At 40.0% G+C, this 246,363-nt stretch overlaps 23 protein-coding genes across 36 annotated transcripts in view; 6 read left to right on the forward strand and 17 right to left on the reverse strand.

Annotated features, from left to right (window-relative positions):
* The window catches only part of slc2a11l (solute carrier family 2 member 11, like), a 3,917-nt gene extending 2,131 nt beyond the window's left edge, over positions 1 to 1,786 (reverse strand). The window contains exons 1-5 of the mRNA XM_072372669.1: positions 1,763 to 1,786; positions 1,453 to 1,551; positions 1,157 to 1,317; positions 928 to 1,052; positions 668 to 797 (exon numbers count right to left, since the gene is read on the reverse strand). Of these exons, the coding sequence (XP_072228770.1) occupies positions 668 to 797; positions 928 to 1,052; positions 1,157 to 1,317; positions 1,453 to 1,551; positions 1,763 to 1,786 (539 nt within the window). The remainder of the gene's footprint in view (positions 1 to 667; positions 798 to 927; positions 1,053 to 1,156; positions 1,318 to 1,452; positions 1,552 to 1,762) is intronic.
* An 11,023-nt stretch (positions 1,787 to 12,809) lies between these two features.
* On the forward strand, positions 12,810 to 39,855 carry kcnn2 (potassium calcium-activated channel subfamily N member 2). Its single transcript, XM_072372410.1, has 9 exons — positions 12,810 to 13,687; positions 14,100 to 14,195; positions 26,836 to 27,254; positions 27,534 to 27,675; positions 27,762 to 27,872; positions 27,963 to 28,090; positions 30,232 to 30,240; positions 33,518 to 33,587; positions 37,686 to 39,855. Exons 1-9 carry the CDS (start codon positions 12,917 to 12,919, stop codon positions 37,959 to 37,961), a joined length of 2,022 nt encoding a protein of 673 aa, XP_072228511.1. The 5' UTR covers positions 12,810 to 12,916; the 3' UTR covers positions 37,962 to 39,855.
* An 843-nt stretch (positions 39,856 to 40,698) lies between these two features.
* drg1 (developmentally regulated GTP binding protein 1) lies at positions 40,699 to 47,769 on the forward strand. The gene is made up of 9 exons (XM_072371475.1): positions 40,699 to 40,872; positions 42,711 to 42,834; positions 42,991 to 43,166; positions 43,284 to 43,353; positions 43,615 to 43,784; positions 44,386 to 44,516; positions 45,829 to 45,996; positions 46,138 to 46,260; positions 47,429 to 47,769. Exons 1-9 carry the CDS (start codon positions 40,834 to 40,836, stop codon positions 47,526 to 47,528), a joined length of 1,101 nt encoding a protein of 366 aa, XP_072227576.1. The 5' UTR covers positions 40,699 to 40,833; the 3' UTR covers positions 47,529 to 47,769.
* A 5,967-nt stretch (positions 47,770 to 53,736) lies between these two features.
* stard7 (StAR related lipid transfer domain containing 7) lies at positions 53,737 to 58,845 on the reverse strand. Its single transcript, XM_072371269.1, has 8 exons — positions 57,961 to 58,845; positions 57,304 to 57,467; positions 57,145 to 57,194; positions 56,263 to 56,373; positions 55,998 to 56,080; positions 55,776 to 55,875; positions 55,594 to 55,678; positions 53,737 to 55,373 (listed from the first exon to the last, which is right to left on the reverse strand). Exons 1-8 carry the CDS (start codon positions 58,404 to 58,406, stop codon positions 55,195 to 55,197), a joined length of 1,218 nt encoding a protein of 405 aa, XP_072227370.1. The 5' UTR covers positions 58,407 to 58,845; the 3' UTR covers positions 53,737 to 55,194.
* Positions 58,846 to 62,865: 4,020 nt separating this feature from the next.
* Positions 62,866 to 73,490, forward strand: slc20a1b (solute carrier family 20 member 1b). Its single transcript, XM_072371267.1, has 11 exons — positions 62,866 to 63,169; positions 64,237 to 64,950; positions 65,235 to 65,375; positions 65,938 to 66,023; positions 66,306 to 66,402; positions 69,909 to 70,028; positions 71,375 to 71,608; positions 71,799 to 72,438; positions 72,587 to 72,772; positions 72,917 to 73,001; positions 73,196 to 73,490. Exons 2-11 carry the CDS (start codon positions 64,602 to 64,604, stop codon positions 73,349 to 73,351), a joined length of 2,094 nt encoding a protein of 697 aa, XP_072227368.1. The 5' UTR covers positions 62,866 to 63,169; positions 64,237 to 64,601; the 3' UTR covers positions 73,352 to 73,490.
* Positions 73,491 to 73,890: 400 nt separating this feature from the next.
* Positions 73,891 to 77,913, reverse strand: LOC140276547 (uncharacterized). Of its 3 annotated transcripts, none has more exons than XM_072371275.1 (13): positions 77,795 to 77,913; positions 77,506 to 77,559; positions 77,379 to 77,405; positions 77,102 to 77,152; positions 76,945 to 76,983; positions 76,823 to 76,843; positions 76,711 to 76,746; positions 76,558 to 76,596; positions 76,399 to 76,431; positions 76,293 to 76,307; positions 76,127 to 76,165; positions 75,985 to 76,017; positions 73,891 to 75,021 (listed from the first exon to the last, which is right to left on the reverse strand). In XM_072371275.1, exons 1-13 carry the CDS (start codon positions 77,847 to 77,849, stop codon positions 75,008 to 75,010), a joined length of 456 nt encoding a protein of 151 aa, XP_072227376.1. In that variant the 5' UTR covers positions 77,850 to 77,913; the 3' UTR covers positions 73,891 to 75,007. The 3 variants fall into 3 exon arrangements, with proteins under 3 accessions (XP_072227376.1, XP_072227375.1, XP_072227374.1); XM_072371274.1 differs by lacking the exon at positions 73,891 to 75,021 and adding an exon at positions 75,359 to 75,467 and having other exon boundaries at positions 76,558 to 76,593; XM_072371273.1 differs by lacking the exon at positions 73,891 to 75,021 and adding an exon at positions 75,359 to 75,467.
* Positions 77,914 to 80,967: 3,054 nt separating this feature from the next.
* On the reverse strand, positions 80,968 to 121,755 carry pcyox1 (prenylcysteine oxidase 1). Its single transcript, XM_072371268.1, has 8 exons — positions 121,746 to 121,755; positions 83,720 to 83,768; positions 83,450 to 83,594; positions 82,600 to 82,806; positions 82,328 to 82,502; positions 81,982 to 82,193; positions 81,739 to 81,891; positions 80,968 to 81,651 (listed from the first exon to the last, which is right to left on the reverse strand). The coding sequence occupies exons 3-8, from the start codon at positions 83,568 to 83,570 to the stop codon at positions 80,981 to 80,983; spliced, it is 1,539 nt and encodes a 512-aa protein (XP_072227369.1). The 5' UTR covers positions 83,571 to 83,594; positions 83,720 to 83,768; positions 121,746 to 121,755; the 3' UTR covers positions 80,968 to 80,980.
* On the reverse strand, positions 83,995 to 157,959 carry mat2aa (methionine adenosyltransferase 2Aa). 2 transcript variants are annotated; one of them, XR_011909036.1, is made up of 10 exons: positions 157,608 to 157,959; positions 155,867 to 155,944; positions 155,153 to 155,275; positions 152,621 to 152,733; positions 152,377 to 152,520; positions 151,419 to 151,637; positions 151,114 to 151,296; positions 150,053 to 150,186; positions 148,171 to 149,134; positions 83,995 to 84,012 (listed from the first exon to the last, which is right to left on the reverse strand). XR_011909036.1 is itself a non-coding variant. In XM_072371270.1 (9 exons), the coding sequence occupies exons 1-9, from the start codon at positions 157,699 to 157,701 to the stop codon at positions 149,032 to 149,034; spliced, it is 1,191 nt and encodes a 396-aa protein (XP_072227371.1). In that variant the 5' UTR covers positions 157,702 to 157,959; the 3' UTR covers positions 147,188 to 149,031. The 2 variants fall into 2 exon arrangements, 1 of the variants encoding a protein (XP_072227371.1); XM_072371270.1 differs by lacking the exon at positions 83,995 to 84,012 and having other exon boundaries at positions 147,188 to 149,134.
* fam136a (family with sequence similarity 136 member A) lies at positions 84,361 to 86,209 on the forward strand. Its single transcript, XM_072372234.1, has 3 exons — positions 84,361 to 84,643; positions 84,767 to 84,907; positions 85,497 to 86,209. The coding sequence occupies exons 1-3, from the start codon at positions 84,557 to 84,559 to the stop codon at positions 85,683 to 85,685; spliced, it is 417 nt and encodes a 138-aa protein (XP_072228335.1). The 5' UTR covers positions 84,361 to 84,556; the 3' UTR covers positions 85,686 to 86,209.
* On the reverse strand, positions 86,275 to 92,156 carry gmcl1 (germ cell-less, spermatogenesis associated). 4 transcript variants are annotated; one of them, XM_072372231.1, is made up of 16 exons: positions 91,827 to 92,156; positions 91,155 to 91,336; positions 90,959 to 91,078; positions 90,759 to 90,855; positions 90,585 to 90,682; positions 90,385 to 90,497; positions 90,236 to 90,301; positions 89,973 to 90,057; positions 89,777 to 89,867; positions 89,557 to 89,697; positions 89,369 to 89,438; positions 89,171 to 89,246; positions 88,922 to 89,067; positions 88,630 to 88,717; positions 88,347 to 88,525; positions 86,275 to 88,168 (listed from the first exon to the last, which is right to left on the reverse strand). In XM_072372231.1, the coding sequence occupies exons 2-15, from the start codon at positions 91,332 to 91,334 to the stop codon at positions 88,385 to 88,387; spliced, it is 1,512 nt and encodes a 503-aa protein (XP_072228332.1). In that variant the 5' UTR covers positions 91,335 to 91,336; positions 91,827 to 92,156; the 3' UTR covers positions 86,275 to 88,168; positions 88,347 to 88,384. The 4 variants fall into 4 exon arrangements, with proteins under 4 accessions (XP_072228332.1, XP_072228331.1, XP_072228333.1 ...); XM_072372230.1 differs by having other exon boundaries at positions 86,275 to 88,178; XM_072372232.1 differs by having other exon boundaries at positions 86,275 to 88,525; positions 90,959 to 91,082; positions 91,159 to 91,336.
* ggcx (gamma-glutamyl carboxylase) lies at positions 94,700 to 100,683 on the forward strand. The gene is made up of 15 exons (XM_072372227.1): positions 94,700 to 94,889; positions 95,143 to 95,343; positions 95,436 to 95,594; positions 96,093 to 96,258; positions 96,334 to 96,412; positions 96,507 to 96,613; positions 96,709 to 96,872; positions 96,979 to 97,274; positions 97,614 to 97,745; positions 97,987 to 98,138; positions 98,241 to 98,410; positions 98,501 to 98,631; positions 98,995 to 99,142; positions 99,612 to 99,816; positions 99,909 to 100,683. Exons 1-15 carry the CDS (start codon positions 94,865 to 94,867, stop codon positions 100,066 to 100,068), a joined length of 2,295 nt encoding a protein of 764 aa, XP_072228328.1. The 5' UTR covers positions 94,700 to 94,864; the 3' UTR covers positions 100,069 to 100,683.
* Positions 100,693 to 106,408, reverse strand: snx24 (sorting nexin 24). Of its 2 annotated transcripts, XR_011909080.1 has the most exons (8): positions 106,208 to 106,408; positions 105,228 to 105,311; positions 103,712 to 103,816; positions 103,396 to 103,490; positions 103,249 to 103,278; positions 103,036 to 103,100; positions 101,653 to 102,915; positions 100,693 to 101,611 (listed from the first exon to the last, which is right to left on the reverse strand). XR_011909080.1 is itself a non-coding variant. In XM_072372233.1 (7 exons), the coding sequence occupies exons 1-7, from the start codon at positions 106,274 to 106,276 to the stop codon at positions 102,845 to 102,847; spliced, it is 519 nt and encodes a 172-aa protein (XP_072228334.1). In that variant the 5' UTR covers positions 106,277 to 106,408; the 3' UTR covers positions 100,693 to 102,844. The 2 variants fall into 2 exon arrangements, 1 of the variants encoding a protein (XP_072228334.1); XM_072372233.1 differs by having other exon boundaries at positions 100,693 to 102,915.
* loxa (lysyl oxidase a) lies at positions 108,119 to 114,297 on the reverse strand. Its single transcript, XM_072372209.1, has 7 exons — positions 113,483 to 114,297; positions 113,206 to 113,314; positions 112,600 to 112,737; positions 111,180 to 111,336; positions 108,993 to 109,088; positions 108,745 to 108,860; positions 108,119 to 108,665 (listed from the first exon to the last, which is right to left on the reverse strand). Exons 1-7 carry the CDS (start codon positions 114,102 to 114,104, stop codon positions 108,659 to 108,661), a joined length of 1,245 nt encoding a protein of 414 aa, XP_072228310.1. The 5' UTR covers positions 114,105 to 114,297; the 3' UTR covers positions 108,119 to 108,658.
* On the reverse strand, positions 123,517 to 128,479 carry mpx (myeloid-specific peroxidase). 2 transcript variants are annotated; one of them, XM_072372211.1, is made up of 13 exons: positions 128,436 to 128,479; positions 128,301 to 128,366; positions 128,146 to 128,233; positions 127,839 to 128,014; positions 127,538 to 127,670; positions 127,020 to 127,149; positions 126,726 to 126,932; positions 126,281 to 126,641; positions 124,856 to 125,016; positions 124,511 to 124,769; positions 124,260 to 124,430; positions 123,926 to 124,163; positions 123,517 to 123,820 (listed from the first exon to the last, which is right to left on the reverse strand). In XM_072372211.1, the coding sequence occupies exons 2-13, from the start codon at positions 128,362 to 128,364 to the stop codon at positions 123,532 to 123,534; spliced, it is 2,277 nt and encodes a 758-aa protein (XP_072228312.1). In that variant the 5' UTR covers positions 128,365 to 128,366; positions 128,436 to 128,479; the 3' UTR covers positions 123,517 to 123,531. The 2 variants fall into 2 exon arrangements, with proteins under 2 accessions (XP_072228312.1, XP_072228311.1); XM_072372210.1 differs by lacking the exon at positions 128,436 to 128,479 and having other exon boundaries at positions 128,301 to 128,391.
* Positions 143,087 to 146,855, forward strand: LOC140276546 (prosaposin). 2 transcript variants are annotated; one of them, XM_072371271.1, is made up of 10 exons: positions 143,087 to 143,207; positions 143,302 to 143,357; positions 143,755 to 143,829; positions 144,925 to 145,047; positions 145,142 to 145,252; positions 145,357 to 145,437; positions 145,581 to 145,770; positions 146,156 to 146,214; positions 146,297 to 146,360; positions 146,457 to 146,855. In XM_072371271.1, the coding sequence occupies exons 1-10, from the start codon at positions 143,156 to 143,158 to the stop codon at positions 146,465 to 146,467; spliced, it is 822 nt and encodes a 273-aa protein (XP_072227372.1). In that variant the 5' UTR covers positions 143,087 to 143,155; the 3' UTR covers positions 146,468 to 146,855. The 2 variants fall into 2 exon arrangements, with proteins under 2 accessions (XP_072227372.1, XP_072227373.1); XM_072371272.1 differs by having other exon boundaries at positions 143,088 to 143,207; positions 145,581 to 145,764.
* A 1,461-nt stretch (positions 157,960 to 159,420) lies between the features above and the next one.
* On the reverse strand, positions 159,421 to 168,246 carry inpp5ja (inositol polyphosphate-5-phosphatase Ja). Its single transcript, XM_072372317.1, has 13 exons — positions 167,732 to 168,246; positions 166,269 to 166,898; positions 164,713 to 164,820; positions 164,443 to 164,551; positions 164,245 to 164,361; positions 163,643 to 163,818; positions 162,221 to 162,332; positions 161,903 to 162,012; positions 161,562 to 161,772; positions 161,341 to 161,478; positions 161,189 to 161,254; positions 161,007 to 161,111; positions 159,421 to 160,373 (listed from the first exon to the last, which is right to left on the reverse strand). The coding sequence occupies exons 2-13, from the start codon at positions 166,892 to 166,894 to the stop codon at positions 159,900 to 159,902; spliced, it is 2,352 nt and encodes a 783-aa protein (XP_072228418.1). The 5' UTR covers positions 166,895 to 166,898; positions 167,732 to 168,246; the 3' UTR covers positions 159,421 to 159,899.
* Positions 168,247 to 169,470: 1,224 nt separating this feature from the next.
* Positions 169,471 to 172,174, reverse strand: smtna (smoothelin a). The gene is made up of 8 exons (XM_072371869.1): positions 171,749 to 172,174; positions 171,197 to 171,298; positions 170,917 to 170,992; positions 170,711 to 170,839; positions 170,595 to 170,637; positions 170,332 to 170,437; positions 170,082 to 170,233; positions 169,471 to 169,980 (listed from the first exon to the last, which is right to left on the reverse strand). The coding sequence occupies exons 2-8, from the start codon at positions 171,281 to 171,283 to the stop codon at positions 169,833 to 169,835; spliced, it is 741 nt and encodes a 246-aa protein (XP_072227970.1). The 5' UTR covers positions 171,284 to 171,298; positions 171,749 to 172,174; the 3' UTR covers positions 169,471 to 169,832.
* Positions 172,175 to 173,658: 1,484 nt separating this feature from the next.
* slc35e4 (solute carrier family 35 member E4) lies at positions 173,659 to 181,014 on the reverse strand. 3 transcript variants are annotated; one of them, XM_072371473.1, is made up of 3 exons: positions 180,948 to 181,014; positions 179,278 to 179,888; positions 173,659 to 176,682 (listed from the first exon to the last, which is right to left on the reverse strand). In XM_072371473.1, the coding sequence occupies exons 2-3, from the start codon at positions 179,867 to 179,869 to the stop codon at positions 176,150 to 176,152; spliced, it is 1,125 nt and encodes a 374-aa protein (XP_072227574.1). In that variant the 5' UTR covers positions 179,870 to 179,888; positions 180,948 to 181,014; the 3' UTR covers positions 173,659 to 176,149. The 3 variants fall into 3 exon arrangements, with proteins under 3 accessions (XP_072227574.1, XP_072227575.1, XP_072227573.1); XM_072371474.1 differs by lacking the exon at positions 180,948 to 181,014 and adding an exon at positions 179,985 to 180,327; XM_072371472.1 differs by lacking the exon at positions 180,948 to 181,014 and having other exon boundaries at positions 179,278 to 180,326.
* Positions 181,015 to 182,202: 1,188 nt separating this feature from the next.
* osbp2a (oxysterol binding protein 2a) lies at positions 182,203 to 196,687 on the reverse strand. Of its 2 annotated transcripts, XR_011909081.1 has the most exons (15): positions 196,228 to 196,687; positions 195,261 to 195,460; positions 191,803 to 192,053; positions 191,485 to 191,653; positions 189,838 to 189,958; positions 189,674 to 189,740; positions 189,414 to 189,551; positions 189,019 to 189,264; positions 188,758 to 188,878; positions 188,510 to 188,613; positions 188,061 to 188,156; positions 187,630 to 187,814; positions 187,285 to 187,505; positions 186,107 to 186,303; positions 182,203 to 185,987 (listed from the first exon to the last, which is right to left on the reverse strand). XR_011909081.1 is itself a non-coding variant. In XM_072372257.1 (14 exons), exons 1-14 carry the CDS (start codon positions 196,386 to 196,388, stop codon positions 186,161 to 186,163), a joined length of 2,223 nt encoding a protein of 740 aa, XP_072228358.1. In that variant the 5' UTR covers positions 196,389 to 196,687; the 3' UTR covers positions 182,203 to 186,160. The 2 variants fall into 2 exon arrangements, 1 of the variants encoding a protein (XP_072228358.1); XM_072372257.1 differs by having other exon boundaries at positions 182,203 to 186,303.
* A 936-nt stretch (positions 196,688 to 197,623) lies between these two features.
* On the reverse strand, positions 197,624 to 207,743 carry atp6v0a2a (ATPase H+ transporting V0 subunit a2a). 2 transcript variants are annotated; one of them, XM_072372187.1, is made up of 20 exons: positions 207,087 to 207,743; positions 206,607 to 206,685; positions 206,290 to 206,387; positions 204,847 to 204,984; positions 204,378 to 204,454; positions 204,154 to 204,280; positions 203,975 to 204,057; positions 203,796 to 203,889; positions 203,508 to 203,720; positions 201,602 to 201,752; positions 201,364 to 201,503; positions 201,116 to 201,273; positions 200,928 to 201,018; positions 200,726 to 200,844; positions 199,884 to 200,094; positions 199,676 to 199,795; positions 199,477 to 199,593; positions 199,081 to 199,198; positions 198,805 to 198,976; positions 197,624 to 198,589 (listed from the first exon to the last, which is right to left on the reverse strand). In XM_072372187.1, exons 1-20 carry the CDS (start codon positions 207,195 to 207,197, stop codon positions 198,487 to 198,489), a joined length of 2,520 nt encoding a protein of 839 aa, XP_072228288.1. In that variant the 5' UTR covers positions 207,198 to 207,743; the 3' UTR covers positions 197,624 to 198,486. The 2 variants fall into 2 exon arrangements, with proteins under 2 accessions (XP_072228288.1, XP_072228287.1); XM_072372186.1 differs by having other exon boundaries at positions 204,378 to 204,475.
* A 788-nt stretch (positions 207,744 to 208,531) lies between these two features.
* On the reverse strand, positions 208,532 to 211,639 carry nfkbil1 (nuclear factor of kappa light polypeptide gene enhancer in B-cells inhibitor-like 1). The gene is made up of 4 exons (XM_072372297.1): positions 211,270 to 211,639; positions 211,051 to 211,163; positions 209,559 to 209,670; positions 208,532 to 209,473 (listed from the first exon to the last, which is right to left on the reverse strand). The coding sequence occupies exons 1-4, from the start codon at positions 211,541 to 211,543 to the stop codon at positions 208,887 to 208,889; spliced, it is 1,086 nt and encodes a 361-aa protein (XP_072228398.1). The 5' UTR covers positions 211,544 to 211,639; the 3' UTR covers positions 208,532 to 208,886.
* Positions 211,640 to 217,491: 5,852 nt separating this feature from the next.
* On the reverse strand, positions 217,492 to 219,545 carry LOC140277106 (apelin receptor B-like). The gene has a single exon (XM_072372008.1). The coding sequence runs from the start codon at positions 219,437 to 219,439 to the stop codon at positions 218,360 to 218,362; it is 1,080 nt and encodes a 359-aa protein (XP_072228109.1). The 5' UTR covers positions 219,440 to 219,545; the 3' UTR covers positions 217,492 to 218,359.
* Positions 219,546 to 237,941: 18,396 nt separating this feature from the next.
* On the reverse strand, positions 237,942 to 245,917 carry tbc1d10ab (TBC1 domain family, member 10Ab). Its single transcript, XM_072371633.1, has 9 exons — positions 245,252 to 245,917; positions 244,496 to 244,595; positions 243,730 to 243,837; positions 243,151 to 243,257; positions 242,945 to 243,059; positions 242,693 to 242,758; positions 242,047 to 242,236; positions 240,556 to 240,710; positions 237,942 to 240,387 (listed from the first exon to the last, which is right to left on the reverse strand). The coding sequence occupies exons 1-9, from the start codon at positions 245,428 to 245,430 to the stop codon at positions 239,989 to 239,991; spliced, it is 1,419 nt and encodes a 472-aa protein (XP_072227734.1). The 5' UTR covers positions 245,431 to 245,917; the 3' UTR covers positions 237,942 to 239,988.
* Positions 245,918 to 246,363: the final 446 nt, after the last annotated feature.

The following is a 246,363-nucleotide window of genomic DNA, read 5'->3' on the forward strand; positions in this document are numbered from 1 at the left end:
CTGCAGAGATTATAAAAGAGGTTAACACCTCTAACACCTCACAGAACTACTGGGCACACATCTTCTCAACATTCTGATTGAGAATTGCATTTTTCCAGTTCATCTTTGTGTTTCCACAACACACTGTTGCAAGATGGGCAACACAAGTACCACTACCATAACCCAGATGCATGTGGATTTTGATAATTATCCAATATTTATGTGTCTATTTGTTGTAATTTACTTGTTCTTATAAGCCAGAAAAGTTTTGAATATTTGTTTGATGTCCCACTAGTGTAAGGTCTGTGGGTGTGTGTGCTGGGGCCTGCATGAGGAGCTGTTGCCCAAACAGTGAAAGCCATTTAAGTGGAGTCATTAATGACTAAATGTGAATGTTGATTAAAAAAAATTAATTAATTAAAAAAATACATAATCAGTCAGAATTATTTAAGAAAATTATTATCATTGTTATTTTTCTAGCTTTAAGGTACAAATAAAATATGTGGTACATCTTTGATGCTCAGTAGGCCATGGGAGGTTTTTTTACAACCATTGTGTACCTACGATCCAAACCCCCACCCCACCCTACACCACTGATCCACACTGGAGCTGTTATTTGAACCTACAACACCACACCTACTAGTCCTTACTTGACTCAGCTTAGCAGAGACGATAACAGCCACCTCACCTGATCCCCAGTAGCTGACCACAGAACTTCCCCAAGGACATGAAGGTGGCAACAGTCACACCCACCATCCCTCTCAGCCTCTTAGGAGCACATTCAGTCAGGTACATTGGGTGTAGTGAAAGACCCACTCCTGGAAAAGGATGCAAGATAATCAGACCTTTAAAAATTGTTTTTGTGTGAGAAAAGAGCGACACATACACCTGCATGAATAGAGACTGTCCGTAAATGAGTGACAGAAAAAAGAGAGATAAAGTGACTACCTGAATTGATGCCATAGAGAAATCGTCCCACCATTATCATCTCAAAAGACATGGCACTTTGGCTTAAAAGCATCAAAACCGCTCCAAATATAGCTACAAAATTGTTTAACAAAAGGCATTTCTTCCTGTGAAACAGGGAAACAGAGAGCGTTTCAGTATGTGTTTCTTTGAAGGTGCCACTCATAGAGGACTGATAAAAGTTGCGACTTTCATGTTTATGAGCACCAACCTGCCAATTTTTGAAGTCAGTGAACCAGCCACAAGCGACCCAAATAACCCCCCAATGCAGAAAATGGACACAGTGCAGGACCAGATGAGAGATACATGCCATGGCTCCAAAGAGACGCTGTATCTATCCACACAGGTTTTGTTCACCAGCTCTTTTATAAACTGCAACAATAAGATGCGCCAGTACATATACTCTGCTTTATTTCCACTGAGGTGTCGTAAAGGTTCTTGTAGCTGACAAAGATCAATGATTGATACAAATGACTGCACCCATCCAAACTTTGTTACTCTACTTACAGCAGAGGGGGACGTCATGACGGACACACAGAATCCATACTGAAACGTCCCACCAACACCACAGATAATAATGGCAGCAATTACAACAGGATAGTCTAGCTGCAGAGATGTTCAAAATTATGGATTGTTATGAGTATTTTATATCAGATTCTACTTTTTTTATCACCACATTTCCTAAAGCTTACATTCATAATTGTTTGTTGGCTACATTTAGAACAGTGCTTGATTAGTTAGATGTAAGTGTATTCTATCACAGATATAAAGAAAAACTGTGCATCAGTCAAACAAAGTTGTATTTAATATAACTTACCAGGAGAGTTAAGTGCTGTGTCATTGTTGAAGTCTGTTATCATGAGAGAGAAGTCTTTTCAACCTGGGCACATTGTTCGAACACACATTTAACTAACTACTGAAATTATTAACTTTTCATTCAGGCCAAAGTAGAAATGTAATGGTTGAGAGTGGGTAAAATACCCACTGTATTTGGTAAATGGTTTGTGTGCATGAGTAACCAAAGTTTGTGTAGATAGATGGAGGACTTTGTCTTGGAATCTATTTGAAATGTCAGAAATTTAAACCAAGTGACATATGACGCACACGACACGACATGAATATCAGATTTTCCTGAAATATTCAACCTCTCAGTTAGTTAGTTTTTTTTTTTAGTTCTTTTAACAAACTGTCTTTATTGTTTTGAAATATTTCAGGTCACAAAAGCTCTAAACGACCTCCAGAAATGGACATTTCTGTTCACAAGCCGTGAACCCAAGCATGGCCGATACAAGAGACCGTCTTATAATGGGATCAAAATCGCTGCAGTACCGATGACATCTGGCACAACGTCTGTTTTCAAATTTTGACCTCATCTAAACCTTTGTGAATTTCCTACCTGCATCTTGTGTTTATTCTGACATCATAATGCTGATATAAAGCTTTCCACAGACAATATTTCATGGTCTGCGGCTTGCATTTTTTGGTTTTGGATTTTTCTCTGTGGTTTGTTGTCCACTAGTTAGATTTGGTCAAGTATCTTTATTGTTTTTTTTTTGTAAGGTTGCTGTCTTTGTTTATATTCTGTACTATCTTTTAACGCCTTTCTCCCTTGTGCCGGCTTGTTAGTTTCGCTGTGGTGTATTTGTTATTCCTCCCAGTTTCTTGTCATGTCTCCGGTTTTCTTCTTCTTTATCTGTTGTGGTGAAACACACATATATGAAGAAATATAAAAGGTGAACACCAGCAGCAGGGGAAAAAGTCCTCAGTCTTGATGATAATGATAAAAAAAACAAAAACATTTGCTGTTATATTTGTTCAGCTACAGCCGGCCGCTTAAACCTCTAAATAGTACACAAGAAGTAAAGTCTTAAATGACATGTTCCAGGGTTTTATGCTTCCTGATTGAGCACAGATCCTGGAGTGTTGCTCCAGGAGGTTACTGCATCTGGTCTAGAAATAGGTCGACCAAAAATGTTGGCTTTACACTTTGCAATAAAAGGGATATGGTGTGTTAAAAGGTGCTGCTGGCAGTAGTAAATTGAGCTGCTCATCCTCCCCCTGGCAAAAGCAGGAAGTGTATTTCTCAGCATTTTAAGCTTAAGATTAGAAGTCTTTTGCAGATTTATCCAGACTACTGCTTGTGGTAGTTCAATACCCAAAAGTCATTCTAATGAGACACCAAGTTAAAACCAGAAAGAAACATCCTGTGTCAGGCAGAAAATTCGGCCGGATGCGACAAAGCTTTCCCCTGAAAAAAAATGCACCATCAGCTTCAGATGTGAAGCCTTTTAAAAAAAAAGACCAAAAAAAAAGTTGTGAGAAGACTGCCTCATGCCTGGAGATAAAAGCTGGTTGGCTCCACTTAAGGCTTGATTGAAAGGGGAAAGGACTGACTGCATAACACAGAAACATTTTAAGTCAGTTTTTACCTGTGCTTATTTTATTTCATTCAGGATAAAGATGTGCTCTCATTTTAAATGGTATTTTAAGCCATGCAAATTCATACTAGAATTTAGATTTTTTTTCATTCTATCTATGTGAAAACTGTGCAGTAAGGTTTACCAGTTTGAGTGAATTCCTTCAGGCATCTGATCAGGCATGCAGAAGATATCCTGTCAAGCAAATTAAACATGTCATGAGCCAGAGACAGACTGATGCACAAAATCAGCTGAAGAAAGACAGAAATTGACTTTTTGTGTTTAAGGAGAAAACAGACACCGGATACTAACTATAAAGGGGAACTGAAGATAATTTGTTGCACCTAGTTGTTTTTTTAGACTCCTGGAGCAAAGAAAGGACAAAACCCAGAATGGGAACATCAAGAACCAAACTAAATCCTTTGATGTAACTACAGAAAAAACCAACTCCCAGACTCCTTACACACATTTTACAAAAGGCCTGATCTGTTGACTTAAAAACAACATACACAAGCCTGACTGCAACCAAGATGAACAACTTTAATGTTGGTTGAAAATTATTTCTGAGCAGCTGTAAATCTGTCAGGCCACCCACTCTGAGAAACAGCAAGATTTTCCCTCCCATAAACCTGACATTGCAGTTTCAGCTAAATTAAAACATTATAACTCTCCCGTGTGAGTTGACGACACACTGATCATGAGAACAGTGACGATCTCAGACTTCAGTTAAAAATCAGTGAAAGAAATAACACTTCTTCTCAAGCTGCTAGTAAATAAACCATATATACCAATGTTGTTTCTCAATGGTGGTGGTTCTGGTGTCGAAATCATTATGCTGTCAGTCCTGATGGAGAAACAGTGGGATGGTGGTCAGAGACTGCGATGAAGGTTTGTACATATAGGACCTATAAAGAATAAGCTCTGTGATTACCCTGGTAATGGCCTGACTATTCTTGTAGGTCCAATATCTACATTACTGATGATGATAATAGCAATATATTTTCAGTTAATAGTGACCAGTTCATAAGAGATGTTATAACAGAATACTTAGCATTCTGAACACTGCAACCTCGAAGGCTGAACTTCAAAAGTCAGTAATAAATTTCTAAAAACTATATTTTGTCACCAGGTTCAACTCCCGGTTGGGACCTTTCTGTGTGAAGTTTGCATGTTCCCGGATACTCCAGCTTACAATTTGCTTACAATTTGACAATATATATATATATATTGTGAAATTGTAAGCAAATTGATATATATATATATATTTTGTCAAATTGTGTCTGGCCAAAAAAAGCAATCAAATCGCCGTAGACTCACATGTTAGAATGTCCAACTTTTCAGAATTAAACAGGTTAAAGCTTGATGCAAAAACAGATTGGTCTGTGTAGCTAATTTAAACCTTCACAACAACTGTATGTGGGTGAGTTATTTTTATAGTTTCTAATCTAAGTCAGGTAAAAAGGTTTAAAGTTATGCAGAATTAATGGCAGCAGCTTAGAGTTATAGATGAGAGCTGTGGCTCCTACCCAATGGACATTTGGGGTGTCCTTGATTTCTTAGTCAGATCCATTCCTCACATGTCATTTCTGGACCCTGAAATCCAACGTAGAGGTGGTCAAATGACAAACCCAAGGCTTCAAATCAATAGTGTGAACCAAAAGGTGACGCCACAGTGGTTACATCCATCTTTCATACACAGTCTGTGGTCTTGTGATGCCATCAGCTTAATGGAAGAGCAAGATTATTCACCAGAGTGTGTCTGCCAATTTTTTTTTAAAGCTTTTCTTTGTTGGAGTGTTCAAAACAAAATCTAAATGTCACTTTGCATTTTTATGGGAGCTGTTAATCATTTTCTCATTACAGACACCAAAATGACATTTTGTGTTTTACAAACATTTATAAACATGTACACGGTGTCTGCAAACTTTTTATCTTTGGCATAGTCCAACAGTATTTTGTATGAAATTATATTTATTGTTTTGACCGATTGATTGACTCTCAAGCCATATTTTCAATGTGAACACTTTATCAAATGACTTTCTGACTTATGTTGTTTTTTTGTCTTTATATTAATCAGGCAGACATTAGAAAGTTCTGCATTTACAACCACAGACACTGTTACTGTGGATAATCAGTAAATTATATTATCAAAAACACTATCCCTGTTTCATTTCGTCCATCGCTCGCATTGGTTGTAGATTTGCCATGAAGAAGCAGCTTAATAGTGATATTCTCAACATGTGTCTTTCCTAACAAACACTGTATGCACTGTATTTCAGGACTCTGGACCTTAGAGAAACACCCAAGGAGTCGTGCCAAATTTGTGAGGTCGTCTGAAGTAGATGGAGAGTCAGGCAATGCTTGATCACGATGAATAATGAATGAGTCACAGGTTCACTTTACAAGGACCTTTTCAGGTTTGCACACGTGTGCTATATTCTCTCTATCCAAGTGTGAAGTGCAGACCTGGTTTTGGAGTAAGGCTTTTACAACTCCTCCTTTCTGTTGAATATTTCAAGAAACACTGCGCCTTGCTTGACAGGAATAAAGACTTTTCAGAGCGTTATTTCAAACAGCGACATCAATCTCATTATTAGATTCGACTCCACAACTGGGACATCTCAGGGTTATAATAGTGCATATTATATAATACAGAGAATTTAGATATAACTGCACTGTTGTGTTCAGTTTTAACTATGAAAGGTGACAGAAGCAGCTGATTTAAACCCTGGCTTTTGCAGCACAAAACATGACATGCTGGTAAGAATGTGTTCCAAGCAGCAAGAAAACATACAAGCCCCACAGTTCCTCTTTTTGTACATTTGTTTCAAGATTAGTTGCTGAAGTAAAACAAAAGCTTTACTCTGATCTGACCTGATCAGACCATAGGTGCTGATTCCATTGGTGCTTCAAGAAAAGTGAGCACCTATATCCACTTGTGCACCGTGAGTGTCAAATTTACATTAATTTGTTAGCAAACCCCACTTGACACAGCACACACAATATAGCAATGTAAGTTACTTCCAGTGTAGGGCCAGTTGGAAGATTGTTGGTATTCCGAGAGAATTTGCATCAACAAAATTAACAAATAGAAAACCAAAACATGCTATGATGTAATAGTCCTCATTGCATTTCCTGGTACACTGACAATAAACTAAACATAACTAAGGTAATGATAACCACAAAGCAAAGATGGACAAAATAAGTGATGGATTGTGATTGTCAGAACTCAGCATAACCATTCTTGAAAAGCTCTAAAAAGGACACTCAAGGTTTCATCTGCAGCTTAATATTGAATTCAAACTCTTCTTATTTACTGCATCCAGCAGTGGCTGTAGGTGATTAGATCAGGTGATGGCTTTCAGACTAGATTAAAGTGTAGTGATGGCAGAATTACACTTAGAAGTAAACCTTTACTGAGGAACCTGTCCTAAAAACTGTATGTTAATACAGTATGTAGTACTTTACTATGGCTATATTTTTACAAGTTTATGACAAAAATACATGCTTTCAAGTTGTCAGCGCCAACTTGAAAGCGCCTGTCACATCGAGTTAATTTTCAAATTGGAAATGGCAGCAAGCAGTGGCAGGTACAGCTGGAACAAAACAAGTATTGACGTTAATAACATTCACATAATTCATACATGCTTTTATGAGGAAACAGATAAAACTTTCTGTCTTCTAGTGCCACAATTCACACCACAGTTAGACGACACACATCTCATTTTGCATTCATCTTCAGCATCATCAAGCCATAAAACACTCTTGTTTATAAAGTCAAAAGACAGACAGACCAATTAGCGTGTGTGTCTCTGTCTGTGCATTCAGGGCTGCCACCTATTCTCCCTATCACAAATGACAAATTCACAAAGTGCTCCGGTTTGTCATTCTGCCCATGGAAATAGACTAGTAACCTGAGAGTCAACATCTTGTATAGTGGCGCCATCATAGCCTTGAGTGTGGCACTTAAAGCTAGATTGCCAGTAAATCTTCACCTCAACATAATTGGCTGTCCTGTCAGGTGTGACACGTCTAAAAGCTCTCTGGATTCAGGTATCAGAGGCATTAGCAGAGGAATAGGAGTGAAAACAGGTGCAGACTGCTGCCCAAGAGCAAGCTTCTCGCACTAGTCAGGTATCCAGTGTCCATATAACTCACAGCTAAATAAATCATGTTCAGTTAATTCCCAGCACAATGGCTGCAGGAGACATTGGGTTTTAGATTGAACTTGTTGGAAAGGATGGATCCCAAACATATCTTTCTGTCTTCAGTTTCCTTTTCAGTGCAGTCCTAGCTATCTTGTCAGTTGAATTGTCAATTCAATGGTGAAAATATGCTGATTTGTTTATATCTTCCTTTGTTTTTTGAGGCATTTTTGATTGAATATGTTCAATTAAATTCAATTAAGTAAATGGTGCTTTATTCATCCCTGGAGGGTAATTATATCACTGCAGTCTAAATTATCATTGTAGAAATGCTATTGTTGTTGATGAATAACAAAATAAATAAGACAGAAATCATTTGGCAAACGTTTAAAAGTTGATGTATAACAGAGAGAGCTGTGTTGAAATCTTCAGCAATGTGGATGTTTTGGGGTGTTGTTTTTGTAGCTTTGCAATGAAATTAGCTAACATTGTCACAAACAGTGCTGTCAGGCAACACAGGGGAACTTTAAAAAGGCAACATGGACAGTAACTTACAGCCAACAGTTTAACAACTGGGTGCAGATATGCTCCCTCCCAGTGACAGGATTACACCATCTGTTGTGAACAAGTACTGTAATCCCTTCTCCTTCTCTGGTACCTCTATGGTTTTAAATCTGAGAAGAGAGGTGTAAGAGTTCTCCTTGCAGCCATGTCTTCGTGAAAAAATTATTTTGTCTACCTGATATTTCTACAGCGTCCTCATAAGGGATCCAAGCTGATCTAATTTATCTGCCAGTGATCTCACACTTCCCATGATGATCAAAGATAAAAAATATATTAACCTTGCTTCTCCTTTCTCTCAGTTTTGTTTCTGCTTTGCATCCTTGACATCTCCTCTTCAACTCATCTTGGTATCTTTTTCCTGGACTTACTCGGACTTCAGAAAGCTCAATCAGCTGCTCAATCATACAAACAACCTTCCCATTGCCATGGTTATGCATCAACAGAGATGTAAATAAAAAGTACCAGAATGACCAGTGAAAATCATTCCAGTCATAGAGAATCCAAACCAGCATAAAAAAAGTAAGAAAGTGATTAAGTACAAGAGAATGGGGCTATCATGGTGTCTAATTTTCACTACATTATAATCATGGCTAAAAGCATTCACAATAAGAATTTTATTGAAATATCAGTTCTAAATTATGAAAAGGAATGTATTGCCATAAGACTACAATATGTTTGTCTTTTAAGTATTTGGTCCCTTTTTGGCAACTGACCTAGACACAAAAAACAAAAACTTTAAAAATAGTACATAAACCAATCCATATTTCATAATATTTTTTATTTTACCAAGTGAAATAAAATACAAATAATTCAATATTCTTAGATTTTACAAAGAAATATCAATGTAGCATGTCATTGTGTGATCCTGGACCACCATTTATCATCAGCTTCAGTGCACCTATGCATCAAATAATTCTAACAATAGATTTTTTCAAACTCTGCTGCAGGTATGGAATATCATCATTCTTTGCACTTTCCTAATTTCATATTCTCCAATTTGTTGTTTTGATGAGGTTGGTGGCGAGCACAATCTAAATGTGATGTCACATGTGATGACTGTGAAGGAATCGCAATAATAAGAAATTATTTTTATATTTTACTGTAACCCATCATATCTCATGGATGGAGGTATGGACATCTTTGGACTACTCCCATTGGTATAGAAACGTTTCATCATACAATGAAGGTGATCCATCAGAGCAACTTAACTGTGTCAATTTGCAGTGATCCTTCCTTCTTAGGGGGAAAGGGGGTCTAAACAATGTTAACAAGTTTCTCACAATAACATAACATAACAACAGGATCTCCAAGCATTCGAGATTTTCCTTTAATGTGTCATTCTTTTGTGTCTGCTGCATTGTACATTAATAAGAAGATGAAGGTGTGGACAACTGTAAAATAACCAGTGAAAAATACTAATAATTTTCTTAATAGGTTATAGCTGCATGTACACATTTTGCTAACTGTCATGCAAAACTGCATCATTTCGATTTGCTGCTGTGTCCCATCAATGCCAGTGAAGTCATCTGAGGTCTTGAGATTATTCAGAAGAAGCCTGACGTCAAACAAAACCCCAATGCATGACAATAAAACAACAAAGGTAATTTCTTACCCTCTCAGTAAAGCAATATAAAAGCCATCAATGTTTTTTATTCATTTTTAGCAACCAACATTTCTTCTCTAAAAAAATATAAATGCAATTTGTTGCAGCACCGCTTTTGCAAACACCCATTGAGAACTCTTAGAAGCACGATATGTCTGGGGAGCAAGAATGCCTCCATTGCAAACAGATGCATCAAGCCACCCTGAACATTATGCATAAAAGCCTTACATTCGGTTTGATTTACAATTCATAGCTTTAGAAGCAGCGAGTACCCATTTGTGACTAAGAGAGCTGCACTGAATATGAGGTTATGAAGTCATTTGATTTGAGGTACAGACGTCTCTAAAGTGAAAAAAAACTGTCTGAATAGCAATCGAGGAGACTCGCAGTAGGAGACACTTGTAAAGAATGGCCACATCTTTTAACAAGAAGCTACTGAGGTCAAAGGTGTACTATACTTGATATTCTTGCTCCTAATGGGCCTGTACCATCACCCAGAGGAAATCACTGCCAAGCATGTGAGTGACTGTTTCTGTTGAGTAAGCAGGCTGCTTCCTTTACTGCTTGACTCCTTCCACACCTTTTGCCTACCTGTCAGTATGATCAAAACACAGTCCAGTAGGTAAACACATGGAGCTGGGGAGTAAAGTAGTGCTGACTGTGTAATTGTGCGAGGCAGCATTTTGGGTCCCTTTTGAGCTACATCAGAAAGAGAATAAAAAGAGCTGCACAAAACAGGACTGACACTCACACACTTACATTACATCATGCTGATGATAAAGGATAGGACAAAGGCTACATTTAATACATATGTATGGTTTAAAGTAGGAGAGGCAGCAGACAGGAACCCACATATTTATATTAGATAACAACAAAAAGTAAAACAGAGTGAAAAAAAATGCAATGCGAGAATAAAAAATATGTAAGGTGCATACATAAAAATATGTCTCCTTTGATCTATGTTGATTTGTTATTCATCTCTATTTATGAAATTGCATTTACATATTGTATGTGGGTTTTTATCATGTCAAATTCATGCAGTTTATTTAAATGACTAAATTAAAATGTTCCTCTACTGCATAATTGTCAGAATCGTCATTTTAGTTGTGCATTTTTGATTCCTGGTTCCTATGGTTGCTGTAAGATGTTGTTCGTTGTAGCATTTTTAGACTTTGCGTGACAATAACTTCTAATATTTCTGGTCTATATATGGGATTTTTTCAAAATCAGTTTTGCACAAAAGTCTAAAAACATTTGAATAAAGAATCCTGGTGAATATTTTTTGTGAACATCTCCTGCTTTCCTTTCGGTAGACTGGAATAGGACCCAAATGGAGCAATAACCAGCTTGACAGAACATACACTGTGAGAATTATGCACTGCTGCTATAGACCATAAATCTCAAACTGCAGAAAATTCTACCAGTGTGGTTAAACCAACCGTTAGAAGTCTCATATGGCACATATATGATTAGATTTTTGTTGACGTTGTTGGCACCTCTATATTCCAGTGTTCATGAGTGTTCGTCTATATCCAATTTTTTCGGTTATTTCTTCAGTTATTGGACATATTCATATTTCTATAGATAAATAGATAGATAGATAGATAGATAGATAGATAGATAGATAGATAGATAGATAGATAGATAGATAGATAGATAGATAGATAGATAGATAGATAGATAGATAGATAGATAGATAGATAGATAGATAGATAGATAGATAGATAGATAGATAGATAGATAGATAGATAGATAGATAGATAGATAGATAGACTGTATGCTACCAAATTATACCATTTTAAAGCATCACCACTCAGCTTTAATTAATTCTCCGCGACCCTTCAAGGTTCAAGTAGTGCCAAAATAGAATGCCGTGTCTCCTTTCCCGATGCGATAATGTGGCTTGAATTAATGAAGCCTGTGCTCATTCACTGGACTCTACACATAGAGAAAAAAGACAAGCTTCCGTCTCAAGAAGGTGGGAGGTGTCACGTGGCGCGTGGTTCACGCCAATCAGGAGTAAGTGCGCATTGCGATCCTGTGCAGAGGGATTGTTTTATTGAAGGACTGGTCGAGATCAATGACAGCGTAGAGCTGTCCACGGTGCTGAAAGTTAGGTCTTGATTGGCTGACTTTCAGGGCCCCGAACAGCTCCTCTTTCATTGATCTTGTCCAAAACGTCACATTTGAACACATAGGTGTGACGTTAAGCTACATGTGTCTTTTAAAACTCCTCTGCCCCGCTGTCCTTTTGCTGTTGTTTGTTTCCACAGATGACGCTTGGTTTATACATACAGTACTGTCCATACTGTGTGATAGACGGCTTTACGATTTCACTGCGGCTGATGGAACGAATGCCCTGTAAGCAAAGTGAGCAGCTCTGACTAAAACCCCAGCACAAATACAAAAAAAAAGAGAAAAAAAAATCATAAGTCCTATATAACTTAACAGCCCGAAGACTAAATTTGTTGCTGCGGCAAGTCCAAAGCATGAGGATGATTGGGTTTCGGGTTTTGCTTTATGCCTCCGCAGCCGCTCAATCTCGGGTATTTGGCTGTATTTCCTCAGGGTGACATAACTCTTCTACTCCATTAATAACACAACCACCAGCGGTCACATCAATCTGCAGCTGCAGACACGGGTCCTGGCAATATAGGTGCTACAGGTCTATGTCACGCGGTCAGCGGCCAGTGAGCTGAATGGAATCAGCACCTTGTATATCAGAGGTGACAGCAAGCTACGTGTGTTTCCTATGAAGCCAATAAATGGGAAATCAATTGGGAATTTATGAGTAGGCTTGGCGAATGGCTGCCGTGTGCGAAAAGCTAAATTACATCTGTGGAGAATGGTAGTATTTTACAGGTCAGAGGTGTATTGATGAAGTGACATTTGGGAACTGTGAAATGGAGGAAATACACCAATGTGTTTGAAATTTTCTCCTTATTTTCTGAAAGAGATTCATCTATCTCGAAATGTACGAGAAGAATCGAAAAGCACTAATTCGGTAGTTTATGTTGATCCCGATCAATTGAGGCAGGGCTTCACGTCCCATGGTTGCAACCTTTTCATGACGTCGAGCCAGTTGTTTTGGTCCCCTCTGCCCAATCGGAGGCTCCTCTCACCTTCTACCGAAGCCGAAATGGATCTATTCATGCAGCGGCTCTGTCCTCCCGTAAGGACCATAACGCCCTTTGTAGGGGGCTCTGTGGTACCCGAGTGCTGCTTTAAACAGCAGCACTGACATGGAAACCCCCTTACAGCTGCAGAACGATTTCTTTCCAGAGCAGCAGTTCCAGCACTGTAAGTACCAACACTACTGCGGGCGGGAGGATCGGCTCGGCAAGCAGCACGACCAATGCTGCACCTGCAATAGCTGCACCTGTGATGCGAGAAAAAGCCTCGTCTTTCGCGGGACGTCGCCGACCACTGTGGGAACTTTGAGGACACCTTCGGAAACGTCTTCGAGACAAGGTTGTCAGTACAGCGTCTGCGAGTTCACACCTTCTAGTCATGGTAGTTCATCCAGACATCATCATCCTCACCATCAGCAGCAGCATTGCCGCGATCGGCAGCGGGGCAGCCTGGGCAGCAGCCACAGAGACAGTAACTCCTACAATGAAATAGCCATGAGCAGCTGCAGATACAACGGCGGCGTAATGCGGCCGCTGAGCAACTTGAGCTCGTCCCGCAGAAACATACACGAGTTTGATTCCGAGTCCCAGCCATTGCAGCCCATCTCAGCCGCAGATGCGTCGGACACTTTAGTATCCAAACCGGAGAATAATTCCACTACACTGATGCCTTACGCATCGGGAGACGGAGGAGGAGGCTGCAGCCACAGCAGCGGCAAATCGGGGAAAAAGAAGAACCAGAACATTGGGGAAAAGCTGGGGCACAGGAGGGCCCTGTTTGAAAAAAGAAAGCGCCTCAGCGACTATGCTTTAATCTTTGGGATGTTTGGAATCGTTGTTATGGTTATAGAGACTGAACTCTCATGGGGAGCCTATGGAAAGGTGCGTATTTGCTCAAAGTCCGTGTCTTGCAGTCCCATCCAGACTAGAGTTAATTTAGAGGCTCTCCTGCTCTCTGCCTGACGGAGCATGTCTTTTACATTAGACAACTTCTTCTAAAAGTGTGGAGAAGAATCATTCACTTTAGCGGCAGAAGTCTGGGCTTTCTGCACCGGGCAGCGTCCCAAACAGTCTAGCCTGTCCTAAAAAAATGCAGGCCAAAAGGCCCACTGCTGTCCAACCATGAAGGAGACCCCCAATGATTTTGATAACAAGCTGCAGTGTCAGAGTTAGTTACAGTCTACTTTAACATGCATATCGTTTTGTCACTCAGATTAGTTCACCATGAAAGAGTATGATTTTGTGTCATGATGTTTTGTCTTGTATGTTTTTTTTTGTTCTTGCTCTTTTGCAGGAATCCCTGTATTCATTAGCTCTAAAATGCCTCATAAGCCTTTCTACAATCATTCTCCTGGGGCTGATTATCATATACCATGCAAGAGAGATACAGGTAATGTTGAAACCATTATTATTGTCTTATTCCTTTTCTGAAGAACAGCACATGTTTTGTCACGTTTAGTAAATCTTAGTTGTGACACTTTTTTAAAGACAAAACATATTCTTTTTATGGTGTTTCATTTGAAAATGTTTCTTCTACTTTTTAACTGGTGTGCCACAATTTACCAGAGTTCAGGAACCAGAAAACAAGTGTTAACTTGAAGGACTTTAGATTCCAAATTCATAAAATATGCAATGCACTGACTCTGTCTGGATAAAAATTCTCAGAAAAATCAAGTTTCAACAACTTTACAGGCCCTACAAATAAAAAGTATGTTTGTTTCCGAACTATTCAGTTTACTAAATATCAAGAATCAGTAAACCTGCCTAATAGGGTGAAGGTTTTTTGCACCGCAAAATAAAAGGCACATCATGCACATAAAGATTAAAAAACTCCTTGTGGGGCTCAGCAGCTCACTGATGTATCAAACTCTCCCGAGACGTTCCAAGACAACACTTTCATGACCTTGCCTTGGAATGTTGTTGCATTACTTGCAGCTCTTCCTGCGCTTCAGCACTCGTGTCTTCATTGTGTGGTGGCAAAATTAATGGTCCGACATACACTGCCAGAGAGGTTTTGTGTATGAGGCATCCTTTTCTGTTTCTAATCAATTCAATTGAAAAAATTTTTTTTAAATGACTTGAAAAGAAATACAACTCTTGCATTTTCTTGAAAATGATGTGACGGCGTATTTAATCAAACTAATGGATTTTCTTATGTTTAAACAAAATGGTAATTTCTGAAATGTCTTCAGCTAAACTCTGTAAGCTGATCCACCTGTTTTAATCTGCTCTTTACTTTGTGTACTTGAAGAAGTGGAATTCAATTTTTGTGAAACAAAATCTTACACACTTAGATAAAAGGATTAGGGCTCCTATCTCTTGGATTTGAAGATGCGTTATCTGTAGTGTTCATTGTTCTTGTTGGTATATTTAGAAGTTGTAAGTCTCAGGAGAGACTCAGTCATTGCAACGTGTCACTTCTTTCAGATCTCATCAGTTGTAAACCTTTATATGGGATGATAGCAAAGCACAGACATCATTACCATAATTCATTGCACAACAAAAGCTTTCCGTTGCACACAGGTCCCAGTAGCTCATAATAAAATCGAAAGCAAACTGGAAGTTTGCATAGTATTAAATCCATTCATTCTCCCTTTGAATCTGCAAATTGTACTCAAATACTGCATGAATTACTAAATCCAGAGCTTTATCTTGGTTTTCTTGTACGGATACAAAATAATCTAACAATTTAGTTGTGATGTAGAGCCCTTTTAGTGAGAATAACAGCACTGTGTTAAATCAGTTCTGCCTCAGCCATGCATTCATCAGTTTGCTTGGGCACAAAATTGTGCAACCTGTTTTGTTCTTGTAATGATACAACATTGCATCTGTGTTTCCTGTATAAATGTGGAATTGATGAGTTTTTAAAAATGTAATCTTTTTTTCTTTGCATGTTGAAAATGGCTTCAAAGCCCAATTGCTCCCACCATTGCAGGCAAGCTCAAATGCTAATTTTAGCTCTGAAACAAGCTCTTCTATCCATTCCTTTATTGTCAGCCACTGCATATTTACCTCACAGGAAGGCTGCTCAAACCTCTTTGATCCAGGTTCTTCTGACACTCACGTCAATATCCAGAGCATGTTTCACACTAGATAGCTCTCTCTTCTGGATAAAGACGTTTCCTCATATGCTGACCTAGAAAACTTTATTACAGCAGTTGTTTGTCTCAGAGATATTTACTGCAGTTCACTTTTCACTACCTATCCCAAATGGCTCAACTCACAGGTGAATCATAAAATATTAACACATTGTCACAGTCTTTTAGACTATTGCTTTTGTATACATCTTGAAGATGAACAAGATGATGGTAACCTCTGTCCTTCAAATCATCAACTCCCCCAGGAAGTAACTATCAACCAGTTCCTGAAACTGCCCCAGTCTTACTATTTAAGTCCATCTCGCAGTGTTTTCACAGCAGCTTCCACCACACCAGCTGCTCCTTTTCTTCCCCGCCTCAGGGTACTTTGTGCTTGTTGCTAGTCTGTCATTATTGGGTTCCCGGAGACTGACATATGTGCTGGCACACACACTCACACACAGAAACGACAGCACGGATGAGTTCATTCCAAATCCATCTTGCTAATGACACACAGGCAAACAAAGAATCACTGATGTGTGTGTTTCCTTCTTGTTTTCTCAGCACTTCTGTCTCTTGTTTCTCCCTGCAAAACATATGATAAACTGTATGGTTGAAAGCATTTGATTAAAGGAAAAAAAAAAGAGTTTTATCTCATCTGTTGGCAATTTGAAGTTGGATTGAGTAAAATGAGCACAGTCCAGAATTAAGTCCTCAAAACGAAATTATCACAGAGTATCATGTTTTTTAGCACTTAATGAAGGTGCTCCTTATAATAGATTATTATTATGAGAGAGAGTTTGACTTCCAATTCCTTTCATTCTTTCTTTCTTTCTTGCTGAGGCCTTTCTTGCTGAGGCCTGTCTCACATCTTCCGGAAGACTGTTCCAGATTTTAGGAGCATAAACCTGAAACGCAGGCTCACCTTGTTTAGTCCGGACTCTGAGCACCACCAGGAGACGCCTCCCTGAGGTTCTCAGAGTCCGAGTTGGTACATATGGCTCTAACGTGTCAGAGATGTACTTTGGCGCTAGACCATGAAGAGACTTGTACACCAGCAGAGCTGTTTTAAAGTCTATTCTCTGAGTGACAGGAAGCCAGTGCAGAGACCTGAGCACTGGACTAATATGGTCGTATTTCCTGGTTCTAGTCAGGACTCGAGCAGCAGTGTTCTGGATGTACTGCAGCTGTCTTACAGCTCGTTTAGAGAGCCCAGTGAGCAGGCCGTTACAGTAGTCTAACCTGCTGGAGACAAATGCATGGATTAGTCTTTCTAAGTCTGGTTGAGACACTATTCCTTTGATTCTGGCAATGTTTTTTAGATGGTAGAAAGCTGCTGATTTTATTGATTTAATGTGGCTGTTAAAGTTCAGGTCTGAGTCCAATATTACCCCTAGATTTCTAACTTGATTATTAGGTTTTAGAGAGAGAGTCTCAAGGTGACTGATAACACTTTCTCTTTGTTTCTGTGGGCCACAGACAATGATTTCAGTTTTGTCTGAGTTTAGCTGGAGAAAATTGATTTGCATCCACACACTGATCTGTTTGATGCAGTGACACAATGTATCTACAGGCCCGTGTTCTCCTGCCGCCAATGACACATAGATCTGAGTGTCACCTGCATAGTTGTGGTAGGACGCATTATAGCTGCGTATTAGCTGGCCTAATGGGAGCATGTACAGATTGCATAATAGGGGTTCCCAAAATAGACCCCTGGGGAACCCCACAGGTATAAGCTATTTTGTCTGAGACACAGTTACCAATTTCAACAAAACACGTCATGTTTTTTTTATGACAATTGTAAACAGTCTGAAACAGAGACAAGCGGTTAATCCTCAAAGTGGAGTAGCATGGACAAGTGAGTTTAATTTACGTCATAGCGTATCAGTTGAAATAGTGCAAAAAGTCAGAAAGGAGAGCAGAAGGATAATACTGAAATCAAGGCACTAAAACTGCCCTCATCGCATATGCCTTAGCCAAATATGTATCAGATTACCCTCACCCCCTACTTCTTACATTACAGATCTAAAGTCTCTGTTCGCAATTGAGATATCTTGGTGATGTCAACTGAGTAATTTTTACAGGAAAGTTTTCCCACAGTAACAGAATATATTATACAACAGTTTGCGTAGGAATTACAATGTTCCTAGTGACTGGTGCTGATTGATTGGCAGCAGTGTGAAAAGTAGATCCGACCCTTAATTTGACTGACAACTGAGTATTATTGTTACTAATGTAAAACTCCTTTAAATGTAAAGGTACTGCAAGGAAAATCCCACTTAAGTTTATACAGAGGTAAAAAAAATTTAAAAAAGCAAAGTTCTCAATGCAGAGAAACTGCCCCTGTAAATGTAATTCTATGCTGTGTTAAAAATAATTTGAAAAAATGATCATTTTTTTAAACAGCAAATTAATTAGTTACCTGTTAATATTTTCTCAATAAATAACAGCATTTGAGAGAATATAACAATATAACAATGAGACATTTCATAAAACATTCCAGCCCATATAAACTAGCACACATACAATTTTGCCTCCTTAAACATGAACCTGCAGACACAGCAATATTACATTTACTGTCATTCAGTTTAATGTGATGTTGCCTTGTCCCAACCCTGACTCATTTCTGTTTAGGCTCTTCAAAAACCTAACGTGTTTGCAGTGTTGCAAAATGGACTGCAGCGCCTGAAGTGCACTTTTTTCACTCCTGCAGTGAAATAGATTATGCATGCACATTCATGTGTACTCACAGATGCCTGTCAGATGTAGAGGCATAAGTCAGGATGATGAAATGTTTCCCCACCATTTCCAGCCCTCCTAAAACCGATTTCCTTGTCGTGCTCTGTGAAGACCATGGCCTCTAATTTTTACAGGGTTTCACAACACAGAGTTTTTCTCCTCAGAGTGACTGAACATTCAAAAGGTCAGGTCAGACAGGATAGAAGTTGGATACCAGCTGTCATTTTAATTGTTTAGGGATACTTCTGTTGTGCTGCACTGCCAGTGATGTGTGACCTACTGAGCCAAGTGTAGAAACAAAGCAAGGCTACGCGTACGTGTTGTGCTGAACGGCCTTAAATCAATCCCATTCAGTGTCTGCTATGGGAAAATTACATAGATATTTAACACTCTCTTTTTATGGACAGTAAGTGTTGTTCAGCAATTAAAAGCAGTATTTTTTTGTACCTCCTCTCAAGGTTGTTGCAAATTTTCTTTACAGCTTGCCACTCAAGCAATTTCATGACGTTAAAATTTGTTTCTTGAGCTGGAAAACGGCAACTTGATGCACAGCACGAGTACAAAAAAAAAAAAGGTTACACTCTGTAGCTCTTTCCTAACTTTGATTTGTCATTGTCAAAGCTTTATATGCACTCAGAACTGGGAGTCTCTTCTGGCTTTGAGACAGTTGTTGTGCTCAGTCTTGTCCCAAGCAGACACAAACTGACATTTAAGTTTTCTCCTCTGACATCAAAGGCTCTTTGCTGAGGGGCATTTGTGTTAAGGACGTTGCCGCGTCTCTCCACCTTGTGATGACAGTTCTGCTGAGTTTTCTTAAATGAATGCAAAACACTTTGGAGGCTGCTCTGTCTTTGATTAAAGTCAGTGCTGATGTTTCACGGTCGCATGACATTACATTTTACAATCAGAGGAAAAGATAGCACAACAAAGCATCCAAACTTGTGCCAGCAAATCCCGCCAAAGCTGAACTTGGCTGCGCTTCTCAGATTGCCCCTGAGTGCTGTGTATGTGTCAGAGATATGGTGCAACTGCAGGAGACACTCTGCATTCTCAGAGGAAAATCTGTCCCCTACCTGAGACTCCAGACTGGAGTCAGATAACCACCACTGGCTGGTGACCTCAGTGTTTTCACTGAACATACAGGCTTTCAGGGGCAGAGATACCTAGCCTCCCAAAGAGCTGAGAATCCTAAAGATTATTTATTGATGGTATTTACGAGTTTGTGCCCTGCATGTGACTTTAAACATTCAGATGATTTTAGATTATTAATGTGTGCAACTTGCCTGCAACCACTGCACTTTTAAAGATGGGAAGATTTGTATTGGCTTTAAATTAGGCTTTGAGACATAGAAGAAATGCATATGCAAATTTGAGACTTAATCTCCGAAATAAAAGCATACTGAATCTACTGCAGCCTCAGATTTACTAAGCAAAGTGGCCTCTTAGTGGCTCACTTTGATATCATAAATAAAGCATTGCAAGAATGTCTAATTGGACTGAGCCTCTTAACCTAATTCACTAATTAGATTGAGTGATTTCATTCTCAGTGACAAGATATATGTTCCCATCTCCACATTACACAGATTAAATATTGAGCTGCACTCCATTAGATATATTGGGAGTAGTGAAACCAGTAACTAACCCAGCTAGCATTGTGGGTGAGCTCCTCAGAGACTGCTCAGTGTGTGTGTACATGCAGGGAATAAGCTTAAGACATATTCAGCTGTACCGCCTCTCAACCTGACATGAATAAACCTTTCTAATGATGAGAAAGGGGCATGCACTCCAAGTGATTAGACTGCATTTGGAGTCCATCAGAAAACAAGCTGAATGTCCAAAAAAAGCCTGGGGTGCCTGGATCTGTTCTTATTAAGAAAAAGTGACTGTATTAGCTATCTGTCCTATTAGCTTTGTGTCTTGCAAAGCTCTTATACTTTATTGTCACTGCGAGGGTAGGATTTTTGGAAAGGGAGATCATTTTGAACAGTGTTTACTTCTCCAATGAGCTGGTTGAGAGTTAACGCTTCCAGTTAAAGGTTGGCAAGCATCATCTAATACATAAACATGTGCAGATTTGTCTGTGCATGTTCAGTTAGCAAAAACGGTCTAAAGGTTCAATAAAACCAAAACAATTATTTCACTTTCATGTAGATAATTTTTCTATTTATCCAGTGGAGGGTTTTGGTTTTTGTTCTGTTACACAATAACAACTGTCCTATTTCAACTATTGGCTGTGCTGAAAGCATATACATTTTTAATTTATGTCAGTTAGGTTTAAGCAAATTTAAAAAAAGACACTTTCTAGCTCAAGTCACTAAAGATACTTAGATGTTTGAGTCACCTGATGTTACCTAAAAAGCAATAATAGGACAAGAGTTTTACTCCACTACATCCCTTTTAACAGACCACCTGGAGTGGAAGCAGGTTGGTTTGATAGAAAAAGGATCACTTCTAAACACTGCACAGACAGTAGAAAGGAAACTTTTACCAGCATCTAATTTCAGCATAATGCACGCCTCCACCACATCATACGGTGTCACAATGTTTTGCTTTTTAAATGTATTTCTGCTGCACCAGCCTAGCTTTACAAACTCAAAACTAATGCTCCCATCAGCCTCTCACAGTGACTCAGGCACCCATGTTAAAATACTCCAACTTGTAACAACATAACAGGTTAATTGTGTTAATTGTTCATGACAAGCCTATGTGAATTGATTTTAATTCACCAAGTTAAACTGTGTCAAATCTGAATGTTATATTAATATTGTGATATTTAAGGGTGTGAGCAGTCTAAATGGCACATGAATGCTCTGGTTGTTGTTGAGCATGCATGGTGTCTTTGAGTTCTTAGTCAGATCCCTTCCTGGCTTCAAAAACTCAAAATGCTGAATGCAAAACTTGACATCAGAATGAGCATTCACAAACCAGTGGGTGATTACCTGCTGAACGCATCCATCTTTTATATAGTCTGTAGTTAGCCTTTCAAAAATGCTAAAATAAGTGGTGAATGTGATGGTCTGTCATGCTGCGACTGTATAATGTTTGTATCAGATGTTTCTTGACACCATGTATACATATAATCTCATTGTTTGTTACGTTGAGTTTGGTGTCCTCTTATCATATAGTGATGCTTTTTCAGTAATTTAGAAAGGCTGTATAATATGCCAAACCACGTTCTTTTCCTGACCCTTACCAGCTAGTTTTGTGGCCTAAATCAAACTAAACCTGCTTAACACAGTAACACAAGAAGTCCTCCAACCTAAAGCACCATTTTCAACCCATACAAGTGTTTGTGAAATGACGTTGATGAGCATTTTACCTTTGAAAGTCCCCAAGTTTGCATAAGAGAGTTGGACGGGGGTTGGATGGAAAAAGATTTAAGACTTTTGTTTAATTTTCATTCACTGTTTATTTTCACCCAATTCCTTTTATTTGATGTTTGGTTAAGCTAAAGCCTCAAACTGCTTGCTTAGAGGAGAAAGTCATGGTAGGCGCTAGAGTTTACTGATACATCTAACACAAGTAAGAAAGAGAGAGATTTCACATGATCATGCTCATTTTTTAAAATGTAACTACAAGTAAAAATATCTGCTTCCACAAACAATCTCTAGAGTTGTTTCTAATAAGACAGTCACTAAAAATCACTTGTGATTTGTTCTCGTACCTGTTTAAGAGTGTGTTTATGAAAATGTAGTGATTTTATCTGATCAAAACCAATTCATTTGGGATATTTGGAATAATTTGGCCTTCTCGAAACCCTCTTTGTTTTATGTTGTCTTAGAAATTCTCTTATCAAAGTGCACTTACCCGAAGGTCAGTCGTCAGATCTCTGGGGGAAATCTCAGATCTCTTCCAGTGGTTGTCAAACATGTTTTTAACTTTGATTAAGAAGGTTTCATGCATTCATAAAAATGTATTTTAAATGATTCATCAAAGATCCTGCAAGTATATTTCAAAATTCCATGGCACTCGATGTCTTTCAGCATAATTTGAAATGCACAAAGTGAATTTGGGGTTACTTTTTCAATGCAGAAATAGTTTCTTCTTCGTCTCTGTCATAACTGCCGGTTCTTCTGCTGGCATGGAATATTTCATCCTCTGAGGTAAAGGGCCCTTGAGTATTGTATTTCAGGTCATCCATTACCATAATTGCTTTTACTCACCAAGTAGGCTTTCCTTATGTAACCTGCCTTTAATGTTTAATCACATTGTTTTGAGGTAACAAACTTCGTAACTGCTTTTGACAGGAACGGTTTGTTGTGTAAAATGTCAAATAAAACGTGGCTTGTGCTGTGTGCAAACAATAGATAAAGGCGCTTTCAGAGCCTTAATTCTTTAAGTAAGAAACTGTAGTCGAGTGCAGTCACAGCTTGTGTTTCCATGTCTACATTACACTCACTTGGAAAGCCAAACAGGGTGAGCTGTGGTTAGAGTTACACACATCCCTGACAGATGTCAGTTTGTTAAAGCAGCTCGGTGTCACTCATTTAAAATGAACAACTGCCGCTGAAAGTTTAATACGTACTTTTCGCTGTGTTTGGGGGAAACTTTGATTGTGGCTGTTGAATAAATGTAAATAAGCTGCAGTGGCTTTGTGGGACAGTTGTACCATTTGCTCAGGGACATGTGTTAGTCGTTGCTTGCTCTGTATTGTTTGTAATGCGCCAGCTTGTTTACGGTTTATATTTTTGGTGCAGAAGCCTTTTGCCATGTAATTGGCTCAGAAGCTATAATGAGCATGTAGTGTTCAGTGAGAGTGTGATAATGTGGTGCAGTTTAAAAGTTGCAGTTTCAAGATGTCTTTGAAGCTGTCAAACTGTGGTATGTGGAGCATTCATGTATGTCTGTGAAAGAAGTGGCAGTGCACAGAATTATAGATTTTTCCACACGCTTTCTTCCTCCTTGAGTTGATCACATTTTATGAGAGAAAGATTACTATTTCAGTAATTCCATTTTTTATCAGAGCTAAATTTATAATCTAGGTCACCAATCCCATTAGCCCCTCAGGAGTAGGACAGTTCTTTACTTCTGTAATGAGAAATCTCAAATTGGACTAAATGGAGGGTTGTTGGAAAATTGCCGAGCCACGATGTGCCTGGAATCTGTGCTGAATATTATGAACATTTATTTGTTGGGGTAAAATGCTGTTTTTACTGAAAAATTAAGTGGATTACTGTATTTCAGACTTCCTGCAAATGATCTATAAGAAGGTTGCAGAGGGAAGCTCAGTTTTTCAATTAGATTCAATGTATTCATTTTCTATAACTTCTTAATATAATTCAGTGTCATGGGGGATAGGCTGGAGCCTCTCCCAGCTGCCACTGGGCAAGAGGCAGGATATACCCTGCCTAACTTTACCTGCATGTTTTTGCATGGTGATTGTTTTTGGATAGTGGATGTTCTCCCAGCAAATTCCACACAAAATGCCCAAGCCAAGATTCAAACTAGGAACCCTCTTATTGTGAGGTGACAAGCACAGACCACCACACCATAGTGCAGCCCTCAATTCAATTCAGTTTTACTAATATAAAATCCCAACAAATGTCATCTATAGGCGCTTCAATAATACAGTCCAATTCAAGTCAATTATAATCCAGTTCTTGGTGGGGGAAGGTCTCCATGAAAGCCTGGGAAAATTACACAAACAGCATCCTAAAGCTAAACAATAGTTTTTTGGATTTTTTTTGCCTAAATCTAATCAAATAGATTGAAAATTTAAAAAAGAAAAAGAAATGCCACTGAAAATAAACAAGCCTTTAAAAAACAACAACAATGGTACCACACTGTGCCAAACACTAGAAATGGCAGAAAGCATGACCAACTACACAAAGAAAGAAAATAATGACACCAGTTGAGACATGTCCTCCAGTGTCATGGGTTGAAAGTCCCTGCAGGTCAGACCAAGTATAAAATAACATTTCTTCCTTTGTCATGCCATTAAGTTTGCAATCAAAAAAAGATTTTATAGGAAAGATAGGTATGGAGCTACAAAAAAATTAACAAATAAATTAGTGATTAAAATGTGAACGTGTTTGGTTTGTTGTTGAAATAAATGTTGTGGGCAGACGTCAATCAGATGCATGGGTTCCGTGTCTTAATCTTAAAGATTTTGATTAGATTTTGAAAGCAATTTTTTAAATTCTTTTCCACTCTTTTGTTATGAAATACACAAATTAAAATTCAGAATTTACTATGTAATAGTTTAAGATATAGAATGTAAATTAAATCAATCAAACCACTTTTGCTGGGTTAAGAAGCATCCAGACATAAACTAACTGGCCAAAATACATGTTGGTTCGCTATTTTGTAGCCATCATTGAGGGATTAATATGTTATGCACTGTGGATCTGTGTTGCTGTACAACTAGATTGCAATATATTACAGGTCAGGTTTTGTTTAGGCATATTTTATACTCAACTTGATGTTAAGTACAGCTGAATGATACAAAAACTTTAGTTTGTGAAAAAAACTTAAGGCTCGAATGCAAAACAATTAATTCCAACTTGCTTTCCAGCAAAAACAATATATATCTTTGCTGACCTCACACATGAAAATGTTTGTACAATCTGTAAAGCTTGATGAAAGCTGGGCTGAAAGCTGAACTGCACCGTATTGCATTTAGCTATGTTAAGTTATAAGCAAAGCTATTGTACTGTATATGCATATTTTCATTGTACAGCTAGAGAAGTCACTGGACATTCCATGATTCATTACCAAGCATATTAAGAGGGTATCAATGGTGCAGTTTTTCTTTTTTACTCTCCTTTTAACTGCCGTCTGCTCTCGTGGCAAAAACAGCCGCAAGGAAATCTCCCTCACTTTTGCTGACAGCAGCATTTTGTGAAATATCTACTGCCACTTGTGATGGCCTACACAGGCAGAGGACCTTGACGTGATTAAGTGCATGGGGCAGGAACAGCTGTGGAGGAATATCAGTGTGGTTTGTCAGAGAGGGGAAGTTAATATGGCTCAATAACAATTAATCTGCAACCCAAACCAGCAAACATTAACCTCCCGTAAGAGGAGTAAGATTGAGACAGTCTGTCCTCAACCATAAGCATACTCTGGGATCATGTGAAAGAGGAGGTGACAGCAGTGATGGGTTCAGCCAACAGTTCAGGGTGAAGGGAATCTTCTGAGTGAAGATAGCGGTAGATTGGTTTGAAAGTGATGAAGAGGAAAGAACGGTTGAACAAGAAGAGGGAGCAGCAGCGCCAAAGTGACGATGTGAGGAAGCTGCTGTATATGACAGAGGACAGGAAGGAAAAGAGTGATGAGGGCTGTTGAAATCCATTCCCACACAGGTCCCCAATGAATGAGCCTACCTTCTGTCTGGATTGGCCAGGCAATCATTACCTTATGCTAATGTGGAGCTGGCAGATGTTCTCATCAGAGAAACGGTCTGAAGTTGAAAATGTTTACTGAGGGTTATGCTTGACGTAACACTTTTTATTTTGTCTTAAAGCACCTAGATATATGTTTTTGGTAGAATTCGTGGTTCCTTCATTCATTCATTCTTTCTTTCTTTCTTTCTTTCTTTCTTTCTTTCTTTCTTTCTTTCTTTCTTTCTTTCTTTCTTTCTTTCTTGATGTAAGCTTGAGATCATGTAGAGCTGTCATAATATCTCATTTTCACAACACCATCATCATGGGCCGAAGCATTCACATTAACGTAATTATACTCAAAATAGAAGGCAGGACAGGTTAAGAAAAGTGTACAAAATCCAGTCTGCATTCAAAAATAGTAGCTGTTATCAGACCACAATACTATTATATGTGTATTATCTACACAATTTTGATTTATGGTTGTCATTAGTATTGGAGCATTAAGACACCTGTATCATCACCTGATTTTTAAAAGAACAAAAGGTTCTTAAAAACCACAACAAACATGTAAACCTATAAAATGCCTTGCTGCTGTTAGAAAATACGTTCAGAACATCAAAGGCCTGATGTTTAGGTCTTGTAGCCATCTAATATTCTCATAGATGATTTCTTGCCCACACGTGTCGTATAAAGTATTTTTCATTCTGTGGTGCTACCTCTCCTACAAATGTTGCTCTGAGGACATGTCTTCAAGTAATGTGGCTCATATATGACTTTATGACTTGCTCTTGAATGGGTTTTAATGATTTCCTGCAGCTCGCTGTGTCAGCATGATGAACATGTTTCTGCCTTTCACCCTTCATCACCTCACGGGGCGCTTTCCTTGCAGCTTTTCATGGTGGACAACGCAGCTGATGACTGGAGGATAGCCATGACATATGAGCGCATCTTCTTCATCTGCCTGGAGATCCTGGTGTGCGCCATTCACCCCATTCCAGGGAACTACACTTTCACCTGGACTGCACGCTTGGCCTACTCCTACGTCCCATCCAAGACGGATGCAGATGTGGACATCATCCTGTCCATCCCCATGTTCCTGCGGCTGTACCTCATCGCTCGAGTCATGCTGCTGCACAGCAAGCTCTTCACCGATGCCTCCTCCCGCAGTATCGGTGCACTCAATAAGATTAACTTTAACACTCGCTTTGTGATGAAGACCCTTATGACCATCTGTCCCGGCACTGTGCTCCTGGTCTTCACCATCTCGCTATGGATCATTGCTGCGTGGACAGTGAGAGCTTGCGAGAGGTGCCTGGATTAGTTTCTCCTGCTATGCTGAGCCTCACTGCATGAAACATAGATAAGGGATAAAAATAGATAGATACACACTTATAAACTCCCACTGTATCCGAGCATAAGATTTTCCCCGCACAGACCTGACAAAATATTTAATGCCACATGTTACATTATGTTAAAACCCACTGTTTTTCTGTGTTTCTTAATAGGAGAAAAAGTAATTTAGCTGAAGTTGCAGCACATCAGTTCCATTGAGGTTGGTTTATTTGTTTTATTTATTACCTATTACAGGTACCATGACAACCAGGACATAACCAGCAACTTTCTTGGAGCCATGTGGTTGATCTCAATCACGTTTCTAACCATTGGATATGGAGATATGGTCCCACACACATACTGTGGAAAAGGAGTCTGTCTCCTAACAGGCATTATGGTGAGAACAGCAGACCGAGTGCATCAAAGTTTATTTATTATTTATTGATAATTAAAAGTCCACATTGTGTATTTGTGTCCACTTAGGGTGCTGGCTGCACTGCCTTGGTGGTAGCTGTGGTGGCAAAGAAATTGGAATTAACCAAAGCTGAAAAACATGTCCACAATTTTATGATGGACACCCAGCTAACAAAAAGAGTAGGTGGCTGATCCAACACTCGTCATCACAGATTTTTCCCCTCTCAGCAGCCCTGAATAAATGTCTCATTATATCTTTTGTACTTGTAGGTGAAAAACACAGCTGCGAATGTTCTCAGGGAGACGTGGCTTATCTACAAGAACACCAAACTGGTGAGGAAGATGGACCACGCTAGAGTCAGGAAGCACCAGAGAAAATTTCTCCAAGCCATTCACCAGTAGGTGCCACGCTGTAACCTCACCTTTTATTCAGCAGGATGTTCTTTTGATTTACACAAACCTGAAATCTGAATTGTTTGACACCTGTAGCAAATCCATGTGCTCTTAATGAAGGATATGTTTCATAACTAGGTTTCCCCTGATTTTAAACATGTGCTATTGTGCTGGACTGCATGCAAAATGTACACAAGAACTAAATTTATACAAATATGATTCCTGAATACATTGAAGGCACATTTACATAAAAAACAGGGTAGGAATTGTGCTTATAAGAGACATTTTATCTGAGTAAAACTCAGTTTACCTTGAAATATTCTAGAGTTACAGCAGTATCATATTGATTTTTCTCTCACTGGCCTCATGCTGTCAGGTTGACTTTTGCGTGTCGTTTTCTCAGTGAGTCAGATGTCAGACTGACCTCAGGGCTGGCACATCTGGGTTTGTACTTCTCTAGCGGTTGGTGAGACACTTACCTGTCAGCCATTCTTTCAGTGGGTCCCCAAGGAGCTCCAACTTATTCCAAAACAGTATTGATTTTAGCCTTACCTCGTTGTTGTTTTTCCTCACCCTCCAGTGCTTACCAGCACTTCTTCTCCATGGTCCCTCTCAGTACATGCTGGTTTTATCAAGATAAATAACTGCAGTGATTTTGTTAGTATGTAGCTTTGTTCTGAAGAACATCCTCTTTTCATACATTTGTTTGCTTACTGTGGTTTTACTCATGTATGTGGACCTCTGTGGTCTCCTTTGATTTGTTCATGAATTTTTTTTAACATACATTTGTGTTTTAGAGACATTAGGATTTTCAACTACAAGGAGGGGGAGCACAAATATACTCAAACTGCCTGTTGCTCCTGCTCGACCCTGCATCCAGATTAGTGAAGTTCCACAGCATTTTCTCATTGCTGCTTTCTCATGTCACCATGCCCTTGCTGCTGTATTCAGGCAATTTGCAGCAGTGATGACAATGTCTCATACCACCTTCTGTTCTCTAGGACAGCCTAATAATGGAAATTGCTCTCAGCTACAGTTTAATCTATAAAGAACCAGACTCAATGGAAAAAAGTCACGTCCAGCTCTATGTGCAACATCAGCTACTCAGCATGTTGTCTTAAAAGGATTTGGTCTTGTTCATGAAGTAGTGTTTACAGACTTTATGTGGAATTTGAAATGACATCTGTAGCCAGTGTGTGGGGTGTCATACATAATTTCTTGATTGAGATTAATTGGAGATGGTCTTGACAAGTAATGGGTTGTAAAAGGCCAAAGGGTATCTTTGACCTGTCATGAGGCAATTGTAAACATCAAATCAGATATCATCATGTTTGTGTCCTCAAGTTCGCATCAGTCAAAGTAAAGAATGTGAGCTGTAAAGTGTTGTTAAATGGACCCATAGGTGCTTTGAGGCACTGTCTTTGTCTGAGAATGTTACCATGATGGTTTGTCTCTGTGGACTGTCTGTCTCATAACCAGGATTAGGACCATAAGGGAAAAAAGGAGATCAAATTTAGAGAACGTGAGTGGCAGCATCTACCAGAACACACAAAGAAGGGACACATTGGTTTCAGGACAGAATAAGTCAGGAAACAGTGCTGTTACTGAAAAGAGTCAAGGTGACACTTTCAGGGTTTCCATTGTTGCTTTTGAATCACATTCAGAAGATGTGAATGAAAAAAAGTTTAAATTTAAAAAACTTTATCAAACTCACAAAAACTTTAATGGGTCACTCCAGATTTTCTCAGAGATTAAAGTCAATCCTGAGGAAGAGCTCTCTTCATTTTTCTCGTGTGGATGCTACCACAGTTTCTGTGGGTTTTTTCTTTTTTTCTCTCCAGCTTTGTTTCCAATTAGGACCACCACTTATTCTGCTACCCTCTGGTAAAACCAGGAAGTCTAGTTTGTTCATTCCGGACCAGTGAATGGAAACGTGTCTGATTCACTTTTCTTTTTTGTGGCTTTTTAAAAGATCTGATTTGCTTCACTAGTGAATGGAAACCTGGCTACTGTGGAGATGAGGGTTACTGCAGCAAGACTTGAGCGAACAGTTTGCCATTTGAATATGTCTACCTGATGTTATAATAATTCATTTGTCTACTTCATGTTTTCTTTTTTTCCTGTTTGTGTCGACACAATGCAATAGAGCTCGAAAGTAAGTCTTCGCCTTAAATATAGATAGAAACTTGTTGTGTGCATGCTAACGAGAGCTTGTCCTTGAACCCAATGATGTTACTAAAAAAACTACACTCCCTCATTTGATAAGTGAAATTCATGCCTTGAAAAGCTTGGATTTATTAACTGTTTCACATAACACAGTCATGATGTTGCCAGATTATTTTAAGTTGCCACAAAGGTTATTAGGTGGTTGGTCAGTTTGACAAAAACACACTTCACACGAATGTCAGATCTGAATAATCAGAGCAAACAGCTTTTTTTGACACACACTACATGTTCCAAACACCTACAAATGCATATCAAGTGAATTTCAATTATCATTGACGGAGGGTGTCTTTCTTTCCATTTCTGCATGGATGTGATGAGACTGACCTTTAATCAGAAAGCCACTGATTAAACTTGAATCCACTGTGTTTTCACATACCGAAGGATGACTGCTAGAGCTCCACACCTGACAGATCTGCCGTAGCACAAGTACATAATTTATGATATCCCTAAAAGTTATAATGTATACAATGGAGCAATCATGCTCATTCAGATCAGGGCTCAGGGTCATCTTTCGGCGAGTGGAACCATTGTAACGCCTGTTAAAGCATTTGCAGCCTCATTTCCTCCATTTCTCTGCTGGATGACACGGTAGCAGTGATCCAGGCTGGTAAACAGTGCAATAACAAGGACATACAGCTGCCATGCAAGGATAATTAGGAGAAATAGCAACAGACAGTGTTTAAACAATACTGAGGTATTTTGGATCAGACATTCTACCACACCACAGGAAGGATCCAGCCAGATGTCTTACAGAGGGTTTTAGGCCATAACAGCTGTGAAATTAAGTGTTCCTGTATAATATTATCATCCCCTTTGGGACCACTGTCCCCTTCCATCCACAAGGTTGAAGTGTGAATCATAGCAGGAAACAGGAAAATGAGTGCTTGTTAGCTCAGAGATCAGTGAACTGAAGAAACAGGAGAGCGACCCATGAGGAAGAAGGTCAGCCTCTGAGCAATCCCGTTAGTGCCGGAGTGGCAGCCTGTGAGAAGTCGACATCAAGGAAAAATAGAGGTCAATCAAGATAACTGACATACTCTACACAAATATTTGGCAAGACATTTATGAAACAATCTAAATGCCAGCATGCAGCACCAAGTTTGTCACATTTGTATTGTTGTAAAGGAGTAGAAAAGAACAGTTCGGAACTATTTTTTCCCTTTGCATATCTGAACTGTTTGGAACATGACCCTTATCAACCAGTAACCAAGAGCTTGTTGGTGACTAACAACCAACTGATTCACATCATCCAGTAAAACAACAAATGCTGATAGGACAGTCATAATAAGAAATTAAACACCATGTACAGAAAACATAGACAATAGCATGAATGGTGATAAAGGTGAAATCATCCATAGTGCATAGATCCACATTCGAACAATGAGAACATAGATGTTTGTGATCTGCATAGGTGAAAGAGTAACAGTCTCTTACACCAGCCTTACACAAACATACATTTAAAAGTATTTTCTCGGAAACGGAGGTCATGTACAAAGAAAGGAAGTCTGGATGTTTAAAAAAATATGGAGCTGCACTAACTGAGATTAGCTTAAAAGATATAGTGAGGCGCTGAAAAGCTTAGCGTAGCTGTTTCCCCCTGATGAATAGCAAGCAGATTTAGAGTGCCCATTCCAAATGAGAAGTGCCTGTGAGGAGTGATTGACTGAGGAAACAAGACAGAATTTAACTGATAGGGTGAGCATGCTTCTTCATTCTGACCTCTAGCTGCCCTGTACTTCAGCCTCTTCTGAGAGCTATCCGTCTCCTAACTGTGCATATTTCTTTCAAGGCTTACGTCAACTGCAATACCATTTAACACTGAATATCTATGATCTCCCTTGACTTTAAAGAGACAACCTCCTTCTTTGTTTCATTCACTACCTTCAATGAAAAACGTGCTACTTTGCACTACTGTTTTCTATATTTGTCTTCTCTGTATTAAGCATTTCATGGCTAAGATGTCAGGATTTTTTTGCCCCTTGCCTGTAGCTTTGCTTTTTTGACTCCTGTGGCACCCTCTGTTGGTCTAACCGGTCAGCTTCACTCCACATTCCCCTTCAGGAAGCAGAAAAGCTATCCTGCATTGCACAAGAATGGGTGCATTTTGCCTAATTTGCAGACTAATGTCCCTTTTTGATTTTCATTTATGCTTACACTTGGTTCACACACTCCCTTCACGCTCAAACTGCATTAATGCAGATAGTTCAAAGGTTTAATATGGTTATTCAATCTAAATCTGATACGTGGGCACACTTGCCACGGGATTTCGTTCTTGTGCTCGCTTTAATTTAACAAGCGGAGTGTGAAAAAAAAAATTTGATCTTGAAACCACATGTGGGTAACACTACAATACTGCACAGTTGCTGCTTCGAAGCTACACGAGAAAGTGTTTGAAAACATACTTCAAAAGCCTAATTAAATACGAGATGTGAATTATTTAAGCATGTTGTATGAAAGTAGGTAAGTTTTTTTTTCAGACTTTGCAGATGGGGTTTTTGGTGAATAAAAATGGCCCACATTTCAGTTTAATTTATCTGACAAGGTTATCTCAGAGAACAAATTAAGCCCTTCATGCCTTCTTTAGCGTGTAATGAACATTTTCAATTAGTAATGTAAAAGTCTCAAATTGTGAAGACTTCTGAGTTGTTGTTGACTTCTTTTTTTAAAGTCAATCAATCTCTTTAGGAAAATAATGTAGAAATGGGCAGATAGCTGCAATCTAAATATGAAGCATCAAGCCCAGGTTTTTACATAAAACACAGGCTGATGTATTTGGCTTTTGAGTAGCTAAACCATTTACAAGTATGGAGGAGTTGGTTTAACCAGAGGATGACTTTAAAAAAACAACAGAGAACCAACTTTGTTGTTTTGAAACCTCGTGTGTCAATCAGAAACAGGACTTCACTGCTGTCTGTACACAGCACAGGCACTCATGTGAGTCCTCCTCATTCCTTTAACACGGTTGTAAGCGTTGGTTGAGTAGGACGCAGAGCTGATCTCATTTCCCCCAATGTCAGCTCTCCCCCTCTGTGGTCTCCTTTCCACTTGCATGCAGCTCAACCAAACAGACTGACCCCTTGCAATCCCCAATTCACACGTCCTGTGCATGTCCTAGGAGTGCTCTCCGTGTGTATGCCTTGTGTGTGCACAGATCTCAACTTTCTGATAGCTTTGATTTACTGGGTTCTGAATGGTCTTGTGTTCAGATTGAGAAGTGTTAAAATGGAGCAACGCAAGCTGAATGACCAAGCAAACTCACTAGTGGACCTTGCTAAGGTAAGATAGACTGTTACAGTCTACTGCTGCATTCTTAGGTTTGCTTCACTTGTGTGAGTGAATTCAGTGCATGCTATTTCACTTACCGGTTCAGTTGTGTTTTTTTATGTAGACAAAGTCTACAGGTGTCAAATAAACAGACAGGCTTTACATCTGTGTGATAAGAGTCAGACTGTTTGAGTATGAAATAACAACCTCTCTTTATTCCACAGTGTACAAATTCCTTTCACCAGGGAATGTCCTCTTGAGAATTACTGAATGAGACAAACACAAAAGCCCTTTTACAAAAACCCAGTACTGTTTTTCACTTTGTGCATCCTCTAATATTTGTCTTCAGATGCACTAAACAGAAGCCGACAAACCTCAGGGAAAGACCAGGCAGTGCGCCAGCCTGACACAGCAGAAACAGTAACCTGAGAAGGGAGACACACTGTGATCTGATGATTCAGCCAGAAATAAAGGCAGAGAAAAAAAGGAGAGAAAGGCAGAGCGCTTTGACATTCAAAAGTACACCACAGTCAGGCTGGATTCAGGCCAGCGTGTCATGAAAGGTATTAGTTAATACTGCCTAATCATCTCAAGCTGTAAAACAGCAGTGAGAGTTGGGGTTTGATATTGGAAAGGGTTGCTAATGGCCAGTGCCAATGAGCTCTTTAGCTGTTGTTATAGGAGCCTGTGGCCATGAGAGGGCAGTGTAGCCTGTGTATTCTCAGGCTTTCAGTGGAGGGATGGAGCTGAACATGTGTTTCTTTGGAAGATGCATTGCCACTGCAGTGCTCTGTGGAATTCGTCAGATCACAATCTATCCTCTTAATTTCTTATCTCCTTTACAGTCTCTTTTTCCTCCTAAGTGATGCAGTATTTCTTTAATACTGCTTCTTTCCGCAAACCATTTTTGTCACTTTTACCATTTCACTTGAATTACATATCCTGAAATTGCCCACTGAAGCTGTTGTTTGAAACTATCTCGGACATTTTTTCCACCTTTTTCCCCTCATTAGCCTGTCCAGAAGTAGGCTGGTGTTCCCAAATTGTGGTCTTATTTCATGGCTGAAATGTATTCTTGCTCTATGACCATAATTCTCTAAATGTGACATTTGCTCCCTTGTGATTTGCTGAGCCTCAATTTATGCCATCTGTTTTTAATGTATTCTTGCCTCACTTCATGATTTACAGATAAACTTGAGTTAGTTCAGCCCCTACATTTAGGGCCATGTCTGGCTACAATAATTTCTAATTCAGATGAAGAAGAAAAGCATCTTCCTGAGACAGTAATTCCTCTAAAGCATTTGGTTGTCCACTCAAAAATGTTCACAGGGAAAAAAAATTCTGGATAAATTCATGTAAACTGAACACAGTAAAAATCTTTTCACTGTCAGGCTCACAGTTATTAGTGGTATTTTAGTACTCGCTCTTCCACATAAAAAACCTATGCCATGGCTCCTGCCTCAGATCAGAAGAAGGACAAGGTAAGTGATGGATGGCATCACCTCAAGGCTGCCAGAGATTATTTGTCCTCCACTGAATAATACCTCGGAAACCCCCTCCTGGCAGCTTATGCTTACAATCCACATTAAATGTGACATGGAATTCCGCATCTGCTGTTAGTGATTAAGAAAGACTGAACCTCAGAGATTTGACAAAATAGCAGAAACAATATGTCTTTTAAAACTGTTAACAGATGGCTGATGCATCAAAAGAGCAGAAAGCATCGTCAGCAGGGACCTTTCCTGTCTCCTCAAGGTCATAGACTAATATTCTTTGTTCTGCTTGGAAACACAAAGCTGCGTAAATCTGCCCTATTTGGTCAGTTTCAAAGAGAATGGGATGGTTCTTGAGGCTGAAACTTGTAGCCAAAAAAAAAAAAAAACAGCTTAGATGTTTAGACAGTTTTCCAGTTAGACAAAACTTCTACAAATAATAATGGATAACAGTACCATAATAAAATTATCTGCTTTAAAGTTGCTGTTTTAGGTTATTTTTCAGCTCCATTTCCAAAAAAAATATAATAACAAATGGATAACTTGTAAACTTGTCGTTTAAAAAAAGCTATGAAATCATTTAAAGGTATATTTGCAATTGAAAATAGAACATGTGAAGTGTTGAAACTGAGACGTGTTAGTGTTTTTTAAATGATTAAAAGTAGAAGAAATGTAGAAAAAAATCTTACTTTTAATTTGATGTTGTGGAAATGTTTCACTTTGATTTAGCATTACCTCCTCTTTTCACAACTTAGTGAGAGTTTGGGATCCGAGGAGATGAACTGCTCCTCAGTTTCTGTGTTACAGATACATGGGTCATATGTGACCATCAGCTGGGGGTAGGGTTGGTATGACATCCTGTACTTTACGGATTTCATTAGTTTTAAAGGTACTATACTCCTCCATTTCATGTGAATATAGCGTTTTAGCTGCTCAACAGTTCAAATCCTCCTTTTTCAAATATTTTTGTTTATTTGTTTGTTTCATAATGTTCAGTCACTGAGTTACAAATTCATATTCCACTTCTATAGTGTTTTTTTTCCCTTTCTCTCACAGTTTTCTATTGGCGAGTTTATTTAACTTGCATGAAACACTGCACTAAGGACACAAGGGGTGATATATCTAATATACCTTTTGTAGTCCAGTTTTGGAACAGTTGTAATTTCACCACAGTAAATTAGTGTTACAGTATTCTTTAATGGGGGTCAGATTCTCAGCGCAGCTTAGTTGCCTTTAGCTTAGAAACTTCCTCTTCCCTGCTTTCCTTTACCTCATGATATTGTCCATCAAGGTTAAGGAAAAATGTAATGGAATATAGTCGTAATTTGTTTATTTATGAATTTGAAATAAACATTTGGAATAAATCCAATATTTTTCATTGCATGCATTTCATGTCATTCCATAAGAGGTCTTATTTTTCTTTTTCTGACTATTTGACAATATCCTCAGCCTGTCTGGAATGCTCTTTTTTTGGAGATGTTCAACCAGGTGTTTGTTTGTTTTTTACATTGCACAACTTTTCCAGTCTTTTATTACCTTTGTCTCAACTTTTTAAATGAATTTTCAAAGCAAGTGTACTTTTTCCTTGTAAACAATAAACTGTATAAATGACATTGACAATAACATCAATAGTTTCAACATTTCTGATTTTGTCTTTGTTTTCAATTAGATATTGTCATAAATAAAATGCATGCAGGACATGTGGGAGGCACTCAGGTGATGAAGAAAACATGAACTTTAATTCAAACGTTCAAAATAACAACAAAAGGCAGGGTATTCAGTGGTCGGCTGGGGAAAACTGAGCAGTCAGGGCTACATACACACACAGACAATGAGGCAAAACTGAGAACAAAGCAATGATTGCAAGGGTTGGGGAAAAAATAACAGTAAATTGAGACAAAACTTGTTTTTGTTTGAACTCTGGAACAAAGGAAATATCACAACTCCAAACATAAACGTAAAACTAGGACAAATACGAGGTTTAAAATGTTTTGCAAATCATTGCATAATTGCTTTATTAGCATAATTTCACAGTGTCCCTGAAACAGGGTTCTAGTTCTGTTTTGTCAGCGATTAAACTGATATTTCAACTCTTAAAAATTTCACACGTTTCAGTTCTGTCTTTATATTCTGTCCACATGCTCATAGGCACGCTTAAATACTTTTTATGTGCCGTAATTGTACCCGGCACAATCAAACCCCTTCTGAGAGCAACACAACTGTTCTTTTTTGTGCTATTAGACCTTGACAGTCTTTAGAAGCAAATGCCCAATCGGGGGCAAATCTTTTTTGGGCATGGAAGTATTGTTCAAAAAGGTAAACCTATCATTTTATTACTTTTTTGTGTGCCAGATGTTTTTTATTTCTTATATCACCCTGCAGTGTGTTGAGAAAGTGTGTCTTTTTACAAAAATCTAACAGCCTCTTCTACTTCCTTTCCTCTTTTTTTCAGATTGAACTTCCAAACCACAGTTATTGAAGTGTTTCAAAAGTCTTTTCATCTACAATCTTGAGTTTTGATAATGCACACTTCCTCTTTTTTTCAGGCTGTCCATCAAAAGTTAACACCCATTTGGAAAATGATTGCATCAAGTGTGTTTCCTGTTTCCTGTTGCAGACTCAGAACATCATGTATGACATGGTATCGGACTTAAATGAGAGAGGCGAGGACATGGAGAAGAGGATTGCCCTGCTGGAGACAAAGCTGGAGACTCTACTGAGTAACTTGCAAGCTCTGCCTGGACTCATCAGCCAGGTCATCAGCCAGCAGCACAGGGACTTCCTGGAGGTGCAGCTCCAGCCTTATGACAAACACAGCCCTGAGCGCTCACAGTCAGTGTCACGAAGGAGGTCGTCCTCCACAGCGCCGCCCACCTCCTCAGAGAGCAGCTAGAGTCCAAGGGAATGCTTCCACCGAAGACTTTTGCCATCATATGGCCAAGTTGCATTTATCGTAAAGCCTTATGGTTTCAATAAGTATTATCCAAATTCTGATGACAGAATCCGAGTTACTGGGGACAATGCATTTTAATGGATAACTTCATGCTGTTATTGTTTTTTATTACCTCAAAAGATGAAGTTATCCTTGCTCTGGTGACATGACCACAAATAATGGCGCTTCCCTCAGTAAAAACTAAAGGCCTATCAATGGGGCTATGGTAAGAACTCTTCTTCATCTCTATGCAGAGGTAGCCAGTAATAGGTGTCAAGGTTACCAGGTGTGAAACTATTGCACTAAAATAGTGCTTCTCACAGACCTTGTGCTTCAGCTGGCTTGATTCAGTTGCCGTGTTCCTCAAAGCAAACTGAGAAACCACCAAGAAATCAGTCAGGGAGCATGTCAGTGACAATGAGGAAAAGCGCTGTGTTTGATGGCCTGAGCGAAGTGACAGGAAAAGGCAGATGAAAATCGATCCGATATACTGTCACTCAGAGATAACTTAAAAAGCTTGAAATGAGGAAAAAAAACATATATCTTTTAGGTTAGAAACAGCATCAACTCTAGTGGTTTTCTTTTGCAGAGTGCCCCTATAGAATGACTATTTTGGGGGGCAACACTGCAAATAATTTATTCCTCAAGTCAAACTGAATGCATCAAAACCTGTACTTGCACTTACTTTTGAATCAATGCACTTCAATGCTGACTGACATATGATATAAAGATGCATTACTCATTAAAAGACGAACATGTGAGATGTTTGGGCATGGGTTTATTATTCTCAAGTTGTGGCTAGTGTTGAAGAATCAAGTCAAAGCCCTTTTTTCTTTTTCTCACAAACCCGCATTCACATAGACCCGTATAGGTTTATAAAAATGCACTGAATGGTCATAAATTCAGTAATTACCCTTGTATCTTGCTGTGTCTCACCTCCTGTCCCTCTCTTGTGCTATTTATGCTTGCTGTCAACCCAAATGGGCAACAACAAATGCTGAACAACAACTCTAAACCATATCTACCTTTTGAAACTGAAAAGAAAATGCCTATTTTTATATATTTTCATGAGGACAAGCACACCTCTTACAAATAAACAGACAACAACGAGGAGCTATTAAGAGACAGAATCAGCATATCTAGCATATAATCCTAGATATATTGGACTGGAGTTAAGATACATAAAGTTGTTCAAAAGTTTATTTCCTGAGCATTTAGTGATTTGAAAACTTGTTCCCTCAAGGCATTAATATTAAGTGTATGACCAAAGTTATTAATGTGACCTGTTCAAGGTTCACATGGGATGGCATTGGTCAGAAAAGATCACTCACCAAGTCAGCAGCTCTGATCTTGTACAACCAGCTCATCCACTAATTTATAAGACAACCAGAAGGTAAACAAATGACAGATATACAGTCCACCAATTTTAGCAAACTAGAAACCAGTGAGGGAATATAATGTATGCGACTTAAATGATAAACAATAAAAAATACACTATTAGACAGGTCTGTGTGCTTTTTCATTGTGTGAGATGTTGTATCGAATAGGTTAAAAAGTGGGTTCGTATGTTACTGCAACACAGATGAGTAGTGTCCAAATTCCCTACAGTCTCAACTAATTTCAATGGATGTGAATACCTTTCTTTTTCTAACTGATCATTCAAGATCACAGAAATAGAGGTGTTCCTCTGTGTGTACATTGAGGGCAAATTGTGTCCTGAGCAGTAACTTCAAAACATTCTGATGTTTGTATTTTTTATTTATTACAGAGTGTATGATATAATCATTGTACCAAAAATGTCAATCAGCTGATCTTCAGCCATAGGCCCTGGACAGAGGCAAGTGGCAGTGATAAAAATGAGACAAAACCTTTACTCTGAGAAAATGCACACAATAAAACACCATACAAAATTGATTGTCTCCTATGTTACTGTACTATTGCTAAAATATTTAAGTACCTATACAACAATTCTGTACTGGAAGTAAGTGTGTTCAAGCTCTTACTTGAGTGAATATACAGAGATTTGGTCAAAAATAGCTCTCATTATGCATGGAAATGAAACAGCTTTATATTTATGAAAGCATCGATCTATAAGCAGCACTTTGATGTCAGCTGATTGAGATGGAGTCAGTTTCAGCCCTATATTGGTGGAGGAATGTAGTTCAATGCTATATCAGTCTAAAATTATCTAATAATTGTGATCATTGTGTTTTTGATTATTTGACATCTAAATGGTCGTAAAAATTTAATCACTGAATATGTACAAGCAATGTTATCTATGTGGAGCAAGTGCTCCAAACTCAAAATAGGACGAAGGGTTTCATGCAGCCACTACTCAATTTTAGAGAGACAAAAGTCGAAAATGTGCTACCAGCTTAATATTTACCTTTAAAAAAACTATCTCTTGTTCAGAATATAGTATGTTTTGTTTCCTTGTTTATGAGACGTTTAAAATTAAACTGATTCGCATTGTGTTCGGGTCGTGACTACATTAAAATTCTTTCTAGATACAGGACTTACATATTTAAATATTATTTTGTTACCCAGCGCAAATGTACTGAAATTCGTTGCTTCGGTGACACACAATGCATTAACTTTGAATCTGTACATCGGACCATGACTTCCTTTTTATCTATTTCATTTATTCCGCTCGTCAACAAACTCGGACAGAGCTCTATTCTCGATCTAAGACCTCGCGAGATTTTCCGCGAAGCCGCGTACAATCGCAAATGCGTGGCGTGTCCATGCTAAACAGTTAAAGTTGACAACTTCCATGTAAAATTTCTGTATTTTAACTTCCTAACGTGAGTTTTCCATCGGAACAAGCGCCACAATGAGTATACTCGCCAAAATAGCAGAGATTGAAAACGAGGTAAGCTAAAAGTTGATGGCTCGTTAGCTCTTTGAATCAGTCACGTTTTAGCTAACTTTGGCTAGCTGCTAGCACTAGCCAAAACATCGCACAGCCAGGCCACGAATTACACCTGATATAACTTGTACTCGTGTTCCTACCAGGTTACAGTGTTTCATAAAATCTGATGATGTTTTAAGTTGACTTGTAACTGTATAATGAATTTTAAAAAAGTGTTAAATCTATATCCACATCCCAACGGTGGCTAGATGATGGTTGTGACTGGATTCGGTTTGGTTAACTGGCAACTAGAATCTGTTTTGTAACGCACATAATGTAGCAGTCTTGAAGCTGCATGAAGTGAGAAACAATGGCTTCTTAACAACTAAACTGTCAACGTGTTATCCTATGGGCATATGAGGAATATTTAGGGTTTTGACAAGTAGCCCCGAACTGGAGCTTGAAGGTAGTAGACGTATCTGGCCACAGAGGAACAGGGACCCCCTAAAGTTAGCAGCTGTTCATTAAAATTAAGGCTACTTTCAGATGGCTAAACAGAGCTGTACAGTGCTCAGGTCTGACTACAGTGGCCAACAAAACAAAAACAATCAGAAGCCAGATAAAAAACTACAACATTTAAAAAATATTTAGTTGTGTTCCATGAGATGGTAAGCTGCTGAAATGTTATCCTAATGATAGTAAAATGCTGTATATAAAAGCTGTGAAATGAAAGGTTTTTCACAAACAGTTTGATTTTCTGAATTTTCGTGTTTTGTGAAATGTTTTAGTTTTCTCTCAGATGTAATTTATTATGTTATGTGAGTTATTGTTCTTTCGGGCCCCAACATTTTGTTGTGTGACACAAACCTGTACTCTTCTCACTTTTCTTAACTCATCTACTAGAGAAATTTCTCACATATGACAAAATTCACACCTATTTAAATCGATACACACAGTTTTCTCGAGGGTTGACTCCTCTTATTCATTCAGTGTGAGCAGCAGTGGAGGCTGATGGGAGCAATAATAATGGCCTCTGTCAGAGGCACTGGGAGTTTTTTTTCTCCAGATTGGTGCATTAAAACAAATCTAGAATTTATAGAATTTAGTTCAAATGAAAATGGTTTGAATAATTTTTACTATGATTTTCACTGTGCAAGTGCACTTTATTTCACAGGTAACTCAATCATTCTTGCATGATAACATTTTTTTTTTTGCTAAATAAACTGAATGCTAATGCTGGATCCCTTTTCCTTATTTTGTGGTACTCTGTGGTAGAAAACATTCAGCTTTTTTTAAAACACAAGTAATCTAATTACTTTCAGAGTTCCTTGTTTCCGTTTTTTATTTATTAGTTGGCTATATAATGTTAACTGATATCATTCTTAGTCATAGGTTAGAGAGAAACAATTTTGTTAGTATGCACAAACGTTGTAACCATTTGTGTCTTTATTAAGCACTTGTAAAACATCCACATTTGCTTCTTTATCGTGCCACTGTCTAAGCTGTATAGTGGGACATAGGAACATCATATGCTGACTTTATAACAAACTTTAATTGATAGAAATCATCTTGAACCTTGTGAATCCATAAAGCATGCTTACATCCTTTGCCCTCTTGTAGAGGCTTCAAATCTATCCCAACATCCAACGTTAAAATGTTATCCAACATCCAACTTGCCCTCAGCAAGCCGTGAGTCTTTTGCAGGGTGATTAATTAGGCAGCTTGATGAATTTCTTTGTTCTATCTTTTTTGTAATTTTATGTTTTAACTGACTGCAGGCAATTGAAGCTGTCTGCTTGATGTTGTTCATTGCCTATTACAACGGTGTCATGCGAACATGTGTTACCCATTTGCTGTAGATGGCCAGGACGCAGAGGAACAAGGCCACAGCTCACCACTTGGGTCTGCTCAAAGCACGTCTTGCCAAACTGAGGAGGGAGCTCATAACACCGAAAGGCGGCAGTGGGGGTGGAACTGGAGAAGGTCTGATCACGATACCACAAATTTAGTCCTCTCACTGCTTTAGTATGAGCTTAATTTCTGGATTGTGCTTAGGTTTGATGCCCTGTGATGCCTCCTAATGGGTATATAGTTTTAACATAACTCATGCCTATGATTTGTCTTTCCTCTGACTTGCAGGTTTTGATGTTGCAAAAACCGGTGATGCCCGAGTTGGCTTTATTGGTTTTCCGTCAGTAGGAAAATCAACTCTCCTGAGTAACCTTGCAGGTGTCTACTCTGAGGTGGCTGCCTATGAGTTCACCACTCTCACAACAGTACCTGGAGTCATCCGCTATAAAGGTGCCAAAATTCAGGTACAAGAATGCTCACTTTTTTTTTTTCTCCACTGCTGGGGGGGAATGTGTACTCAGTGGGGTTGAGTATCAGTGGATCGATAGATTTATTTATTTTTTTGCATTCTTCTTTCATAGCTCCTGGATCTCCCAGGAATTATTGAGGGAGCCAAGGATGGCAAGGGCAGAGGCCGACAGGTCATTGCAGGTACAGATGTGTCATTTAGGTTTCTGCTAAAAATTGACATAATAAAAAGGGGAAAAATCCTAATCAGGGTATAAACAGCTTATAAGCAAAGTTACTTTATGACCTAAAACATGTTTTACAGGGGATTTTGACAATAAACAATTGACTTTACTTTTGCTGAAATAATAATAAATCACAAGATTTTTTCAATGTAATTTTTCTTACTGAAAATATAAAGGGATTCTATCACCAACTGCTTTCTTTTCCCCCTCTTTCACTCAGTGGCTCGGACCTGCAATCTAATCCTCATAGTGCTTGATGTATTGAAGCCTCTCGTTCATAAAAAGCTAATCGAGCATGAGCTGGAGGGCTTTGGCATCCGACTTAACAAGCAACCGCCAAACATCGGTTTCAAGAAGAAGGACAAAGGAGGCATCAACTTTACAGCCACTGTATGTCTCACACCACGGCAGAACTTTAAAAGCAGAGATAAACCTCTCACAGCTTTCCCTAACAGTCAGCCACTGAAATGAACAGCTGCACAATTAGAGGTTCTATTTGATTTGATTTGGTTTAAACGTGAACAAGCATGCACTCATCCTACTGCATAAACCCACTAAAATGCATCGAAATAAAATGTTAGAAGAAAAACGAGTCCCCAAGAAAGCAAAAAAAAAAAAAATGTCCAAACATCGACAGATATATTTCATATTCGGCCAACTGTACAAAAACGTCCATACAGCATTGAAATATATGCTTGTTTTTATTGGTTTTCGTGGACGTATGTGATTAAAAAAATTGGTTGTAGAAAGTTGATAATGCAGAATAATTTTGTTAATTGTGTCTGCAGGTAGAATACATCTAGCATAATGGCCACTGGTTCTGCAGTATTGCTCTTGTATGTGTTCTTTATGCTATTCTTGAAGCATGATGCACAGCTTGAAAATTAAGCATCACTGCAGGTTTTCAGAATGTATGAAAAACAAAAAGCCTTCTGTATTCTGCGTCTTTCTGCTCGACATCATGCCCATCCTCCTCTTTCTCTCTCATCAGTGTGGACAAAGCGAGCTTGATGCTGAAACAGTTAAGAGCATTCTGGCAGAGTACAAGATCCACAACGCCGACATCACTGTGCGCAGCGACTCCACAGCTGATGACCTCATTGATGTGGTGGAAGGAAATCGGTAAGCTGCTGAAGTGCCAATGTGGGCCTTCCTTAGTCATCTCACGAGGGTGTGGCCTGTTGCGATCTCACGTTAACTTTCACTACGGCAATGCAGATGTATTGAAAAATGGTGTGTATGTGTCACAGTAGTCCCATTTTTAAACCATTTTTTTGGTGGTGGTATTACAATTACTTAATGTTGCACAGTCTATAGACTAAAATGTGGAGTGGAGGAGGATGATTAGTGTGTATAACTCGTGCAGCGGGTCATTGCAAAGCACCAGATTAAGCATAATCATGATCACCATTCTTATGTAGAGAAACAAAGTATTCCCAGGATCTCTGTGGCATAAATGCTCTTTGATTTTCCAGTGAGAAAAACGAGAAAACTGGAGCATAATGAACGCTAATACAAAGGACTAAGTAAGATTCCTTGGAAAAAAGAAGAAAAAAAACAGCTGTAAAGTAACCTGTAGCATGTACAGAGTCTCTTTCTGTACTCATACAATCAACATATATGATGTGAATCATATATGAATCAAAATAGATTAAAAATAGATTAAAAACGATGGTGTGGTGGTTAGAACCGTTGCCTCACAGCAAGTGTTCCAGGTTCAACTCCCAGCTGGGGCCTTTCTGTGTGGAGTTTGCATGTTCTCCCCATGTATGCGTGGGTTCTACTCCGGCTTCCTCCCACCATCCAAAAACATGCATGTTAGGGTAACTGGTGACTCTAAAATTGTTTGTCTCATTCGTCTCTGTGTGGCCCTGTAATGGACTGGTGACCAGTCCAGGGTGTACCCTGCCTCTTGCCCAATGACCCCCTCTCCCCCCCGCGACCCGACGACAGATTAAGCGGGTATAGAAAATGGATAGATGGATTAAAAATGTAAAAATTATATCGACCCCTAATTTCTGAGATTGTGTCTGTAAGGCCGCAGGGTTTGGATCCATTTTTTCCCCATGAATATAAAATTGTTCTGATCCACATAATATGAGAAGTTCCTGCCTGTTTTGATCATTGTAAACTCTAAACGTGTGAAATTCTAGACGGACTTGTTAGTGGATTCTTCACTACCACTATCCAAACACCAGCTGAAGGGATGTCTTTTCAAAGAACGGTGTTCCGTGCCTCCGTCTCAGTTCAGACGCTTGTAGAATCGATGCATAGGTGCAGTGACGCTGGTCCGACTGGTTGATCAAAGCTGGAAAAGAAAGATTCCTTTTTAGGAAAATTTCACTGGATTGTATTTTATTGAAAATTAAAATTGGTTAAACGGCCAACACTGATGGTCATTGAGCACTCACCAATTCTGTCCCCGTCTCAACAGGGTCTACATCCCGTGCATTTTTGTGCTCAACAAAATCGACCAAATCTCCATTGAGGAGCTTGACATCATCTATAAGGTTCCCCACTGTGTCCCCATCTCTGCCCACCACCGCTGGAACTTTGATGACCTGCTGGAGAGGATGTGGGACTACCTCCAGCTTGTGCGCATGTAAGAGTTTTTCTGGGGCTTTGAATAAAGGACGCGGACAGTTGAGGATTTAAATGCTACAAAACAAGAAGGCGACGCAACCTTTAAATGTTTGTATGTTCATACTGTAGAATTTGTCTGAGATGATGATGTCATTTACAGCTACACCAAACCAAAAGGCCAGCTGCCTGATTACACATCTCCTGTTGTGCTCCCTGATGGACGGACTGCAGTTGAGGATTTCTGCTTAAAGATTCACAAAAACCTCATCAAAGAATTGAAGTAGTAAGTACTGAAGAGTTGGCTAAAGGTTTTACCACTTAAAATGAGTTATATCTCATAACTGTTGGGGTATTGTTACTAAAGCTGCGATACTCAGAAACAAGCAGGAGGCTTCAGTTGGAATTGAGCAACTTGAAAAAGAAAAACTTACTGCCCGCTGCCCTGATCTCAGCTGTCTCACCCTAGTCTTTAGGCTACTGCTACCAGTATCCTCATTGCAGTCTCGACAACTGGCAATAGAAATCGTTGCAGAATCAACATGAAAGTTTATGATTTCGGTGCAGTTTGATGCACCTGCTTCAAGCATCGCATTTTTTATTCCTCAGATTTTCAGTGACAGGTTTATATTTCATTGTGTGCTGTCATGCAAAGACGGCACCTAATTCTTATTAAGAGCAAGCATGAGGTTTCCAAACCCCCCCGCGTCAGAAATCTTTCTACCAAAGTTGCTTGGCTTTGTTTTTTTTCTGTTTTTTTAAATAATAAAAACCTCTCGTCAAGGGATTAGCCTTCAGATTCACTGCTGAATTTCTAGAAATGTCTGTTCACTCTGTGCTGGGATCCAGACGCAACCTCCAGCAGTCTGTTCACAAAAGTCTTTTGCTAAGGTTGGGCGTAAAATATTTGGACATTTTAAACATTCTGCCTTTGGCTTCGACTGCCTGGACATAAACAGACATACAAAAAGAAAATTAAGAGATAAAACTACAATGAAGCAGTCTCAATGAGCAGAAACAGTGTTGCACTCTATGGTTTTTTTTTTTTTTCTTGGCCGGTACCCAAATGAAAGTACTTGAACTGTACTGGATCTCACAAAAATGGTATCGGTGCATGCCTCATTTAAAACTGCACACTCACTTTAATCACAGCCATTGGCCTGTTTTTATAGAGTTTAGTTTTTGATGCGAGATGAAGCATTTCACCAAGTGGGTGAGCCAAGATTGTCACTGTGTGTGTTAGTGCTTCAGTGCATGGAGGGAGTGGATGGATCAAACAGCGACACATGCAGTTAGTCGGCTGTACCTAAAGAATGTTTTTGCACCCTGATGGTTAATTTATTGTTGAGTAATTCTAAAAAGAAAAATGAGCTGCACAATTATTAACAATCTGTAATTGTTACATTTACATTCTTTATGATTTTATTGTAATTTTGAAACACTTTTCCTTCCAGTGCACTCGTGTGGGGCTCATCTGTGAAACACAACCCTCAAAAGGTGGGCAAGGATCATGTGATGGAGGATGAAGACGTTATCCAGCTGGTGAAAAAATAGAAGAACCTTAAATCGCTGCATGGCCTGTCTATCACAGTGTTCTGTACAGCTGCTCAATAAACCACCAAACATGTCCACCCGAGCGTCTTTGTCATGCGGTTTCAAATTGTGACTTTTAATTTAAAAACAGCAACACCGATGTTTCACATCTGAAATCTCACAGTACTTAACACCCTGAATAGTTCATATTGAATATTGGTTAAGGCTTGCATTTAAATAAAACTGTACAATAAGAACATAATTGAGTCTCTGTGTTCATTCTTGTGCCACAAATGCCTTTTCACGTCTTTATTTGTAATCGGACCATTTTTTTCTGTTCTTGAATCAAGATCATTTAACGTGCTCCATTTGATTCGTGACTAAAGCTCAGAGGAGGGGGGGGGGGAGAAACTAGGCGTCATTTGAAAGCACTGCCTAGCCAAGTGATTTATGTGACATTGATGATGAGGGCAGTTCTTCAGGCTGGTGGCCCACTCCCTCTCTCTGGTGGGGACGGCCACTCAGGTTAATCAGTTCATTCACTCTGCTGCAGTCCTGGGTCTTCAGGTGCCAGATGTTCACAACACTTCATAGGGCAAACTAAGCTTTTTCTTTTTACTTATTTTTATCGGAGCAGGGTGTATTACGATCTTGGTTTGTTGCAGGCAAAGTGCAGTGGAGGAGCCATTTTGTGTCCACACGGACTCTAAATAGCGATTGCTGTGGATGGCGCCAGTGCATGCATGAAGGAATAGACAATTTGGTTGGACTGGATATTTAAGAAATAAAGACTTAGTTTTAATCTAAACAATGAGGTTGTATGTTTGAGTAATTTTTGATTGTATTATATGAATATATAAAATGGTATTAAAGGCAAAAGCAACCTTTTTCTATTGTATGAAATGGGTGTGACATGAAAAGGCAGACATTTTAAAATGCTCCAAACATTTTTAGAGCAATACAAAATATTGCACACAAAACCTTTATGCTGGTTTATGTGCATTTACTCAAAGACTGAAAAATCACTTGTTAACTAAGAACATTATTGAAACTAGATTTTCAGGGAAAGACATCCACCGGGACGGACTGCAAAATTTTGCCACCATATGTAAGAAGCCATTTGATTGTCAAAATATATTATTCTTTATTGGTTACATAGTCTGCAAATCAAAATTGCTCTGAGGCACTATTCAGAGCCAAAGATTAAAGATAATGGATGTTTCAAAGCCAAGGTGCAAGAGAGACAACACTAATGGTTCAGAAAGGATTCTACCAAGAGTTTATTTGATGTTATACACTGAGGTTCCTTTCAATCTAAGCAAATAGTCGCTTCTTTTTTTGTAAAGGTTGCAGTGGTTGAGGGTAATGCCTGTCTGTCCAGCAGCAACCGGATCAACCCTCCTCAGACACCACCTCTTCCCCACCCCCTTTTGCCCTGTAAATTATAGCAGCACTTTAGCTAATGAAAGAGTTGAGGACTGGGCACTAATAAAAGCCATTAAGTGAATAAAGCACTTCCCCCTCTAACAAAATTAAAGAATCTACCCATTTAGAGAGGGAGGACTCTGTATTAATATTTATGAAATGCGGATCTTGTACCCCCCCAAACTCCCCAGCCCACATCCAATCCCAGACTGACCAAGTCCTCTTTGCCAGTGCACCTATCCCAAGAGAACATCACCAACCCCTCCTAGCTTGAAGGAGGGGCAGGAGATGGGGACTTGAAGGGTGCTGAGGACGCAGACGGGACAGTCTGTCTCCAGTAGAGCAAGCTGGAAGACCCCAACACCGCTGAGATCATCCAGTCGTCTTCACCACCACTCAGCCACTTGCATCTTACTTCAACTTTGAAGCCAGCGGACGGAAAGGTGGGTTTCTTGGTAAAACCTGAGGAAAGCCTAGGGGAGATATCAGGAATATCCAGAGTAGATTAAGACTGTAATATTCATCGTGTTTAACGGATAGTTTGTGAGGTTGGTTGGTGTCACTCTTTGTCTTACGGGCATATGGTGTTTTATTTGATTAACTGTTGTGTCCTCAGATCTTAAATTCTACTCAAAGTTTGAGTTATAAATGATGTCACAGCAACTCGTAAGAGAAGGAAAAAAAAGGTAAGAAAGCATAATGTTTCATAATCATCTGTGCATTAAAACCATCCCATCAGTTTCATTGCAACTCCCCCAAAAAATATCCTCATTGTTCTTAAACCTGGGGTCTGTTTCACCACCACCACCGACCATCTACACCCAAAGTACTTCCATTTTTCCAACTATTTGGTCACTACAAATGCAGGGCTTGCCTGTCTGTCATTAATATGCATTATGGTGTCATTTCATCACACAAAGTGGTTCAATTGCTTGAGCCCTAAGTTGATTATGGCACCATGCTTTCTCATTTTAGTAAGATGTCTCTGGGGAGCTGAAAGAGACTCCAGAGACAGTAACAAGATTGTGATACCTTTTGAGTAAACGGCTCCCTTAGCCTGATGGTATCATGACTCTTGACATTGCTCTTACTGACCGATAACACAGTTAGGACTAAAATATCAGAAGTGGTTGTGTCTTTACGTTGAAGAGATGGAAAATCTCATCAGATGGACAGCAGCGATAGAGCCATCAGCCTTGAGGTCAGTGGGACAGCGAAGTTCGGTTTGAGTCAATTACCAGCAAAATTTCAGGGTCTGGACTCCATGAGATGCGATGATTCTTAACAAGACCACCCAAACTCTGTTTTCATTGATCACTGGGAGAGTACCCACTGGCCTGATGGAGAAGCAAATTTAATTAAGCCAGTGTTTCTCGGGCCTGCTGTGAACATTTATTGAAAAATGTTGACTATTTCACTATTTTTGCCATTAGACAGTGTCACATTTTTTAGGTATAGTTTTTTCACTCGTGTCTGGTAGAGTTGGGCGAGAGGGTGGGGTTTGACGCAGTTAATGCGCAGGAAGGGTGTAGCCCTCTTTTCCGCAGTGAGCACGACCTATGACTAATCTTTCTTTTTATTATCCTGCAGATGTTCTTAACTGCAACTTGTTACAATGCATCTTCTAAACCACTGTGTAACTTGTGCACATTTTTTGAAAAACAATCTAACCATGAACCTTGATCCTTTCCCGCACACCATTTGGACTTCTTTCCTTTTCACATTGTGGATGTCACTGAAATGTTAGACCGTCCTTCAGTGACAACCAAGAAAATACTTTTTTGTTTGTTTGGTTATTTTAGGATTTTTAAAGCATTTTTCTCAGTTAAGAAGTCTTAACTTAGCCTCTTTACAAATGCAGAAGTCGATAAGCTTACAAATGCACAGAAGTCGATAAGCTTCCATGTCCTGTGGATGCTGTATGCCGGTTTGGACCTGCCTGAGCTGAATTGGGTTATCTGTCTTTGCCCAGGACTCCATTGTGCTTGATCTAACCATGCAGTTCAAATTCTGTCCATGGTTGTGCCAAGCACCTTGGAGGCTTTTGAGCTTTATCTACACTTTGCTATCTACTTCCAAGCTTCAGAACAAAGAAAATTACTAATGGCAAGTTTCTACATTTTTTTCAAAGTATGTGAATGTAAATAAGCTCTAAAATATTGAAGAAATTAAGATGTTTGAAAATTGTCATGTGCAGTGAAGAAGCTCTAATTTCACTCTTTATTCTGAGACAGTTGTTTTACCTCATAATGTTCTTAAAGATGAACTATGACTAATAAATACCATAAATCTTGTGTGTTTTAATGAGACATCTTTTTTGGTTGTGGTTGCATTGAATAAAAAGCAAAACTGAAAAAAAAAGGGGGGGGGGGTTGAAGGTGAAGGTTTCATAGCATTAATATAGAAAAAACTGTCATTTTCCACAGGCTGGCTGGTCAAAATATGTCCGATTTATGGAACATATCAATTACAGTAAGTGCTTAGTGGCTTTTAACTCAGTGAGTAGAGGTCGTAAATTAAAACAATGTGTCGTCCATTAGGACTGCAGATGCATCACAGATCTATAAATCAAAGCATGGGACACTGCTGCACACAGACTGAAACATACAAACCAAAGTGTTTGAAACTTGGTTTATATTCTTAAAAAAAGATACTCAAATAATATTACAACAGAGCTCGGATAATTATCTTAAATTCAGTATGTGTTGGCTGATCAAAACTAATGCGCTGAACCAATAAATTTCACTTGTGAAAACCAGACTTGATCTTTCTTTGTGGCTCTTACTTCAATTGATTATTTTTCTTTTTTTCCAACACTTTATGTAGGTTTTTGTGGGTCTGAGACAACACACACACACACACACACACACACATCATAATGATCATCACACTAATCAGATGAACCCACTGCCTTGCCTTATTCTGCTGTACTGAAAAAGTAGGAGAAACATTTATCCATAAATTTGGGATATCTTAAAACACAACTTTCCTAAATTTCACCATCACTATGTATCAGCCTCAAAATGATTTATATAACTTTTTTTCTAAATAGCTGTCATCCAATTCCCTGTGGATGACATGGAGTGCCATTTATAGTTCCTCATTTCTAGTTGCCGTCTTAAATACTTCATCGTATTTATTATTTCAAGTACAGTTATTCAGCTGTATAACTTGTTATGCAGAGCATAACAAATGTCAAATGTCCTTGTAAACCATGGTATGAAGATGGTCAAGAACATGAACTGAAGCTGATTTACGTAAGCCATTATGGAATTCAAATAATGACTTTATTGATTTTAGTTACTGCTTTTGTTGTCTGACACGTCAAATATCAAAGACCACAGCAGAGGTAGAGGCACAGACGACAAGGCTCATTTTCCTGTTGTATAAGCACAGGGACACCTCTTCCACGTAAAGCTTGGTGAGCCTTTTAAAAAATAAGCGACAGGATTTGGTCAACAATTTGTACACGCCTCACTAGATATACAGATCAGAGAAGACACAGCAGATAGTAACATAAGCAGCCAGTCTATTGTTGATGCGCTGTTCAAATAGAGGAACTACTTTCAACATGTTGTTAGATTAATATAGACTGATAGATTACAATATCTATACAATGCAGAAAGGTATATTTTTCTTCTTTTAAGCACATTAATAGCTACAAGTGTACCATGGCAAACAGAATGTTGCAGTCTAAATTAAAAAACTTAGGAGGGAAAAAAAAGCTTTGCCTGAAATCTTTCACCTTAACTACCAGAACAATGACCTCCAACACATAAGTTCATAAGGAGCCAAGGTGACGTAGGTGTAAGAAACAATTGAAAGTAAAATAAAAATGGCCAGTGTAACATATGTAACATTCCAGATCTTCCACGCTCGGTGGTGGTACTAATTTTTTTTTTTTTCAGAAATGTGATCCCTTTGTTCTGTTTTATATACCCTTTAATTTTCCTTTAAGAAAAAATTAGTTCTTCTGGGCAAGAATTAGTATTTAGAGTAGGTTTGAGGTCCTTTTCCCCAGGATGCTCAATCTGTTAATGCTTTGTGTAAATGATAGAGCCTCCCCGCAGTCCGTCTCTCACCTTTCCCCTAGAGAGGGAATGCAAGGTTTACGGATTATCCCTTTAGACTTAACTACAACAGTTGCTGGGCACAGACATAACGGTAATTGCCCTTTTCTCTGGTAGGACAGGGTTAAAGCTGCTCTCCAGTCATCAGCCGAACAGTACAGAATGCACATAACGTTTATTTGATCTGGTTAGCCACTCTTCCATTCCAGTTACTTTAGAAATCATCTGCTTTACAAGCGCAACAACTCATGTCTAATTCACACGGCAGCTAATCACAACAAATGTTCAACTGTCTGCAGACAAAGAAAACAAACTCAAGACCGAACTGTTTTAGACTGCTGCAGGTGGCACACAGGTGTCTTCAAACAACAGCATTAAAATGTTACATTCACACACAAGCTTACATCAGCAAATATGGCAAGTTTTTAATTGAGCGAGTACGATTTTCACAGTTTTGTTAAACTATATGAGATACGATCGGAAACAAACATTTCATCTCCAACATGTCAAGCATCTCAAATAAAACTGCTATTTTTCTTTTTTAAAAAGCAGGACAAACTTTACAACAAGGATATAATTAAACATTTATCAGTGGGGATGTACCAGTGCTCAAACATGGGACATCCGTCACAAAAAAGGGACACACCATAATGATTCTGAAACCGTCAGTTCACTCAGATGTACCAGCGACACAAAATGTGATATTTCAATTTAGTACTTTTTTTTTTTTTCCAAAACAGATGGTTAGGGTATCTGTGCCAGTCTGACAGGCTGTAAACACTATTTATTTAGGCAATGTTATGTTCCACAGCATGTGATGCCCTTTTCACATTCATTACTCCCTCTTCATACGGTTCATTACAAATACATCAAGAGTGACCTCAGTGAATACTATGGAGTTTCAGAAGAATCCACATCAATAAAAACTGGATAACGGAAACTCAGAAGAAAAATGTGAAAGAGTTTGTTACACACATAAAAACAAGTCTTCCAATACTCAGGTTATTGTTTTATGAATGTACAAGATCAACAGTAACACACACACACAAAAAAATCTCCCAGAGTGCAAACTACAGTGATGAATAGGACAAGAGGAAAATGATGTGAGCTGAAATAGGACAACATAAATATTGTTAACTCAAATGAAATGCAAACGCCTGTGATGTGGCACGAGTGTTCTATGTTACTCTAAAAAAAAAAAAAAAAAAGGACACTGGGTTGATTATCTGTGACTGACTTTAAGTACATTAGTACCATTGTTTATGAGGATTTATATGGTTGTTACAAGACACTATCCCCCCGACGTTGAAGGACTGGTTTATCTTCAGAAGGCCAGCAGCTCTAAACGCTCGCTGTGAGGAGGACAGTGTGAGACCTGAACTGTGCTTACTGCAAAGCCACATCACCTTCAAAACACAGTGAAAAGCTCAAGATTTGTCAGCTCAAGTTCTCTGGATAACTTTAACAGACATGGAGTCATTTTGTATGAGCTTTTCTTAGAATGTTCCTGTTGCGTAATATAAAACTTCTCATGCTGCAATCAAACAGGACACAACATGCTTTAAATCCGTGAAATGAAGGAACCTGTGACAAAGAGTTTTCCACAGAAGCCAGCTCTTCATCTCCCGATGGACAAATTTGTCCAAGTCATTAGATTTCACCAATATTGTCCATCATAAGCCAGTTCAGTGTCAGAGGCTGCAAAATCGTATCCATGACTCCTCGCTTAATAACTGAATAACTGTATGTCTTAACAGAGTTTAAAGTCAAACTTTGTCAAATGACATATGACAATCCATAGATCACTATAATGGGAGAAATGGTGCTTTGGCAAAAGCATCTCTACAAATAGAAAATTTGGCTTGATCTTACTAATAGTTGCAGGACGTACGTTAGTATCAAAGACTGCAAAAGGTCTTATGACATTGGCTGGTTTAACAAAAACAGTGCCACAGCCATCACTCCCAATCACAACTTCCAAAGTAACAAAGAGTTAAATGCTGTCACCAATGCAGTCTGTTCTTCTCCAGAAAACTCATTTACAACCCAGTATAGCCACATCTACGGATGGACATGTGTCCTTCATTTTCATGTTGTGATGTACCCCTTAATATAGGGTTGGAGGGTTTAATTCAGACTTGAGTACAAGTGAAGACACGCCAACATAACTCCTGATTTACGAAGTATCCATCTCAAGCATAGATCTGCCCAGAACCACCCGTGTGTGACTTGTCTCCACTGAGGCGCTCCTGGCCGGGTTGCCGGTTGGCGTCGCTGGATTTAATGACACCTGTGTAGTCGTGAATCCCAACTTCCAAGTTCTTGGCCCGCAAAGCTGCAGTATGCAGCTTCTCAAGAAAATCTGGCATACCTGACACGGAGTCAAGAGAAAGGTCCTTTATAATCAGGATAGGATACGTGCATTAGCCGAAAAACAAGAAATGTGAGGAAAACGTAATCAGCAGAGAATCTGAGAATATAGTGAATGTTTTTAGATTTGAGCTGTAAGCGAGATGATCTGGTGCAAATGTAACTAAACTAACTAGTTTTAGGGTTTGGACAAAAAAAAAAAAAAGAAAAGAAAAGCTTACCACTTGACACCATCCAGCTCACACAGTAACGAGGAAAGACCGTCTGTGGGTCGTCACTGTAGGTCAAAAGGTAATCAAATCCATTCTGAGAAGAGACGCAAACAAATTCAACCTCAAGTTTCAGAGCAAAGAGTCTTCTGTACAAGTTCAATAATCTGTGAAACATCAAATTCACCACAAACCTCATCAAAGGACTTATGAGGGCGAATGACCATTTTTGACTGGTAGGAGTGGACTCGCACAAATTCCTGAGTCTCTGGGACCTTTGGATGCTGCACGGCTCTTCACGACAAAAATGACAAAAACATTGAAGTAAAAAGTTATAAACATTTAGTTTATGTAACGAAATGTTCCAAAAAGTAGGATCATATTTTATGTAAAAAAAAATTTTTTTTAAGTCCCACCTGGATACCAAGATCATCAGGTTACTGTCGATGTCAACTTGATAACGACGCACATACACATAGTCCCTTGAATACATGGGATACTGCAAAGAGACATTAAACAAAGTAAACACAGTATACACTTAACAAAACTAGTAGTTTCACTAGTTTAAACAAGATCATTCATTTTTTCCTCTATTACAAAACAATAAAGAGATAAAATAAAAGCCTTAAGAACACACACAATCGTACATGTTTTCTACTGTGGGAATAACGGCGAACTCACAGGAAACTGGGTTGCCCAGTGCACCACTTCAGAGCCTGTGTTGGCTTCTCTGTCCACCACTTCGAGCTTGATAACCAAAGAATCCCACTTTTTCCTATACTCTGTGTCCAACTGGTGGAAAGGGGAGGGGAAAAAAACCAAAAACACACATGTAATTATAGCACAGAGTGCTGCAGGTGCTTCTGTGCTACACACATACAAAAAGAACAGCTGGGTAATGAATATGATAGGCAAGGTGTCACAGAAATATGTCATGCCGGGCTCAGATGTTCAGGCTTCAGGAATTATGAGATTGCTGGGCATCTAAATTCCTGAGCAGGTCAGCCCTCCCTCCAAGTGATTTCTTATTGGAAGCCAGCAGCCAAGTAGAAGGACTAGTTACTTGGGAAGTGAACTAGTAAGATTTTATTGATACCAATTCCATTATTGATGTTGCTCATCAATCCAGTTCTTTAGAAATTCCTTTATTGATTCTTGACCACAATTTAGGAGGAAGTGAGTAAACTTACACAAATTTTCAGTATAATTTTTTTTGTTTGTTTTTTTTAATAAAATTTTAATAAAACTAGTGCATTTAAAAGCGTTATTTATAAACTGTAACCATGCTTTGGACCACTTTTTCCTCTCTGCCCCGACTCCCTTTTTACATTTACAATACATTTAGACACATGTATGATAGTGATCATCTGCAATCAGCATGCAATGCCAATATCTGCCAGCATCAATAAAGATACCGATGGGCTAAAAGGAATATGATCTGGATGCTTACGAAAATCTGGAATCAGTTCTCAAGTCCAGTCTCTAGTAGTTTCACTTGATTTCTTCTCTAATTGAATCTGACACAGTCAAAGTCCCACATAATAAGTTTTAAGGAGTCTGTACCTGTACATTGAAGAACTGCCTTGGTGTGACATCATTGTAGGAACCCAACACTACGGGTAAAAAAACAAAACAAAAAATAAGAGAGGCTAGCTCGTAAGAAATCTGAGTATATTTAGCTACATGTTTATCAAAACACTGGTAACACGTGAGACAGCTGACCTCTGTATTCATAGAGGTGACTGTTCAGAATAGGTCGCTTCCACACTCTGAAATCCTTCTTCTCTACTACAGTCTCCCAGCCAGCTTCTTGTTGTTCGTTGACAGTCCCTGAAGTTGTGCACAAGCGTTTTACAGCTTCAAGGGCCTGTAGCTCACGTCCACACCTTTAAAAGGACGCCAATGTCACGACAGGTTTAGCACAGTGCACAGCTGACACAACAAATCAAAGACAAATCAATAAGACATAATGCAATACATATTCTAGTGGATTATACAAAGAAAGGACAAAACTATCCCAACTGTTTTGGTAAATGCAGAGCCACATGAAAAGTGACACCGATCCTTTAGAAAGATTCAAAACCCTGTAACTTTATCAGGGAGGTGATTATTTTTGCAAACTGACCAACTTATATTTGGCAATCTGGTGAGAAAGGTGTGAAGAGCACAGTAATGTTACCAAAAATCTTACAGCTACACTTATATAATGAATGAGAAGATCACTGAATATAAATAAGGGCATTTGCAAGTTCTTTATGTCCCCACATGGGATAATTTAAATTGAAGTATATTTGCTTATCCAGGCAGATTTAATGCAACTTGTCATTCAAATGACTACAAAAATACATCAATGTGTTAGTTCATAGACGGATTTCAAACCTGCGTATTTCCTCATCTTGAATCTTCTCGTTGTCCCACATGAAAACACCTGCCAGGGCCGCCACAAGTTTCCCAGTAGGGGCGTGCTTGCTCTGCAATCTGCGCCAAATGTTGCCAACCAGGGTCCACTTGGTTCGCTCGGAATAAAGGTTGGAGTAAAGCTCGCATATCTGGCAAGCACGCCGGAGTCTCTGACCGGTCACAAAGCCACAATGGTTTGCAAATATGGAGAGCAACCCCTTCCTCTTCTGACCCGTGGCCTCGTTGGTACCCACACCTGCTTTCTTGAGCCAGGACAACAGCAGGCCCACGTTCCTGCCCAGCCACGGGACCCTTTCCAGCGTTTCTCTGCCCTCCTCGACTGCATGCCTAAATGATCTGCAGCCCTGGAGCCTCAAAGCAACACTCATTTCGCAAATAGGACGACGGGGCACAGAGTGAAACATGACAGCTGTGACCGTGACACAAGGTCCCAAAGACGAGATGAATACTACAGGTAGCAGGGATAGCTAACGACCTTTTAAGCCTGAGCTAATGCTCTGCAGAAAAACACGTAGCATTACCTCTAAGGTTGACTTTTAATAAGGAATATCCATAACTTACCTACTGTAGTAACACTATCTGTCTACTGGAGTAGAACACGCGACATGTAACGTTAGCATTAGCTAGCTGTCTCGCTTGGCTGCTGTTAACCTGCAGATAAACTAACATACACCCTAACACGCGACTTTTTTTCCGAACATGAACCGTAATAATTTCGAGCTAAACTATAAGGCCATATTAGACCTCTGTCTACCTGTTTACCTTCCCTGAAGGTAGCCTCACGTTTCAGAAACTCCGCATTTGACCTCCTCTTCCTATCGTCTTGAACACGCCCACTTGTAAAGACCGCCTTACAAATGGAAATTTGGTCACTCATTGGTCAATCGTCACACTAGGGCAGTTTTTATTGGCCTATACAGGAGCCTGTCATAGCTATAGCTACTCGGACACCAGCATGTACGTATGTCCAGCTTCTGTCTCAACTAAAGCCCTACCATGCAATTCCTTTGCTGATCTGGAATCAGATTTGTGTCATGAGTAATCGGGTAAACTAAAGTTGTTCAAGAGGAGAATGTAAACTGTAAATCTGGTCCAGAATCGGTCTACTAAAAGCAGAAGTAAAACCAAGAAGTAGAAATGAGAGTTGCCCTCTAGCGGTGGCGTTCAAAACCAAAGTCACCAGTATTAGGTAAATGGCTGAGAAAAACACGTGTTAGAAAATGGAAAGAGGATTTACCAAGACAGCTGTTGCGCTCTGAAGTAGAAGCAAACAAGCAAAAACGAAGGCTAGACTAGCGTCTACATTTTCTATTGAAACATGAAGATTACATATACTGATTACAAGCATATGACTCAAAAAGCTGTTCAGGCAGAATCCTTAAATATTGTTGTCACCTTCTGGACAAGAGAAATGAGTATCTAATGTCATATTTGACAGTAAAACTCGATCCGAACGATAGAAGAAGTAAAAAGTAGAGGAATCCGATAGAGGAAGTGAAAAAGATAAAAACAAAATAATATATGTTTTCAATATACGCTAGATGGCGGTGTTTATCATGCAGTGGACAATAATATTAGATAACTCGAGAAACCTCAATATTTGGTTTAGAAGAGCTCTTTTATAAAGTTGAAGACTGAGCTGTGATGTTGACAAGCTACATACTAAAATTGATGTTCACGAGATGGCGCTATTTTATTATAGTGCCTTGGATAAGTATGGAAGCCTGAGCATTTGTTTATTCAAGGTCTTTTTTTTTACTGTTAAAAATTAAGCTCAGAGTAGATACGCTACGCACTAAAATTCGGCACTTTGATGTCGAGCGATAAAGACAAAGGTTTTGTGGCAATATCCTCCTATTAACAGAGACCATAACCGCACGTTTGTCTAACCCCTTTGTCTGATAAAAGTTGTGTGGAAGCTTTGAAAAAAAGCAAAAACTGAGTTACTAATTCTGCTGCGAATATGATTGTTTTGTGCTGCCTAACTAAAAATTAAAATCTGTATTCAAGAATGAATCTTATTTGAGGTTTTTCCTCGGGGAAATTGGTTCATTTTGTCCCTAGAATACAAATGGCTCCATTCATAGCATTTAAGTTTGAAATCGTGTGTTTGTTGCAAAGAAAACTTATCACTTATCACGAGGAAACACTTAAGAAACTTGCAACGACACCGTAAGTTTTAGTTTAATACAGTAAACATTTCATTCTCACAACTTCAGAGAGTAAATGTTGCATCCCAGTTATATTTGTAATCTATTTTAATTAATTTAGCTGTTTATGATGAACTATTCAGGAGTTAAAACAGACGCCAGTGAATCTCCAGTCATTGTCTTTTTCTGACATTGCTCAGTTTCGTGCAAATAGGGAGTAAACACAGAGGGATTGACTACTGAAATGTGTGGCTGAGGTGGGAGATGAGGAAAACGCAAATTATATCTTCTGAGGTTACAAACGGGGTTCTGGAAATTGCCATTGTAAAACCATAAACCTCGGATGAGTAGTTCACATGCAATCGCCACTCCCATTTTTTTTTCGTGTGCTGCGTTCATGTGCTGGGACAATAACAGTCATTACAACCACACATTCGATTCTGTGACGCCCAACATACGTTGGGTCATGGAAATTTTCCATGATCCTCGGATCAAGGCAACAAGGGGAGTGGTAGACTTGTTGTGAAATTACAAATTCACGCGCTGTTGTGGACAGCATTGTTACAATTTTATTCATGCCCCGTTTACTACCTGTTTGCTGTTTTTTTGGGGGGGTGGATTGCACCGTTTTCCTCCTCGTAACAGCCACGTAAACAAAACAAAAAAGAAAGACGTTTCTCCTAAAACTATTAATCTGCGCAGCGTTTTCCGCTTTGCTTATTGAGCACCGCTTTCATTCTCTGTTGACCAACAATAAAAGGGGACCAAAGGAAAACGACTTTTTGTTGGAGTATGAATGTTGTTATCATTTCCGGCCGAACGCACCTCAATGAGTTACAGGTCTCCTGTGATGCAGAAAACGGTGCACACACCGGCTGTTCGCCCTGTCTGAAAGCGTAGGGTAACTTTATGTCTGCTGCGTGTTTGTCTTTATTTTATTTTTTTTTAAATGGTGGGTCGCCATTTTTGTGAGTTAATTAAATAAACACATCAATCAAAATGAGATGAAGCATCGTTATAGAGATTCCGTGACTCCGTTTTGGAGTATTTTGGCGTGGGCTGTGCAGGTGACAATGGTGACGTGACATTGGACAGATTTCACAGTGTTTCTTTTATATACATATAAGTGCTGCATTTGATCTGGATCTTCAGCTCTATGTGTCTCTTCAGAAATCCCGATCTTGATGTAACCTGTTTAGACCTGATCTCTGACGGGACTGTTTCCCAACAGATATTGTATTTCCTGAAAGAAAAACCAAGGTTGGCTCGTTCAAATTGCAATGAAATGTAACAAAAAGAAAGAAAGAAATGGGTTGAATACAGTTTCAAAATGAAGTGCCTCAGGGATTGTATTCTGTATTTTTCTTTTTTTTTAAATGACAGACTCAGAATGAGAATCAGCTTTAATTCGCCAAGTGCGTAGACACAAGGAATTCTTTGCCAGCAGTTGTCGTCTCTCACATGCACTTGTCATAAAAAGCCTGATATTAAAAAGGATTAAAAAAAACCGTTATATATATATATCACGGTTTTTTTCCTGGTTATATATATACTGTAAGTGACAGTTGTAAAATCAACAGTTCCAGTGTTCTTCAACTGTTCAATAAGGTGGCTGCTGTGGGGAAGAAGCAATATGTCAGTCAACATGTCAGTCAAGTGTCCTTATAACAAGATAAGTAGGCATAGCTGATATTTAAGTGGAAGTGGTCGAGCTTTCTCTGTTTGAGTAGTGTTTGTAGGCACTCGGTGAATAACAAGATATGATAAGGTTAATGGTTTGGTAGTAACGGGTAACGTGTAATCGAGATTGTTTACCCCAACTGCAAAAAAAAAAAAAAGAAAAGAAAAAAAAAGGTCCAAGTCATCAACTTATTAAAGTCTGAAGAAACATGCAATTGGATCCTGGTTAAAATCACAGATTATTTGAGTCCATCTTTGAAACAAAACAATTTCATACTTCACCCAGATTGCTGGTTTCTGTTATCTGTTCTTTATTTGGTTTAAAGTCAAGTTTGAATTCAATGTTTTGCCACTGACGAATAAAAATGGGCATTTTCATTTGCAAGTCCTCTGTGTGGCTTTTGTTTACGAAACGAGCATCAACAGAAAACTTACACAAAAGAGAAAACATGTACCTATACTTTGTGTGTGTATGTGGCAATGTGAACAGTTTTCAATGCTGAAACCACGAAACCTATTTAATTTTTGCAGTTAAAATGTTTTGAGAAAAAGAAAGAACATTTATGGAATTTAGTAGCTTCATCATATTTTTCGTGTGCGACATAAATAGTGGACTTACAATGAAAACTTGTGAGTACTTTTATCTTTTTTTGTCTAATCTTGCAACTTTCTCCCCGTTCTCATAATCCTGTTTTAATCTACATGTTATTATGTTGTGGTCTTCTCATTTTAATGCAAATGTTCTATTCTGTTTAACGTTAAATAATGTCCAGAAATGTGCCGTTTTTGTTCTTATTGTTATCTTAATTATTATAATGATTTAATTATCTTTAAATATACATATATATATACATATACCACGGCACTTGCATTCACAAACTAAAACTTCAGAGAAATCCGACTCGCCCAACCCGTAGTTTGCGTTGAATCTCTCATCAGGCACGACATGCGCTGATCACATGAAGAGGAGTGCCTCTGACAGCTGGGAAGGGTTGTGTGGGCGGGGCTTCCGGCAAAGAGCATCCAATATAGAACCCCCTGTCTCGCTCAACCGGCACGAGCGAGTTCTCCACATGCGACAGAGGAGACTTCATTCAAACGGAGGCATTTCTGGAAGCGAGAAGACGTCTTTATGTCACATCGAAGCGGATAGTCATTAATACCATTTTTTGACATAGTCACTTTAATTTTAACTAAAGGCTGCTTTTTGTCGGGAAGTTCGAAATCAGGTTAATTTCGACATTATCCCGCGCGCGCTAGCGTAACGGTCTGTGCGCGCGTTAATTAGCTTATTAGCTAACAGGCACTATTCTTTGCCGGAGTGGCTTTGACGCGTGGTAAGTGTAATATCTTCGTATTTTTATTAGAACAAGGAGCCCTGTCTGTTTAATTGATTTAACACTGTAATTAAACCTTATATCATGAGTCGATGTTTGTGTAAAGCTATCGCTAACTACAGCTAGAATGTCGAGTTGCTGTATTACTCTTTCATTACTAACAACGAGTGAATTGTTTCACGGGAAGACGGAGTAGAAATAGTCGGTTATTGTTTGTTATAAGTACTGTTTGACATAACAGGATAGGTTACACTAGTTTTTCAGTGCTTCCCTAAATAACAAGACTGTAGCGTTGTGCTCGATCCATGTTGGTGGCCAGTGAAAAAATGTCCTGAATGCTAAGCCAACATTAGCAGCTTTCACCATCTGTCTAACACACACACACATACACGACAGTTAATTAAAATTCGATCGAGATATAGCCTGCTGCCACCCGGTCAGCTTGTTTTTGCCCTCACTGAGTCACATCCGGTTGCATCCCCCTTACGAAAAACCACGTCAAACTTGGTAAATGGCAGATTAAGGATACGGCGGATAATAAGACGGCTGCAAAGACAAGTTAAATACTTAACGTCAAGGCTTAATGGTCGCGTCTGTTTCAGTTTTACGGGCACTCATGTTCGTGTGAATAGACGACGCTCGTGCTCTGGGTTGTGTTGTATGAATGGATGACGACACGTGCGCACGTCTTAAAGTTCTCAATCCTTTAGGCGAGGACGCCTATTATCTCGAAACGTATTTTTCCGGATGTGATCGTCAGCCATATATCAACGAACAAGAAAATCGTTTGCCATGTCTGGGTCAAAATAGAGGTCGTTCGTGTACTGTGATCGCAGTGGTGCGCCATTTCCCAAAAATGGCTTCCCGTTTTAGTCTGTTGGAAAGGTAGCGAGAAGAGGAGTTCCTTCCGGTTCTAAGCAGTCACCTCAGGTTTTTCACCCTGTTTTGTTCCTCGTTTGAAATTCTCTTGTCAGTGTTTTTATTTTTTATTTTTGTCCTTGTTCATGAGTCTCCACGTGACTTGAATTATTATTGAGCAGCTGTTTTCTGTGTTTTTCTATTTTCAGAATGTACCCCTGCTCACCCGCAGTCACAGATGCACAATGGCTGGTTGCTCAATTTGCTTGATAACCAGGCACCTAAAAACTGCTAGAGATATATTATAATTGCAGGAAAACAATAAGTCTTTACTACACATTTTTAGTTGAACGGTTGTCTGGTCAGTCCCAGATAAACCTGTTTAGAAGTTTGCACTGCTTAATCTCAGAAACCCTGTTAAAACAGGTGGGCCTTTAGTAAAGCTTATTTATTTAACCTAATACCTCTTCATTTTATTAGCTACTGTTTAAAAGTGGCATTTGTATACGTAGATATTTTGACAGGCATTAATTTCCCTTAAGATTGTGAAGGAATTATTATATAGCATATAATCATGGTTTCAACAACTGCAACTGCAATAATACTGGCTAGTACAGTAGGAATAGCAACCAACACTGCTCTGACAGAGTATATGTGGCTGCTGATTGTTGGCTTCATCATTGCCTTCGTCTTGGCCTTTTCCGTGGGTGCCAATGATGTTGCTAACTCATTTGGTACAGCTGTTGGCTCTGGGGTTGTAACCCTGCGACAGGCATGCTTTCTGGCCACAGTGTTTGAGACTCTCGGCTCTGTCCTCCTTGGGGCCAAAGTGAGTGAAACCATCCGCAAGGGTATCATCGATGTGGGAATGTACAATGGCACCGAGCATGTGTTGATGGCAGGATCTGTCAGTGCCATGGTTGGTAAGTATCCACCGCTTATCTCATGCGTAGTTTAATTTGATCAGAACAGAACTTCGCACACTGGGTTCAGCTCCTGATTATGAGAAAATGTCAAAGCCCATGGGATGGGGTCATAAATGATTTAGAAAAGATTTGGAGGTTGGGGAGTGGATTGTTTACCTGTTGAGCTGGAAGCCCTCTAATTTCTTTACTGTGTTTTTTTTTTCTGCTGATTTTTGGTTTGTTTTGTCTGAAAAGCTTAGATGATTATAACTGTCGTCCTCCATTTATTTGTTTGTCTTTAGGTTCTGCCATGTGGCAGCTGGCCGCCTCTTTCCTTAAGCTCCCCATCTCTGGAACACACTGCATTGTTGGTGCTACTATTGGCTTCTCGCTGGTTTCCAAAGGCCAGCAGGGAGTCAGGTGGTTGGAACTCCTCCGTATTGGTAAGGAAGACGCGTTAATCGGCTGAGCTAGACATATCCTCCATTTTGTGTGAACTGCACTGTGTCAAAGTGTGACTGCAGTGTTATCATAATCCTTTTAACAAGTGTCTTATCTGTGTTGTGGACTTGTGGTGTCCAGGTTTGAAATCCAGTGTCAGGAATTCATAAATGTCAGTTACACTTTATTAAATCTACAAGACCTATAGACACGGAATATGTTTATGATGTAAAGTAAATGGTTGCGTTAGTAACTGTTTTGGCATTTTTGAGTGGGGTGTACAGATGAGTAGGATATGGCATATAATCAGCACTCAACATGACTGATGTAGTGATGTAATTTTACTCTTTTCAGAAAAATACTGATTAGTGTTTTCTTTTTTTTTTTTCACAGCCATTTTCACTGCCTTTATTGTGATGCTGCTTTTTTAAATTTTTTTTCTTATAGAAATAAAACATGTGAACCCCACGCGTACACAATAATTACAAGACTGTTTTGTTGTTGTGACAATTGTTAATCAAAATTTTCACTAATTCTCCAGTTGTTGTTTTTTTTTCTTTCCAGTTGCTTCCTGGTTCCTAAGTCCCCTTTTGTCTGGAATCATGTCTGGGATTGTTTTCTACTTTGTGCGCATATTCATCTTACACAAGGTAAGGCTGCTGTGATCAGATCAGATTTTTGTGTGACAGGATTCTTCTGGAGGAATGTCTTTAGGGCAGCTGGTTTATGGCCAAAGTAAAATTGAGGAAGTGTTTGTTACATAGCAGGAAAAAGCTGCTATCCTCTGAAGCAGTTTCTTATCCACACATGGTTCAGATTACCATCAAGACCTTGTAGTTCTGTCAGCTGTAACATGATGGGAAAATGTGCTAGTTATGTTTATACAGTGGTAGCTTTATTTCTGATTTTGTTACTCCATTTCTTTCTTGTAGAAAGACCCTGTGCCTAATGGTTTGAAGGCCCTGCCTGTCTTCTATGCCATGACCATGGGAATCAACCTGTTCTCCATAATGTATACTGGAGCTCCGAGTGAGTGTCATTGTCTCATTTTGCTTTGCATGCTTGCCCACAGGCACAGCTTAAAATAAGCTGCTCCCTCAGACAGCCGGAAGCCCACACATATTCCAGACTGAACCAGACTGTTTACCATTCTCACAAAAGCCGTGTTTATTTTAACATGTTTTTTCGTGGGCTTTCTTGCTTGTGGTTGTGTGTGGGTTGTAGCTGGAGTCAAGTTTTAGAGTGGCGCACAACAGGGTGATGGAAATAAGAATTCACTTAACTCTGGACGTCAGTGTCCATCAGACTTGGAGAAGGAAAAGAGAAGTAAAGAGGGTGTTATTTGAAATGGGCATAACTGTCTGCCCCTAGTAGATGTTAATGCTCAGAATTTGTGTCTTAATGTTTTTGATACTTGTTAGTTTTTCATCTTCCAGAAACTTTTTATTAAACAAGCCACTTTTGCTCCTTTGTTTTCTTCTCTCTACAGGGCCTAACAGTTCAAGAAGTTAGCTGGCCTGGGCCATTAAATGGCGGCTACAGGCCAGAATTTGACCAGTTTGGTGCGCTGATGTGTCCATGCACATCAGCACACTGAGAGGAGATCACTTGCAGTCCCATCATAGCCCATAACCCTGCTTAATACGGCCTATTTTGTACAGTTGTGTGCGGTCCCTCGCAATGGAGCACACTTTACACGAGGACCTGTAATTGGGTACCTCTCAAGATAAGGTGCGAGTCTACACTTTAGACATCCAAACAAATCCACTGCATTAAAAATGAATAAACACATTTAAGGGTTCTATTAAATGGTAGGTGGATAGGACAGGGGTCAAAGAGAGTGGGGTAAGATATGCAGCAAAGGGCCTCAGGCTGGGACTTGAACCTAGGTCGGCTGCATCGAGGATCTACAACCTCTGTATGTGTGTGGGGCAACTGCTTAATCAGTTGAGCTTTATACTGCCCTCACCTAAAGTGACATTGAGTGTCAGTCACTGACACATCAAGCATCGACTTATAGTGTAATCTATACAGAAACAATTCGTCACCCTGTGGGATCTGTTTTCCCATAATGACTCAAAGAAGATATTACAGCTCCTTCACTGCCAGTCGTTTATGAATCTTGTATAGCGTTTATTTTATTGTCTAATTCAGCCACCGCATAGTTATGTTAAACTTTTTCTGGCTACTGTAGTTCTCTGGCACATGGGGCTATAGCAGCTCATTACTGCTGATGTATGCACTCTAATGCAGCAGTGTCTGCAACAAACGGAGTACAGTGTGTCCTGCTACAGGACTCGGCATTCCCCGAATATAAGCTTTAACATAGATGTGCGACTGGACACCAATCATCCCACAGCACATTCCAATACTCAATATGTATCTGAGCCAGAGACCTCAAGTCATCATGTGTATAAGTGATTGCAATTTAGGCCAAAGAATTTGATGGTCAGCTCAGTGTCTTTTACACATGGCACCTTGTGTGACTGTGGTTCTTCACACCTCATAAATCATTCGGGCGCGGTCACTCCACCACAGGCCAATTCAATGTAGAGTGAAATCTTATCTTGAGAAAGATTTATGATCCAAATCCTAGTCTCAAGATGTTGCACATATGTTTGTCACCGGTACATCAGTCAGAATAAAAAGCAGTCATGGGTCTGCTTTTCAAAGAGATATTTAAAAGAAAGGGGGGGGAGCCTGCTTTATATGAATCCAAATAGATTTTTACATGTGGGTTTCAGAGTGCATATTATTACATTTGCAGTTAATTTTGACCTCCTCGCTCAAACTTCAGCTGCTGAATTTCAGTGTGTATTGCTGGATGCAAATTTCCTCCTTCTTGGGTAGCCCTCTAAAAACAAACATCTGCTGGCATTAGTTTCTCTGGAGACACCAAACGATCAGCCTTACTGTATCATGTGTATCAGAAGAAGTGTCTAGAGGCCTTTACTGACAGCTGTGGTTTGAATATTATTGAGTAGTGAATGAGAGGATAGAGAGGTCTCCTCAGTTCTGACACTTAAAGCAGTTCTCTAAATCATATTTAACATGGTCTTGGCTAGATGTAGCTGTGCACAGAAGTAAGGACTCATCTTTAATGCCAAGTGAGTCATAAACTACCATTTTAACTGTCATTGTAATTGAGGTTGATGGTGAGCTGCACATACAGTACAACGGAGAAAAGGGGAAAATAACAAACCATGTCATTGTTCAATGTAGGCCACTGAATACTTAGGTTTCAGGGAGGGGTTTGGAACACAGCTGTGGTTAAATTTCATTTCCTGTGCAGTCTCATTCATTCCCGCAGCGTGGTTGTGGATAAGCTCACCCCATTGTATGGGAGTGTTAATCAGACTTCTGGGTTAAGCAAAATTTTTCATTCTGTAAATTGCTTCTAACTATCCTGGAAGATGCTCTTAAAAACCTCTTAATCAAGGAAGATTTAAGACTGCAATAGGAGTTGCTAACCGAACAAACCAGAAAATCTATCTCTGGATGTCTGCTTACACAGTAGCCCATATCCTCTAGTCCTACACAGAGAGCTAAACTGTAAGAGGGACACCTTCTGACTTTTCCTCGTAACACTGTCCTGAGGGTAGTGAGCCTCCATTGCGTAACTAAACAAACATCAGTTTGGTCCACTGCAGTCTCGTGCTGCAGCGTGACTCAGAGCAAAGAGTGCACTGTGGACTTAAATGAACACATCCACAGAGGCACTTATCATTTACCCTTGGCCCTCGTCTCTCGTTTACCTTAAGCTGGTCAAACAGTCCTTCCCCATGGAAATGATTTTATCTTTGTGATAATCTTGCACAGTCAAGGTCACCTCAGCGGACGTGGTGTTGGAAGTAGTAGCACCTCTTGCTTTTGTTTTCTTCCAAACACACTGCTGACCTGCATTGTGTGTATGACAAAGATTACTGCCTCCCCTAGGAAATGAAAATGTTTTATTACAGCATGTACTGTGCTACATTCACTGCACCAGCTCTGCTGCAGTCTTGGCAGCAGCAGTGCCTTTACTGCTCCAGTATATAACCGGCTCTACCACCCCACCCCAAACTTTATTCTCCCTTTAAGGTAATTGTCCGTGTGCAGCTATTAGCTGGGCATCTGGGCTGTCCTTGGGACATTTTGTACTGTTTCAGGTGCTCATAACTGTTTACTTGTAGGGGTACACAAGCTTTCAATTTTTAACCACTTGCCCAATGAAGCAATGCGGTAAAGTTTAAAAGTGACCCTTGCAGTTTAACGTCATTGAAATGATTGCCCTGTAGTTGACTTTCAGTCACAAGTGTCATTCGTGTCTCCAATGGGGGAGTTTTTCCTGAAAAGCCACAGTCATGATATGACCTCATAGACTTTTAAAACATGGCTTATACTTTAACTAACAGTTAAAATGTAATAAATATTTTAGATTAAGTATGACTTTGTTGTACATCAGTAAAGGTAGCACCTGCTGCCTTGTCTTTTAAATTCCATTTTCTCTATTTGCCTTTTTGTGTTTCTTCACGTGGCCCTCGATGGTCCTTCAGTGCTGGGATTTGACAATATCCCGTGGTGGGGCATCCTGCTCATCTCATTGGCCTGTGCTCTGCTGACAGCTGTGTTGGTCTGGTTCATTGTCTGTCCTCTCCTAAAGAAGAAGATCGAACGTAAGTCCTATTCATGTGGGGTTTTGTTTTGTTTGGGATGACTCAGTTTTTAAATCCCGTCACCTGCTTCTTTGAATTTATGGTATTGTTTTCCTGACTTAAACTAGTGAATAACTGATGTACTATTTCACACTTTAACCTCAACCTATTCATAGAAAGGGCTTAAATTAATCCAGAAAAGGGAGCTTATGGATGTTTTTTCATAATGGAGTTGCTTTTGATTAAAAAGAATCACCTGAAAATATGGTCAGTCAGCAGTTGATGCTCTGTAATCCTGGATTAAAGATATTTAGTTTGGGGGGTTGTCTGCATATTCTAGGAGAACATATTTAATTTTAACCTCCATTCGCTTGTTTTAGCTTTCATATAAAACAAAGCTTTTGTTTACAGTGGTACTGCTTTGGTCTTAGCTTGGTTTTTAAAACCATTGGCACAACTTGGCATAAGTATTTGACACTACATAGACCACAAGCACACAAATGGATAAAGGTGATGATGAGACTTACTTCAAGACTTCATTTTAAAAAAGAAAATTAAAAATAGGTCAAATAAGTCTTAGGTTTTTGGTTTGCGTTCCTGTGTGAAGCAAGATGCATGTGTGTCTGTGTATATATATATATATATATATATATATATATATATATATATATATATATATATATTTTTTCTTAGAGTTTACGGTCAGAGATGGATCTTAAAATGCTTTGTGATATTGACATGACTTGCATGGCACTCATATCCTCACAAAAACAATAGATATATCTAACCACCTGGATGAGGATGTATTTAGTATACAAGTTAATTATTGGGGTCATAGTGATCCTTTAATTGGACTTTAGCTCCATGACTAAAATAAGACTTGGCTTAAGGTCTTGATGCGGCTTTTGTCATGCACTAGGTTAAGAGTGTAGGGGTGGTGACTGTTTCATCTCCTGTCTCGACGGGAGATGAAATGCGACTTCCTGGTCACCTCACTCAAAGGCTTATTGCAAACAAAATAGTAACAATGAGTGTCTTTTTCTCTTTATAACCACAAAGAAATGCCATGTGAGCCTCAGTTTGTGTCGAGTCTTATCATCTTTTATTAGATAAGCTGCTAGCAGTAATGTAAATATGCTCCTCGTAATCCATTTATATGATCCTGTGAACAGAGGCCCACTTTTGAACATGGGTAACATTACATTAATAGTACAATAGTCTTTTGACTCTGTAGTGATGGAATTCCTAAATCTTAGAGATCAAATTATAAAAACCAACAGACATGCTCTGCTAGGATTTCTCTTCCAAGCCTTTTATGTGTTTGGACATGACCCAAGTAACATCTCACTTAACTCCTCTCCTACTAGGAGATATCAAGTCTTCCAGCCCCTCTGAGAGCCCCCTGATGGAAAAGAGAGAGCTCAAAGAGGCTCAATGTCCTATCCTGAAACAGACTGCCAAGGAGACGTCGGCACCTACTGCGTCGGCTGTTAATCAGAGCTCCTCTGCTCAACCCCCCGCTGCACCAGAGGAACGCAGGGTGGCGTTTGACATTGGAGATTCTGATGACACAGAGTACAGCAGTGAAGTACAAAATGGTGGTAAGTATGCCAAGGGACAACATTAAGACTGTTATATTAGGTTTAAATGACTTGCTGGCTGCTAAATAGTTTAAGTGCGTACAAATCAGCAATGAACATTGCTCCTCTGCTACAAACATGATAATAAATGAGGACAGGATGTGTAAAAAGGTTTAATACTTTTTTTTTTTTATCCTTGCCTTTTCTGCAGCCGCCAAACCGGCTCAAACAGACTATCAAGTGCAGCTCAACAATGAGCAGGTCCAGCATAGCAATGGGTCTTCAAATACCTCCAGTCAGGTCCATTTCAGCAACCACATTCAGTTCAACAACAGGCCGGCACAGATACCAAGCAACGGTTACAGCCAGTACCACACAGTCCACAAGGATTCAGGCCTTTACAAAGACCTACTGCACAAGCTCCACCTGGCCAAGGTTGGCGACTGTATGGGCGAGGGGGGTGACCGACCAATCCGGCGCAATAACAGCTATACCTCGTACACTATGGCCATCATCGGCATGCACGCAGACATCAAGCATAAAGAAGGGGAATTCCGTGCTTATGTGGATGGAGACAAGGGCCTAGGGACAGGTGGTCAGGAAAGGAAGCGGGTGCGTATGGACAGTTACACCAGCTACTGCAATGCTGTGGCAGAGAACACAACTCCTGAAGGTCTGGGAGAAGGTGATGTGACAGTAGAACTGGAGAAGGAAGATGCAGGTAGCAGCCAAAGCTCTCTGGATGACGACAGGCTTGAGGAAGACAAGCCAGAAGTCTCAACTCTGTTTCAGTTCCTGCAAATTCTCACCGCCTGCTTCGGCTCTTTCGCCCATGGAGGAAACGACGTGAGGTAAGCCCTCTCCATGACGAAGGTCATGTTGTTAGTAGCAGTCATTCTGATAAGATAACGCTTGCACTCATGTCAGGTTATTGGTGACATTTTTACTTATCGCAACTCTTTGGCCACTGTTGAAATAACCCCACTCTTCTCCCTGCAGTAATGCCATTGGACCCTTGGTTGCTCTGTGGTTGGTTTACACAACGAGCAGCGTGACCTCAAACGAACCTACACCCATTTGGCTTCTGTTGTATGGCGGCGTTGGCATCTGTGCTGGACTCTGGGTATGGGGTCGCAGGGTGATCCAGACTATGGGCAAGGACCTCACCCCCATCACCCCGTCAAGGTACAAATTATGCAGACAGGACAGAGCTTGTTCCTCTCGGTCATTAAAACCACATCCTCTTCAGACATTACAGTGTTTGAATTTAGCAGCCTGCTCAGACACATCCACATGAGAGACATGACTGTTTTTCTTTTCTCCCTGCAGTGGTTTCAGCATTGAATTGGCTTCAGCCTTGACAGTCGTGGTTGCCTCTAACATTGGTCTGCCTGTTTCCACCACCCACTGCAAGGTAAGTTAGTCAGACACTGTGGTCTGGGAACTCGACTGACACACAGGAAGAGAATATTTAGTATGAAGGAGACTACAGTAAACAGTCTGGTAGAGGGTTCAAATATGGGGAAAGTTTCTCCTCTAAGATTTTTTTATTTTTTTGCACCTTTCAAGAAGACGATGGCGTTCTTCTAACAGCTGATGTGTTTTCAGGTGGGCTCGGTGGTGGCTGTAGGATGGCTGCGCTCAAAGAAGGCAGTAGATTGGCGTCTGTTCAGAAACATCTTCATGGCTTGGTTCGTTACGGTGCCCATCTCTGGCCTGATCAGTGCTGCTATAATGGCCATCTTCATTTATGGCATCCTTTGAGCGTGCGGCTGCAGCCCCAGTTAGGGGAGGAGAAAGAAATCACTCCGGTGTGCACCAGGAGAGGAAGTTGGAAGGCCGAACTATATCGCTTACCTCAAGCCAACAACTTCAGAAGAAAATCTGGAGGCAAAAAACTAAAGGACTTGTGACATGTGCCTGTGGTTCTTGGCTGCATCATAATCTACCTAGATTTTCTGTTTGTTCTTTTGGGTCACATGACTTCCAGTGGGGAAACTTGCATTTCTTTGTTCTGACTTACTTTTTCATATCTCATTCTGTAGTTAATCAGAGATCATCTACTGATTAGTTTTTTCCTTTTTTACTTTGCAAATATGTATATACAACCATGCTGTTTTAAGTTTTGTTTTTAAGTGTTGAACAGAAAGGAAAATGCAGTATTAAGTTTTTACAAATGTCCTTCTCCATTCATGAAACACGCTGAAAGTAATGTAGATGCAAAAGCTTTTTAGGTAAAAATAATCCTCAATTCCAGGTATATCTTTATCTTTTCATTTATTTATATTTTTTTTTCATTTGATTTCCTTGTATCCCATCGACTTGGACATCATTTGTCCTCTTTTAAAGAACAAAAATATTTTTCAGCTGAGGTTAGAGACCACCTTCTACAGACTTAAGTTCAGAGCACTGCAGTTTACGTCAGTTAAACTTATTACACACTGGCAATCGGCTCCAGAACTATGAGAAATACTGTTCTCAGCATTAGGTCTGCACACTTCTAGGCAAGAAATGACAAAGGCCTAAATAGGGAAAGTGGGTGGATTTTTCTGTCTGCTGCCCATTCCTTAGAATCTCCTGAGGTTTTATATTCTCGATCAGTGCAGGGAAAGGGCGGAAAGAAAAGAAAAAAACTCCCCTGACCTTTTGACACATCTGTGTTGGATGTAACCGAATGTCAGCCAGAGCTAACAATGTGCTCTCAAACAAGACCTTAAGTCTCCTGTTAAAACTTGATTGCACCATCCTCTGCAGTTAAATGTTTTAGGCCTGCCTAAGGCCTTTTTTTTTTTCTCTCTCCCTCTCTCTGAGGAATCTGCACCTTTCTTCTTTCTTCTACTGGATACTCTTAGATAAGGAGGAACAGGACCCTTAACAACTGGAAGTTACTGAGGTGGTTAGGTGTTAAATCGATCTGTTCCCTCTCTGATGAAGGGCAGGCAGACGGTGTGTTGCATGCCACCAGCGCGTGGTCTCGTGACTGCAGTACTAAATACATCTCAGACTTGTAGATGCTGTAGTTGCCTTAATTTTATTTTTTCCTTAGGTACCAAAGAGTTTCCTTTTTTTTTTTTTTTTTAAACGCACATCATATGCCCCATCTTTGTGGATGGAAAAATGGAAATAAAAAAAAAAATGGAAAAAAGTGTCTTTTTTTTTTTTAAAACAGATTAAACCCTCATGTGGAATTATGGCTTTGAATTTGGCCTTTAGATCAAGCTAAACTGCGCCATCTGAGGGGCAGTCCTGGGGGGAGGGGCAGGGTTGGGAAATCTTTGCCAGTTACAACATGTACACAAAAGGAGACGCACAGCTTATACAGACAGGTGGGATTGTTCCCCTTTTATTGATGCCAAGCTTGGTGCAGCTCAGACAACAGGTGATGAGTAAGCGTTGGGATCCACATGCAGCAGGGCTCTCTCACTCCAATAAATCTGTTAGGCAGGGACAGACACAGGATTCCTTTATGCTAGCTTTACAAACAAAACAATGTCATAGTTTTCCAGTGCTCTCTGAGCACATGAGTCACATCTCCGAGGTTTTTATGACTAATCCTGACACCACAGTGGGGTTTTTTTCTCCCCCCACTACGACGTGACGAAGAGACGAGGCCTGTTCTACACCCAAAAGGTTCATTTTTGTCTTTTTTAAAACATTTTTTAGTGTATTTACCCTTTTTGAATCTGAGTTGACGGTGACCTTATTATCAGCAAACTTGCACCAAAATCTATTTCAAAACAATCTGTAGCATCTATCAGGGCAGGGACAGTGCATCCTAGGTCCTAAAATAACCAGAAGCAGACGAAACGGTATAAATCAAGCACAATAAGTACCTGGGGACAGCCGTCTCAGAGTGTCCTGGATTCTTGTCCTAGATTTACTTGCATACAAGGAGGACTGTGTTCAAATAAACAATCTTAGTATCTTATTTTTTTAGGTCAAAACAGTGTAACTCAGCTCTGTGGTCACATGAATACCTCCTCAAAGAGACACTTTATTTTGGGTGCGTGTAAACTAAAGTAAAACCATCACTGCTGCCAGGCTGTAAACTTGAAATCACACTTTGGGCATTTTCATTACAGACTTGGTTCTGAAAACAGTCTATAAAGGTTTGTGACACTATTTAAATCTAGTTCTGACCGGCTCTGTTTTGTTACTATCTGGTTCATTGCATAACCCACAATTTAGACTTCACTGCTTTGCTCAAAACAGCCAACCACATCTTGCCGCTGCAGGTAGTTCTGAGTCGGCCTCAAAGAATGTTAAACACCATCTCTGATTTGAGCTGCGCTCGCTGACAGGCCGGATAGTGCCGCGGAATATGTTAAGACATGGTTGAACTCGTTTCTTTATGTCTTATGGTAGATATTATCGATGTAGTATTTTGGAGGTTTCACCTTGTTCCTTGGTTGAATCCTGACTGGCTTCATCTGAAGAGGATAAAAAGAAAACGTGGGGTATTAAAGCAAGAAGATGAATTCATAAGTACAAGACTTTTTTCTTTCTTTTTTTTTTTTTGCTGTTTTCACTCATTCTTACCCAAACTGCTCACAGTCTCTGTCACTGTCTCATGATGCTCTAGAAAGGCATTTTAAATTCTGTCACATTGTTGCATAATTCATGTCTTCCTTTAACTGGACACTTTAAAAGGCCCATGTAAGATCATGAAACGGAGTGAATACTTAAGGAATTCTCAAAAACTCACCTCGCCTTTGTCTCCCTGTTGAAAGTTATGGAGACAGAAATCAAACAGTGGTTGAAAGGAAGAAGCTAACATAACATCTTTTATGTGCTGAAATGAAGAAACTTACCATCTGTGTCTTCTGAGGACTCAGACTCTGATTCTGGGTATAATAAAGGAAATAATGCAGCCATTCAGACATAAAAACTTTCCATGATCACCGTGACTTGTTCCAACTGCCATTTACTGCCACCTACAGGCTCATACATGAACAGCATATGTGTCTCACCCTCACGTGCTGCAGCGTCAGAGTTCCTCGCTTCCTCTGCTGGAGGACAATTTCACAGTTGGGTAAATTTGAATGAAGTCAGAGAAAAGTCACAAGTTTGACATGTGTGCACGTGTCTGCTCTCCAACAGCATACGGGATGTTTTTCACTCACCTGTGCTTTCATTCACAGCTTCAACGCATTCCTTAGCTGTTGAAAACATAAATAAGTGAATCCGGCATTTATGACTGAGACACAAATCAGTGTTTGGTGAGCTGGAACTTACCAGGTCCATCCTGAGCAGCCTCTGTGAGAGAGAAAGAGAGTGAGAGAGTAGGAGAGTTACATTAACAAGTGATCATCTGTGGTCAGCTTTGGATGAAGTCAGCATTTATGGTTTACCCTCACCAAGGTAGCGGCCGTCTTCTTCATTCTGCTCTTCTGTAACTTGATGGGAAAGCGTAAAAACTGATTACTGAGCTTTACATATTGCTTTTCATAAAATACTTTGATCTTTAAGTCATTTCAACAGGATTTTACTTTGGTCTCTGTGTTCTAAACCTACTGTTGATCTGAGCTGCCTTGGTCTTTTGAGCAGCCTCAAACTCCATCATATCTGAGGAGACAAAGAGGAGAAAACTACATCACAACAAGAGCAAAGAGCCGACAAAACACAACAAAAAGATTAGTTATAGGATCAGTTGAGATGGGTTTTAACCCATCAAACCCTTAAGGTGTACCATTTGTGCAAGTGTACAAGCGCTAGTAAACATAAGTATAGATTATGGTTTGTGTCGGGTGTTATTTCAGTTAAAGGCTTAAATTTGATCAGTGTACTTTACCTATTTTCTGCAGTTCAGCCAGCCCATCTGCATGGAAAGACACATTCCAGTCATACATTTACCACCATCATTAACATCAGCAACATTGCTGTTTATGGAAGACAAAAAAAAAAAAACAGTTACTCACCAAACTGAGGATTTTTGTCCTCTTTCTCTGGAGTTTCCAGAGAAGCCGAGAGCGCTTCAAGTAATAACAAACATCGTCAGGCTTCAGATGAAAACATGACACAAGATCTGATATGATTTCTCAAAGGAAACATCAGCTGGTGTTCTGTACGTCACACATGCTACAGAGCAAATGTATCTACAAACAAACGAAACACAAACTTTCCTATGAATTTTGACCGCCGGCTTTGATTAACGGAGACTTCTTCAGATTCTGGAATTCTCTCAAAATCCACGACTCTTCCACTTACCAGTGTGAAACCCTGCCACAGCAAGGAAAACAAATAGTGGCACTAGAGCTCTCATCTTGGCCGCAGGTCTGGTTTGCAGAAGGTTTGGGGCGTCTGGACTGTGTTGTGTTGTTGTTGTCACTCTGCAGCCTCTTATATGAATCTTCAATCAGATCACATGTTTTGCATGGACAGGCGGCTCTGGTACCATTGTCCCTCCCTACCTGAGAGGACCGCTTAGTGGCACATCCCCAAACAGACGTATCCTTATTCAGCTCATCAATGCCACCCATTGTTGGCTCTTTTGTCACACGGGCCTTTATTTGGGATGTCTGATGAAAAGGGAAAAAAAGAGGGACTCCATGTATCAGAATTGAAAACAATGTTTGTTTTCCTTTTAGGAAATGATTTCACTGAGAAAACTTGGCCGATGAATGATGGGTCACAATGTTGCTTAATGAGACAATCCCTCAGTTAATCACAAAGATCAAAGGGACAGTGATCTCACTGCTGGAGTTGTCTCTGAAACATGTTGGGATGCAGTTCAAAATGCAAATAAAAACATGGCACGAAATGATTTGCAAATAATCTGAACCACAAATAAGACTCGGGACTTCAGCTTCTCAGCAGTTTAGGACCCGCTTCATGGTTATTTCTATTTTTAATTTAAAAAAAGCATGAAATGCTGCTGTCAGTCTGGGTTGCAGGCAGGTACGTTCAGACCCCCAAACCCTGTTACTGCAGAGCCACGCTGTTGCAATACAAGTAACAATGTCCAAGTTATTTATGCCATGTGCCTATGAACTGAGCCACTGATAAGTTGGATTGTCCGGCTCCTCTTTAGTCCAGAGGATGCAGCATCCATGAGCTCCTAGAATGCTTTCAAATTTCAGACGACTTGATTTCTTCAATCTACGTCAGTCCACCTTGAGTACAGCAAAGATAGCTCCTCTGAAGGAGGCAGCAATCAGCTGTCGTCGCTGAGCGCTTTTCAGAAACGTTGTCCACTTGCCCCAGTCTGTCACAGAGTGGTGGACTCCCGGTTCAGCTTTACCTCTGGAAGTCTCAGCCTCTCTGAGGTGATCTTTTCATACCCAGCCATCTTACTGACTCGTTGCCATTGATTAACCGTATTAGTTATCAGATGTTCTTCCAGATTTTCCACCTCTCAGTTTCCCATCTAAAAAACCATGAAATAACTTTTTCATGAGTCAAAACATTATTTTTGGAAAAAAATATAAATAAATGGTTGAAGTGCCTTTGAAATAAGTTCTATTTACACTGAACCCTTGGCTTGGAAATGTGATTTTAACTTCTCAGCTTATTAACCTGACATTTGCTGCTGTACTCCTCAATGATTTGATAAACATTTCAATTCTAGGAGTGTTGAGATAAGGCAAGGCAAGTTTATTTGTGTAGCACAATTCCACGACAAGGTGATTCAAAGTGCTGATAAGATAGAGGAGAGGGAAAACTTACATTTAAGACTGAATATTGTAGCTGTTTGAAAACAGCTACATGAAAACGCATTCCAAACATTATAAAAAAGAAATAAAATGAAATGAAATGCAATTCCGATTGGACTTTGTAGCCATAGAAGATGGAGTGAAATGTAAAGTTTAAGGTGTAAAAAGCGTAAAGAGTACAAAGCAGACAAAGAGTGATCACTTTATTTATGATTGTAAACCATTTAAAACACTTAACGTGGACTTAAATTAAATCTGCAATCAACGTGTAAATCTTAAAGAGTTAAGGTGCACAAAGAACAATCTTTCTACTTCCTTTACAAATCGAGAAGAAATAACCTCTATGTGTGCTTAGGAAAGTTATCCCAAAAAGAACCTCGAAGCACCGTCTAAGTAAAGTATCCGAACAACGCAAAGTCTCCAAAATCAGGGGTGCGAAATGCAATCCTACTTCCTTCCAAAGGTTGGGATGCTGATGAAATATCAATAAAAACAGAATATTCAATTCACAGACATAGAAAATGTAGTAAATGTTGATAGAGAGACTTTTAGCTATTTAATTAAAACTATTAGGAACACATCAGAAAAAAAACCTTCCAGAAATCATTGTGTTTGTGGACACGGTTCATTGGACCGTCGAAAACAGGCAGGTTTTAAGGTCTGTCGTGTAAAGGAGAACTCATGTGTGCCCGTGATCCAGAAACACTGCTGGCAAAGTGGAAAACTCTTCCGTGGTCAGAATAATCTAAATCTGAGATGATTTTAGGAAGTCATGGATGCTGCATCCGTTGCATTAAAAAGAAGAGACCATTCAGGTCGTTATCGGCGCTCAGTTAAAAAAAAAAAGCCTCCATCACTGACGTATGAGGCTGCATTAGTGCCTATAAAACTAGCGACTTCTGGAAAGGTATCTACAGGTTTTAGAGTAGCATGTGCTCCCGCCCAGACGATGCCTCTTTCAGCGATGTTAGACCGCAAACTGCATCTATTACAACATGGCTTTGTAAGATGCTGCCGTGAATAAAGTGTCGTTTGGTGTGATCTGCAAATCACAGCTATCCGTTTTCATTTAGGTTTTACAGAGTGTAAAAAACTTTTTTGGAATCGCGGTTGTACTTTATCACAATATACCAAATTCCATCCTAAACAGAGCAAGCTGATCCTGGTGGTCCGATGGCCACTGCCATAAGGGGGGGATGTCTAAATGAATTCATAGACACGTAAGCTGACCCTGATAGGTTTAAGGCACAATTATATTTATACACTGTTGTGTCCTAGTTGGATTAGCCTGTCTGGTTATTGCTGTATTAAACTCAGTAAAGACAGTCAGAATCACACTGGATTTGACTGCTGACTTGTTGTACCGTGTTCATAACAGGTGCAACACACAATAAGAAACTCAAACACTCACAGAGATAAAGAGGGAGACGTGTGCGTCTACCCTTCAGTGCAGCTTGGTTCACAGTGTTTATACATTTCAGCAAATACGATTTTGTTCAAATTTGGTTGCTGCTAGTAGTGATTCATAGGTTTACTCTGGCTCGCTGTTGTTGGTCTTCTTTGTTGTTCCACCAGTGGTAACGAAACTCTCCACATCAGCTGCTGTGGTCGAGAAAGCAGCACCTTCTCAAACAAGAGCAGTACTTTGGTGAGTACAACGCTATCTACCTAATAGAAATGACTGGCGTGATTGCTTTGATTTCATTGTCTCTGATGAGAAATTCTCCATACTTCTCCCTTTTCAGAGTTCCCCCCTCAGTCGAGTGTGCAGGTCTTCCTGATCGACCTTCCCGACCTGTTCGTGCCAGCGGTGGTGCGCCAGCAGGGCCACATTCCGGGCAGAGATGGCGCTCATCTCCATGGCGCTAGCTGCCCATTCCACAGCGTTGAGATAGTACAGGCGGTTGTGCAGGATGAAAGGAGGGGTTTTGCGGTGCGGCGGACGGTAAGCAGGGTAAGCGAGCCAAGGAGTCTCAGACACAGCATCATAGGAGAGGAACATGTTCTTCAGCTGCTCCTGGGTCAGAGGCTTTGGGGAAAACACCTTCCAGACTTTTCTCTGACTCGTGGTGGGCCGCTTGTAACCATCTGGGATGTGTATGGGGTCCAGGGAGCTCAGGCTGTTGATGACACAACCTTTAGAATCCGTGGTGAGGATTTCGGACACGGTGAATTCTGAGGCTGGCTCGGTGGTCCCCAGGTAGGACACGTTCAGCTTGCCGTGGACCAAAGTGGTCACCGTGTGGTGGTAGAGGCCGGAGTAGTGAGATGGGATGGGAGGGGAGAAGCCTGAGAATGTGATGTCAGATTTTCCCTGATGAAGTGGCGTTGCTATGACAACAATGTCATACAGAGAGTGTGCCGATCCAGATTCTCCAACATAGTTAACCTCGTAGAAACTGGCTGGGTTTCCTGAAAATGGATGATGAAGGAAAATCGTGATGAATGTGTAAAATTTACCAGAGAGATTGCATCGTCTTGTACCAAATGCAGCAATACCTCTCTTTGACGATCGAGTCTTAACTGAAATAGAAGTCACTCTGGCGTTGATAAGCTCACTTTTGCTGTGGTACAGCAGTCCCGTACACACCCTCTTATTGCCACCATCCACTGCCCACAGGCCCGAATCTGCCCCTGCGAGTGACACTGCTCCTATACAACAAGAAGGCATGTTAACTCCATCCTTCTATCGCAAAAACAGATTCCACATATAGGCATTAAAAAAACAACAGTAGAACATACCCACAAAGCCATTGATGCGGACACTTTGGCCGTAGTTGACACGAGTGATGGGAGCGACGACATCGTTGATGAAGACCTGTGAAAACCCTTGTCCCATCATGGCTTCCTCTAAAGTCTGATTCATCAGTGTGAGAAAGTTATCGCCTCCCATAGCATGCAAGAGCCTCTCCACGCTGGAGAAGGAGTAACCATACTGCTGATACTGGTAGATCCTGTCAATAATAGAATTTACAGGATATTTAGGACACCGGACAAAAGATAAAACAGCAGTTTTGAGTTTACATTCCATTATGTCATATGAAAGGGATGATACTAAAGAGCCAGGAAACTTGCTTTTCCTCCTCACCTCATGAATTTGTCCAAAACACTCTCCACCCACATCTGCATTCGAAGAAAGTTGAAGCCATATCGCCAGAGGAGGCGCAGGAAGTTAATTATAAACCAATTACTCTCTTCAAACACCAGCTCCTTCCCATCAAAGATTGCCATTTTAGACGGGACATCTGTTCTTGGAGGAATACCTGTTTAACCAGAAATACAAGTTGGATCTAAGGTTCAAATATATGCAGAACAATATATGACTCAATATTCAACTATTCGTGTATTAGAGCATATGACCTAATTTTTCAACAAAGTGCTTCATGTGTAGGTTCAGAGGGTGGATCACTGCGCCTCCCGTCTCATACTCGTGATCTCCAATCTTCACCGTCGCCAGTCGCCCACCAACAGTGTCGAGTTCAAACACATCAATCTTGACTGCAGCGCCAAACTCTTGCCTCAGGTAAAACGCTGCTGCTGTTCCACCGATGCCTGCTCCGACCACAGCTTTAAAACAAACAGAAAAGCATCATGAATCCACAGCATCTGCTTGCTTCTGAATTACAGCCCCTTCAGAGATGAAGCCAAAACAGCGGTCCTGATCTTTTCCCACCAGCAGTGGCCGAGCTGCGATTCGAACAGCTGTGTGAGGGAAGTTTTATCGCTAACGTTCTGGATATCTTCATGGAAAAAAGTGGCATAACGCATGTGGCCTAATTAGACAAGGAAGGTAATAACATACCAAAGTTTTGATGGGAGATTTACAAAATAGGAGTCCATTTCTTTCATTTTTGACGAGATAAACCAGATATCTTACCTGAGCAAGAACTTGTTACAGATATATATTCTGCATGAAAAAACTTAAATGACCTACTTTTAAATTCTTGAAAACTACATTGACTCCTGTTGGATGAAGTGAGAAAAAAAATCTTAAAAGTAATGTATGTGAAATGCAGATTTCCACAGATAATTGGCTCCTAAATTACCAGTGTGGACTGCTATATAAGAGCACGATGACCCTCAAACAACCAATGCAGACATATGCAAGACGTTTTCAGCTGCACTTAGACTTCCAATGCTGGGGGTAATGATCCTTTTTTAATCCTCCAAATTAGTAGATTTGAGGACAGTCAGAAAGGAGGACTCTTACCAATCTTCTTGGGCTGCTCATTTAGCTCTGGTGCTGAGGCTAGACTTCTCCTCCCAGTGTGCCAAAGCCCCAGAAGCAGCAGTGCTCGCAGTGACAGCGTGCGTAAACTCATCGTCGGCATCTACAGCTCCGCACTCAGCAGCATCTGCGCGTGGGGAATAAACGAGAACCATTAATGACTTCATGCCAACAGTCTATATCAATTGTGGTCAAAGGTCGAACATAAGATTGTCAAGTTTTAGGCTTGGAACTGGGTTCAAGTGTACTCACAGTTTCAACAGTCACTACGGGAGCGCTGCTGTTAATCCAGAAGTAGCTTCCACGGAGTGACGCTTTAAGATAACTTTAATGCTTGAAGTGTATTCCTGCCTATTCAAACACAAAGTTAAACAATTGGTGAAGACTTGTAAGAATGGCTAAACTTCCTATAACTGACCGAACTAGTTTAATGGTTGAGTCACGTCGGAGGACCGTAATAGCGGCTGAATATTGAGACACACTTCCGGGAACGCAGACGTAGTTTTCATAATAAAAAGCCCCCGAAAGTCGGAGAAGGGAAGATCCTCGTACGAGCACGCGCTCATTTACAGATGAAAATAGTAAGATTTAAACACGTCTTCACAGTCGACCACTTGCAAATTAAAGCCCTGCATTACTTCGTAGACTATAGATTTGGTTTAATTCAGCTATTTCAAAGCCCTCAGTAGAACACATATATTTGAAAGTGTCTAGTTATTGGTGGTGAGTTCGCGGTTTAAGTTCCCTGTAGGATTTTATTAGAATAGAATGGATATACAGAAAACAGGATGTAATAGAATAGAATAGAACAGAAATATCCTTTAATTTGAAAGATGAATTGATCGCGCATCCTCTAGCGGAAGTTGTCTGCTGAGGGAGCGGAAGAAAATCGGAAGTGACGCAACAATCACTCATCTTGATACATGCTTGAATGGAGGTGACCTTAGTTATCAAATTGTGAAGAAAGTTAGTGACAGCTTTCCAGTGGATAACGCAGCGACATCTCTACAGTCAGATCTGGTTTAGACGAGAAGCCTGTTTTGAGTTTTTTTTTTTGTTGCTGCATTTGACGGAGCGGTGCGAGCAGAGATGGCAGAGGCACATCAGACACGCGTGCAGAATGTCGTGGAGGAAATGGTCCAGAGTCTGGAAAGGGATCACATCCGTAAGATGCAGGTTGGTTAGATGTCTGCGCTCCTCACACACGTGCAGGGCTTTTTTTGGAAGCATGGTGTTGATCTGTACAATCTCATGTCTGTCTGTCTGCCGTGGGTGTACGCGTGCGTGATGCTGCTGCAGGGTCGCATGTTCAGGTGCAGTGCAGACTGCTGTGACCGCTCCACGGACTCCATGTCTCAGGTGCATCACTGTATTGAGAGGTGTCACACTCCTCTGGCCCAGGCTCAGGCATTGGTCACCTCAGAGCTGGAGAAGTTTCAGGTGAGCCCTGTTTTTCACAGAATAGCATCAAAGAATTGATCAGAAGTCAGGTTGATTTTTTTCCCATTGTTTTTGTTTGGGTAGCGGTGCATTCAAGGAGCACAGTGTCCTGTGTAAATACTGTAAAAATGAAAGATATATATAAATATATACAGTTTATTTAAATGAACTGATGAAACTCCTTTGAAAAAATGATTAATCTCCATGATAAATGCTGGATTCCACTTAAATACATTGAAAATGTTATACAGTTTATCTAAAAAAAACTTTCCAGTGTAATGTCACATTTTTCTAGTTGCAAAGCAACTAGATTTATTTAAACAAAATTGATTAAATAATACTTAATAGAAATGGGGTCTTACAATGACTGTCATGGGTGAGATCCCGCAGGCACATGGAAGTAGCTTTACATACGCTAACATGATTTAGGTGAGCTTTTTTCTCCCTAGTATTTCACTAGGAAACTAAGTAGGTGTGAAAAACAATCTTGTTAATCAAAAGCATGCCTTAAATTCTGACAGTTGGTAAGATGTATTAGAAAGAACTCTCTCCTTCTCTAGTGAGTCTGAACCCTTCTTGACTTCCTCAGGACCGTCTGACCAGATGCACGATGCACTGTAATGATAAGGCAAAGGATCTTTTTGACTCTGGTGCAAAGGAGCCAGCTGTTCGATCGCTGATGGAACAATGTGTGGGCAGTTGCGTGGATGACCACATTAACCTGATCCCCAGCATGACCCGGAAACTGAAGGAGAATCTGGACTCAATACAGCAGTGAGGAGCAGGATGGCTGGGCTCAGTAGATACACATACAGCAGTGCAGGGTCACTGGCCTGAGAAGTTCAGGGCTGGAACCAAAAGATGTGCAAAGAAGGGATTTCAAAGACTCTGACCGGTCGTGTCATGAAGTTTGTTTCAGGAGCTGAACATTTTCAACCTGTTAGATCTTGATATACCGACGATGGCAAAGAATTTCAGGAACACACCTGCTGTCCCCTACTTGTGTGAAAAACGCATTCACTTAAAAACATTTTGAAGAGACCTGCTTCTGTGCTTTTTTTAAAAAATAAAATGGTCAACTTATTCAAAGCAGATCTGAACATGTTGTTTCAATATATAAAGTTAGGTCAACACCGTCCATCAATGCACTGTCAAGGGTTTTATCTTTTCTCAGCCTTCTCCATCACAAGCCTCTTACCGATGTCCTGCTTAGACATTTAATAGTGAACTCTTTGTCGTGATTGTCTCTACCTCCCACGGTCCGATCTGTTTGGGTTCAAGAATTAAAAGACTAGAAACTGACTTTTGGTCGTATTACTTCTTGCTGTGTGTGCAAATGACAAACACAGAAAGTAATAACAAATATCTTTGTTACACGGTTTTTAATGACAACGGAGGAATATTCTCATTCTCATACATGGTACAAGAAAGGCAACATTGTAAGATAGGAGCCTGGGGAATGGTGTAAATAAAATTGGCAACCAGACACAATGTATGGCCTGTTGTCCATTATCTTAATTTGGAAAATGTTTAATGACGCCGTGAGGCTGATGAAATTGTTTTAGTTGTGATGAGGCACAGAATGAAAAGTCAGTGATGAATGCCACGTATAAAACGGCCAGATTTAGATTAAACCAGAAAAGGATTAATCCATATTAATTTAAACAGTAATTAGGTAATAGAGGCAAAGCAATTAACTACCTGTTGAGTGTAATAACTGGGATACAGAGCAACTGTACGATAATCTCACAACTTTTACAACTGGACATGAAAGGTTTATTTTAGTTCTTCACATCATATAAATTCTGAAAGAAAACAAGTTACAGACAACAGCTGTGACACAACTGCATCTTCTAAACTTACAATCTTTGGTAACCGGGATCTTTTTACTTTACATTTATATGAAAGGGCCAGAATAGACTGGACGGGAGCCAGTTGAAAACAAAAATGTGCGCCTCCTAAACATTGATCTTTGAACCATTCTGACAGAAGATCGGCGCAAACAGTGTTGGATCAAATGTTTTAGGTTTCTGTAAAGCCGTTTTCAAATTTACTCTACAGAGAACGTCTCATGGGACGTAAAACTTCCTCTGTGAAATGACAACGCATCCAGGACCCAGTTACACCTAGACATTCAAGATCAATGGGTGGGTGTGTGTCTGGACTTTTGACTGATACACTATACGTAATAAGTGAGCAATTACTATAATAAAAAAAATCATACCAAAGTTGATAATATGTCCATATTCGTGTCTAAAGCAACATAAATAGAAAATTGTAAAGCTGTACTAAAAACCTTCAGTTGAAAAGAGAAAGGATCATGTGATAGCACCACAGCCCGAGTGAAAGGGCGGTTTTATTGGCAGTGGAGAGTCTTATTTTTCTTTTGCAAAAAATACATTCATAAAAATACGAAAGAAACTAAAAAATAAATAATGGCCAAATAAAAAAACCTTTAAAAATCTAAATAATGAACGACGGGTACAGTTGCAACTATACAGACGAGTCACACGGGGATACTGAATAATTAGCAGTACAAGTCTGATTTACAACTGAGAACCCCTCCCACTGCGTTTGAAACAATGAGGTAACAGCATATTTACAAAAATTGCAAAAAGTTGAAAAAAATTAAACTTCAGAGCTACCTCAAGCTTTGTTGGGAGCTCTCTAAAAAAATCTGCCCGTGTGAGGCAAACAGGAAGCAACTCCACTGCAAAAAAAACCATGAGGGGACAGGCTGCACAACAGTGACAGTGTCAGAAAGTCTGGAAATCTGAAAGGAAAAACCTTTCTGTGAACCTTCAAAAAAAAGAGTGACTATCAAAAAAGCTGGTATCAATGATTGGACCCGCAAAATCCTGCAGTCACGTTTAGGAGAAAAGTTTACACAATGGTCCGGCTCACTGAAGTGACGAGGTCTGACAACGGTCTGAAATGCGATACCACTATCTGGCTTCTCTTAAAGTTTCCTTGTTCCAAAAATGATAATGCCCCCTTTACATGCCGATATACAAAATCAGGGGTAGCTTCATAAATATTACGATGAACAAAAATAACCCTGAAGTGGCCTTTTAGTTACCTAATCTTAAATTGTAGCCGATTTAAAATCAGCACACACGGATTTCCAGCCTCTACAAAAAGTTGGAAGTTTTCCCATCTTTATGAGTGGTCCAGCATCCCAAAGCAGGCAGTTCATGGAAGAGGAGTAAGGAGAACAACAGCTGCTCTGTGAGGAAAAAGATGGTCTGATCCCTCCTGAACCTGTGTTATACTGTAGAGTCCACAAACAAAAAGGAAACTCAGAATGTTTCCAACTCAGAAACAAAGCATTTTCCCTGAACACCTCGATGAGCAATGGAGCATGCAGACGATTTTTCCACTGTCAAAGTGGTGTGAAATGGGGCAGTGGATTGTACATACATCAGTGTCTCCACATTACCAGAGGAATGGTAGCAGTCAATGGCTGTTGAGCAGGTATCAAGACACACTGCGAGTGGTGCTGTCCTGTTCTGAGGAATCTGGACGGTGGTCTGAGTGAGGTGATGTATATAAGAAATTACAGCACACATAGAGGGGAAATGATAGCAACCGGCTGTCCAGGTTCATCACCACATACTCCTGAGGGGATTGAAGGGAACGGAAGGAATATTTAGTAAGACTGTAGACAGTACTGTGGTGAAGTGACAGCTGAACACACACGCAGAACATTAGTGCTTACTGACCTGGTCTTTCTCCAAGGTGAGGAGCTGGTAACCCGTTGAACGACTGCAGACTAGCTTCCCTCTGCTATCGAAGGAGGCAAGACGTAACCTTTACAAATAAAAATGGCCAAAGTTAGATTGAAGTTTCTCAAGAAAAAAAAGCTTTCTCGCCAAGAGTTGCCTTAGGACGTTTCACACATGCCTCCAAAATTGTCTGCTCACTGTGAAATCTCAGCAGTTGTGTTAAACCTTTTTATGTTTTTCTTCTTAAAGCATTCAAACATTTGGCTTGAGCGCTGTGTCCTTCTCTGACCTGTATGCCAAATGTCTCCGAGGCTGTAGACTCACAGCGCCCCCACAGGGCTGACTGAGCGTATTTCTTTTAAAGACGATGAATCGATTTGTGTAGGTCACCAGCAGGTCAAACCCAAAGTTGAAGCCCGTCCATCTCCAGCAGTACTGAGACACAGGAAATATGAGTTATATTTTGTGAAAGTTTAAAACAAAAACACTTAAACTTTGTGGAAACAATCGTCACTGTCACAGTAGTCGGGGAACTCACATCTCCATCTTTACTCAGTTTTCTGCCACACCTCATACTGCTCAGCTCAAACTCCTCTTTGTTAGGCTCCTGAGGACTAAAGATACAAAGATGGCTTTGACACCACACTCACATAACTAATACATTCCATCAAGATGCTGCAATAAGTCAAAACACTGTCCAAAGACTCATGACAAAGGTTACATCTCTGCTTCTCACCCATTATCATTGTCAAATTCTGTCCGGAGCATAGCAAACCACTGGCTTTTGTACATTGCTGTGAGCCAATCTAGATGTAAGAACACAAATATGAATCCAATAACACAGGAAGGAGAATTCTCAATAAATATATTACCGAGAAGAATAACATTAAGAATCAAATTAAGCCACTCATAAGCCCATCTTACCACAAGGCAAGATGTTGTCTCTCTCTAGGATGCGAGCCGATGCGAGATCATTGATGATATACTGGAGACGCACAAGCTTGAACACCGAGTCAAAAGGTGCACCCTCCTCCGTGTCCAAGAATGGCTCTTTCTCACACAGGTCTGCAGATGAAACTTTTATTTACAAAAAAACAAAAATACAATATGAAGATACAGCTTCACCAGATGAGGCTGATGTTACCTGTCCTGCGTTTGCAAAGCCAGGCATCAGCATCAGCCAGAAGCTGCTTGATCGGGCCGTCCCACGATGGATTGAGCTGTAGAAACATCCACTGCAGAAACACAAATATGTTTAGTGGCAGATTAAAACGAGGTTCACAGCATGGCGTCTGTAGCTGTGAGGGACTGCCTGCAGTATATGAATGTTTTCCTTCTACCTTTTTCAGAGCAGTGTACACATCCATTTCCACCTGCATGACAAACAGATCTGAGGACTGAATGAGCTGCTCCATCACATCAACCCTGCAAATACAGATTTAGAGACGAACGGTGACTTCCTCATAAAAACTGAGCAACTGGAATGCTTCTCTATAAATATGCAAAAGATCATATTCAATCTTTATTTAAAGATCAGTTTCAGGGAAATTAAACACAGAACTTTGTTAATATCAAAATGTAAAAACTGAAACATCCCACACACCCAAGTTCTTTCATCAGGTCAACATTTTGATGGGTCATCAGGTTGTTAAGAAGCCACTCAAGACACCTGAAGAAAGAAATACACAAACAGTATAAACAGATGCCTACATGAAAATCCTAACATATTTAAAATAGGTCTAAAAAGCTCACTTTTTCATGACTGAATCCAGGCCATAGATGCTAGCACAGGCATAATAACCACACACGGTCTTCGCACTGATGTTTTCCTTCATGGTTTCACCACACTGCTGGATCAAGCCATCCTGTCAACACAACACAGACAAAATCAAAATGTCACAATCAAAATGTCACATTTCAGAAAACAGCCTGACTTCCTGCATTGTACTGACCAGCTGTAGCATACAGGCAGCAGCAAGAATACTGACGACCCTGCTGGGCTTGATCAGGACATCATCACGATACAGAGATCCAAACACAACTTGAAGAGCTGCAACAACAGGAGATGGGAAAGAGCTACAGTCTCAGTAAAACATGGATGGGGGGGTCTGTGTTGTGCGACTCACCTTCAGTGTCGATGTTCTGGTCTGGGATCTCCAAGTTGATTTCCATCATGTTGGACTCCTTCCAAGACCCACTGAACATACTGGAAAAATATCCTGACTGAAATAGGAACAATGAAGGGGAACAGAGACAGGAAGAGAATCCAATTATAGACAATGATAACACATGATTATCAGTAAAATGCTTGGTTTCTTTGGGATACCTGACACAGGTAGACTTTGTGGAGGTTCCACTCCTGTCCCAGAGCACAAATGCGAATGTCGCTGTTTTCACCATTCAGAAACAAAGTCTGATAAATGTATCTTGAGGTGCTTTTTAACTTCTTCCTGCTTAGGGAAAAAAATTTGTTAATTTATTTATAAACACAAATGAAAGATATTTGAATATTTAGGTCAAACTTGCCTGCGAGGTGTATCTAGTATGGCATCATCCTCCTCTTGTTCACTCTCACAATCACACCGAGCATTTCGTTTTCTCTTCTTACAATCACAATCATGTTTGCGGCTGGTACTTGAACCTCCTGCAGCCTCCTCTGGTCCCTGAGAGGGGGACTGGAACCTGCTGCCCAAGCTTCCCATTTCTAGAGAAATGGACATAAAAAAAATGTTTCTCGACTTTCCAACAGAGGTATTTTACATTAATTTCATAGCACAATGCTCTGTTTGAGATTTTTGCTGTTGTGGTATTGTGGATGGTGGTGATGGAGGGTGCTATCGAACAAGCAGGTCAATAGTCTCCCATACTTGTTCACTTGTGTTTAGATCGGCTGTGTGTGTGCGTGTGTGTTAACTCTTTAACTCCTCTTTGCATCCCTTGTCCCTCTATATTTAACTTTTTTAACTACTCAATAGAAAGGGATGTGACACTAAAATAAACTCTGCATGTAAGGGGGTTGATTTGATATGCTCAGAAGAATGAAAGATTATATACTAGCAGTAGAGAATGATTCCACAACAAAATACTCTTTTTGCTCATGTTTCCATTGTAACATCTGTCCATAACAGGCTTTCACCTGCATCACATGCAAACCAGATGTTTACCAAAAGAGAAAAACGCCTTGGCTAACTTACCTGATGATTTTCACAGGCCAAGCTGAGGGAGAGGTGTGAGGTTAATGTGGACGGTAAACACAGCTGTTTATCTCCGTCAGAAGTTGGCGAGCCAGTTAAGAGGGGTGCTAACCTCAGAGCTAGCTTAGCTGCCAAATTCACAAACAAAAACACGTCTGAGAACAATAACAGCGTTCCTTCTGACCGGCGGCTACTCTACAACAGCCTCCAGACCGTAAAACTTAATTTGGTTCGAGTTACATTTTTTCGAAATTAGTGCGAATGGGAATCCAAAGACGAGGTGATGTGTAACTGCTCTGGAGATGTGTCTGCTTTTGTTGTTCTTCTTCTCTCGGCAGTTCCTAACAACATTTTCCCGTGACTTACGGCAGTATGGCTCGACACTGCCCTCTGTCGTAAAAGAGTGGAATGAAATAAGTCGGGGGGAACTTCAACGTCATCTTACGTTACACCATAGGCCCGGTTACCAAACAGTAAAGGGGACCCTTATATAGGCTTAATGTCTATATCTGAAAATAGACGCTAAACAAACATGAATGTGATTGTGCAAAAGATGAGGAATTATGACAAAGAAATAGAAAAAGAGAACGAGATGACAAGTAACATAGAACAATCTTATAGTCCACAGACTATTTACTATCTGTTACTTTAGCCAGCCCAGTGCTGGTCAACTGCTAAATCAATTAATTACTTAACTGAACACAGATTTAAACTTTAAGAAAACAGATGGGTTAATTCCCCTCCCACGATCACTATGTGACTGATATTGTGTTAATATATAATTTAATTATTATAATTATAATGTGAATACGACACAATATGGCCTCAGAGATACAACAATCAAAATGAAATGCAAGCAAAGAAACATAATATAACCTGAGAGGGAAAAAAGAAATAGATATCAAATATAAATATGAAATGATAAAAAGAAAAAATGTCCAAGAGATGCAAAACAATTATCTGACACCATCTAAAAGTTCCAGCTGAAGACTCAAAATGACCACAGGTTGTATTTGCATTGTTTGCTCATGTTTTGGATATTTTTCAGTGGGTTTCTGAGCCCTAGGTGAGATTAGTAGGTGGCTTTTCATGCATCTGTGTAACAGGGCGATTGTTTTATAAGTCACCTATTGAATGTCAATGTTTGAATGTTACACATATCGTAGATTTACAACAGAAACACATACTCTTCCTATACGATATATAAGCATAGAGGCTTTGAACAGCAACTGAACTGTATTGATCGGAGCCTTTGTATCTATCTTTGTGCAAAAGGCACAACCAAAAAAAGAAATTGGCTCTTATTGCCACATGAAAACTTGTTTTTGAAATCTACAACTGTATGAGAATAAACTGAGCAAAGATTTGTATTTATTCTAAATATTTGACTCTCCCAAAACGGGATGGGTGGAGCGGCCATTTTTGTGTCACAATATCCATGTGCCATGCTTTGTGTGACTCAGGCAAGTTAAAAAAAGAGAAGGGTAATACAAAACACAGAATACAAAATGATTAATTTCCAAAGTCACAGGTAAAGAAATTTACAGACAAATGAACAAATGGTCTGGAAAAAGACTTTCAACCTGGTTTTATTAGTTGATCACTGCAAGTTATCCAGGCAAGTTGAAATAGATTAATCAAAAGTGTCATCACTTCTAATTATATATTATATTATAATACTTCTTACTTTACTTCTATCTCTCCTTTTAATGACATACAGAAATTCACAGAGATAACTACAATAAATAATCAACAAAAATTGGTATGACCACATCTCTTTGGTAGATACACTGCCCTCCTGAACATTATTATCTCGTCCTCAGGGCCTCTGGATCAATAAAACAAATTCTTGCAAAAGATAATAATTCACAGTAACATGACTGCCCTCCTCTGGTAGGCTGTGAAAGTTGAGACACAATCATTGAGAACAGAAGCATGGAGTACAGTAGAAAAAAGTTGTCACAGCAGAAACAGAAACAGTTAGCGCCACAAAAAGTGCAAACAGGTCATGTGAACTTGTCATAAGTCCTATGCAGCGGATGTGGCTATCAGGGGTCACTACCAAACTGAACGGCATCATCATCACCTCTTGAATACAGTCCCACTACCAAGAGTTTTCATTTACTAGTTTCATTTACTAGTTTGGTCCCCTTTCCTTGTGTTGTGTGTTCAATTTGATCTTTGATATTGGTTATCATCAGGTAAATTTCATACAGCTAAGTTTCAAAACATATTTGATCTCAGTGAGTCCCTTTTTTCAGAGCTCAGTTTGGCTGTGTTTTTTGTCTTAAACTGGGGGTGCATAATGTGTTATGGTATAATTTGCTAGTCAGAGTGTGCCCTTTTCTCTAGTATATCTGTGCCACATTCAGCCTTTTACTTCTGCTCATGCAGCTGATGATACTGAGTGCTCATAAAATTGTGATATGGATTTAAAAATAGAGATGTGAATCTGAGAGAGAAATACATGCATGCATGGAATAGAAAGTCTGTGCTTTTGATTGACTTTTGTATCTATGTTTATAAGTCAGTGTCATATTGTTGATCCTCCATATTCCAGAAAAAAAGGTACAAAAATCATACCAAAAATGATCTTTCAGCTTTTTTTTCTTTTAAATCAAATTTTTCTTTTATATTTACTGTCTATATAAATACTAATCTATGTCTCTCTCATATAAGGGTTTTGTTCTTAAATAACAGTTACTTGTTTTGGTTTTATTAATGTATTTTTAAATTTTTTGCTGCATTTTGTCAAGGGAGCCTTTAAGCAAGGAGTCTACCAGGAAATGACGTATGAGGGTGTGTGGTCACCAGTGATTCAGCCAATAAGCAGTGAGCACCTCCTACACAACATTCCAATCCCTCTCAAACCGCCCTCCTCCTCCTCCTCATTTTTTGCTAAACAAACCCCTGCGTGTATGGGACTGTGACACGTAAACTTTGTCCATTTCATTCCCCCACACAGGACACCCCTACCTGGGGCAGGGAGAGCAGAGAAAAGATCCCCTGTCCCGAACCAAAATCCAGCTTTTTCTATCATGGAGGCGAGAGAGGCTATTGCAGGTGAGGTAATTGTTAGCAGTAACACAGAGGGAGGCGTTGAGTTGTTTACTGCCTTAATAACCAGTTTGACCAACACTTTACAAGCGGTTATCTAAGCTACAGCCGTGCTCAGTGTACTAGTTGGAGGTGAACGTTTTCTTAACCTTGCAGGTTTTCGAATAAAGCTCAAATTCACGTCGAGTTTCGCACACACTACCTTTGTAATAGCGATAAACACCACTTTGTGTCTTATTTGTGATCCTGCTCAATCTAGGTGCTCTTGTCGGCAGTGAGGGAGAAGAGCAAACTGCAAAGAAGGATGCAAGTCCTAAAACAGATAAAACCCAGACTCAGAGCAGGATGGAGAAGATCTTTGGGTTCAAGAAGGAGGATCTGACTTCCTGGCAGAGCCTGTTGGCCCTCTTAAACCGTCCCACTGACCCTGCATCTTTGGGTATCTTCCGCTGCTTGTTTGGTAAGTTGTGTATATAAATGCTTTTTTTTTCAGTGAGGCTCCTGTTAAATATCCTAAACGGTACCTTTTTTCACCTTCTGTGTGTCGTCTAGGTTTCCTGATGGCTATTGACGTCACACAGGAACGTGGTCTCAGTCACCTGGACTACAAATACCTGGATGGGGCCCCTGTGTGTCGCTTTCCACTTTTCAACTTCTTACAGCCGCTGCCATTGGACTGGATGTACTTGGTGTACCTGGTGATGTTCCTCGGTGGGTCGCCATCTTTGCTTCATGGGTGGAGATCAGATGACAGAATCACACCTCACTGTTTAACGAAGCTATTTGAATTATGGGTTCCCACCTCTTTTCTTTCTTTTTGATCAGAGCAGAGGTAGTCATTTTCTGGGGCAGTCTCTGTAGGGGTGCTTGACTGCAGTCGTAAAAGAAGTCCAGCAATTCTCCTGTCATATTTTTACCCCGAGCTAACCAACACATGCAAAAGACTTTCAAGGATTTTTAAAAGAAGTGCAACTCAAAGCAAACAGTTGTTTGCACCAACTTTAAAGTCGATACCGATTAGGAAAAAACATTAGAACAAGAGTACATTAGAACATTAGGCAAGAGATTTCCCGCTATCGCTCTCATTTCCCACAATTCAACACTATAGCAATCCATGCCCTCCATGCCACCCATGGGTGTGCTGATGTGTAGCTAAGAGAAGGAAATAAATGTCTGTATCTGAAGTAGTGTGTTTGTTTCTACTCAAAGGTGCATCCGGCATCATGCTTGGTTGTTTCTACCGGTTGTCTTGCCTTATGTTTATCTCGACATATTGGTACGTCTTCTTTCTGGACAAAACGGCCTGGAACAACCACTCGTATCTCTACGGCCTCATTGGATTCCAGCTCTTTCTCATGGATGGCAACAGATACTGGTGAGGTGATGCTTAGTTTTCTTCCTGTGTGGGTGTGTGTTCGCTCGCTTCACAGTCATCTCCCTGTTTTTATAGGTCAGTCGATGGATTGCGAAGGCCTTCCATAAGAAATGCTCACGTGCCTCTTTGGAATTACACCATTCTGAGGACACAGGTTAGTGTCAGTCAACGGTGAATCAAGTGAATTATTGGTGCACACCTTGTAGAAAAAGATGCTTTAATTATGTCTGTGTTCCTGTTCCTCAAAGATATTTATTGTGTACTTCATCGCTGGAATCAAAAAGCTGGATGCAGATTGGGTGGAGGGATACTCGATGTCATATCTGGCACACCACTGGCTTTTTGATCCTTTCAAGTAGGTGTTATTGTAGCAGCCATTACTCACTGACTGTTGTATCTCAGCACTCTGATCAAGCTGTTGCCATGTTTTTTTTTTTCTTCCTTTTCCAGAGCGATTCTTCCTGTGGATTTAGTAAATCTGCTGGTGGTGCACGCAGGCGGCCTTGTTCTGGATCTGACTGCTGGCTATCTGCTGTTTTTTGATGCTACGCGGCCCGCTGCATTTTTCTTTGTCTCGTACTTCCACTGCATGAACTCTCAGCTCTTTAGCATTGGTTAGTGTGCAGCCTTGTTTCTCTTTCTTGTTGCCAAAACTGCATTTAAGTCTTTCTAATTCGAGTGGTGTCATTTAACCTCAATGAGAATGTGAATCCTCCTCAGGGATGTTTTCCTACACCATGCTCGCCACCAGTGCCCTCTTTTGCTACCCTGACTGGCCAAGAAGATTCTTTGGCAGTTTCCCGTCATTCCTCAGTGGAGTCCTGCCACTGACCTCAGCACAGCCTCAGCCCAGCACCTCCTGCGTTTACCCCGAGATCCACAGTACTGATCGGCAGGAAACCCCAACTGCTACCAAAACCTCCAAACCGAGACTTAAACACAAGCTGGGAGCCATTTTTACCATTCTTTACATAGCTGAACAGTTCTTCATGCCTTATTCCCACTTCATCACACAGGTAAATCTTCCCCACAAGTCTTTTTAAAATGCTGCATTCTCAGATGTCTTTTTTGCTCCATGGTCTTCTTTATATAGGGATTGTATTTGCAGTGAAACCCCTTTAATCCCACTCCTGAGTTGGCTGAGTAGTAGTTGCTCAATCAGTGTCAACAGTCATAGTTTCGCAACAAACAGCAGCTCAGATTTGTGTCATCAGCTGAGAGATGAAACCTTGAAAAAAATGGACACTCATTCTCCAGCCCCTGATAACCTTTCACCTGGTTCTTTGAAATGTTATATTGGAAAATAATGATGGGATGCCTTTTAAAAATTATCTTAATGAAGTATTTTTGTCCAGGGTTACAACAACTGGACCAATGGCTTGTATGGCTACTCGTGGGACATGATGGTTCACTCCCGCAGCCATCAGCATGTTAAGATCACCTATAAAGATGGAAAAACTGGTGAAATCGGATACCTGAACCCAGGGGTGAGTTACTGGGAAAACCCTGAGAACATAATACATATTTACAGCCCCAACATCAGAACCACTAACAGGTGGTAAAATCATGTTTCAATGCTATGTTCTGTGGAGAAACCAGAAGTAATAAGTCCTACCAACGTTTCAAATTAATTACATGTGGATTATCATTGGATGTTTTTTTTCTTTCTTTATTCTTGCTCAGATGATGTAAAAATAAATAATAATAAAAACTGTTTGTGTATTGTAGGTGTTCACACAGAGCCGCCGCTGGAAAGACCACGGAGACATGCTGAAGCAGTATGCTACGTGTCTCAGTGATTTACTGCCACGCTACAACATCTCTGAACCCGAAATCTACTTCGATATCTGGGTGTCGATCAATGAACGTTTTCAGCAAAGGTATTTTGATTCAGATGAAAACGCTTTTAAAATTGTTATGTTCTAAGAATAAAAGTGGTATAAGGGTGGGAGTTTTGAATTTGCTCTGGACTCTTCTTGAAGGATCTTTGATCCTCGGGTGGACATTGTGAAGGCTGACTGGTCCCCTTTCCGACCAAACCCGTGGCTGATGCCTCTGCTGGTGGACCTCTCACCCTGGAGGACCAAGTTCCAGGAGATAGAGGGCAGTTTGGACAACCAGACAGAGATTGTCTTCATTGCTGATTTCCCAGGTTGCAAATCTCTCATTCACCGATCTGTTTTTTCAGATGGAAGGAATGACATTTAGCATTTGTGCTAACTGACAGCTTGTTACCCTCCAGGTCTGCACTTGGAAAACTTTGTCAGCGAAGATCTGGGCAACACCAGCGTCCACGTGTTACAGGGGCGAGTGAATGTTGAGCTAGTGGAGGAGAAAAAGAACTACACTCTGCAGCCTGGTGAGCAGTTAAAGGTACAGTAACGCACCATAAATCTCTGCCAGTGACCCACAATGAACACTTCCAGTAGCCGACAGTAAGACGGCAAGAGAAAACCAGCCGGGCAAGTTGCTGAAACCACTCCCTGAGTAGTCCGAGAGCCCAGTCATTTCCAAATAACAGCAGTTGGATTCTTGCAAGATTATGATCCCAAAACCATCTGGAATGTCTCTTAGGAAGTTATTGGGGGATGAGAAAATCACTTGGGAAATAGCCGAAGTGATTCAAAGATTACTGACAAAATGGGTTAAAATAATGTCACTATACAAAACTGAATAAAATATTGAAATATATATATCTATATATAGCATTCATTTGCCATAATGTGAACGTTGCAGGTTCCCGCTGGGGCCTACCATAAGGTGTACACTGTGTCTGATGACCCATCTTGCTACATGTACATCTATGTCAACACCACAGAGGCAGCACTGCAGGAAAACTTCACCAAGCTGTTTGAGCTCCAGGAACGTGTACGCAATGGAACAGGTGAAAACACTTCTCAACTGCTTTAAAAATGTTGCAGTGAGGACATTTTATCAGTTGGGCTTAGTTCATGATAGCATCGAGTGTACAATTTGTCATGGTACTTGGCAGGTTGGTTGTTAGAAAAACATTTAGGAGAATTTTTGCATCTTTATGTAATTCCAGAAGTTGGGATCAGCCTTCTGTGGGGTTTATTCCTTCTCTTGCAGTATCTGTTGGTCCTATCACTGCACTGTACACAGTTGGTTATGGCTTTGAATCTATATTTTGCTGTGATGTTGCAGAATGAATTTGGGATCTTCCCGGTGGTTCCGCTTTATGCTCTTTTAGGAATCCGATGCATCCAAAATGCCTGAAAGTGCCTCATTTTAGTGTATTTTATTTATTTTATTTTTTGTTCCCTTGTGTGAACTTTTTTTTTAGGGCTCAAAACAAGCCCATCATATGTTGACCAGCCAGTCTTGCCCCACAGAAACTGAGCCTCTACCTCCTGAGCTGCAGCCTCTTATGACTGCAGACAACGATGAAGGGGCAGAAGTCAACGCCACCGACCCCATTGTACGTCTGTTCCTGAAGAGACAGCGCCGGATGAAGGAGGTGAAGAAACGCAGGGAGGCTGGTGTGCTGGAGCGACTGGACCGCTTTGCTGTGAAGAAGTACTACACGATACGGCGGGGGTGAGTATGCTCTGGCAGTAACAAACAGGGTTTGCTGTGTTAACACAGATGATGTGCAACAAATCTCTCGCCTCTGATCCTTTGTCTCAAAGGTTCTTGATGACGGCCATCGCAGTGCGAAACCTGATGGTAGGGCTCCCTCCTCTGGAGCAGCTGAGAAGAGAAGTTTCCTTTGCCAACTTCAAAGAACCTCAAGCAGAAGCCAACCAAAATGAGAGGCTCAAAGATGAAGTTGGTCATGGAGAACTTTAAAGCCATTGAGACTAAAGTATCAAGAAAACTGGTGAATTAACTGCAGGTGCCGAATCACGCATTCCAATCAATGTGTGCGTTACTACTAGACTGTTACTTGCTGCCCAGGCATCAAAGCAGTCTTAATTCCTCTGAAATATTTAGCATTTGAGATTATTTCCAGACGTAAAGTCAATACTTTGCTATCGTTCATGCATCTGAACATACTGCAGAAGATGAGTTTCACAGCAGCTGAACCCTGTATGTTGAGACTGTGTTCACTTATGGCTGGATGATGTGATCAAATAGCAGTAGAAAGACATAAGTGCTCAGAACGGCTACGAGGCATTATATGATCTATATAAACATGCTACACTATAAATGCTGCTTCTTTTAGGGATGATGTGCAGCATGCGACCGAATACGTTTTAAAGGGGAAAGATTCAAGCGAATTAACCGTTTTTCAAGTTTTACTGTTGTGAATTTTTTTTTTCTACAATGTGAGAGAAACGGACAGCTAATGATGTAAAAACAACTGTTAGTCTGTCTATCTGCAAATTTTTCTAGTAAATTTTCTAATGATGTCAATAAATTGGATGTTTATTTAATTAAAAGTCAACGTTGAGTCGGACAAAGGAGGTTTACTTGAACACTGAATTTTATTGGTGTTAGTATTTCCCAAAGTGTTAATGTCGAAGTGTTACAGCAGAATTCACTGTAGTTTGGCACCATGGCACAGAAATAACATTTCATAAAGTCAGCGCACATTGTCTCACAATATAAATACATATCAATCTTCACAATGAGCTTCTACCTTCACTTTGAACACATAATGATTTTATTCCTTTTTTATTTTAGCTGAGGTCCATTGTTCAGATTTAATTTCACTAAATAGAAACGTGTTGTTGTCAGTGTTGTGTAGTACAGGTCCTGTTGTATAAAAGGCTCAACGAGGCAGGTCGGATAGCTTAAATCGTTGATTACTGCTTCAAAAAAAAAAAAAAAAGCCACAGTTCCACAAAATCTACGAGTCAATTAAGGTCACAACTTCAAACGTATCTTATCTCATATTGCACAATATTTTACTGGCAACAAGACGTCAATTGTCACATTTTTACAACTCCTTCAGAAACACAAAGCAACATTTGCATCCCTTTATGTAACAGATGACTCTAATGCCTCTAATCACCACAGCTTCTCCATTATGAGTCAATTCAGCTGTAATATGGCTGGTGTTAGTGTTAGACGCTGGTCTCAAGTGACACAAATCAACATGAACTTCACAATAATGCAAAAAACTAAAACCTTGGTGTGGAAATCTACTACAAAGCCAGTGTGTGTGTGCAGAGTCTGAAGCCAGATCCTGAAATATGTCACAGGAACAGCTCATTGACCAAATGATTTACATAGTTTCTTCTTTTTTCTTTGAACTTACGTACTTTTGCATAGAATCAAGCTAGATTCAACTAGATACTTTTTCTATAATCTAACTAGGCGAGCATGTACATTGAGATCACAGATGAAACCCTGCGATCGCTGACGATCACAGATGAAACCCTGCGATCTCTTACGATCACAGATGAAACCCTGTGATCACCCTGTGACTCAGATTTCACTGATACAACTTTCAATGTTTTGAGCACTGTCACCAAAAATAAAGTGGTTCAGAGCCCGAAGAGCTGGAAAGAGAGGATTTGCGACGGCTTCTGCTAACGACACATCCTTCTAACGATTGGGCTGTGTGAAAACAAGAGGAAGGGTTGCTACATAGCGGCAAGACTCCACGAGTCCTGAATGGAGCAGAATCAAAAGGCAGAGCGAAACTGATGGAAAAGAGGTAAAACTCTACCTGTAGTGTCACATGTGACAAGACTTGGGGAGGGAATTAAAACTGGCTGTTTGCCCGAAATCTCAATCTCACCGCCTTACAGAACTAAGCTCCTCCGATAGCCGAGCAGAGCTCCACTATCGGCACCACTGTCAACAGTACTTTCTCACAGGCTCTGTTCTCTCGTGCTCTATGACACGGGTCCAAATCAGAGCCACATAGCAGTCAACTCCACCAGGATGCACTGCTGGTCTCTAAAAAATAGAAAAATAGAAAAAAATTCCCCCACTTTGTCCCACCACACTCCCTCAGCTGCCTCCAATTGGCAGCTTAAAACAAATAAAAAAGAACCCACATCAAAGGTGCTACAGAGGGAGTGGCACCTCTCTGTTTGCCGGCCAGCTCCACACTCCAGTCTTTCCCTTTGTCCTCATGAGCTGAAAAAGCTCCATCCTCTGCCTCTGGAAAACGTGACTTTCACTCCAGCAGTCATCACCATCTCCTCTCTACTGCAATCTCAAAAAGCCCTCCCAGTTCCTCCCTATGCGGATGAGCCTCTTGTCAATATTTTCAGTTGTTCCTGTGCATCTATTTCTCTCACAGATTTTCTATAAAAGATAGGAGTTCTCATTTAATCTGTAACAATGTTTTTAGCTCTATCACTCCCGAAAATAATCTCACAGTTTCACATATTGTTCAACGTTAAAGTTAAGAGAAGTTTTGAACTGGAACTCGTGCGAATGTCAGTGGGAATACGGACAATGAATGAGTTAGTGTTCATACTTTAAAATGTGAGGAATTAGGTAAAGATCCTTCAGGCATCTTTTTGTTTAAAAAAATAATGGATTTTTGTTATATGCTTTGGATTATATAAATGCGGCTCAGTGTATCTTGTGCACACCTGGAGGGGTGTGAGAATACGAAGCATCTATTTGTGGTGACGTGTCCTTCATATCCATCTCTGCAGCTCTACCTCAGCTGAAGATCTGGGCAGAAAACTCCCCGTATCACGCCTTCAATCACAACATTAGATAATGTGTCTGAAAGGGAGGAGGATAAGGTTTTTGTCAGTTAAGATGCACAGCTCACTAATATGTAATATTTTCAGTGGAGAACAAATGAGGATCTCACGATGCTGTGCATCAGCAGACTGAACGCACCGTGTGCAGATGGCAGCAGATAGGGGTCTCTCAGAAACAGCATGACGGGCTGATGAGACAGTTTACTGAAAAAAAAAAAAAGTTAAAGCGGGAGAAGTGAGCTGCATATAAATGGAAAAACAGGTCGGAGTGAGAATGGAGTCAAGTTCAAGAGCAGAGTAAACAATGGCTGATTTTTAACCGGTTAAAGTACAAAACAAGCATGTGACTCACCTTGACTCTACAGATTCTGTATCGAAGGACCTGAAAAGACCAAAATGAAAGTGAGGCCAGCCAGTCCTCCTCTCCCACCAAGTGTTCATCGTTTTTCCTTTCTTCTTTTAAAATTTATTTTGAAGCAAACCTACAGTTTCAACTCACCCACAGCTTTCGGTTTTTGGCACTGAAGGAAAATGGCGGATGTTCAGGAAATCCAGGAATATCTTTGGAAGAGCCTCATTTTCCATAATTATAGTCTGACAAAAACAAAAGCAAATTTCAGTGAGTACACAAAGCAGCGGGACAAAACCAAAGTGCTCTGAGTGACCAGTAAGATTCTGTTTAACCTCCCTGCAGGAGCTTCACTTTAGGTTCCACAACACTCCTATCTGGTGAAAGCAGAGACTACGCATCATGCAAAAGATGTTTAAGTAGTTCATTTGAGGGTCTAAAGAGGAGTCAAAGTGTATGAGAGGACCTGCAGGTAGAGCTCCAAGCCTTGCCTCCTCTGCTCCAGGACTTTAGGAACCCAGTTTCTGACATGTTTTGAGGGGATTTCAGGTGGCTTTATGTTCTTCTTTAGCTGGAGAAATTTAGAAAAAATATCAAATATATACACAGCTGTACCAAAAGAAGACTTACACACAGACTTGTTACTAAAATTAAGATAAAAATACTATAAAATAAAATATTCATAATCAGATCTTTGCTAAAAGGATCTCAAAGGATCTAAAAGCTAACAAACTTCTCCTTTGTTCCCAGTGGTTCGTTTGTCCGTCTGTGTGAGAGTATGAACGTGGTACAATGGTTTATATCTGGTGTGAATTGGGATTTATTGAAATGAAAATGTTTGACAAAGCAACGTAGCATGATGTGTGGTCATAAAAGCCACTTCCTTCCACATTTTGTCCTCTAATGCTGACCTGATTAATTTATTATACAGAACCATGTGGAGAGTCCTCTGGACAAACTAGCTAGAAAAGGCAGACAATTGAAAAAACAAAAAAACACTGCACTTTAAACTGAAAATTAAAAAAAACAAAGATTAAGCATCTTTTCCTGAAGTTCTATCAAGATTTTCTGGGTAGCGACTAAGATTCATAGAAAAAAGCATGAACAGCGAGGGCAAAAAGGAAAGAGGGCACTTTGGATGTGTTCGTATAGTTAAAGGCTAAAGAATTACAGTCTGAGTGAAGAATATCTGCGATGCCTCTGTTGCATTCAGGTGTCTCAGTGAGTCAACACGTGGAATATCGGAGCAGTAAAACAGGCGGCCGTAACTCATTTAATCTTTTCCTCCTGCATAGATCTTTACTGACAGAGAGCTACAAATCAAACAAAGTGTAAATTAATGAACAGGATAGAGACAGGAGCTCATGTACAACCTCAAACCAGCCAGTGTGGTGAACGGGGTTAACCACCACGAAGCTCGCTGATTACTCCCTGCACTGATTTCCTGTGAACGTCTATGCACTTCTCAGTTTTGCTCTTAAACACCATGAAAATACAGCAAATGAAGAGCCACAGCACTGGGACTGCTAGTAGAGGCTGCATACATCACCAAAAGAGTTTTTCTTTAAGGAAAAATGTATCTAATTCATTGTTAAAGCAGCTAAAGCCAGTGTAGCCATCATAAAACTGTTGTTTTATAAAAGGGAAAGCTCTGTTAAAGATAATGCAGGAAAAGCTTTTCATTTCAACAGTGATTAAGGGAATACATTTAAAAACACAATCAACATGTAAAAATGTCATTCAACTCATATAAAATGATGTGGACACTGACATGTTTTAGCAAAAGGAACAATACAGCACAGATACATCTCAATGCTGTTGTTACTCAAATGTCAGCAGAACAAAGCAGTGAATATGACCCTTCAAATGGAAAATGGGACCGCTTTCATGTATCAAAGGCAAAGGTCACAGAGTTGACCACAAAGAAGTCATAACAGACCAGTGAAGTATGGATAAATATCTGGGGATGCTCCAAATCTCACCATTTTGTGCAAGGCGTGGAATTCACTGTAGCGTTTCTCAATAGTATGAAGTCTGCCATTCATCAGCACGTCAATTCTGAAGACCTGAAAGAAAGGCAAAAACAAGTCAGCGCTGCTTGCTGAGGGAACATCTCCACGAGTCAGCGGGCGGCTGCTAATGCAGAAGTCAGCAAGTTGGGAAGGGGAAACATCTGGCCGCTGTGGTGTGATCTGTCAGAGTTGATGCAACACATCCCGGAGCGGACTGTCATCCACTTCCCTGACTCAGCTGATTACTTCTGTGAAAGACTCAGGACAAACGTCAGTGTTCCTCCCAGCATTATGTAAAAGAGGAAATTCACTGTGAATGACAGCAGTGGCAGTAATGCAACTTAACTAAGCAGATGATAGAAAAGGCAACAAATAGTAACTACTAATGATGCTGGTGCACTCAACAACAACAACAAAAAAGCTGTTAGAGTCAAATCTGAGCATTTGTTGAATTATGAAACAGCTAAAACGCTTGTTAATATATGGACGTGTGGACTTTGCAGTGATTACTGAGGTGGTGGTCAATTGGACTAGAAAGGTGCCACACAAGTGTCTTCCATTTAAAATAGTAGTCTCTGGGTCAAATATCATAATAAAACGTGAACACTTCACGCCTAAATCACCCCTTTCAGAAAAATACGACTTTAATAGATGCCAGCATAGACTCACGGGCTTTTTAGGTCGATACAAAGTAAAAAGTCAGCAAGTTTTTGCTCTTTGGATATGTGAAGGCTGACATTTTTAAAGAGATCGAACACAAGGTGAATTCAGGGCTCCTCTGATCAGTCACAAATACACCAAACAGACTGTGTACAATATTGTAGGGTGTAATAATTGTGATGGTAATTATATGGGTATATATGGGTGAAGAAAAACACACAGAGTTAACAGTAAAAACGCCGAGAAGGCGACAGACAGGCAGACACACAGAGGTTGTTGTGGGAGCTTACCGTGTATCCTCTCTCGATGGAGTTGTTTTCTGAACGAAACGACGGAATCGACACTCGGACCGGATGCATTTTCACCTGATAAAAAGTGTAGGGTTTCGTGGATGATCCTCTGGCGCATACAAACACACACACACTCACGCTGTTGATGGTTTGCTCCAGTGTGTCTGACAGAAAGCCTGATAAAAATCACTGAATTCAAACAGGCTGAGCCGAGTGTCGGTGGCGCCCCCTGGTGGAGCGGAGGACAACGACGGCTGCCTGACTTAAAACGCAACGCTAATATTATTCGATTAAACATCTTTGACTTCATGTGGCTTATTCTAGGATGGCTTATCACATCAGTTTGATTACAAATTTAGACTGATTCATACTATCATACTACGTTATGCATGTGTAACTTGTTTATCCAAAAACCTTATTTAATGGGAAAATTGATCATACATACTTAAAAATACACACTTATAAAGATGTTATAGTGTGTAAAATATATATGATGTTTAGATTCACTTGATATGTTTAAATGAGTGTTGCCAAGATAATAAACTTATTACTTATTAAAATCCTGTGCTGTCTGTCTGTCTGGACCGATTATTTTTACTTTATACATGCTTCCATTAGGTAACACTATTAGACAGCATAGCATAAATTTCCATTACTATGCTGATGATACTCAGTTGTACTTATCTATAAAACCAGATGAACCCAATGGGTTGGTCAGACTACAAGCATGTCTTAAAGACATAAAGACTCGGATGACTCAGAACTGTCTACTTCTAAATTCAGACAAAACTGAAGTCATTGTCTTTGGATCTGAGTGCTTCAGGGAGAAATTGTCTAGCTATATAATTACTCTAGACACAATTTCCTTGGCTTCTAGTACTACAGTGAGGAACCTTGGAGTTATTTTTGACCAGGATCTGTCCTTTGACTCACATATAAAACAGCTTTCTAGGACTGCCTTCTTTAACCTTCGTTATATTGTTCAAATCAGGAACATCATGTCTCAGAGTGATACAGAAAAACTGCTCAATGCATTTGTTACCTCAAGATTGGACTACTGTAATTCTTTATTATTAGGCTGTCCCACAAATTCTCTGAAAAGAATCAGCTGATCCAAAATTCTGCAGCCAGAGTTCTGATGAGCTCTAACAGGAGAGATCATATTTGTCCAGTTTTAGCTTCTCTTCATTGGCTCCCTGTTAAATTCAGAATAGAATTTCAGATTCTTCTCCTCAGATAAAAAGCTCTTAATGACCGAGCTCCATCATATCTTAAAGATCTCATTGTAAGATATTTTCCTAACAGAGCACTTTGCTGCAGGTTTACTTGTGGTTCCTAGAGTTTCTAAAAGTAGAATGGGAGGCAGAGCCTTCAGTTCTCAGGCCCCTCTCTTGTGGAAATTGTTTTGGAATTGGCTCTGTATGAATGAATTGGATTAATTTCTAATTCAATTCATTGGATTTGATTGGATTATGATTACAATTAAATTGAACTCCAACTGGCATGAATTGGACTATATTATTGAAGTGCCTTGAGATATATAAATGAAACTGAACTGAATTGAATTGTCAGTTTTTGAAAATATTATCAACCCAGGAAATAAGTCTGACGATGTTGCAGGGTTTTGAGACATTAAAGATTCATTTTGATGCAAAGCCTGTGGTACAGACCGACTGTGAAGCTTTTTATGAAGAATCTGATGAAAAAAGGAGAAAGTTTTTCTGCATTAATCAGGGAAAACAACATAATATGTCTCTGCTGGAGATAGGGTTAACACTTGGTTTGATTATGTCCTACAGAAAAGCAAAAAGCAAGTGTGTTTGTGTTGAGCAAAGACAACAACATCGAAATGTAAAAGAAACAAAGACGAGAAGAGGAGAGAGAGTCACTTTTAAGCAAGAAGCTTCAAACTGTGAGACAAAATCTTAAAGTTTTATTCAAGTAGGCTTCATGAAAAGCTTTTGAGTAAAGAGTTTAATTTGTTGCATATAAATATAACAAATATACTTTCCTTTAAACAACAGGTTTGTTTCAAAACGTGGTATATTGACTAAAGAATGAGAAAATGATGCTTTACGCTTATATCTTACTTCTCAAAGCACCTAAATTATGGATTTAACTCTTTAAGTATCTTACAAGTGGTATGAGATGCAAGCATACAGTACGATTCAATAGATGTAAGAAATTAAACAATATTGTGAATAAGCTTCTCAGTGAGGAGAATAAAAACATTGAGAATTGTTTTTTTTCCTCATAAGCATAGAGAAATTAAACATCATCTGGTGCTATAATGCCAGAGGGTTCCTGCTTTTTTTTCTTTTCTCAGTTTTAAACTCATAACTGAACGTGTTTTAATAAATCTCATCTTGTGTTGTTTGTTTCTGTAGGTGTTCCTCCACAAAGTCTTTCATATGAAAAATCTGCTGAATCCCTGCTGATCACTGTTGTTTCTTAATATCTGAAAAAGAAAAAAGAATCAAACCAACATGAGAAGACAAAGAAATTCACATATGTGTCACCTCGTGCACGATACTTACGCTGACATGTGACAACCTGACACGTAGGCATAGTTGCCAGTGTACTGGACCTCACAGCGCACAATATTGTTGCTGTAGTCTGACTCTGGGACCTGATAGTAAGGATTTACACTGATCTGTGAAGAACAAGCATGTGGAGAAAAATAAAAATTGGTGTGGTAGAAAGGATTGATAAAAGGTATTATCAACAGACATGGAAGTCCTCGAGAGGGGTCTCTGGGGGAAGTTATCTGATATTTGTAACAAACCTTGAGGACATAGTTGCCAGGTTTTACATCTGTGATGTCAATCCACTGGCAGTCGATGTCCGCGTTGTAGGTATCATAACACCCTGGGCTCAGGCCCTGCACATTAGACAGCATCCATATAAAGAATTATATAAGGAAACGTCTTATTAAACTATCCTGGCTTCTTTTACATACTTAGTGGCAGATTTAATTTCAACAGCATTTTTTGTGTGATTACAGTCAGATATCAAATTATTACAACAACAATAATTAGAAACATTGTTAAGTCTAGTTTGGGTGATTTTGGATGTAATGTCAACAGAAAGAGAGAAGAAAATCTGTTGGAAAAACAAAACAAAACAGTGGGGCCCTTGATGGAAAATTCATTCATGTGCTGAGCAACTGACCACAGAGGTTCAGGTGGGATAATCTCAGAGAGCCAGACAAGAGCTCATTAAATCACCATCACCACTGTCTCATGCAGGAAATTCTAAAGATGTTGGCTCAAAAGCAGCTTCCTCAATAAAAGAGTGCTTCTTTTTGTGGGCTCCACCATCACCATGTAGACATTTATGAAGTAAAATCTACATGGGCATTCTTTAGTGAAGAAACTACTGTCCCGTTGATAATAAAAAGGTTACTTGATCTGATGCAGAAGTGACACAGTGTAAAAACACATTTAGTTTGTTTGTACCACTATAAGATTTCTGAGTTGTTGCAAATGATGACAAAGAATTCTGATTTCTTGGTTCTGAAGTTCTGAGCCATTTAATTTGACTATTATTGGATCGAGGTTAATTTGATTCTGTGACAATAGGTGGCGATATGCCCCTCTTTCTGCTAGCTCATATTGGGGATTTTGGTATATTATGTCATAGACCAAAACAATTAAAACGATTTGCTGGCTGCAGATCAATACCATACCAAGCAGTGAATTGTCAGCCTTACAGCTGTGTATATTTTGCATATGCTATGATTTCAGTCAGAAAAACATGTTTACCTGCATTCTAAAACTCCAGTTTTAGTTGGACTAACACAATTATAAACATTTTCTAATGTTATGTACATGTACTATGTGCTGTAATACCAAAAGGTGCTGCCAGTTCTGACAGGCCACTTGATTAGGCCAAATTGGATGTGTGCAGGCAGCTGCTCGTTTTTTTGTATTAAACTAGCTACGAGGCAGGCATATAACATGGTAACATAGACAAAACAAGAACAAACTGGACTTTAAACTGGGTGTTTAATGTTTAAATAATGTGGACTTTTAGCTTTGTATGTTTGCAGGCATTTCGCATTCACAAAAGCTAGCTTCGTATTACAAATATAAATAAACAAAAATTTACTATTTTTTATTTTACTGTTTGTCTCTTTTAAATTGACTTGTTAGATGTTGTTTAACTGATGTGTAGTGCAATAATTTACAGTTACAGCTTGTAGATACATAATTAGGTACAACATTGTTGCCTGTTGCTATTCCAGAAAATAGAAGCTAATGGGTTAAATGTCATTGTGTTTGGCCACTTAAAGGCAGCCAAAAGATGCTGTACAGACAACAATTTTTTTTTAGCAAAATGGACTATGCAAAATACGTATTCATTCATATGATAAAAAATCTGGCCTACTCACAAATAAGTGTAAAATACCAGCTTACATTTGAGTTTTTCTTTTGTTCGTTTGTTTTTGCTCCACTTTTGCAAGCTGCTTGCTAAATTTGTTATAGTTCTCTGTGCCTTTTTTTCTCAAAATCATCGCCTATTCACTGAACACGAGTGCAGCTGTGTGGGTTATAAAGCCTAAATAGCACCCTGAATGAAGCTAAAAGGACAAACAGCATTAGATTGTTTGCTTATTCCTTTACCTTGGTGTGTTTTCATAGCCTTCTGTGCATGTAAAAGGTTTGTACAGTTTAAGTCCAGGATCCACATTAAAGGGAGACATTGTCTCCCACAGAGGAGCTCTGCTCCCAAAATGCCTGAATTGCCTTGATGTAGACCACACTGTGCTTTCTGTACTTCATGACATCAGCATTAAATACATTTGAAAAGTTTCCTCTCCTTGGCTAGTTTACTCCTCTTCAATCCAAAAATGAACAGCTTTCATGTCATGTAATGCGACAAAATGTTAAAACGAGGACATGAATAAGAGCAGCTTTAAAATAGGATTTACTCCAAATAGCATTTGGGGTTAAGTCTTCAGATTTGAGACCTGGGTATGTGAGGTGCAGGCATATCTCCTGTAGTATCCATGATCACAGGAGGTGTCCTCCAAGCAGAAGCTGGCCTTGTGGCCCTCTGCCACTGACCGTTGAGTGTTGGCATCCAGAAGGTCATAGTGGCTGAACTCATCCATGCTGTGGAAGTGCCTGTGGATCAGCCACAGAGAAGACAAAATGCAATTAACACAGTGACCTTTTTTTTTACAACCACCAACTACTAACTATCATTTACCTGATTATTGATTACCGTGTGAGTATATTTAATTCAAAAGGATTTAGGCACAACGGCTAAATTATTACAGGTGTTTTTATTCCTTTTCTATCATGTAACTCAAGCACCTATTGTGGACTGAAAAAGAATCAGAATCTGGGGTACCTCTGCTATCTAAAAGAATAACAGTCTGGATTTTAACAGCAGTTGACTTTCAAAACACTGACTGAAAATCTATACAGGCTACATCAACAGTTTACTGGATCTTTGCCAAGAGGGCTCCTTCTTGGGGAGCAGCGCTGCAGTTTGCTCCCTTCACAACATAACTAGGGACTGAGGTAGTTCCAAGGAAAAAATAGAAGAGGCATTTTTCCATAAGTTAGCTAGATGAAGGGACAGAAATACCAGACTCACTGCCCTCATCACAAAATTTCATTACACTACATCTGACTTTGTAGTTGTAAAGGAATTACATTCTACAGTTGGGTGAAGTTGAATAATTTCTTCTGCTGAAATATGAACAGGATCTTATTGTCTTCATGCTGGAACAAAACAACAAAAATCCTATTCTGAAAGCCTAAATATGTAAAATGATTCATGTCAAAATTTTAGTCCTGATTCCAAATCTCTGAAAAATGTGGAAACCATCCAACAGTACTATTCAACTGTGGTTGAACTGGGGGTGCTATAAATATGGTCATATATCATGTCTGCACATTGTGTACTCAACCTTAACTAAACAGTTCTCCACTTTATACTCCTTACATTTCAATGATTGCCAAGTTGAAATTTCCAGATGCATGTTGTATGTGTTTGATTAAACATCTTCTCAGAAATATATTTCAACTACAAATTGTGTAAATGAATGTGAATAATTGCAAATGGTAGATTTACATAATATGCCCTGATTGTTTTTATATAACTGCTTGATAACAATCGTTTAGTGATTCTCACTAGATATTCTAACCTATGTATGTACTCCTGGTAGTTTATTATTTAGCTAAATTGACAGAAAGCCATGTCAGAATCATATCTAATTGTGTGAGCTGAAAGGAAAAGGTGAAAAATAAAGACAGAAAACAAAGCCTGCAAAACTAAAATCAACTTGGGCTCCTGAGGACTGAGGCCAAGACAAGTCACAGATGTCCCTTTTGATGGTGAGGTAGACAGCGCTGACACTGACATGGCATTATACTCACTGGTGGCAGCTGTGCCACTCCCAGGAGTAGCGTGGCCTGCTGGGGAGGAAGTCGGCTGTCCCCTGGTTCTTGACTCTTTGAGGAAACCTCAGCAGCATGCGGGTGTCATAGTCTCTCACATCTGATCTATAGGCTGAGCTGCAGGCGTGTAGCAAAGAAAACAGATGTGATTGCATGGGGGAAAACATACAAGCTGTCATATATGGTGACATCACCAAAGATGTTTTTCCTGCTTCATCCCCTCTTCTGAGCGTAGCAGACTTTCAGGGTCTGTGTGAAACTAGTCTGTGTGTAAATTATGGGTGGAAAAATCTTTTGGAGACACATGGTTGTTTGGGTTCAGCTTCGATAATGTGTTTACCATTCAGGCTTTCCCTGCCAAGCTATGATTAAACTTTTATAGAAATCCACCACCCCACCCCCTTTCTCCTCCATCAACGACAGGATTTACTTAATTTTACCTCCTCTCATTACTTCCACTCTTCAGCCCTGATCCACAAACACTTGGGTGGTTGTTATGGCTCAGGGCTCTGTGAATCACACTCAGACATGGCTGAAAAAGCATTTGTTCCCCCTCCCTGTGACCCAGTCCTGACAGTAGTCTACCTTGACAAACAGTTCTCCTCAGCTGCACATCTCAAGTTGTACATTGGGACTCTTTGGACATAGGCAGAAGCTTGAATGTAATATGGCTCAGGCACAAGATCGGGAAGCCCTGCAGCACACAACATAATCATAGTGATACAATTCAATAAGATAATACAGAACAACAAACAAGCAAAGTTCAGAGGGCAAGTAGATGCACACATGAAGGGGGAAAAAAGAGACAAAAAAGAAACTACTGTATCAAATGTTATATTTAAAGCACTTTCCTCACTCTTACCGTACTGATGATACCTTGTGCCATATCCGGGTCTCGATCTCGGCCTCTGTCTCTCGTAAACGTCATGATAATTGTAATATGGATTATCGCTATCGATGGACTTGTAGGGGTCGTATGGATCATCACCAACCATCATGTCTTCTCTCCTGGGTAGAGATGGACTGACAGTGACCTTCTCCTCGGTCTCGTTGACTGTACGGCTCCCCGCGCTCTCGGCAGGACGTTCACGGTGAAGATGCTCACGGTGCTCATGGCCTCTCACGAGTCTTTGCAGCGGCTGCGGGAGGCTCCGATGAGGCTGCTGTTGCTGCTGGACCACCGTCTGGCTCTGGGTGTCCTCCTGTTTTACGTCGGCATCGCGGATGATGGTGACAGGTCGAGCTTGCACTTGCTCCTGAGGTGCGCCCCTGCGTCTTGGTGCTTGATACTCCGAGCCCTGACTTAAAATGCTGAAAACCTTTCCGTTGTGGGACCACTGTAGCGTCTGCCGCAGAGCCGGTCTTTGGTCATTTCTTTGTTGTGTCTCCGGACTCCTCTGAGACCGAGCAAACTGCAGCAGAAAAACAAATAAGCAGACATACGCATATGCGTAACGCGAAGCGCCAAATACGCGTAATTCCATAATGAACTTAGTCAGAAGAGACTGAAATGTAACAAATAGAAATGAGCCCTTATCTTAAACTGAAATATCCTTCATGTCTGTTTGAAGGAAGTTGATGAGAAGTGAAAGTCAAAAACTAAGTTTCAGTGTATCCTTGTGAACTCATTTCATTCTGCTCCTGCAGCCTCCAGATGCGCCCTGCGAGATGATGATGATTATGAGTAGGAGGAGGAGTTCAGCATTTGGCGTTTGTAATTCTGTTATACAAGTCTGCTGCTGCTGCTCATATAACCACTGTGGTGTATGATGATGCCCAGCCAAGTGTGTTTGATAACTGCATGGTCTGACCCTTTACAGGCTGCTAAATAATTGGTTATGACTTATTTTCTTCATCACAAACAACAGATGCAACTTTTAACTAACGTCAATGATATTTGCAAACTTCTTGTGAAATCCAACTGATAGTATGCGAGTAATATGACTTATTCCTCGGAAATTACATCAGACCGTCTCCCATTTTAACTGCAAGAGCAAAAAAAAAAAGCAGTGATAAATAACTTTTCTCCTGACTTTTGGATGAACTCCCAACCAAACTGCACCACCCTCTGCAAGAAGCCTCTACACTGGTCCACTCAAAAACCTAAACATGACTCTTTGATGGCCCTGCAACACTTTAAGTTTTTCCGGGAAACCATCCACAACCCCTCACTCCCTATACTTAAGCTGAGCCTTGTCTGAGCTTTCCTAAAAACCTGAAGCACTCATCAGATTTCTCTCATGGTAATCTTCCTAGGTCATAATTGGTCTATTCTTAGGAAAAAAGAAACAAATTTGGGCTGTTTGGTGATATCTCATATTCAGGTTACTGTGTCTAAAGCAGACTGCTGACCCAGTGTTCCTCTACTGATGAAGCAAAGTCATTTGCAGTAGCCCAGTCAAATCACCACCCTGGTAACACCAGATGGATAATACATAGGTTGGGAAACTTAATCCAAGGTTTTCATTTTCTTCTGTTCAGCAAACCAGGAAATTCTTTGCAGGCATCTACACAACACACCGCATGATGGCTGCTGCTAAACTACAGCAGACGCTCACAAGGAATTAAACTTTTCTGACATCACAAAGTCACCTATCAGCAGAGTTTGGATTAGATAATTAATAAATAGTATTCACTTACTTGTTATGAAACACACCTGATTCATTTTGATGGAACAGGAAAACAAAACCACAAAGATTTAATTAATAGAATCAGACTTTAATAGCATGTGGCAGGTGAATGCTGGATTAAAGAATACAGTGATCAGATGGGTATTAATCACACATCAATTACTCTGCTCTATACTCTGAATCAAGTAGGCAGATGACTGCAGATATTATTGTATCCTTGAAACTTTTTCTCTTATAAATTCTTTGTAATAATCTATAAAGACACATATCCTTTGAGTGATTTATTTATATTTAGTTTTTGGTATGTGAGTGAAATGTTTGTGCTAAAACAGCAGCCAGCTGGTTGAATTGCACTTCCAACCATTTGGAGTTAAGTGGATCTCATTTTCCATAAATATGAACAAATTGTAACAGCTCTTTTGCATGCATTCTTTATTCATTTAAAAAAAACAAAAAAACATTTTACTGCAGGAATGCTTTGTTCTTAGTAACATTAAATCACATTTAAATCTGGAAACTGCCCAGCAGTGAGATTTATTTGCTCCTTTGCAGTAGCACAGGAGCAGCAGCCAGGTGTTAAACGCTTTGCTCAAAGGTACCTCACTGTTAACGAGGCCTTCATTTTTGCTACTCCAAATTTGTCCTACACGATTCAGCATGCTTTATACTCTGCTTTTTCAGATGATTAAACATGATCTGAATCCTTCAACCTCTTGTTTACAAAGGCGAGACAGCTCTACATGCAACAGCTGGATCTCTCGCTCTCCCCGAAGTGTTTTATCCTACACTCATTTGTATGGAATGTGTAAACAAATGCATAACAGACAATGTCTTTAACAAAATAAATTACACTTTCTTTAACAAACATTTAGGGTGGTAAGCTAAATTCTTTTCCTCTGCTCCCTTTAAAGCCCCCAAAAGTAAGTATACATTCATAATGGGTTTTTCTAGTCGGTGATGAGGTGGTTTTTCAGAAGTAAAGATGGAAAGGGTTTACCACTCTGTTAAAGACTTTGTGGGCAAAAAGATAAACAATTTAAAGATAATGGCTAACAGTGTAAAACTGTGATGAATTCTGAGATTTCATCATCTAAGGTGAATAATCTCAGAAAATCTATGTCCTTTGGACTCAAGACTCAAAAAGCAAAATCGATGTCCCTGTGTGAAGTTGGGAATACTTAAAACTAGTCAAAGCAGTTTCTTCGTGCATCCACAAATGCCACCTCCAATGTGCAAAAAAATAAAAAAATAAAATAGAAAAACAAAAGCATAAAGCCTAGAAAACAAGTACCAGTAACTCTAACTAACTTTGAACTTAGTTTATTTAAAATGGACTGAGGTGAAGTGAGAAACCGTCTTGTGGTCTGATGTATAAATACACCATATTAGAATAGTTAGGATGTCGATTTAGCTGGCCTGCAGTCTAGAGCATTTGCTGTATTATGAATTAAGAATACAATAGAGGAGATCCTGAATCGTTCTGTTTTAAACAAGAATAGAAAAACAATTACCCTTGAAAACTATAGCAATCTGTCTCCAATGTTTGAAAACAAGTGTTGTTAATGAAAGATGTGTGTACTTTGTGTCAAACTCACAATCGGCATATATTTCCCCCAAAAAACACAATAGCCACTGTGAGTTTCAACATTTCCTTTAGTGAGTTAGTGTTTAGAGCTGCGTGGTGGTGTGGTCTGCCTCTCATCCCATGGTAGCTGGGATAAGCTCCAGCCCCCAAGCGCCAGTTTCACAAGGAAATGTGAAAAAAGAATATATATTTAGTCGTTTTCCAACCCAGGCTTCAAAATTGTGAGTTGATGTTTTGGTAGGCAGTCGATGCATTGCATCACATGACAAGTATCACAACCAATGAGAATCAAAATGTGTGATCTGTGTTTATGTATAGCTTTTTTTCATTATTCTAACCATATATGTTTGAACATCCAACCTTAATCATGTGCTTTTCTCTCTCTTAACAGAGTGAAAGCCAATAAAACTGAAGGTTAACATAAGTTGTGATGTCTCGTGGAAATGTGATCTCACGAAAGATTGTAAATAATGTATGCTGACCAACAGAAAAACGTGCAGCAATTTTACAATGGAGACACCAAAACTGTAAAATTGCTATGTTATCCCATTGTGATACTGATGATGTTTCCAATGCTGTTGTGACATGAAAACATTGAAAATAGCGATATAATGGCTCGTGTTAAACCCCTGACCTTCAAGCGAAAGGTTGCTGGTTCACATCCTGTCCTGACACAATCTTTTCAACTGCACTTTTCTACTTCCATGACAATTCAACAATTACTTTTCGTCTTTGCTCTGTTCTGCCAAAGGTTAGAGTTGATATCAGTCTACATGAATTGATTCTCAAGTGTCCCACAAAAATGCCTTCAAACCAGCAGTCTTCTTATTCTCAGTCTGTGAACACTTTATGGCCATCTGTCCATCAGTGGAAAACCACTTGGCAACCTGTTATCTGTTTAAATGTGTTTCAGCAATAAACCAGGGATCCACTATTAACCCTCTTGGGTCTGAGCCGTAATGACGTCATGTGATCTGATCACGCCGGCGTGATCATAGACCTCAGAGGGTTAAGATTATTGCCATACAGCACTTTCATAGACTACCTTTAACTTTGACTGTCGCATGCTAACATTTCTGAACTTGTTGCCGTGAGAACAACTAATCTGTTTTCTAAAGAAAAAAACTATTTATAAAACATACTAAAATGTTGTATAGAGTGGGCTTCATTTAGCAAAATGAATAAATCATTATGTAAATTACAGTTAAACCTGTTGTATTGTTTTCTGCAGGCACACATCATCTCACAGTCATGTGAGGTTCCTTTTCAGCTTGTGTAAAACCATGAAGGTAAATCAGAGCCAAATAGAGTTATATGACCTCCAGAAAATACAATACATCATTTCTTGAGTTGTTCAAAAAAAAAAAAAAAGCTGCATGCAGACATTGGAAAAAAAGGCTAGCTGGAACATACATTTGTGAAACTAAGATGCAAGCCTGAGAATCACAGAAGATGAAAATAAGTCATTAAAGATTTCTACTCATCAAAGCAAAATCCTTCCAGAGTCACAGCAGCTTCAGCAATAAACATCACTCCTCTTGTGCAAATGTTTCCTGTTTTGTCTCAGACACACCGTCTGGCAGTTTTTATTTTTTTTCCAGTATAAAACTGTTAAGGAGACTTTTTTTTTTTTGACTGAAACGTGGTTGTGTTTTAGCTTTGAGGATGACTAACATTTGTTCCTGTGATTTTGCATACCAACAGTTCCTCCGGAGACTGAAAACTATGTGCATGTGCTCCCGCTTTGCTCTTTTCCTTTCCCTGGAACACCAGACAGGCAGTCAGAACCAGCTGTTCTGGGTCTATGATGTGTTTTGTTAGTAATTCATTGAACTTTCTCCATGTCGAACCCTTTCACTCTATTCAGCCATGGCAACTCAGTATTCCTTCAAGTGGTGCAGAGACACATCTGCAAGGAATTAGCCTAGTTCTTTGTCCACGTCACTGGAATTCATCCCTGTTCCTGACGTTTTGGGCACTTGACCGAGCTAAAAGAATTTGAATAAATCCACGTCTGAGTTGCACAATAAGAAGGAAAAACAGTGACTAGGTGTCCTGTGTAAGACACGTCATTGAGTAAAGAGTAAAAGAGATGTCTATCCTGTCATGATGCTAAATTTAACATAAAACCAACACCAATTTTTGGTGCCATCTCTGAGTCAGCATCTGGCAAAACTTTACCACTTTGTTGGAGATGTGAGGCATATATTTATGTCTAGATTTGAGGCAGAAATTAGATGTGTCTCAACAAACAGTGTGAATACACTGCAAAATTCACATTCTAGAATTTTTTTTTTTTCATTCAAATGAGCCCTTCAGACCTGTTTGAAACAAAAAGTTTGTTTGCTCTCATTAACATCTAATTACATTATCATGTGTGTTATAAAGAAAAAAAGACACAACTTTGAAAACATCCATGGCGAGGCCTACTTCCCTCGAACTATACCTCTACTTTAACCTTTAATCCAATAGGATTCTGTTTCTCTTGATCTCATTGACATTTGCTCTGATTTGGACCCATAGTTTTAAATGCTTCTGTCAACTTCCCCCTCACAAACGAGCCAAATTCAGCCTATTCAAATAAGGTTCAGCTCAGCCCCAACCTCTATGACAGAAACAGGCAATTCAGATATTTTCTTCTCTTTTATAAATAATAGGTTTCCATTACCCTTGGAGCACCCAAGTTCGGGCTTGCACCACACACACAAGCACACAGACACACGCACACACACACAGTCTGGTGGACTACGTGGCAAACTGCACATACACTGTAGTTTCTGCAACCAAGAGGAGGAGGAGCCCTTTATCAAGACACAGCCCAGCAAACTTTACATTATCTGGTGACTCATTACATTTTCTTTCTCCCAGTCTCTTCTCTTATCCCAGAGCTGCATTAATGCAATGAGCGGTTCAGGCTAATGTAGTCAGTTTTTGATAACATTACAAGATGTTGTTTTGACTTTTGACAATTTAATGTTCTGACTGGAACAAAGACTTGTCTACCAATAAGTTCAGACCTTATCACCAAGATCAAAAGTTTCCTGAGAGCTTTATGAGAAATATAACAAATGTCAACACCTTACCATCAAGCGAGCAAACGGATACTTCACATGCAGCAGACACAGAGCAACATCATGTTTCATTTAAGTTGTGATTCTGGCAACCTGATGATATCCAGTTCCATCTTCTTTTTAGCTCTGTGTCTGGTCTCCATCGGTCCCTGATTAAAAAAAATCTGCTCTTTTAGCAGCCAAATCCTCCACTGACCACCAGCTTAGGCCGGTGTTTCACTTTCCACATATAAAAGTTTGTGGAAATCCACAAAAGTTTGTAAATTTCATCATCAGAAGGCTTTGGGCTGATTTATGCCCTCAAATCTGTTGCGACTGTGTGGTAACTCCATTACAAGGGAACAATTCTTCAAAACAAACAAGTAAGTAAATAATACAAACAGTTATGTGTCCATGTGCATGTCGACAAGGGAATATAATTAAAGCCAAGTCTACTATTTGGAGCTGAGCAGGTGGTGTTTGAGAGTATTTTTAAAAAGCTTTTAAAGCTTTTAAAACTTATATTTGTTTAATAGCTACAACACATAATTGAAAATTAAGAAAAGAGGCTTCCATTCTAGCATTAAAGTCTTGACTTTAATGCTTGACCTTCTTTCTTGTATAACGTTAGCATGTTTCTTCACACGTTCCCTCCTGCATCCTCTGACCACTTTACTGTCTATCTGTGAGGTAAACACATGCAGCCCAGGTGGGCTGGAAACTAGAAGGTCGGTGAGCCAGTAAGTTGTAAGTGTCAGTGTGGCAGTTTGTTTATCCTTAACAATCTGCCTGAACCATTTAAACGTGGCAAAAATCTTAAGGACAGTAAAGGCAGGGAAGCATTTTACCTTTGCATCCGCAAGAAAGTAGTGTTCATGAGTGTTCATCTTCATAATTATACTTTTTTAAGTTTTACACTTGGTAACAGGCAGACCAATACTTATATTAAGCTAAAATGTCTCACTATCAAAACGTTCTCATAAAGGCCTATTGGTAAACTAGTGTTTAAACATAAAATTTGTGATATAATGATTAAATAATTGATTGCAAAGTTGGAAATGGGAATAATTGGACACTGATGGAATCTCAGCTGTAGCATGATATCACCATCTGCTGGATGTACTGTATAAAATTGTTCTAGCAGTTTTTACTGGGGTTCTTTTGGTCACTGAACTACCTGAGTGAACGACCTGAACACTATGCTGAAGATGATCAGAAGTTCAGTATTACTCATTGAAAGAAAATGTGCTCCTTATTTTTGCTTATTATTAGTGCCAGTATGCAAAAGACAAAACAGGTTAAATGTCGAGCAGAGAAAATTAAAGATTTTGAAGCATTGGCTACTGTACTTTCTAACAACGAATACTTAAAGAGAGTTCTAAGGGTACTAAAACCAAATCAAACTGATTACCATGGGTAATCAGTTTGATTTAAAAAATAAGCACATACAGATCTATGCATGTATGCACTGGAGTTGTGAGTTAGTATAAAAGGCAGAAAACAGCATTATACAGGTTTTCTGGAGTCATCTGAGGTCTTCACCAAATTGAAAAAAAGTTTACAATACATCAATTACAATGTGTTATTGATAAGAAGCTGTGAACACAGTGTTTGCTTTTCTTTTTTTGATTTATTGCAAACGACATTACAGTAAAAGAAGCCTTGCAGACAAAGTACAACTCTTAAATTTTCAAGACATATAATCATTTATATTTAATCAGTGCATGGAATATTCTTTATAATACTGTTAGATTCCTTCCCCAAAATTGTCAAAAAAGACAAACAAAACACAACAGATTTTTGGCTTAATATGCTGTAACAGGGTTCATCAAATTTGATTTAATCACATTTTCTTTTCACTAAGATAAATGTGTTTGTCTTACAATAAAATGTAAATTGTTTATAGGGTTGTATAGAGTACCACTGTGTGGTCCACTAGCCTAAAAACAAATCAAAATACGAATAAAACAGATAAACGCTATGACTGGAGTAATATGATGTAAAGTTCAGTGCAGGGGTTGAGTTGTAAAAACAAATATTGAAGCAGAGAGGCCATAGGTGTTACAATGTGTCCAGTCTTGAGAGAGTGAGTTTGTGTCTCACCGCAGAGTTAAATGTCCTGAGATGAAGCTTCTGGTGCTCAGCCAAGAGGTCCCATCACCGGTCTCCAGCCAAAGCACCATGTCTCACGAAGACAAGCGCTGACCAACTTGAAAGACACTGAGACATTGGCTCACTGCTGATACATAGGTCCACGCTTCCTTCACTGATGGATGAGACGCAAATCTTTCTGATGACAGATTGTACTTGATGAGGCGAACACAGATGGTAGACTGCTGCTGTGCGGCGGTAATGTTGAACGCTTGAGGTCCAGGAGGCCTAATGGGGCCCGGAGGTCCTAGTGAATCTGAAGAAAAACACAATTTACTTCAACATTCTAAGAAAATGTAACAAATACCATAGGCTTGTACATTTTAACTCCTGATTAGAAAGGCTGATAAGTGTAAGCAGGTGAATATATGTGCAATAGACTGATGTTTCCTAATTTATTCTTAAATAATTTATTAGATTAAATCTTCAGAATTAAGTTTTATCATAAATTTGAGCCATCGTCATGCTTTTATTTTAAACACCATGAAAATTATTATGTCTATAAGTGTTTAGATATTAGATTAGATCAGTGTTTCTCAATTTCGGTCTTCATAACCCACTTCCCTGCATGTTTTCGATGTTTCCCTCCTCCACCACACCTGATTCAAATGAATGGCTCCTTATCAGGCCACTGCAGAGCTTGATGACGAGCTGATCATTTGAATCAGGTGTGGTGGAGGAGGGAAACATCGAAAACATGCAAGGCAGTGGGTCATGAGGACCGGAACTGAGAAACACTGGATTAGATTAATGAATGAATTAAACATTTAAGCTTCTCAGAACTACAAAAAATGAAGAAAAGGATTAACAAAGTATAATGTAGACTACCTCGTTGTTCTGGAGACCCACAGGGTCTTGCGGGGTCAAGAGGTTGTGCAGATCTGGTTCATTGATAGGGTCCTGAAGGTCCAGGGGATCTTGTTCATTGACAGGGTCCTGAAGGTCCAGGGGGTCTTGTTCATCGACAGGGTCCTGGAGGTCCAGGGGGTCTTGTTCATCGACAGGGTCCTGGAGGTCTAGGGGATCTTGTTCATCGATATTGTCCTGGAGGTCCAAGGGATCTTGTTCATCGACAGGGTCCTGGAGGTCCAGGGGGTCTTGTTCATCGATATTGTCCTGGAGGTCCAAGGGATCTTGTTCATCGACAGGGTCCTGGGGGTCTAGGTGGTCTTGCTATACATAAAGTGGATGCAAACACAAAATTAAGCATCTCATCTCATCTCTATAGTATTTCTGTAAAAATGTGAAAATAGATGGTATCTTCTGTCACACGACAAAAAATGAACCAATATAACAAAAAATGAACACAATCTGGAGTTACAGTATTTAAATGTGCTCTTAAAAGGTGAAAACCAGTACTTAGTGCTTAAAACTGACCTCTTCTGCCCCAAATGTAAAACAACCGGCACCTGTAAGATCAAAATACCACATTTGAAGACGGCAGTATGTAACAAGTGATTACAGAAGAAACAAGGTTAAACTCTGATCATGAAATTCAATAGATGGTGAAGGATTTTAAATTTGGTGCTGAGAACTTTCCCTCTGACAAAAGTTTTGCTGTCTTACTTGCACCATTGCTGCAGGGTCTCTCCCTCCAGGCTGACAGATTCAGGCGACCTAGCCTGGAGCACTGCGTACGCCGGTTCCTGTTTGAGATGACACTTAAGGCATCGACAGGCACGGATGTAATTCCAGTGTTATCACAGATGATTCTGGACAAACTGACAGAGGACAGAGCATTCCTCTGTCTCGGAGTGAAGACACCTGGGTTCTGATACCACAACCTGCGTATTTTTTTAAAAAGAGGAAAGATTTGGTTTTAAACACATCTTAGAATAACTTTCTCAATTAATATATACATCAATGTATGTGTCCACACTTATACTGACCTGTCACCCTGGCGGATCCTCTGGAATTGGGTTGCAATGAGGCAGGCAAACAGAGGCCCCACACGGCCACCTTGCACAAATGGCTCTGCAACACCTCCAAGCCAAACGTCAATGTTGTTGGGCGTCCCATAATGTGCCAGAAGTCTGCGAGCCAAATCGTTGTTGTTCAAAACCCGGCCCAGCTCTGCTTGGTTACGAGGCTGAGACAGACCACAGAATTTGCGCCATGCATTGTAGCCTGGATAAGCAAAGAACATGATGACAAAAGAGTTGAAGACAATTACGAAAGCAAAGACACATCAGATGAAAAGGATGGAAATATTTGAGCATGTACCAGGCAGGCCATGATCGCGTCCCCTCTGCATGTTGAGAGAGCCCAGATCCAGAGCCAGATGTTGCACAAACTGGAATAACCTTTCTCTCAGAGCGTTAACCATCATGTGATCCTGGGTGGCAAGTTTAGCGGGGCGGCCCATGAGACCACGAAGCAGAGGGTCAATTCCACCTGGAGAGATACAAGATTCAATTAGGGTGCTGGATCAAGACGGAATGAAACCTTTCTTCAGTTGTCTTTGTGAAGCTTACCTTCAAAGACGAGTCTCCAGGGGGTGAAGAAGGCCTTGAACAAGGGGACACTGGGGAATTGAGGGTGCTCCTGGTAATTTGCACCCAGTCGGGATAAAGCCGGCTGAATTGCCAAATGGGCGAAGCGGTAAGCAGCTGTTGCAAAGACGTTGGCGATGCTTGGGTCAACATTAGGATTGTAGCCAGGGTAACGTCCCAGCTGTCTGCGCATTGCCTCGTTGCCCACAATGTGTGGCAGATAGTCTCTGAATGCAAATATCTGAGAGAGAAAAAGGAGTGTCATATGAGCATTTGATATGTGTTTTGCAGAAATATGAACTCTCTTTGACTCTCTGGTGTCTCTACCTGAGAGTAAGCACCCATGATCTTGCGGGCCTCCTGGTAGAGCGTCTCACTGTCCCAGTGTGGGTTCAGTCTCTTCAACTGACGAGCCAGGCGGTTGTGCTCACGCATAAAAAGTGTGTGAATAGATGTCAGGGCCATGTTTTCATCCACACGAACGTCACCTGCACAGAAATAAGTCAGCAAGAGTTCATATCCCACTTAGGCTTTCATGTTTTGAGAAAGTTTCTATGAGCTGCAAATGAGGGTTTCATTCTTAGTTAAATCAATTTAGAATATTCAACAGAATAAACCACATCATGAACACGTTATCACTATTAGATGTGCACTAATGTGACCGCTTTCTCGCTGTTATCGTTTACCTTTTTAACTGTTCATACGAGGAGGAAAAACATGGCCCATCTTTCTTACCACATACTCCACATTTATAAATCTTGATAAATTGACAAATTTTCCTTCATTATTTTAAGCAGACATTAAGGTATAACCTAGCAAGTGCAGAAATTCAATTCATAGTGAATATCTTAGCCTTTGGTTCTCCTAAGGTTAGACTGACAAGATTATCAAGCTAATATTTAGAGAACATTTTCACAAGGTTATTCAATAGTAGAAAGTTACCAAACACCTTCTGGGACTTATAAACCCAGACAGACTCATCAAGTTATAGTGCGTTCTATACAGAACAATCCTAATTGGTTTGATTTGACATATCTGAATAAGACACAAAGGTTTACAGCAGCACAACTATATTCAAAACAGTTTCATTATTCAGGACCGAAGATATATAGTTTGATATAGATAAAACCATATTTTCATCTTTTCTTAAGACTGAAAGTTGCAAGGGTTGGTAAATGTTTTAAAGTTTCCTTGAAATTTACTGAAAATACAGACTTTCATGCCAAATAAATGTATGATGTTTGTTGTTGTTTTTTTTTTTTTACTTTTTCCTGATTCTTTTTTGATTTTTTTCTGATATTGAAATCAGAAAAACTTTCCTGTGACCTGTATGACAAACAGAATTGAGAAAAATCTTGCAGGTAAAAAACATTGGTCCTAGTTTGCTGCAGACACCTCACTGCTACCCCTTACATGAACTTTATAAGTCAGTTGCAGTGATCAACAGAACTTATAAACATTGAGTGTATTTTAGGACATGATCATTTCTATTGTGATTATTTCATCATTTTCATCATTACGAGAAGCTACTAACACCTGCTTCAGAGGAAGAACAAATTTTTCCTCGAAGTTTGTTGTGGAGCATTTATGAAGTTTTCATGTAGCTTCTGAACGCCAAATGAGTTGACAACCTAAAACTGCCTTTTCTGTTCCAATTACTTGTTCAGAGCTATAAAGCATTGATAATTTACTGATTTAAAATTCATAAAACTATTATTTGAAATTGAAAAGCTAACTTCCAGGATAACTTACCTGCAATGAAGCAAGGTATCTCCCTGGCATTAGTGTCGTTGGTGATTCTTCTGCGAGTAGCACACATCTCCACCTGCATTGGGTGGAAGGGTAGAAATTCTCGGCCGTTGTCAGTGAACTCTGTGTTAACACGCAGCAGGCCGGCATCACTGCTGAGGTTGCGAAGATTCAGTGCTAGCTTCTCCTCAGAGCCGTACACCTGTCCAAGATCCAAGAAGGCTGTCAGCGCGTTGATCTGTTCTCTTTTGTTGGGCTCTCCGCCAAAGTTATAGGCTGAGAATCCTGTTCCACAAACAGGGGCTGATCTGAATGCAGGGATGCAGTTGTCTGGGCGTGAGGGACGGGTGTCACCAGGGGGGATCTGTTTGTAGAAAAGGCTGAGTTTAAGTGAAAGAACCGAAGGGTGAAAACAATATCTCAGTTTGGTTTGAGCTTAGACACCAACCATGATAGGGATGCATGGCTCAGTTTGCTCGCAACTCTCATCACAGTTCACCCCGTTGCTGAAGGAGCGGATGCTGGGTGAGAAAGGTGTGAAGGTGAGGTCGTGGTCATTCCACTGGCCATACAGGGTTACCATGTGACTGAACTCTCTGTCGCTGACCACACCTGCATCTGTTGTGCTTAAGATGTTGTTGGATACCTGTCTCACCTGAGAATGGAAGATAAATACTGTCAAATTGAATGTTAACAACCATCTTCATTTATCAACCAGCATCTGGGGCATCACACTTCCTACCAGAGGGAGCATGAAGTTGTTGATTTTTCGGTTTCTGTCCCATCCTTTTGGTTGGGAGATACCATCGTCATACTCAGCAGGCAGCCAACGGGTGAAGGGAGTGTTGGAAGCTCCAAGGCGAGGGTTTTTTCTAAAAAGCAAACAAGAGATGTCCATATTTGGTAACACTGCTTAAGAAATACCACAGAAGTGAACACATCTTCTGTGGTGTATGGCCTAAGATGTCCAGGTGAATTTCACAAGTGCTCCTCTTGATGGTCAGCTCTAATCAGTCTCACAGGGAGCCTGTCAAGTCTTTATTGAAATATTTGTTTTTGCTATGCACACAAAATGAGGGATACTGTTATTCTTGAGAGCAAGGTATCAAAAAGGGGGATGGTTTGATTATATATATGCCTTATGAGGTCTGCTTTGAGAAATTTGAGACATTAAAAGAGTTTCTAGCTGTTTTTCATTATCTGAATTTTGAAAATGTGCATTTCAAACAGCATTTCATCTCTCTTCAATGTTTCTCTTACAGGTTATTGCAGACACTGGTGGCTGTACGATACTTGTCGATATTTGGTGTACTGCGGCACGGTGGAGATGCGACTCGAGCAGCACATCCGGTTATTTCAGCAAGTTTCACGAGATCTTCTTTTTTCAGCAAATCTGAAAGACACGTTTAAATGTCTAGTTAAGTACAGCTTGGAATCTTTTCACTGTTCCCACGGTATAAACCAGTAACCTTTATTTATACATGTAATCAGACTAGGATAAGTGAGAAAAACAATATGAGCACCGTGTGTGCCATCTTTGTGTGGAAGCTGCGTGTCTGACCTGTTGCGTTGAGAGAGCGTTTGTGCATATGATGCACCCTGTCCTGGAGCAGACGGAGGGTCTGTGCCATGTAGTCTGCAGATCTCACAGCTGAGCGAGTGTCACCACGAGGCTGCTTCATGAGACGAAGAGCGTCATGGGGTTTCACCACATCCCTGCGGACCCGCTTCAGACTCCTGGAAGACCAAAAGTCCCATAGTTGAACACTAAAATCTATTTTGAGAGCTTGCAACTTCTTTTCACAACCATCCAGCTTTGAAGTTACTTTAATCAACTGATGTATGCAGGAATAATTTGATGGACTCACTCCTCTCTGGAGTACTTGTAAGCATCATCCACTATTTTCTTTGCCTCTTCAAAGCATTGTTGAAGGAAAGGACTTCCCAGATATACATCTGCAAAATAAAAAGGTTAAAAAAAAATGTAAAAATATGGAGATGAAAAATAATCTGATGAACCTACCTGTGGGTTTGGAGTGAGTGGGCACCAGGCTGATGCCCAGGACAAAAAGGACAGAGAAAAGCATCTCTGAGACCAAAATGTAAAACAGAGTCTGTTTTTTTTTTTCTTGATCTATTGCCTGAAAAAAACGTCTACCTGTTAAAAGACTAAATGAAACTTGCTACCGGTGTCTGTGAAGACGTACCAGATGGTTGTTGAGATCTGGAGTTAGTGATGCTGTGTCGGACATCACAACCCTCTTTATATTCTGTAGAGACTCCGGAGGCCTCGCCCTCTGGGTTGAGTAGATAAGCTACTCTCAGTAAAGAGAACTTCCCTCTTCCTTGTAGATATGCTGCTGGAAATACTTTGTACTTTTTGTCTTATCAGTTACTGCTTCTGATCAACAGATAAAGTAATGACATCCATTACAACAAAGCAAATATAAAAAGATTTTATGGTTTGGTCACAAACAATGTAACATTATGAACATATGCATTGGCAGTTTGAAGTATTTTTTGTTTGTTTTCATTATCATTTCCATGGGATTCAGGAGCATTTTGTCCATTTTTCTTGGCATTCTGTGAGGGTGATACATTCTGCCTTTTACTGGGGTTTTTGGTGTCTGGCCCAACTTCAACCACTTTTAATGTGCGGGGAGAAAGGTCAAAGGACGTCAAAACTTTTAGAACAAAACTTATTATAAGATCAGCTGTGTGTTGATGTTTTACGATGATGATACAAGTAAGATAATGAATGTGCTTATTTCGTAAGTTGTTTTTTTTTTCACAATTAGATGAAAGAAATAATGATAAGATTGGATTAACATGAAATAAAGCCTCCCTGTATGCCAGTCAGGGAGGCTTTCTTGTTGATTTACAACCTCAGCTACTAGGAATCCCATGAATTAAAATTTGAAAACCTTTAGTTTGTTTTCTCGATAAATAAATTTACTGATTTGTTTTCTGGTCATCATAGATGGCATTTGGAATTGTGGCATGGGGAGATCTTAGCGTGACCTTTTGCTTTACTGAGATGTATTACCACATTGTGGTGGCTTTCAGCGTTACAACACAGACACTGATGGACTTGAGAAAGTTTGTCAGTTTCTGTCAAACAGAGGAAGCAATTCACACTTCTCTTAGGCGAACAAGAAATGTCACTGTGACTAACAACTTACCATTTGAATGAGAGCTTTTCGAGCATTACATTTAATAGTAAACTAACAGCTTTGGGGCAAATTTGGTTTCCAGTTCAGAACAGTGCTGTATTGACTGAAGGTGTTTGCCACAGACACAGGTCAATAATTGATAAGGTTGTATTTGTGAGACGTGGTTGTGGAATGAGGAACAGGGAAAATGAATATCCAGTCAAACATAATGTCACTCTGATTTGGGTGGGGATCCCTTTGACTGCTGCATGCATGCAGGAAATAGTTTTTTTCTATTGCTGTGGATGTCATGGAACTTTGTGACTAAGTTAAAAACACAATAAAGAACAAAGTTTCTATATAAGTCCCTCTACCCTGTTAACAATATGCAGCTGTCATCAAGGTTTGTGTAATACACTTAAGAAGCTATACAATACAATACAATAGATCTTGTGTTAGCTCTTGTGTTGCAATAGATCTTGGGCTGCACTTGCAGCCCACAGCACACTTGAAGAACTTTTAAATAAAGACTGAAAAACCCAACACATTATCTATATCATAAAAACAGATTACAGCAATAGACTAAGACAATTTATGTCTGTTATTGAATAGCCTTGAGTGTCTATGGTGGTCCAATTAATGAGGGCTCCTCTGACTGCACATTTTTGAATAAATGAAAAATTTCAGGAGCAATCAGTCTTTTAGACTTAATATCTTGGTGCACTTAAGTGTGCACCAACGTATTCATTCCAATACAAGCAAAGTGCTGAAATGGGATAATCTTCAACTGAAGAGCTCAGGAATGGGTAGCAATTCATACACCTAAACCTTTCTATCATGATACAGTTGAGAACTTGTTCTAAAGGGTGCAACCGATGTTTAAGCAAGTTATTGAAACCAGGGCTACTACAATGCACACACATATTGACAGATCAGAATCAGAAATCCTCTATTGTCCTCTCTATAGGATAAATATTACTTACAAAACAATGAAAATGAATGAAGTAATGAATATACTAAATAAACTGAATAAAGTGCAATATACTGGATTAAGTATATTGCTTAGGGTAGGAGCATGACGGCAGTAAACATGATTTGACTTTAAGTTATTGTTTAGGAAATGTATTCTCACTCTTCAGAGAAGAATAAAGTGAGGTTGGAAACTCCAACACTTATCTTTATTGTGTTTGACTCTGTCATCACCTATGGACAGGTGCAATAAAAACTTCTTAACTATTACTGTTAAAATTCAATAGGAGTTGGACATTGTGGGGGATTTTGCGGTTACACATTTTTGCATGAACTTTGAAACTAATATGCATATTACCAGTTTAAAAGAGTTCATTTTGTCTGCTTGCTGTCATAAAAAGATCACCCTTCTGTGAGCACATTGCTGGTTTTGCGACATCCACAGGGTAGTTGCACTTGCACCCGAATCCTTCTTTGAAGGAAGTTTTAAGAAAGCAGAAACAGTAAAGACTGAAACGCTGTTTGTCAACTGCGAGATTTAGCAAGAAATCTTATTTCACCACCACACTCGTTAAAGAGAAGGTAATTAAATGTCTGGATGGCCACTATGCTATGCTGTGAAATTCTGCTTTTAAAGACAGGCAACAATGCTACACAGTCAGAAACTGCCACAGTGAACTGCTACATATTAACTGAAACTTAATACATAAAAAAAACATTTTTCATGTAGATAACTCCAGTCACCAACAAAATTATTCAACCCAATGGGGGAGTTGAACAAATGTCTTGGCGACTGTATTTAGTGAACAATGTTTCATACTTTTGGTTGGTGATCTGAGAAATTCCCCATCTCCAGGAAGCAAAGCTGTTTTGGTCAGTGCTTGAGTCATTCAGGCTGACAATAGCTTACAATACAAAGTTATTTGATACAGACCTCACCTTTCCTTTAAAAATGATAAGGAAGTTGTGAACTTTGTATTGGAGACAGTAAGTCCACAGCATCTTCCCGCAGACTACTAAAAGGAGTTACTGACATAATGTTGGACGTCTTATCTGAACCATTACAAATGAGACTTTCATCAGTTTCATGTAAATATTTAATCCACGTTAACTGCATTCTCTAAATAAATATTTATTTGAATTTGCACAAAGGTAACAAAGTTTTGAATACTAATCCAAATATCCATATATAAAACAGCCTTGACAAAAAAAAGTTTGCACATTCTGAGTGTCTCACCACAGCGGCAGCAGAAATGACTGAGGTTAGCAAACATGAGCCCAAGCTGGCACAAACAGGCTGTGTTCCTGTTTCACCATGAAGATATGGGTACTTTTTTCCCTTTGAACTGACATTCTTTTGTTCATCTATCGTCATGGATAACATTTGATATCTTTTCAGAAACTTTACACATGTTTAGACCCTTTTTAAGGTACAAAATAGACACAACTTAAGGTAGTATAACACATCTAAATCTACTGGAAACTGCTGTTATTAAAGTTTTCAAGAAAGTTACTAAACTAGAAAACACTTTAAGGAACAGAAGATCAGGCATCATTTTCACAATTTATTTCTCCATTTTGGGTTCATTTTTTTCAAACTGAGCATAAAGTGGAACAAGCCTAATGTAATTCTTTTACATGATATACACGTTTAAATATAAAAAATTGTTACAAAAATCATCACCTAGTCCTTTCTTTACACCTGTATTTTTATTGTGTCCCACCTGGTAATGACTGCTGACAGCTGATTCATGCACGTTAATTATCTGTAGATGAATAGGATTATTGGGTTTTGGATTTAGAAAGCTGAGTGAGTGAAAATGTTGACCATGGCTTTGCATAGAATTAATTTGCTCTTGGTGACATAGAGGAAGTACCATCAAGCCTTTTTGCACGTCTCACAAGAAACATAATAATATCAGCTAATGGTTTCAATATCTTATGGCCTATTTCAAAACATCCATTTAACGGATATTCTTATCCAGTCAATGTTTATAAAGCAACATGATAAAGAAAGTACACCTTCATTCAATTCCTTGGTTATAGATGTCAGGGCAAAAAAAAAATAGGTAAATAAACCTCGGATGAACAACAACATATGACATATAACACTTTGTTATTATCTATTTAACAAAAAATAAGCCAGGGTGCAGAAACAGTGTGTGAAAACTAAGTACGCTCAATACTTCAACAGCTTTTAGGCACGTTTAGTAGCAGTAACTTGAAGTAATCATTTTTTGTATGATGTCATCAGTGTCTTACACATTTTTGGAGAACTTTTGACCTGCTTTTCTTTTGCAATATGCTTCAGTTAATTGAGGTTTTCAGGCATCTGTTTAATCAGAATACTCTTAAAGCTCTGGCACATCTTTTCAGTCAGGATGAGATCTGGACTTTGACTGGACCATTGCAACACATTGATTTATTTCGCTTTCGGACATTCTGTTGTAGATTTGCTGCTGCGTTTGGAAGCATTGTCCTGTTGCATGATCCGGTGTCAGCAAGCTTCAGTTGTCAGACAATGACTATGACTGCATAGAATCCAGCTCCTGTGGCTGCTAACAAGCTGAATTCGTCAATGCTCCACTGTGTTTTACAGTTGGTATGAGGTGTTTGTGCTGATATGCTGTGTTTGGTTTTCACCAGGCCTGTATCTGTGCATTATGACCAAACATCTCGACTTTGGCCCAAAGGACATTATTTCAGAAGTTTTGTGCTTCAGATGTAAATTTGCAAACCTAAGCCATACTGTCATTTTCTTTTTAGAGAGAAAAAGCTTCCCCTTAGCAACCTTTCCAAACAAGCCATACTTCTTTTTCAGCCTTTTTCTAATTCAGCTTTGACATTTAACATGCTATCTGAGACTTACACAGTCTGAGATATCCGGGACATCCATTCCTGACAAGATTGGCAACAAAGATGTTTTCCACTTGTGAATAATCTTTCTCGCTGTAGAATGATGGAGGCACATTGTCTGGAAATGGCCTTACAATCCTTCCCTGATTGACACCAACAATTTCTTCTCCAAGACCATTGTTTATGTTTATGTTTTTTTTTATGTTTGCTGATGTCTTTCCTCCATGCTATTGTGTTTACACACACTTGAATATATCAGACAAACTGTGAATACTCTGCTTTTATAGAGGTGCTAACACTTTATAATGAGTAATCAACTGGGTGTATCTGATTATTTGCCCACTTAATTTCTGTGAACGTATAATGGGGGTACTAAATTGTTCACACCCTACTTCTGCACTAGTTTCTGATAATTGAATAAGGAAATGGTGCAATATGCTATTGTTTGTTGTTCATCTGAGATTATCTTTACATATTTTTAAGACCTGATAAATGCCCGGTGATTTTTCCACCACATCCTGGCGCAAAGCTTTTTATGTAGCAGGGCATAACAAAAGACTATACCTTTGTCATATGCAAGGTAAAATACATTTAACACAGAAAAGCCCATAATGTGATTCACCTATAAGAAATGTCACAAACAATGTGTGTGAGGGAAGCAGTAATGTGCAGAAAGCTAAAGTGATTTAATAAGCTACAAGTTCATACATTCTTCGAAGAGAAGGCTTTTTTTGTAAAAGTTATCAAACAAACAAGATCAAAGAAGCAGTACAAAGAATATTCTATATATACATATACATTTTTCTTTGTGCTGCTTCTTTGATAGCACGGTGTGATTTACTGGAAGGACCAACATCTTTCACCATGAATTACAGGTTATAAAGATAAGGCAAGAAATATCCACTGATAAAGAATTTAGGTCAGTCACATTACTTACTGCACATAATGTGGTCTTTCACTGATAAAGACAAAGTAGGTCATGAGGTCATCCCATATATTAGTTGAGGCACCCACTGTAAACACCCTGGTTAATACAAAATGCATTTTACGAGGTAAAAGTCCAACTGTGCCTTCACTGATGGTGTCTCTGATATTAAGAGGGAAATACTTGACCAGCAAATACGATTCATGATCATTTCCTGACTGCAACCCCACGCTGCACAGTGCACACAGTAACAATGATAAATAGAAAGAGAACTGAGATTATTTGACCCTCTTAATAGCAATCACAAACATGTCATCGCATCAGAGAAAACAGAAATCACAGATGTTCTAACTTGTATTTTACATGTACAATAAATCATTTTTACTCAGTGCAGTGGCCCTTTTAGGCTCAAGCTGTGCACAGTAAGACTGTGCGAGCTTTAACACTGTATACGATATACTCTACTCCTCTTCTCTCTGAGGTACTAACTCAGGCTATCCTGTCCACTGAACTCAGATGCACTTAGCCTTCAGATATGTCCTTAAAACCTTTCTCTTTGTGAAAGCCTTTAAAAAAAGTTTGACATCACATATTTTATCATTGTATTCTTGCAAACATCAATGCAACCAAAGTCACCTTAACCCCTGTATAGAACTTATTACGAACTGTAATACGAAGACAAGTGCCATACAACTAATGCTGGGAAGCCAAAATACAAACATACACACTCATACGGAAGTGAACCCTCATTATATCTGGACGTGTGTGTATGTATGTTTTATTTTTCTGTACAGACACCCCACCTATTTGAATTTCTCTCATTTCTTGAGATTTTTCTGTGTTAGAGACATTTTAAAGTTGCCACTTTTGGAGTTTATGTGATTTGCAAATGATTGTATTCTGTTTTTATGTAGATTTTACACACTAGTGGGATTTTTTTTTTCAGGGGGCCAATCTAAACTTAGTATAACTTAGTTATGCCATTGCTGTTTCAAATGTTGATACATTCATCACAAACTTTTTCCATTGCTTTTTCCCAGTGGGCACAGTTGTACAACTTTTAGCTATAATTTGCATTTATGTGTTTTAGTTACTTCCTGTTTGATTTAGTAGAGCTTTCTTGAGAATTAAAGAAATAATTGTGAAGTTATACCTGATTTCAGTTGCTGATTAACTCTAACCTATTTCCAATCCCCTCATCACTCCCTCGGCAAACATACTCCTGATTTTCAGTTATTTTCTTTGTCAGATCATTTTCATGTTGCTGCGTTTCATCTCGGCTGTATGATTTCCTGTGTTGCTTGTTAGCTTTTGCAGTGAGTGTTTATTCAAATCTCAAGACCATCTGCCAACTTTTGCCTGTCTCTCTTCTCAATCCTGCATTCGGGTCCACTCCTCCACAACCGTGACAGGGAATCCAACGGAGTGTGATGAGATTATCTTTTTACGGTAACAACAGTGCCCCATCTATAAATGATACATAGAACTGAAAATAACAAAAGACTGAAATTCATGTGAATTTGAGGTAGAGATGAATTTTTACAACTCAGATTGACATTCTTGCTTTTTACATATGCAAATATAGTTGTTGTGTCGGGAGCACAGAGAAGATGTGATTGAGGCCAAGCCATAGACGGGGGTCTCTTGTTTTCAACAGTGCATTCCTCTGCAAACCAGGCTTGCTTCCTTCTCATTGTTGTAATCAGCTGTGGTTGGTGTTGTTGTAACACTGAACAAGTCAAAGAAAATATGTCCACAATACTTCCCTTTTTCAAGTGTTCCTAGGAACTTTTGGTTCAATCTCACAAGGGTGATGAGTCATGCGATACCTTTTATGAGACTCACTGACTTTGCAATGTTACTTTTCAGTTTTTGCTTGAAATTTAAACCTTGATGATGAATGTTGTATTTTTGAAAGCACACCCCCATCACGAAGTCACGAAGTTCCTGTCAGCTTAACTGATGTACATAAACCGGGGATCTCAAATGTCGGTCCTCAAGGGCAGCTGTCCCGCAGGTTTTAGATGCTTCCCTGCTTCAACACACCTGATTCAGATGAATTCAGAATCAGGTGTATTGGAGCGGAGAAACATCTAAAACCTGTAGGACAGAAGCCCTCAAGGACTGGAGTTTGAGAGCCACAATATAAAAAAAATAAATGTAAGGTTCTCTATGATGACCTGCCTTTATCCTGGTTAGTTTTTAACTGATTTGGGAAATGATAGATGTTCTTTTCCCATGCACCAACCCATGAATTTGCAGTAAATAGTACTGAGTAGTTAGTACAATAATTTCATTCAGTCATGAATGAAGTCATGATAACAACAGAACTTATCTGTGGAACTGAGAATAAAAATTGTCAATGGTGGATCTTGGCTGAAGACAATCTTTTGTCGTCATAGATTTGGATTTCCGCCAGTGGATAAAATGCTTCTGAAGTACCCGTGTCAATCATCTATGCAAAAAGAGAGAATAGCAGATAGAATAAAAAAGAAACATACGGTCATTTGTCAGGGCACCAAATCCCCAAGGATATAAATTTGATCAAGTTGAATTCAGTTTGATGAAGAAAGAGTGAAGGACTTATGCTAAATGTTTCATATTGGCGTCATCAGGAGAAAGTAACAGCAGAGAACAGAGGTAGGCTCAAACAGACAGGGACAGTCACGGTTATTAGATTTGTAAAAATGTAAAGACATGCTTAGTATCGCACGCTTGGTAGTTTTGATTATGGAAATAACCTTATGTCAGAATATCCACCCACGGCCTTTGCACAACATTTTGTGCAACTTCCTCTTTTTGTCCCCTGAATCTTGAAAATGGAGTCAAGAATTCAAAATTGACTCAAAGGCATTCAGTTGTTGTATGGCTGCAATATTTGCTCAATTTAGATAAGATGAATAATTATTTGACAAACTAGGATTTATTTTCAAGTTTTTTGATGGTTTACTAGTTGCTGCATTACATACATCTGCAATGCTTCATTTGTACCCATTAACCAAGCTGTTTTGATGTTTCTCCAACTCAGAATTGATGACCCATTGGCATGGACATTGGATGAAGGCTTAACCCTCATCCACCTCAAATGCAGGCTCATTTGATGCACTTTTTAAAGACAAAGAGTGCCAATGTCCCAGTTCTCAGACACCATCCTTTTTGCGTAAGTTTATTCTAAACTGTTCTGTTTAGAGCATTTAGTGGCTGTCAAAATCCAGTTTGGAAGTAAAACACATGCAGCCATAAATGCAGTATCGGGTAAGAGACTGTCTCCCCCAGCGGCCACATGGAGCCACATGTAGGAACACGTGGCCTTGTGTGGGTGTGGCCATTACAGTTAATTTAAAGCACCACAAGATGGAGCCTAAGAAGTCAAATCAGTGATTTAAAACCAAACTATATAAGTGATAATAGTTATAATAATAATAATAATGATTTTGATGATAACGGAGAAAACAGGCTTGGTCATTATTTACATGCTTGGTAAGCTAACTAGCCAGTTAACCGAATGCATATGAGAGTCCAAACAGACAGAAGGGTTACGCCCGAGTGCTGGACCTTTCAAAAAATATAAAAGACAGACTGGACCCGTGCCATACTAGTTCTGACCTGCCATATAAGGCCAGTGAGATTTATCCATACGTTCTTTAAACTCACATACACAGACCTACACACCCACAGACTTACACCCACCCACACACACACATTCTTGAGCTTGCTGCAAGATTAAACCTTTGCATTAACTGACTCCAGCAACTCTGAGTCTCTCTCAACTCTAAGCTTTAACTGAAGCTTGTAAATTAAAGAGCAAAGAGGTTGTTAAAGTTTACACTGACAGTCAGTATGCTTTCTCAACTGTACATGTGTTAACACAGCAACGAGAAAACAGGTATGTTGACATCCACAGCTAAATTTATAAACCATAAAGATTTTAGCATTATTAGATGTTATTCAATTGCTAAAGTAGCAATTTGTAAATGTGCTGCACATACAAAAACACTGACTCTGTCTCAAATAGTAATAGAGAAGCAGAAGAAGAAGCAAAAAAGAGGGGGAAAAAAGAGGGGAAGAACCTCACATAGAAATAAACCATCAAGTGTTATGTGATATGCAAAAAAACAGTTCCACAAATAGAAAGACAGGTATGGCAGAATAAAAGTGCAATCTACAATGCACAGCTAGACTTGTATGAATGACCGGAAGGAAACCCATTCTGCCAAAGAGTTTGTTTTAATATGCTGCAGTACTGAGCCATGGACCATGTCAGCTCTCAACAGGAGGGATGGTAGCAATAATGAACAAGGTTTTTACAGCATATGGTTTTACTAATTATTGAAAAAATTAATAATAAATAAATTAATAAAGTTTTGTCTAACAAGTAAAATATGTGTAAAATACAATCCACAGGGCAATCTAGGACCAAAACGAAGATAATTCCCTAAGCCAGTGTATCTTCTTCAACATATTTGTTTGGATTTCATTATTGTGTAGATTTCATTTAACTAAATTAATGTTAAGGGAAACGATTCTGCCAAGTGATAACAGAGGTTTTTACCAAATGGACTGAAATATTTCCATGTGCACAAGCAGATGCACTCTCAGTAGCAAAAGCACGGGTAAAATAAATAATTTCTAGATTTGAAATTCCTGAAAAGATCTACAGTGATAATTTGACACACTTTGTAAACAATGTCATCTCACTGATGACACACTAATAGACCCTAGAAACCACTGTGCATATCATCCACAATCAGCAGGTTTCATGGAGAGACACAATGGAATAATTAAGTCAAGATTGAAAAAAATCATGGAAGAAATGGGAAATATTGGGTTTACCGTTTACCATCCTAAAAATGCATATTACTCCAACTAGCGCAAGATGAACTCCCTTTGAGAGAAGGTATGGAAGACCATTTATACTCCCACAGTTAAAACCATTCAACGGACATGATGAAGAAAAAAAAAGAAAAGATAAGAAACCTTAGCAGAATACAAATATTAACAACTTGAGAGATCTCTTCTGTTTAGTCGGTTCCAGGTGAACTGGTGGAGGAATCTCTGAAGACAGTAAAACCCAGAGACTGGATCATCATCAAAGTGATAAAGAAAAATAACTGGTCCAGCCCAAGGGGGAGATCCATTTCAGGTACTACTTTACAAAACCCACAGCAGCTAAAGGACTTCCTGGATTCACTTATCCCACTGTAAACTATAAGACCACGACCTGCAGAAGAAGGCAAAGATTAGTTACCCACCATCATTCTCTGAGGCAAAAGTCTGACTACAAAGGGGAATTCTTTCAACAGGAGGGGATTCATCTCATCCTCAGTGAAGAAAACAACGGCTAACATGAGAACATAGGGTGTGACTAAAATAAGACTGAAATGGATGGACAAAGATCGTGGCATCCATTCAGATTACCAGGATTTTGTGTGTTAAGAGGAACCAGCTGCGTATTATTAATCATTACTCTTATTATAGTATTACCAATTTCATGGTATGAAGCATGGATTAGCAGAAATAAAGATGATGCAGGACAGAGTACCACCACTGTCCCCTTGACATAGCAGGCGCCACACAAGTAATAACATTTATTTAAACTTGGAGATATATGGAGAAAACAACCTCATTTACAATATAGCTGAGACAGAAAAAACAAAACCTTTTGAAGACACGATTAAAACACAACATTTAGAGCATACAATAAGCTTAAAAGGAGTGACAAAGATAGACTGCAAAAGCATAAGAGTCTAATTAAAAACAGGAGCAGTAGGACAGACTTTTGTGGAATTTGAGTAAGATTTGGGAATCAAATTTAGACAATAATCAGACTTGGCCTTTCTTATTTCTGCTGTACATTTATTTCTAAGCTTCCTAAAAGCAAGACAATGACCCGGGTCCCTCATATGCCTAGCTAGCATTAAAGGTTTATTTATTTTTAAGTAAAGAAGACAGTTCTGCCGAAAGCCAGGGACTAGACCTGTTCTAAGTTCTATACTTTTTAAAAGGGGCGTGTTTATCAACTATGCAATTAAAAGATTACAAAAATGGTCTAGAGCTTGATCTTCATCTGGGATTTTAACAGTGTCATGAGTAAAACTATTCAACATATCAGTCTAAAAAAAGCCTGCTCATGGAGATGTTTCAGGTTCCGTTTGGATACCAAGCGTGGACCTAATGTTTTCATTTTTGCAGTTCTGATACAGGCTATTGAGCAGTGATAACTAACACCAAGTTCAGATACTGCGGGTTTTCTGCCTTTGATTTGTTAAGATTGAGCCAATCAGGGACGACCTTGAAGAATCTTTTAAGTTTGGTTTTGTAGGATCAGTAATTACCTGAGAAAGATTGATATTTGTACACACCTTTTTTAAACGATCAGAGGCAGAGTTCAACTTGTTTAAATTAAAATCGCCACACAGAGATTGGGTTTAGGCCACATGCACACAGAATGACATCAAGAAATATAAGAAATATTAAACATTTATCCATAGATTTTTGAATACATGTAGAGGAGTGATATTTTGAAATGTGCTCATTGTTGAGTTATGATCAGTTGAGTAATGAAGGTTGAACTATTCTGGGAAAGAGGTTCTGTTCCCAGCATCATGACAGACACTCCTGACATAGAATGTTTAGCTAACGCATTAGAATTGTTTTACTATTTTCATATGCATGTGCAATGAAGAATTGCTTGCTGCTGATAAATGCAAAGAAGAACAGCTTACACATAGATGCTCACATATAGGCTGCTGAATGCAATGAAGACCTGCTTATCCAGTAAAGTTCAATGTCAATGTGTAATATTCAATTAGGCTCAATTAGACGGGGAAATGGGGAATACTTGTTTTAAAGCAAACAAGGAATTAGATGGGAAAAATACATGTTTTAACAGGACCCAGACAATATTAAATACAGATGGGAGAAGAAGTGTAGTTTTGTAGAAAATCACAAAATTATTACACAAAATTAGTGAAATCAATTGAAGAATGCCTTTCTGAAGAGCTGTTTACCACAGATGAGCAGCTTTGTGACCAAGCACATGGAAGATCCCCGTACTGCCAAAATGGTCTAATTTAATGGATTGGTTTAGACATGCATAACAGCATTTTAAGAACAAAGAGAGAAACGAAAAGGGACAAAGCTTTATGGTGGAAGGTGATGTATAAACAACTGTGTATGTGATGAAAGAGAGACCATTTGAAGTTGTTCGTAGCACAGGGACAGCAGTCCAAGTTGGAGGATCTTCCACGTGGTATCACCTATCACACTCAAGGCACACAGGTCACAATGAAGAATCACAACTAACTTAAGCTTTCAGTTTCAGTGTGGTGACGTACCTTTTTTTTCCTGCTTCCCCAGTCAGTTGTCTCTGTGAAAAGTGGAACTTCAATAGGAAAGCATCTTTCCACGGTGAGTATGGATAGCAGAAATGACAAGAAATCGCTCTTTCGGTGCCATGTGTGCATGCAAATGTTGTTTTGAGACATACCTGAAAATGTGAACTTTTCCTTGAACAAATAAGAACAATAATTTGCATTAGCAAAAAACAGAAATGTTATCAAAGCCTCACTCTTGGAGTTTTTATTCCTCTAAAAAGTCACATGCAGTCCACAACATTTACACATCTTTGCCAAAACAAGAAAACCCCTCATGGGTCTAAAATGGCTGCCAGAGCTACAAATATGCTTCACCAAGACTCGTATACACTTACAATCGAAAAAGCTGAACAGTACAAATCCCTATAAACCTTAAATAAAAAACAACAAAGATAAAACACTGTATATATGAGGGAGACCCTGAAAAGATGAGGCATTTTTCATTGTTCAAAGGCATTGATTAGAAGTTTTAACAAAATACAATATCACAACAAAAATACTGAAAAAAAGTCAAGTCGTACCAAAAAAACCCAACATTGACAAAATTGATTAGAGCATATTTGACTTCAGACAGGGTTTGATTTACCAAATGAGGAAGCAAGCATTAAAACAGGCTGTAAAGGCAGCTTCTTTATTCTGTAAGCATGGGAATCTGTCTGAGCTGTATGATGGTAGAGCTCTAAAGGGATGAGTGTGCTTCTGAAACTCAAGAGTAAAGTGCTAAACTAACATCTGAAAAGGTTGCAAGTTACAGAAAATCGTGTGTCTGTGATAAAGTCAAATAGAGAAGTCAAACCACCGGTGATACAGACAAATCGTTGATAATCACAAAGTGAAACCTTGAGTTGATTAAATAGATGTAGAAATATTTCACGAAATATCAAACACGAGTGCGTAAAGGAGCTACAAGAAAAGCTCAGGTCTATCTGTCTGAAAAGTGGTGGATCGAAGACCAGACACTGAGGGACACTAACATCCCTTTAGCTACTTTTAAGATTGTCTTATTTTTCAAAAATCACTCCTATACTAAAGTTTATTGGCTTGTAAGAAAACTGTGGTAAAAACCGGGCTCTCCATGTTCTTTGTCGGTTCGGTTATCTCAGTGAGATGTTTGGGACAGGAAGGATTGGAATGCATGGCTCTTTGTTGGAGTTTCATCTGGAAAAATCAATCAAATTAACTGCTTCCACAGGCTTCAAAACTTGTTTCCAATTGTCTAATTTCCTCTTCAAAATGCAAACTGAGGTTAGAAATCTTTTTAAAGGTGTTATAAAACAATTATTTGCAAATGTGTTGGCGCTAGGTGGCTAAGCACACAGACATTCATCGTTTTATGGAGGGAAAGGCAAAACGAGCATGTGTGTTAAAGATAAAAGTGTTTCAAATAAACTCTGTTTACTTTTTGCACTTTGGTACGAGGAAGTGAAAATTACACTTTTCTGAGATGCTGAAAGGCCAAAAAACCCCTCTTTTTTTTCAAAGTTGGGTAGGAGGGAGCAACAGTTCACACGTGAGCCATGACTGATATAAACTGTACTCGCAGTTCCTTCACAGATGTGAGATGCGAAGAGTGTCAACGAAAGCCTTAACATAACCAACCATGGCCGTGCTTGTGTTAGCTTTGCTTCTCACGATTAGTCTCCAAGGAAGTGGTAAGACTAAAAATGAAATCAATGTTGAAAAGATATATTGTGTGTTTCTGAAGTGTGCAGACAAATTTTCAGTGACAAACATTTGTTCCTGCAGCTCTGACTGAGACTTTTGATACCAGTGGTTTGCAGAGTATTCCAGAGGCTCTGATCGTGAGTATCTTCATTTTTTACAAGATTTAGATTTTGCTTTTAAAGCTTCAACTGAAAACACGCATTTCAGTGTTGAGGTGAAAGGTGACCCTCTGAAATGAATTCACTAACAAAAACTACTTAATTCAAATATGAAGAAACATATTTTGTGCTAAATTTATAATGCACGTCGTCACCTTTTTGGAGGAACGATGATGATAATTAATCACCGTCACTCTTTTCACAATGAAACAAGGCGAATCCTTTCAAAGAACAATTAATTAAATCGAGTGGAATTGATGCAGCAAGAAATTACATTTCTACCTGTGGAAATATGCTTCTAGGTGAACATTAAACACGTTGATTTTCTCAAGTCTCAAATATAGTCTTATAATGTGAAATTTACACATATATTCAGACAGGGGATGTCTGCCAGGACTGCACCAAAATATTTGAACTCCTTGCTGACCTGCTTTCCAATGCAGACCTCCAGGTGAGTACAATGATAGACAACGATGAGCAAACACATACCTGAGAGTTCATATTTGCTCGCTGATAGCATAATCAATTCTGTTCAACTGTACATTCATAGGTCAGGACTAGAATACACAATGTGCCAATTCACACGGCTGCTAAGATCTGTGGTTGAATAGTTTTCTTTAAACCAGTAAAACAAAAAGAAAATGTCTTGCATTCTAGAAATAATTCTACAACCGTTCTGTTATCAACTGGAGCACATTCTTGACATTCACACATGCAAATTATTTGTAGTCAGTGGTGCAAGGAGTGAAACACACAAAGTAAAGTTTGGTTCCTGTTTTCTTTTTATGAAGAGCCACTTCCTATTTTTTATGTCCAAGAAAAGTTGAAATGAAAAGTGTTGGTTCTCACCTGTCTACTAGAGATACCCCTTTTTTTCTTGATTTCTGGGAAGTAAAACCTTTCAGCAAAGACAGATAGCATGATCAACACCTCGTGCTTACCATGCTGAAGGAGAAACAAGCTATAATGCAGAAAGAAAGAACATTTTGGTATTCATAAGAATTCTCTCCCAAAGTCAACACTTTGTAGAAAAATATTTTGCAATGGTTCTTAGGGCATGTCTCTAATTTTGGCACATGACATACAGGTCCTGCTATTTTAATCTTGATGGGTTCTGCTTTTGCTCAGTTATCTTTAGTTCAAACCACAGATTCTCAACAGAGTATACAGCTGAGCTTTAACTAGGACATTCCAAGACATTCCAGGGTTTGGAGCGCAGTATTGCCACTAAATTAAACTGAATAACAAAACTATACTGGTAGTGGTCAAGTGATTTAAGTAATTACTTAATATGTCATTAGTTTATTAATGTTTTGCAAGTTTTGTCCTATAAATAAAAGTTTGAAATGTATTGCTTGAACTCATATCAAAGTTAAGGTGCAGATGTTTGATTGTTTGCCATCTACTATTATATATTTTAGGTCCGAAACACACTTTGTAGCAAAAAAAAGACAGCAATAAAGCTTTTGTTTCGATGTCAGGTTGTGTTTAGCAGAGGGAACTGTCACAAAATGTCGAGTCAGTATTCATGGTCACTTTATTTTAGAAAAAGATCATGGACGGCGTGGACCGTCTATGTGCGCACCTGCCGGGGCCAACTGCCAAACTCTGCAAAGACGAGGTGGACAAGACGCTTCCTCTGGCCATCACCTTTGTTACTGGTGTTGTAGTAAGTTGCAGGCTTGATTCATCTTTGAGCTTTCCACAGTAATACTCAGACTTACCGATATTCTTAACACGTTTTGGGCCCTCCTTCTTGACAGAAACCAGCAGAGGTCTGCAAAATCCTTGGGCTTTGTGCCTCCTGTGATAAAAATGAGAGGATGCTGAGCTACTTTGCCAATGAGGCCCTTCAGGCTGCTGTGATGAGAGACGTCAGTAAAATATAACTTAGAGAGACATTTAAAAGGAAAACCCAAAGATTCCCAGTGTTATCTCTTTATACTTTACTCCTGTGCTATTTGTGTCTGTCAAACAGGTGAAACCCTCGACGCAATGCTCCATCTGCATTTTCCTTTTCAAGACTTTGGAAGATTTGCTGCCTAAAGAGAGGACTGAGGTGAGCCATTTTGTACCACAAGGAAACACATGCTGTCCAACTAGTAAAATATCTCTTCATACTGCTGCTAGACATTAAAATACCACCAGATAACAGTGCACATTAACCCAACTCTGTATTGTGTTCCCGCTTCTCTTCTTCAGGGCGCTGTAATCAAGCTGCTTGAAGAGATTTGTCTGATATTGCCATCCCACTTCCGCAACCAGTGCGATGCTGTGGTTGGCAAGTTGAGCAAGACAGTGCTGGATGCAATCTTAGGCTATGCGACCCCTGAGACCATCTGTGCCCTCATCCACCTGTGTAAAGGGCAGGAGGCTCCCGAAGTGGGTCAGTGTGCCTCTATGCGTTTTCATTAAGAAATGTGAAAAGTAGATACATCTACAAGGGAAAGTGATTCAATGGAAATTTTTAAAACACCATAAAAAATTATTAAAAGTCATTTTGATAGCTAATAATTATTTTCTTAGTTTAGAACACTTTATTGTGGGTATTTGTATGGTTCCAGGTCGAGGCTGGCATGTACATGTACAGGTATCACCAGAACAAATATTTTGCATTTTAAAAAAAAAGTTGGAAGGGGGGGGGGTAAAATAAAAGCCAGTTTTACATGTAAAATTATTGTGAAGAAAAAAAAAGCTAGAAATGTTAAATTTATTTTATTCATTGCATAAAATAAGCTACTTTTCTCCAGTGGTTGATTTTTTTTTTAAACTCATAGATCCATGCACCTTGACAACGTACAGATGCAGGGACATCAAAACAGCCCTCAAATGTGGAGTAAGTAAACAGCAATCAAAAGAGGAAAAACTGGTTAAGTTCATGGATGTTCTGTGACATTTGATCCCTCCTCTCTGTGCAGACTGTGTTCTACTGTCAGAAATTTGCATGGAAGCCTCTGAATTACAACAGTCTAAAACTTAAAGGTAGGTCAAAGCTGATGATGTTGTTTTGAGGAGATAAAATCTGCGGTTACATGTGATAAAATAAGTGCTGAAGTATTTCCACATTGTTCTCTACAGGACTGGATTAAAAAGGACGAGTCAAAGTCACGGATGACGATAGTCGCTCAATGCAAAGCTTCAAATAATTCTGCCTGGTGGCATTTCTTTAAAATCCCAATTCAGTATCGTTCCGCATTTTCTGATTTTGCTTTACAGAAATGTACCAACTGCAATGAAAAAAATCCAACAAAAGGATTATCTGAAGTTCAGCTTCAAAAGAATGCTGCGAAGATATGAAAGCTTTTTCCAATGGTTCTTATATTAATTCCAGTTATTCTGTCTACATAAGATAACCATTTGCGATAACCAGATTGTTTTACTATTCAAGTTTCCTGATTTCTTCAGCTTTTATAATGCATTTTCTTGTATCCTTTCACAAACATATCAAAATAAATATGTTACATGGCTTTAATAAAACATGTAATTTTTCATGATGAATAAATCCACTTTTACAGGTTATGGCTTCCGAACTTGAATTTGCAAATCTATGAATTTAATTCTATTATGTAGTGTAATGTAGGCGACAGCTCCTAATTATACATTTAATTAAAACAGAAGTAACAGTGAAAGGCAGAACAAAAACTTATATTTATGATACTTGAGGAAGTGATCACCTTCACAGCATCTTTCAAACGAGGCCCACTTCTGCTTTCATGTTCTCAGAAGGCATTTCCATCAACATTTAGTCACTGGGTGCTACAAGAAGATTTATATTTGTTTTCATTAAAAATCCAAAAGCACAGCCCATAAACACAAAGCGACAGAGCAGTTTATTTAAATGGTTTGAAAGAGAACATCTGCAGTGATTCAGACCCATCAAAATGACTTCCTGAGGTGAGAAATTCAGCAACCTCAAGTGGAAAGGAAGGGCCAGAAGGTAAGAGTTTTATAGTATTCAGGGGCATTTGCAGGGAATAAGAAAAGGCACTTTAACACATTTAACAAACACACTTACAGACTCCCTTTTGATTATTTAACAAAGAACAACTTGGGGACAAAAAAAACAAAACGAAAAAAAAAAAAAAAAAAGACTCATGTCCCTCAGCTTCCCACAGCAGACCACGTAAACAGGCTGGTTTCTCTGTACAACACCAACCAAACAATTGCCTGAGCTGTGGATAAGCTAGAGGATGCAAACGTATTGTTTGAAATCCTGGCTGTAAAGTGATGCAATAACATCAGACAACAGCACAAAGTAGCTGCAAGCTCTGTTAGCACCATGTGGCTCTTCTCTGAGGCGTCGCTGTAGTACACTCAAAGAACCACAAGGTGGAGCTACAAGAGCAAAACTAAAAACATCCACATGTACCGTTTTTTGGGACACACTGCCATTGAGAAATACGATAGACACACAGTTTAAAGTCACTAACAGCACAGGACTCTGACTATTGATTCTAAAAAGGTAAAAACAGGATTTTTCAGGAGTAAAGTCTGATTGAAAAGGATAACTGGAGACTCATTCGGGTACTAAGTGTGCATTGATCACTGCGTTTAAGTCGGTCTACGTTCTCTGGCATACATTTTTCCATGTCACTTTTCTACAAGCCAACTATAGAAGGAGTGTTTAAAAAGACAAGAAGGTCAATCATGGCAAACTCTGAGGCATTTCAATGTACCACATTCACTACACCGACTTTGTGCTGCTGCTTCTTTGTCTCAGTTTGTGTGCTCTTCGTTTTTCAACTCCAGTCATACAACCATGTGCTAGTGAAGTCGGACAGAAGGTGTGAACAGCATTTAAACACAAAAACTTCCCCATCTGATGGTCAAACTGTTCGGTCCCACAATAGTCAAACAGCACAAAGTTGCCATAGAGACAAGGAAGCTCCTGCTCAGAGGTGACGTAGACCAGGTTTCTCTGTAACGACACCCAGAGTCACTCACCGAAAAGGTGATTACTGCTCCCCTATCTTGGTCACAACAACATTGACACCTTTAGCATAATTGGGCACATCCACATGACATTGACACAAGCCAAGAAAAATAAATGACACAAAACAGTTTTTCCATTGTGCAGCCCAACATAACCACAAGGTTGTTAGCAGCTTCTGACTTCTCTGTAAAACGTCAGAAAAAATAAAATGGCCTGAAGGGACTGCAAAAATTAATTAAGAAATAGAAAAAGTTACTCGACAAGAACTTCAAAAACAACGACAGAAAGGAGTGCGATGTTGTTGTAATGCTAAATATGAAATGGGAAATTTAATGCAGCCACTTTAAGAGACAGCACAAGATGATGCCAACTGTTTATCACTTCTACAACTACACTGTCGCGAGACTCTATACTTCATGGTTTTCAAATGATTCCCCTGGAACTCCGTGATGAATGTGGTTTCAATGTCGATTGTCTATAATACTTAGATCTGGTGAGATTAACCTACCAGATATGAGCTAATAAAGGCTGGCAGCACTGCTTAAACCGGTTTATCACAGCAACTGAAAAAAATTTTCCTTTTTTTTTTAGGACAAATGGTAACATAGCTGAGGCTGTGAGGATGTGGCCGTGTGTGAGTAGGAAAAATAGTGGGAAGGGAAGACAGCAAACACACAGGTTGATCTGCAGGACATCCAACATATGCCAGGGGAGACGGACTCAGTATTTCAGCTTCTTGGGCACCTCCCATGAAAAGACGTCACGACCAAAGTGACCATAAGCTGCTGTGCGCTGGTAGATGGGCTTCTTCAGGTCAAGCTCCCTACGACATAAATAGAATAATAAATAAAACAGTTTCTAAAATGTAGATCATGAGAATCATAACTGAATGGAAAATTTTAGAAAATACAGTGCCATACAAAAGTCTGGGCTCTAAATTTGGTCAAAATTTATCTTCCTGTAAATTGAGATGATGGAAAGATAATCAAATTTCCAAAAGACAGAACATGAAAGATCAAACAAATAAATAACTAACTTACCAATCAACCAAATCAGGAAAAAAGTGTCTGAATCAAAGGTTAGGGTACCCTGCATTACAATTATACATAAACATCGCAGCAATCTCAGGAGTTTAAGTTCTCGTCTGGGTCATTATTACTGCAAAAGCTTTCTAGTACAATAAGATTCTATTTAGGTTGGTTCGACAGCAAGTGCCAACGTAAAACCTTGAGCTCAACCCTGTCATCAAAAATGAGCCGCCTCGCATAATGTAGCTTTAAGACTTTTTTTCCCTTAAGGCAAGAATATACTGTACATCTCAAGACCAGAAAATTTCCTTTGATTTTTTTTTTTTTTTTTTTTGGAGAAGTGAGGCCCCACCATCGAGGGAACTATTTTTTATGGGGGGAAAAAAAGGGTTCAATTCCAAAATAAAAAGAAAAGTGTCCATACAGACCAGAGAACAGTCATGTATCTACACACTGAAAAAGGCTACTTTTGTCCTTCTAGCTGTAACCAACCAACAAACCAGCTAACTGACTAAAGCAGCTAATGCCAAGTTGCTGCATGGTAAAGTATAATCAATAGCTGAAATCCAGTACTAAATGCACATTTTCCATAGTGTCCCATAAACTAGTCAATCCAGTGGAAAGATTTAGCGAATAATCATCATCCTCCTCCTTCTCTCCCAACTTTTAACAGCAGTTGAAATTTGCAGGCCAACATAGATATCACAGCATACCTCACAATAACTCCTGGTCGGAGGTCAAAGTTCTTCGTCACAATGTCCAACAGTTCCTTTTCACTCTTCTGGGACGTCCCATAGTGGAAAATGGAGACAGAGAGGGGATGGGCTACACCAATAGCATAGGATACCTAAAACAAGAGTCAATGATTAGGAGCATGTTGTGAATAGAAATATACTTCCCCACAAAAAGATAATTCACTATAAGAAGTGTTATGAAAATGGAGAAACTGTCAGGATGTGGGTGGTTGTGTAGGTTGGTGAACAGCTAAATCCCAAAGATTAAATTAAACAGCAACTGAGGCTCAATGACATCACGTCAGGTCAGGACAGCAATAAGAGCATGCGCATCATTATCTTTGATATTCACAGGCTGTGCACAGTAAATGTGTCCTTACAGTCAGACTGTCAACACTGATTTCTGCTGCGACATCCTGACAAAGAACATGATAGTTTTTAGTTGCACCAACACAATATTTGTTTAACTCCATCTCTGCTTGCCAGATCCCCATCACATTTCCCTCCCCCTAAAAATCTAATTCCAGATGAAGGTTTCCTCTTGTGGCATAGAAGAGGAGATCCAATTAAGGTTAAATTTTTTATTTTAAATGCACCTTTGAGTTGTCAGAACAAGACTTCACGGGACTATTTAAACCAGGACGGCAGCGCCAGGAGCCGGAGGAAGAATTCATATTGCACAACCTCCTGAATGTCAAAGAAAATGAAGCGCACGCTCTTGGTTGTGTTTCTGACCCAATGTACCTTTTTCATTCTTGGCCAGTGAAGACTGCAGTGTAGTCTTTTGGTTACACAGCCATAGGTGACCAGAACTCGTGTCAATTGTGATCATCATCAACATGAAGTAAAGGTCAGCTTCACAATGTTAAACGTTCACTGAACTCTTAGATCATTCTTTGTACACTGCATGAAATGTTGAAAGCTAAAAAACGTTTTACTGTAATAGTCAAAAGTTTTCACTGACCAACTTAAAAACATCCAAAGAAATACTTCGAGCCAACCAGCAGAATCCCACATTTGATAGGCTTGTGTATTCTCACCTGGACCAGGACACGCCTGCAGAGCCCAGCTTTCACAAGAGATTTGGCCACCCAACGGGCAGCGTAGGCTGCAGAGCGGTCCACCTTTGTGTAGTCCTTCCCAGAAAAAGCTCCACCCCCATGGGCTCCCCAACCCCCGTAAGTATCAACGATGATCTTACGGCCAGTCAGACCTGCATCACTCTGTGGGGAAGAATACACACGTTTAGGGCTTTTGTAAACACATTGTGTTCCCGCCGACTGAAGAACTTTAGAACGGCTACATTAGCGTTTTTAGTGGGGGAGAAATGTCATTTTTTTCTCACCTGTGGACCTCCAATGACAAAGCGGCCACTTGGTTGCAGGTGGTAGATGGTGTCATTATCAAGATACCCACTGGGCACCACAGCTTTCACCACCTGTTCCTTCAGACAGTGACGCATCTGGTCTATACTCACACCCTCATCGTGCTGCACAGAGATCACGATTGTGTGGACACGCAGCGGAACCACGGCTCCTCTATCCCGTCTGTACTGAACAGTCACCTACATGAAGGAGGCAGAAAGAACACCTCAGCACAATCTCATACGTTTGTGTAAAACAGTGAGCCGAGTAGATAATCTGATACATCTTAAATAAAATTTAATTAAAAGAAACGATTCTACACTGCCCACATTTGTTATTAGAATGTGAATAATCTGGATAATGTGACTTATATTCACTCAAGCTTATCTTGTGTCTCCTCTGTTGCATCAAAGGGATGTTAGTAATGACTTTATGTTGCTACACTTTTTTTTTTTCTCCTGCACAAATTACAGCAACAACTGAAATAACCAAATTAATTCAAAAATACTCTGATCGTGCTGTTGACCATCTTCTCAGACACACAACCCTTCAATCTACCAAACTGTGGTTTGTCTGTCAGGTAGTCAAAAACTTGGAGACATCCACCTGTATTTTCTCCACAGCTCCTGCAACAGTGCAGGCTGAACAAATCAAAGGCGCTCTTCTTGCAAAAGCATCAACTTATGCAAGTTTAAAAGTTTCAGCCCATGTGTAGCTCATATCTCATTTGTGTCCTTATTTATCAGATTCAGAATGACTAAAAACACCTGAACAAGAGGCTGATTGTTCACAGATGCAAAATAATTAAATGGTCATACACTGTAAGACATTTAAGCCATGCATTCAATAAGGTTTTTAAAAAAAAAAAAAAAAAAAAAGAGCAAATAAAGAGATTTTACTTCCATAGTAATAAAGATCCATTGGGTTTCTTTGTCAAACCTGAGTTTTAGAATCAGGTCGGAGCCACGGCAGCGTTCCATCACGACGTAATTCAGCCATCTTGGCATTGAGCTTGTGTGCCAGGACAATAGTAAGTGGCATACACTCGTCAGTCTCATCAGTAGCATATCCAAACATCAGGCCCTGTGAGAGGAGCAGTCAAGAATCACAGCACGAATGGAGGTCAAATGAACACCTCTGCATATCTGGCTTTAGGTATCGGTGTGTAGACCAAAACACAAACCTGGTCCCCTGCTCCTACATCCTCTTCTTTGCGGTCGAGGTAAACACCTTGAGCAATGTCAGGAGACTGCTGCTCCAGGGCCACCAGCACATTGCAGGTCTTATAGTCAAAACCTGCAACGAAAGACAAGGAGGCCTTTAATCACCTGAAACACCTTCACATGTTAAACTGAAAATCTTATCTATTTTTAGACAGTTAAAGACATTCCTTAGTAAGCCTGATATTTGTGATTACTAACGATAAAACTAACGATTTTTTTGGACCCACTGGTGCCCTCTGTGCTTCCGATTCTCTAAGAGTAACGAGTCCATTATCTCAGGTGAAAATCTTTTTCTCATTTAATGATTTTGAAGTTTGTATCTGGTCCCAACAGGACTACTGCATTGCCCTTCATGATGATGTTGGCCGTGCCTCCCTTTCACAGCTGCAGCTTGTCCAGGATGCTGCAGCTCGTCTGCTAACACGGAAATGTGACCACTCTCCCCAGTATTGGCTGGCCCTTATTGGCTCACTGTAAATTTCAGGATTGATTTTATTGTTGACTTATAAAGCAAGCAGTGCATTACATTTTTCAGTCCTTTAACTTTTACAACCAGATTTGCCTCCTAGATCACTCAGATATACCCATCATTTCCTTTTGAGGGACCCAGCTTTTGCCATTTTGGCCTCGAACTAATAGCTTCAACTGCATGTTCAGCAAGATTCAATAATTTCGGTTTTTAAGTTTTGTCTTAAAATAATTTTTTTTCTTTGGCTTGTAATTTTGTATGATTTTTTTTTTCCTCCCCCCGTTGTGCCAACGCTCTCGTCTTTTACCTTGATATTTGTTTTGCCTTAATTACCCTTTTAAATGTACAGCACTTTGGTCAACAGCGCTCGTTTTAAATTTGCTTCAGAAATATTTGAATTATATTAATAAATCTCATTATATCATAGGGAGAGCTCCTTTTATTACTGCCCTCGCAGAAGCTGCCAAGAAGAGAGGGACAGTCGTGAGTGAAGAGCATCTGTTTTTAAATGGAGGGGAAAACTGTTTCCTGGGGGAGTACGCACAACAGCAACAAAACATTGATCCGTCTGACTGATAGTTTTATTGAGTCATAAATCCTTAACGAGATGAAGAAGCCATACACCAAAGTAGTATCAAATTATTTACTGGTTAAAGCACAGTCTGGCATACGACAGTCTCCAGAGTCACTTTCTTATTCTGTATAAGACGGAACCATTTCTTGGAACACTACTGTGTTTGTATCAACCCAAAGGTCGAGGTGCGCATACATGCTGCTTTAAGGGAGCGAGGCATCTGGCACACACGCCAGTGGACAAGTGGTTGAAGTAGTGTGCAGATTTTCCCTGTTCTGCACACCGGTGTACCAGTTGACATTTAGCCTGAGACTGGGTTGCCCAAATGATTTAAAGCTACCAGCTTCCATTGTCTTTAATCACATCAGTCGTGTACTTTTTACGATTTTTGGAGTCACTGCAAATAATTAGGCAGAATAAGCCTTTTCAACCACATATCTTTTGAGTGATAACATCTTCCCACCATCAAGGATGGCATTTGTACAATTTTTAGGAGGACTGAAAATATTAGGGTCTCATAGTTTTTCTCTGTTGCTTTTATGATGCTGCATTTGAGTGTTCACAAGCTGACCTCTTGATAAGGTTTGATATCATACTGTACAATGCATTTTGCTTTAGAAGTGAGAAAGACATCCACTCCAACACCATGTAACTCTACTGAAAGATTTGTCTTTTGGTCAGTATTGAAGTTTCAGAGGGAGGGGTTTGCTTGTTTCCTGGAGAGTAAACATTGCCTAATAAACCAGTTTTCTTACTGCAGAACTAACTATTCCACCTTTAATCACCACCTTCGTACAACTTGTGCTAGAATAATTTGACACTTAGTACATACGTCCCACGATACTTTGAGTGGGTTCTCCATAATACAGAAACTTAAAAAAGAGGAAATAATTGCCCATAGTCATTTTGTCACATGCTGGGGTAGTGGGCTGAGGGTTGCAGATGTCAACAGATTAAATAAGCTGATCAGGAGGGCTGGTGAAGTCGTGGGGGAGGAGTTGGATGCTGTCCAGGCTTCAGTCCATATTGGACAATGTTTCTCACCCTTTTTACAGCACACTGGCCCAGCAGAGGAGCTCCCTCAGCAGAAGACTCCTCTCACTCAGATGCAACACAGAACGTCACAGCAAATCATTTCTGCCTGTGGTCATTAGACTTTATAACACCTCCCTCTGAGAGTCAGACACCTCCCCCCTTTCTGTAATTTGACACTGACAATCACTTTGTGCACTTTTTGTATATTATTAAACTGTAAATTGGAGATTTCTTTTTTTTTTTTTTTACATATATAGTTATACATGCATATATATTTGAATACTTTATTCTAGATAAATGTTGTTTGTATAATATATGTTGGAGCATTATAACGAAAATAATTTCCCCCTGGGATTATTTAAGTATTTCTGATTACCTGAATTAAACCCAAAAGCCACATCCCCCTTATTGTACCTTTGGAGGAGTCGTCGTAGCCGATGTCCTTGATTGCATCCCGGACAATCTTCTGATAGTCAATTCTGGCCCTGGAGGTGATCTCCCCTGCCAGCAGGATCATCCCCGTCTTAGCTACAGTCTCTGGAACAAAACAAATTATCAGTGTAAGTGATGAGTATGACCATGTCTGATAAGGTTTAAGTAAAATGCTGACTCTATTTAAACTGGTGTTTTAGGTCACTTCCCCTCATCATAACAACGTCTGAAGGAGACTTTCATGCAAGACGAGCAACATCTTAAACCAAAGACGTGTTGCTTTTGTTACACTATGTTGTTTTCAGCATCTAATGGAACAATATAAAACTTAGACCCTGCTGCAGAATATATTTTTGTGCGTTTCAAATAACTGTAGACTGAGCTCAAAAGCTCAGACAAAATGCAATCAGTCTGTAATTTATACATCCACGCCATTCAAGGCTACCTTTGAAAAACTTGAAAGCTTTTAGAGCTTTCATCATCTGTATTCCTGGTTTATTTAGGTCTGGAGCACAATGTCATTTGATGGAATCAGAAAGCATTCAAACATAGGAAGAGCCCTTTCAGTTTCAAATTAAGTGGCGGTATAATGGTTCCATTACCCTGGACCCTTCAATATGTCTCGGTTGACATGAGCATTTTTTAAGAGTGCAGTTCAGTAGAAGACACGGCTTGCTTTGTTGTCCAAATACTTACCACATGCCACTTTGGCGTCAGGGTCTTGTCTGAGATGTGCATCCAACACAGCATCACTGATTTGGTCACAAATCTTATCTGTATAACAACACGAGAGTTCTTCAGTATACACTTAAAAACAGTTGCATTTCAAAGTTTAACAAATGTTTTGCAGATTACTTAAAACTAACACTGCACTGATAAACTGGGGGATAATTTTGGTCTATGAAAGACAGACAGATTGGAGCATATTTGTGTTATGTTAACTCCTCTCCAGCAGTGATAATGTCACTGTCAGATGAGAGCACATTCACACAGATTTCAAGGATAGCGCTGTTGCTTTTAAAGCAATAATGACTAATGCAGCAATTATTCATCAGAATCATTTCATCATTATCCAACTCAAAACTTCAAGGATGCAAATGGACCAAAAAATATGAATAATAGGCTGAGTAGCAATCTGTGGCTGTGCCATTTTGTTTGTACTTTCTGGCACGTCGTGGAGTCGTTTTAGATCAAACACACAACCAACAGACTTTTTGTGTTATTGCTATGGTTTGGATCATCTCATCTCTACATCCAGAAATGTCTGAAGGCCCTTAACACTCCAAGTCTATCAGGGAAAGCAATTCCTTTTTTATTCAAGTACTACTTTTGAAATTACTTTCAGTAATTATTTCCAAACTACCAAAAGCATTCAAATATTTTTGGGTGTTTTGCAAATATTTTGTTAATCCTTAAAAAAAAAAAAAAAAAAGGGAAAAAAAGGACAGTATAGCTAAATATTCTGAAGCCTTTACTCTCCTGCAAATAAAGGGTCCAAATATATAGGAGTAGTGGTCAGCCTATTACAGTAGAGCTGCAGCACTGTAAAAGCGTTGAAACTGCAGAGAATTGGATATCAAGCTGCTCATTGTTGCAAATAAATGTTATATGATACAAACAGAATGCTGTTTTTTTTTTAGATAGTCTTTGAAAGGAGTCTGTGGTAATGTTGTATGACGTTTTAGTCTGCTGCCACTAACAAAACAACAAAATATCATAAAAAAATTCCAGAAATTACCCTAGAGACGGACGGAATGGGTGAACTTTGTGAGGGCAGCGGGACAGCTCGTTATGCTGTCAGACTACAGAGTGATAACCCTTTATTCGTATTTACAGCTACCTACACCGTCAGACCACACGTTGCAAGAGACCAGGGTGAAGCTGTATGTGATTGACAGGCACCAGCAGTCATCACAGCTGTTAGCTTCAGAAGCTAGCCACAGCACTGTTAGCAGACAACCGCGACAGTCCCACTAAACTCCAGAAACTGTATTTCCAACATCGCCTGAACATGGTACGAATCGTTTTCGATTGAATATCTACCGTGCATGAGAACAGCGAGAACAGGCTACTCTAAGCAACAGTGATTTAGCCTTTTAATGATATCAATAAAGCCAGTACTGCTTAGTTTGTTTTATACGTTCTTGTGCTTTATTCGTGTATTTTATACTCTTAACATGGCCATCTTCCAAACTATGTCTGTTTTATCTGACCAGTCACGTGCCGTCATTTGTTTGCAAGTCACTAAATGAAGAGCGCACGAATTAAAGTTTACGTTGTATTTAAAAGCTTACCTTTAGGGGTAAATAATCTGGGGCAGCTGACAGACAGGCTGACAGCAACAAACCACATGACCTTGTTTTAGAGGCTAATAAGATGCTAAGCTAATTATTGGGGTTTGCGACTCGCAGACAGGCGGCAACTTATTAAAACTTACCGGGATGTCCTTCTCCGACTGACTCGGAGGTAAAGAGGAAACAGTCTTCATCATAAAGCGAGTCGTCATGGAAACCGTTCAGATGACCGTTCATGTTTGCCACCACGCAGTTAGCTAACGAGCTAGCAGATTCCCGCTTATAAAGCGTTCAGGAGCCGTGCAAAGGTTTTAAGAACAGCTTTCACCTGAGTTTTCTGCCTGCACCCACACCGACGGTGCCACTCGAGTTTAAGTCAGCCGGATGGAACTCAAGGGACCAGACAGCTGAATTTATTTCTCTGAACTACTTTCCAGACCCCTCAAGTAGTTTCCCTGCAGCCAATTGCTGCAGTGCCCAGACCATGTGGTGCTGGTGGGCGTGGTCCTGATAAAGCCAAACAAAAATATCTGAAGCGACATGGCGCACAGTGTGGCGTGGAAACCACTGAGATGAAACATTTGGTTCTGTTTACGGGCCAATGTGAAGAAATATTTACGTTTTAGATTTGTATGTAATTAAATGTTCCCGTATTTCATTAAATATAATTTTCTGAAAGTCCTGAGGTGAAAGTATGCGGACCTGGTGGATGAAGAGAACATTAACATAGAGCAGAGCTGCACTCATTGCAAGAATGAATATCTAGAGACCAGAAAGAGAAAAAAAGATTAGCCTGTCATATTAATGTTTTTATGAAAATATTTAAATATCTTGAGGAATGATAAATAAATTTAAAAGAAGACAAAAGTTTCAGGGATCAAAAGGTCATAGTATTTAACTAATTTTAAGGATACTGAAAATGAGTTTCATGATTAATTAGCTAGTGTTAGGGTTTAGAAAGTGGGGAGGTGAATCAAAACATTTTTCTTAAAAAACATCCATAATGAAAATGACAATGATATGGTGTACATACTGCATTCTGGGTTAATTAAATTAATTCGTCTGCTTAATCAAATCAAGTTATCCCCATACAAAATTCTCTTTATGTAAAATGGGCATACTACAAGACATTAACATCTTTTTTTCCTGTGAGTCAGATTGCATCCATCTATCTTGTTTGTCTGAAGAACTGATAACATTAAATTGAGTTCATGCTAGACAATCCATCGAAAGACCCCTCCCCCCCAAAAAAAGGATTCTTTGCCCCTGCATAACATGTATGCTACACACAGAATGCAAGTCAACATTTTAAACATACACATATAAATTCAAATAAATATTGTGGGAATGTGACCATTACAAGTAGTAAAAATGTTTTGACTTGAGAAGAATCTATATGGGATTACATTTTGGCTGCTGTTGAACTGAACTGAGCTGGAGGATATCAGTTTTTAAGAAAATAAAGAATAACATAATTTTCACCTTTGACCACTCGAACATCGTCTATGTCAAGAGGCTTGACCCCAAGTCAAGTTATTGATTTTAAAGTCTGAAGTGCGACTTCAGCTGAGTTAACTCATCTGCACACGTAGATTAAGTATCTATGAAGTACCCCCCCCCCCCCCCCCCCCCCCAAAAAAAAAAAGTTGGTTTACTAATTTTCTTATTTTATTTTCACTCTCACCCAGTCAAACAATAGTGTGGCTGGGTGTCCTTGAGGTAAACAGCAATGTTAGCATCCACTCACTGAGCTGTGTAACAGTGGCTGTATTCACAAAGCTGCTAAGAAGAATAAGAGCATTGGTTTAGGATTACTGTTCAAGTTGGCACAGTCACGTGTAAATTTAAGACAGAGTTGAGTCAGTGCTTGGTCACTGCTCTTGGACGGAGGAGATTGATCTCATGAATACAGACCGAGACTTGAAAAAATAAAATCATCATGTCCAAAATGCTGATTTCACACATTTATTTGTTTATTTCTTAACACACTGACTTACACAAACTCACTTGCACAAACAGTAGTTCAGCTGTGAACTACGAAACCATCAATGCTTTTCTTCCAGAGTCCTTATTTTGATACGAGAGTGTTTACATGGATCCATATTGCTGTCAATAATAAACGGTCGTATTCATCACCGGTTTACTCAGGCTTTGGTTTCACATTCAGCATGTTTGTTTACTTAAAATATAACTTCAGACTCTACGAAAGCACTGCGAGTCTGGTCACATTTTTGACTCTGAGATACACATCAGTACAGTTGTGCATGAGATGATAGACTCACAAACAGAGAACTGTAGGGCTTCATTGCGGAATGTTTGCAAACTACATTAGAGTCATTACATGTGCTGCATCTTTGAGCACAGTAACAGTACGGGTCAGAGCAGACCCCGAATGCATGGATATTGCCATCGTTTTCCTTGTGCAGAACCTCATTTTAGCACTTTTTGTTCTTTGCTGTGTATATTTCCTCTGGCTTCCCTATGTGTTTGACCCCTGTGGGGCTAACCTGAGCTGGACTGTGTTCACCTAAGATGGCTACAATCAGGGCTTCTGGTGCTGTAACTCCGCTACCTGGAGACACCGGGCTGCGAGGACTGATGGGAGACGGCACAGTATCTGGGGAAACAAGCCGCTCCTTCTTTGCAACAGAGCAGGGTGAGCGGCTTCGTGAGTGGCAATCTTTGGAGCGAGGACCGAGACTGAGGCCCTGCAGTGAGGGGAGGGGGTTAGAGGAAAGAGCTGGAACAGCAGGGCTGCGACTACGACGGTGACGATGGTGGTATTTGCCAGTTTTAGGGCTCGGACTGCGGGAGTTTGGAGCCAGCAGGACTAGAGTGCTGTCATCTTCTGAGCTGACATCAGAGCTGTCTGTGCGGCACACAGTAGGGCTGTGAGCTGGCAACTTGATCTGTTGGAGGATTGAAGTGAAGATTACAGCTGAAAGTTTCAATGCAACATCTCAGAAAATGCTCAAAAATATGTCCAGTAAATTTTTTTTCAGCTGACTGTGCTTAAGTAAATGTTACCATGTGATGGAATATTGCATGACAACCATATTTCCAAAGGATGTGGAGCACTGTGTCGATTGTAAATAAAAATAGAATAACGTGACTCACAAAATATCTAACTGATATATTCAGTTTTATTGTATATAAAGCTGCATTTCAACCAGTAATTGGAACAATTCAATATATTTATCATCAAACTGTAATTGCCATCTCACTAAAAAGCCCATAAAATGGCCTCACTCACGAGAGAAGACAAAACAAATCCAGATAACATTCACATTTTAGGAGTTAAAATCAGATCATTTGCTTTGAAATTTGCCTTTAGAAAATAAATTAAAATGGTAAATCACCTGTTAAAAATGTTGCATAATTGGAGCTGCACAGAGCTCAGATCATATTACATTTATTACAGTTCATTGCTTTATAAAACAAAATGCTGAGCATCAAAGGAAGGGGTCCAAAGAAGGGGATACTGTAAAAAATTGTATATTCAATAACTGCTACATTTTCTTCTCTGATCTGAACGGTGTTACCTGAATTGGTGACAACAGTCCGACGATACTATTCAAATTATTACTGTAGTAACCCAGGATGTACTCGCAATCATCTCTCGGCAAATCCTCCTCTGAGAATGTCACCTGCGGAGAACAATCAAATAAACTGTGAATTCAGCTGCTGCTCAAAATATTTCTGTGAATTTGAGTACCGGACACACCTGTGTTGCATGCTCTCCTTTGGCCCACACGTATGCCTGGTAATCTTTGTGATGTCTGAATCCCACCTGCTCAGAAAGAAATAACAACTGAGTGACGACGCTGGGGAGACAAACCTGCCAGAATTCTCTTAAAGAGTTACTTTAACAACCACCTTGTATATAGCTACCCAGTCCCATGAGCTGCGCTGATATGTCGATGCAACGGTGAATCTAACTGTCGCATCTGAGACTTTGCACCACTCCTTGCTTACTTGCAGCTCCACCAGAGGCATTTCCACCCTGAATGGAAACTAGAGGAGAGACCGCAAATCACAGTTAATGAAAACATAACAAGGCCAAATAATTTATAAGTAATAAAGTGATCTTGTCTCACATGCAGTGAAAACAGTGCAGAAACAGGCTTGTGGTCACTGATAGTGAAGCCCATGTGACTTCTGTACATATGTTGTGTCACTTTAGTTGCCCCACCCAACCATGAGGTTAGACCCCGTTGCAATGCTGCGTTGTAGGAAGGTACTGGGGAACCTGTGCGACGAAGGCGCCAGAGTATGCGGTCTGTCCACGCAGGTTTCCTCTTTTTTGCACTGACAGGAAGTAAAGTAAAGTATAGCAGACATGCAGTGATGGCAGTAAGCAACCACTGAGTGTGACATTTTCTGCTTTTTAAAAAGAAATCTTCAAGAATGAGTTTGTGATGGAGGTGACTTAACAAACCTGGTGTCGTACGTGTGAGTGCCCACATCAAACTTATATGTCGGTGGGAAGTTCAGTTGTCCCTCCATGAAGCCTTCTAGAATGGACTCTGTGTTTTTAGCCATGTTGAGCTGTTCAGTAAACAAACAAGGGGAAAAACAGATCATGCCACATCTCTGGCTGAGTTTCATTCAGCCAAACTGAAGGTGAGGTATGTTTGCTTTGTTCCACAGCTCCCTCTGGTGGTTGAAGTTACTGATCAACAGACAGACAGGTGGCATGAAAGCCTTCAGGAAAAAACACTTCTGTTTCAGTTTAATAATGCTTTAGGTGCCTCACCTGATCCCGCTCCCACAGAAGAGGCAGCTTATTGCTGTCAACGGCGCATTTCACCACGTGAATGTCATAGTCTTCGATTCGGAAATTTAAATCCCCAAACCAAAACACAACACTGTGGACACAAGAGATAATCCTGTCATTTACTTGAAAAGGAGAAACAATTAGAATTACCTTGACATTGTAGAATATTGTGTTATTTCTATTCAACTATAATCAATCAAACTTTTCTATTATAAATCAAATTAACACAGTGTTTATGCTACTTAAAGCTCAGGAGGCATTAAAGAAAAACAATAATACTTTTCAGCTTTACAACATAATACAGCCTCCTGACATTTGATTACTTTAAGCAGCTGTAGCAATTCATAACTTATATATATATTTCAAACAAAAACGTGAAAGCTTTATGGAGAACACTTTCATTTAATCTATTTAAGCTCAAAAATGATTGATGGCAGGCTCTGATTTACAGTGATACTGACAATTTAGGTATGAACTGTACAGTGTGGCATACAGTCTTGGTAAAAAGAAAGTACACCTTGTGTCAGTTTTTATGTATGATCTGTTCTTTAGCAGGTCTTCAAATCAGGTGAATACCACTTCAGAAGAACAAGGCATTAAGGTGTGTGTTAACACAATGCCAAAAAGGGAAGACATCAAATGGTCACCCCATGAAAAGATTGTGCAATGCTCAGAAAAATTGAAAATACATTAATAAAGGACCATATCTCAGACTATATTGGGCTCTATTTGCAAGTGAAGTATTAAAATCTGTGACAGCACAGTTTTAAAAATAACTGAACAAGTACGGCATGTTTGAAGAGGTTGCCGGATTAGATGAAATTTGGTCATGAAACAGGCGTTGCTATGGCCCAATCAAAGGCAAGACCTTAACCTGGCTGTAATGCTGTGCCGGAACTTTAAAAGAGCTGTGATTAAACTCAGACTCAAACAAACTTTAACATCGTAAAGAAGAGTGCGTGGGTCAAACACAATGATGTGAGAGACTGATAACGTCATACAGAAAACACTTCAAATTATTGCAATTTCACATGTTGTTGAATCAAAGCGTGTGCTTAGTTTTTCATACCCTGCTTCTGCATTTTGGGTTCGTGTTTGTTAAAAAAGTAATGCCATAGCATAGCATGTCGAGTGTTGTCATTCATCTGAGGTTGTATTAATGGATTTTCAGACCTGGGAGGACCAGATGATTTTGTTGAGGTCCTGATTCTTTTGTTCTGTTTATGATAATCATGTTCCGATTTCTTTATTCTGATATATAAAACCTTGGAATTGACAGAAGAAGTACTTTTTTTTGACTGTATATCAATCATTATGACTGACTGAATTAAGGTGAGCACGTCTTAATGGGAGTGCAAACCTCATTTAGTTTGATTGTCTGTGAGTAATAAAATCACCCACTCATGGTCCAGTACACCAGTAGCCGTCCCTCCTTCAAACTGCTGCTGCTGAAGGATGCTTTCAAAGTCCTCCATCCGCTGCTCCAGGTTTCTCATGTGAGCGGGCAGGTGACAGTTGAGAAAGCACACCGAGTGGCCAAACACTGTCATCCTCGCACTAACACCACCTTTATTCCCCTAAGAGTGGCAGGAAAGGGCAAACAATATACAAATGAACAATGCTACAAATTAATTCCTCATGCAGAGAGTCCTGGCAATAAAATGAAAGACTACTAGCACACATTAACCAGACCTACATTCAGGAACAAGGTGATTACGGATAGAGTCGCAAAACCAGAAAGCCAGACAGCCCGCTGCTGCACTGACCTCAAAGAGAAGGAGACTGCACCAGCAGCAGCCAGGGGGGTGATGCTGACATCAACATGCACGGGAAGGTCACAGACTGACATATGCACCCACGCGTGTGTGCACCTGCTGGCAGGAGGGAGCACACACGCCGCACCCCATCCCTCTAAACCCCACAGACACTAACCCTTCACAAATTTGCAACATCATAATTCTCAGCTGGCTTGAGAGCAGCACTCTTCAATGCGTAGCACGTACCCAATATCCCCCAAGTCCAGTGCGTGTACTCTGTGTCTGCACACCTCTGAGGAATGGAAGATGGCAATATTTAGAAAAAACCAGCAGCAGAACACCCTGCATTCGCTGTGATGCCACCTAAATAGATGAGACAGGTGGAGATATCAGGTAAAGGACAATCTATAATAGCTAAAGTTGATAGGAAAGAGATCTACTGACCAAAACATATCCAAAAGGACTGAGTGTGTCCATGCAAAGTTCGCTCCACTGGTCAGAAAAAAGAACATCCTTCAGTCTCTTGTTTATCATGGAGTTTACCTCCTGGAATCTGGATAGTGACAAGATGCGGAAAGATGTAACTAACAAATGGAAATAGAACTTTAATAAAAAGGACAGCGATGGAGGGGTGTGGGGGGATCACAGATGACTGAGTGGGCACTCACGGCTGTCTCTCTGGCACTGCTGAGCAGGGCAGAAATACTTGCTTACCCGATGATGAACATGTCAATGTTCCCATCTGAAACATTTGGTCCAAACAGAAATGTGATGTCATCTGGTGGGACAGCTGATCCCACGTTCCATGTGACGATGTACACCCTAACAAAAGGGTAAGAGCAGAGTGGATGCTGCATTAGATTTATGTTCCACAGTACAGGTTGAATGAGGACATAATCCACAGAGTAATCCTCAGAGAAAATGCTCCCATTAGGGTTTATGTACATGGAAAAAAGATAAGCACAATTAAGCACCTCAGTGTATCTCGCTGATGACTAAGTAGTATGTGTGTGCGTGTGTACGTGTGTGTTTGTGTGTATGAGTGCACATGGGAGGCTACGTGCAGACTGAAATAGAAATGGATGGAGTTAACTATCACTTGAAGTTGAACTGTTGCTAGAGAAACAGATGATTATGCTCGCATTTAACCCTTAGTTCTATCACAAATAATTATATTGATATTTCTTAATTGATCCATTAGTAGTTTATCAGTTGAATGCCAAGAAATGGTGTCCATCAGCAGTCCAAAGTTTAAAAAAAAGGTGAGGTTACTTTAATATAGGGTTAAGAAAGGCTATGCTCCCTGATATATAAGCAGCTTTTTGAGCACTTTTTAAAAAAATAAAAACACGTAAAACTAAGTGCTAATAATATAGTAAATAATAGTAAACAAGTAATAATAGTAAACAAGTACTAATAAGATAATTAACTAACTTGTTCATGTCTTAACCTCTTGACATCTTGCTGTTTGGCATGTGGGTTTTGTCAAATGTGAACTCACAAGAATCACAGCTTTACCCAAACATGGGGTCAAGTGTGTAGTCTGAACAACCGTTCAGCTGTTTATGAATGTTTTAGTACAATAACAAGGAGTGTACTCTAAATTTATAAATTTTCAAAGCCTTATTTTATATCTCCTCAGTGGCCATTTGTTTCCATTCATTTCAATTGCCTCGCGATATAAAAATATTATGTAGTCATTTCAATTAAGCTTGAGATCTGTCATAAATCCACTGCATGAGGCAACATAATTAATATTTCAGCTTCAAAATTGAATTGCCCTCTTGATGTTTTATTAACAATTTTGACACACAATTCTGTTACCAGCTAACTACATTATTATCATGTCCAAAAAAATCGAAATGACAACAGATGTTCTTTGTTGTGATCGAAGTAAAGTATCTTCGTGAGGAGTGGGACTGGCAGAAGCTACTCGCTCTGAAAACCATCTGACATGTTTTATTGTTCATATAAACACACTTTCAAAGCTCCAAACAGAAATTCTACAAGCTGGCTTTGTTTATGAGTGTGGAACACAACAAAAGTGCCTTTGGGAAATCTGCCAAAAAAAATGTGAGCATGTCACTCTGTCAGGTTCATAAAGCTCTTAGAGAAATTTGCTGCTGTGATTCATGTGACACGGTCAGGCGCATACATCAGCTTTAGACACCGACAGCAGGACTGCCTCTGCAGCAACGTTCATAAAGATTAGATTCACTGAGCCTATGAGCTATAAAAATGTTTTAGGCAAAGAGTCATCTTTGTCTCACCTGAAGTCTTTGTTCTCCTCTCCTGGCCGTTCAGACTTTGCCTGGCTTTGTGTCGAGCTCCCAGGTGAGGGGGTTCTCTGTGGCTCAGGACTTAGGCTGGGTTTCAGGTTGAGGCTGGAGGGCAGGTTAGGGTTGGGCTTGGGCAGAGGGAGACTGGGAGTAGGGTTCAGATAGGACTGAGGACTGTGGGGACTCTGGGGACTGTGGGGGGGGAACGATGACTCTGACTGAGCACGCGGCAGGACGTTTGGACTCTGGGGTCCTGGAATACAAACAGAGGCCAAATCTATTTCCTCGGACGACTCCACTGAGATTCTGGTCGGCTTTGTCACGGCTTTAGTTCCAAGGGCAGTTGGTCTGGGCCGGCTTATGCTTGCCAGTGTTGCTGGAGTGGATGAAGATCTCGCCTGACCTAACTGCATTTGATCTGTCACTTTTGAAGGTGCTTGCACGGGGCTCAATCCTGACTGTTTCCTGAAGGTGTCTGACGGGCTGGTGAGAGGTAGCTCTTGGACTGCGAGCCGTGGCGGCAAAGGTGGACTGGCTCCGACTAATGCACGGGATCCAGGCTGCATGTTAGGACCACAAGGATGTGGGCCGATTTCTCTCTGTGGTGGGAGATCCATCAGCCTGCAATAATATATGTATAACGATAACACAACATTCTTCTCAAAAGTAAACAAGATAATGCAGCTTGCAGAGGGCATGAAACATAACATCAATCACTGAGTCCTCAGTGTGTATCGAGAAGAGAAAAAACGTGCCTGCAGTGGGAAGAAGATAAGAGAGTGCATCACATTATAATAAGTACCTTTCTACATCATGCTCCCCTGGCGTCACTGCTGATATCATGGTCAGGGTTGTGTCCTGAATACATCTAAGTTGCCATGTAATATTAATTTACCTCTAACTTTTTTGCATAACATAACATGTGAAATGTTCACATAACATGTGAAAGAAATTAAAAAGTAAAATGCTGTACAGTTAGGAGGGTATGCATGTAGATAGGCTGCTGATAATGGAGAACATCAGACAATGTCAACAGATACTGTAGGTCACAAGGAAGAGGATGCCTCACATGAAAGGAGAACAGGAGCCTCCCTCCATTTTGCTCCTGTTCCCTCCAACACAGAAATAATACACCTCTCTTTTAATAATTCAAATATGCAAATGAGAAATACAACTGGCCACTGTAGTAACCTGCAGAACAGAGCTGTGAGCAAGAAAGGCTTGTACTGAATCCACTTTGAAAGTGAAACTTTCAGACCTTAATACACAGTTCAGGTGGGCCTTTTTCAATATTTCAGCTCAGGAGCCTGTAATTCCGAGAGACAGCTGCGTGTACAAAGGTAAAAGCCTAGACCTGGTAAAAGCCCCTAAAAGCCTGGAGGAAAAGCAAATAGATACAATAAATAGCGACATTGGCTGATGTGTCACACAGATCACGTGCAAACGTGTCTTACCTTTGGTGCGTTTTTTTTTTTTTAAATTTTAGTCCAAGGTGAACCACAAGGGTGTTCACGGCACATTCACAGTGGAGAATATCATCAGTCTCCTCATTTCCCCTCGCACACGTCAATCAAAGCGACGAGACTGTCATTAACAGTGCAAATCGATTACAGGACCGGAGACAGTCTGCGGCGGGACGGATGAGACTTGTCGGTAAGGTGGATAGCGGACGTCTGGTCAAGGTGCTGACCGCGCAGCCGACCGGGCTGTCAGGACAGAAAGCGGTCACGCATCATGCGCCCGGACTCCTGCATGATGATGTTTGTACTACCACAGTTGAGCTGCTGATGATACCTCATCTTACTCACTGCCGCTGTCTGCGCGCTGAGCAGTTGGTCGGAGCAGCTGTGCACTTCCCGGCCAGCATCCCGCATGCACCTCCTGCGCACAGACCCAACACATCCATCTCCCTCCCTCTTCGGATAAAACATGAACAGTTTGGGGCGGGCAGAGCAGTAGAGAGACATTAAAATTCAGCTGCCTAAGTACAGCCAAAAATAACAGTGCATCTGTCTAATGAGTGACGCATTATTAAGATATGGGCGCGTTACCGTTGTTGCCTGGAGCACAGCGTAGCAACAAAACCATATAACCTCAAAAATAGCTATTTGGCTGTTACTGTGGACGGCTAAACCATTGCCCAAACAAACGAACGTGTTTCTTTTTTAAAATGTATTTTATTAAAGATAAATCGTAGGTATAATTATTAAGGTACACAAATTGTTCTGCTGATGCTGTTTCTTAGAGAAATTATTCAAACGGACATGAGTGAAGAGCTCCATCACCAGTGGAAGAGAAGCATTTACATCCTTTACTCGAGTAAAACTCCTAATAATGTAAACGTAGAAGTCGTGCATGAAAAGTCGGACTTGGTGTGTGAAATTGCACGTGGAAATCATAGTATTAAAGTTGAAATACTAACTCTCACTGATACATAATCTAATATTACATTATTGATGGGCCTACAGAGGGATCGGTGAGTAAGCAGCACGTCACTGATGTTGCTGCTGAATGTGGAGACAGTTTGAACTACTTACAGTGTAACAGTTTTAACAAGGGACAAAAAAGTTTTCTATTCATCATCTAAACTTTGATTTCTTGTGAGATATTGGATCATTTGGTTTGGTTTGGTGGTGCTGTTCACCACTTATAGATATCTGGAATTTGACCCACAGCTCAACAAAGCTTTAGGTTGAGAGGACAACTAACGGTTTACTCTCATTCATTGAGCTGTTGGACTTCAAAACTTTTTATATGATCAGTTGTGTATACGCTTAATAGTGGAGAAGAAAGAATAATATATGGAATACAATGGAATGGCACAATAAAGAAATATCAAATGAGACAGAACAACACTGGATGTCATAATTAGCAATTTCTTCTCCAAGTCAGTAAATTTGTTACAGATTTTCTGTGAGGAATTTCAAGATTTAAGGTAAAGCCAGTAAAACTTAAGATGTCTTTAGGGTAATTTAAGAAAAAAAAAGTATATTTACATACAAAAAATTGCAGTGCATCCAAGCTGTGGCAAGTACACTGAACTTTAAGTCCTTTAACTGTCCTACATTTGCCAACACGAAACTAAGCCATTCATTCCAAAGTCCCTCCAGAGTTTCAAGTGGATGACAACGAGTTGCTAAACAGAGAATCAATTTTCAGTGACACGTTATAGTTAAAGAACAACAACATGTACAATGAAATGGTAATTTATTGAATGGACCATTAAATACTCACATTCTCAGGCCATGAAGAGCATCACCATAAAGGACATGCTCAGACTCACTGAGGGATTATTGCAGATGTGTAATCACAGTGGAATGTACTGCTCCTAAGCACCAGCTGTCCAGTGAAAACACACAGACACACAAAAGTCCCCACTAACACACAGACTAATACAAACTGTAGCCATTAATCGCTGTGCATTTACATTCATTGATCAAGGAATAGCTGTAAATATTTAGTTGAAATATTGCATAACAGCTTATTGACCTCGAATTGTGGCATATATCAGTTATTAATGAATTCATAGTGACTCCTGAAAGCTGGTGTCTCAGTCTATGGCCGGTTTTTGGTTTTGACCAGGCCTTTCTCCACCAGGCTGCGGTAGAACTCCTGGATGTACGTGTACACGCACTTCCAGTCGGGCTCCTTCATTCGGACTAAGTCGTCAGCGTCCAGCAGAGGGGGGCAGCCTGCCAGCTTCCTTCAAACAGAATGTTGATCAAAAATTACTTGAGGCAAACTGTGACAAAGAAAAACTGGCATTCAGAAAAGTGAAGTGAATGTGTTCTTCTGATAACTCACTCTGCAGTGCTGAAAGCCAATTGGAAGTTGTCCCTGGGCTTGTTAGGGTTGAGGATGGAGTACTCAAATGCATCAGGGAAGAATCGGTGCACTAAGGCGCAGAAAGCTATGCCATCTTTCCAACTGGAGGAGAAGTTATGGATGTCTACCCCCTGTATCAGTCACAGAGAGGAATAGTGATGGGGCATAAGGGACAAAGCTATGGAAAGCTCAAATGGGCAATAATCCACAGTGAGTTGGGGATGTTTACCTCATATGGCTCTGTTTTGGCCCTGCACCAGTCCAGAAGCATCTGTTTGACATTTTTTGCGTTGGGTGCTGCAGCAGGAGGACAGGCTGCAGCGGGACTGGCCTTGCTGAGCAGAGAAGAGAAAAACACACAGACTGGATTGAAAGAATGGGCCATCTCATCTCAGACTTTTTTTTTAACATTATTTTACATTTTGGAAAAAGAAAAACAAAGAGCAACACCTCTGTTATGGCACTGTTATTTTATTTTATTTTGTGACTCACATGCCTGCTGTCCTGTTGAGTGGAGTGGAAGTCGATGGGGACACTGACAACATAGAAACAGTTCAACTTAGCAGTAAAACAGAAAGTAGAGATGTAAGAGAGTATATCAGACTTACTCTTAGATGATGGCTGCAAGTTCGTGATTGCTCTTCCTACACAAACTGCTCCACCTGTTGTTCCTGCTTTGGTTAGACCCTGCTGTCTGAGGTCGTGCTGCCTCGACCCTCGCTCCTGCTCCCGTTTATCTGACAAAATACAAGTGGAATTAAGTGACAAAGTCAACTGAGTAATGTGAATATCCTCACTGTCACCATGATTTTACCTCTCTTTTTCTTGAGGAGGTCTCTTAGGGCAGCGCGAATCATCCGCCTCTCTTCAAAATTTGATGCGCTGTCCAGCTAATGTAATCAAACAGGTAAGAAAACTGAAGGATTCTACGGAAAGCTTTCAGTAGACATTGAAATGATTCTTCATATGTGGAAAAGACAAAGAGAAGCTAGGTGGCATCATTTGTTAAGACTTAGTTCAGAGTGAAAAGACGAGACATGAGAAAAGAAAATGTGATGATGAACGTGATCAAGGTTACGTCAAAACTGGCTCACCATCTTGTTGAGAACATCTTCATCCTCAATAGCAGCCAGTTCTTCGCTGGTCAGCGACGCTGGTCCATCATCAGTTTTTGACTCCATGTCTGATGAGTTGATCTGGTTGAGTTAAATGTTGAAAACAGAATACTTCACAGGACAAGACTGAGATCCAAAAGACGAAACTTTACCCAAAATTCATAATTCGTAAAGAAGTTTCTTTGCTGTCAGTTTGGTCTACTTGTACTCTGCTGAGTGACTGAAATTGAACATCTGTGAGTCTTAGCAGATGCAAAGTGAGTAGCCGTACAAAGAAATGTTTGTCCCGCTGAAGTGGACCTCAGCGTATCTCAGCAACTGTCTGACTGCAGCACAAAAGAAGAAATATACGAGTACAAATATAGCAATGAAATGGAAGGAGACCATTACTAAAAGAATCTGATAACAGAGTGAAAGTATGTGCTGAGACTCTGAGAAAATATCTTGTGTCTGATGTAACTAGATGGAAAGAACTGAGTATAAAAAATGTGAAACTCGGACTGGGGATTTTTTGGCTGTGTTGGGACTCACCTGTTATCAGGATGCAAACTGGTGTGTCCTGAGGCAGTTCTTTTGGATTCAGCTGTTCTGTCTCCTCTTCTCGGTCCTCCTTTAAACGTTTGTGTGAGGAGAGCTGTAAGAGCTCAGCCCTGCCGCCTCACACCACGTCCTTACTTCATAAGGATGCATGTTTGGAGAGAGAGTGGGGATTGCTTACATGAACCACCCAAAATAGGATGAAGGAGGAGAACGGAGAGGCACGTCAGGTCTTGGTCCATCCATCTCTGTCACCTTCAGCTAAGTCTCTGATCCTCTTGTCTCTGAATCCTGGATGATGTCCAATGATGTCCATTTCCTCTGTTAACTTTCTTTGTTGCTGGCACAAACATGACTTTGTTACGTCTTACTTACAGTGTAGCAGGCATATAAAAAAGGTGGGAAATAAAGGGTTAACAGTGGCAAAAAGCGAGGAACACTGCCTTATTCAGGCAAAAAGGCTGAGCTGGAACTCTGTTTACAGAAGCAGAGGAATCTCTATAAGCAAGGTCGGTGCACGGTTCCTGAGACGTTTACAAAGGCGCACATCTGGAGGAAAACAGAAATAGTAAAACACTTCCAACTTCAGCTGGGATTATTATGCATTTAAAATGAGGCACAATAAGAGACAGATCTGAAAAGTCTGAATGAAGACAAACCGCTCCATCTGGTGGATAACATTTACAACTGCTTCAAAATAGTTTTCAGCGTTTGACAACATGTGCTTGTTCTCAGCCAGCTTGACCAGCAGAAAAAGTCCAAGTCTTCCCGGTCACGTTAACTTTCTGTTTAGGTGCCCCGTTAGTTTGCAGCAGTGGGCCAACACACGCAACACCAGAGCTATAAAACTAAAGCAGTGAGTGGGATTCAGCCATGGCTAATTATGGCATTTATACTGATCCTTTTGACACAGTTAGGACTCCTCTTCTTTCCAGACACTTGCATCTTGAATTGGAACAAAAAGTCATTAAACAGGCGTGTCAATGCAACAGCATAACTACTCCATTCATTTAGGGGATTTATGGAGCAAACATGCCAAACATTCTTTTGCGCTTTGATTTGAGGATTTTACTGTAAATGAAATTAACTCAAAATAATAATGAAATGTTGTCCCAGTTTTGCTTGCTATACTTTTAGCTGTCAGATGCTGGAGGAGTCTTTTCTTTCACTGTATGAGAATGAACACGTGCTTTCAGCAGGTGGCTTGGACTACAGGAAGGCCAGTTCAGCAGTGGGATTTGTAAAAGATGAAGAAAGTGATTTGATATTGTCCCTCAGACATAAGCAGGGCTTTCACTGAAAACGATGTGGTCTGGATGGCAGCAAATGTGTGAAATCTTTTTTTTCCCAAATATCCATTCATGTTATCAGTATTTTTGCCAAATAGCCTCATTTCTCATGATATGTTCCAACTTGTACTTTTTTTTTCTCCCAAGTCTTTCGTTGTCCCAAAATTTCTCTTTCAACAGTTGCTTTGTTGGCTTTGCACTTTTTTTTAAAGAAGGTTAAAAAAATTCTGTTATTTTTGTGTTATTCACGTTCTACAAATCCTCCCAAGTTCTTCTCAGGAAAAGATGCTGTCAATCAAAACTTTAAAGAGGTTACTTTTGCCAGTGGACAATTCTATGGGAAAGCTTCAGTTTTCCCATAGAAAAAAACAAACAAAAACAAACTTACTTTGCAGCCCTCTGTGCTTCTTTACATGTAGGTGATTAAACTAATAAAATATGGGGCTTTATTCACGATTTGAAGAATGTCTACAGACTCCAAAGATACATGTTACCTGAAGTTTAAGTCACATTACAAAATGCAAATCATTATGTTTGCATCAAACAAAACGGACACAGTAGGTGCTGAAAGTATTCTACACATGCACAGAATGTAAAGAAGAACTCTGACTCAGTTTTTGCTTTTTCTTCTTTTTTTTATTTGTAGTTCCAGTCCAATTATTTTTATTTTAAACAATAGCAAATAATGTGTAAATGAGTCATCCATATTTGCCCCCAATCAGAAGCATCTGCAGTTTTTCTCCAAATAAGGCATGAGGCAAATGTTTAATTCTTGACCCAGTATACTTTAAACCAGCCGAACATGACTTCAAAATACATAAATATATTAAAATAACTATTTACATCCAATGGGTTTTGCAAACATTCAAAACTCAACATGTACAAAGACACCGTACACTCTGAAGGCAGCATCTTTGTACCCTGTGCAACAGCAGACTCGTGATTTAGTCAGCATGATGTTATCAGAACAAGCAGCCAAACTGACACAAGACTGTGATCGTGTTATGAAATACGTTTTAAATGTTCCTTTTTAATAATGATAAGTGATCTGATTTTTCTACAGAAAAAGATGAAATCAATCACTGATATGCAGCATTATTACAGTCCTAATAGCTTCATAAGATGCTTGATCTCAGTCTAGAAGTTAACAATGGCTGAACAAGCACCGCAAGTGCTATTAAATAGTTGAGGTATTTAAAGTTAAACCAATGGGATTATGTGTCGTACATAATCTTTAAATGCGTAACCAACAAAACCCATATATACACACACAACTTGGTTTCTGGGACTATTTTCAGTTGGGAATTTATGAAAAAGCAACGTAGACATATTCGTTCTCATTATTGTCTTTTTCTGATCACAATGAATGGCACCCCTGAAATGCAAAATAAAGTTTCTCCTATGGCAAAACACGGCGTAAATGCAGTGGGTCTGAAAGAAAAAAAAATTATATTCTAAGTGAGCACTACTAATGTGAGATCACTAGCAGAACCTGTATAGCAACACAAAAGCTGTCAAAAGTAAAAAGGAAACATGATCTAGGGCGTGTAGCAGCGTTCAACAGCGGCAGCATGCAGCCTACTGCCTCATCTGTTCTCAAAAGGGACAGCTACAGAAGGGATGAATGCTGTCAAGTATTAAACGTATGCAAATGAAAAGACACTCAAGGACCAAAATGTATAGCACTTAAAAGCCAGTGATCCTAAAGGCCCTAAAAATATATATTTTCTTGTATGTGGTTAGCTGAAAACTCAAACTTATGCCAAGAAAACGCTTTCAGAATCCTAAAAGAGACACAGCTGGTTATGTTTACATGTACAGCAATATTCTGACAGGACATCAGGCATTTCCAGGGGAGTCAGTGCAGAGCTGTGAGAAAAGTGAAGACACTTTTAAAACAAACGAGAGGCCAGAATAAAGCGCTCAAATATTCTGAGGGATATGGCGGTAAAGAATGGTTTGTTTGAACGCAGACGTCACATTGACGAAGGAGGAAGTCATGCGGGCACGAGTCATTAATGGGACTATTCTCTGTAACATGTAAACTGTATTTCTTCTGCTTTCTTTTTGGAAATAAAGTAAATGTTCAGAATATTGCTCTACGTGTAAACATGGCTAATGTCCAGCGGAAGTCTTATTTTTCTTTTTTTTTTTAAACGTTCAAACACGTATTGAAGGTGAGGGTTTAAGAAGAGACTTTAGAAGACAGCTCAGTCTCCTTTTCCTCATCTTTTCCACAGGGAATAATGGCTAAAGTTGAGTGACACTCCTTAGAGAACTTCTGAAACTAATTATCAAGGTACGCTGCAAGGAGAGGAGTGTACTGATGCAAAAGATGGAAATAATTGACCTAAATCTACAGAGACAGTCTATTCAGGTTGACATGGGAACAAAATCTAGGCCTTTAGTGGGAAGTCACACCAAAGTTCATAGTGGAGAACACAGAGCACATGCCTCTCATCAAAAATGTGCTTCAGTAGAGGAGAAGAGGCGTCTCATTGAACCAAAACGAAGAAGAAGAAGAAAAAAAAAAAGTTAGCCATGTCCATCTTTGCTAGTTTCAGCCCTACAACATCAGCTTCCCGCTTTGCAGATCATCAAAAAAGCTGCCAAAAAACCCAAGTCCCTTACCATAATAGGGCCGGGTGATTATCCGTTAACAGTACCATAAATATATCTTCTTGATACAAATTGTGCCTGCTAATATTTAGGATGGAGCACCCCCTACTCTCCCTGTCACAGAAACAACAGCCACCCAAAACATTGACTAGAGCCCTCTGGAATTAAGAACATTTTCACAGTGGAGTAAAATGAACGACAGAGCGAATACCTCGTGAGGTATCCAGCAGTTCAGTGTGCTCATGCATGCATATTCTGCTATTGGCTATATAGGAGTGGATTATAGATAAAGGACTAATTTGACCCATCACAACAAAAGGCAACCATTTCCTTTTTGCAGACTCCAGTTCTTTGTGTCCGGAGGATAAAAATATTGGCACAGTGAGGACTGTTAATGGTAACACTCCTGTTTGTCTTTGATCACTCAAAGAGTAGAGAACACAACTTACAGTGTATCCAGTTGTTTCTTTCTTTTTTCACTTTAATTTCAGTCCATTTTGTCTTCCTGTTTCCCATCCACTCTCTGCTGATGGTTTGCGTTTTCAGATGCCCCAGCTCTAACCAAGTTCTCTCCATTTGCGGTGGGAAAATCCATCTCATCTGACCCTTTAGCTTTAGACCTGCGCGCGTCCAGGTAGCCGACGATGAACTCCGAGTTTTGATAAATAAGCATGCCAGACAACGTGAGCACTGCCCCGGCGCAGCTGAGGGCAGACAGCTCACTGCCAAAAAGCAGCTGAGACAACAGCAAGTTTCCCACCACGTTCAGGTTGCCGAGGATATGCAGAGTGACGGCCGAGGTGAGTGTGATGACGCAGCTGCTGGCCAAGTTGTACATGACTGAGCCCAGGCAGCTGAGCAGGATGAAGACCCACAGGTGGCGGTCATAATGAAGTGGTGACTCTAGCAAAGCCCAGTTCTCCAAGGCGAGAGCAGCCACTATCAAGATGCAGAAGCTAGGAATGGACATCAAGTAGAGTAAGAACACAGAGTTGATCTTCTCCTCTTGGAGTAAAATGCCTGAGAAATCAGAGAAACAAAGAAACACAGCATTTAAATCCATCTAATCTAATAACCTAAAGTAAATATATCTAAAGACATTAACAACCAGACTGTGCTAGAGAGATGTAAACATGTTTAAAACACTTTTTTCTTTAAATTACAACCAAGTTTCCAACTTAGAAGAGATACTTTAGTACTAACTGAGAAAACATGACCCTCGGAAACAAATATTGCACAAGAACTGGAAACACTGAACAATAACGGCTTCATTAAATGGTGACAGAGACTGCAGGTGCAGCAACATGTCCACTGAGACCTGGGCAAAAAAAACAACATCGATAACAATAATCGAGAAATAAGAGAACCAAAAGCTGGTATGCAAACACAGCCACAGAGCATTTCAAATTAGAAATGGGGAAGCCTTAAACTCTAAGAACCTCAAAGTAACTGCTTCTCCTTCATATCAAGACGCTGGTAAAATGTCCATATCCTGGATCGGTACAGCGGGTAAACTGAAACGATAATGTAGCAATACTCCTCCTCCGTTTTTACAAAATAGAGTCTCTGGAGACATTTGTCTGCTTAATTTTTTGGCACAAAGAATGTGTAATTTTACAGAGACCAAACACCCTGTTTTTGGTGTTGTTACTAATAACAAAATATGTTTGTTCTGTTAAAAAGTGATGTAAATCCTATTCCACCATTATATTTCTTACCTCAGGTACTCTGACACATGTAGTAGGTCTGTTTCAGTGCCATGTTTAGCTAACACTGACAGCTAGTCCTTTTGTTTTTATAGCCCAGATAACAAGGACAGACTGATCAGCTGTTATTCAAAAGTTAACAACAAGCTTTGAAGCAGCTTTATGGCAGGAAAATAGCCGGTCATTATGCAAAATGCTTCTCTGAAAAGCCTGTATAATATGCAATGGCATCCGTATGAAGCAAAGCGCATCAAGATCATGGTTTCCAGCAACAACATGGCTAGAATTGCTCTCACCTTGTGATCTTGCCTGTGTCTCACCATAGAAAAATGTGGTCTGGGAGTCACTGATTGTAGTGCAGGCTTAGTGTTTATATGTCTGTGTGCTTGTGGACTGATTTTTAATCAAAACAGCAGCGTCAAAAAGGCCAAAGATGCAGTCTGGGAACCTTACAATTGTGCAGCTGACATCCAAAATAAAGAGTAGGTTTGCAGATTGGAGTGGTAAATCAACATGTTGATGAGCCTCGCAGATGGTGTGATCCCACTGCAAGATTGCCTCTAGCTCACCAACTGCAAACACTTCATAGCTGCTTATCAATATTTACAATTAATCCAAGACTTTGTATTTAAAAACAAAAAATACACACCCTTCCAAAGTGTGTCCGAGTAAAAATACACTTAAGTGAAACTGTTACTACAACAAGTAGGGGGCTGAGAATAGCTTCTTGAAACATGAGACGAGATTTTAGGAGCTCGTTTACACAATCTGATCCAAATATAAAAGCAGTACACAAATGGTTCTTGCTACATACTCTTTTAACCTTATTTGATAAAGCAAAATAGAAAGTTTCTGCGGTCTCGTGCAGTTTGTCAAAAAGGCATTTAAAGCTGCCTGCCTCTGTAACTGTCATGTGTGATCATATGTAACTCTAGGAGCAAAGCAAGTAGCATGCAGAAAGCTTTGTGTTATGTAACAAATTAAAGACAGGGCAGCTATATATATATATAAAATTAGAAACTCACTATTTTTTTTCCTCTGACAACTACCGTGTTACTGAGACTAATGATGTTAAGGGTGCGTAATCTGCTGCACACAAACACTCATCTGTGATGCAATACGGCTTTATTTTTTATGTAACGAAGGACTCAGTAGGAGCACAGAACATTAGATAAATGAGTAAACTGGATATAATCAGTTAGGGCAATAGTTAGCCCACATGACATAAATTCAAGAAGATAAGCTGTCCCTTTATAAGAACATATTCATTCAACATTGTTGTTTAATCACATGTTTTCAACTGAATAAATGTTCAAACAAAACTGAGACCGTTTTCTGGGCAAACTTTTCCCACTTTTGTTCAAACTTTTAAAGCAGACACAGGGTATTATCCTGTGAGTGAACCCACTCTGAAGTGTCCACAAGCTGTTGCCAAAAAGTTTCTGGAATGCAGTTTGCGCAAACAGCCCATTAAAAGCAGCGACACTGAGGGCAAATTAAATCGTCTGTCATCCTACACTTGATGACTGTCTGAACTTTTCCGTCATTTAAAGTCCAACACAGACAGTTAAGACGAGGCCGTCGCCGGCACTTGTTACTCACTGATGTGTATTGATGTTTGTGTTATGTTCCCATAGCAACCACAGACTATGCAGTTGTACCATTCCACCTAAATTTGAGGGTGTGTCTCTGGACCATGGAGTGAATCACCATGAAAGACCACAGATTGCTGTAACATCTGGAGGAAAACTAAAATATTCCTTGATGTCAGCAGGATGTATTAAAAGTAGACTAATGATCTCACAAAAGTTACTGACTTTAGCTGCAATAAAAACACGACCAAACTGGTGCTGAAGTCAACTGTTTGGAGAGACAAACGGGACAGAAAATGACAGTAAAAGGTACTCACTCTGCTGAATGGACTTGACACCCCTCAACATGGTCGCTGCAAACACAAAGAAGCAGCCGGTCTGATCGAACTGGACCTCTCCCATTATGCTGAAGGATGCACCCAGGCAGATGGGCATCATGGCTGTGTATTTGATGATGTGATGCTGCTTGCCGAGGATCAGGGTAGAGATGGCCAGAGTGAATAGTGGGGTGGTGGTGTAGATCATTTGTGCAAATGACAGCTGGACATAGTTCAGACCCATGTTTCCAAAGGCGATACTGGCACAAAATGTCAGACTCAATAGGAACACCTTACATTTTGCATTGGGGGTAAGATCCTGCTCAGCTGTCCCCCTATGGCGGACCACCCGCAGTTTAATCAGCCCATAGTCCACCACTATGGCTGTCAGCATGTGCAGTGCTGACAGCAGCAGAGGGTACCTGAAGTTGTAAACAGCAAAAATCCATTTGTTGAGGCTGGAGATGGTGGTGCCGGTCACCAGCCAAACGATGACAGCTGAGAGCAGATGGAGCATCTCTGTGGGAGGCCTCCTCCTGCCTCTCTCTTGCAGAGTCGCCTCGCATTTTGAGAAGCCATCGGCGCTGATCATGTTCGTATCATTGTCCTCTCTGTAAGGTAAACACATGTTGAGTCCGTTCCTGTCATTTCCATATAAAGGGCATAAACAAACCGGAAAGTTGAGGGCTGTGAATGGCGAAAATAACCTGCTTCGCAGCTGTTCTTCCCTCCGACGTAGCAAGTATTTTTTGTCTGTGAAAAGAAGCCTTTTTTCCAGCACCGCCTATGAGCACGTGTTTCTATTTTGCATGACTGCCTGGTTGTGTAACGTATCGCGTTTCGGGAAAAAAAAATGACATATGCGCCAGGGAAGACGGATCAGAACAGGGAGCTGTTCGGGGCGGGCAGGAAAACAGTACGTGCTTTCTCCGCGACGGGGACTCATGGATTGGCTATTTTCCTGTCATGCAGCAATGAATCGACAATGACGAAACAGCATGATGCACCAAAAGCAACAGTGTTGTCAACAAGCATATGCCTGTGTTATTTGTATAATCTGCTGTAACTACAGCTGCAACTGTGCGATTTATGATGTGCTTAATCTTTAGACGACATAGCCTCCGAGTGATTTCGACTTTTGCCTTCACATTAGTATTACATGATAGCTTCATACGACGTCTGGAAAGATTTACGACCGCCGTTCCAGACACTAAATTAGACAGAGTCCCATTTAATTACAAACATGAGCGAACTCGTTCCACCGTTCGCAACTTAGCTTCGGGCAGAGGCGGTTTCAGTCATGGTGCATGTTCGGCTTTAAGTAACACCAGCTTCAGTCAAACACCGGACTGGCTCGGTAAGACAGTAACCCAATAGTGCTGCTGTCTGATACACTGACACAGTAAAAATAGGTTATCTGACCTCTACAGCGGACAACGCTGTCACTTGACAGACAGAAATGCCTTACCCAGCTTGTGCTGTCAAGCTAGCTAGCAACCCTTTTGCACTTGTTAGCTAACGGTAGGTTGTTCGCTACAAAACAAAGCAGTAGCCGTTTTTACTCCTTTCTTTGCGCGGTGACAGTGTCCACTCGTCTGATGTTGATACCGGATAAACATCAGTGACATTATACCAAAAAATTAAGCTCTGTGTTGTTGTTATTTTTTTACCTTGTACACGGAGCACTGTGAGCATCCACAATCTCCGACTGTCGGTCACAGCGCTGTCAGCCAAGCCGAAGCGGACGGATTTCAGTGTTATTGGACGGTTCTTTTAAAGGGCAATGCCACCGTTTTAACAGTTGAACGTACCATGAACAATAATTACAATAACATGAGCACGTGCAGAATTAGATGTGCTGAAGGGTGAGTTCAGAGTTAGTTTGAAATATACACAGTTAATTCTGTATATGAAATGCAATTTTTTTTTTTGTAATAGCTAATGTAATCGCTTTAGTATCAGGCAAATACTTTTGGATTTCTTTGTATATATAGAGACAATCATAAATTTAAATTACACATTTATACTGTTTTTCTACCTCATCTCAATTAATTTTGAATGCAAAAAAAAAAGCGAGCAAGAGATAGAAAATGTATTTCATTACAGAATTTGGCCTGTACTACAGGTGTATTCTGCAACATATGGGATACCATTTGTTTAGAGCAAATTTTTTGTTGTTTGCTGGTTTTAATCAAGGCCACATAGAGGACTTTGCCTCCTCTAACAAAAAGAAAAGGCTTCCTCAAAGTTAATTACAGTTTAAATAAAAAATAAATAAAAACCTAAATTAGGGGGAAAGAAAAAGGGTGAAACCACAAATGAATAATAATAAAAAAAAACATCAGCTAAGTCACCATTACCAAAATGAACAACCTTACCCAATTACAGGCAACTGTGGGGTCACTGCAAATGTCTTTTTTTTTATGTTTTTTTACCTTATTGTAACTGTACAACTAGTTATCAGATTTAAGATCATCCCTAAAGGAAAAAAAAAATTGTAATAGTTACTCAAATTTAAATATATAAGGAATGTAGGACCTCTTGTAACAACAATATACCACGAGCCAATAAACCAACCCCAGCATAAACTTTCCATGACATATTTACCTTAAGAGGAGGTTGAACTTCTTGAGCAACCCAGGACATGTGATAGTACACAAAGAAGTTGATAAGAAAAGTCTTTATATGTCGTCTAATGTGAAGTAACCGATGTCTGATTTAGCCATTTTGGACTCATGACAACACCGGTCATTTAGCTTCAGCCCTGAGCGGAGACAGTGTCCCCAGAGAAATTTATTGTTGGCTTTGAGGGATTGTACCAGAAACAACTTTTATGGATCACTTCATTATCATCTTGTCCCTAATGATATATATATATATAAAAAACAAAAACAAAAAAAACAAACCCACCTTGATTTGACAGTAAACAGTAGCGGCTTTATACTTTTATTTAAGCTCAAAAATGTAACATTTCTGAGGTAATTGGGCACAAAAGGTGAATTCACATAATGTTTCAATGATAATCCACAATTAGCTAAGAGAAGAGGCTTCTCACTAGTGAAGCACTCTAAAACCATGCATAGCTATATATTGCTATGGAAACCATTTAGTTATGCATCGTGTATCATTGGACAAATAGAACATTGTGCTTCATTTGAACAGCATCTTATTTTCATATCTAACATCATGTACAGTATCTCATAATCTTACATTCATATTTTGTTTCCTCAACGTCTCATTAGCTGTAGCCTTGACTTCACTGAAGATTATGTATACACAACTAGAGATTCAACAGTGATTGGAGTATAAATATTCAAGTAATGTGAAACAATACTTTCTAATAGTAATTATAACAGAGGTGATTCTACTTCTATTGTATTGTTGCTATATACACGCCACAAACAACAAAGCAGTCATACATGAGCGTCATGCCCTGTAATAATACATGGAAAGGGTGTAAATAAACAAGTAATTCTTGGTTATAGAGTGTATTTACTACCGATGTACACTGGTGCGGTGCTACCAAAAAAAACAAAAAAAATTTCAAAGTGTATCAGTATGCCTTTCTTTAGCTGTTCTCTGGCTCTTTACTGATGTGTAAAAGTCTGATTTCTTAACACATCTATTCCTCATTTAATGGAATGCTGCTGATATAACTTGTTATTGGGCGGCATAAAACATCCCGCTGACCATGCGGTCGAGCCATGCTGTCCATCTGGTGTTATAACTGAAACAACATCATTTTTCAGATATAAATCATCAACAGAGCTCGACACTTCTAACACTTCAAATTGGGAAAGCGAGTTTGCTATACTTACCGATATAATAAACCCTGATATTCAGAGTGAATTTAGTACAAAACACTGTAATTCACCCTTAAGTAAACATAAATCTCAAGATAGCTCTCAGAAAATAAATGCTGTTCAGATTGGTATAATCTGTACAAAATATTTTTGTTTCATTGTAATAATTTCAAGGGACTTACTATTTTATAACACAGTTAAGGCTAAAATTACTATTAAGCACCCATATAGTCATTTGCTGAGGGAAATCTAAGAGGTTCAGAATGATCAGAATTATACATCAAATCAACTCTTATGGTTGAGTCTCAAGATATTTTAATTGGTCCTCCAGATACAAAGTACAGTGCAGATGGAAGAAGTTTAGACCCTTTCCACTTTTCCACATTTTGTTTTGTTTAAAAAAAACATTTTCTCATCAGTCTCCACGAAGAGATTTTTTAATATAATGCCTGCCCCAAGTCGGAATGATCCTGGAGGCTTAGCACACGCTTGGGTTGGAAGTTTCTCACAAACTTCTTGGCAGAATGCTCAGCTCAGCCAGGCTGGTTGGGATGCCTCAGTACGCAGCCATTTTCAGGCTTTTCTAGAGATGCTCGACTGCATTCAAGTCCCACATCTCGCTGGGTCACTCCAGTGCTTTTACTGTTTTCATTAAGTCACTCTTAAGTTTTCTTTATCACATGCTTTGCTGGTTGTCTTGTAAAAATGTAAACATTAGATCCTAAGAACCCTGGGGAATGTTTTCACCCAGCCTTGCATTTTCATATCCATCTTTTCATCTATCCTGGCTCGTCTCCCATTCCCACATAGAATGATGCTCCTATCACCGTGTTTGACTGTGGCGAATAGCTCAGTCTTTATTCACTCAGAACAAATCATTTTGGTTTCTTAGTCATTCAGGGTCTGTTTGGGAAATTCCCAATTAGATGACATGTATCTTTTCGTGTGGAATAGTTTCTGTCAGACAACTCCACCATGAACGCCGAATTAGTGCAGTGTTGAACTATGGTTGAGTAAGGTTGCCCTTAAGATTCTTCTATCTTCACAAAGAAACAATGAATTGAATTCATAGTTAAAACCGTCTTATTAGTTACTTGCCTCCCCTTGGTCCTTAATCTCTGATTATGCAGTTTACCTGTGGGGCCAGGTCTAAGAAATCTGTTGGTGGCTCTAAATTTCTTACATTTTAGCATTACAATGTGCCTTTCTCCTTTCCTGTTGCGATTGGGGGCACTTCAAATGCTGCAGAAATGTTCTTTCTTGCTTCCTTCCACATATCTACTAACAAGTCCCTCAGCCTTAACTCTGTCAAATACCATCAGCTGAGAGACCTTAAACAGAAAGGAATGTCCTTCCTTAAGCTAGATTTATAGTCGTCTGGAACGTTGCCAGCGTCGACGTGACGTCTTCCATTAAGCATTCGAAGTTCTGCGTCGAGGGAACACATTGCTCTGCAATTCTCCATGCCGGTAGGGGGGGGGGTGTGGCTGTGTGTTTGTGTGGTTTCAGGGGTTATAGCCGAATTCTTGCTTTTTCTTCCGGTCACAGTTAACAACTGTAAACGATGGCAACCGAGGTGGAACAGCTGTATTTGCAGTTGGAGCTCATCAATATTGAAGAACAAATGCTTAAATTGCAAATGTTGAAGCGCAGGCGACAGAGAAGACGTTTGTGGGGGTGGTCTGTACGACCAGCCCTTACGGCCCGCGTCGAGGCGACGTGTCGTTAGAATTTTTGGGAGGTGCATGTCAGGCTACGGCGGAGGGGTAATCTTCAGACTATAAACTACGACTTATATGACCAATAAATTCAATTAGGCACTGGGTGGACACCAAGCATGTTGAAGAATCATTCCAAAGACCACTAGGATACATCAAAGGTCTGTAGTGAGTATCATAACAAAGGGTTGAAATATTCCCGTAAACAAGAAATTTCAGTCTTTCATTTTTTCTTTTTTGTTCGATTATGTGTAGACTGATGAGGAAAAAAAAAAAGTCTCAATTGTAACCACATACAACTGCACTTTCATAAAGTTTGGGACGTTTCTGTTCAAATAGTACAACAGTATTGTTACTGGAAGGAGTAAATAAAAAGAGCAATGATTGCACCAGATGTAGCATAAACAGCATTATCTTGACCTTTAGTCACCACCACGATGTCCAATAATGCAATTCAGCAGTGAATTAAGTTAGACTCACAGCCTGGTAAACTTCTATCTCCAGTTAATAACAGTCTTTCTCACAAACGATGTTGCTTCCATTTTTATGGACTAAACAAAGCTCCTTTTGGGCAGGTAAAAACATTGGAGAGCTCTCTCAGGGTGTGTAATGCTTTCTGGTACTACTGAATTTAGATAAACATGTTAAATAGGCAGGGTGCACTTTTAATGGAACCAGAAAACATTGGAAAAGCAGCTTGAAGTTCTCATTCAGTTGTCCATCCAAGGAGATTGGCACCTACTTCAGTTTTCATGGCCTTTCAGCTGTTTTTTTTAGAGGCAAGTCGTTCAGGATCAAACTTTGTGCATTTTGAAAAAGAGCAGTAAAAAACACACCATAGGATATGGAGGGATCAGTAAATGAAGTTCTGCTGAGAAAGCCTTAAAGCACAGTTAGAAGGCTTAGTTCCATTCCTTCAAAGCCCGGTGTCTCTCCGAGAGTCCAGCAACAAACATGTTGTTCTAGCTTTGTGAAGAACAAGACATTAAGTGCTTGTACCCGACAGCCAGAGCACTCCATGTCCCCCAAGTCATCCCATGTGAGGAGTGTTTCGGTGCAGAAATGAGTTCTCTGTAAACTATATGTCAATCACACAAATATCCAGTAACACAGGAGTTGAAATGTCCCCATAAATGATTTCTCGGTTGTTTGTAAACACAAACTGAAGCCATGCATTCTGGAAACACAGCTATAACAGAGCAGAAGCAAGTAAATCAGAAGCAGGAGTCTTTGTGCTTGAAAATGTGTGACAAGCTGACACACTCACTCATACATGCACGTCTGAACTCACACAAACAGTGTTCTTACATCACGAGGAGTCATTCAGCCTGCCTGATGCCGCAGTGTGAGGGAAACGTTGTCCTAGAAGATCTCAGGACATTGGCTCCAGTCTCGTCTTTCTTTGGCCTCCCAGTATCCGCCTCGGTAGATGTAAGTGCTTTCTCCTGTATTTTCATCTGTTTTCTTCTCAAACCACAGCGGCTGGTAACCCTCAATGTCCTGGCCTGATAACAAAGGGTTAGAATTTTTTAGGGCACAGCTTTAACAAGTATTTCTATTTTCTTTTCAGACTGTGACAATGTCCTAATTCTCCTACATCCTCAACACAAAACACCCTCTGCTTGCTATTATTAGATCTAAAGTTTAAATCAAGTTTAGGCTATTCACCAAAAATAAAGAAAACAATCTGATTTCTTTCTATTTGTTTACCATTTAATATCATGACAATTCCACAAATATGGAATACATTTCACCTTAAGTTAGAAAAAAAGGTTTGTCATTACATTACATTTTTATTTTCACTTCATTAAATCAGTAAATGCATCCACTCTTAGTTTAGCTTTCCTTTATAAAAAAATCTGCTGGGAATAAACTTTTACATGCAACCAAAGACAAGACAAGCACTGCAGTGCCACAATACGTCTTAAACTTCTGATGCTAAAGAAGTTAATTAAACTTCTATTGCTGTGTGTAACTATGACCTAAACAGCTTCTTAGTTCCGTAGTTCGCAAAGTTCTAAAAACAGAGAGTGATCCTAATCAAAAATACATAAAAAATATACAATTTTTGTTCCAGTTGTTTGATTTGATTTCTAGAGAAATGATCCAATGCGACACATATATGAGTGGAAAAAGGGTGAACCTCGAGGACCAGCAGTTAATTTGAAAGTGTCAGAGTCAGATAAAAAAAATAAAAAAATGTTGACAGATTAAGCCAAAGTAGAACTTTACAGTTTGAATGAGAAGCATTATATTTGGCGAAAGGAAAACACCAACTTCCAGCTTAAGAGGCTTATCACAGTGGTTGTAGCATCCTGCCTTTTTGCCACAAATGGGCCAGATCCAAATCTAATGTTATTTATGCACAGAGTTCTAAATGGTTCACAAACTTTCAAGAACCACTTTATGCTGGAAGTTGTGTGAATGTTATACAGGAGACTAAAGCCAGAATCTTATCACCATCTCGCTGAGGTCCTTGTGCTCACCTTCCTCCAGGGCCTGATTAGCTTGTGCCTCCCTTCTTTTCCTCTCCAGTCTCTGACGGTCCTCTAGTCTTTGCTTCTGGATGTTTGCTTCGTCCCACAAACCTGCCTCCATTAGTCGCTGATCCGGCCGCAGACGACTGTCAGTGGGTGCAACACCCTCTTCTGATTCGTTCAAGGTCAGAGCCAGGGAGGAAAAAAAGTGCATGTTCTCTGCATTATCTCTGAGAGGTGGACAGATAGACAAAGGGGAAATACAGATAGGAAAGGTTGGATCACAAAGGGGTGTACACTGGCACATAGATTCATAAAGATGCCAAAGTGACGTATTAGATATGATAAACATACGGTAGGGGATATTTCTTCCACAACAGTTTGGGCTGCAGAGTCTGATAAACTGTCTTTTGTTTGCCTTCAGAGCCTCCACACCCTTGGCTGCTTTCCACTATTTTAGCACTTTCCATTTTATCATCCCAGGTTCCAGACAGGATGTAGTGAGCTGTGCCCCCTCTGTCCTCTACTACTCCGGTTACCTGCAGACACCGAAGAAAATGACACAAGAAGAGATCAGTTACAGGCACATTATACAGATAAGCAGCTAATATTAGGTAAGAGTGAAGCTTAAATCAGCTAAAATGGTGATATAGATTCTTTGCAAAGGCTTGTTTGATATTTTGCCATCTGATTAGTGTAAAACTGTGTAAAAGCTTTGAATCTGAATGAGTACAACCAACCAAAATGCAAGTATGGAACTGAATGAAAAGGTATGACAGTCTTACTTTGCGTGGGACTTCTCTGGAGAAGTAGCTGTATGGGGAGAATTTAAGATGGCAGGTGTCCTTCGTGGTGGTGTTGACAATGTCAATGTCCCCAGACTGCCAACAGCATCAGACAGGAGCCCAGCAGGAAGAACAGATGGGACTTAAACAACTGTGATCAAAGTTAGCTTCTCAGAGAAGTCAAACCCAAACACCAGCCCACAAATTTATTTCAATTTAAATTGTGTCAATTTGGTCTTTCCAACCAGTAATTTCCTTTCAATGGCAAGTGTTTCTTTTTTAGTGAATATGTTTTAGCAGGTCTATATTGTTTCACTTAACCCTATTAGTTGTAATTTCCATCTTTAGCCATTTTCTAATTTGTCTAAATACATTCAAGAGAACAGAGGGTTCGTGGTATTGTACCATTTTCTACTGAACTGATGAAACCTCGTATAAGAAGACCTCACCTGATCAATCCAAAGCTTCCCTACAATAATGTTGTGTACTGTTGATGTCACTTTACTCCACACATAGTGGTTTCCGCCTGAGTGGAACTGCAGGTGAATGTTACCTATTATAAAGAGGAAAACATATAAATACCACCCAAATATTTGGGCCTATGTAAAGATAGTTTTCAGCTTGTGGTATTTATGCTAATACATAGTGATTGTAGCTTGAACTGCTTCAAGGCAACTTCCAACTGACTGCTTCTTACCCAATGGAACGACAGAAATATATTTCCCCCGAAACTTGCTGTCAATGGTGATGTGCTGCCGAAGAGTCCATCCTCGCTGTGATGTCACATGATGGGCAGCAGCTGGTGGGTGATGACTGACCTGGGATTGAATGGTACCAGCTGGTGTCAGATGAGGCAACGTACTGAAGACCCATGGGATAATTTGACCTCTTTATGTTTAAAAAAGATGTGTAAGGATGTAGAAATAACATGAATACGATGGATTTGTTTTGTTCTTGCCTGCTCAGAGATGGAGCGATAGCCATACTCCTCCTGCCGGTCCAGCTCGTAAGTTTCCCCCAGCAGAGGGTTGAAGGGCTTGGCTGTACGATGGACTGTGGTGGAGTAGGAGGACACAGAAAAGGCAGCCACAAGGCACATCTGCTCCAGGGACGAGTCACAGCGAGCCGCCCGGTCCAGCAGCTCGCTGTACTCCAGATCCTCCGTCAGACGCTGGAGCATCGACAGCGGCTCGTTAAAGTTTACCTGCAACAACACAATTCCTATTTTAAAATAGCCTTCATGGTGCAGGGAGGTCCACATTTAACATATGAATGTATTCACACCTTCACAAAACAATATCCAGCATTACTGCTTATTTGTGTTCATCACAGAGAAGAAGAAGGAACACTTACAGGCATGGGTATCTTAGAGAGGTCTTTGCCAATACAGTTCTTCATGATGCTCCACAAGTTAAGCGAATAATTCGGTTTGTCAGGAATGCGACTGCGTCTCGTTCTTCGTAGCTGCATATGATTTGTGCCTGAGGTATCCTGAAAAGAACACAAGAAGCTCAAAGCAATATGTAAAAACAGCCACAAGTGGAAAGGTTTTGGATGATCATATTTTATATGTATATGCCCGAGTAAAGCATATTCTATTTCTTGAGACATACATTCTCATTGCGAGTCCAGTCATTAGACAATCCTCCACTCATCATACTCTGATTACTTCCCGAGCGCCTACGAGAGAATTTCAAACACTGTTCAGATAACAGTTCTCCTCTCTAAAACACAGCTTTGAGTCTACTCTACGTGTAAAGAATGTGGTGTCTCTCACTTGTGCTGTATAGTGCTATTAGCAGTCACAGTTATGAATGCTGGGGAGTCCTCCATGGCATCGAAGAACTCTGCGTCTTCATTTTCATCACTCGCATCCCCCTCCTGAGACCGCTCCACACCTGTGGCGACACACACAGCAAGGGTGGGTGAAGTTTCTTTAATCAAAATGGATTTTACCTGTATATACTATCATGCTTATCGCTCGGTAATGTTTGATTTGTATTTTTGCTTTATGAAGCCAAGAATGCACATGGCAGCATAGGAATGCTAATGGCAAATAACAAGATAAATAACATGTTTGTTAGTTTTTAGAATTCATTTACAGTAGATGTTTGATAAAAGACAAGCTAATGACCCTGTTAATTAATGTAAGTGGGTCTTCGTGAGGGTTTTTCCACCAAAGTGGTCCCAGTGCTAGTTCAGAGCCAGAGCCCGACTTTCAACCCAGTTCTTTCTGTTTCAACGGCCAACGCTACGGTTCTAGCACCTAAGAAATGAAAAACGGTGCTACGCTGGCCCAAACTCTTTGCTGGGCCAGAGTTACTGAGACCAACCAGATGAACTAAATATTAGGACAGTCATGTTAACAAATCCAGAGCCACTGCAGCATTTAGTCCGTTTTATTTAAGACAGAACAATAACAATCTGAGCTGCAACATTGATGTAAAGCCGAAGGAGCAGTGAAAGAACATCATCTCAGTGTTCCTCTTTTTTTTTTTTAATGTTTTATATTTATCCATCATTTTTGTGAATGCTGCACAAAATCCTGCTTGGAGCGTCACAAACACTTTCTTCTGCTGAATCTTTAAACAGCATGTTTATTAACATTTTTTATGTTTTAATAAAGTCAGCTGGCGTTTATAGATCCCACTGAAACAGCATGTATAAATCCTGCTGGTATTGTTGGTACTGCTCCAAAATAAGTGTTTGGAAACACTGGTCAGCTGTGTAGTAGGCATTCACAAACACCATGTGTTTAAAAACTAGACGAGTTACATTACCGCAGTCTGTAGGTAAAATGACACAAACTCCAATGTGGTCATTTACAGAAAATCAGTAAAGGAAGGTTCAATCATGCGTTAAAGAAATGTTTAAATGATGTAATGACATGATTCTGCCTTCAAGCTAGAACAGCTTTCAGGTATCATTGGCAAGAAAGAATAAATGAAAAAGCGGTAAGGAGAGAGGCACATGGATCAAGAGGATCCATCTTATATGATTTCATAAGGGCATTCCTGGCTTTCATCTACGCTCTTCTGTTTTATTTAGCAACTACATAGACAGACCCCTCTGTAAATATTGCAAGGAGTTTTCCCTTTTTCTGATTGTTGTTGCACAAAAAGATTCTCCCCAACACAGACATTTACTAATGTTTGACTTGACAACCCACTTCGGCCTTAAAACTAACAGACCGCAATCTCAACAAAAAACTACAACTAAAACGGTAGTTTAGGTCCTTTTGCTTACTTTCTAGATTGCAAAGATAATTCATGCTTGAGATGAGTCTGTGATATGTTTGTTACTGGAACACATCACTGGTAGCAGACAGAAGAAGGCCATATACTTATTCAGTGACAAGATTCTTTGCCTTTCAGCCATCAAGCTCCCAGCTTGTCTAAGAAACAGAGGAAGTGATGAGTCTTACCTGTGTATGAGGTGGGGTTCTCTCTCCAGGCTCGCTCTAGGCTATTGTGCTGTTTGGCTAACTGCTCAATAGTCTCCTCCAGGTGGTGACGCTGTTCTCTCTCATAGTGCAGAGCCTTCTGCCACCTCCGGCTGTGAGATTCTGCCACATCCAAAAAGTCCCGGCAAGCCTGAGGTGTGAACACAACACACATCAAAGGACACAGGACAAAAGGCGTCATAAAGTGACGTTCCCTCATTAAAAGAGACATTTGCAACTGATCAGTCCCTGCGTTACGGTGACTTTGTACCGGCTGAGGCTTTAACTGTGTGAACTCACATTGATCATAGCATTGGAGGTGATGCGGAAGAGGGTGGCGCGCTCATTAACAGCTTTCACTTTGTCCGTGTTGTCAGTGGACCCACGCAAGTCTTCAAGTTCACTGAGGGAGCGCTGGAGGGCAGCACCGTGCTTTCCTATCAGCTCATTACAGGTGCTCAGATCATCCAGCTTGCTGGCCAGAGTCTTCAGCACCCCTTGAGTTAGAGTACGGTCCTCCTGAGGTACAGGGGCTTCATCTCCTGAGTCATCTTTACACAGACACAAAAGCAAAGCCAGTATATTAGTTCAGTCATTTACAAAAAACATATCATTACATCTGAACAATCTGGCCATTGAAGGTATAAGAATTATACACGAGAGTCAACAGCACAAGGGGAATTAATGTCTCAGACAGACAGAAAAATGTTCTAAACTTAGGCTGAGACAAGTAAAGAGTGTTAATGGGGAACGGACGGAAGAAGATGATAACATTTCACACCCTGGTCTCCACCAACCCCTCCTCTATGAGACAGGAAAGCTGTGAATGAACACTGTTGCCCTGGAAACGCAGGGCTCTGCAATCAGGAGGCAAGGCTATTTTTAGAAAAAGAGGGAGAAAAAAGGATGACGCACTACCCCTTTCCTCCTCTCTTTCTGTCTCTCTTCTACTCGCTGGCATGAGCCGAGTCTTCAGGCTTTTCAGTCAGTTTCGGGGAGACAGTGGTGTGTGTGTGTGTGGGGGGGGTTACTAGGCATTACAAAGAATAATTATGACAAAGATTTTGTCTCACTTTATTAATGCATTTTTATATGAATGCTCCAAACCATCAAATGTACACGTCTTTCCAGTCAAGGGCATTTGTAACTTTTTAGCTTTCTTGCTACCTTTTAGAAACGTTCTGAAGCTCTGAATAACAGACCAAAGCATGCTCTATATTAAGGTTTCTGCATTACAAAAACATCAGGGGATTAAAAGACCCACATTTCTTTACAGTTATAAACATCACCATAAATAATCCAGCTTTAAAACACATGTAACTGCCTCCATCCTGTGTAATGAAACTTTTCTAGGTCAAAACATTCTCAGCTGAAAGGCGCATTGGAATCTGGGGCGGAATGGAGACACACTACTACACTCTATTAAAGGAGAAAAGAAATAAAAACAATCAGAGAAAACTGGATTAGCAAAGCCTCTGGAGAGGAAGATTAAAAATGAGAGGGTGAAAAATCTTTCAGGCTTCTGTAATGGTTTCATGACCCACATGTGAGGGACTTCTGGTGCTTAAGGTGAAGGGAATTTGAGTTCTGGGGCCATCTGATATTCAACATGTTTGTGTGCAGATGGACAGCCACAAAAATCATCCATGAAATAATGACGGGCACTTAGGGAAAAGACACGCTGGTCTAGTCTATACAGAAATGTGTTTTTCTTTGTCCACACAGGACACTGGAGAGTCTGAGACCATCTGGTGACTCATCATTGAGTCATAAAAATACACCCACAGGTGATGGAGGGAGTGTCATTATGGACACAGTTTGGGAAGAGAGAGTCGGTGTTAAAAAAAATCAGAATCTGTCAAGATTCTGCAACAAAGACAGATCATTTACAGTCTACAGAAAGGCTGCTTTAACACAGTGTGAGATGCATGTTTTCCACCATGCAGACAGCTGTTTTCATTCACTCTCACACTCCCCTGTATTCAACAGTCACATTATAGCACATATTCATACATATTTGAGTATATAACGTGCTTGTCATGTGACAGATATTGCACGATAGGATCTTTATTGTTTCTGCAAACTCCACTTAGTTACGGCTGTTCTAATCCACTTTTAGCCAATTAATCTGCGCTGTAACTAAGCCCCTAACTGCTCATGCAATGATAATCTGTAATACCACCAAAACACACAAGGATTTGTGTCTCTGCTTACAATTGAATAAAAAAAATGCATCAGCTTAGCTTCTCACAGACAAAAGAAAATAACATGCAGATTATCAACATATGATGAAAAAAATTAGTAGAAAACGGTGAGGACAAACCAGACAGTAAGCAGTGAATTCTGAACTGGGATAAACATCAGAAATAGGGTGAGGCTGTGCAAAAATCCTCTAAATTGGTTCAGCTCTTTAAGTCCCAAATACAATTTCAGCTGTAATCGCTGCGAATAAGGCAAAATCTGTCGGGAAATGCAGCTTTAATTCCTCACATAACAGCCAGGGTCTCTGTATGCTAATTTGATGAGAGTGACACAAGATACCGATTTATTTACGTCTTGCAGGTGCAGATCTTTTCCTCAGGGTTGAAGTGCACTTCCAAGAACAAGTCTCTCTGTAACAATTTCTCTAGCAGCTGTATTTCACAAGCTGACAAAAAGAGGATGGTGTAAATCAGACATAGATGTGGTCCTGCTGCTCTGACCTGCAACAACTTTGAGAAATTACGGAGCCATTTTCCTAACTTTAAAGGAAAAATTGCATTTTCATTGACTACAGAATGGCACAACTCACTGAAAGACACTCTTTGGGACAATAACAAATACACAAAAGCAAGATGTAAGACCATGTACAAACACACAGCGTCTATCTCAATTAATTTCTGCTGTTACCTAAAACAATTAGCAGCTTTACTTACGAGGTGACACTCACTGAAAAGGCTGTGCTCGTGTCTCCCTATTGTCCACGGAGTACATGGTGGAAGATATTTTCAATGAAACCCGCTCGCACCCGCCTGCTCTATGTTCCTTTTCTCTTTTTTTCACCCCTACTGCTACCAGAGAGGGAGGAGGAGTCAAGAGAGGAAGGTGATTTCATTCAGCACTCACTGCCGTCATACCGAAGGAGACAGGAAGGGAAAAAAGATAGAGTAGGAGGGAGGTGGCGGATGCAAGCGTGTCTGTGCACATCTGTGTAAAAGACTGCACATCTTTACTTTGCTATTTAAAAAGAAAATCCAGCAAGAAGAAATAAGACTTGACAGCAACAAAGAGAAAGCATTCATAGACTCAACAATATCAAATGATATCGTTCAGCAATCTAAGAAAATGTAATGTGACGATGACAGCTGATGGAATCAGTCATTTAACACTGTTAGAGTTACAGCATTTCTCCTGTTTGCCTTTAATCACACCCCTTAGACTGGTCCCATAAAAACATGCTGAATAACACTGCCCTCTGGTGCCCTGATGTTTACATGACATTAAAAGAAGCAAAGAAATAGAAAATGCTTTTCAGGACGTGGGTCTTGCTTGCAAGAGCCTACATTCAGGCTGTGACTAAAATTAGTTGGACTACAGGGTTTCTTGTGTGAGCCGTGTTGTTCCTCTCAAGCACATTTTCCAGGTCAGTCTAATATTTGAACATTCAAAGAAGTAAAGAAATAAAAGAAAAAGATTTTAAAAAAAGATTTTAAGGAAGAGGATCTTGTTTTCAAGAGCCTGCATTCAGGTTGTGACTAAAATCTGTTGGACTACATTACCTGAGTGATGTGGGGTGGCGTTGGCCTTGGCCTGCTGCAGGGCTGACACCCATCTCTGACACTCTCCTTCAGAGGTGGCCTTCAGGTGGTAACTTCGACCCTCACTGGTTAACACCAAGTGGCAGGTGTCACCCACCTCGATGTGTGCTGTTGCCAAGGGAATGGTACCCCGGCAAGTGTGCGCCATCTCCGCCTGAGTCCTGAGGGAGAACAACATAAACTGAGTTGTCAATAGCAGTGTGCGACAGCAGAACAAAAAGGCAAAAGGCTTGCTTGCACAGATACAAGTTGACACGCTCCATTTGCAAACTGGGGCAGGTCCATTTTGTAAGTACACTACTCTAATGAGCAGCATTCAAATAGTACTGTCAAGCAACCAAGCCTGAATTACATGGAGGGAGCAAATATGATCCAGCCCCATAACTGTAAGAAGAATTAACTCAGTCCACAAGTGCAATATGAATGGCTTAAATTCAGGCAGTCTCCCATGATTCAGCCCAGTTCCACACACCTAAAAAACTGACAAAATGGTAGCAACTTGAAGCTTGGACGTTGTTTAGAAATAATCATCCTGCACATTTTTACTGGGAGGCACGCCGCTATGTTTTACATGTAATTTGTATCATAAAAACTGAAGAAAATATGCTGACTTTTCATTAAGTAAGCCCATTTATTAAAGCAATTTTACATTACACAGGTTGTATCCTGTTAGGCAGGATATTACACTTGTGTGTGTGTGTGTGTAACGTTCACCGTTTTGCAGTTATGACTCAGGTTATTTTAGAGTTTTGGGACTCTCCTTCCGCAGGTGAACCCCAGAAAGTTTGACTTCACATATCAAAAGATAAACATTTGACATCACATCACATTTTTCAGAAATTAATCTACTTTCATTTTTAGGCTGACGAATGTAGAAAATCAACGGAGTGGAGCCCTAACGGTCGCTCTAACCGTTAGTTACCGGCACCTGTAGTATGACAGCAGGCCGTTGCTGAGGACGAACCACCGCCTCTGGTAGCCCTTCAGGTAGTTGGTCCATTTAAAGAGCCAGCCTTTGTGGGTGTCCAGACACGGGAGGTGCAGCCCGGGGAGAGTCGGGGAGGGCAAACTCTTCACCAGCTCGTTCATTTGCCCCTCTCGGCCGTTAACGTCCTTCCTGGCGGGATGGACGGGGAGTCGGTGCAGTTTGTGTGGAGTTGCTGCCTCTCAACAGCTGTGCGGTTAGCTAGCAGCCAGCCACCGCACTGTACTATTACCCTCCTCTGAAGCTGCTGTTAGCATGCAGCTGTTGGAGTGGCTCTGTGCTCTGAGATACTTTGAAAATATAACACGCAACTGTTTAAGCTACGAAAACAGGACAGCCCCCATTACACGAGACTGCTCAACTGCTGCACTTTAACTGCGTAATGATAAAGCCCGTGGACGTGAGAGGGGGGATCATGATGACGTCCTTATCACAGGATTGTAGCGTATGGGTGCAGCTGTGTGTGTGTGTGCATGTGCGCGCGCGCGTGTGACATATGGCATGTCCTCAGATATTTTGCGGTGATCTAGAAAAATCGTAGAAAATACAATTCAAATTAAAGTTACATTTTAAATGGAATCAATTCATTTTCAAATAAATATTTTTGAATAAACTATAACCTTGCAATTAACCTTAAGACATTTTATACGAAATTCTAACATCCTTTTTTACAAGTTTTAAACTCAAGGCTTTCTTAATTAACCCAATAATTTGATTATTAAAGCCATTAAACCACTAAATTCTAAGTGCGCCAAATTTGGCAATACGTACTAAGATATTAATATCTCAGTCTTTGAGACTGAGTTGTACTGTGGGATTTAAACCACCAGAGGGCACTCTTTCCTCTTTCTGTGTCCAACCAACACATTGATTCAACTCAGTTTTCGATATACAGTAATACTGTTCGTTTATGCCAAAAAAGTTTAGATTATCATGATATCGTTATCAAATACGTTTTGTAAGTTACCAATAGTATTTGGGGATAATACATCATAACAAACACATATACACAGAGATGGAAGATGGTCCCTTTATCAAAGTGAATTACTGATAAGACTGAAAATATTTTTTAAGCAAATGTAAATGTATGTAAGACTAAGCAAATATACGTAAAATGAGTAGCTTTCTCAATGCTTCCATGTGAAAATTATCTTATTGTTACAAGAGAGATAGAACTAGTTGTGATGCCTAATTTTACTTTATGTTACTGAAAACACATTTCCAGTTCTTTAAAAAGTTAAATCCTGTAAACTGAGAAAAAAAACACGAGAACCATAATACATGATTAATGGGGATAATAAAACCACAAAGACCACATAATTTGCTTGCATTTCTCAAAATCTTTATTCAACACATCAGAAAGGTAAAATATTAGACTCTTGTACAGACAATAACTTAAATAAATACCATCAATTATCATAATTAACAAATGCAATAAGCAGTTTAATCAAAGAAAGGCCTAAGGCTTGACCTTTTCTGGATTATTAGATGTTTTCTTATCGATTATAGGGAAGGTTACGTTGAAATTAATGTCATAATAAGTAAGTAAGCAAACAGTTAATTATTTTCATTTGGCATCATCACAGTCATTAGTGAAAACTTTCAATTGTACAATCATTTCTGCAAAGTGCTTTGTGAAAATATGTCTCACAAAAGGGTTGTAATGCTTATTATGTCTTTACATTTTGACGCCTGCAGCTTTTCTTTTTCATCGTATGGAGTTTAAACAAAAAAAGAACAACCCAAAGACATCCCCATTTCATCAACTGAACAAAATATCTATGGCACTACACCAGGATGCTTGATATGAGTCTAATTTGACTTTACATTGTGCTGTGTAACTGTTTAAATAACCGTGCTGTAAAGAATACAAAACCAGTTTACACAGCACAATGCAAATATATTATTCAACGTCACCCAGCAAGACTGACGAGTGGTGCTGAGCAATATTTAACCCCCAAAACGAGATAAATAACAGAAGAAAAACTCTGAACCTCCTAATCTTCAGAGGTTTGCTGGGTACAATAGTAAGGCAGTCAGCACGGCCGATAACATTTAAAAACCATCGAGGTGAAAAACGTTGCTACAACAATGAGTTTCAGTTCAGTGTCTTGAAGGTCTGTTGTCGTTATCACAGTGTGAATTGTTCCAACTCATTGTGCCCTTCCCTGTTATAAAGTTTGCCTCCATTTGTCAAAGGGTTTAAAGCAAGCCATCTTGCTCAAAAACCGAGGGCAGGAGGGAGAAGTCGAAGGGCACAAACTTGACGCCAGTCCCATGGTAGAATTTGTTCTGAAACTCAACCCTGAGGAAAACATTAAAGCAAGCAAAGATACTTTAAGGAAGGGAGAATAAACAAAAAATAAAAACCCTTTAGGGTAATGAAACACAGGCACAGATCTGTAAATTCAAGCGCATATCTTAGTGTCTTATCACACTATTTTACATTCTTTCAGTAAAGGACAATTCTGAGCATCCACATCAGTTGGTACAGTGAAATTAAAGAACACTGAGACTCACCAGTGAAGTCGGAGAGCGTGAAGGAACGCTGACAAGCCTTCCATGACCAACAGGATGGACACGGTAAGCGTGGCGAAGAGGCCGAACACAGGGACTAAAAACACTACCCCGACTTTTGTGGTGATCCTGAGGCCAAGGCGCATAACCATGGCCCAAAGCACCTCTGACAGCTCTAAAACCCACAGACACAAAGCACACAGAAATAAAGAATCTCAAGCCAAAAGTGAGCAGGAGCAAAGAGGCATAGCGGGATCTACTTTTTCTGGCTGAACTTACGGGCATGAGCCAAGCTGAGTGCCCAGAGACGTAGGTAGGATGCAGTGTTGGAAATGCAGCCCAGGCAGTACTCTATGGTGTGGATGGCCTGGTGCAGCAACACATCCGCAAAGTCAAACTGCAAAACAATTCAAGCAGTGCACAAGTTATCATGCTTAATTCACAGTGATGAAAATGAAGTTAAGATCATCTGGCTGTCCTGTTTGAATGCAATGTGAAGTGTCTCTTAACGTTGTAACGTGATCACATGATACTGAACTGGCTCTACAACTGACTTTTCTTCTTATGCCCTACTTTCAACTTCCTAATGGGCAAATAGCATTAACATTTCAAGTGGATGAAAAAGTGAGCTAGTGCCTGATCACAGACAGATTATTATTTTTTTTAGTTACTGACCTGTTTGGGAATAGCTTCTCTGCTGGTCGTTTCACCAAGTCCTTCCTCTTCATCATCTTCATAGGACAGTGTGACAGAATTGTCATCCTCACTTACACGCCTCACCCTCTCGTAACCCTGAAGTCAGCCAGGAAAATCATGATAAACTACTGACATAAGAATCAAATTAGGAGGCTGCAGGACTTTTGACTAGACTTACTCTGCGCCTGCGCAGGCCTTTCCCTCCACGGTACAGCCAATACAAGTAAAGAGGTTTCCCTAACAGCAGCACAGGAACGGACAGCATAGCTATCACAAGTAGGAATACTTGCAGCCCAGTCTGTGGAATCAAAGTAACAAGCTTGAACTCATGCTTCACCAGGCATCATAAACATATCTGGGGAGCAAGTGTTGTCTTCAACAGTTACCTGTCCTGGGTAGAGAGGAGCGATATCATTCCCCTGCATGACAAACATGTTGATAAAGTGGATGAGGATGCTGGGAGCCTGGCTGGAGTCCCGTGCACCAAATGCCAACCACTTGTAGAGAATCATGAAGACCAGGTAGCCAAAGAGACAAAGCAGGAAGAGCAGCTCAGGGAGGAAAAGCAGATAGACATTGAATTTCTGTTGGAAGTGCCTAATGGGAGAAAAAAAAAAAAAAGAGCATAGAGATAAAAGAAAAAGTCATAAAGTAGGGATGTGATGATTGGATCTGTGAGGGCTTACAAAACATAGAAACAAAGTTTATGAGGAACAAGTAATGACCAGAGGTGCTTTATGTCACACTGGCGCAGGCAGAGGGCCACAGCTTGTTGTTAAGGTGGTGCAGTAAATAAATATTTTTGGCAGGTTGTTACTATGCTCCAATCAATTATTAATATTCCTATCTATTTAACCCTCTGAGGTCTATGATCACATGACGTCATTAATGTGCTCAGACCCCAGAGGGTTAAAGACATTTAACACAACTGAAATCCAGGCACTGAGGTGGCCTACTCAGCGACATTCCAGGTGATGATTTCTGATTTCAATGCATTCTTGGGTTCAATGTCTTGCTGCAAAGGCTAGTGATTGCCAAGCCTCAGTTTAGGTGCTGAAGGTATTATTAATTAAAGCTTATAAGAGCTTATAAATTTTAAGCCTATATAAATTAAAACTGCATAGGCTTCGTATCATATTTGCAGAAACACAACAGAATGCTTAACAAACAGTGATGTTATATCGAGATTAAATAACAATATGAGGAAAAGTTATCTCAAGCCACTTACAAGTGGTTGAAGACACTCAGCACCACTCCAAAACTCATGTGAATGACCCCAATGACAACTGACATCTTCATTTTATACGAGTTGAGGAAAGACAGCCGGTTCACCGCCATGTTCCATATCTGATGGAAGATCACAGAGAGTCTCAGTGAAAATAACATGAGAATCTCTGTACTGGCTTACGTGCCTGAGTGCATGTACTCACAGGGTCAATGCCAAATGGGTACGGTCCATTGAAGACTCCACTCACATTTGGGTCCAACGTGAGCAAAGCATTTGTTTGGAGTGTTTTGTTTCTGCGGAGTGAAAGACAAGAATACAATGAAAAGCCTCTGTTCAAACACATCATGCAGTGTTATAAAAATGGACTGAAGCTTTTTCACCGATACTCACGTCCACTGCTGATTTGCAAACATAGCCCTAACGCTCCATCCAGAGCCGAATATATTCAGAGACTTGGAGAAACAGTCATTGTAAATGAGTCCAGTATAGACTGAAAAAAGCCCCATCATCAGGATGATGTAACGCCCGTTGAAAAATGTCAACCATATCTGAGACAACGAGGACACAGCTATCAGATAAAACTAATTTACAACAATACAACTCAGCGTTAAAAGTGAAGCCAAGCGCTCATTCCCTACCTCATTACTTGTACGTCTCTTCTTCTGCTTTTTCTCCGTCAGCACCATCCACAAGGCAAAGAGGCTCATTACCATCCCGTGGCCGAGGTCACCAAACATCACAGCAAACAGGAAGGGGAAAGTGATGATGGTGTAGGGAGCTGCCAGTAACAAAATAAACATGTTTATTCTGAACTTAGCAAAGGAAAGCTAAATAAATAAATTAACAAATAGATACTTCACTAAACGTAGTTCTTACCTGGGCTTACCTCACGATAGTCCCCCACCCCATAAGCCTCCACAATGCTCTGAAACCCAGAAGTGAACTTGTTGGTTCTTAAAAGCGTAGGTGGGGTATCGGTGCTCGGGATGCGGTTCACGAAGGACGGCACAGTAGCATCACCTTTCCTCTGATCATGAAGAAATTAATGTAGGGAAGCGAAGAATAATAGTAAAATTAATGTTGACTGTTAGGGCATAGGGAAAAGAAAAAGACAGGAGAAAATGCAGAGTTTTTTGGTCCCAGGTTTTTTTCCCCCCAGTTCTCAAAGAGGAATCTTCTGTCAAACAACCAACTATGCCGGCTATTTCAGGCACAGTTGCTGGCACACGCTTTACAGAAAAAGAAGAAAATACTCATTGATGTGAATCTAAAAAAAACAAATAAAAATGCTAAAGTTAATGATAGAAAAAGTAAAGAAATGAAAGTGGCTAAATATAGGAACTTGAAACAATGGTATACTTTTACCCCTACATATAATTCACTATCAAAAGCTGTAGACAGGTTGCTTACTTACAAACATTACTGGATGGGCATAAGACTGTGTTAAACTTCTTTAACGTCCATTTCAAATTCTTGCTGACACAAGAATGAAATAACTCCGTCATAAAACACCATTACATAGTTCAGAATATACTTGTGACTTGTGTAACTAAGACTTGTGGAAAATTAAACTATTTCTACATCATCTCACCTGGTTTTTGTCATTAGTGATGTTTAAGGAAAATGAGTACATACAAATCATTAACAGACACTGATAATTATGTCCTCTGTGATTTTCCGTATTTGATTAAGTTCTCTAAGTAATGACAAGAGATAAAGTCTTATGACACAGGAATCAGAGTTTTGTATTCTGAGACACTAAGTGGGCACTGTAGTGACTTTGCTGCCTTTGGACTTGTATTAAATTATTCAGTGTTTTTACTGGCATGGATCCGTAATCTTCTTCAGCTCTTGGCAGAAGGATATAACCCCTTGAGAATATTTAACAATTTCCATCCATCTTTTTTGTTGGCCGTTGGTAGAGTGAACTGCCTTGTCATTTGTCCTCAGGAGGCTGTCTCCGCCAAACAAACCAAGATGAGCAATGCTTTCTGCCCTGTAGTTGGACGTATAGTACTTAATATAGTTCCTGAGTTGTCCACGAGCGCACTGAAAATACAGTGCCATAATATATGCAATAATTAACATTACATTAGAAAAAGCTTATGAAGATGCCTATTTTTTCATGTGGAACCAAAATCCAGTTGGTTCCCATATGTGCAATTTCTCCATCGATACATCTGAAATAGTGGAGTCGAATCATGTAGTAATGTTACAGCAATAAGAAGAATCTTGTTCACAAGTAAACTGACAAAGTGTAATGTACTTGCATCATCTTTGGGGGTTTCTGAGCATATCAACCACCTGACATGCAGTTCAAAATGACCATGAATCTCACTTTACAATTGTCGACTAAGTACTTTCATCTGTCTTGCTGACAGTTATTTGCACTCTTCAAAGCCACCAGATTCCATTGACAGAAACAGTAAATTTACTTAGCAGAATATGGGGGTTATTCTTCAACTCCTACCCTGATCAAAGAGACAATGGTAAAGCAGCACCCACCATGGGCTTTTTTAGGTAGTTATATTATATTTTGCAGTTGTTCAGTGCAGCTTACTGCTTAAGTGCTGTGTCACGCTTATCCATATTGGGGGAGTGTTGACTACAATCAACTGTAGGTATTAAAATGACTCTAAATACGTTATATAACCCCACTGCAAAGAACTATAACTGTAAAAGGCATGTGTATAATTTGACTTTTCTGTAAAGTTGAATGGGAGGTGCATTAAAATAATGTTTCTGACATCGTCAACTATAACATATGGTGCATTATACTCACTGAACCCTCTTCAAGCGCTCCTCTGAGGTTGGCTAAGTCACTGACGGGACACCACACCTCAGCAATCAGACACTTGTTGGTAACATCAAAGCTGCAGAGGTTGAGGATGTGATAGATTGCCTTCATCTTTTTCACCTGCACCACCCAGGAGTAGGCCGACTCTGCGGCCTTCTGCAGAACCTGCTTCAAGTAGTCCTCAGTGCGATGAAGCACCTGCAGGAGACAACAATTACTACAAAACCCACTGAGAATGTGTGAACATGTTGTATTCTCCAACCCAGGCCCTACATTGTTAAGGTCTTGGATTCGTGTTCTTAAGCTGTCCAACACGTCCGCTCGTTCCTCATCGTTCTCAGGGTGCGGATATAGGTGACAGTGGTAACTAAGGGCGACAAAGAAAAATGCTGACAATGAGGGATGATGCATGATCTGTGAGAGGTTAAGTCGTACAGTGAGGGAACTCTTACCAGTCACAGATCTTTTGAACTTTCTGTCCAATCTGGTCTCCCCAGAAAGAGATGAGAAACACAACACTTTTGTTTATTTCACCCTGTAATCACACAGTTCAGAGATGTCATCATGGCAGCCCTGTCGGAAGTCAAAAAGTCATAAAGTGTGGAAAAATTACTTTTACAATTGAGCTCACAGTATCGAGATCAGCAAGGCTCTCATCCACTTCGGCGTAGCTCAGAATGGTGTAACCTTTACACACTCTCCACAACATGCGCTCAAATGCCTCCACCTTCACCCGCTGGATGAGTCCTGAAACAAACCTGCACCCAGGACGAAGCAGATTAAGTTAAGGGTGTGTGTTCTAACCATGTTTCGATATCCTGTGACGGTTTATGAATGACTGATATTGCAACTCACCCAAGTTTTGCTCCAAGTCTTTGCATACCAGTGCATCCTGTAACCGAGTCTGTCTCCATAGTGGGGAACTCTTCATACTGGGGACCAAGAGCCTCATGCTAGTTATAAAAAGGAACATGTTTCATTTGTGATAGCTGACATTAACTGCTCCTGTTATGGTTCTTGTAAACAGAGCTGATGTCATGATGCTTATTTTCCCCAACTTCCTGTCTCACACAGACATCACTGTTGCAGTGGTCACAGTCTGGATGAGTCAGGTGGTGCTTGTAACGGCTGAACTGTGACCGTGTCATTAATTAAAGCCAGCACCGCTCCTGGTCACCAAGGCAAATTAAACACATCAGCGACAAGAAAACAACTGGTGAGGTGCGGGGGAGGCGAGTCAGGAAAGATGCCAGGAGAATGGAGCTTGGAAATGCAGTACATGGACAGTTGGGAGGAGAAATGAGCAGCTGATGAACACACTCACTCTGGAGCGGCTGTGAATGAAGGTCCGCGTGATCTTCAGCATGTGAGTGTATTCGGTGAGCTCCAGGAGGTTTCGCTGAAGCTTTTCTTTGTTCTTCGCCACCTCGCTGAGCTCCATCTCCAGCCTCTGAAGCTGCTCCTGGATATCACAGTGAACACCAGAAGTCTGAATTTGTCAGAAGAATAGCCTGTTTATGCAACTTTGGGGCGACGCAAGAAACAATGTTGATTGTAACTGGCTGCAGAATACGGTCACAGGTGCACATCTTTAAAGAAAGACTGCATATAGTGGCATGCAAACGTTTGACCTTTTCAGTTAAAAACTTTGGAATAGAGGATGAAATCATCTCCAAAAGGCATAGAGCTAAAGAAAAAAAAATCTTTTTAAACACATCTTTACCAAGATAGGTGTATGGTGTTAGTTTCGTACAATTTTAAGGTAAAAATAAATGGCTTTGAGAGTAATGATGTAAAGCTGAAGAAGGCCACAAGAAGACAGCAAAGCAGGTAACTGTTTCCTCAGCTCTTAATATAAGTAAGAAATAGCAGTTCAAATGAACAGAGGAGATCAAGCACAAATCTGAAAGGCCAAGAAAACCAGAGAATTGCTCCCAGTAAGGGAAATCAAAACCCACATCTGAATACGAAAGAGTAAGATATAATCAGACTGTGGAGTGATGGTGCGCTGTTCCACTGTGCCGCCAAATCTGCACAAATGCAACTTTCACAGAAGATCTCCACCGTAAACTTCACCATCAGAGGCCTGATATCCTAATGGCTGATTAAGTTAGAACAGAACTTTTTGGCTGCAATGAACAAAGGTAGATTTGTAGGAAAAGGGCTGCAACATCGTATCAAAAGAACACCAGTCCCACTATTAATCACGGGGTGGGTCCTGTTTTGGGATAGTGCTGCAGTTAGTGGCATTTCACTTGTATTGGGAGGAAGGATTTTAGTGTAACACCTGCTAATTTTGAGAGCAAACATCACACTGTAAAACAGAGCATTCATCCTGAAAAATAGCTTAAAATCACAATTGACCATCTCAAGGGCAGCAAGCTGAGTCATATCACGGACCTCACTGTCCACAAACTTCATTGAAAATCTACATATACACCTCAGAAACATTGTAGATGGAAGGTCACCAAGAACCTCAATGTGCAATTTAGCCTTTTGTGTGATGAATAGATAAAGAGCCCACAATAACTGCTGAAGTACTGGACATGCAGAACAAGCTGCAAAAGTAAAGCAGCAGTGCGGCCCAAACTTTGGGCTCTTACCGTTTAGTTGTTGTGAAACTGTAAAAGTTGGAAGTATAAGACTAATCTTCCTTAAAATGTTAGCCAACTCTGTCACATTTGAGTTTTTGTCTCCAAGTGTCGTTCTCCATTTGCTTCACTATTCACACTGGCAAAGATTTTTCTTAACACCTTTGAACACTTACCATGATCTCAAGGACCTGTCTGGGTGGAGGAGCAAGTGGGCTCTCATCCTCCTCTGGAACAGCTATTTTAGCCTTCTGGATCTCCCTCAGAAGGAAGCCTGCTCACAGAAATAGCTGATAGTGCGTTTCACGGTAATTACTCAGTAAATGTCAGCGTAATCTGCTTTTTTTTTTTTTTTTTTTTAAAAACAGTCTTTGAGGGACCATTTTAGACAGAAAAACAATTGGCCTGGGAGCCATTGCCTGGGATGCATGATTAATTGTCGAGGTGCATGCTCAGGCTACACCCACGTCCAGGGTGGTGGATGGTGACTTACCCAGAATTCTCTCCATCTCGTCGCATCTCTTAATTTCGCTGACAAAGCGCCGCTGGAAGGAGCTGACACTCGGGTTGAGCTGAAACCAGAGGAGCATCGCAAATCAGGTGGCTGCAGTACACGCATGTGCAGACGAGGTATTCAGGTGCCTCCGAGTTATTCTAAGACTCTTAATTGTCTGTTCTTCCTCTTATTATCATGGATTCTAAGCAAACATAGGAAGTTAAAAACCTTTATCTACAGTTTCCAAGCCAGGTGGACTATTTTGTATGTTATATTATAGTGACTCTATTTACTTTAGACAGACAGACAGACAGACAGGCAGATAGATAGATAGGCATGCATAATCAGAAAGAAAAACGAGGGTACAATCGATTTATAATGTCTTGATTCACACTGTCTTTTAGTAATAATAAAAAAGATAGGAGTTTTATTTATTTACAAAAAACAAGTATGGGCATCATGAGACTCTCTACTTACATCTCTGAACTCGACCAGCCCCAGCTCCCCGAGCTCACTAATGCAGTCATATTCGGAGCCGGACTGCAGAAACAATTGCGCCAAGCACATCTCCTCACTTCGAAACACCATCTTTATCTGCCAGACAGACACTTCTCCTCCGTTGATAATCTGTCTGGAGCCTGCTGAACCTGGACACGAGCCGCTCGCTACACACCGAAACGGCACATCGGCGAATTCGACGAAACGACCCGCTTAGCCAATTAACTTCCCCCTGCCGGATTAATTATGGTCTAATAATAATGACACTTTTGACAACAGGAATGGTCCTCATCCCGGATCTCTGGGTGTCGCGCCGGTTTGTCCCCCACCCCTTAGAGTCGCCTGATGTCTATTGAATAAACCATTTGAAACAAAGACGAAATCTCACAAATACACCTTTCGCGTCGACAGACCGGAGAAAGGCGTCATCCGGTAGGCTCCTTTACCTTGAACACCTGTCATAACAGCGCAGAAAAACACGGTAACTACGCAACGCTATGAACGAAAAGCAACGAGCAAACTACAAAATGAACTATAAACCCTCCTTGTCGACAAGCGAGGTTAAACGCTAACTGGCACGTTAAAAATAAGCCCCAGTCAGAAATAGGCTACGGCCTTTATTCGCTCCACGTCGCTGGGCAATTGACACAGATTGCGTCCCCGGGTTGCCAGATCTCGTCTTCTCCTCTGAAATAATCAGGTTTTCTTGATTTACAGTGGTGTTGCTGCAGCCTGTGGGCCAAATGGAGATTCAATTTGACAGTGAACGGTTTGAATGACAGCAAATGTGGTTTTATCTGGCCATAAATCCGTTTGCCTGACATGAATTTACCCCGTGTCGACGTTAGATCTGCTTCAGTTATCATGTTGTACATTTCTAAGCTTAACAACTAGTGTCACAGCAATGCCTCCTAAGCCCAAAGGAAACGCAGCAATATAAAGTGAGACAAATAGGTAATGAAAATAAAGACATCTATAAATATTAACGTAAGACAAATAAAGGGTACATTTAAGAAACGTGCAAACAATTCGGCTCTTTCCTTTGTTTCGTTTTAAATTATGCGGGAATGGCAATCGTGTATTTGTGTATCTCTTTAAGAGGGTTAGCTCACAAACCTGGCAACCAGTGCATCAGTTTATTAGGTTGCATCGCTGAAAGCGGCTCGGCCATCTGCTTTTCTTTGTGTGTAACATCGTATATTTGGGGTGTTTGGGAGTGATATGTTAATTTTGACGTTCGTAGAATAAATGTCCGCTGGAGATAAACTATTATCGCATCAGCAGCCCGTTTCAGATGAGAGATGACTCAACACAAATGTTACCCAGGGTTGGAGACACATTTTAATCTTAAATGTATATGTTACGTATTTTTCTTGGTGCAGATGCTTTTGTCATCGCATCAAGAGCACGTTGTGTAGACCCCAAAAAAGAAAGCCTTTGTTGCAACGGTCAGAGCTTCGATGTCTTCATGACTGGGTGAGACATATACAAAAAAAACAACAAAAAAAATACGATGCAGCTGTAGCAGACTACTCAATTCAGCAATGAATAAAAATTTCTTTTGATTAAATGGTCTGACATTCAGCAGAGCCCCTTCACTTTAATTTAAAGCCCTTACAGATCGCTCACCACTGATAACAAACAGGGCTTTCACCTGCAAGGGCTGTGAGGCCAGAAATGCTGTCAACAACTGATTGGCAAGAGGCCAGATTTTATTGGTCTTTTGAAGTCTCTCAGATTTCCAGTGCATGAAATGTGTGGCTTGTCCATGCGGTGATTTTAAGTCCTGAGACTCTGAGCCAGTCTGTTGAGTTCTTGTGACAGAGCTGTGACCGTATCCAGGATCCGCTGTTTGTCCCCCTCTGTTAACCGAGCCTCACATCGTTGAGCAAATTTATCCGGATGCCACAGCGCTTGCTGCTTACGGATTGCTTTACGGAACACCTCCAAGGCCTTTCGGTCCACGCCGTGCAGCATCACATCCACCATCTCCTGGACTGTGCCTGTTGGAGCTGGCCAGGGGATGTCACTGTAGCTCAGTTTTGTGCTGGCTGACGAGGACGCGCTGCTGAAGGTAGCAGCACATCTCTCATCATACCGACGCTTCTTTCCCTGCCGAGACTCTTCCTCTTTACGTGCCGCTCGAGCCAGATACTCCTCGTGTTCCCTCTGCAGCCTTTTGTGCAGCTCCTTATGACTTTCCGCTTGTTCCCTCTTTTGCCTACTGTTCTGCTTTTTCCAGCTCGAGGACGACGACGCCAGTCTTTGAGCTTCAGCGTGTTTTTTGTCAAAATATTGTCTTCTGATACGATCAGCCCAGTCCCCAAAGTCCTCCTCGTCTTCGTCAACAGGAAGAAAATCGTCAGCTGTAAGAGAGAGAAAAAAAAGGTGCGTTAGAATCAAGTGGAAAGAGACTGAATCAAATTTGGCACTGAAGATTTTTAGATTTACCGTCATAAGCGCCAAATGTTTCGCAAAATTCATCCTCGCATTCGCCAAACAGCTTCTCAACCCACTCCTTCTCAGGGTCAGCCCCAGGCTCACGGCTCATGTTGTCTGCGGTCTAATGGAATTTAGGGAAAATAGATGCAAATATCAACCCAAAGAGAAGTGAGATGGAAAATCCAACACCAGCCAGATTTCCATCAGCGTTTCCAGATGGACATTAGAAAAGGTTGAAAAGTATCCAAAACCATGACCAATTTTTGCAAAACAGATTTTATGTGAACCTGTTACATGACGGATCACATAAATCATAAGCTGTTTCTGTTTTTAGAGAAGAAAAACTTCCTTTAGCTACTAAAGGAAGCTACTCTGGTTCATTGGAGCCGGAACCACAGCTTCGTTTACGCAAATTTGTAGTTCTCAAAACTTTACAGAAACATGAAGGTTTGAAAGTAGGTATGGTCTAATTAGTGACTCCTGAGTACTAATGAGAACGTGCAGTGCTGGTCTTTCCTATAAGCGAGCTCAGCAGTGATATAGGGCACCATCTACTGGGGGGTGGTGCTGTGGAAGGTCAGGCAGCTGGTACCGCAAATCTAGGCCACCGTAGCAGCTTCGTCAGCATCAAAACAAAGAGCTAAAGCCACGAGTTGCCCGCAAGTGGAAACAACCAAAAGCGAGAGAAAAACAGACATTCATATATTCCATTGTGTCTTTTCTCCCTTTTCAATCACTGCCTCGCTGTCCGTGGAAGCTGTTTGTGTATTTTTACACCTCGTCCATGGGTCAGAGATCAGCATGAATAAACACTAATATGTTTATTCAGTTTTGAGTGCACATGAAAAACCCTCAAAAGCTCAGCATCATTAATAATTTTAATAATTCAAAGGGTTATCGTACAGTTAGTCAAATGTCCTCTTCTTTGCATACTTCTGCTCTTATATCGTCCTTAACAGGATCACTAATTACCGATTATATCAGTTTATTAAAAGCAGCCTAAACTGTACTATTCATTACTAAACAGTACAATTAGTTGTTCTATTTCATAGAGCACCAGTGATGAGGTTACGGCTCCACATGGGCCTTAATAGCACTGATTAGTACAGCTGATGTTCCCACCTATAGCAACCCTGAGTGGGAAATTCTGTTTAATGATATTCATTTCTAATCATCCTGATGTTTATAACCTTCTATTATTCAGTTTTTTAAAAACACTTTCAGACAACTGAAAAACAATAATTCCTAACTGAAATGGAATTAAAAAAATGTTCACACCCCAAATAAAGTGAATTATAACAACAAGAGATGGTTTACACTATAATCAGCCTTACTGTCATCATAGCTCTATCTTCACAACATAAAGTGTGATTTGTTGAACATTTTTTGTTAAGAAGAGTTTTCTTTTGTTTTACCCCTAAACATCAACGAGTAGACAACTTGATCGTTAGCTGATCTTGTACTAAGATCAGTGATGTGAGAACTTCAAACAGTCGTTTACCTCTGAAGGTTTCATCCAGTTCAACAGGTCCAGTGGTGTGACTCCTGCTCTGTTTGGAGCATTCAAAGCTTCAGGACATATCTTTTTGAGGGGAACAACCAGGTCATCATAAACTTGGAGAAGACCACAAGAAAAAGAGGTAGTTTTTCAACAGCACTGTTTAACAAACACCAACTGTGCTCATGCATGTTAATCGAGTAAAAATCCTCTTTTCCTCACCTGTTTTTCCGTGTTTTAGGGCCCTGTTAGCTGCGATGTGCAGCGCCGTGTCTCCTTTGTGGTCCTTCTGAAGAACATCGGCTCCGTGTTTCAGCAGCAGCCGCAGAACAGCGTCGTCTTCCAGGGAGCAGGCCAACTGCAGCGGGCTCCTCTGCCTCTTTCCCTGTGTGAAGTTCACGTCCAGGTCCCGATGCTTCCGCAAGTACGACTTCAGCTTCAGAAGACTGCCTTCCTCCACGTACCTCCACACCCGTGCCTGTCTGTGGGATACCATATTAGCTTCAAATACAACTGAAGCTAATTATTTAGCTTCCTCTGGCCTTGGTTCGGTGGTCCGTCTTCTTAATAAGTCCGACTCGTTCGAGAGCCTGCACACTCAAGTTCCGGCATCAGAATAGTTACCACACAATAGTTCTACCGCTAGGTGTCAGTATTGACTATCTTCTCTAAAAGACATTCGCGTTGTGCCTCATAGTTATGGGATTGACCCTTTAGCTGTTTCCAACTAAACTGACTTTGCCTGCGTTGTAACCTGTATTGCTTCCTCTATTTTTGGTGTTTTTTCAAAATGGTTATAAAAACATCTTTGAATTACACTTTTTAAGATGCTATTTTCACCTTTAATCAAAAATATTTACCGTATTATGCCTCTGGAACTGTATTCTGCATGAAAGCAGCTTTCTACAAAGCTAATTTCCCAGTAGTCATCTCCGCTCTCTGTGGGTTTTGTGCTTCAGCCTTCTTTCAACATACCACCTGTCCTGAAGCTGTAATGTAAAAACGTCATCTGTGTAATGTTGTGTGAATGTAGGCTCATGTACAACAGCGGTTGAAAGCCACCCTCAGTAACTGTTTTTTAAAAGTAAAAATCCCCTTTGAAAAACCAAAGTATTCATGTGTTTTCCAGCATACACAGGCCTTACACAATCCTGTGCATTGTTTTGAAGTTTGATATATACCCACCATCTCATACTGGTGAGTGTTATGACTAGATCTGGTGAATTGAGGCAACTGTTACAGCTGTCTGACAACTTCTTTTCACTGTTCTCTTGGGCTTAACAGAGAATTAACAAAGAACCTTTATTTAAAAGCAACATCTACATCTATGGGCTGTGGACAGGATTACAGTGAGTTTATTTAACTCAGAGACTGTATAGGTCAATTAGACTTTTTCACCCATTTAAAAGCACATAGACAGTTTGAAAGCTAAGATTGGAAAAACAGTATTTAAAGTTTGATTTTAAATTTTTAGCCCTTAAACAATTGATGCACTTTGAAACAACATACTGAGGTACCAACATTTTTATTTCCTAACATATATACATAAAAAATGTGTTTTGCTTTCTGTTATGTTTAATGGATGTTTGAGCTTTGGTGTGTGGAATAATGTTCAGAGGTATGTAAAACTTTGGATACTCAAGTGCCGATAGTTTAGATGAGAGTAGAACTAGTCCCCTGTATAGTTTGAGTTACAGATTCAACTCTGTTTTCAACATTTTGAACAAGACTTGTTCATTATTTTTCAGTTTTAGGGGGGAAACAAAGAGAAGGAGCACCATGCAGATGTTTAAGAACCCAAAGATATTAGATCTATCAGAGTTTAATTAGCTTGTCTTGGGTGTGGCTTGGCAAAAATCATTAGAAAATGATTCATGCAAATTTATTAATATCCTGACGCTTTAAATTTGTCCAACAATCAGCAGCAATTCTAAAACAGAACCTTTTAGAATTCATGGGTAAATGTATGTTTGGAACAAACAAAGTGTAAAATTGAATGAAAAGAAAACCTCTGCGAATGTTAGGCACAGGAGTGGATGGATCAATGTTTGGACCTGTGTTGCAGCCAGAGGAAAGGGAAACATTTTACTGTAGAGGACAGAATGGATGCACCTAAATACCAGTAAATATCACATCATCTGTAAGAGAAAAAGGATAGTGTCCAGGATGATTCTAAAAAGAAGTCAAAGTCAACAGTGGATTAACTTGAGAGGCATAAGCTGAAGGTTTCCCAACCCAAGCATCATCGGTAATCTGTAAAATCGGTGCATGCAATATGGCCAGAGAAACCTGGAGAATTAGAATCTTTTGCAAGGAAAAATCTGTTGAAATCTCTAAATGAATTATAGCTACTATGAAAAAATGTTGAAACCTGTGATATTTGCCAAAGGAGATGTAATTGTTCTAACCATGCGGGGTTATTTTTGGCTATTTTGAAACAATAATAAAAAAAATCTCTTTAGAAATATATATCTCATAGAAATCTGTCGTGTTTACACTTTCACACCATTTGATAGTCACAGTTTGACCTGAACTTCTTCACGTGACTGTATATGCAGAGTCTGACACCAGAAGACTGCTTTAACATTCATCTGACTGAAGAAAGTTTCTTTCATTTCCAATCTGAGAGTAAAACATGGATGTCGAAGGACAATTTAATTGTCCGAAACATTCAGAACTTTCATACTTTCTACTGAGAATGGGCTCTCTATGAAATCAAAGACATCTCGTGTCACTTTGTTGAACCCGAAATGAATAACATTTACAAATGACTCTGGAGGACAAAAAACTATTGGATAAAATAATTCCATAAAACAACTTAACTGGAGTTTTATGTGGGTAAAATAATATCATGCAAAGGCAGTTATTCCAAGCAGAGTATTTTTAGATGATTTAGAACATGTACGGACTGGGCTATAACCTTGTCCTCTGATTTACGTTAAGAGGACATGCTTTGTGTCCCCAAGAGGAAGTTGAGTCTGCACAGTCTCCACAATGTGACTGTGTAAACACCAGTCTGTTTGTGCAAACAGATTTATGCCCCTAAAACAGTTGTAGTACAGCTACTTCCACACATACACAAGCACAGTGTGTAGCTGCAGGTTGTTCTTACAGAGTATGACAAAATGTGGCTGTAACAACACAGGACATCTGGCTGACATGTAGCAAGATTTAAGTGGACTTTTCCATCTCCACCTTGGTTATCTATTTGTCCAGCCTCTCTGGATGTTGTCCTGGTGTCATTTTTTCATTTTGCATTACCTGTAATGTTGAAGTCAGTGCAGCTGAGCCTCTGAACTGGCTCAGGCCCGTTGCAGATTACAGGGCCTCCATTTAGACCTGAGAGAGGGGAGGATACACAATGGAGAGGATAGAGAAGAGAATGAAGGGACACTTTGTGCCCATTGAAGAGGATGATCTTCTCTATCCCGAGATCCGGAGTCACCCAAAGCTTGGACACTTCCGCTCTTTCGGAAACGACGTGTCTCCACTAATGATGGCTGTCTTGTGCGAAGGCTTTTGAAAGGTCTGCCAGTGTGAGAGGAGGGAGAGATGCAATGAGATCTGGCAACTTTGGAGCTTGACTCACATGACTGCCACTTGATATGTTATCAGTCTTATTTGCAGTAGAATTTCTTTGTTGCACACTCCCAGTTAAGATCTTTTACACTGCAGTTGGTTGTTTCTTCGTATGCTCATTGTGTAAATTAAGCACCTTGTCCTCTAAGACCTTAGGTGGGGCATCCATCTTCGGCAGAAGGCTCTAAAAGCAGAAAGATGCCTCTGAAAGACAGGATATCCTGATCAGGAACCTCTACCTTGCCCACCCTCCTTGGACCCTTCCTGCTTGGCTTGCTGGCTCCTTTCCAATCCATGGGGGCCTCTAATTCTCTCGGGATGATGCAAGGAGGAGTTCTGGAGGGACTGTGTGGCAGGAAGCTGAGGGTCCTCCAAGACTCTTTAGGGGTCAGCATCTCATCCTATCACTCCATGGCCGTAACAGGCTTAAGGTCCGGTCTACTGGCCGTGCTGCTCAGCCTCTATTGTTAGGACTGCGGGGAAATGTGTGCACACTTCCTTTGTCTATTTTCTGCTTGACCCGGTTTATTGGGCTCTGATTTATGCCAGCAGGACATGTGTTTCCAGCATACACGGGCCTGGCTGCAAGCCTGATTTAAAACAACAGAATAAGTGACTGTTTGTCACCCATTGATATGATAATGAATGGTTAGCTTGTGCTTGTTGAAACTCTTCTTACCTTTGCCTTTGGACTCTAGTAACTGACCAGAAAGTATTCAGTTCAGTGAAGAGGGAGGGTTGGGCATTTTCATAGGCTTTGTGCTGTGTTTAAACATACCCCCCAAAACCTGAGAGGATTAATTGGTTTCAAGTCAAAGGTTTATTTTCATAAGAAAAGAAATAAAGAAAGAAATTTAAGTTCAGCAGTAAGACATCTCTCATGTTATATTTGGCTTTGAGCAGATGAAACCAGTTTAGCTTCAATAATCATTTGTGAAAGACTCATTAGACAGTGAATATTACAATGTTAAAATGCTACTACTGAGGCTCTTTACTTTTGCAGACAGTCAAAACAGAGCAAATTATTTCAGTATGTTCATCATACAGTTTGTTTATAACATGTTAACCTAACATGTTTGGAATAGATTAAATGCTCATGGAATGATGAGCACAGTGTTTAACTTCACAGTTGCAGGCCAGAAAATGTATCTCGTGAAAACTGTGGACAGAGACTTGGTTTCTTCATTTCTTCTGAGGACACGTGAATCCAATAAAAAATAATAATTAAAAAAGTCAAACTGCTTTCTTGTTGGTAGATATAATGAAAAAGGATTGAGAGTTAAGTGTAGTGTCTACAACACGATAATAGCCGTAATTAGTGGCATAAGTTTGTTATCGCTTATTTTATAGAGCTTTTTTTTTGTCTCTCTTTTTTATTTTTAATCTACACTTCATGTTTGCAGAGAAAATCTTTGCAAAGTCCCAGAGCTCAGATTTTCAGTATTTGCTGAAACATATTTAAAATGTTCATTTTAAAGTTGTTCCAGTTGTTTGTTGTTCCATAGAGAGGGAAACTGAAGACCGTTTCCACCCTGGGGATTCCCTGCGGCCAGTCTGCCTCCAGTGCAGACATGCTTAATTTTCACGCTCAGTAATTAGAGGGGAATGAAATCATTTGTGTGATCATTTCTGAACAGTCAGTTCAGACAAACACCCAACCCACATATGATCAAAGGGGATAAATCACTTTTCTCGCGCTGCCGTTTGTGCACTTCATGCCATGAAATCTGTGTAACGCGATCACATAAGCTTCATAAAACTCGAAAAGCAGTGAAAATGATCTGTTCAGATTATCTTTCACAACCAGCTCTGTCTTTGATGCCAACAGGTGGAGGATAATGTGACAAGTCATTTTATGAAAACTAGCTGCAGCATGGAATTTTGAAATGCACTGTAAACTGCTTCTCCAAAGACTCTTTAGTACATAGATTTCATCTCTATTATTTCACTGACTGTTTCTGTTAATGTGGCAACAGCAGCCCAGGAAGCTCTTGCGTTTACATTTAATTTAAAGAGTAACACAAATACTTTTTTGCAGCTCTGTGTTGAGTTGAAATTAAACAGTTGAGACAGTAATGAAGCAGGCAGAATGAATGTGGCTGCAGCTGTTGGGTTTCTGTCTTTTTGGATGACAAATTCCTGTCAGAAAAAAAGGCACAGCTGAGCTTTTATTCCTACAGAAAGTTCTTTGTGGCCACATTTACACAATAGGTTCTCAAATGTGTTCTGTACGTTAAGCCATGGTCCATCACAGGTATCACAAAGGGACAGATAGTCGAGGCCCACTACAGATCTATAATCAAGGATTAGTCCAATCCCTCTGCCTCCCGCTGTTACTGATTACATCCTCTAAAAAGCTCATTACAATCAAAATTGGTTAATCACTGAATTCTACTTTAAAGCTCAACAACCCGTTGTAGTGTTAACTTACTATAGCAAAACATTTAATGATTACAAAACTGATCATAGTTGATAGATTTGGCATAATACGGGGACTCAAAGACGACTTTAGATGCTTTTTGGGACTTAAGTTGTGGTAACAAGCACTTTGAAGATTTTTACATTTTTGGTAGCAAGCCAAATATCCTGTGACTGATCCAGTTTAGAAACTTTTGTATTCGCTGATTGTTTGTGTGAATGAATTGTAAGAGAAAAGGGAAACAGAAGTCGAGAGCGCATTTCCTGCAGACATATGCTTTGATTTCAGCCCTGCCAAACACAATAGGAGGGAGACGGCCTCCTCTGAGCAATGCAGTAATGCAGCAATGCAGCAACAGGAAGAAGCACACTCACTGGACAGGAGAAAATACATTCCAGCAAACTTAACAAGCTCTCAGAGGGAATAAAGTGACACCGGAGAGAATATTTGTTTCTTCAAAGCACCTTTTTTTAATACAAATCATAGACATGATTTCAAAATAAATGTGTATTCACAAAATGATTTCATGTTGTCATAAAGGACAAATTTCAATTACATAACAACACTCTACACACACAGACAGAGCACATTCCTACACAGTCAGACTGTTAAAACAGTCACATTTTAATTGGACCTTTCAACACCCTCAAAACATTTATCAGCTGCCATCTGTCTGTCTGGTCTGTCTGCAAACCCCCCACCCCAGCATCCCTAACTCCTTCACTTACACACTCACAGTTTACAACACCCTTATCTGACTCCAACACCTCTTACCTACTGGCACACCCTCCTTACACACACAAACACACAACCGTAACTCTGCCAGCTATGGTGCAGATACCTTAAGACTTAATCGCAGAGCAGGTCATCTGAGAGATATGACATCTTGAGTGCTTACAAGTGAAAACAATAACAGCAGCAGCGAATGCACAAGTAATACAAATCAATGTATTGGCTTCAGGACACAGAATTCAAAGCTCAGCACTTTGCATAAAGTCCACATTTGAACCAAGAGAAATTCATAAGCACGTAGTCCACCCTTTTTTTTCCCCTTAAAGTTTTATGATTGTTCCCCTGTTCAGTTTCTCTTCCCTGCCATTCATAGTGAGGCAGGAGTTTCGGTGTGGTCAGAACCCCAAAACCATCAGTCCTCTTCAGTCCTTAGTCAGAGGGGAGGGGGGGCAAAAGTAACACCCTGAAACTGACTGCAGATGATCTGCAAGCAAGCACCCAATGCTGCAAAGTTTTGATTTACCTGCACTGTTCTGCATTGTTCACCTCCTCCCCAGCATGCCTCTGGGGCCACAGCTGTAGTCACACCTTTGTGGCCAGAGACTGAGCCTCTGTCTTCTGTGAGGAAAGGGAACTGTGTGGGCTGGCATGCAAAAACTTTTTCAGGTTGAGCAGACACAGACACTGGGATCTGAAGCGCAGGTCAAAGAAGGCATAAAGGAAAGGGTTGAGGCAGCTGTTGACGTAGGCCAGGCAGGTGGCATAGGGGTGAGCCAGCAGCAGGAAACGTAGGAAGTCACAGGTGGTGGGGAACAAGTCCAGGTAAGAGAGGGCATCAACGCTCTTCAAAACATGGAAGGGAATCCAGCAAGCAGCAAACACCACCACCAGTGTGGTGATGATCTTCAGCAGTCTTCCCTTGCGCTGGTCTTCTTTACGCAGAGTGTTGAAGTGGCGAGTGACAGTGCAGCCGATAAAGCAGTAGCACACCATCATCGCCAAGAATGGAAGTAGAAAGCCAAGAACTGAGGAGGAGATGCTGAGACCGGCAATCCACAGGTTCTCCTGCCCTATCTTTGTCACCACCAGGCTGAAGTCCATGGCACAAGAAGTACGGTTGGTTTCTAAATCATATCTGGTGGTGCGAAAGACAAGAGTCGGGGCAGCCAGCAGACCAGAGAGCAGCCAGATGGCTGTCAGCGAGCCTTGCATGTGGCCACGGGTACGCAGTTGGGTGCTGGACAGGGAGTGGACAATGGCAAGATACCGGTCAAAGCTCATGCAGGTGAGGCAGAAGACACTGGCATACATGTTGAGAAGCACCACGTAGCTGCTGATCTTACACAGGGCCATTCCAAAGGGCCAGTGGTAGCCCATGGCTGTGTAAACGGCCCACAGAGGCAGAGTGACCACAAAAGTGAGGTCAGCCAGGGCCAGATTACCGATGTAGACGTCAGCAGCTCGTCGCTTGCCCTGGGCTCTCCAGACGGTGAAGATGACCACCCCATTTCCAGAGAGGCCCAGGATGAAAATAAGCATGTAAAGCACCGGGATGACAGAGTATGACGGCGTCCACTCTGAATAGTCACACATGGTGGAGTTATCTGTTTCCTCATAGTCGTAATAGTCATAAGGAACCACAGTCGAACTCACAATCTCCATTCTTCTTCTATTCCTCTTATCCTTAATCTGAAGAAAAATATCTGTTTGGGGCAGATAGATCCACAGAGCACTGTAAAGTCTGTTGCTTTGTGAGAAATCTCCACACCCTTATATACCCACACCCGACTTGCAACCTCCCATGAAGACCCCTCCTCCTCTCTCACTGCCCTCCTTCTCTCCACACTGCACACTCAGACACTTGTCTCTTTATTCATTTGATTAGTGCCTCACTAGAAAAATACACAGTGAAGTCACTTTAAAGTGTGTAAAACACGTAGTCTTTAAATATTTCTTGAACAAGAATATATTAAAAAATGGAGCGGTCTAAAGCACCTTTGTTGTTTTAGTTTTAAATTGCATTACAAAATATAATTAAAACAGTAGCTTTATAGAATGAAAGCTCATTACACATGCTTGGTGAGGGGCCTGAGTGTTACGCCTGGACGCGTTTCATGAAATATTTTTAATAGCAACTGACAGTCGTACTGGCACCGGAGCACCCACATTATCTAAAATAGCTGAGAACTTATTTACACTTCCTGCCCTGTTTTCTTTTTTTTTTGGTGTTGTCTGTACATGTTCAAACATGTGGAACCACAAACTATATATATAAAAAAGATGCACCTTTAATTAAATGTAGAATTGATATAGAAAATGTTGACATTTGACCTCCTATTGAAAATATTCAAAATAAAAAATTCATTGTTACTGTAGTTTTGCCGAGACTGCTTTGGTCATAATAGTTTGCCAAATAAAATAAAGAAAATCTTAGTCTTATGACAATATATATGACACATGACGACGCCTTTAAAAGATCAGGGAGAGAATACTATATAAACAAAGAAAAACGAAACATCAGTAAACACCCCACGATATAGATATAACAAGTTTTTTTCTTCTTTTTTTTTTAAACGCCAGCTTTTCTTTAAAAACTAGAAGAATTTGAGCATTTTTTGTTTGAGATGTTTTAGACATTTTATAAACTTACACGGAGGGAAATTATTTAAAACAAAAAAAAGGAAAACATTGCATAAATAGAAACACTGAAAAAAGGGTGTGTTGATTATTTTTCTTTAAACCCCCGACAATAAAACTCTAGTCCCTAACATACTGTACTTCAGAACACTTGAGGTCGATGGATGACAGATCAAAGGAAAAACCTGAACCTTGGACCCCCACAGAGAAGGACACTGTCATGCTGTGGGGGTGTTTTGCAGGCATGGTTTTGTTCCTCTTGGCCACTGAAAGTAAAGTCTCTCTGCAAATCAACACAAAGTTGTTCTGAGTGATCACCTTTATCCTATGATGAAACATCTCTATCTTGATGGCAGTTGTATGTCCCAGGATAGCCCAATGTCATAAGACACAGACTGTTAGCTGAGTTTGAAAATGATAAACATCATATTGTACAAACTTCATAGTCACTAGATCTCAGTTAATTTCACCACTAATTGGAGACTAATTTTTAATCATCACCACCATCAAAACACCAAATGAGGGAAAATCACTTGAAAGACTTGAATGTTCAATCCCTCCAGTGGAGCTCCAGAGATGTGAAGAAGCAATGCTACAGTGCATTGGAGCTGTTCTTTAGGCACATGGTGGCCCCACCACTGCGCACTTTGGCTTTACTTTATACTACTTTCTGAATGGTTTAATCATTCTCATTTATGTGTCTGTTGCAGTAGTTTTTTACACAGAAAAGTTACACCTCATTCCCTTTATTCACCCTAAATTAGTTGGACAGCCTCACTTTTAAATCTAAAGCATATCACAGGTTTATAAAGCAGCATACAATAATATGATTTTCTAACTTAAAAGCTTCTAGAACAGTTTAAGAAGAATTCTTCTCTCTCTTTCTTTCTTTGCTCTATTCTCTGACCCAGATGGCACGTCTCTGTCTTCAGCCGACTTTGTCTCTCAGCAGAATGGCAGCAGTGGCGCCGGGGCGCTGACCTTTAGACACAACTACTGTATCACTCAACAATCTTCTTCCTCAAAACCCTTCCCCCACCTCTCCATCCTTCTCCTCTTCCCTCCTTAGTCATGCCCCTCTTCCTCCAATTTTGAAGATGAGGATTTATTCCCGTCTCCTCTGCTTCCCCAACGTCGTTTTCCCTCAGAGAACTGTTGTTGTTGTCAGTCATTGTGATGTGAGCTTGCGGTATCTGATAATTAAACTGATGTGATTGTGTTTTTGTGACTCCACCCAAACTCTGTCCTCTGACGATCAGAATTGTCCGTCCAGCTCTTTGTCTGTCAGGCCTACTGCTGCAGGACGTTGGGCAGGACAGGAAAAAAGCAAAGTGAAGTGAATCAAAGCAGGCTTCCTATCTGTACTCTGAAGGGACAAAGACCTGTTTTTAGCTGTTTTCATTGACTGGGATGTGAATATATGGCTGAATTAAACACCAGGCCTTGATGACTGGTCCACCCACTCACTTTTCCCACACTCTGCTTGTCAGCTGCAGAGCTTTTTCACAATAACAGCATGTGGAAAATTTCAAATAAGAATACATTTTAGATATGGAATTTGGTGATGCTGATGTGATGATTCTTTATCTTGAGACTTTCTTGGAAAGGAAATGAAAAATTCCATTTTGTTCTAATTTGGGTCTTTAAGAGTGACAACTTCCGAGCTGGAACTTTCTTGCAGTGTCCATCACTTCACTCAGCATACCACTGATCCTGTTTCCACAGGATTCAGCTCTTGTTTTCCCTCCTAATTACCCACCTGTGTCTCGTATTGGTTGTTGTTGCCCTCTCATGTGTGGCCTTGTGTTGTAAACCACACACAATGCAGACGCTAAGATTCTCCTTTTATTTTGTACTTGACTTCAACACACCAATGCGTTTCCCTATTTAATTTGACAGCCATCCACCAGTGAAAAGTCAGTTTAAGATCGCACATCTGTGGGAGTGATGGAAAGGATGGAGACGTTCGATGGGACACAGATGAGGTCAAATTCATTTGTGACACAGTTCACAATAATCAGCTTGCATGTTTATATCATATTTCCCCATTAATCATGATATTTGTCCTTCCAGTGTTTGAGGAGTATCGGAAGATTTCATGGAGATGTCTGGCTGGACTTTGAACTACAGTTGTGCTTTTTTATGTGGTTCAGCATTGACTTAGTACTGGTCGGCTATGTTACCAATTTTTCTTTTTTTCTTAGCATTGACATACTTTTTGACCTACTTCTGAGATGATCATTATGAAACATGTTACTGGTATCAAAATAAGCATTAGAATATTATACAGTAGGACAGAAAGACACAGCACATTGGAAGCTTGCAGGACTTTGATGTCTTATCATGACCTTGTGTGTTTGTGTGTTTATGAGCCTGGTTTTGGTGATACTTACAGCACCCCAAGAGTATGAAGTGTGTGCTTTTGTTGTTTTGGGTGCAGTGAGGGTTGGTAGGGGTCTGACAGTTGTTTGATGTGCGTGTTAAGCTGTCAGACCACATGCCCAGTGGAGAGACAGCTGGCCCCTCAAGGCTTTACTTGTGATTTGACTAACGCTGAGTCAGACTTGAATTTATCTCAAAATTCATGACGTCACATATCTTATACAAACACCTTAGAGCAGCTTGACAGCTCTGATGATAAACGGATCCCTCTGCAAATATTCAACAATTAGCACCAGTCACATTACCAATCATATCAATATGCTGATGTGCCCTTTTCATTATCAGATCCCGTCAAAGCTAACACCTCCAACAGACCCAGAAAGCAAGACCATTTGTGCATCATTACCCATTTTACCAGCTTCCCTTTTTCTCTTTTCTTTTTAAGGTGATTGACACCAAGCTGTTAGACACACAAGCCTCCAAGCTGAGAAAGGTTTACTCCTTTTCAGGACTGAATGCCATGCCATACCATAATGAAACAGTTTTCAACCAAACTTTTATGAAAAGTGGTCACACTTGGCAGAGTTGTGGGTGATATAATAGACTTAAATAAGATCCAGATCCAGCTGCAAACTCTGAAGGACCTAAACTTTCTGAAAAAATAGAGTCTGCTCTGTCCCTTGGTTGCAATGTTTGCATTTTCATTCTAATTTCCTGTCTAAACACCCAGGTATCACTCAGCATATCTAATACATACACTGAGTCCTCTGTCATCCCCACCTCCTCTCCCAAGATGAAAATAGCATTGGGCTTTTTTCTGGTCCACCTAAAAATTCACAATCATCTCCTTTCCTATGTACACATTCAAGATGAGGTGACTGTTGCCAACCATGCCACCAGGTGGTCGACACTCAAACTTTCTGCTGACTCAGACTAAGGTTGAAGAGATGGTGTAGAATCTCACATAGCTGTTTCACACAGGTTTTCAGGACCCTGAAGCTGACAACATCTGGACTAGCAGTTCTTTTCTCATGGAAGCTGCTTTCATCAGCTGACTGCTGGAGACAGACAGACTGGAGAGGGAGGCAGAGGATGTCTCAGTTGGTAAGCCTGTGCTAAGAACCATGACTGAGGTGCAAGATGAGACAGTAAAGGTGTGACAGGGAAGCTGTGGGTCCAGGACAGTGTGATGTCTTTGTAACTGGGGACAGGGGGTAGAGATACTAAGTATTGCTCTGCTAACATGTTGGAAAACAATCTATTGGCTCCCAATCCTCCCATCTGTCTGATCTCCCCTCTGCCTGGAGTCTATGATCTTTATCTGTTTTGCTGGAGCTTGCTCTCCAGCTTTTTGCTGTATACCTCCTTGCTCTCTTTTAGCTTCTCCTTTAGCTTCAGTGATGTACTGACAAGCTCTTGTGCCACATTCCTATTTAAGCAAAAGAAATCTATAGGAATGCACATTTGCTGGGAAAATGAGCGAGTCTGGGAACATTAATTTTCCCAGGACTCTAATGCCATCTATGTGAGCTTATACAGTTTCAGTGAAGTATCATTGGGGCGTGAATAAATAGTCTTACAAAAACTCCATATTGTTCTTGTTCAGCTTGTTATGTTCTTTGTCTGGTGTGTTTTTAGCACCACCTTCTGAAGTGGAGGTGGATCGAGGCACATATGCTGTTGGCTTCAGTTTTTCAGTTGCAAGCAAATGAGCAGGGTGGGGCCCCCATGGATCCTCACAGAGCTGAAGAAATATATGCCACACAGGCCTTGTGCACAAGCACATGCAGAAACTATTATTTGACCTTTACAACTCAGCCAAGAAGGATGACAATGTCATGTGCTGGTTTTAGACTTGATGTAAACATTCATTCACAAGTATTCTCGACCAGGATTCCTGCTTTAGTAGATGCACACTTCCCTCTGCACATTCATCCAGTAACAGATTTAGTTTGATGGGGAGAAAATATTGTTCCTGTATGAAAACTGGTCACAAGTATATGAAAGTTCTTGAGTAACCGGGTTATAAATTCAGCCACCCAGCTGAGTTAGTATGTGTGGGTGTACGGTATCAATGAACTTTCAAAATCCCATTCAGCATGTGTGCTAGAAGTCACAAGATGTTTTCATGATCTCGTGACTCCAGTGACCCCATCACAATAAATGTTATTCAGACAAGAGCAGCAGCAGCTACTGTCAATGACAAGCTAACCTCCTGCAGATTGCTTGTGAGTCAGTTGACCGGGAGACTCTGTTGATACAATGCTTCCTGTTTTCAAAATAAAGTTGCCTTCAGAGCCAAGTCAAAAATATTTATTAAATATGAATACGAAGAAAGGAGGGGGAGTGAGTTTTTATGAAATGTTATAAATAGCTCAGATGTGCAGCTGTTGTCACCGGTGAAAATATAACTTTTAAAGTGAACTCAGGAGCCCCCTCAACTCTTGAGCAACGCTGTCAAGATCAGTTTTAACCAGAGAGAACAAAACAGAAAGGCTCAACTATAGTATGACGAAGCAGAGAGGTAACAGTTCACAAGTCATGTCAAATTTAGACTCAAAGTATCAGTGTTTGTGTCTGACACTAGATAAGAATCATTTAGCAGGTTTGTTTGCTTGCTGATTGATGCTCTTCAGGTTAAAAAGCAAATACAACAAATGACATAACTTCAGACATAAAGGAAGAAAACAACCAGCAGCACCTGTATTTTTCTTTTTCTTTTTATGAAAATGCTTTCTCAAGTCCTCGGTTATTAGTTCTCCTCTATTCTCTGTAATGTATTTATACAAAGACAAAAGACTCTCATCATAAAACGGATCAGGTCAAGTATATTTACATTGTTTTGAGATTGTTTGAATCCCTTTGAATCCTTGCTGTGACCACCAGACCTTTGAGTGATATCATGAGTACAGAGGGATACAGCTGACTCATATGTTCGTCATCAGGACACAAGCTGAACGTTTTACCCACCTAACTGATACAATGTGTTTAGTTATGAGCAGGGCAATAATCCTCAGTTTAATATGTTGAACAGGAAATACACCAGAGCAAAGCTGATATTGTGATGAAAGTAAGCATAGAAGATGACCTAATGGTCTCTCCTTGTTTAGCAGCCTGGGAAACTTGTATATGTATAACAAGAAAGCCAAAATCTCCGTATTAATTGAATGAAAATCTCTGATGTCTGCATTGACAAATGACGTAGGATATGAAGAAGATGATTTGCTGGAATAAAAGTAATCAGTTTGGATGGATTTAAATTGAAAAGATATGAAGTTTGTCTGTAACAGATTGTTTTATGTGTGTATTACATCTGCTCTGTGCCAAGGGAGAGGATGTGTGCTCAACACATCCAATGAGTGCCTTTAAAAGCATAGAAGTAAAAATGGGGAAAATTTGAGATTTTCCCTCTCAAACCATTCATAAGGAATGTAGATAAGACCAGTGCCTCTCTGCTGTCTAAACACCCCAAAAAGCTGCAGTGAAATCTGTACACAGATTTGTTTCTTCTTCTGTGCTGTTTAATGCAGCTCTAATGTTATCCACACAACGGAGTGAAACAGCGCTGATTCAGAGAAAAGCAGGCCGTCTCTTCCATTTGAACTTGTCCAAATGCACAACACAATTGAGAAAGTGTTAAATTATTTTTCCCCTCACGGGGAACATGAACTGTTTTAGAGATTTTCACAGATGTCTGAACTTCACAGAGTTTTTGAAACACAAACCGCCTGTATAGTTTCACTGTTGAGAGATGCACACACACAAAATGTACTTCACAATCATGCATGTTCACACACTGTGTAACACGTGTGACTACACTGCATGCAATACAATAAGCTATTGTAACCTTAAACCAAAGGTCATAGAGCACATATGCTTTTGTCATTAGACTGAATTACAGCAGGCTGTGAGGTCACTCACTGATATCCCATACTCTGTCTCATGCACGCTTGCACAATGAAAATATTAATGCGATGCAACTAGAACTCATTACGTTCTCTTCCTGGATTCAAACTAAATTCTAAAACTGTATTTTTGCATGAGCTTTCTTAAAAAAGGAGTCTATACCTTTTCTTACAATAAGTATATTATTTACTCATGTTGACCCTAGTCATATTGTAGTTTTGTTTTGAAAAAAAGCTGACAGGTCAAGAACACAGAACTTTTTTTTGATTTGATGACACATTTGGCGGTGCCAGATTATAAAACATAATATTAATCTATTACTATATTAATTCACATTACATTCTATTGTTAAAATGGTGTTGTTGGAATATAATAAAGAATAAATGAAGATTTGAATAAACAAAAAAAAACCTGTCAATAGATAAAGTAGTCATTATGTAAGAATACAGCTGTGCGTAGGGGTGACCTTATGGTTTGATTTTACTCCTCTTCAACAAAGTGATATTTTCTATCACTCTGTATATAATGTTACACAGGTTGTATGGTGGTATACTAGTTTGTGGTGTTGCCTTATAGCAAGAGGGTACTTGGTTTGAGTCCCAACTGGGGTATTTCTGTGTGGACTTTGTATGTTCTCCCTGCACATGTGTGGATTCTCTCCAGGTGCTCCAGCATCCTTCCACAGCCAAAAACATGCATGTTAGGTTGATTGCTGATTGTAAATTGAACCTAGTAGTGAGTGTGAGTGTGCATGGCTGTGTGATGGACTGACGACCTGTCCAGGGTGTAGATGGCCTCTAGCCCAACGGAAGCAGGGATAGACTCTAGCGATTGAATTGCTTTAATTGGTAAATTGGTAAAATGAAAAAAAAAACAAACACCATGATGAGGTGAATAAAAAGTACAACAAAATATAAAGAAAAGGCTTGAAATCTATGCAGATACACTAAAATGAGTTAAATGTGATCAAAACAACCAAAGTCAGGCAACAAAATGACCACAATCTGTGTCAAAGACAGGTATAAAGATAGAAATAGGACAGCAACAAAGGATCTGGCAGAAAACAAACAAAAGAAGGAAAGAGTATATAATCAGGTAAATAAGGCAGATGGGTTAGATGGAATAGATGAGCAGGAGGTACTCAAAACGAGTGGCAAGCTGGGAAGAGGGCAACTGCTGATAGGCTGGAAGTGAAAAAGCAAAACAACAGGAACGCAAAAACCTAATGACAAAGTCCAAATAAAAAGATTAAGAAACAATACAGTGACAATGAAAGACCAAAAAAACAACTAGAAAGTCTCGCAAAAATGACTGTACTGCGACGCTAAACTATGCAAAATGCAGACGAGTTTCTAAGTTTCAGAATCATGTCAGTGTGTCTTTTCCATGGTTAAGGACATATGGTCTGATTAAGGGCTGTATAACAGATACATGGACTCAATGACACAACAAATGTGACTAGTTCTCTTGAGAGATCTCTTATTCCACAGACAGGCTAAGTGCCTGCGTACAGCTGCAACAAGCTGGGTAGTTGAACTGCAGTTGAACCAGGACTCTGACTTGTGTAAAGTTTACTGTTGCCAACAGCAAAATAGTCAGAATAATTAAATAAATATCCAAGTTGTGATGATCTAACAATTTTTTGCTGAAAACTTTGATGCACTGTATCTGAAGAGTAACTTGAAAGCACGCACAGGATTTCGAGCTTCATATACTGTACAGTGAGGGACCTATTTTCTGGTAGCGGTATCACAGGCTGCACGTGCTTCTTCTGCAAAACATCAATATCAGCTTGTTATCAGGGCCAGAGCAGCACTCTTGCACATACACACATTCACACACATGCCTACATACTTATATACACACTCACAGCATCCCCACGTCCAACCCCCCCCTCCCCCGATTGTGTATCCTCTCCGAGTTACCGGTTTCCTTGCTGAGGAAAGAGAAGAGTAGATTGTCAGGAAGAGACGAGACAGTTTGGATCTGACACAACAATGGCAGGAAGTGACTTCAGATCAATACAGATTAGTGGAAAACACCATCAACACGGCAGAAACAACTTAGCAAACATCCCCGGTGGAGATATAAACACGTAACACAAACAGTGCCGAGGGAATTTTACAAGACACTAGTCTTGCAGTGAATGGTACAATAAAACCTCTTGCACATGAAACTACCGTCACAGGTAGAAACGTATGCTCTTCCCAGCTGGCTTTGCCCATGATGGGAACATGGTTACAGAAGTGTGCAGATTATTTGTTAAATTTTATTCCTACTGTACCAAATTATCCCAGTGTATGCAGTAGGATTCCTGGGGTGTGGTGATCTTTTTCCTAACAACACACACAGTACTGCCTCTTATGTGTGCATCCCTGCATACATGTTTCTTTTATTTCTTCTAAGATTTCTCTAACAAAGCCCATAATGGTCATGGTTCCCTTAGGCCACTCCAGATACCTTCTAGTGCATTGCAAAAACTTTTGCCCACCATGAGTTTTGGCTCTTGTAGTCTCAAATCAGCCATAAAGACTTTAATTTGCCTGAGAAGCCAGAATATGAGCTGGAAAGCTGACCACGTTCCAGTTGTGATTTTTGCTTATTGTTGTGCTCATTGACCAGATTAGCTATCATTACCATTGTAAGCTAAAAACGACATCTAACTCTGTGCTTGACACATACAAAAACAATGTTTTAGACAGAAGTTGCACAGTACTGTGAGTCTGATGTATTCAGTGAGACGCAAACTGATAGGAGTGCTAAAAAAGGTGAGGGTCGTTCCAGTTAAATTTTCTTACTCAGAAATGTTGACGTCTGAGTTCAAACGGAACACGCCATCATTCTCACTTTGAGAGTAATAACCTGTGCAAGGTCATGTAGGGTTAATATTGTTTTAGGAATACTTATCCTTTTATTCTTGCTCAGTAAATGCCTGAGCATAAAGCTAATCATAATGTGAGTGAAACTGCATGAGGCCGTGTCAGGTTTTTTTAAGCCTGTGCTAAGCTGTGAGAACTAAAACAGCCCAGTAACAACTACTCATAATAATTTCGCTAATTTCGCTAATTTTTGTCTTAAAATAGAGAACTGGAAGAGGAACCGAAAAAAACAACTTAGCAAACATCCCCGGTGGAGATATAAACACGTAACACAAACAGTGCCGAGGGAATTTTACAAGACACTAGTCTTGCAGTGAATGGTACAATAAAACCTCTTGCACATGAAACTACCGTCACAGGTAGAAACGTATGCTCTTCCCAGCTGGCTTTGCCCATGATGGGAACATGGTTACAGAAGTGTGCAGATTATTTGTTAAATTTTATTCCTACTGTACCAAATTATCCCAGTGTATGCAGTAGGATTCCTGGGGTGTGGTGATCTTTTTCCTAACAACACACACAGTACTGCCTCTTATGTGTGCATCCCTGCATACATGTTTCTTTTATTTCTTCTAAGATTTCTCTAACAAAGCCCATAATGGTCATGGTTCCCTTAGGCCACTCCAGATACCTTCTAGTGCATTGCAAAAACTTTTGCCCACCATGAGTTTTGGCTCTTGTAGTCTCAAATCAGCCATAAAGACTTTAATTTGCCTGAGAAGCCAGAATATGAGCTGGAAAGCTGACCACGTTCCAGTTGTGATTTTTGCTTATTGTTGTGCTCATTGACCAGATTAGCTATCATTACCATTGTAAGCTAAAAACGACATCTAACTCTGTGCTTGACACATACAAAAACAATGTTTTAGACAGAAGTTGCACAGTACTGTGAGTCTGATGTATTCAGTGAGACGCAAACTGATAGGAGTGCTAAAAAAGGTGAGGGTCGTTCCAGTTAAATTTTCTTACTCAGAAATGTTGACGTCTGAGTTCAAACGGAACACGCCATCATTCTCACTTTGAGAGTAATAACCTGTGCAAGGTCATGTAGGGTTAATATTGTTTTAGGAATACTTATCCTTTTATTCTTGCTCAGTAAATGCCTGAGCATAAAGCTAATCATAATGTGAGTGAAACTGCATGAGGCCGTGTCAGGTTTTTTTAAGCCTGTGCTAAGCTGTGAGAACTAAAACAGCCCAGTAACAACTACTCATAATAATTTCGCTAATTTCGCTAATTTTTGTCTTAAAATAGAGAACTGGAAGAGGAACCGAAAAAAAGTACACAAAAAGATGCCTTAATATAAGATTCGAACTCCTGGGTATATCAAAGGTTTTGTAATATAATGATTTCACGCAGGCACACATTTATTATCTTAAAAACTGGTTTTGTTTAAACATTGGCACATTTATTGACCAAGCAGTAACAAATGATATCTGCAATATCAACTCCTTCCAATCAATGTCCAGTGTCATGATTGATTGGATGATGTTTGATTAATAAGCTTTTCTGCATCATCAGCTGTGAACTTCATCTGCTAAAAGATTATTCAGTCCCAGATATCATGAAGAACTCAAAGCAAAACAAGGAGCAGTCTACACATAATTACAGAAGTACAAGGACAACAACCGTGTCATTTGCACAACTGGTAACCAGTGAGCTGTCACTCATGCTCTTGCAGCATTGAGAAGAGACCTCCTCATTGTTTAAGTTTAAATGTAAAAATAGTATTTCTCACCTTGTACATTTTCAAATGCAACACAGAGGAGTAGTAGGAGGGAAATATGGCAACCTAACTTTGAATTGTGCTTCAGTTTTATATATTGCACTATGGGGGGTTTCAAAGTAACATTCTGGAAGTTTCCAACCTGGGCCTTTCAATTTTCAGCCAGATTTTTAATTGTTAAATATTGACCAGCACAAAGGTCCTCTCATCAGGATGCATACTGATGAGGAACGGCATGACCACTATTATCCACACTAATAAAATCAAACACTGCCAGTTAAAAAACTGTGGTAAAAGTACTTTTGTTTTCAACTGTCAAGCTGGGCTTTTTTCATAAATGTCTGAAAACAATGTAAAGTCTTGCTGAAGGAAAAGTAAGGCTCCGGACTTGATGATAGACTATATGTGACGGAGAGCAGAGAGCTCCCCAGGAAAGACAAGACGTTAGTGGAGTTAAATTTATTTGCTAAAACCTGCACTCCTCCCACTGCTTCTCCTTCTTTCTTAATCTTCCCCAGAATTTCTACAAGCACTCCTTTTGTTTTAATGAATATGGATAGGCATCAAATACAAATGTCCCATTCAAGTACTGTAAAGGGAGGTGTATGCTCAACCTTATGATGCACGAATGGATTAATGCCAAGTAATCCTTTCAATCTGATATCATGAATGCCTGAATAAATTGTCAGGTATAATTCGACTGTTCTTCTTCTTTTGTAAACATCATATGAGCAAATAACCAAGGCACCGAAAGGAATGTTGTTGTAACTGAGACCGGACGAAGTGAAATGTAAACAAAAAGGTCTATCTCTGTGGGTTTCCCTTCCAAAGGGTGGTCGGACACTTACAATAACAACTGGTGCCTTTCAGTTGCAAGCGCACTTACTTGACTATGTTTGATTGCTTTGTTATAATAGCCGCACATGCTGGTTATGGCCTTATCTTTCTATATGGCTCTGACGGCAATTTATTTCCGCCTGTGAGGAAAATAGGGCTCAGGTTTAAGGAAACCTGGAATTATCCTCAAAGGGGAGATGTGTCATGTGTGGATCATTTTCATAAATTAAAAAAACAAAACAAAACTGTTACACTCGGAAACATCTGGATATTCAACAAAGTGGATTCAACTTAAAAAGAGTTAATTTGCTCTCCAGGTCAGCAATACCATTGAGTCACTGAATTACCAACAACATAAAAGGGGGATGCTGAGAGCCTTTGTCAGTTCAGTTTTATTCATATAGTGCCAAACCCCAACAAAAGTCATCTCAAGGCACTTCAGAGATACAGCCCAATTCAAGCCAAAAACAATCCAATTAGTTGCAGTACAACCATAAACCAATCAAATCTAATCATTTTGATTCCAACTTGGTTCAATACATACAAAGCCAATTTTAAAAAATAAAAATAAAAGTTTTCCTGCTAAAGAAACCAAAGGATTGCACCAATACTTCCATCCAATCTCCTGTCCTGAGCATGGACGAGGCAATGGTGGAAAGAAAAAACTCTTTTACAGGAACAAACCTCTGGCAGAACCAAACTCAGGAAGGGTGGCCATCTGCCTCCACCGGCTTGGGGGTTGAGAGGACAGGAAAGAGGGAACAACAAGCACCACAACACCAAGCCGGGAAACACAAGTTAATGACAAAAATAATGTCATATGTACATGGAGAGTGAAAGAGAGCAGAGTGAGAAGAGAAGCCTCATGGGAGACCACCCTCTCTCAGCAGTGTAGGCCTGCAACATCATAACTATGGGATATTACTGGGTTACCTGAGCCATCCCTAACTATAAGCTTTCAAATAGGAACGTTTTAAGCCTAATCTTACAGGCAGAAAGGGTGTCTGCTTCCTGAACCCAAACTGGCAACTGGTCTTACAAGAAAGGGGCCTGATAACCGAAGGCTGTGCCTCTGATTCTACTTCACTGTACAGTCTTCCTTTATAAATAACAGTTTTTGAGCAGACATCTGGCCCCTGCTGTGGGGTGGTTAGAGGTAGTTTTGCTGCTCTCAAGTTGCTCAGTGAAAAAGGATCTAAGCTATCAGAGTGAATTTCTTATTTTCAGGCAACTTCAAGCAACTCACTTTTTATTGCAAGAAGCCTGCTTTGATATTCAATCTAGAAGAAAATTACTGCATGTTGCATTTACTGTGGATTATACAAGTCAATAACAGACAGTAAATGCACCCAATAATGTAATTACATGCTGTGATCATATGCTGAAACCTAACATTATTTAACCAAAAAGAATTGCTGTTGTAAGTGTTCCAAATATGGAGACTGATGATTTATTGACAGTGTCAGCGGCAACACCCAACAATCCCGATAATCAAGTTCAACAACACCCTGAACGAATCAATCCTTTCACGTCCGGTGCACATTTCTGACTTCTTAAGCGACTGAAGTTGATTGATATCTTTATTCCATCCAGCTCAAATTGCATTTACATGTAAGAGATGATAAGTACATATTTCATGTTAACTGAAACTCGAAGGCAAATCAAGAAATTGTAAAACAAGGTCAAGTTAAAACAGAGGAGAGGCTCCTCAGTAGTTACGGGGTCACTTTGAGTTCACCAAAACAGAAAACAGTCAGTCAAGAGGCTGGGTAACATGTAAGCAGCCTCCCCAATTTCAAAAATACTGAAATCAAGTGGAAAACGGACAAAATAATTAGGCTGTTTTATGGCTGGGACTTAAACTCCAGTATTCTGATTTAGCTGTGGACAGGAAGCACTGATTGGTCCCCGCCAAGGCACAAAGCCACTTTAATCAGAGTCCTACCCTGTAATGAAATGTATTACTTGGCACTGACCAGCACAATAGAGGAAAGAGGTAAGCTGGTTTTTCTATTAAAAAGGAACTGTTACATGTGTGCTGATCTCAAACTGCTTGACACACAACAAAACTTGACTGTGTCTCTGCTTTAACGTCTTTGTTAAGCAAGTTAGTCAGTTCATATGAATTTCAATGATCTCAGCAGAGTTTATCTGTAATGTGCCTTTGCGTGAAATAAGCACTATAATATGTATGCATACTTTGCATGACTCACAAGATCTATAGTCGTGAGGTTGCTGCAAAAGAGATCAGGGGCTGTCCCCGGCTGGAACCAAACAGGTGCTGGCTATCATTTCTTATTACAAATCACAATTGAGTGTCCAAAAAGCAAAGGAATCTGAGATCACTGGGTCTTCAGCTACCGTTAACCTAAGGAGGGCCATAAAAGGACACACACACTTCCTGTCCACCGTCCACAGAGCAAGCATCTGTCTGACCCTTGACACCTTCCACTCTGCTTCCTGTCCCACACGTGCAGCTCTGCTACTTGAAGCTTTTCATCAAAGCTGTCCCCTCCAAACATGGGAAGGTCTCAAACAGCAATGACCACAAGGTCTCGCTCAGACTAAATACACACACATACACACATTTTTCCCTGTTCAAACCCCCAAAAACTGGATATAAAAGAATAAATGAAAAAGAAAAACAATGCTCCGTCACTTTACAGGGAAGAGAGTCGCATGTATGCCAGGAATGTGAATTGTGCCTGTGGATATGTAAATTTATCGTTGTTTTCTAGCTGCCAAGATATTCTATCACCTCTATGGTTTGCCCAGCCTTTTATTACCTGTTCTCCAACAATGTCTCCTTAGTACCTCAGTGCTATTTACGATTGACTTCAAAGTCCTATATGACTTATAAAGCATAGAACAGTTTAGGTCTTCCATATAACAGTGAGTTGCTGAACACTTCTCAGTCAATAAGGCCTTTAGAGAAAGGGCTCCTGGTAATGCATTTCTCAACATTAAAGCTCTGTGGTGACAGCCTTTACTGTTCTAACTTGCACATGGATGACAATATATATTTTTTTATCTTCTGTGTGTTTCAGTAATGCTTTACTTTAATTTGCCATACATTTTCGTGGGTTTCAAATGCATTTTGTGATATTGTAACCTTGGTTTTGAAAAATTCCATCAAGTTTACTTACTTTGCGGTTTTTGTTTCAGGCCCCTGACCTTTACCCCCTCTAATCGGCCCGTTGGGTTGAGGGCATGATGTCGGGTGGCAGGTGGGGATAAAGTTGCAGACCCTCAGTCCTTGTTACCAACAAGCTTTAGAGGAGCTTTACAGCTCACGATGCCAGACTATAATCTCCTAGACACTCACGCATATGGCATTGTGAGATCATCCACCTTACTGTACTCACGACCCCCATAAACAGCTACAGTATAAACAGACAACATGTGTGAGATATCTGTTCACACATTCTTCACTGTATGCATGTGCTGCAGAAATTAAACTATTTACATGAAAGGTTTAATTGCTTTTTGAGGCGTGGCAGCAATGATGCTTCATTCTTGTGCTTTTTAAGTAGAAATCTCTGTTTTTTTTAAGTGCGTCTTCTCTGTTCTGCTGTTATTATCATACTATAGTTTCTAACAGGTGTCAAAGAAAATTCAAGTCCTAGAGGAAACCAAGAGTTCTGGTGTAACAGCTCAATTTATGCTCACTGTAGGTTGGGTGTGTGCATGTTTGAACACACTCAAGAGTACTTAAAACTGAAGAAATGCTAACTGCTCCGCATGTTTTCAATGTACATGCTGTCATGTTGTGTAGGTAGGCTGTATTGTGTCTATTGATCGTTATACTTCTTTTCAGAGTCATTAAATCTCCTTTTGGTCATTTTGCATCCAATTGTAGTCATTAACTGTTTCTTTGTGGTGATTTAGTCTTTCATGTTGGTAACTTTCTACACTCAAAAATAGAATGTTGCTAGTGTTTCTCTAAGTCTTCGACCCTTTGGATGAGCTGCATTTGGACCTCCTGGATCACATTTCGTTGTGTCACCAGGGCTTGCAGCAATGTGTCGACACAAACATAACCCATTTTTCTTTTTTAAACGCAACACTATTTTCAGTCAGAACAAGGCATCGGTAGCTGGATGGCCAGGGGAAATTATATTTATAAATTCTGGAGGGACAAAAAAAAATTGTCCATTTAGGATTATTCAAACTGTCAATTATGGATCCATTTTTGTCACTTGTTATAGATTATCATTCTTTTGAATACATACATGGTACATACTAGAGAAGGTACCGTGATGTTGTTGCATGTTACACTATCCGGCAACAAGTTTACAAGTTACAGTCTTGGTGCTTAAAACTCCACAGAGCTCATTTCTGAGACTGTGGTTATGAGGTTGAGTCTGGGTCATGTGTCCTCCTCCTCCTCTTCTGCAGATTAACCATGAAGACAGTCTCCAATTACACTCTCCTGGGTCTCACTGAACACTGGCATAGTGGAATCCAGACAGGTGGGGGGTAGGGTGGGGTGGGATTGAGGTGAGGGGTGGAGTTGGGATGAGAAGAGGGTGGACAAGTTTGCATTGTTTACAGATAGCGAAAGGCTCAAAAAGAGATGATGATAAACGGAGTACAAATACAAAAATGCCAAAATGACAGGCATCGTCTGACAAAAGGCAAGCAGAATCCTTCTCAGGAATAGAATACAACAATGAAGTGACTCAAGGAAGCTAAGAAATGTTTATAATCTCATCTGGGTGTGCTAAACTAAAACCCTGTCTTTAATCTGTTCCAAGTCATATGTCAGCAAATGTCTCCAGTGAAAATGTATGAAATTATTAAGACATACAAGGACACCATAAGAATGTAACTGAGAACAGCAATAAATCATATCAAAAAAGCTCAGCAGTCTCTGTTTGGGTAAAATAGATAGAGTAGAAGATTCCTGGCTGTCATTTTCTTGGACTGCAGCTGAATCTTGGGAGGGGAGATGGAAGAATAAGAAGGCCTGTATGCATGCAGAGGACTTCATTCAGAGACCAAAGGCCAATGGCTGCGTGAGGCGCTTCAGACGGTGCTGTGGGAATTCGCCCTATTTGAGATGCAAATTCCTCAAAGAGCTGAAAGAGATGGAGAAACAGGTGTCCAAGGAAGTGTGGTGCTGCGTGGGTGAGGAGGGGCAGGGGGATGCAAGGGTGCTGAATGATAACACAGGGTTTATTCAGACGCTGCCTGTTCGCTCCCTTCTGTGCTGAACTTTTTCTTGTTTTCTTTTCTTTTATCAAAATCAAGTGCAGCAGAGACAAAGCACGCGTTGACTTACAAGTTGAGTAAATTAAAACATTAAATGTTTCATTGACTGGAATGCAATTTGATGAAAAAATACAGATATTTGATTTTAAATCAAAAGGACATCAGAATCCAAAATAAAATCTTAAAATACTGTTAAAAACAGTAAGACATCTTGCAAGTTTAGAAGGCTCTGGCTTAATAAACGTTCTTAAAGGAGCCATGTAGAATTCAGTGACATCTAGCTGTGAAGCTGAAGACTGCATTCCTGCAACTATGCGAGTTGTTCCATGATTGTGGGAGAAACTACAGGCGCTATGATTAGGACAAAAGACCAACTCTCAGTATTTAACCTATACTGAAGTAACACAGCGAACTCTGTGAAGGATGAACTGCACTGGATCCAGTTATAGACTCGTTGTAAACTCACAAAAACACAGTTCCATCTCTACAAATAGATCTCCCTGAATCCAACACACTGGACTTCACATACAAGTGTTGAAAGAATAAGTAATGAGAAACACAATGTGCGAGAGTAAATCTTTTATTTTCTTCTCAACTTTTTACTGAAGTTAAATCTTGAAAAAAGAAAAAAACAAACGTAGATCATAAAATTCCATCTTCTTGAAAATGATTGCTTAACTAATTGCTGGTTGATGTCTAATGGCACTACTGACATGCCGGTGGATAGTAGAACGCTCTCTATAGGAATCCAGTTGATTTATTGCATGTTGGGTAAATTCAACCTTTGTTTGTACTGGGAATGAGGAAAACAAAATGATAAAAATATAATATTAAAAGCTCCATGTGCCTGGTAAATAACTTCAGAGGGCAGGTCTGCAGTATATACTTCGACCACCCCCCCATGTTTACAAATCAAAACATACCCATAACCATTTAACAACATTTCTGAGATAAAGTAATCTTATATGTAGTTACATCATGTGTAACTCCAAATAAAACAGCTTAGTGGACTGTTAAATCCTGATAGCTTATAACTTAATTTCAAACGATTTCATTGCACTGATAAAAAAGTGAACAACTAAATTTAGTAATTATCAAAGGTTCACGGCTCCCTTGACTTTTTATCTTTTGTTTCTCACAGGCTTTTTACATTTTTTTTGGTCAATCGTCTGACAAGGGCTGAAAGATTACATTCGAATATTACTTTTGCTTCATTCAGTTTGTGGATCCGGAATAATTTTCAAGCCAATATCAAACACTTTACTTTTTTGTTAAAAAAAAACAAAGATTTCTAATCTAATCAAAGGAACCCCAAACCTCTGATTGAGATTGTACAAAAACAGCATAGTATTCTTAAAATTTATCATATTCCATTTGCAACATAAATATAAACTCTTTGCACCCCCCAAACTGACAACAATCTGCAAAATATCATTTCAGTTGAATACAATTTAAAAATATGGATACAATTCTTTGGCTTATTGGGCAAAAAATGCCCCAGGACTTCTTTCCTTCACTTAAATGTGACAAAGCTAGTGTCAGTCCTTTTTTTCCCTCGCTTAGAGATGATGTCAGGGCGCCCCCATGTGTTCAAAGACAGTAAATACAGACTTCTAGCTGCAGCATAGGAATCAACACGCTGTGCTGAACAGACAGCCTTCTCACACAGCATGTTCATGGCAAGACTGATGTGCTGATGTACAATGGTGCCCTGTGTGCGAGTGGAGGCAGAACAGGAGGTTGGTTGATGCGTCACTGATACGTATCTGGGCCGTTAAGAGGTAATCAATTTAGCGTGTGTGCAAGGGTGTAAGCCAGTATGTCAGAACAAACCACTCTTACCAACCATGCTTTCATCACCCAGCTGATTTGCCAACAGTGGCTTGAGTTATGAAAGCGCAAACTGATGGGGCACCAAGACGACGCTATTTGGTCTATGTGAATTACCAAGGGGGCACAGCAGTGGCTTAACAAGGACACAGATTAGAAGGTGTGCTGGCTGTGTGAAAAGGGCTGAAATGTCAGCAAATTAGTGTGAGCGTCTGAGACAAGCAAAGCAGGATAAATATAAATCTCTGCGTTGGCAATATAGAGACCAATGTAGGCAAAAAGGAAGACTGTAATGGCCAAGTGTTCTAGAAAAGATCTCATCAATTAAAACTCGGTCTGAAACAGATTAGCACTGCTGTGAACATGTAAATAGCAGCAAGACCTATTAAGCAGTGTGTATCCCTAAAAGTTCAGTCCTATGAAGCCTTCAGCTTCAGATTCCAACAAGTTAAAACCTGACAGCTCGCAAAGTCCCGGGAATATATACATATCTGCATTTCAGGCCATTTACAAAATCTCATGCTTTCTAATCATGGAAAATACAGGAACCAGCAACCTGTATGGATGAACTCACACTGAAAACTTGTTTAGCATTGCTGCAGAACTATGTTCAGCTGCACAAGTTTCTGGAGTGTGAAGACAAGAAAAGCAGTCTTAGCATTCCAGAGAGTCGTGACTGCTTTGCACAGTAAAGTTTCTCATGTCATGGAAAACAGAGAGAGAGAACTGATAAACATCACTGCTAAAATATAGCTGTATGGAATGATTTATCCTTGTGAACTGGTTTAAACCTTGTCCTGCTACAGGTAAGTGTCATGCTCTGCACTGCTTAGACTCTCTTTGGATCCCTGTATGGTCATGTGTTTGAGGAGTGGTGATGGGTCGGTGGGAGGCACGGACGGATCGACCCTCTCCTGTGGTGCTGTTGCATGACCATTTTCCCCTTTAGTCTTTCCAGTTCCCCTGGCCTCCTCTGTTTGCACCCCACCTGACTTGGGTGCCAGAGGAGACTCCACAATGATGGTAGGCCTCTGTTTAAGATGCTGCCGGCTGGGTGGCTCGGCAGACATTATGGCCTTGGCACCGTGCATCCTTGGGGGGGACTTGCAGTGTAGATCTCCACGAGTCTCCTTCCAGCGCCGCAGCTGAGTATGATGTTCCTTCTCGATGTCTTTCTCAGACACTGGTAACTCTAAGATCTGAAACACACCATTTATGAATGTGAACACGTGAGTTTACGTTCTTGCGCATTCTTCTTCCTATTCCCACAACCTTAGGAAGGTGAAGTCATGGAGGGAATTCACACTATGTGCAGGGTAAAAGCAAAAAACAGACAGCAGAGATTACAACAGTGAGAATAACCACACCTCGTGCACCAGGAAGCTTTCATGCATGTACTGTGGCTGTATTGCTCGGAGCCGCTCCATTGTCTCATAGAGACCTTGGCAGGGCTTCACTTTCTCTTGAGTTCCCAACATGCATTTCAGGAGAACCAGGCCCACTCTGAAGAGGATTTTCACTCCTGAGAAAAAAAACACAACAACATGCAGCTGACATGTGAATAAAGGCTCGATGTGGTGCGTTAATGACAGTTAATAATCTATAATTAGATATTTATCGATGCATGCAGCTAACGTGAATAAAGGCTCGATGTGGTGAGCATATCAGCGACACGTGTGACTGGATTCAGAAAAATAACAACCACACTAAGGAAAAAAAGAAGCAGAAGATCAACATGAACACTTGTTTCGGGGACACTTAGCAGGAGAATCACAAATGTTGGTATTCATCGGACCAACTGGGAGTCTGCAGATGTGAACGCAGACACAGAAACCACCTTCCCTGCCCCAGATTTGGACTTAAGACTTGACTAAAAGCATGCAGTGTGGTCAACAATTTCATAGACAATATTCTTTCTTACAAACTAAAACAGTGTCTTCACCAATATCAATATTCACCTCCACACATACACATTATTAAGGAAAGTTTGAACTTCATGACAGCAAGGAGTTCCTTTGGAATATTTTCCAGTTCAGATCAAAATGTGAAAATCCTGAACAGGCCCTTTGAAGACCATTCTAATCACAGCTGACAGGTCACCTCACTTAAACTGATACTCACTCTTAGATTTTATCCTGCTACAATATTCTTACTGATAAACACAAAATCAAACTCTCGTTTATCACCAATAAGGCCAGGAAATTTGGACTGTCCCAAACACCAAAATCTGAGTCATTCACCAATCAGTGGCGAGGATATTTACCATGAATGTCCCTTTTGTCAGCTGCTCCAGTTCTACCACCGGTGACAGGAGAACTGCTTAATTGTTTTCTGTCTAGCAGCGTTAAAGTGAATGTTTTCTCTTTCTGTGACGAATGTTCTTAAATGCTGAAATGTTACTTTAGAGGCGATGGCGTTTTTCCAAATATAATTAAAGAGGAGCACAACCAGCACATGATACCATGACAGACCGCCACTGAGTAATACTGTACAACTTAATAATCGATTACACAAGCAGTTACAAGGGATTAATCACCTAAACAACAGAAACAAACATTTCACCAAACTGTCTATTTTCATCCTGCTGAATCATCATTTCAGGCAGTATCGTATACTTGTCATTGGAAAACTTCTCACTTATTTTTCTTCACAAATCCCCTTGGTGCGTAACCATATTCACCCGAGGCGTTTCCCAAGCAACGAACAACCAAAAGCCACATCAGACAGAGCTGCTCTCAGTTAGCTAAAAGTCATTATCTTTCCATTTTTGGCCGAGGAAACACAAAATTTCTCTAAGGTGGACTCATAATGCTTTTAATATGTTTCTTCTGTCATAAATACTGTGTATGGCACCTCACCCTCACAGAGGAACATGTCCCAGACTCGAAGCACCGAGGCCCACGGCAGAGTCCGAGAGAAGGCACACATGAACCATTCAGTCATGTACAGGACAGGCTCCAGTTTGTGCTTCTTTAAGTGACGGTGGGCCACAGGAGACACCCGCCGCAGCAGGGCATCCAGGATCTCCCCATCAAGCTGAATTGCCTCCTGTGCAGACAACAGCAGTCAGCAGAGGGAGACAACAGACTTCTCTCTTTTCTTGCTTAATCTGATTGCCCGATTATCTTGTCCTTGTAGCCTGGTCACCACCTCGTGTTATTGGGTCATAAGCACATCAGTGTTAAGCTACAGACATACTGGCCTGTCAAAGTCTGACACCAGCTCTCTCAACAAAACCAGCTGAACTAAAGAGCTATTTTGACTTAAGTCCACGGACATTTTATTTGAGCTTTGTTTGGCAAACAAACTGCACTTCCAACAAGTTTAAATCCTAAGTCTGAATTGACTTAGAAAATGAACATTTAAAAACTAAGCCATGCTTATAATAAGATAACACATGCATTTATTCATAGGGTTCAGGTAGAAAGTAAGTGACAAGCTGAGGGCTGAACATGTCACACTCAAGTTGCTCTCTGGCATTCTCAACCTCTTCCTATGACGTACCAGCCCTGTGCTGTAGTATCCAGGAAGGTATTTTTCACACATCTGGACAAGAACCCAGAAAGCGTCCTAGGACAAAGAAAAGTTATAAGAGTAGGTGTTAATTCGAGCAAATCGTGGCGTGAAGCAAATCAATTAGATAGAGGACAGATGTTGACAGAAAAAATATATTTGGGTGTATAGCCCGTAAAAGAAACCGAAAGGCAAGCCCACTGGTTATCGGGATATTTTACATTAGATGAAGAAATTTATCACCTCAGCTGGCATATGCATCAGCAGAACAGCAGCAATGGGAGCCTGAGCCTGACAATAACCCTCTTCCGGTCGATACAAAGAATATGCTTTCAGCACTCGAAACAGGTCTTGCTGCCTGCACGGAAGAGCATAAAGTATAGCATCATTTGAAACTATGGTCCGACAAAAATGACAATCCGAATAGGCCCGTGGAAGAAAGCGCTTACCCATGGCCTCCTCTTGCTGCAAACATTTCGTGGAAGGGGAACTGTCGATGCAGGTCTCTCTCAATGACATCAACCCATTTAGGATCTCCTGACTGGTTGTCCAGTTCCTTAAACACACTCAATTTACTCAGCTTCTGCAACTTTTTTGTATTACATCATTAATCCACAATCCAATTTATTTAAACACAGTTTTACAAATGAACTTAAAACCTTAGCCAAGTTTTTTCGCCTTGCTACCGTGGTTTTTGACATTTTGAAACTAAAGTTTGTCTTTTGCCGATTACACTTGCACCCATAACAACTGCTGCTTGTAGATCATGACAGATGCAAGTATTGAGCTTATTAACGGTAACTGCAACAGAATAGTAACACACAAAAGTCGTGACAGGATTAAATCGTTCCAAAGTAACGCTACTTGGATGCTTACTTGTGTACTATTGTAAAAACTCAGATAACAGGCATCACGTTGGATCTTTGAAAAGATGTGTGCACTCACACGTGAGTGGCAGATATATCATATTTGGATCTGAAAAGCATGCGTGGCTTTATAACAACAGAGACCATAAGTCTACCACTGACCTTGAACTTGCCCTGGTTTTGCTCCCTTTTCACTTTGGCCCCAGTGAGGTAGAGCCAGGCCCGGCCACGCAGGGATGGAGGGATCCCCTTCTGGCAGCGCTCTTTCACCTGTTATCAAACACATGCACAGAAACTCATGAGCCTGCTGGGAATTAGAGAAAAAGAGCGACTGACAGTAACACAGTGTTATAAAATTATATAGTTATACTATGAGAAAAGCTGCAAGAATAAGAGTTTCTGTGATGGGGGGAGGTCTCCTCCCCAACTTTTCTATTCTCATAATACTATGTAACAAGCAAAAGTGTTTTGACTGCATGTACTCGTCTTTCCCATAATATTAAATGGGGAGAAATGCCTTTTCCCATAACATTGAACGTCCCTTCCCATAATATTAAATGGCAAGAAAGGCCTTTTCCCATAACATTGAATGTCTCTTCCCATAATAATGAATGGCGAGAAATGCCTTTTCCCATAACATTGTGTGGTTGGCAAGCATAAACAATATAAATGGCAATAGCACCATTTTGTTAGGCAGACAACTCTGAGCCAGCTTCCTGACAGGTTGTGCGGACTTGTCTCTTTCTTGCAAGAAATAAATGTTTTGTGTTAATCGTATCCAGCGACTCTGAGCCTTATTTTGAGAGAATTTTTCTGACACACAGACATTAACAAATTCAAGGATTTCATGTTTTTAAGATGTTAGACATTACTTTATTTACCAGCCCCTAACTAAGAACCAATTAAAGATACAACTGCTAAAGCAGACCTTGTTGTGTTTCTTGGCCATCCATTTGTCCCAGCTGTTGAGCATCTCCAGCCATTTTGCCTCCCGCTGCCTCAACACCGCAATGGGGACCTCCTCAGCACTATGCAGGGAGGACACGGTGAAAAAAAGAAAAAAAAAATGTTTTCAGACAAAGTGACAATGGCTGTGCTGCACTCTGTCAGGAGTCCTGCCATCAGAGGGATATGGAAAGTGGGTCATCTCTTCCTTGTACATGCAGGAAGCTTCCGTCAGACGCAGCAGTTGAACATTTGCCATCAGCAGAACAAGGACAAGGAAAACAGGAAGCTGTGAGAGAACCTTCCTCTAATTCAGGGCCGAAAAGAGAATCGGAGCCGTCTCTGTGACACACTCAGGCGTCCTGTGCTGTCCGGCAAAGACTCAAACCTGATCGGCTCGGTTAAAAAATTGAAATCATTCAATTTACAGTTCTTTGTGCTGCAGGGGAGCTCCAGCGCTTTTCACTTAGAAAAGTGAAAGGTCTTAAGTTAATCTAAAAAATAAAAAAACTTTTGGTCCAGGTGACAGAAAATGTAATTAGAGCCAACTTTTAACAACGTCAAACTTTTGTTCTTCGTTTGCAATTTATGAAATGACTTAACTTAGACAAAATAGCCTCTATGGTACAGTGACAGTTTATTATTTTTTTGTTAATATATTCCCTGCTTAACCAAGAAATGTTTACATCTGCCGTGGTCTTTGGGGACATTAATTAAAATCTATAAAAACACCACTTACAAGTTTCCGGAGTTTTGCTGGGCTCCTCCGGTGAAGCCGTATTTGTCCACCTGCGTCTCTTCGGGGATGTTGCCATTCACCTCTGGGTCGGATCTATGTGAGCTTCCTCTCCCATTATTTGTCAGCTTCTCTGTGCTGTCACGCATGTCGAGCCCATTGTCCCTCTCTGTTTTTGCCATTTAATCAGCATTTACCTTAGTAGAAGCAGACAACTTATCGAGTTCTCACTAAGCCTGAAAATGACACTTTAGCGCTCTCCATACAGACGCCCACTGCTTTAGCTACCACAAGTCTCAGCTAGTTAGCTACAGTTGCTAGGAAGCTCTATTCCCTAGCTAGCAGCTCGCTTATGCTAATGCAGTAACTTAGGCGGCTCGTTTCTATGCATAATTTCCTCGCACAGGACACATGATTAATGTTCCGGTAACATAAAAAGATCTCCACCGGGCGGGTTCGCCCCAAAACACTCAAAAGCAGCGACCGAAATAAACGACAAATTAGCAAGGTATCTGTATGCTAACTCCGAAGTTAACATGCTAGCCTCATACAACTGTCAGCTGACACACACACGTTCGGTGGAGAATCTCTGCTGTCAGCAAGAATGCAGGTTAGCTGCTGGCTACAAGGAAGAGAAACTGCCTGCCTTGAGCAGGTTGGTAAACAAAACATCCAACGGACTCCAAAGACTCTTTTCTGCCACCTACTGTTTAAAACACACACATTCTGTCTGAGTGTCCATCGCAAGATGCGGAAAAAAACTTGCATTTTCTTGTAATGTGGTAACCAAATTCCCATCATTCAGGGTTCAAGTGACCATTTCCAGAAAACAAACTGTAATCTCTCTACAAAAAAAAAAAACATTAACTATAACAAATTGCTACCAGACTAATTCATCTTTAAATTAAATTTTTTTTTTAAGTTTTTCGAATGTCTGTTTTGACATTTGAAATACAAATAAAACAATGTTTAAGGAACTGTTAAACTGCACAAAAACCCCTATCTACATATCTACAATATGGATGTTTATTTTCAGCAGAGATCAAATCACAATATCTAATGTATATTATCATTATTTACGTTTTTAATATCACAACACCCCTGCTTTTAATGTA

The sequence above is a fragment of the Leuresthes tenuis genome, unplaced genomic scaffold (genome assembly GCF_036924035.1).
Source record: "Leuresthes tenuis unplaced genomic scaffold, fLeuTen1.0.hap1 SCAF_19, whole genome shotgun sequence".
In the NCBI taxonomy this organism is placed as follows: domain Eukaryota; kingdom Metazoa; phylum Chordata; class Actinopteri; order Atheriniformes; family Atherinopsidae; genus Leuresthes; species Leuresthes tenuis.

Excerpts from the sequence above, each read along its gene's own strand:
- smtna (XM_072371869.1), bottom strand. The coding sequence starts at position 171,283 with ATGGAGTCAAAAACTGATGATGGACCAGCGTCGCTGACCAGCGAAGAA. Across the intron at positions 170,438-170,594 it reads CTCAACAGGACAGCAGGCAT|CAAGGCCAGTCCCGCTGCAG; the intron begins GTGAGTCACAAA and ends TTCTCTGCTCAG. Across the intron at positions 170,234-170,331 it reads CCAAAACAGAGCCATATGAG|GGGGTAGACATCCATAACTT; the intron begins GTAAACATCCCC and ends TGACTGATACAG.
- drg1 (XM_072371475.1), top strand. The coding sequence starts at position 40,834 with ATGAGTATACTCGCCAAAATAGCAGAGATTGAAAACGAG. Across the intron at positions 43,354-43,614 it reads AGGCCGACAGGTCATTGCAG|TGGCTCGGACCTGCAATCTA; the intron begins GTACAGATGTGT and ends TCTTTCACTCAG. Across the intron at positions 45,997-46,137 it reads TACCTCCAGCTTGTGCGCAT|CTACACCAAACCAAAAGGCC; the intron begins GTAAGAGTTTTT and ends TGTCATTTACAG.
- LOC140276547 (XM_072371273.1), bottom strand. The coding sequence starts at position 77,849 with ATGAGAGCTCTAGTGCCACTATTTGTTTTCCTTGCTGTGGCAGGGTTT. Across the intron at positions 77,406-77,505 it reads GGACAAAAATCCTCAGTTTG|ATGGGCTGGCTGAACTGCAG; the intron begins GTGAGTAACTGT and ends CTTTCCATGCAG. Across the intron at positions 76,747-76,822 it reads GGCTGCTCAGGATGGACCTG|CTAAGGAATGCGTTGAAGCT; the intron begins GTAAGTTCCAGC and ends TGTTTTCAACAG.
- LOC140276546 (XM_072371271.1), top strand. The coding sequence starts at position 143,156 with ATGGCCGTGCTTGTGTTAGCTTTGCTTCTCACGATTAGTCTCCAAGGA. Across the intron at positions 143,358-143,754 it reads GTATTCCAGAGGCTCTGATC|ACAGGGGATGTCTGCCAGGA; the intron begins GTGAGTATCTTC and ends ACATATATTCAG. Across the intron at positions 143,830-144,924 it reads TTTCCAATGCAGACCTCCAG|AAAAAGATCATGGACGGCGT; the intron begins GTGAGTACAATG and ends ACTTTATTTTAG.
- slc35e4 (XM_072371472.1), bottom strand. The coding sequence starts at position 179,905 with ATGTGTTTACCTTACAGAGAGGACAATGATACGAACATGATCAGCGCC. Across the intron at positions 176,683-179,277 it reads TGTCAAGTCCATTCAGCAGA|GCATTTTACTCCAAGAGGAG; the intron begins GTGAGTACCTTT and ends CTGATTTCTCAG.
- loxa (XM_072372209.1), bottom strand. The coding sequence starts at position 114,104 with ATGGAATTACGCGTATTTGGCGCTTCGCGTTACGCATATGCGTATGTC. Across the intron at positions 111,337-112,599 it reads GAGTGGCACAGCTGCCACCA|GCACTTCCACAGCATGGATG; the intron begins GTGAGTATAATG and ends GCTGATCCACAG. Across the intron at positions 108,861-108,992 it reads CTGGCAACTATGTCCTCAAG|ATCAGTGTAAATCCTTACTA; the intron begins GTTTGTTACAAA and ends TGTTCTTCACAG.
- slc20a1b (XM_072371267.1), top strand. The coding sequence starts at position 64,602 with ATGGTTTCAACAACTGCAACTGCAATAATACTGGCTAGTACAGTAGGA. Across the intron at positions 66,403-69,908 it reads AATGTATACTGGAGCTCCGA|TGCTGGGATTTGACAATATC; the intron begins GTGAGTGTCATT and ends ATGGTCCTTCAG. Across the intron at positions 71,609-71,798 it reads CAGTGAAGTACAAAATGGTG|CCGCCAAACCGGCTCAAACA; the intron begins GTAAGTATGCCA and ends CCTTTTCTGCAG.
- pcyox1 (XM_072371268.1), bottom strand. The coding sequence starts at position 83,570 with ATGCCGACGATGAGTTTACGCACGCTGTCACTGCGAGCACTGCTGCTT. Across the intron at positions 82,503-82,599 it reads GCACTTTGTTGAAAAATTAG|GTATTCCTCCAAGAACAGAT; the intron begins GTCATATGCTCT and ends CTGGTTAAACAG. Across the intron at positions 81,892-81,981 it reads CCGCATCAATGGCTTTGTGG|GAGCAGTGTCACTCGCAGGG; the intron begins GTATGTTCTACT and ends CTTGTTGTATAG.
- mpx (XM_072372211.1), bottom strand. The coding sequence starts at position 128,364 with ATGCTTTTCTCTGTCCTTTTTGTCCTGGGCATCAGCCTGGTGCCCACT. Across the intron at positions 128,015-128,145 it reads TACAAGTACTCCAGAGAGGA|GAGTCTGAAGCGGGTCCGCA; the intron begins GTGAGTCCATCA and ends TTGGTCTTCCAG. Across the intron at positions 125,017-126,280 it reads GATACCTTGCTTCATTGCAG|GTGACGTTCGTGTGGATGAA; the intron begins GTAAGTTATCCT and ends ATTTCTGTGCAG.
- tbc1d10ab (XM_072371633.1), bottom strand. The coding sequence starts at position 245,430 with ATGGCAAAAACAGAGAGGGACAATGGGCTCGACATGCGTGACAGCACA. Across the intron at positions 242,759-242,944 it reads TGATGCATATGCCAGCTGAG|GACGCTTTCTGGGTTCTTGT; the intron begins GTGATAAATTTC and ends TCTTTGTCCTAG. Across the intron at positions 240,711-242,046 it reads GGACATGTTCCTCTGTGAGG|GAGTGAAAATCCTCTTCAGA; the intron begins GTGAGGTGCCAT and ends TTTTTTTCTCAG.
- mat2aa (XM_072371270.1), bottom strand. The coding sequence starts at position 157,701 with ATGAACGGTCATCTGAACGGTTTCCATGACGACTCGCTTTATGATGAA. Across the intron at positions 155,276-155,866 it reads TGACGCCAAAGTGGCATGTG|AGACTGTAGCTAAGACGGGG; the intron begins GTAAGTATTTGG and ends GTTTTGTTCCAG. Across the intron at positions 151,297-151,418 it reads TTGTCATTGGAGGTCCACAG|AGTGATGCAGGTCTGACTGG; the intron begins GTGAGAAAAAAA and ends TCTTCCCCACAG.
- gmcl1 (XM_072372232.1), bottom strand. The coding sequence starts at position 91,334 with ATGGGAAGCTTGGGCAGCAGGTTCCAGTCCCCCTCTCAGGGACCAGAG. Across the intron at positions 89,068-89,170 it reads AACTGAGTAAAGATGGAGAT|TACTGCTGGAGATGGACGGG; the intron begins GTGAGTTCCCCG and ends CCTGTGTCTCAG. Across the intron at positions 88,526-88,629 it reads TCACCTTGGAGAAAGACCAG|GAGTATGTGGTGATGAACCT; the intron begins GTCAGTAAGCAC and ends CAATCCCCTCAG.
- inpp5ja (XM_072372317.1), bottom strand. The coding sequence starts at position 166,894 with ATGGATCTCCCACCACAGAGAGAAATCGGCCCACATCCTTGTGGTCCT. Across the intron at positions 164,821-166,268 it reads GAGGAGAACAAAGACTTCAG|GGTGTACATCGTCACATGGA; the intron begins GTGAGACAAAGA and ends CCCTTTTGTTAG. Across the intron at positions 164,552-164,712 it reads ATTGACATGTTCATCATCGG|ATTCCAGGAGGTAAACTCCA; the intron begins GTAAGCAAGTAT and ends GTCACTATCCAG.
- fam136a (XM_072372234.1), top strand. The coding sequence starts at position 84,557 with ATGGCAGAGGCACATCAGACACGCGTGCAGAATGTCGTGGAGGAAATG. Across the intron at positions 84,644-84,766 it reads ATCACATCCGTAAGATGCAG|GGTCGCATGTTCAGGTGCAG; the intron begins GTTGGTTAGATG and ends ATGCTGCTGCAG. Across the intron at positions 84,908-85,496 it reads CAGAGCTGGAGAAGTTTCAG|GACCGTCTGACCAGATGCAC; the intron begins GTGAGCCCTGTT and ends TGACTTCCTCAG.
- stard7 (XM_072371269.1), bottom strand. The coding sequence starts at position 58,406 with ATGTTTCACTCTGTGCCCCGTCGTCCTATTTGCGAAATGAGTGTTGCT. Across the intron at positions 56,081-56,262 it reads ACTGGGCAACCCAGTTTCCT|TATCCCATGTATTCAAGGGA; the intron begins GTGAGTTCGCCG and ends GTCTCTTTGCAG. Across the intron at positions 55,374-55,593 it reads GAGCTGGATGGTGTCAAGTG|GTATGCCAGATTTTCTTGAG; the intron begins GTAAGCTTTTCT and ends ACTCCGTGTCAG.
- nfkbil1 (XM_072372297.1), bottom strand. The coding sequence starts at position 211,543 with ATGGTATCCCACAGACAGGCACGGGTGTGGAGGTACGTGGAGGAAGGC. Across the intron at positions 211,164-211,269 it reads CCTAAAACACGGAAAAACAG|TTTATGATGACCTGGTTGTT; the intron begins GTGAGGAAAAGA and ends GTCTTCTCCAAG. Across the intron at positions 209,671-211,050 it reads ACTGGATGAAACCTTCAGAG|ACCGCAGACAACATGAGCCG; the intron begins GTAAACGACTGT and ends AAATTCCATTAG.
- kcnn2 (XM_072372410.1), top strand. The coding sequence starts at position 12,917 with ATGGAAACCCCCTTACAGCTGCAGAACGATTTCTTTCCAGAGCAGCAG. Across the intron at positions 13,688-14,099 it reads CATGGGGAGCCTATGGAAAG|GAATCCCTGTATTCATTAGC; the intron begins GTGCGTATTTGC and ends GCTCTTTTGCAG. Across the intron at positions 27,255-27,533 it reads ACAGTGAGAGCTTGCGAGAG|GTACCATGACAACCAGGACA; the intron begins GTGCCTGGATTA and ends TACCTATTACAG.
- ggcx (XM_072372227.1), top strand. The coding sequence starts at position 94,865 with ATGGAGGCGAGAGAGGCTATTGCAG. Across the intron at positions 96,614-96,708 it reads TGGCTTTTTGATCCTTTCAA|AGCGATTCTTCCTGTGGATT; the intron begins GTAGGTGTTATT and ends TTCCTTTTCCAG. Across the intron at positions 97,275-97,613 it reads ATTCCCACTTCATCACACAG|GGTTACAACAACTGGACCAA; the intron begins GTAAATCTTCCC and ends ATTTTTGTCCAG.
- osbp2a (XM_072372257.1), bottom strand. The coding sequence starts at position 196,388 with ATGAACGAGCTGGTGAAGAGTTTGCCCTCCCCGACTCTCCCCGGGCTG. Across the intron at positions 192,054-195,260 it reads CGCCACCCCACATCACTCAG|ATGACTCAGGAGATGAAGCC; the intron begins GTAATGTAGTCC and ends GTCTGTGTAAAG. Across the intron at positions 189,552-189,673 it reads ACTGGACTCGCAATGAGAAT|GATACCTCAGGCACAAATCA; the intron begins GTATGTCTCAAG and ends TGTTCTTTTCAG.
- LOC140277106 (XM_072372008.1), bottom strand. The coding sequence starts at position 219,439 with ATGGAGATTGTGAGTTCGACTGTGGTTCCTTATGACTATTACGACTAT.
- atp6v0a2a (XM_072372186.1), bottom strand. The coding sequence starts at position 207,197 with ATGGTGTTTCGAAGTGAGGAGATGTGCTTGGCGCAATTGTTTCTGCAG. Across the intron at positions 206,388-206,606 it reads CGAGATGGAGAGAATTCTGG|GCTTCCTTCTGAGGGAGATC; the intron begins GTAAGTCACCAT and ends TTCTGTGAGCAG. Across the intron at positions 198,977-199,080 it reads ACTCAGCTTGGCTCATGCCC|AGCTGTCAGAGGTGCTTTGG; the intron begins GTAAGTTCAGCC and ends TGTGGGTTTTAG.
- snx24 (XM_072372233.1), bottom strand. The coding sequence starts at position 106,276 with ATGCATCCGGTCCGAGTGTCGATTCCGTCGTTTCGTTCAGAAAACAAC. Across the intron at positions 103,817-105,227 it reads TCCACGCCTTGCACAAAATG|CTAAAGAAGAACATAAAGCC; the intron begins GTGAGATTTGGA and ends AAATTTCTCCAG. Across the intron at positions 103,491-103,711 it reads GCTTGGAGCTCTACCTGCAG|ACTATAATTATGGAAAATGA; the intron begins GTCCTCTCATAC and ends TGTTTTTGTCAG.